General features: G+C 65.8%; 21 protein-coding genes, 1 long non-coding RNA gene and 2 other non-coding genes across 53 annotated transcripts; 12 read left to right on the forward strand and 12 right to left on the reverse strand.

Moving 5' to 3' along the window:
* Positions 1-31831: 31831 nt before the first annotated feature.
* CPXM1 (carboxypeptidase X, M14 family member 1) lies at positions 31832-40646 on the forward strand. Its single transcript, XM_075752888.1, has 14 exons — positions 31832-32475; positions 33238-33345; positions 34240-34349; positions 35092-35231; positions 35308-35392; positions 36419-36569; positions 36847-36935; positions 37070-37193; positions 37471-37667; positions 37761-37940; positions 38158-38455; positions 38530-38669; positions 39258-39360; positions 40182-40646. Exons 1-14 carry the CDS (start codon positions 31905-31907, stop codon positions 40442-40444), a joined length of 2559 nt encoding a protein of 852 aa, XP_075609003.1. The 5' UTR covers positions 31832-31904; the 3' UTR covers positions 40445-40646.
* Positions 40647-41104: 458 nt separating this feature from the next.
* On the forward strand, positions 41105-42552 carry LOC142601814 (putative N-acetyltransferase camello). Its single transcript, XM_075752891.1, is given in 3 exon segments — positions 41105-41162; positions 41165-41185; positions 41736-42552. Coding segments are annotated over 3 exon segments (744 nt in total). The 5' UTR covers positions 41105-41119; the 3' UTR covers positions 42416-42552.
* Positions 42553-43585: 1033 nt separating this feature from the next.
* Positions 43586-45805, forward strand: LOC142601815 (N-acetyltransferase 8-like). 3 transcript variants are annotated; one of them, XM_075752892.1, is made up of 2 exons: positions 43586-43687; positions 44960-45805. In XM_075752892.1, exon 2 carries the CDS (start codon positions 44973-44975, stop codon positions 45657-45659), a length of 687 nt encoding a protein of 228 aa, XP_075609007.1. In that variant the 5' UTR covers positions 43586-43687; positions 44960-44972; the 3' UTR covers positions 45660-45805. The 3 variants fall into 3 exon arrangements, with proteins under 3 accessions (XP_075609007.1, XP_075609009.1, XP_075609008.1); XM_075752894.1 differs by lacking the exon at positions 43586-43687 and adding an exon at positions 43781-44026; XM_075752893.1 differs by lacking the exon at positions 43586-43687 and adding an exon at positions 43912-44026 and having other exon boundaries at positions 44970-45805.
* Positions 45806-46501: 696 nt separating this feature from the next.
* Positions 46502-55770, forward strand: VPS16 (VPS16 core subunit of CORVET and HOPS complexes). Its single transcript, XM_075752890.1, has 24 exons — positions 46502-46641; positions 47195-47283; positions 47394-47491; positions 48245-48373; positions 48723-48867; positions 48934-49049; positions 49341-49463; positions 50325-50380; positions 50522-50611; positions 51137-51231; positions 51705-51781; positions 51946-52077; positions 52186-52313; positions 52631-52666; positions 52826-52934; positions 53006-53140; positions 53229-53337; positions 53545-53642; positions 53727-53831; positions 54066-54143; positions 54350-54519; positions 54640-54736; positions 54925-55028; positions 55280-55770. Exons 1-24 carry the CDS (start codon positions 46589-46591, stop codon positions 55422-55424), a joined length of 2517 nt encoding a protein of 838 aa, XP_075609005.1. The 5' UTR covers positions 46502-46588; the 3' UTR covers positions 55425-55770.
* Positions 55771-55974: 204 nt separating this feature from the next.
* Positions 55975-65001, forward strand: IDH3B (isocitrate dehydrogenase (NAD(+)) 3 non-catalytic subunit beta). Of its 3 annotated transcripts, XM_075752953.1 has the most exons (13): positions 55975-56067; positions 56620-56700; positions 58415-58513; positions 59340-59460; positions 59844-59904; positions 60372-60504; positions 60925-61058; positions 61473-61575; positions 62260-62406; positions 62527-62621; positions 62727-62787; positions 62911-63056; positions 63158-63688. In XM_075752953.1, exons 1-13 carry the CDS (start codon positions 56032-56034, stop codon positions 63204-63206), a joined length of 1266 nt encoding a protein of 421 aa, XP_075609068.1. In that variant the 5' UTR covers positions 55975-56031; the 3' UTR covers positions 63207-63688. The 3 variants fall into 3 exon arrangements, with proteins under 3 accessions (XP_075609068.1, XP_075609070.1, XP_075609069.1); XM_075752955.1 differs by lacking the exons at positions 62911-63056; positions 63158-63688 and adding an exon at positions 64812-65001; XM_075752954.1 differs by lacking the exon at positions 62911-63056 and having other exon boundaries at positions 63158-64213.
* A 137-nt stretch (positions 65002-65138) lies between these two features.
* Positions 65139-69180, reverse strand: NOP56 (NOP56 ribonucleoprotein). The gene is made up of 12 exons (XM_075752946.1): positions 69078-69180; positions 68777-68866; positions 68539-68653; positions 68295-68456; positions 67974-68172; positions 67560-67747; positions 67288-67439; positions 66999-67099; positions 66510-66658; positions 66191-66312; positions 65885-66013; positions 65139-65758 (listed from the first exon to the last, which is right to left on the reverse strand). The coding sequence occupies exons 1-12, from the start codon at positions 69078-69080 to the stop codon at positions 65537-65539; spliced, it is 1632 nt and encodes a 543-aa protein (XP_075609061.1). The 5' UTR covers positions 69081-69180; the 3' UTR covers positions 65139-65536.
* LOC142601851 (small nucleolar RNA SNORD57) lies at positions 66087-66155 on the reverse strand. The gene has a single exon (XR_012835459.1). It is a non-coding gene; the product is annotated as a small nucleolar RNA SNORD57 (small nucleolar RNA).
* On the reverse strand, positions 66386-66456 carry LOC142601852 (small nucleolar RNA SNORD56). The gene has a single exon (XR_012835460.1). It is a non-coding gene; the product is annotated as a small nucleolar RNA SNORD56 (small nucleolar RNA).
* Positions 69181-69622: 442 nt separating the features above from the next.
* Positions 69623-147341, reverse strand: DCTN1 (dynactin subunit 1). Of its 16 annotated transcripts, none has more exons than XM_075752930.1 (34): positions 147183-147341; positions 142073-142214; positions 124723-124971; positions 119816-119894; positions 116021-116052; positions 110873-110893; positions 99258-99275; positions 95034-95054; positions 91935-92123; positions 90323-90361; positions 88533-88730; positions 87053-87257; positions 85895-85973; positions 84409-84568; positions 83316-83420; positions 82800-82991; positions 81989-82105; positions 81301-81453; positions 80567-80727; positions 79425-79593; positions 78836-78904; positions 78253-78315; positions 78007-78156; positions 77368-77529; positions 76925-77056; positions 76526-76654; positions 76062-76204; positions 75374-75540; positions 73901-73915; positions 73136-73269; positions 71714-71903; positions 70775-70851; positions 70371-70460; positions 69623-70140 (listed from the first exon to the last, which is right to left on the reverse strand). In XM_075752930.1, exons 3-34 carry the CDS (start codon positions 124948-124950, stop codon positions 70003-70005), a joined length of 3825 nt encoding a protein of 1274 aa, XP_075609045.1. In that variant the 5' UTR covers positions 124951-124971; positions 142073-142214; positions 147183-147341; the 3' UTR covers positions 69623-70002. The 16 variants fall into 16 exon arrangements, with proteins under 16 accessions (XP_075609045.1, XP_075609046.1, XP_075609047.1 ...); XM_075752931.1 differs by having other exon boundaries at positions 147215-147314; XM_075752932.1 differs by lacking the exon at positions 142073-142214 and having other exon boundaries at positions 147183-147290.
* On the forward strand, positions 119904-120677 carry LOC142601841 (uncharacterized). Its single transcript, XR_012835451.1, has 3 exons — positions 119904-120231; positions 120319-120451; positions 120546-120677. It is a non-coding gene; the product is annotated as an uncharacterized LOC142601841 (long non-coding RNA).
* Positions 147342-147442: 101 nt separating the features above from the next.
* On the forward strand, positions 147443-151058 carry LOC142601834 (uncharacterized). The gene is made up of 4 exons (XM_075752947.1): positions 147443-147722; positions 149092-149249; positions 149356-149522; positions 149712-151058. The coding sequence occupies exons 2-4, from the start codon at positions 149099-149101 to the stop codon at positions 151011-151013; spliced, it is 1620 nt and encodes a 539-aa protein (XP_075609062.1). The 5' UTR covers positions 147443-147722; positions 149092-149098; the 3' UTR covers positions 151014-151058.
* Positions 151059-151131: 73 nt separating this feature from the next.
* Positions 151132-154818, reverse strand: LOC142601816 (retinol dehydrogenase 12-like). Its single transcript, XM_075752895.1, has 6 exons — positions 154072-154818; positions 152548-152787; positions 152323-152412; positions 152064-152252; positions 151604-151710; positions 151132-151506 (listed from the first exon to the last, which is right to left on the reverse strand). Exons 1-6 carry the CDS (start codon positions 154226-154228, stop codon positions 151312-151314), a joined length of 978 nt encoding a protein of 325 aa, XP_075609010.1. The 5' UTR covers positions 154229-154818; the 3' UTR covers positions 151132-151311.
* A 21-nt stretch (positions 154819-154839) lies between these two features.
* C4H2orf81 (chromosome 4 C2orf81 homolog) lies at positions 154840-157311 on the reverse strand. The gene is made up of 4 exons (XM_075752896.1): positions 157260-157311; positions 156522-156755; positions 156225-156437; positions 154840-155898 (listed from the first exon to the last, which is right to left on the reverse strand). The coding sequence occupies exons 1-4, from the start codon at positions 157266-157268 to the stop codon at positions 155038-155040; spliced, it is 1317 nt and encodes a 438-aa protein (XP_075609011.1). The 5' UTR covers positions 157269-157311; the 3' UTR covers positions 154840-155037.
* Positions 157312-157326: 15 nt separating this feature from the next.
* Positions 157327-163084, forward strand: WDR54 (WD repeat domain 54). Its single transcript, XM_075752898.1, has 10 exons — positions 157327-157384; positions 157614-157839; positions 158793-158855; positions 159082-159148; positions 159557-159613; positions 159909-160036; positions 161356-161456; positions 161648-161810; positions 162004-162078; positions 162169-163084. The coding sequence occupies exons 1-10, from the start codon at positions 157365-157367 to the stop codon at positions 162298-162300; spliced, it is 1032 nt and encodes a 343-aa protein (XP_075609013.1). The 5' UTR covers positions 157327-157364; the 3' UTR covers positions 162301-163084.
* A 430-nt stretch (positions 163085-163514) lies between these two features.
* On the reverse strand, positions 163515-169475 carry LOC142601818 (rho-related BTB domain-containing protein 2-like). The gene is made up of 9 exons (XM_075752897.1): positions 169173-169475; positions 168912-169015; positions 167032-167217; positions 166013-166944; positions 165505-165623; positions 165152-165302; positions 164848-164936; positions 164612-164717; positions 163515-164512 (listed from the first exon to the last, which is right to left on the reverse strand). Exons 1-9 carry the CDS (start codon positions 169362-169364, stop codon positions 164343-164345), a joined length of 2049 nt encoding a protein of 682 aa, XP_075609012.1. The 5' UTR covers positions 169365-169475; the 3' UTR covers positions 163515-164342.
* A 929-nt stretch (positions 169476-170404) lies between these two features.
* On the forward strand, positions 170405-177833 carry LOC142601594 (uncharacterized). The gene is given in 16 exon segments (XM_075750778.1): positions 170405-170584; positions 171171-171415; positions 173328-173380; positions 173484-173596; positions 173715-173789; positions 174340-174480; positions 174656-174733; positions 174900-175051; positions 175260-175314; positions 175397-175471; positions 175580-175700; positions 175845-176469; positions 176471-176709; positions 176817-176926; positions 177271-177328; positions 177410-177833. Coding segments are annotated over 16 exon segments (2421 nt in total). The 3' UTR covers positions 177511-177833.
* RTKN (rhotekin) lies at positions 177807-186150 on the reverse strand. Of its 7 annotated transcripts, XM_075752905.1 has the most exons (13): positions 184095-184348; positions 181983-182182; positions 181843-181904; positions 181528-181581; positions 181345-181462; positions 180958-181182; positions 180794-180888; positions 180226-180332; positions 179761-179892; positions 179506-179671; positions 179318-179422; positions 178965-179073; positions 178509-178652 (listed from the first exon to the last, which is right to left on the reverse strand). In XM_075752905.1, the coding sequence occupies exons 1-13, from the start codon at positions 184287-184289 to the stop codon at positions 178646-178648; spliced, it is 1575 nt and encodes a 524-aa protein (XP_075609020.1). In that variant the 5' UTR covers positions 184290-184348; the 3' UTR covers positions 178509-178645. The 7 variants fall into 7 exon arrangements, with proteins under 7 accessions (XP_075609018.1, XP_075609017.1, XP_075609015.1 ...); XM_075752903.1 differs by lacking the exons at positions 178965-179073; positions 184095-184348 and adding an exon at positions 185895-186150 and having other exon boundaries at positions 177807-178652; positions 179761-179889; XM_075752902.1 differs by lacking the exons at positions 178965-179073; positions 184095-184348 and adding an exon at positions 185895-186146 and having other exon boundaries at positions 177807-178652.
* A 480-nt stretch (positions 186151-186630) lies between these two features.
* On the forward strand, positions 186631-188690 carry INO80B (INO80 complex subunit B). The gene is made up of 5 exons (XM_075752908.1): positions 186631-186811; positions 186949-187147; positions 187323-187441; positions 187649-187830; positions 188057-188690. Exons 1-5 carry the CDS (start codon positions 186652-186654, stop codon positions 188519-188521), a joined length of 1125 nt encoding a protein of 374 aa, XP_075609023.1. The 5' UTR covers positions 186631-186651; the 3' UTR covers positions 188522-188690.
* Positions 188691-189456: 766 nt separating this feature from the next.
* On the forward strand, positions 189457-191677 carry WBP1 (WW domain binding protein 1). The gene is made up of 4 exons (XM_075752907.1): positions 189457-189714; positions 189843-189945; positions 190062-190223; positions 190402-191677. The coding sequence occupies exons 1-4, from the start codon at positions 189472-189474 to the stop codon at positions 191061-191063; spliced, it is 1170 nt and encodes a 389-aa protein (XP_075609022.1). The 5' UTR covers positions 189457-189471; the 3' UTR covers positions 191064-191677.
* Positions 191678-191811: 134 nt separating this feature from the next.
* On the reverse strand, positions 191812-194775 carry MOGS (mannosyl-oligosaccharide glucosidase). The gene is made up of 4 exons (XM_075752909.1): positions 194394-194775; positions 194034-194254; positions 193741-193934; positions 191812-193659 (listed from the first exon to the last, which is right to left on the reverse strand). The coding sequence occupies exons 1-4, from the start codon at positions 194425-194427 to the stop codon at positions 191943-191945; spliced, it is 2166 nt and encodes a 721-aa protein (XP_075609024.1). The 5' UTR covers positions 194428-194775; the 3' UTR covers positions 191812-191942.
* A 184-nt stretch (positions 194776-194959) lies between these two features.
* LOC142601824 (programmed cell death protein 4-like) lies at positions 194960-198475 on the reverse strand. Of its 2 annotated transcripts, XM_075752911.1 has the most exons (11): positions 198317-198475; positions 197612-197894; positions 197341-197438; positions 197126-197239; positions 196428-196649; positions 196160-196257; positions 195981-196095; positions 195657-195764; positions 195478-195588; positions 195253-195392; positions 194960-195169 (listed from the first exon to the last, which is right to left on the reverse strand). In XM_075752911.1, exons 1-11 carry the CDS (start codon positions 198371-198373, stop codon positions 195118-195120), a joined length of 1398 nt encoding a protein of 465 aa, XP_075609026.1. In that variant the 5' UTR covers positions 198374-198475; the 3' UTR covers positions 194960-195117. The 2 variants fall into 2 exon arrangements, with proteins under 2 accessions (XP_075609026.1, XP_075609027.1); XM_075752912.1 differs by lacking the exon at positions 195657-195764.
* Positions 198476-198774: 299 nt separating this feature from the next.
* CCDC142 (coiled-coil domain containing 142) lies at positions 198775-203630 on the reverse strand. 2 transcript variants are annotated; one of them, XM_075752913.1, is made up of 11 exons: positions 203491-203630; positions 202981-203095; positions 201141-202598; positions 200943-201029; positions 200703-200867; positions 200434-200591; positions 200009-200161; positions 199810-199924; positions 199546-199723; positions 199251-199462; positions 198775-199068 (listed from the first exon to the last, which is right to left on the reverse strand). In XM_075752913.1, the coding sequence occupies exons 1-11, from the start codon at positions 203536-203538 to the stop codon at positions 198815-198817; spliced, it is 2943 nt and encodes a 980-aa protein (XP_075609028.1). In that variant the 5' UTR covers positions 203539-203630; the 3' UTR covers positions 198775-198814. The 2 variants fall into 2 exon arrangements, with proteins under 2 accessions (XP_075609028.1, XP_075609029.1); XM_075752914.1 differs by lacking the exons at positions 199251-199462; positions 199546-199723.
* Positions 203631-203857: 227 nt separating this feature from the next.
* Positions 203858-209505, forward strand: TTC31 (tetratricopeptide repeat domain 31). 2 transcript variants are annotated; one of them, XM_075752915.1, is made up of 17 exons: positions 203858-204008; positions 204303-204355; positions 204488-204542; positions 204633-204886; positions 205133-205216; positions 205419-205487; positions 205668-205829; positions 205925-206056; positions 206177-206333; positions 206656-206746; positions 206824-206965; positions 207194-207295; positions 207362-207452; positions 207652-207790; positions 207988-208062; positions 208197-208299; positions 208442-209505. In XM_075752915.1, the coding sequence occupies exons 1-17, from the start codon at positions 203888-203890 to the stop codon at positions 208565-208567; spliced, it is 1956 nt and encodes a 651-aa protein (XP_075609030.1). In that variant the 5' UTR covers positions 203858-203887; the 3' UTR covers positions 208568-209505. The 2 variants fall into 2 exon arrangements, with proteins under 2 accessions (XP_075609030.1, XP_075609031.1); XM_075752916.1 differs by having other exon boundaries at positions 206216-206333.
* Positions 209506-213950: 4445 nt separating this feature from the next.
* On the reverse strand, positions 213951-218725 carry LBX2 (ladybird homeobox 2). Of its 2 annotated transcripts, XM_075752965.1 has the most exons (3): positions 218159-218725; positions 214363-214678; positions 213951-214331 (listed from the first exon to the last, which is right to left on the reverse strand). In XM_075752965.1, exons 1-3 carry the CDS (start codon positions 218481-218483, stop codon positions 214256-214258), a joined length of 717 nt encoding a protein of 238 aa, XP_075609080.1. In that variant the 5' UTR covers positions 218484-218725; the 3' UTR covers positions 213951-214255. The 2 variants fall into 2 exon arrangements, with proteins under 2 accessions (XP_075609080.1, XP_075609078.1); XM_075752963.1 differs by having other exon boundaries at positions 213951-214678.
* Positions 218726-226669: the final 7944 nt, after the last annotated feature.

The following is a 226669-nucleotide window of genomic DNA, read 5'->3' on the forward strand; positions in this document are numbered from 1 at the left end:
AGCCACAGCTTCTCTGGGCACCCTGTGCCAGGGCCTCAGCACCCTCACAGGGAAGGATTTCTGCCTCCCATCCCATCTCCATCTCCCCTCCTGCAGCTTCAGGCCATTCCCCTTGGCCTGTCCCTCCCTGCCCTTGGCACCAGCCCCTCTCCAGCTTTCCTGGAGCCCCTGCAGGGACTGGAAGGGGCTCCAAGGTCTCCCTGGAGCCTTCTCTTCTCCAGGCTGAACCAGCCCAACTCTCTCAGCCTGAGGTCTCCATAGCAGAGGTGCTCCAGCCCTCGGATCATCTCTGTGGCCTCCCCTGGACTCGCTCCATCAGCTCCATGTCCTTCTTGTCCTGGGGACCCACGCTGCTGGATGCAGCACTGCAGGGGGGTCTCCCCAGAGCGGAGCAGAGGGGCACAATCCCCTCCCTCGACCTGCTGGTCACGGTCACGCTGCTGGACACGCAGCCCAGGACACGGGTGACTTTCTGGGCTGCCAGCGCACATCGATGGGTCATGGTGAGCTTCTCATCCCCCAACACCCCCAAGTCCTTCTCCTCAGGGCTGCTCTCCATCCCTTCTCTGCCCAGCTGTAGTTGTGCTTGGGATTGCCCTCACCCACGTGCAGGACCTTGCCCTTGGCCTTGTTGAACTGCATGAAGTTTGCATGGTCCCACCTCTCAGCCTGTCCAGGTCCCTCTGGATGGCATCCCTTCCCTCCAGCATGTCAACCCACCACTCAGCTCGGTGTCGTCGGCAAACTTGCTGAGGGTGCACTCGATCCCACTGTCCGTGTCACCAACAAGGATGTCGTGCGGGACAGTGTCAAATGCTTTGCACAAGCCCAGGCAGATGACATCAGTCACTCTCCCTTGTCCACCAACACTGTAACCCCATCGTAGAAGGCCACCAAATTTGTCAGGCACTACTTGCCCTTAGGGAAGCCGTGTTGGCTGTCACCAACCACCTCCTTATCTCCCATGTGCCTGAGCATAGTCTCCAGGAGGGTCTGCTCCATGATCCTGCCAGGCACGGAGGTGAGACTGACCGGCCTGGAGTTCCCTGAATCCTCCTTGTTTCCCTTTTTAAACATGGGGGTTATGTTTCCCTCTTTCCAGTCAGTGGGAACTTCACTGGACTGCCAGGACTTCCAAATACAATGGAGAGTGGCTTGGCCACTTCATCCGCCAGTTCCCTCAGCACTCGCAGATGCATCTCACCAGGTCCCACGCACTTGTGCACCTTCAGGTTCTTTAGACAGTTTGGAAGCTGATCTTCTCCTACAGTGGGCGGTTCTTCATTCTCCCAGCGCCTGCCTTTGCCTTCTGCCACCGGAGTGGTGTGGCTGGAGCATTTGCCAGTGAAGACTGAGGCAAACAAGTCACTGAGTACCTCAGCCTTCTCCATCCCCCAGGGAACCAGGTCGCCTGTTTCATTCCAGAGGAGGCCCATATTTTCCCTCGTCTTCCTTTCATTGCTGACGTACCTGTAAAGGCTTTTCTTGTTGCCCTTGATGTCCCTGGCCAGATTTCACTCCATCAGGGCTTTAGCGTTCCTAACCTGATCCCTGGCTGCTCGGACACTTTCTCCATATTCCTCCCAGGCCGCCTGCCCTTGCTTCCACCCTCTGCAGGCTTCTCCTCTGAGTTTGAGTTTGTCCAGGAGCTCCTTGTTCATCCATGCAGGCCTCTGGCCATTTCTGCCTGACTACAGAGCAGGCGCAGTTACTGAATGTCGTCTTTGCTTTAGCCATTACTGCTAAGGCCAGCCCGCAGGAATCCCAGACCATGGAGGTAGGAGAGAAACTCTGGAGAAAGGAAGACCTTCCCTTGGTCGAGGAGGATCGGGTTAGAGAACATCTCGGCAAAGGTGACACCCACAAATCCATGGACCCTGATGGGACGCACCCACGAGTGCTCAGGGAGCTGGCAGATGTTATCGCCAGGCCCCTCTCCATCATCTTTGAAAGGTCATGGAGAACAGGAGAGGTGCCTGAGGACTGGAGGAAAGCCAACGTCACTCCAGTCTTCAAAAACGGCAAGGAGGATGATCCAGGAAGCTAGAGGCCAGTCAACCTCACCTCCATCCCTGGAAAGGTGATGGAACAGCTCATTCTGGGGGTCATCAATAAGTATGTGGGGGAGAAGGTGGTTATCGGGAGTGGTCAACGTGGATTCACCAAGGGGAAACCATGCCTGACCAGCCTGATAGCCTTCTATGATGGCATGACTGGCTGGGTGGGTGAGGGGAGACCAGTGGATATTGTCTACCTTGACTTCAGCGAGGCTTTTGACACCGTCTCCTATAACATCCTCCCCATAGGCAAGCTTAGGCAGTGTGGGTTGGATGAGTGGGCAGTGAGGCGGGTTGAGAACTGGCTGAATGGCAGAGCCCAGAGGGTTGGGATAAGTGGCACAGAGTCTGGTTGGAGGCCTGTAGCGAGTGGTGTGCCCCAAGGGTCAGTGCTGGGTCTGGTCTTGTTCGACATATTCATCGATGACCCAGAGGAGGGGACAGAGTGCACCCTCAGCGAGTTTGCTGGCAATACCAAACCGGGAAGAGCGGCCGACACACCAGAAGGCTGCGCTGACATTCAGTGAGACCTGGACAGGCCGGAGAGCTGGGCGGAGAGGAACCCAATGAAATTCAACAAGGGCAAGTGTAGGGTCCTGCACCCAGGGAGGAATAACCCCAGCACCAGGACAGGTTGGGGTTGACCTGCTGGGAAGCAGCGCTGCGGAGAAGGACCTGGCAGTCCTGGTGGACACCAAGCTCTCCATGAGCAGCAGCGTGCCCTCGTGGCCAAGAAGGCCAATGGTACCTGGGGTGCATGGAGAAGAACGTGGCCAGCAGGTCCGGGGAGGTTCTCCTCCCCCTCTGCTCTGCCCTGCTGAGGCCACAGCTGGAGTTGTGTGTCCAGTGCTGGGCTCCCCAGGTCCAGACCAACAGGCAACTACTGGGGAGAGTCCAGGCGAGGGCTGCGAGGATGAGGAGGGGCCTGGAGCATCTCTGGTGTGAGGAAAGGCTGAGAGAGCTGGGGCTGTTCAGTCTGGAGAAGAGAAGGCTGAGAGGGGATCTGATCCACACTTATCACTATCTAAAGGGTGGGTGTCTAGAGGAAGGGGCCAGACTCTTCTCAGTGGTGCCCAGCGACAGGACAAGGGGCAACAGGCACAAACTGGAACACGGGAAGTTCCACCTGAGCATGAGGAAAAACTTCTTCCCTCTGCGGGTGACCGAGCCCTGGCACAGGCTGCCCAGAGAGGTTGTGGAGTCTCCTTCTCTGGAGAGATTCCAAACCCGCCTGGACGCCATCCTGTGCGACCTGCTCTGGGTGATCCTGCTCTAGCAGGGGGTTGGACCAGCTGATCTGGAGATCCAAGCCCAACCGGCCTGGGATTCTGTGAAGATCCGCAGCCCTCCCCCTCCTCGGGCACTCTGGTGGTTGGCTCCCCTGGGAGCATGGGAAGGACCAGGGTCCTCGTCCCGAGGGGTTAGGCATGGCTGGCAGGTGGCACCTGCCCATCTGCTCAGGGCCACCCTTGGGTGCCTTCACTGCCCAAAATCCCTGGAGATGCCACAGGGCCACCCACTGCTCCCATGGGGGGGGCACCAGGGCTGGTAGGCATGGAGATGGTTGGGGACATGGAGATGGTTGGGGACGTGGAGATGGTTGGGGACACGGAGATGGTTGGGGACGTGGAGATGGTTGGGGACGTGGAGATGGGCGGGGACATGGAACATGACCCCAGGGTCACAGAGCCCGTGCACAGGGACACCATGGACACACTGACAACCCTCGTGCGGCCATTCCATCTTTACTGCAGCAGCCAGGGCCGCGGTGGCCGGAGGTCTCCTGGACAGGGGCTCCGCAGACGCCCAGTGACGGAGTCAGCTCAGCAGCGGCAGCTGCGTGGCCCACGCTGACGCCGGCTCCTTACATGCCATCGTCTGCGGGAGCTGGGCCGGCGGTGGCTCCTCACATACCGTCGGCGAGGGCAGCTCATTGTCCGGCCCGGGCCGTGCCGGCGCCGGCTCCTGCTGCTGGTCCTCATGGCTCTGGACCAGGCCACGCTGGGGCTGGCCGAGCAGGGTCCCGCTTTTATAGGGGTGCCGGGACGCGGCACGTGGAGACGGGGGTGCGTTACAGGGCCAACCTCACCAGTGACATCACAATGCCACCACGGTGCCGCCCGGTAGCGCGTGGGCTCCACAGCTACCGGCCCCCAGGAGGAGGGCAGTCGCCCCGCGGCACCACCACCATGTGCCGGCATGTCCGCTGGTCACCACCCCGGCGCAGGAGAGGCAAGAGGAGCTCCCGGGCCAGCCGGCAGCGCAGGCGGCACAGCAGGAGCAGGCGGCGCAGCAGGAGCAGGCGGCGCAGCAGGAGCAGGTGGCACAGCAGGAGCAGGCGGTACAGCAGGAGCAGGCGGCACAGCAGGAGCAGGCGGCACAGGGGCAGAGGTACCGGTTGCGGTGCCGGTGGATGTGCCGGTGGCGGTGGTAGTGCCGGTGCTGTGGCTGGCCCCACGGCCAGGGGTGGGAGCCACCGGTGACAGGCACAGCCGCTCAGCATCGCTTCTCCCCCAGGTTCCAAAGCCAGGACCGTCTACCAGTGCAGGAGGAAGAGGAGGGTCCTGTGAGCCCGGGGACACCCATGGGTGCTGTTCTCACCAACTCCAGCACAGAGCTCCCCACCAGCCCCAGGGATGGGGCCCTGGTGGCTGTGGAACCAACAGCACCTGTACAGGAGGAGCCGAGGCCGGCACGGGACACGCAGGCGCTGCCGCTGAGCTGACCCCAGCACGCGGCGTCTGCAGAGTCAGCGCCCCCGGCACCCCCAGCCACCCACCATCGCTGTGCTGCAGCACCACCTGGCTCTACCAATAAACCTGAGTGATCGCAGGGAGGGGCGTCCCTGGTGGGCCTGTGCGCCGGCCGCACGTGTCCCCGTGATCCGTCCATGTCCCAGGGCTGCGAGTAGCCCACGGGTGTGCGCGTTGGGTGTCCAACGGGTGGGGGTGTTTGGGGCCACCAAGTCTGCCTGTCCAGCAGTTGTGCGTGCCCAGGACCAGGTGTGCACATCCCTGGCCAGCCAGTGGGCACACCCAACGGCTCTGGGCACGGGCATCTCCAGGGATGTGCACGTCCAGGGGCGCACGTGTCCGCCGAGGTGGTGGAGATGGTCCTGCGTCCCTGGGATGGACCCCTGGATGCACTCCTGGATGGACGTGGGTGGGAGGCGGTGAGCAGGGGACAGCGGGATGCTGCCTCCACCCCACACAAAGCCCTGGGAGCTGAGCCTGGCCACAGGACCCCCCCACCCTGTCCCTGGGGCCAGCACGGCCCCCCCGGAGGGGCCAGCTCCTCCCTTGCGCCCCTGGGCAGGTTTGGGCTGCTCGGGATGCTGCTGGGAGCTGGCGGGGCTGGGGACGGACCTTCCTGCCATGGGTGCCGCGCTGCAGCGCGAGGGGCCGGGCGCCGAGGCCAGGGGAGCAGGAGGGGCGGCAGGGAGGAACAGGAGGGACACGCAGCTGCTGCCCACACCCACCCTTCCACCCGCGCCCAGCAAAGACACCGCGCTGGCGAGGGCAGGGCTCCTTCTTGAGCAGCACGAGCAAGATCTGCGACCATCCTCGTCCTCTGATGGGCTCTTCGAAGAGGAAGACTAGGGGCAGGAGCAGGTAGAAGAAGAGGAGCTTTGCCTTGGCAGAGGCCACAGGCCAGGATGACGAAGGCCACCGCCTCCAGGAGCCGCTGCTTCTTGTCGTGCAGCTCCACCATCCCTGCGCGATGCTGCGGCACCCGTCCCGCTGAGACACCAAGCCGTGGAGCAGCACCCACGCTGCTGGACGCAGCACTGCAGGGGGGTCTCCCCAGAGCCGAGCAGATGGGCACAATCCCCTCCCTCGACCTGCTGGTCACGGTCACGCTGCTGGACACGCAGCCCAGGACACGGGTGACTTTCTGGGCTGCCAGCGCACATTGATGGGTCATGGTGAGCTTCTCATCCCCCAACACCCCCAAGTCCTTCTCCTCAGGGCTGCTCTCCATCCCTTCTCTGCCCAGCTGTAGTTGTGCTTGGGATTGCCCTCACCCACGTGCAGGACCTTGCCCTTGGCCTTGTTGAACTGCATGAAGTTTGCATGGTCCCACCTCTCAGCCTGTCCAGGTCCCTCTGGATGGCATCCCTTCCCTCCAGCATGTCAACCCACCACTCAGCTCGGTGTCGTCGGCAAACTTGCTGAGGGTGCACTCGATCCCACTGTCCGTGTCACCAACAAGGATGTCGTGCGGGACAGTGTCAAATGCTTTGCACAAGCCCAGGCAGATGACATCAGTCACTCTCCCTTGTCCACCAACACTGTAACCCCATCGTAGAAGGCCACCAAATTTGTCAGGCACTACTTGCCCTTAGGGAAGCCGTGTTGGCTGTCACCAACCACCTCCTTATCTCCCATGTGCCTGAGCATAGTCTCCAGGAGGGTCTGCTCCATGATCCTGCCAGGCACGGAGGTGAGACTGACCGGCCTGGAGTTCCCTGAATCCTCCTTGTTTCCCTTTTTAAACATGGGGGTTATGTTTCCCTCTTTCCAGTCAGTGGGAACTTCACTGGACTGCCAGGACTTCTCAAATACAATGGAGAGTGGCTTGGCCACTTCATCCGCCAGTTCCCTCAGCACTCGCAGATGCATCTCACCAGGTCCCACGCACTTGTGCACCTTCAGGTTCTTTAGACAGTTTGGAAGCTGATCTTCTCCTACAGTGGGCGGTTCTTCATTCTCCCAGCGCCTGCCTTTGCCTTCTGCCACCGGAGTGGTGTGGCTGGAGCATTTGCCAGTGAAGACTGAGGCAAACAAGTCACTGAGTACCTCAGCCTTCTCCATCCCCCAGGGAACCAGGTCGCCTGTTTCATTCCAGAGGAGGCCCATATTTTCCCTCGTCTTCCTTTCATTGCTGACGTACCTGTAAAGGCTTTTCTTGTTGCCCTTGATGTCCCTGGCCAGATTTCACTCCATCAGGGCTTTAGCGTTCCTAACCTGATCCCTGGCTGCTCGGACACTTTCTCCATATTCCTCCCAGGCCGCCTGCCCTTGCTTCCACCCTCTGCAGGCTTCTCCTCCGAGTCTGAGTTTGTCCAGGAGCTCCTTGTTCATCCATGCAGGCCTCTGGCCATTTCTGCCTGACTACAGAGCAGGCGCAGTTACTGAATGTCGTCTTTGCTTCAGCCTTTACTGCTAAGGCCAGCCCGCAGGAATCCCAGACCATGGAGGTAGGAGAGAAACTCTGGAGAAAGGAAGACCTTCCCTTGGTCGAGGAGGATCGGGTTAGAGAACATCTCGGCAAAGGTGACACCCACAAATCCATGGACCCTGATGGGACGCACCCACGAGTGCTCAGGGAGCTGGCAGATGTTATCGCCAGGCCCCTCTCCATCATCTTTGAAAGGTCATGGAGAACAGGGGAGGTGCCTGAGGACTGGAGGAAAGCCAACGTCACTCCAGTCTTCAAAAACGGCAAGGAGGATGATCCAGGAAGCTAGAGGCCAGTCAGCCTCACCTCCATCCCTGGAAAGGTGATGGAACAGCTCATTCTGGGGGTCATCAATAAGTATGTGGGGGAGAAGGTGGTTATCGGGAGTGGTCAACGTGGATTCACCAAGGGGAAACCATGCCTGACCAGTCTGATAGCCTTCTATGATGGCATGACTGGCTGGGTGGGTGAGGGGAGACCAGTGGATATTGTCTACCTTGACTTCAGCGAGGCTTTTGACACCGTCTCCTATAACATCCTCCCCATAGGCAAGCTTAGGCAGTGTGGGTTGGATGAGTGGGCAGTGAGGCGGGTTGAGAACTGGCTGAATGGCAGAGCCCAGAGGGTTGGGATAAGTGGCACAGAGTCTGGTTGGAGGCCTGTAGCGAGTGGTGTGCCCCAAGGGTCAGTGCTGGGTCTGGTCTTGTTCGACATAGTCATCGATGACCCAGAGGAGGGGACAGAGTGCACCCTCAGCGAGTTTGCTGGCAATACCAAACCGGGAAGAGCGGCCGACACACCAGAAGGCTGCGCTGACATTCAGTGAGACCTGGACAGGCCGGAGAGCTGGGCGCAGAGGAACCCAATGAAATTCAACAAGGGCAAGTGTAGGGTCCTGCACCCAGGGAGGAATAACCCCAAGCACCAGTACAGGTTGGGGCTGACCTGCTGGGAAGCAGCGCTGCGGAGAAGGACCTGGCAGTCCTGGTGGACACCAAGCTCTCCATGAGCAGCAGCGTGCCCTCGTGGCCAAGAAGGCCAATGGTACCTGGGGTGCATGGAGAAGAACGTGGCCAGCAGGTCCGGGGAGGTTCTCCTCCCCCTCTGCTCTGCCCTGCTGAGGCCACAGCTGGAGTTGTGTGTCCAGTGCTGGGCTCCCCAGGTCCAGACCAACAGGCAACTACTGGGGAGAGTCCAGGCGAGGGCTGCGAGGATGAGGAGGGGCCTGGAGCATCTCTGGTGTGAGGAAAGGCTGAGAGAGCTGGGGCTGTTCAGTCTGGAGAAGAGAAGGCTGAGAGGGGATCTGATCCACACTTATCACTATCTAAAGGGTGGGTGTCTAGAGGAAGGGGCCAGACTCTTCTCAGTGGTGCCCAGCGACAGGACAAGGGGCAACGGGCACAAACTGGAACACGGGAAGTTCCACCTGAGCATGAGGAAAAACTTCTTCCCTCTGCGGGTGACCGAGCCCTGGCACAGGCTGCCCAGAGAGGTTGTGGAGTCTCCTTCTCTGGAGAGATTCCAAACCCGCCTGGACGCCATCCTGTGCCACCTGCTCTGGGTGATCCTGCTCTAGCAGGGGGTTGGACCAGCTGATCTGGAGATCCAAGCCCAACCGGCCTGGGATTCTGTGAAGATCCGCAGCCCTCCCCCTCCTCGGGCACTCTGGTGGTTGGCTCCCCTGGGAGCATGGGAAGGACCAGGGTCCTCGTCCCGAGGGGTTAGGCATGGCTGGCAGGTGGCACCTGCCCATCTGCTCAGGGCCACCCTTGGGTGCCTTCACTGCCCAAAATCCCTGGAGATGCCACAGGGCCACCCACTGCTCCCATGGGGGGGGCACCAGGGCTGGTAGGCATGGAGATGGTTGGGGACACGGAGATGGTTGGGGACATGGAGATGGTTGGGGACATGGAGATGGTTGGGGACGTGGAGATGGTTGGGGACATGGAGATGGGCTGGGACATGGAACATGACCCCAGGGTCACAGAGCCCGTGCACAGGGACACCATGGACACACTGACAACCCTCATGCGGCCATTCCATCTTTACTGCAGCAGCCAGGGCCGCGGTGGCCGGAGGTCTCCTGGACAGGGGCTCCGCAGACGCCCAGTGACGGAGTCAGCTCAGCAGCGGCAGCTGCGTGGCCCACGCTGACGCCGGCTCCTTACATGCCATCGTCTGCGGGAGCTGGGCCGGCGGTGGCTCCTCACATACCGTCGGCGAGGGCAGCTCATTGTCTGGCCCGGGCCGTGCCGGCGCCGGCTCCTGCTGCTGGTCCTCATGGCTCTGGACCAGGCCACGCTGGGGCTGGCCGAGCAGGGTCCCGCTTTTATAGGGGTGCCGGGACGCGGCACGTGGAGACGGGGGTGCGTTACAGGGCCAACCTCACCAGTGACATCACAATGCCACCACGGTGCCGCCCGGTAGCGCGTGGGCTCCACAGCTACCGGCCCCCAGGAGGAGGGCAGTCGCCCCGCGGCACCACCACCATGTGCCGGCATGTCCGCTGGTCACCACCCCGGCGCAGGAGAGGCAAGAGGAGCTCCCGGGCCAGCCGGCAGCGCAGGCGGCACAGCAGGAGCAGGCGGCGCAGCAGGAGCAGGCGGCGCAGCAGGAGCAGGTGGCACAGCAGGAGCAGGCGGTACAGCAGGAGCAGGCGGCACAGCAGGAGCAGGCGGCACAGGGGCAGAGGTACCGGTTGCGGTGCCGGTGGATGTGCCGGTGGCGGTGGTAGTGCCGGTGCTGTGGCTGGCCCCACGGCCAGGGGTGGGAGCCACCGGTGACGGGCACAGCCGCTCAGCATCGCTTCTCCCCCAGGTTCCAAAGCCAGGACCGTCTACCAGTGCAGGAGGAAGAGGAGGGTCCTGTGAGCCCGGGGACACCCATGGGTGCTGTTCTCACCAACTCCAGCACAGAGCTCCCCACCAGCCCCAGGGATGGGGCCCTGGTGGCCCCAGAGGCTGTGGAACCAACAGCACCTGTACAGGAGGAGCCGAGGCCGGCACGGGACACGCAGGCGCTGCCGCTGAGCTGACCCCAGCACGCGGCGTCTGCAGAGTCAGCGCCCCCGGCACCCCCAGCCACCCACCATCGCTGTGCTGCAGCACCACCTGGCTCTACCAATAAACCTGAGTGATCGCAGGGAGGGGCGTCCCTGGTGGGCCTGTGCGCCGGCCGCACGTGTCCCCGTGATCCGTCCATGTCCCAGGGCTGCGAGTAGCCCACGGGTGTGCGCGTTGGGTGTCCAACGGGTGGGGGTGTTTGGGGCCACCAAGTCTGCCTGTCCAGCAGTTGTGCGTGCCCAGGACCAGGTGTGCACATCCCTGGCCAGCCAGTGGGCACACCCAACGGCTCTGGGCACGGGCATCTCCAGGGATGTGCACGTCCAGGGGCGCACGTGTCCGCCGAGGTGGTGGAGATGGTCCTGCGTCCCTGGGATGGACCCCTGGATGCACTCCTGGATGGACGTGGGTGGGAGGCGGTGAGCAGGGGACAGCGGGATGCTGCCTCCACCCCACACAAAGCCCTGGGAGCTGAGCCTGGCCACAGGACCCCCCCACCCTGTCCCTGGGGCCAGCACGGCCCCCCCGGAGGGGCCAGCTCCTCCCTTGCACCCCTGGGCAGGTTTGGGCTGCTCGGGATGCTGCCGGGAGCTGGCGGGGCTGGGGATGGACCTTCCTGCCATGGGTGCCGCGCTGCAGCGCGAGGGGCCGGGCGCCGAGGCCAGGGGAGCAGGAGGGGCGGCAGGGAGGAACAGGAGGGACACGCAGCTGCTGCCCACACCCACCCTTCCACCCGCGCCCAGCAAAGACACCGCGCTGGCGAGGGCAGGGCTCCTTCTTGAGCAGCACGAGCAAGATCTGCGACCATCCTCGTCCTCTGATGGGCTCTTCGAAGAGGAAGACTAGGGGCAGGAGCAGGTAGAAGAAGAGGAGCTTTGCCTTGGCAGAGGCCACAGGCCAGGATGACGAAGGCCACCGCCTCCAGGAGCCGCTGCTTCTTGTCGTGCAGCTCCACCACCCCTGCGCGATGCCGCGGCACCCGTCCCGCTGAGACACCAAGCCGTGGAGCAGCACCCACGCTGCTGGACGCAGCACTGCAAGGGGGTCCCCCCAGAGCCGAGCAGATGGGCACAATCCCCTCCCTCGACCTGCTGGTCACGGTCACGCTGCTGGACACGCAGCCCAGGACACGGGTGACTTTCTGGGCTGCCAGCGCACATTGATGGGTCATGGTGAGCTTCTCATCCCCCAACACCCCCAAGTCCTTCTCCTCAGGGCTGCTCTCCATCCCTTCTCTGCCCAGCTGTAGTTGTGCTTGGGATTGTCCTGACCCACGTGCAGGACCTTGCCCTTGGCCTTGTTGAACTGCATGAAGTTTGCATGGTCCCACCTCTCAGCCTGTCCAGGTCCCTCTGGATGGCATCCCTTCCCTCCAGCATGTCAACCCACCACTCAGCTCGGTGTCGTCGGCAAACTTGCTGAGGGTGCACTCGATCCCACTGTCCGTGTCAGCAACAAGGATGTCGTGCGGGACAGTGTCAAATGCTTTGCACAAGCCCAGGCAGATGACATCAGTCACTCTCCCTTGTCCACCAACACTGTAACCCCATCGTAGAAGGCCACCAAATTTGTCAGGCACTACTTGCCCTTAGGGAAGCCGTGTTGGCTGTCACCAACCACCTCCTTATCTCCCATGTGCCTGAGCATAGTCTCCAGGAGGGTCTGCTCCATGATCCTGCCAGGCACGGAGGTGAGACTGACCGGCCTGGAGTTCCCTGAATCCTCCTTGTTTCCCTTTTTAAACATGGGGGTTATGTTTCCCTCTTTCCAGTCAGTGGGAACTTCACTGGACTGCCAGGACTTCTCAAATACAATGGAGAGTGGCTTGGCCACTTCATCCGCCAGTTCCCTCAGCACTCGCAGATGCATCTCACCAGGTCCCACGCACTTGTGCACCTTCAGGTTCTTTAGACAGTTTGGAAGCTGATCTTCTCCTACAGTGGGCGGTTCTTCATTCTCCCAGCGCCTGCCTTTGCCTTCTGCCACCGGAGTGGTGTGGCTGGAGCATTTGCCAGTGAAGACTGAGGCAAACAAGTCACTGAGTACCTCAGCCTTCTCCATCCCCCAGGGAACCAGGTCGCCTGTTTCATTCCAGAGGAGGCCCATATTTTCCCTCGTCTTCCTTTCATTGCTGACGTACCTGTAAAGGCTTTTCTTGTTGCCCTTGATGTCCCTGGCCAGATTTCACTCCATCAGGGCTTTAGCGTTCCTAACCTGATCCCTGGCTGCTCGGACACTTTCTCCATATTCCTCCCAGGCCGCCTGCCCTTGCTTCCACCCTCTGCAGGCTTCTCCTCCGAGTCTGAGTTTGTCCAGGAGCTCCTTGTTCATCCATGCAGGCCTCTGGCCATTTCTGCCTGACTACAGAGCAGGCGCAGTTACTGAATGTCGTCTTTGCTTCAGCCTTTACTGCTAAGGCCAGCCCGCAGGAATCCCAGACCATGGAGGTAGGAGAGAAACTCTGGAGAAAGGAAGACCTTCCCTTGGTCGAGGAGGATCGGGTTAGAGAACATCTCGGCAAAGGTGACACCCACAAATCCATGGACCCTGATGGGACGCACCCACGAGTGCTCAGGGAGCTGGCAGATGTTATCGCCAGGCCCCTCTCCATCATCTTTGAAAGGTCATGGAGAACAGGGGAGGTGCCTGAGGACTGGAGGAAAGCCAACGTCACTCCAGTCTTCAAAAACGGCAAGGAGGATGATCCAGGAAGCTAGAGGCCAGTCAGCCTCACCTCCATCCCTGGAAAGGTGATGGAACAGCTCATTCTGGGGGTCATCAATAAGTATGTGGGGGAGAAGGTGGTTATCGGGAGTGGTCAACGTGGATTCACCAAGGGGAAACCATGCCTGACCAGTCTGATAGCCTTCTATGATGGCATGACTGGCTGGGTGGGTGAGGGGAGACCAGTGGATATTGTCTACCTTGACTTCAGCGAGGCTTTTGACACCGTCTCCTATAACATCCTCCCCATAGGCAAGCTTAGGCAGTGTGGGTTGGATGAGTGGGCAGTGAGGCGGGTTGAGAACTGGCTGAATGGCAGAGCCCAGAGGGTTGGGATAAGTGGCACAGAGTCTGGTTGGAGGCCTGTAGCGAGTGGTGTGCCCCAAGGGTCAGTGCTGGGTCTGGTCTTGTTCGACATAGTCATCGATGACCCAGAGGAGGGGACAGAGTGCACCCTCAGCGAGTTTGCTGGCAATACCAAACCGGGAAGAGCGGCCGACACACCAGAAGGCTGCGCTGACGTTCAGTGAGACCTGGACAGGCCGGAGAGCTGGGCGCAGAGGAACCCAATGAAATTCAACAAGGGCAAGTGTAGGGTCCTGCACCCAGGGAGGAATAACCCCAAGCACCAGGACAGGTTGGGGTTGACCTGCTGGGAAGCAGCGCTGCGGAGAAGGACCTGGCAGTCCTGGTGGACACCAAGCTCTCCATGAGCAGCAGCGTGCCCTCGTGGCCAAGAAGGCCAATGGTACCTGGGGTGCATGGAGAAGAACGTGGCCAGCAGGTCCGGGGAGGTTCTCCTCCCCCTCTGCTCTGCCCTGCTGAGGCCACAGCTGGAGTTGTGTGTCCAGTGCTGGGCTCCCCAGGTCAAGACCAACAGGCAACTACTGGGGAGAGTCCAGGCGAGGGCTGCGAGGATGAGGAGGGGCCTGGAGCATCTCTGGTGTGAGGAAAGGCTGAGAGAGCTGGGGCTGTTCAGTCTGGAGAAGAGAAGGCTGAGAGGGGATCTGATCCACACTTATCACTATCTAAAGGGTGGGTGTCTAGAGGAAGGGGCCAGACTCTTCTCAGTGGTGCCCAGCGACAGGACAAGGGGCAACGGGCACAAACTGGAACACGGGAAGTTCCACCTGAGCATGAGGAAAATCTTCTTCCCTCTGCGGCTGACCGAGCCCTGGCACAGGCTGCCCAGAGAGGTTGTGGAGTCTCCTTCTCTGGAGAGATTCCAAACCCGCCTGGACGCCATCCTGTGCCACCTGCTCTGGGTGATCCTGCTCTAGCAGGGGGTTGGACCAGCTGATCTGGAGATCCAAGCCCAACCGGCCTGGGATTCTGTGAAGATCCGCAGCCCTCCCCCTCCTCGGGCACTCTGGTGGTTGGCTCCCCTGGGAGCATGGGAAGGACCAGGGTCCTCGTCCCGAGGGGTTAGGCATGGCTGGCAGGTGGCACCTGCCCATCTGCTCAGGGCCACCCTTGGGTGCCTTCACTGCCCAAAATCCCTGGAGATGCCACAGGGCCACCCACTGCTCCCATGGGGGGGGCACCAGGGCTGGTAGGCATGGAGATGGTTGGGGACACGGAGATGGTTGGGGACATGGAGATGGTTGGGGACGTGGAGATGGTTGGGGACACGGAGATGGTTGGGGACACGGAGATGGGCTGGGACATGGAACATGACCCCAGGGTCACAGAGCCCGTGCACAGGGACACCATGGACACACTGACAACCCTCATGCGGCCATTCCATCTTTACTGCAGCAGCCAGGGCCGCGGTGGCCGGAGGTCTCCTGGACAGGGGCTCCGCAGACGCCCAGTGACGGAGTCAGCTCAGCAGCGGCAGCTGCGTGGCCCACGCTGACGCCGGCTCCTTACATGCCATCGTCTGCGGGAGCTGGGCCGGCGGTGGCTCCTCGCATACCGTCGGCGAGGGCAGCTCATTGTCCGGCCCGGGCCGTGCCGGCGTCGGCTCCTGCTGCTGGTCCTCATGGCTCTGGACCAGGCCACGCTGGGGCTGGCCGAGCAGGGTCCCGCTTTTATAGGGGTGCCGGGACGCGGCACGTGGAGACGGGGGTGCGTTACAGGGCCAACCTCACCAGTGACATCACAATGCCACCACGGTGCCGCCCGGTAGCGCGTGGGCTCCACAGCTACCGGCCCCCAGGAGGAGGGCAGTCGCCCCGCGGCACCACCACCATGTGCCGGCATGTCCGCTGGTCACCACCCCGGCGCAGGAGAGGCAAGAGGAGCTCCTGGGCCAGCCGGCAGCGCAGGCGGCACAGCAGGAGCAGGCGGCGCAGCAGGAGCAGGTGGCACAGCAGGAGCAGGCGGCACAGCAGGAGCAGGTGGCACAGCAGGAGCAGGCGGCACAGCAGGAGCAGGCGGCACAGGGGCAGAGGTACCGGTTGCGGTGCCGGTGGATGTGCCGGTGGCGGTGGTAGTGCCGGTGCTGTGGCTGGCCCCACGGCCAGGGGTGGGAGCCACCGGGGACGGGCACAGCCGCTCAGCATCGCTTCTCCCCCAGGTTCCAAAGCCAGGACCGTCTACCAGTGCAGGAGGAAGAGGAGGGTCCTGTGAGCCCGGGGACACCCATGGGTGCTGTTCTCACCAACTCCAGCACAGAGCTCCCCACCAGCCCCAGGGATGGGGCCCTGGTGGCCCCAGAGGCTGTGGAACCAACAGCACCTGTACAGGAGGAGCCGAGGCCGGCACGGGACACGCAGGCGCTGCCGCTGAGCTGACCCCAGCACGCGGCGTCTGCAGAGTCAGCGCCCCCGGCACCCCCAGCCACCCACCATCGCTGTGCTGCAGCACCACCTGGCTCTACCAATAAACCTGAGTGATCGCAGGGAGGGGCGTCCCTGGTGGGCCTGTGCGCCGGCCGCACGTGTCCCCGTGATCCGTCCATGTCCCAGGGCTGCGAGTAGCCCACGGGTGTGCGCGTTGGGTGTCCAACGGGTGGGGGTGTTTGGGGCCACCAAGTCTGCCTGTCCAGCAGTTGTGCGTGCCCAGGACCAGGTGTGCACATCCCTGGCCAGCCAGTGGGCACACCCAACGGCTCTGGGCACGGGCATCTCCAGGGATGTGCATGTCCAGGGGCGCACGTGTCCGCCGAGGTGGTGGAGATGGTCCTGCGTCCCTGGGATGGACCCCTGGATGCACTCCTGGATGGACGTGGGTGGGAGGCAGTGAGCAGGGGACAGCGGGATGCTGCCTCCACCCCACACAAAGCCCTGGGAGCTGAGCCTGGCCACAGGACCCCCCCACCCTGTCCCTGGGGCCAGCACGGCCCCCCCGGAGGGGCCAGCTCCTCCCTTGCGCCCCTGGGCAGGTTTGGGCTGCTCGGGATGCTGCCGGGAGCTGGCGGGGCTGGGGACGGACCTTCCTGCCATGGGTGCCGCGCTGCAGCGCGAGGGGCCGGGCGCCGAGGCCAGGGGAGCAGGAGGGGCGGCAGGGAGGAACAGGAGGGACACGCAGCTGCTGCCCACACCCACCCTTCCACCCGCGCCCAGCAAAGACACCGCGCTGGCGAGGGCAGGGCTCCTTCTTGAGCAGCACGAGCAAGATCTGCGACCATCCTCGTCCTCTGATGGGCTCTTCGAAGAGGAAGACTAGGGGCAGGAGCAGGTAGAAGAAGAGGAGCTTTGCCTTGGCAGAGGCCACAGGCCAGGATGACGAAGGCCACCGCCTCCAGGAGCCGCTGCTTCTTGTCGTGCAGCTCCACCACCCCTGCGCGATGCCGCGGCACCCGTCCCGCTGAGACACCAAGCCGTGGAGCAGCACCCACGCTGCTGGACGCAGCACTGCAAGGGGGTCCCCCCAGAGCCGAGCAGATGGGCACAATCCCCTCCCTTGACCTGCTGGTCACGGTCACGCTGCTGGACACGCAGCCCAGGACACGGGTGACTTTCTGGGCTGCCAGCGCACATTGATGGGTCATGGTGAGCTTCTCATCCCCCAACACCCCCAAGTCCTTCTCCTCAGGGCTGCTCTCCATCCCTTCTCTGCCCAGCTGTAGTTGTGCTTGGGATTGCCCTCACCCACGTGCAGGACCTTGCCCTTGGCCTTGTTGAACTGCATGAAGTTTGCATGGTCCCACCTCTCAGCCTGTCCAGGTCCCTCTGGATGGCATCCCTTCCCTCCAGCATGTCAACCCACCACTCAGCTCGGTGTCGTCGGCAAACTTGCTGAGGGTGCACTCGATCCCACTGTCCATGTCACCAACAAGGATGTCGTGCGGGACAGTGTCAAATGCTTTGCACAAGCCCAGGCAGATGACATCAGTCACTCTCCCTTGTCCACCAACACTGTAACCCCATCGTAGAAGGCCACCAAATTTGTCAGGCACTACTTGCCCTTAGGGAAGCCGTGTTGGCTGTCACCAACCACCTCCTTATCTCCCATGTGCCTGAGCATAGTCTCCAGGAGGGTCTGCTCCATGATCCTGCCAGGCACGGAGGTGAGACTGACCGGCCTGGAGTTCCCTGAATCCTCCTTGTTTCCCTTTTTAAACATGGGGGTTATGTTTCCCTCTTTCCAGTCAGTGGGAACTTCACTGGACTGCCAGGACTTCCCAAATACAATGGAGAGTGGCTTGGCCACTTCATCCGCCAGTTCCCTCAGCACTCGCAGATGCATCTCACCAGGTCCCACGCACTTGTGCACCTTCAGGTTCTTTAGACAGTTTGGAAGCTGATCTTCTCCTACAGTGGGCGGTTCTTCATTCTCCCAGCGCCTGCCTTTGCCTTCTGCCACCGGAGTGGTGTGGCTGGAGCATTTGCCAGTGAAGACTGAGGCAAACAAGTCACTGAGTACCTCAGCCTTCTCCATCCCCCAGGGAACCAGGTCGCCTGTTTCATTCCAGAGGAGGCCCATATTTTCCCTTGTCTTCCTTTCATTGCTGACGTACCTGTAAAGGCTTTTCTTGTTGCCCTTGATGTCCCTGGCCAGATTTCACTCCATCAGGGCTTTAGCGTTCCTAACCTGATCCCTGGCTGCTCGGACACTTTCTCCATATTCCTCCCAGGCCGCCTGCCCTTGCTTCCACCCTCTGCAGGCTTCTCCTCCGAGTCTGAGTTTGTCCAGGAGCTCCTTGTTCATCCATGCAGGCCTCTGGCCATTTCTGCCTGACTACAGAGCAGGCGCAGTTACTGAATGTCGTCTTTGCTTCAGCCTTTACTGCTAAGGCCAGCCCGCAGGAATCCCAGACCATGGAGGTAGGAGAGAAACTCTGGAGAAAGGAAGACCTTCCCTTGGTCGAGGAGGATCGGGTTAGAGAACATCTCGGCAAAGGTGACACCCACAAATCCATGGACCCTGATGGGACGCACCCACGAGTGCTCAGGGAGCTGGCAGATGTTATCGCCAGGCCCCTCTCCATCATCTTTGAAAGGTCATGGAGAACAGGGGAGGTGCCTGAGGACTGGAGGAAAGCCAACGTCACTCCAGTCTTCAAAAACGGCAAGGAGGATGATCCAGGAAGCTAGAGGCCAGTCAGCCTCACCTCCATCCCTGGAAAGGTGATGGAACAGCTCATTCTGGGGGTCATCAATAAGTATGTGGGGGAGAAGGTGGTTATCGGGAGTGGTCAACGTGGATTCACCAAGGGGAAACCATGCCTGACCAGTCTGATAGCCTTCTATGATGGCATGACTGGCTGGGTGGGTGAGGGGAGACCAGTGGATATTGTCTACCTTGACTTCAGCGAGGCTTTTGACACCGTCTCCTATAACATCCTCCCCATAGGCAAGCTTAGGCAGTGTGGGTTGGATGAGTGGGCAGTGAGGCGGGTTGAGAACTGGCTGAATGGCAGAGCCCAGAGGGTTGGGATAAGTGGCACAGAGTCTGGTTGGAGGCCTGTAGCGAGTGGTGTGCCCCAAGGGTCAGTGCTGGGTCTGGTCTTGTTCGACATAGTCATCGATGACCCAGAGGAGGGGACAGAGTGCACCCTCAGCGAGTTTGCTGGCAATACCAAACCGGGAAGAGCGGCCGACACACCAGAAGGCTGCGCTGACGTTCAGTGAGACCTGGACAGGCCGGAGAGCTGGGCGCAGAGGAACCCAATGAAATTCAACAAGGGCAAGTGTAGGGTCCTGCACCCAGGGAGGAATAACCCCAAGCACCAGGACAGGTTGGGGTTGACCTGCTGGGAAGCAGCGCTGCGGAGAAGGACCTGGCAGTCCTGGTGGACACCAAGCTCTCCATGAGCAGCAGCGTGCCCTCGTGGCCAAGAAGGCCAATGGTACCTGGGGTGCATGGAGAAGAACGTGGCCAGCAGGTCCGGGGAGGTTCTCCTCCCCCTCTGCTCTGCCCTGCTGAGGCCACAGCTGGAGTTGTGTGTCCAGTGCTGGGCTCCCCAGGTCCAGACCAACAGGCAACTACTGGGGAGAGTCCAGGCGAGGGCTGCGAGGATGAGGAGGGGCCTGGAGCATCTCTGGTGTGAGGAAAGGCTGAGAGAGCTGGGGCTGTTCAGTCTGGAGAAGAGAAGGCTGAGAGGGGATCTGATCCACACTTATCACTATCTAAAGGGTGGCTGTCTAGAGGAAGGGGCCAGACTCTTCTCAGTGGTGCCCAGCGACAGGACAAGGGGCAACGGGCACAAACTGGAACACGGGAAGTTCCACCTGAGCATGAGGAAAACTTCTTCCCTCTGCGGGCTGACCGAGCCCTGGCACAGGCTGCCCAGAGAGGTTGTGGAGTCTCCTTCTCTGGAGAGATTCCAAACCCGCCTGGACGCCATCCTGTGCCACCTGCTCTGGGTGATCCTGCTCTAGCAGGGGGTTGGACCAGCTGATCTGGAGATCCAAGCCCAACCGGCCTGGGATTCTGTGAAGATCCGCAGCCCTCCCCCTCCTCGGGCACTCTGGTGGTTGGCTCCCCTGGGAGCATGGGAAGGACCAGGGTCCTCGTCCCGAGGGGTTAGGCATGGCTGGCAGGTGGCACCTGCCCATCTGCTCAGGGCCACCCTTGGGTGCCTTCACTGCCCAAAATCCCTGGAGATGCCACAGGGCCACCCACTGCTCCCATGGGGGGGGGCACCAGGGCTGGTAGGCATGGAGATGGTTGGGGAGGTGGAGATGGTTGGGGAGCTGGAGATGGTTGGGGAACTGGAGATGGTTGGGGACCTGGTGATGGTTGGGGAACTGGAGATGGGCTGGGACATGGAACATGACCCCAGGGTCACAGAGCCCGTGCACAGGGACACCATGGACACACTGACAACCCTCATGCGGCCATTCCATCTTTACTGCAGCAGCCAGGGCCGCGGTGGCCGGAGGTCTCCTGGACAGGGGCTCCGCAGACGCCCAGTGACGGAGTCAGCTCAGCAGCGGCAGCTGCGTGGCCCACGCTGACGCCGGCTCCTTACATGCCATCGTCTGCGGGAGCTGGGCCGGCGGTGGCTCCTCAGCATACCGTCGGCGAGGGCAGCTCATTGTCTGGCCCGGGCCGTGCCGGCGTCGGCTCCTGCTGCTGGTCCTCATGGCTCTGGACCAGGCCACGCTGGGGCTGGCCGAGCAGGGTCCCGCTTTTATAGGGGTGCCGGGACGCGGCACGTGGAGACGGGGGTGCGTTACAGGGCCAACCTCACCAGTGACATCACAATGCCACCACGGTGCCGCCCGGTAGCGCGTGGGCTCCACAGCTACCGGCCCCCAGGAGGAGGGCAGTCGCCCCGCGGCACCACCACCATGTGCCGGCATGTCCGCTGGTCACCACCCCGGCGCAGGAGAGGCAAGAGGAGCTCCCGGGCCAGCCGGCAGCGCAGGCGGCACAGCAGGAGCAGGCGGCGCAGCAGGAGCAGGTGGCGCAGCAGGAGCAGGTGGCACAGCAGGAGCAGGCGGCACAGCAGGAGCAGGCGGCACAGCAGGAGCAGGCGGCACAGGGGCAGAGGTACCGGTTGCGGTGCCGGTGGATGTGCCGGTGGCGGTGGTAGTGCCGGTGCTGTGGCTGGCCCCACGGCCAGGGGTGGGAGCCACCGGGGACGGGCACAGCCGCTCAGCATCGCTTCTCCCCCAGGTTCCAAAGCCAGGACCGTCTACCAGTGCAGGAGGAAGAGGAGGGTCCTGTGAGCCCGGGGACACCCATGGGTGCTGTTCTCACCAACTCCAGCACAGAGCTCCCCACCAGCCCCAGGGATGGGGCCCTGGTGGCCCCAGAGGCTGTGGAACCAACAGCACCTGTACAGGAGGAGCCGAGGCCGGCACGGGACACGCAGGCGCTGCCGCTGAGCTGACCCCAGCACGCGGCGTCTGCAGAGTCAGCGCCCCCGGCACCCCCAGCCACCCACCATCGCTGTGCTGCAGCACCACCTGGCTCTACCAATAAACCTGAGTGATCGCAGGGAGGGGCGTCCCTGGTGGGCCTGTGCGCCGGCCGCACGTGTCCCCGTGATCCGTCCATGTCCCAGGGCTGCGAGTAGCCCACGGGTGTGCGCGTTGGGTGTCCAACGGGTGGGGGTGTTTGGGGCCACCAAGTCTGCCTGTCCAGCAGTTGTGCGTGCCCAGGACCAGGTGTGCACATCCCTGGCCAGCCAGTGGGCACACCCAACGGCTCTGGGCACGGGCATCTCCAGGGATGTGCACGTCCAGGGGCGCACGTGTCCGCCGAGGTGGTGGAGATGGTCCTGCGTCCCTGGGATGGACCCCTGGATGCACTCCTGGATGGACGTGGGTGGGAGGCGGTGAGCAGGGGACAGCGGGATGCTGCCTCCACCCCACACAAAGCCCTGGGAGCTGAGCCTGGCCACAGGACCCCCCCACCCTGTCCCTGGGGCCAGCACGGCCCCCCCGGAGGGGCCAGCTCCTCCCTTGCGCCCCTGGGCAGGTTTGGGCTGCTCGGGATGCTGCCGGGAGCTGGCGGGGCTGGGGACGGACCTTCCTGCCATGGGTGCCGCGCTGCAGCGCGAGGGGCCGGGCGCCGAGGCCAGGGGAGCAGGAGGGGCGGCAGGGAGGAACAGGAGGGACACGCAGCTGCTGCCCACACCCACCCTTCCACCCGCGCCCAGCAAAGACACCGCGCTGGCGAGGGCAGGGCTCCTTCTTGAGCAGCACGAGCAAGATCTGCGACCATCCTCGTCCTCTGATGGGCTCTTCGAAGAGGAAGACTAGGGGCAGGAGCAGGTAGAAGAAGAGGAGCTTTGCCTTGGCAGAGGCCACAGGCCAGGATGACGAAGGCCACCGCCTCCAGGAGCCGCTGCTTCTTGTCGTGCAGCTCCACCATCCCTGCGCGATGCCGCGGCACCCGTCCCGCTGAGACACCAAGCCGTGGAGCAGCACCCACGCTGCTGGACGCAGTACTGCAAGGGGGTCCCCCCAGAGCCGAGCAGATGGGCACAATCCCCTCCCTCGACCTGCTGGTCACGGTCACGCTGCTGGACACGCAGCCCAGGACACGGGTGACTTTCTGGGCTGCCAGCGCACATTGATGGGTCATGGTGAGCTTCTCATCCCCCAACACCCCCAAGTCCTTCTCCTCAGGGCTGCTCTCCATCCCTTCTCTGCCCAGCTGTAGTTGTGCTTGGGATTGCCCTCACCCACGTGCAGGACCTTGCCCTTGGCCTTGTTGAACTGCATGAAGTTTGCATGGTCCCACCTCTCAGCCTGTCCAGGTCCCTCTGGATGGCATCCCTTCCCTCCAGCATGTCAACCCACCACTCAGCTCGGTGTCGTCGGCAAACTTGCTGAGGGTGCACTCGATCCCACTGTCCATGTCACCAACAAGGATGTCGTGCGGGACAGTGTCAAATGCTTTGCACAAGCCCAGGCAGATGACATCAGTCACTCTCCCTTGTCCACCAACACTGTAACCCCATCGTAGAAGGCCACCAAATTTGTCAGGCACTACTTGCCCTTAGGGAAGCCGTGTTGGCTGTCACCAACCACCTCCTTATCTCCCATGTGCCTGAGCATAGTCTCCAGGAGGGTCTGCTCCATGATCCTGCCAGGCACGGAGGTGAGACTGACCGGCCTGGAGTTCCCTGAATCCTCCTTGTTTCCCTTTTTAAACATGGGGGTTATGTTTCCCTCTTTCCAGTCAGTGGGAACTTCACTGGACTGCCAGGACTTCTCAAATACAATGGAGAGTGGCTTGGCCACTTCATCCGCCAGTTCCCTCAGCACTCGCAGATGCATCTCACCAGGTCCCACGCACTTGTGCACCTTCAGGTTCTTTAGACAGTTTGGAAGCTGATCTTCTCCTACAGTGGGCGGTTCTTCAGTCTCCCAGCGCCTGCCTTTGCCTTCTGCCACCGGAGTGGTGTGGCTGGAGCATTTGCCAGTGAAGACTGAGGCAAACAAGTCACTGAGTACCTCAGCCTTCTCCATCCCCCAGGGAACCAGGTCGCCTGTTTCATTCCAGAGGAGGCCCATATTTTCCCTCGTCTTCCTTTCATTGCTGACGTACCTGTAAAGGCTTTTCTTGTTGCCCTTGATGTCCCTGGCCAGATTTCACTCCATCAGGGCTTTAGCGTTCCTAACCTGATCCCTGGCTGCTCGGACACTTTCTCCACATTCCTCCCAGGCCGCCTGCCCTTGCTTCCACCCTCTGCAGGCTTCTCCTCCGAGTTTGAGTTTGTCCAGGAGCTCCTTGTTCATCCATGCAGGCCTCTGGCCATTTCTGCCTGACTACAGAGCAGGCGCAGTTACTGAATGTCGTCTTTGCTTCAGCCTTTACTGCTAAGGCCAGCCCGCAGGAATCCCAGACCATGGAGGTAGGAGAGAAACTCTGGAGAAAGGAAGACCTTCCCTTGGTCGAGGAGGATCGGGTTAGAGAACATCTCGGCAAAGGTGACACCCACAAATCCATGGACCCTGATGGGACGCACCCACGAGTGCTCAGGGAGCTGGCAGATGTTATCGCCAGGCCCCTCTCCATCATCTTTGAAAGGTCATGGAGAACAGGGGAGGTGCCTGAGGACTGGAGGAAAGCCAACGTCACTCCAGTCTTCAAAAACGGCAAGGAGGATGATCCAGGAAGCTAGAGGCCAGTCAGCCTCACCTCCATCCCTGGAAAGGTGATGGAACAGCTCATTCTGGGGGTCATCAATAAGTATGTGGGGGAGAAGGTGGTTATCGGGAGTGGTCAACGTGGATTCACCAAGGGGAAACCATGCCTGACCAGTCTGATAGCCTTCTATGATGGCATGACTGGCTGGGTGGGTGAGGGGAGACCAGTGGATATTGTCTACCTTGACTTCAGCGAGGCTTTTGACACCGTCTCCTATAACATCCTCCCCATAGGCAAGCTTAGGCAGTGTGGGTTGGATGAGTGGGCAGTGAGGCGGGTTGAGAACTGGCTGAATGGCAGAGCCCAGAGGGTTGGGATAAGTGGCACAGAGTCTGGTTGGAGGCCTGTAGCGAGTGGTGTGCCCCAAGGGTCAGTGCTGGGTCTGGTCTTGTTCGACATATTCATCGATGACCCAGAGGAGGGGACAGAGTGCACCCTCAGCGAGTTTGCTGGCAATACCAAACCGGGAAGAGCGGCCGACACACCAGAAGGCTGCGCTGACAGTTCAGTGAGACCTGGACAGGCCGGAGAGCTGGGCGCAGAGGAACCCAATGAAATTCAACAAGGGCAAGTGTAGGGTCCTGCACCCAGGGAGGAATAACCCCAAGCACCAGGACAGGTTGGGGTTGACCTGCTGGGAAGCAGCGCTGCGGAGAAGGACCTGGCAGTCCTGGTGGACACCAAGCTCTCCATGAGCAGCAGCGTGCCCTCGTGGCCAAGAAGGCCAATGGTACCTGGGGTGCATGGAGAAGAACGTGGCCAGCAGGTCCGGGGAGGTTCTCCTCCCCCTCTGCTCTGCCCTGCTGAGGCCACAGCTGGAGTTGTGTGTCCAGTGCTGGGCTCCCCAGGTCCAGACCAACAGGCAACTACTGGGGAGAGTCCAGGCGAGGGCTGCGAGGATGAGGAGGGGCCTGGAGCATCTCTGGTGTGAGGAAAGGCTGAGAGAGCTGGGGCTGTTCAGTCTGGAGAAGAGAAGGCTGAGAGGGGATCTGATCCACACTTATCACTATCTAAAGGGTGGGCTGTCTAGAGGAAGGGGCCAGACTCTTCTCAGTGGTGCCCAGCGACAGGACAAGGGGCAACGGGCACAAACTGGAACACGGGAAGTTCCACCTGAGCATGAGGAAAAACTTCTTCCCTCTGCGGGTGACCGAGCCCTGGCACAGGCTGCCCAGAGAGGTTGTGGAGTCTCCTTCTCTGGAGAGATTCCAAACCCGCCTGGACGCCATCCTGTGCCACCTGCTCTGGGTGATCCTGCTCTAGCAGGGGGTTGGACCAGCTGATCTGGAGATCCAAGCCCAACCGGCCTGGGATTCTGTGAAGATCCGCAGCCCTCCCCCTCCTCGGGCACTCTGGTGGTTGGCTCCCCTGGGAGCATGGGAAGGACCAGGGTCCTCGTCCCGAGGGGTTAGGCATGGCTGGCAGGTGGCACCTGCCCATCTGCTCAGGGCCACCCTTGGGTGCCTTCACTGCCCAAAATCCCTGGAGATGCCACAGGGCCACCCACTGCTCCCATGGGGGGGGCACCAGGGCTGGTAGGCATGGAGATGGTTGGGGACACGGAGATGGTTGGGGACACGGAGATGGTTGGGGACGTGGAGATGGTTGGGGACACGGAGATGGTTGGGGACACGGAGATGGTTGGGGACATGGAGATGGGCTGGGACATGGAACATGACCCCAGGGTCACAGAGTCCGTGCACAGGGACACCATGGACACACTGACAACCCTCATGCGGCCATTCCATCTTTACTGCAGCAGCCAGGGCCGCGGTGGCCGGAGGTCTCCTGGACAGGGGCTCCGCAGACGCCCAGTGACGGAGTCAGCTCAGCAGCGGCAGCTGCGTGGCCCACGCTGACGCCGGCTCCTTACATGCCATCGTCTGCGGGAGCTGGGCCGGCGGTGGCTCCTCACATACCGTCGGCGAGGGCAGCTCATTGTCTGGCCCGGGCCGTGCCGGCGCCGGCTCCTGCTGCTGGTCCTCATGGCTCTGGACCAGGCCACGCTGGGGCTGGCCGAGCAGGGTCCCGCTTTTATAGGGGTGCCGGGACGCGGCACGTGGAGACGGGGGTGCGTTACAGGGCCAACCTCACCAGTGACATCACAATGCCACCACGGTGCCGCCCGGTAGCGCGTGGGCTCCACAGCTACCGGCCCCCAGGAGGAGGGCAGTCGCCCCGCGGCACCACCACCATGTGCCGGCATGTCCGCTGGTCACCACCCCGGCGCAGGAGAGGCAAGAGGAGCTCCCGGGCCAGCCGGCAGCGCAGGCGGCACAGCAGGAGCAGGCGGCGCAGCAGGAGCAGGGCGCAGCAGGAGCAGGTGGCACAGCAGGAGCAGGCGGTACAGCAGGAGCAGGCGGCACAGCAGGAGCAGGCGGCACAGGGGCAGAGGTACCGGTTGCGGTGCCGGTGGATGTGCCGGTGGCGGTGGTAGTGCCGGTGCTGTGGCTGGCCCCACGGCCAGGGGTGGGAGCCACCGGGGACGGGCACAGCCGCTCAGCATCGCTTCTCCCCCAGGTTCCAAAGCCAGGACCGTCTACCAGTGCAGGAGGAAGAGGAGGGTCCTGTGAGCCCGGGGACACCCATGGGTGCTGTTCTCACCAACTCCAGCACAGAGCTCCCCACCAGCCCCAGGGATGGGGCCCTGGTGGCCCCAGAGGCTGTGGAACCAACAGCACCTGTACAGGAGGAGCCGAGGCCGGCACGGGACACGCAGGCGCTGCCGCTGAGCTGACCCCAGCACGCGGCGTCTGCAGAGTCAGCGCCCCCGGCACCCCCAGCCACCCACCATCGCTGTGCTGCAGCACCACCTGGCTCTACCAATAAACCTGAGTGATCGCAGGGAGGGGCGTCCCTGGTGGGCCTGTGCGCCGGCCGCACGTGTCCCCGTGATCCGTCCGTGTCCCAGGGCTGCGAGTAGCCCACGGGTGTGCGCGTTGGGTGTCCAACGGGTGGGGGTGTTTGGGGCCACCAAGTCTGCCTGTCCAGCAGTTGTGCGTGCCCAGGACCAGGTGTGCACATCCCTGGCCAGCCAGTGGGCACACCCAACGGCTCTGGGCACGGGCATCTCCAGGGATGTGCATGTCCAGGGGCGCACGTGTCCGCCGAGGTGGTGGAGATGGTCCTGCGTCCCTGGGATGGACCCCTGGATGCACTCCTGGATGGACGTGGGTGGGAGGCAGTGAGCAGGGGACAGCGGGATGCTGCCTCCACCCCACACAAAGCCCTGGGAGCTGAGCCTGGCCACAGGACCCCCCCACCCTGTCCCTGGGGCCAGCACGGCCCCCCCGGAGGGGCCAGCTCCTCCCTTGCGCCCCTGGGCAGGTTTGGGCTGCTCGGGATGCTGCCGGGAGCTGGCGGGGCTGGGGATGGACCTTCCTGCCATGGGTGCCGCGCTGCAGCGCGAGGGGCCGGGCGCCGAGGCCAGGGGAGCAGGAGGGGCGGCAGGGAGGAACAGGAGGGACACGCAGCTGCTGCCCACACCCACCCTTCCACCCGCGCCCAGCAAAGACACCGCGCTGGCGAGGGCAGGGCTCCTTCTTGAGCAGCACGAGCAAGATCTGCGACCATCCTCGTCCTCTGATGGGCTCTTCGAAGAGGAAGACTAGGGGCAGGAGCAGGTAGAAGAAGAGGAGCTTTGCCTTGGCAGAGGCCACAGGCCAGGATGACGAAGGCCACCGCCTCCAGGAGCCGCTGCTTCTTGTCGTGCAGCTCCACCATCCCTGCGCGATGCCGCGGCACCCGTCCCGCTGAGACACCAAGCCGTGGAGCAGCACCCACGCTGCAGCTGGGGAGCCTCCGGGGATGCTCCTGGAGGGTGCTGGGCACCCGAGACCCCCCCGGCACCCCCAGCCCCTGCTCAGGCTCATGCACTCACAGCTCTGCTCCTTCTGGGGTCCCGGTGGCCGGGGGGTCCCCCCAGCCCGGCACAGCTGGGTTCTGGCTGGGGCAGCAGGAAGGATGATGTTCACAAGTGGGGTTCCTGGGGTGACGCCGTCCCCTGGGAGGGGACAGCCCTGGATCCTGGTGTCCCTGGGGCCGGGGGGCTGTGGCAGGACCCAGGGCTGGACCTCGGGCAGCTGCCGGCCCCTCTTGCCCCTGCGCCAAGGTTCTGCGGAGCAGCCATGGGCAGGGGGCTCTGGCACGGGGCGCAGGGCAGCAGTGGCCCGGGACAGCCCCGAGCGGCCAGGGAAGCCCTTGCAAAGCTCCTTGGAGCCTCGTCCCTCCCCAGACCACAGTGACCCCCCCACCCACAGCCACGTCCAGGGCGGGGGATGCAGGAGGGCTCTGGCCCATACCGCCCGCCCACAGAGCCCACGTGCCCCCGCTGTGGGACGGGACACTCACGGGACAGTTAGGAGGAGGGACGGGGCCAGGCAGGCCCAGGGACCCCTCGCCCAGCCCTGGGACCCCTCGCCTGGCCCGTGCACCCAAGCACCTAGCCACCCGCCCGGGCAGCGCCGGGTGGATGTGGCACCGCTGGGCGGTTTGGCACGAGTCTCACCACTGGCCGGGGAGCCGCTAAAGCGTTTGCCTTGGCTGGCAGCCCCGACCTCAGCCACAGCCTGCGGTTCCCGTGCCGGGGCAGCGCGGGGCAGCGAGCCAGGCAGGCGGCAGCACCGGCACTGGGTGCAGGGCGCTGCGGGACCTGGCATGGGAACACGGGGCTCGGCCATTCCGCCCCGAGGGAGAATCCCCTGTTTGGGACACCCCAGCACTAGGGATCCTGGGGGGCTTCTCCACGCCTATGGAGAGCAGCAGACTTTTTCCGGGAGCACCAGCACCAGTGGTGCCATCAGCTCCAACGCCGAGTCGGTGGGTTTGGCCCCGTTGCCGTCCTCGCTCTGGCTGCAGGGTGCCGGGGGGTCGCAGCAGCCATCCGGCAGCATCCCTGCTGGGAAAGGCTATGGTGCCTTTAAGGCATCTCCCGCAGCGGGAGCTGGCAGCCGCCGGCGGTGCGGACGCGGACAGCTTGACCGCGAGCCAAGCTGCATGGGGAAATTCATAACATCCCTGAAGTGCTGAGCAGGGCGGAATCGGAGCGCCAGAGCCTGCCGAGCTGTGTGCCTTGGCCCCAGGGAGCCGGGAGTGGGGCCAGCCCAGCTGGCCTCTCCTGCCCCGGAGCCGGGCGTTGCACCCAGCAGCCCGGCCAGAAGGGTGCGGAGAAGTGCCAGGTCTTCAGCAAACCTAGAAAGTCCCATCACGTGGGGGCTGAGTCACGCCAGCGAGGGCGGCCGCCCCTCCTGGGCCCTTTCCAGAGCCCTCGGCAGGATGCGGGAGATGCCTCAGCTCATAGCAAAACCCTTCCCACCATCCAGCCCCGAGGGACGGGCACGAAACAAAGCATCGTCCTGCGCGCCAGACGTCTGGGCCCCACGCCAGCGCCAGCCCGGTCCCAGCCGTCCCCCGCTCTCAGCCAGCGATGGGGAAGGAACATCCCCAGGCACTGCTGGGATGGAGGACCCCGTCCCGCAGGAGCACCCCTGGGTGCCGCAGGGCTGGAGGACCCTGTCCCTCTCCCCCAAGCACAGCCCCACTTGGTGCTGGCCCATCCGGGGAGGGCTGCTCTTACCCAGGAGGAACACGCGGCCTCCTGCACCACCCTGAGTCCTGCGCTGCCTCTGCGGCCCTTGGGTGCTGGGATCCGGGGTCCTGGGCTGGCTGCAAGCGCCGCAGGCTGCAGCGGGCTCCAGGACAGCCCTGCGGGGACCGGGCGGAGGGTTGGGATTGGGATGGGAGCGGCACCCCAAGCTGTCCGCTCCACTGCCCTGCCTGCTCCGGCCAGGCACGAGCCAGGTGGCTGCAGAGCTGCCACCCAAGGGTGCTGGTGGCTCCAGCCCAGCCGGCTCCCTCCCACCCCCTCGGCTCAGCTCTGGAGCTGGAGACTGTAGAAAATCCCAATAAAAGAAGTCAGGCTGGGAAAGTCCTTTTGGGCTGGAAAATGAGCTCATGGGAGTCTGGCAGCAAGCGCCAGCAGCAGCATCATGGCTTTTTGGAGGGTACTGCTCAGGGTGGGGGTAGAGGCAGGACCCAGAGACCTTCCCCCTTGGTGGGCCGGCAGCCCCTGGGCACCCCAACCCAGACCCCCACCTCTCATCCTGGGCACCCCACCGGGCTGCTGGCCCCTTCCCGTTCCTCCGTCCTCGCGGCGCTCCGTTCGCTCCTTCCCCACGGCAGCAGCCCAGGTGGTGCCGAACTTGCACGATCCGGCGAGTCCAGCGCTGCCCGGCCAGCGGCTCCGGCACCGCGCACACCTCAGACCCCGCCGGGGCACGGAGGTGACCTGGGCAGGGCCCAGCCGCTCACACCTCCGGCGGTGCTGGCACGGCGGTGCGGCAGTGCCCGTGCCCGGTGCCCCGCTCCCGCGGTCCCACCGGGGATGCCCCGGGCACGGCGGGCACCACCTTCCCCGGGGGTCCCTCCCGGGCAGAGCACCGGGCAGGGCATCCCCCGCCGCCTGGCACGGCCGGGGGGGGGGGGGTCGGGGCTGGATCCCCGCTGCTCGGCGCCTGCTCTGCGCCGGGACTTGGCTGCGGAGCCCGGGCAGGAACCGCTCCGCGCAGGCGGCTCCCGGGGCCTCCCGGGTCCCCGGGCTCGGCCGGCGGCAGTGCCGGCTGCGGCGGGGCGGGGATGGCGGGGATGGCGGAGCCCCCCCCCCCCCCGCAGCCCCCCCACCCCCCCCCGCCCTGGCTGGCGGGGAGCACGGCCGGGGCTCGGCCGGGACGCGCTCGGGGGTCTCCCGGCGGGGGGAGCCGGGGCCGGGAGCAGCCGGGGCCCGGGGTCCACGGGGAGCCCAGCGCCCCCCCCCCCGGCCGCCCCCGGAGCAGGCTGGGGGGGGACACACCGAGCAGCTGAGCCCGGGCCGGAGGGGTTTGCTCCCAGAACCGCTGTGCAAACAGCTCGGGCGGTCCCGCAAGGGCGGCGGCGGCGGCGAAACCTCCGGGAACAGCCCCGCAGCGCCGGGCCCGGCGGGCAGCTCGGGGGGGGGCGGTGGGCACCAGCGACCCCGTGCCCGGCCGCCCCGGAGCCACCCGGCCGCAGCCCGGTGCTGCACGGGTGGAGGAAGGAGCCGCGGGTTTCCCGTGGGACCGGGGCCAGCGAGCGGCCACAAGCCGGCAGGATGCGTCCCCCGGGGCGTCGTCGTGTCGGTCCCCGGCAGCCCCCTCCCCTGCACAGCGCCGTCGGGGCTGCCGGCAGGATCGGCCCCGGGGTGCTCAGCGGCTGCTCCCCTTCAGCCCCGGGAGCAGGGTCAGACACCGGCCGTGCCGGGACGGCGGGGGCACGGCGGGGTGCTGGGGACGCGGCGGGGTGCTGGGGACACGGCGGGGTGCTGGGGACGCGGCGGGGTGCTGGGGACGCGGCGGGGTGCTGGGGACGTGGCGGGGTGCTGGGGACGCGGCGGGGGCACGGTGCGAGGCCCGCGGGGTGAGCAGGCTGGCCCCGGTGTCCCCGTTCGAGGGAGGGAGCAGCCGGTCACACGGCGGGGGACACGTTTACCCAAGACCCCCGCAGACCCCCGCGCTGCCGCCCTGCCCGGCCCGGCGGGGCGATGCGGGCAGAGGTGCGGGCAGAGGTGCGGGCAGAGGCCCTTTGCCTGTTGGGGGGCAGCGACGGGCTCAGCGGGGGAGAAGAGGGGCGGCGGGGGTGGGAGCCCACCCGGGGCCGCGGGGGGACCGTGCGTGACCGGCCCGGCTCCGCCACGGCCCCGAGCGCCCGTTCCCCCCCCCCACCCCGGGGGTCCCGGCCAGGCGGGGGGGGGCGGGGGCGGGGAGGGGCGGTGAGAGAGGCGGGGGGAGGGCCCGGGGCAGGCAGGGCCGGGGCAGGCAGCGCCGGGCAGGCAGGGCCGGGGGCTGCTCCGCTCCGCTCCGCCGCGGCCATGCTGGGGCTGCCCCTCGCCCTGCTGCTGCTGCTGCTGCTGGCCCCCCCGCCGCCCCCCGCCCGGGCGGCACCCCCCGGCAGCCCCCCCCCCCGGCCCCGCGGGCTGGCGGCCACCCCCGCCGAGCCCGGCCGCCCCGCCGCCACGGGGATGGGCACCCCCGGCAGCACCGCGGGGGCCGCCCCAGGAGGCCCCGCCACCGGCCCCCCCAAAGGCACCGGGGCGGCCCCCTCGAGAGGCACGGCACCGAGGCCCCCCCCAACCACGGCGGGCCCCCCCAAAGGCACCGCGACGAGACCCCCGAGAGGCACGGCACTGAGGCCCCCCCCAACCGCGGCGGGCCCCCCCAAAGGCACCGCGACGAGACCCCCCAGACGCACCGGGGCGGCCCCCCCGAGAGGCACGGCACCGACCTCCCCGAAGGGCACCGCGACGGGCCCCCCCCAGAGCACCGGGGCGGCCCCCCCGACGGGCACCAGGGCCACCCCCCCCCCGGGCAGCGCAGCCCCCTCCAGCCCCGGCCCCCCCGAGCGCGGGCGGCCGAAGGAGGGGGGGGGCCCCGGGGCCAAAGGTAGGAGCCTGGGGGGGCTGGGGGGGCGTGAGCACAGCCCTGTGCGGGGATGTGTGTGCACAACCGCGTGTGCACGGCTGTGTGCGCGAGTGTGTGCGTGTGTGTGGCTGTGCACGACTCTGCAGAGGAATGCGTGTGCACGAGTGTGTGTGCGCGGCTCTGTGTGCAGGGACGTGTGTGTGTACAAATACGTGTGTGCACAGGGCTGCCTCTGCACGAGTGTGTGTGTGTGTGTGTGGCTGTGCACGACTCTGCAGAGGAATGTGCGTGCACAAGTGTGCGTGGAGGGGAGTGGCTTAAAGTGTGCGTGCACAGGGGGGTGTGCGCATGTCTGTGTGTGTTTGGTCGTGTGAGTGTGTGTGCGCGTGCGAGTATGGACGTGTGTGTAGTTTCTGTGTATCTGTGCATCAACATGTGTGAGCGTGCGCTCTGCGTGTGTCTCTGCATTTGTGCAGTTTCTGTGCGTGTGCAACTTGCATTTGTGTGTTTGTGCAGTGTGTGCACACGTGCAGATGTGCGCACGCGTGTGCGCGTGCGTGCGCTGGGGGCCGCGCACACCTCAGGGGCTGTGCTGCAGCGTGTGTAGGGTGAGGGGTGCCCCAGGGTGTCCCTGTGAGCCTCGGGGGGGGGGGGGGGGGGTGTGCGTGTGCAGGGGCGATGGCGCGTGAGGACGCGTGTGTCCCCGAGGGCCGGCAGGCCCCGGGGTGCCGTGTGGGTGGCCCCGGGCCCCACCACCCCGGGGGTCCCTTTGCCCCCCCCCAGCCCCGGCGCTGGGGAAGAAGGTGGTGCGGGTTAAAGTCGTGAAGAAGAAAGTGGTGAAGAAGAAGCCGAAGGCTCCGGCCAAGGAGGCGGCTGCTCCGCAGGAGCCTCGTACGTACGCTGAGCGCCGAGGGAGGGGGCAGAGGGGCCTGCGGGGCTGCACACACACACACGCGTGTGCACACACCTCCGCACCGTGCGCACGCCTCCGTGCCATGCGCGCACACCAAGTCCAGCGCGAGCCGGGTGCTCGGTGCTGGGGCGCACACCCGCAAGCCTCGGCACGTGCACCCACACATGTGGGGAACAGCCCCAGTGCTCTCCTGCGCTCGGGGGGGGGCACAGCCACCACCCTGGCGCCGCACGTGTCATCACACACGCATGGTCCCTGTGCTGTCACACGTGCACGCCCTGCACACGCACAACCTGCAACGCTGTGCACACGCCCTGTGCGTGACAGCACAGAAACACCCCCTGCGAACTGCACACGCACACGTGTGCACACCCCCCCCACCCTGCAGTGGGGATGGGGGACGCTGGCAGGGCTCCCCCCACCTCTGCCGTCCTCCCCGCCCCTCTGCGTGACGGGGAGCGGGGTTCGCGTGACGCAGAGTGGGGTTCGCGTGACGCAGAGTGGGGTTCGCGTGACATGGGGCAGGGCTCGCCCTGGCTGTGGTTGTGGCCGCGGTTGTGGCCGTAGCCGTGGGGCCCGGCTGCATTCCTGCGCCGGGGGCTGGAGCCTGGGGTCTCGCCCACGCGTTCGGGTCTGGCCCCGCAGAGCCTGGGAGCGGGTGCAGGCAGGGCTGCTGCGCCTCGCCGGGCGGGCACGTGTCCTGCGGTATGGCACGGCACGGCACGGCACGGCATGGGAGCTGCCGGGCGTTGCCCCTGGGCACACGGAGAGGGGCGCGGGGTGGGGGCAGCCCCGGGGGAGGGACCCCTGTGCGGGGGCAGCCGTGCATGGGGGTCTCTGAGCGAGCCCGGCCCCCTCTGCTCTGCCCCCAGAGTGTCCCCCCCTGGGGCTGGAGTCCCTGCGGGTGCTGGATTCCCAGCTCCGAGCCTCCAGCGACAAGCGCTACGGCCTGGGCGCCCACCGCGGGCGCCTCAACATCCAGGTAGGAGGTGCACAGCGTGTGCACGGCGTGTGCAGTGTGCGCGTGGCACGTGCATGGCGTGTGTGTCATGTTTACATGGCGTGTGGCGTGTGCGTGCTGTGGGCATGGCACGTGCATGGCATGTGTGCGCTGGGCATGGCGTGTGCATGGCGTGTGCAGTGTGTGCATGGCGTGGGCATGGCGTGGGCATGGCGTGTGCGTGCTGTGGGCATGGCACGTGCATGGCATGTGTGCGCTGGGCATGGCGTGTGCATGGCGTGTGCAGTGTGTGCATGGCGTGGGCATGCTGTGGGCATGGCGTGTGCATGGCGTGGGCATGGCGTGTGCGTGCTGTGTGCATGGCGTGTGCATGGCGTGTGCGTGCTGTGGACATGGTGTGTGCATGGCGTGGGCATGGCGTGTGCGTGCTGTGGGCATGGCGTGTGCATGGCACACGTGTAGCAGGGGTCATCCAGCATGGACCCCTCCAGGTTCACCGTGGCCGGTGGGAGCCAGGCCTGCTGGCAGCACCGGATCCGTCTGCGTGTTAGGGGGAGCGTGGCCGCGGCCCCTCAAAGGGTCCCGTTAAACCAGGGACTGGGTCCCCCGGCCACGTGGCGCTGTGCAGCTCAGAGCCGTCCTGGTGCCGGTGCCGCGTGGGTGCAGCTGCTCGTGGGACCGTCCGGGAGCACGCGGGCGGTGGGGACGTGCCCCAGGCATGGCCCTGCGTCCCCCTCCTGTCCCTGACACCCCCCCCCCACAGTCGGGGCTGTACGACGGGGACTTCTACGACGGCGGCTGGTGCGCGGGGCAGGAGGACACGGAGCAGTGGCTGGAGGTGGATGCCCGCCAGCTCACCAACTTCACCGGCGTCATCACGCAGGGGCTCAACTCCATCTGGACGTAAGGCGCCGGGCAGGGCCAGCCCCGGGGGGCCGGGCGGGGGGCCGGCACCCCACTGACCCTCTCCCCCACGCAGGTACGACTGGGTGACGTCCTACAAAGTCCAGGTCAGCAACGACACGCGCACGTGGCAGCCGTGCCGCAACGGCACCGAGGAGGCGGTAGGTGCCCACAGGGAGCAGCCCCGGGCAGGGGTGGTGGGAGCGGGGACCCCCCTGGCATCCCCAGCCCACGCGGCTCCCCAAGCAGAGCGAGGGCACGGGGGGTTAACCGTGCCGAGGGGATTAACCGTGCCGGGGGGGGTTAACCGTGCGGCTGGCACTGGCGCTGGGCTGGGACCCGGCTCTGTTGCCCTTGGCCTCCCCACCCGTGAGCATCCTCCAGCGCTTCCCCCCGGGCACCAGGCACAAAGGCTGCTTGTCCCCGGCTGCCGCCCCGGCCGCCTGCCAGGCTCCCCCAGTGCACGCGCGTGAGCGCCACGGGGGCACGCGCAGGTGTGCGCGGCGCTGCGTGGCACGGCCGGCTGTGCCCGAAGGCGAACACGGCAGCCTGGTGCTCAGGTGCACGTGTGCGAGCGCTGCGCACACAGAGTCGTGCCTACGTGTGAGGGCAGAGGGGGTGTGCAAGCACCCCGGGGTGTGCACGCGCGTGTGCGGGAAGGTGTGAGACATGGGGGCTGCCAGAGCTGGCTGTGCTGCTCCCATGGCCAGCCCAGCGCTCGGGGTCCCTGTGCCAGCGCCGTGCTGGGGGGGTCTGGGGGTCCCTGTGCTGGGGGCAGGTTTGGGGTCTCTGTGCTGGGGTGAGTCTGGGGGTCCCCGTGCCAGGGACAGGTTTGGGGGTCCCTGTGCTCATCCCTGGAGACCGCGCTGGGGACCCTCCCCTCTGGGTGCTGGGGTGGCGGGTTTGGGGGGCAGAGCAGTGCGGGTGCCCCAGACCCTGTGGCACTGCTGGGGCTCCTGTTCCTTGGCGGGGCCTGGCTCCCCCCCCCGCAGCCCTGTGTCTGCTCCTCATTAGGGGCTGGAGGGGGGCCAGGGGAGGCCGGGGCCGGACGCAGCTGCGGCGCCTGTAACTCTTTGGGCCCCGGCAAGCGGCTCTGCTGCACCCCCCATCCCCACGGCCCCCGGCTGGGTCCCCCCCGCCGGCACAGGGACCCGCAGGGGCTGCATCCCTCCCCCCCCGCCCCCCAGGTCTTCCCTGGGAACAAGGACCCCGAGACGCCGGTGCTCAACCTGCTGCCCTCGCCGGTGGTGGCACGCTACCTGCGCATCAACCCCCAGACCTGGTTCCAGAACGGCACCATCTGCCTACGGGCAGAGATCCTGGGCTGCCCGCTGCCAGGTGGGTACCCGCTGCCTGCTGCTGCCTGCTGCTGCCTGCTGCTGCCCACTGCCCGCTGCCTGCTGTCTGCTGCTGCTGCCTGCTGCCTGCTGCTGCCTGCTGCCTACTCCCCACTGCCCGCTGCCCGCTGCTGCTGCCCGCCGCCCCTCGCCCTCACCCATGGGTGCCCAGGACGGGCACGCTCTGCCAGGGCCGTCCCTGGGGTTGGGGTCCGGGCTGTTCCCACATCCCGGGATCTCTGACCGTGTCCCCCCCGTGCCCACCCGGCTCCTCGCAGACCCGAACAACATCTACGCCTGGCACAGCCAGCCCCTGCCCACCGACAAGCTGGATTTCCGCCATCACAACTACAAGGAGATGAGAAAGGTGCCTGCCCTGCGGCCGCGGCATGGGGCGGGGGGTCTCCGGCACCCCTGGGGGCACCCCCGGTGTGGGGCAGGGGGTCTCCGCACCCCCGGGGTGCCCCTGGCCCCTGACCCTGAGCGCTGCGCCCTCCCCAGCTGATGAAGCGGGTGAACGACGAGTGCCCTGACATCACCCGCGTCTACAGCATCGGGAAGAGCTACCTGGGCCTCAAGATGTACGTCATGGAGATCTCCGACAACCCCGGGCAGCACGAAGTGGGTAGGTGTCCTGCGGGACGTGACGGCTGGGCTGGCCGGGCACCCAGGGGGGTGCAGGATGGGGGCGGGGGGGCTGCGGACACCCAGGCGGGTGCAGGATGGGGACGGGGGGGCTGCGGACACCCAGGGGGGTGCAGGATGGGGACGGGGGTGCCACGGATGCCCAGGCAGGTGCAGGCGGATGGGGACAGAGTTGCCGGGGATGCCCAGGCTGGCACGGGGCACAGAGGACCAGGGCGGCCGGTGCCCCCGCCACCACTGCGCACTGTGCCTGGCAGGCGAGCCAGAGTTCCGCTACGTGGCGGGGATGCACGGCAACGAGGTGCTGGGCCGGGAGCTGCTGCTCAACCTGATGGAGTACCTGTGCCGGGAGTTTCGGCTGGGCAACCCCCGCGTGGTGCAGCTGGTCACCGAGACCCGCATCCACCTCCTGCCCTCCATGAACCCCGACGGCTACGAGACCGCGTACAAGCTGGTAGGGTCAGGCTGCCCGGCCCCGGGGCGCTGAGCACCGACCCACCACGGGACTGTCCCGGCGCCGGTCCCCGGTGACCCCGTCTCCCGGCAGGGCTCGGAGCTGTCAGGCTGGGCCATGGGCCGCTGGACCTACGAGGGCATCGACCTCAACCACAACTTCGCTGACCTCAACACGGCGCTGTGGGATGCCGAGGACAACGACCTGGTGCCCCACGAGTTCCCCAACCACTACATCCCCATTCCAGAGTACTACACCTTCGCCAACGCCACGGTGAGCCCGGCCCCGCGGGCACCCCAAAACCTGCCCCTCCTCCTGCCACACCGTGCCTGGGTGATGCCCACCCGTCGGGGGGGCTGCACGGACGGGGTCTCAGCCGTGCGCCCCGAGGAGGGGGTGCTGGGAGCCTTCGCCCTGGCCCGGCGGGGAGGGGGGGGGGTGTTCACTGCCGGGAACCACCACGGCCCCCTCTGACGTGGGGTCCCCCCAGGTGGCCCCCGAGACGCGGGCGGTGATCGACTGGATGCAGCGGTACCCCTTCGTGCTGAGCGCCAACCTGCACGGGGGGGAGCTGGTGGTCACCTACCCCTTCGACATGACCCGCACCTACTGGAAGGCGCAGGAGCTGACCCCCACCGCCGACGACGGGGTCTTCCGCTGGCTGGCCACCGTCTACGCCACCTCCAACCTGGCCATGGCCAGCGAGGAGCGGCGCCTCTGCCACTACGATGACTTCATCCGCTTCGGCAACATCATCAACGGGGCCAACTGGCACACAGTGCCCGGCAGTGAGTGAAGGGGCCGGCACGGGGAGGGGGGGGGAGGCCAGGGACCCCCCCTGACACCCCCGCATCCGGCACAGGCATGAATGACTTCAGCTACCTGCACACCAACTGCTTCGAGATCACGGTGGAGCTCTCCTGCGACAAGTTCCCGCACGCCTCCGAGCTGCCGGCCGAGTGGGAGAACAACCGGGAGTCCCTGCTGCTCTACATGGAGCAGGTCCGGGACGGGGAACTCCCCCCGGGTGGCTCCGTGGTCCCGGGGGGGGACACGCTGTGGGGTCCCGCAGGGGACGTGGGCACAGAGGGGTCGGGGTTTTGGCAGGGGCCAAGCGGGTGGGAGCGGGACACGGCTCGGGGATCCCCAAAGGGCTCCTTGAGGCTCGATCTGTCCCCCTGCACCTCCCGGAGCGCGGGCTCAGCGTGCAAGGCACACGTGCGACCTGCAGCGTGTGCGTGTTCCATGCGGGGAGTGCCCCCGTGCCCAGGGCAGGCGTGTGCTCGTGCATACCGCGTGTGGCCGGTGCGCGTGCACGGGGGGTGTGCGCTGCCTGTGGGGGTTCGTGCGTGCAAGGCGCGTGCGCCTGGTGTGCCGGAGCTGCCTGTAGCACGCCTGTGCCACGTGTGTGCGCTGCCTGCTGCACGCGCTGTGGCACCGTGTCCTGCACCGGGCTCTGGGCACAAACAGCGCTGGGTGTGACACGGTGGTACACATGGGTGTGCACGCATGTGTGTGTGTGTGTGCACGTGTGTGTGTGCCACCTGCACGCCCACCCTGCTGACACCTGCTCCGGCCCATGGTCCCCAGGTGCACCGTGGGATTAAAGGGGTGGTCCGGGACGAGGACACGGAGCAGGGCATCGCCAACGCCATCATCTCCGTGGATGGCATCAACCACGACGTCCGGACGGGTACAGTGGGGTGGGGACAAGGACGGGACTGGGGAGGGGATTTGGGGACGGGGAGGGGATGGGATTGGGATGGGGATGGGATGGGGATGGGGATGGGGATGGGGATGGGATGGGATGGGGATGGGGATGGGGATGGGGATGGGATGGGATGGGGATGGGATGGGGATGGGGATGGGGATGGGATGGGGATGGGATGGGGATGGGATGGGGATGGGGATGGGATGGGATGGGGATGGGGATGGGATGGGATGGGGATGGGATGGGGATGGGGATGGGGATGGGATGGGGATGGGATGGAGTGGGGATGGGGATGGGATGGGGATGGGATGGGGATGGGGATGGGATGGGGATGGGATGGGGATGGGGATGGGGATGGGGATGGGGATGGGATGGGATGGGGATGGGATGGGGATGGGGATGGGGATGGGATGGGGATGGGATGGAGTGGGGATGGGGATGGGATGGGATGGGGATGGGGATGGGATGGGATGGGGATGGGATGGGATGGGATGGGGATGGGATGGGGTGGGGATGGGGATGGGGATGGGATGGGGTGGGGATGGGATGGGGTGGGGATGGGGATGGGATTTGGGAATGGGATGGGATAGGGAAGTGATTTGGGAATGGGGAGGGAACTGGGGAGGGGATGGGATTGGGGACTGGGGAGGGGATGGGATTTGGGAATGGTGAGGGGATGAGGATGGAGATGGGGATGGAAATGGGACGAGGCTGGGAACGGGGATGGGATGGGGCGGGAGGACTGGGGATGTGCATGGGCTCAGCCCCCCCGGGGCAGCTGACCCCCCGTCCCGCTGCCGCAGCCTTCGACGGGGACTACTGGCGGCTGCTGAACCCGGGCGAGTACGAGGTGACGGCGCGGGCCGAGGGCTACGAGGCGGCCACGCAGCCGTGCCGCGTCTCCTACGAGAACGTGCCCACGCTCTGCAGCTTCCGCCTGGCCCGGGAGCGGCGGCAGCGGCCGCGGGGGCGGCTGGCGGGGGGGTCCCGCCTGGCCCCGGACCTGCCGCTGCGGCTGCGCCGCCAACGCCTCCGCCGCCTGCGCGCCCACCGCCGCACGCCGTGACCGGGGGGGCTGGGGGGGGGGGGGGGGGGGGGGCTGCCCCGGGGCCGCGGGCTCGGCGAGGGGGCCGGGGGCTGGAGGCTGCGCCGGTGGCGGGGCCGGGAGGGCGCGGGGGGCCGCGGGGAGCCGGATCCGGAGCGGGTGCTCCCGGCGTCGCCGCTGTGCGGGACGCCTCGCAGTAAAGTTGGCTGTGCTGCCCCGGCGTCTGCTGCGGCGTGGGGCGGGACGGGACGGGACGGGACGGGGACGGGGATGGGGAGGACGGGGATCGGGACGGGACGGGGACGGGGACGGGGATGGGGACGGGGGGAACGGGACGGGGACTGGGATGGGGACGGGGGGGACGGGACGGGACGGGGGGAACGGGACGGGACAGGCCCCGCCCCCGCGCAGCCGCCAGCAAGCCCCGCCCACCCGAGTCCCCGCCCACCCTTTGCCCTGAAGGTCAATGGCGCCTCCGGAGATGACGGCCCCGCCTCCGCGCCCTGGCCCCGCCCCTTGGCTCCGCCCCGACCGCGCTCCCACTCTGCCCCCGCCCCTAGTTAACCCACGTGATCAGTTATCCCGCCCACTAGCGTCACTCCTTCCCCTCCGCTGGTCCGTCCCCGCCGCCCCTCGTTGGGCGCCTATTGGCTCGTGGCGGCGGGAGGGGCGTGCCCCCGGGAGGCGCGGCGGCCAATGGGCCGCGACCCCTGTGAGCGTCAGGCACGCGCTGGCGGTGGCGCGGTGCGGGCGGAGGGCGCGGTGAGCGGGGGCGGGGCCGGGGGCAGCGGGGGGGTCTGGGGGGGGCCGGGACCGGCGGGGGTCCCGAGGGCTGCTGGAATCGTGGGGGGTCCCGAGGGGGGGGGCCGGGGGCGCTGGCAGGGTCCCCGTGGGGGCTGAGGGGGCCCACGGGGTGCGAGGGGGGTCAGTCCCGGGGGCGGTGGGGAAGGGTCCCTGGGGGGATGGGGGGGGCAGGACGGGCCCGGGGGGGCGGGGGGCAGTCGGGGGAGGGGTTGGTCCGTGGGGGGGGGGGGGTCCGTGGGGTGGGGGGGGTGTCTGTGGGGCGGGGGGTGTCCGTGGGACGGGGGGGTGTCCGTGGGGCGGGGGGTGTCCGTGGGACGGGGGGTGTCCGTGGGGCGGGGGGTGTCCGTGGGGCGGGGGGTGTCCGTGGGGTGGGGGGGGGGTCCGTGGGGCAGGGGGCAGCCACTTCCCCGCCCGCACCGGCCCGGCCCCACAGGCAGCGGGTGCCCCCTGGGGCCGCGGGACCCCCGATCCCCACGGAGCCCTGCCGGTGCTGAGCCCCCCGCCCCAGCGCTCACCATGGCGGAGTACCGGATCCGGCCGTACCGCGAGGAGGACTCCGAGGCCGTGCGCGAGGTCTTCGCCACCGGCATGAGCGAGTACGCGCCGGCGCTGTGCCTGCACGTGCTGCGTCAGCCCTGGGCGCTGCTGGCGCTGGGCTGCACCTTCTGCCTGCTGCTCGCCAGCGCCCGCTCCCTGCTGCTGCCCGTCCTGGCCCTCACCCTGCTGCTGGCCCTGGCCCGGCACCTCCTGGGCTGCGCCTGGAGCTCCTACATCGATCGCTGCCTCGGCGACGACCTGCGGGACATCGGGGCCGCCTACGCCGAGAGCGCCGGCGCCCGGTTCTGGGTGGCGGAGGCGGACGAGCGGGTGGTGGGCACGGTGGGCGTGCGGCCGGCCGAGGACGGCGCCGTCGGGGAGCTGGTGCTGAAGAGGATGTCGGTGCGGAAGGACTACCGCGGCCTGGGCATCGCCACGGCGCTGGGCCGCACCGCGCTGGCCTTCGCGCGGCGGCAGCGCGGCTGCCGGGCCGTGGTGCTCAACACGCTGATGCTGCAGCACGAGGCTCGCGCCCTCTACGAGCGCCTGGGCTTCCGCCGGCACCGCCGCTACGTCCTGCCCACCGCCTACGGCCGCCTGGCCAACTGCACCATCACCACCTACCGCTACGACCTGTCCGGCGCGCCCTGAGCCCGCCGCAGCCCCAGGAGGGTGGGTGTCACCCCCCCAGCACCGGCACAGCCAGGCCTGAGCCCCGGGGGGGGCTGCGCCTGGAGCCGCGGCTGCGCCGTGGGCCGCTGCTCTCGACCGTGCCTGCCGGACGTGGCGCTGGGTCTCCCCCCGGCTCGTGCCTCGCCGCGGAGCCGCACGGGCGTTGCTTCTCAGGGAGTGTGCCGCACGCCGGCGTGGGGGTGGCGCGGGGGGTAGGGACCCTCGTGCCACCCGCGCTGGGGGGGTCTGTGGGGCGCAGAGGAGGAGGGGCCGGGGCGGCGGGAGGTGGAGGTGCCGTGCTGGTCCCCACCGAGCCCTGCCCGGGGAGGTTCCCTGTGCCCTGCCTGGCCCTGATGCCTCTGTGTCCCCTGGGGGAGACCCCCGCCCCACGGTGCCTGCGGGTCAGGCACTGCCCCTGTCCGGGTGGGGGGGGGAGAAATAAAGGACCATCCGCAGTGCTGAGCTGGGTCGTTCTTTCCGTGCTGGCATGGGACGATGGGGGTCCCCGGCAGCACAAAGACCCCCCCACGCCATCCCCACGGGAAGGATCCATCACGGGGCCGGGGGGGTGGCACCAACCTGCACCCACCGGGCATCGCCATAAACCCACGGGGACCACCAACCCAGACCCGTCGTGCCAGCGGGGGTCCCTTGGGGTGAGAGCACCCACTTGGGGTGGGGGGGGGGGCTCTATGTCCCCAAGGGCTCCTTGTGCCCCCACCTTGTCCCCAGTGTCCTTTGCTCCAGGGATGAAAGGTGACTTGGCCATAAAACAAGCCCCAACGTCCTGGCAGGGAGCCTGGCAGCATCGGGCACTACCGGTGCCTGCGGTTCGGTCCAGGCAAAGTCCCCGGTGGGGGCTCAGGAACTCTTCCCCCCCGCCCTGCCCTGCCAAAAAAAAAAGGGGAGGGGGCTGCAGCAGCCCTCGGGGGCTGGCAAAGGGGTTAAATGTGTCTGGACCACCCCACCACCACCACTATGGGGGTCCGGTGCCGAAGCATCTCTTCCATTTGGGAGGGATGGGGGTCCCGGGCGGTGGCGGGGGACGGGCTCCGCCCGTCCCCTGCCACCGCCCGGGTCCCCCATCCCTTCACAGGATTGATACCCCCCCCTTTTCACCCAGCCAAGGCTGAGCGTGACCCCGTAACCTTCTCAAGGCTCCGTTTATGGCAGGATCTCAGCATCCGCGGGGGCGGCACTTCCCCTTCGGCGCCTGCGCTTGCCGCGTCCCCGGAGCCACCGTCAGCCCGGGTAAGGGCCGAGCTGGGGGAACACACACACACCCCCCCCCCCCAACACCCCCCCCAAGCTGGGTAGGACCCCCACCCCCCCTTCCAAAAAAAGGGTTGCAGAGCGTTGGGCTGAACGGAGCCGGCATCTTTCTGCGGCAGCGGTGGGAGCCATCGGCACAGGCCAGCGCCGGGGCTGCGGGAAGGAAAGGGGCCCCCCCCCTGTCTCCCCGTGCAGGGGGGGTTGCTGGACCCCCCAGGGTCTAGCGAGGGGACACCCCCCCACCACCCCCCCATTTGCCCGGAGGACCTGCACAGCCGCGGTTCCCGGTTTGAAGAGCGGCAGAGCTGGGAGCAGCAGGTGGGGGGGGGGGGAGGGCCGGGACCCTGGGGGGGGTGCTGAGGCCACGCTCCCCCTTAACCCCCAGTACCGAGGCCAGGGTGGACCCCCGCGGGGTTTTCGGCAGCTCGGGGCCCCCAGACCCTTCCCCCGTGCCCAGGGTGGCTCAGCCCCCCCCGTGAGCAGGGGCACAAACCCACGGCACGTCCCGCGCAGCCCCCGGGGGTTCTGTGCCCGTCACCCCCCCCCGGTGTGTCCTTCTGCCCTGCTCCTGCCACGGCACCAGGGGCAAAGGACGGGTGCCAGGCAGCTGCCCGCCTCTGCCCGCAGTCGGTTGTGCCACGGCTCCTGGGGAGCCGGCACCGCTGCCGGTGAGTGCCGGGGTCCCAGGGCTGCCTGGGGGGGGACGACACACAGGCACCCCCGGATCCGCCTGGTTCTCCTTTTGCCCCTGCCCCGGCCCTGCTCCCCCCCCGGGGCATCCCAGCCCCGACCTGCTCCCTGGGGCAGGCAGGATGAATCCCTGAGGGACCATGGGGGGGGAGAGACGGGACCCCAGCCCGCTTCACCCCCGCCTTCACGGGGACCCCCGGGTGGGACCGGCCCCCCCCGCACGGCCGCTGCTCCAGCCCGGGGGAAGCGGCGAAACCAGGATGAGAGGAGTGACGCTTGGGGGGGTCCTGGGGTCCCCAAGGGGGGTGGCAGGAGGAGTGGGGCAGGGGGCTGGGGGGTGGGGTGCCCGCACGCCCACCCTGCGCAAGCGGCTGACAGTAATTGCACCAGGGGGGTTGATGCAGAGCGCGGGCTGGTGCCCGGCGACGGGAGCCGACGCAGCTGCACGGTGCAATTCCTGCGTGTTCACCGGCTGTGCCGTGCCAGCGATGGGGTCTGGGGGTGCCCGGGAGCCCCTGCCCGAGGTGGGCGCTGCCCTGACACCCCTGTGCCACGCCGCAGGTGCTGGCAGCCCATGGCGTCCTACCGCATCCGGCAGTACCGGGACCAGGACTACGACGCCGTGCGGACCCTCTTCGCCCGCGGCATCTTGGAGCACGCGCCGGCCGGCTACCGGCATGTCCTGCGCTCGGCGCGGGCGCAGCTGGGGCTGCTGGTCCTCTTCGTGGCGGTGCGGGTGGCCGCCGGCTACTGGGTGCTGGGGCTGGGGGCCGTGGCGCTGGTGCTGGCGGCCGCCTGGCCCCTGGTCCGCTCCTTCAGCACCTCCTACGTCTGCGATGCGCTGAGCACCGACCTCTGCGACATCCCCTCCAGCTACCTGCGGGCGCCCGACTCCTGCTTCTGGGTGGCGGAGGCCGGGGGGACCGTGGTGGGCATGGTGGCCGTGGCACCGCCGCAGGACCCGGCCGAGAGAGGGGTGGCCCTGGAGCTGAAGCGAATGTCGGTCAGCAAGGACTACCGGGGCCGGGGCATCTCCAAAGCGCTCTGCGGGGAGGTGCTGCGCTTCGCCCGGGCGCGGGGGTACGGGGCGGTGGTCCTCTCCACCTCCATGGTGCAGGTGGCGGCCCAGCGGCTCTACGAGGGCCAAGGCTTCAGGAAGGTGGGCGCCTTCAGCCCCTCGCTGCTCGGCAGCCTCCTCTGCTTCCAGATCTTCCACTACCGCTGCGACCTGCCCGGCGGCACCGCAGCCCCGCCACGCTAGGCACCGCCGCGGCACCCCGACCCCAGCACGCGAGGCACCGCCACGGCACGCCTGACCACATCCCCGGCACACGAGGCGCCGCGGCGGCATCCCCGACCCCAGCTGTGCCACACGAGGCGCTGCCGCCGCATCCCAGAACCTGGCCCCCGGCGTGCGAGGCACCACCGCGGCACCCCCCGGCCCCGGCACTGCCGTGGCACCTGCACGGCATCGGCGTCGAGGGGCAGAGCCTGCGCCCGGCCAGGCTGCCGGGGCCCTTCCTGGTTTTCTAGCGGTGTGAAATAAATAGAGACCTGCGGGAAAGCCGTGTGGGGTGTGTACGTGGGCACGCGCGTGCACGCAGGCGTGTGCACGCGTGCAAGTCCGTGCGTTGCACGCGCGCCTGCGCACGTGGCCCTGCATCCGCGTGCATGCAAGTTTGCGTGTGTGCGTGTGTCTGCACGCCCCTGCACGTGCCTGCGCTCTCGTGTGCATGTGTGCGCGCGCGTGCCCGTCCTCGTGCCCGTCCTTGTGCCCGTCCTCGTGCCCGTGCCTCCCGCACGCGCCGCCAGCCCCCGGGGCCCCAGCAGTGACTGAGCCCAGCAGCCGGGGGAACACACCTCGGGGGACACGGGCGTCCCCGCTGCCCAGGGCTGGAGGGTCGGGGGGGGGCGGACAGGGACCCCCGGGGACAGGGGACCCCCGGGCCCGGAAGGGGCGGGCGGCCGTGCCCTCACTGAAGATGGCGGCGGCGCCTATCTCCCCCCCGTGCCCTCACTGAAGATGGCGGCGGTTCCCCCCCTCCTCCTCTCCCCGTGCCCTCACTGAAGATGGCGGCGGCCAGGCTGGCGTCACGGCGGGGCGGGGCGGGCGGAAGCGCAGGCAGGAGCTGCGCCGCCGGCAGCGCCCGGCTCGTCCCGTCCCGTCCCGTCCGGTCCCGTCCCGGCGCCATGGACTGTTACACGGCCAACTGGAACCCGCTGGGCGAGGAGGCCTTCTACCGGTGAGGGGCGGCGCGGGGCTCGGTACCGGCACCGGCCAGAGGCAGCGTCTCCCCAGCGCCGGGGCCGGCCGAGGCCCTTGGGGCAGGTCCGGGGGTCTCCGGGCTGGTCATGGCCCTTGGGGCTGGCTGGGGGGTCCCGGGGCCGGCTGCGGGGTGGGCACCGTCCCTCGCCCCCCACCCCTCGGTCTGCTGCCTGTCCGTGCATCCATCCGTCTGTCCGTGCATCCGACCATCCATCCATCTGTCCATCTGTCTGTCCATCCATCCGTCTGTCTATCCGTCTGTCTGTCCATCTGTCTGTCCCTCCGTCCATCTGTCTGTCCATCCATCCGTCTGTCCATCCATCTGTCCATCCGTCTGTCCATCCGTCCATCCATCCATCCATCGTCAATCTGTCTGTCCATCCACCCGTCCATCCCTCCCTCCATCCATCTGTCCATCCATCTGTCCATCCGTCTGTCCATCCATCTGTCCATCCATCCATACGTCCATCCGTCTGTCCATCCGTCCGTCCCTCCATCCATCTGTCCACCCTCCCGTCCGTGCCCTGCAGGAAGTTCGAGCTGTACACCATGGAGTGGAACCTGAGGGAGGACCTGCGGGACTGCCTAGTGGCGGCCGCCCCGTACGGGGGGCCCATAGGTAGGGCTGGCCCCGGCCCCCCGGGACTGGGGGGGGCTGTGCTGGGCCCGCGGCGGCGCCGGCAGGGGGGCCGCAGTCAGACAGCCCGTCCCGTCCCGTCCCACCCACAGCTCTGCTGAAGAACAACGCTCGGAAGGAGAAATCCCCCAGCGCCCGCCCCACGCTGGAGATCTACTCGGCCTCGGGGCTTCTCCTGGCCGGCATCCCGGTGAGCTGGCCCCGGGGACGGCCACCCCCTCCTTTAAGCGGCACCCCGGGCGCTCCTTGGGGGTCTGTGATGTGCCGGGGAGCTCGGGCCAGTCCCGGCCGCCCCTCGGGGGACACCGGGGTCTGTAGGTCCCTGCAGCGACAGGCCTGCGGGCAGGGGGGCGGTGGAAGGGCTCGCTGGTGGCACCGAAAGGGCCAGCGCCGTACGGCCGGGGTGCGGGCTGGGTGCTGCAGGGCCGGCAGGTGCCTGTGCCACTCGCTCGCGGGCCCTTGGCAGCTCCTCTGGTCTCTCTGCGGGGAAGCTGGGTGCTGCCACGCGTCCTCGGCACCCAAAGCTCTGTGGGGCGATGGCTCCGCGCAGCTCCTACAGCCCCCTGAGAGCTCCGGAGAAGCCGCTCGGAAGCGGTGGTGCGTGCGAGGGGGGAGAACGGGGAGCGCTGCAGGGAGAGGGAGGGAGGCTGCCCAGCCCCGGGAGAAGGGGACGGGGTGGGGACGGGAGCAGCAGCGTTGGTGCCGCAGGAGCATCCTCCGTCCCCGCTGGCCGGGGCTGGGGCGGACGCAGGGCGGTGAGAAGGTGGAGGCACAGGGAAAGCTGCCACGAGCGCAGGGCCCTGCACAGCCGGGGGCATCGGAGCTGCGGACGCCCAGCCGTGGCTGTTGGCTTCACGTACGGCTCCCAGAGGGACGTGTCTGGGGCTGGGCCGGTCGGGAGGTGAGCAGTCCCGCGGCACGCTCACGTGTCTTCTGCCCGCAGTGGAAGAGCGGCCAGCTGGTGCAGCTGGGCTGGACGGCCAGCGAGGACCTGCTCTGCATCCAGGAGGACGGCACCGTTCTCATCTACAACCTCTTCTGCGAGTTCAAGCGCCACTTCAGCATGGGCAACGTGAGTGGGGCGGGGTGGGGAGCTCAAGGGACGGCCAGGGTTGGGATTTTTGATGGAGAATCGAGCACTGGGAGGCCCCCTGAGTGCTCCCCCAGCCCTGCGGGGCACAGTGGGGAGTCTGGGGCTCCCCCAGCCTCCTCCCTGCAGGGCTGCCCGACTTTGGGGATGAGCTGGCAACCGGCCCCACGGCCCCGGTGGCCAGAATTCACTGCGGGAGCGAGGCCTGTCCGAGCTGGGACACCAGCAATGCAGCGCAGGGCTGGGCTCGCTCCTCCCCGGGCTGGTTTTGTTCAGCGTGGTGCTGAGCCCCGGCTGCCCCGGCACAGGCTCAGCTCTGTCTCCGGTGCAGGAGGTGCTGCAGAACCACGTGTTGGAGGCGAAGGTGTTCCACACGGAGTACGGCACCGGCGTGGCCATCCTCACCGGCGCGCACCGCTTCTCCCTGGCCACCAACATCGATGACCTGAAGCTGCGCAGGATGCCTGAGGTTCCCGGTGCGTCCCCTCCCCGCTACCCCCTGCCCCGGCCGGGCGCGGGGGCCTGACGTTGGTGCCCGGCAGGTCTGCAGAAGCCGCCATCCTGCTGGGCCGTGCTGTCCCAGGACAGAGTCACCATCGTCCTGCTGGCGGTCGGACAGGATCTCTACCTCCTGGACAACACCTCCTGCTCCGTGGTGGTGAGCGAGCCACGGGGGTCTGCTGTGGGGAGCAGGGTGCTCTGCAGCCCCCCCGGGCTGGCTGGGGGGTCCTTCCCCTGTCCCACGGACAGGCGTGTACAGCGGGGGCCTCAGGCCCCGTCCTGGCCAAGGGCAAAGGGGTGAGGGCTGAGCGGGCGCAGGGTGGGAAGGGACACCCTCGCTCTGACCGCTCCTCAGCCCTTTGCGCAGCGTCGGTGCTGGTGTGCAGCATGACCCCGGTCCCCAGAGCATGCCCCCCCCGGTGTGACCCTCGCCTTTTTCCTGTCCCAGACCCCCCCTGGCATGAGCCCCTCCGCCGGCGCCTACCTGCAGATGGCCGTGTCCTTCAACTACCGCTGCCTGGCACTCTTCACTGACACCGGCTACATCTGGATGGGGCTGGCCACGCTGAAGGTGAGCGTCTCCCTTCCCTCCCCATCGTGGGGTGTTGGGGTGTCAGCCCACCCCTCCTCTCCCTGTCTGGCAGACAGATCCGGCACGGTGGGGAGGCCACGCCGGTTCCCTCGGGCTCCCCGTGGACTGCGGGTCAGCCTCGCTGCGTCTGCGCTCCTGTCCTCACGAGACCCACCCTTTTTGGCTCCTCACCCGATTTTATACCTTACTGCCCACTTTTGCTATTTCCAAGCCTCCCTTTTTGCTGGCCTTGCACCCCCCCCTTTCTCTGTCCAAACCACCCCCCAGATAAACAGTCCACCACCAATTAATTTTTCCCCACGGGTCACAGTTCTGTTACATCCATACCCGAACTTGCTGGTCCTGGTACCGTTTCCCGGGCAGTCTCAGCCTTTTCACCTCTGCCGCTGCAGTCGCTTGCTTTGCAGGCTTTGCAGACCCCCCGCGCGGTGGGGCTCGTGCCGGTTGCCTTCCACGCTCTCCGAGAGCAATCCCCCTCCTCCTGCTCTCGTTCACTTACCGGCTCTCAGTCGAGCACGAGCAGCTTCTTGCTCTACGCACAGGCAAGCCGTGTGCCGCAGCGACGGGGCGACGTTTCTCACGCTCGGTTTAAGTGCTCACACAGTGTCCTCGCCCTTTGGCTGCATCAGCCGCGGCCCCGGCTGCCTCCAGAGCTAGAGACGGGGCCGGGTGCTCCTGCAGGACCCGCTCCCGGTGCAGCACCCGTGCTCCCGGTGCCCAGCGCAGCCCGTGCTGTGCCGCTCATTCCCCAGCAGCTCCTCAGCGTGTGGCCCTGGTGCACACGCGATGCCACCCGTCCCTGCGCCGCCGTCCCCCTGACCCAGCTCTTTCCTGCCGCAGGAGAAGCTCTGCGAGTTCAACAGCAGCGTCCGCTCTCCGCCCAAGCAGATGGTTTGGTGAGTGCTCTCCCCGCCAGCCCCCCCGCCCCCGGCCGTGCCCACCCGCGCTCCTCCGGGACAAGCGGGACCCTCTTGCGTCCGCGCTCCGGGCGTGGGGGGCTGCAGCCGGGCCGGGGCTCAGCCGGGGCTCCCTGGCAGGTGCACGCGTCCCCGGAGCCGGCAGCGTGCCGTGGTGGTGGCCTGGGACCGGCAGCTGATGGTGGCGGGGAACTCCACGGAGTGCATCCAGTATCCTTTGGGGAAGGGGTGTCATTTCTGAAAGCCAGCCCAAACTGCGGGCCACCGCGGGCCCTTCTTGGGCCACCGCCATCCCTGTCATGGGTGAGGGGCTCCAGGGACACCAGTGGTGTCGGCGGCCCCCCAGGATGGTCAGAGGAGGCTGAACTTGTTCCTCTCCCCCAGTTTTGTCACGATCTCCCCTGCCCGACCCGGCCAACCTGGTCCTGTACAGCAGCACGAACCATCCCCGTCTGCCCCCGGCCCCTGCACCCTCCCCAAACCTCCCTGCTGAGGGGATCCCGCTCCCTCTCGGCTCCCAGAGCCCCGCTGGTGCTGGAGCCCCCCAAACCCCCGCGGCTGGGAGCGCTGTGCCTGCCGAGGTCTGGGCCCGGTTCCCCAAGGGCGAGGGCTGCCGTGGGTGCTGATCCCATGCCCCGCTGCTTCCGCAGAAAGGGGGGTCATGAGCGGGGGGGGGGGGACAGGGGCTGCACCCAGAGCCGCTTTCTTCCCGCGAGCCCTTAGCGGGGAGCGCAGGTTTGTCCTGGATGAGGACTCCTACCTGGTGCCGGAGCTGGACGGGGTCCGGATCTTGTCTCGCACGTCCCACGAGTTCCTGCACGAGATCCCAGGTGAGATGGCGGGGGCGGCGAGGCTGTGGGACCCCTGTGCCCGGGCAGGCAGGTCTCCCGCTCCGCTCCATGCCCGGGGTGCGGCCCGTGACTGCGCCCAGCTCTGGGGGTGGATCCGGCTGCGCAGCCCTGTCTGGAGGCGGCGAGAGCCCCGCAGCGGAGCAGAGCCATGCCCTGAGCCCCTCAGCGCGTGGCGCAGGCTCTGAACCCGGTCCCTCGCCTTCCCAGCACCGTGCCAGTTCTGGTGCCCTCCTCTGCCAGCTCTGCCGGGTCCCTGTGCCACCCATCACCACGGCTCTGCCTGGCTGCTCGGGCCGGCGGTGGCCGTGCTGCCGCCCCGCCGCAGGACGGTGCCAGCGTGGGCTCTCCCGGGGTCGCGGAGCTGCAGGCAGGGACGGTGGGGGAGCAGGTTGCAGCGGGTGCCGTGCCTGGGCCGGGGCAGCCTCTCACGTATTTTTCCCCCGTCTCTGCAGAGGCCAGCCAGGAGATCTTCAAGATCGCCTCCATGGCCCCGGGGGCTCTCCTGCTGGAGGCGCAGAAGGAGTACGAGGTACGGCCCGCTGCCCCGCTCCGTGCCCTGCCTGCCCCGAGGAGGTGGGGCCGGCTGCGATGCAAACCGCTGCCAGCACCATCCTGCGCGATGGGAAGGGGGAGATCCCTGAGGTGCCGGGGGTGCTGAGCCCCCAGGGCTCACCCTGCCGCGCTCCCCGGCAGAAGGAGAGCCAGAAGGCAGACGAGTACCTGCGGGAGATCAAAGACCAGAAGCTGCTCCCGGAGGCGGTGAGCCAGTGCATCGAGGCAGCCAGCTACGAGCACGAGCCAGACACCCAGAAGTCGCTGCTGAGGGTGAGCGAGACGCGGGGAGGCTTTGGCTGCGGCCGACAGCGTCTCCCTCCTGACTGGTGGTTGTGGCGCGGCCGGCACAGCCCCAGCACCGTGCGTCTCTTCCCACAGGCAGCCTCCTTCGGGAAGTGCTTCATCGACAAGTTCCCCCCGGAGAGTTTCGTGCGCATGTGCCAGGACCTGCGGGTGCTCAACGCCATCCGGGACTACCAGATCGGCATCCCCCTCACCTTCACCCAGTATCCTCCGTGGCACAGTGCACGAGTGACGGCCCTGGGGCGGGTGCAGGATGTGGCCCAGGCGAGACCGGTGCCCTTTGGGGCTCTGGGTGGAGCGGGACAGGGAGGAGAGAGCTGCAGAGCCGCTCAGCTGCCACCCCTCTGGGGTTCGGGCACCGGCTGTGCCCCGGGTACCATGGCGGGGGTCTGTAGCTCAGACCTGTACGCTCATCACACCCCACAGAGCTGGCCTGCGGTGCTGGCAGGAGGGGGGCGGGCGCCCAGCATGCGTTGCCTGTGCTCCATGGGGTTTTGTGGTCCCTTGACCGTCCCCACAGATACAAGCGTCTCACCATCGAGGTCCTGCTGGACAGGTAAGGGTCCCACGAGCTGGGGGGCAGTGTCCGGCCACGCTGTGGTCCCTGTCCCCGCGGTCTCTGTCCCCTCGGCCGAGCTGATCGACTCCTCGGACCCGTGTGGGGCCGTGCGGCTGACCCCCCCGCGTGCCGCTGACCCCCCGCGTGCCGCACCAGGCTGGTCTTGCGGCGGCTCTACCCGCTGGCCATCAGGATCTGCGAGTACCTGCGCCTCTCGGAGATCCAGGGCGTCAGCCGCATCCTGGCCCACTGGGCCTGCTACAAGGTAAGGAGGGACCTCGGCGGGCCCTGCCCGGCCGGCGACACGCACGGACGTCTCCGCTTGTGCCCTCCCAGGTGCAGCAGAAGGACAAGTCCGATGAGGAGGTGGCCCACGCCATCAACCAGAAGCTGGGTGACACGCCAGGCATCTCCTACTCGGAGATCGCTGCCCGGGCTTACGACTGCGGCAGGACGGAGCTGGCCATCAAGGTCTCTTGGGGGGCCGTGACGTGTCCAGCTGGGCGCTGGGGGGGTCCCGCGTGGTGGCCGCGCACTGAGGACCCCTCTGCCGCTGCAGCTGCTGGAGTACGAACCGCGCTCTGGAGAGCAGGTCCCGCTGCTGCTGAAGATGAAGCGGAGCAAGCTGGCCCTCAGCAAAGCCATCGAGAGCGGGGACACCGACCTGGGTGAGGGTCAGGGCTGGGCAGCGGAGGGGGGGATTTGGGGTCTGGGGGAGCCCGTCCGTGGCTTCGTGCCCTGTGGGACGAGGGGGGCAGGAGCTGCTTGTGCCCTCCCGGGCAGCGCTCACCCTCAGCACGGGGCTCTGTCCCCACTCGCTGCCGCACAGGGGGCAGGTCCCCATCCCCAACCCTGAACCGCGCTGTCTGTCCCAGTCTACACCGTCGTGCTCCACCTGAAGAACGAGCTGAATCGCGGCACCTTCTTCATGACGCTGCAAAACCAGCCGGTGGCCCTGAGCCTGTACCGCCAGGTAGGGGCTGCCACCGCGCGCCCGACCCCGGGGGCCCCCACGCCGTCCGTCCCCGTACGCCCTAACGCCCCCTCGGCTCCCCAGTTCTGCAAGCACCAGGAGCGGGAGACGCTGAAGGACCTGTACAACCAGGACGACAATCACCAGGAGCTCGGCAACTTCCACGTCCACTCCAGCTACTCGGAGAAGGTTTGTGCCCGGCGGCGGCAGGAGGAGCGGGGAGGAAGGGCTGGCGTGTGCCAGGGAGGTCGGGTTCCCCCGCAGGGCTGGGCAGGGGATCAGAGCCCCAGCTCTGCCTTGGCCACGTCTCAGCACCGGACACCCCTCCTGCCCCACCTGGGGGGCTCTGAGGGTGCTGCCCCATCCCCGCAGCGTAGCGTCTGTGCTGGTAGAGGCTGAAGTGGCCGTGGTCTCTGTCCCCAGCGCATCGAAGGGCGAGTCGGAGCTCTCCAGAACGCCCTGGATGAGTACTACAAAGCCAAAAACGAGTTTGCTGCCAAGGTGAGCACGGCCGGGGAGGTGCCGCAGGGGACCCCTGCTCTCCGGGGCTGGGCCAGGAGCAAGGCTGGGCAGCGCCGGTGGGCACGGGGCTTCGGCTGGGCCACCTCCACTTGGCGTGGCACCACAGGTCCCCCTGTCCTGCTCCGTGGTCCCTCTGGGTCCCGTGGGCAGAGCTGGGATGCTTAGGCTGGCGCTTTGCTCCCCAGGCCACGGAGGATCAGATCAAGCTGCTGCGGCTCCAGCGGCACCTCCAGGAGGACTTGGACAAGCCCTATCTTGACCTCTCGCTGCACGACACCGTCTCCAACCTCATCCTGGACGGCCACCACAAGCGAGCCGAACAGCTCTACCGCGAGTTCAAGATCCCCGACAAGAGGTCGGTCCCGGGGGGGTGGGGTGGGGGTTCGCCCCAGGCAGGAGCCGTGCTGTGGGGCTGGGGTCGGGGGGGCTGCAGGGTGCTGGCAGCCAGAGGAACCGAACTGACCCGCGTCCCCAGGTACTGGTGGCTGAAGATCAGTGCCCTGGCCAACCGCGGCGACTGGGAGGAGATGGAGAAGTTCTCCAAGAGCAAGAAGTCGCCCATCGGGTACCTGGTAAGGGATTTTCCTGCTGGAGGGGCACCAGTCCTGCCCCATGGCTGGCTGTGCTGGGCCGTGCAGGAGGGCACTGTGTGGAGCAGCCCCAGCAGGCTGCCGTGGGGCAGGGGCTGAAGCTGGGGGCCAGGAGGGTGCAGGAGCCAGCCCCCCGCCCTCCCACCCCCCTCCTCTCCTCTCCTCTCCAGCCCTTCGTGGAGATCTCGGTGAAGCACCACAACCGCTACGAAGCCAAGAAGTACGCGCCGCGCGTCACCCCCGAGCAGCGCGTCAAGGCCTTCGTCCTGGTGGGGTGCGTGGGGGCGCGTGGGGCAGGGTCGGGGCCCGTGGGAGCAGCTGGTTCCTCCTGCAGCGTGGCTGGGGGCTTGGGGGGGCTCAGGGGGAACCAGGGGGGGAATGAGATCCCCAGGAGCACGTGGGCGGCGCTGGGGGGGCACCCTGCGCCGCGTCCTCTGCAGCCGGTGAGGGCTGCGCGGGGGGTCCCTGCTGCCCCCCCCGCCCTCCTGCCCCCATGCCGCCCCCAGCTCCCCCGCTCTGCTGCAGGGACCTGGACCAGGCGGCCGACGCCGCCATCGAGCACAAGAACGAGACGGAGATGAACTTCGTCCTGTCCAAGTGCACGGCCAGCACCGACGCCGCCGTGGCCGAGAAGCTGAACCGGGCCCGAGCCCAGCTCCTGAAGAAGTGAGCCCCGGTGGGGGGGGCCCTGCCCCGGCCCCCTGCCCACCGCACACTCCCGGGGGGCCTCCAGCCCCCCACCCTGCCACTGGGGCCACTCCGGCCTCCTCAGCCCTGTCCCCCCAGCCCAGGCGCTGCTCCCCCCCGCACCCCCCCTTGCTGGGGGGGGGGGGGGATGTGCCGGGGGCAGGGTGGCAGCAGGGGCTCCGTGTCCCACGCTGGGGCTGGGGGCTCCCTGCCCGCGTCCCGGCCCGGGTCTTCCTCAGCGGCAGCGGGACCCCCCAGTGCCTGCGTGGCCCGTCCCCCGGGGGTGCCCCCCCCCCCTCCCGCGGTCAATAAAGAGAGCAGCTGCCTGCCCTGTCTCCTGGCCACAAGTGCTCGGCACCCGGCGGGGGGGCCCGGGGGCCACCGGCCCTGGGGCAGGCTGACCGGGGGGGGGGGGGGGGGGGGCTGCCTGCGGGGCGGTCGGGGGGACCGGGGGGACCCGGAGCGGGGGCTCGGGGAGGGATGTGCCCGCCCGCCCGCCAGGGGGCGCCGCAGGGCTCGGCTCGATCCCGCCCCTTCCGTTTTACGCGCTCCTGCCGTGCCGCAGCCGCGGTGCATTGTGGGGCGGCGAGATGGCGGCGCTCAGCGCGGGACGGGCGGTTGCCAGGGTGAGGGGGGGGGGGGTGAGATATCGGGGCGGGGGGGGCGATCGGAACCGGAGGAGTCAGGCTGGGCCGTGGGGGTCAGGCTGGGGGGGCCTGGGAAGGGTTGGTCTGGGTTGGGGGGGGCGTTTGGATCGGGGGGTCAGGCTGGGGGGGGCCTGGGGAGGGTTGGTCTGGGTTAGGGGGGGGTGTTTGGATCGGGGGGTCAGGCTGGGGGGGGCCTGGGGAGGGTTGGTCTGGGTTGGGGGGGGTGTTTGGATCGGGGGGTGAGGCGGGGGGGTGAAGGGTTGCTCTGGGTCGGGGGGGTCAGTCCGGGACGGGACATAGGGTGTGGGCTGCGGGGCTGAGGGCTCCGTCTGCATCGGGGGGGTCAGGGCGGGGGGGGGGGTCTGGGCTGGGGGGGTTGGTGTGGATTGGGGGGGTCAGTCTGGGACGGGATGCGAGGGCGGGGCTGGGGGGGGAGGGGGGTGTCAGCCCGGCCCCGGGGGGTCATTCCGGGTTCCTGGCTGGGGCTCCCCGTGCGCTCCCAGTGTCTGACCTTCCCGCTGCCCCCCCCAGGGCCTCCTGCGGGCCCAGAGCCTCGGGGCATGGAGGGGCCTGCGAGCCGCCGCCGCCCTCCAGCAGATCCCGCGGGCCAAGGTGAGAGCCGGGGGGGGGAGGGGGGGTCTCTGTGCCCCCAGGCCCAGCCTGGGCACGGGCAGCCCCCGGCACACACCGCAGGGCACGGAGCTGCCGCAGGGAGCAGGGGAACGGGGTGGGGGGCAGCGAGGGGCGGGCGGCAGTGTCCCTGGGCGGTGGGATGCTCCCGGGCAGGTCCCGCTTGGTGGAAGCAGGTCTTCTCACTCTCGGAGGAGCTCGATCTCCATCCTCGCTCACTCCTTCCCCGGAGGTTCCTCTCCAGCTCCCGGCTCCCCTCAGCTGCGTGCAGGGGGCTGCAGGCAGGGTTGTGACAGCGAATGTTTTTCTGCTGGCACAGCTAAAACCTCTAGCCAGAGCACAGCACTGACTGCGGTAGTGAAAATCCTTTTGATCCAGTCCTTGCTTGTAATCCTAAATTTACTGTAGCTACCTGTAGTAGTTAACAGAAAATAATACAGGAAATAACATGACAATTGTTAGAGACTGAGTAAGGCAAGAGCGCGTGGTCTCAGCACATGCAAGCAGTATTGGGACTCTGGACAGGAAATAAGAGGTTGTGATGGAGAGATGAGTTGTTTTCTGGGGAGCTAGGGGTGGAAGGAACAACCCAACTGCCAGGTAGCGAATTAACATCGCGTTGGTCGCGTGCAGACCGACAGGATGGTGGGTTCCCATTTAAAAGCAAAGATGTCTTACGCTATTATTTATGACACTAAAGGGAAGGGCTCGGCACTGAGACTGTTCTTTTGACCTTGAGCTGAGGCCCGTGCCGCCGTTCCCTCTGCAGATGCTTTGCTGCTGCTTGAGGTTTAGGTGAGGTTTTCTGCCTCGAGATATTAAAAATCAAAAGTAAAGACTATCTCGTCATTCTTTTCTCACTTGCTCTTTCATTTTCCCTTTCCATGGTCACTGTATGCTTTGTGTCACTGACACGCGTGCATTTCCCACGTCATGGCGTTGCTGCCTGTTTACCTGCTGTGTTGTCAGATGAAATTGTTGGTGCAGTTCTTGTCTCTGACTGTGACTGTCTAGTCCCCGAGGCGGGTTCTGTGAAATCCTGCGTCTGGAGGTCAGCTCTGTACAGGGGATTAGGGGCTGAAGAAGGTGGGGATTAGTAAAAGGACTGCATAAAAATAGGAGGCAGCTACGGTGGGGAGCAGGCAGCATTGATTTGGGGGTGGATCATCACGTCTGAAACGTCTCAAGAATTATTTTTAAGACTGATTTTGTGTTCAGGACCGAAAAAAAGCACGCTTGACAAAAAGCTGTGAGATAGTGTGAATACAGCAGGAAGACAAGACTTGCCCAGGAAGGCTTAGGAGATCCAGAGGCCGTGATGTAGGAGTGAGGGGGATTTAATAACACAAGGCCATGCTGTTAGCTCCCAGTGAGAAGGATTTCTGCTGCGCAGAGGGAGAGATTGTACATGGAAAGGCTGCGTGAGGAAAAGTGTTTAGGTTGCCACTGGATCACAGGACATCGGGTGTCTCTGCTGCGCGGTGTTCGTAACAACACAGGAGCAGAGCTCTGCAAGTTAAAGCTCAGTGTTAGCGCTGCAGTCAGTTTTCATTGCTGAAAACTCTGCTACCTGTGCGGATATTCCTGATGTTGTAAGTCACCTGGCTCCAGCTGGCTGCTTGCCGGTTAGGGGTCCTGATTGGATCGGGCTCTGGGGCACGGCGGGAGGTCTGACTCTTCTTTGCTTTCTGCGCAGTCAGAGAACACGAAGTCTGAGGGCACGTTCCAGGTCACCATGCTGCCCGGCGACGGCGTGGGCCCGGAGCTCATGCACGCCGTCAAGGAGGTGTTCAAGGTAACGGCTCCTGCGCCTCAGCGGGACGGGGGCAGAGGAGGGACGAGCAGCAGCTTCAGGGCTGCTTAAAGATGCTGCTGATCCAGGGACCCCCCAAGACCAACCTGTCTGTCTCCCCCTGTGCAGAAGGGCTGTGGAAACCCTGGGGTCTCACTCTTTCCATACACAGCCTGAGCAGCAGACTGGCAAACTGTCTCATTCGTCAGTGTGACAATATTCCCAGCCTGGGACCGTGTCCCGGAGCTGGCAGGGTCTGGGTCCATCGCCCGCTCGCTCCTTCTCATCACACACTGATGCTCTCCGGGCTGCTGGTGGGGAGGGCGCTGGCCATCCTCATCGCTCCTGTTGGGAACGTGGCCGCAGCGCTGTCATTGTCCAGCTGTCCTGAACCCTTTCTGTCCTTCTGACCTCCTTCCCAATCTGCGGTGAGCTCTGTGCTCAGGCAGCAGCGTCGTAACTCGGGGAGGGGGGGAAGTCAGTAGTTCTGTCTTCTGACATGGGAGTTCTGTCGCGTCGAAGGCAGCAAACGTGGGGTTGTCTGCCACGATACCGGTTATGTGGCTGAAACTACAGTGAAGAGAGGGAGTCCCGGTGTTAAAGGTGACAGACAACGTCGTTGTTCCGCTGGGACTGGGGAGACCCAGAGGCCCAGGTTTAGCATTTCCTGAGCCCAGTTCCCTCCCCACACTGAGCAGGCGGTCTGGCCAGTGTAAGGCTTTGTGTCCCCGACCCCCGTCAGCATCCCCCTGTCGCGAGTTGTGTCACTTCCCTGCCGAGTCCCTGACCCCACACCTCTCTCTGCTCTGGCCCCGCACCTCTCGCGCAGGCCGCCAGCGTGCCCGTGGTCTTCGACGAGCATCACCTGAGCGAGGTGCAGAACATGGCCTCGGAAGAGAAACTGGACCAGGTGGTTGATTCCATGAAGGAAAGCAAAGTGGCCCTGATAGGTAAGGACTCGGCGAGGGGGCTCTCCGCTCTGCCCGCGGGAAACGGCGCCTTATCTCCCATGCCTTTAGGTGCTTTCAGCGGCAGGGATTTCTGGGGTTAGGCCCTGGAGAAGGAAACACGCTCTCTTTAAGCTAAGCAGCAAATTGCTGCAGTACTTACTGAGCTTACTGCGGGAGAGGGGGGTTACATCTGTCTTCTACCTCTGAAACGAGATGTTTTGGTAAGGCCGGAGAAGCGAAGGGCCTCGCCAGGGTCCCGTATAGCGAGAGGTCAGTCTCTGCGCTTGGCCGAGGTTCTGCCGAGGCACCCCCTGCCCCAGGCAGCGTCCTCAGCCCTATCGGCGTGCTCCGCGTTCTTACTCCTGCTCGGTGTTGTCCCGCAGGCAAGATCCACACCCCCATGGAGTACAAAGGCGAGCTGGCATCTTACGACATGAGGCTCAGGTGAGCGCGGTCCCCTGCCGGGGCTGGGCACCGGCGTGTCAGTCGCTGGGAAAAACCGTGTTGCGTTTGGTCGTGGTGTTCTGGCACCGAACTGGGGCTGAAGGCAGGCAGTCTGGGCCAGGTGGGAAATTAATGTGTCATCAGGGAGCAAAAGGTCCAGAGCCAGGAGCTGCCTCTGCCGAGTGTGATCCCGCTGCCTGCGGCCTTGGGGTCCTGGGGACGAGGGGGTGGCTGGAAAGCGGACAGCGATGACCAGCCGCGACAGAGGGTCGTGGACGCCACGCTGCGATGTGTGGCTGGCTCGTGAGGGGAAAGGTGGGTGGGCACATAGCTATGGGAAGGCGTCCCGGGAGGTGGGGGGCTGTTCACACCCTCACCAGCTGTTACCCCCAGTACTTGTGGGAACAGCCACTGCCCCAGAAATAGCTCGTGATGAAATGCTGACTCTGCTGCTGCTTCTCTCGCAGGCGCAAATTAGACTTGTTTGCAAACGTCGTCCACGTGAAGAGCTTACCAGGCTATAAAACACGCCACAACAACTTGGACCTTGTGATCATTCGCGAGCAGACGGAGGGGGAGTACAGCTCTCTGGAACACGAGGTGCGGGAGCCTCCCTCCAGCTCTGCCCGCGGCTGTTGCTGGTCAGGGAAAGCTGTCCCGGGATGCGCGGCTCTCCTTGCTGCCGGGGACGCGTTCCTGCGTTCCATGCCAGAGCTGTTCGGCACGACTGAGGGACTGGCTGGAGCAGCAGTGATGTCCCACGTGACAGCGATGGAACTGGGGGAGCGTTTGGTGATAGGAGTACACGCTAGGATGGTGGTGGGCTGCAGGGGGGATGGTGCCACAGGAAAGGGACACGGGAATTAAGGAACCTCTTGATGGGGGGTGACCCAGCGTCGGGCAAAGGCACCTCAGCTCTGCCTCGCAGCGCCGGGACTGTCGGCGTGGGGAGGGTGGGTGAGGCAGGGAGCTGGGCTGCGCGCGCACGTGACGGCTGCTCACGCCCCCTCTCGTGCCCAGAGTGCGAAGGGAGTCATCGAGTGCCTGAAGATCATCACCCGGGCCAAGTCGCAGCGCATCGCCAAGTTCGCCTTTGACTACGCCACCAAAAAAGGGCGCTCTAAGGTCACGGCTGTGCACAAAGCCAACATTATGTGAGTGCCACAGGAGCAGGTTTGGAGCGCGGTCGGGCGCACGACTGCTGTCCATCTGGGACCTTGTTGCTCGCAGCTTTTGATCCCGATCAGGGCAGCACCGGTCTGGCTGCCCAGAGGCTGGGCTCTCCCTAGGGCTGGTGTTTGTTCCTCTCTCCGTGCTCTCTTCTCCAGCATGAGCCTCGCTGAGGCCTGACAGCTGCATCCCCGGGGCTGTCAGCTGAGAAGGGGAAGAGCTGTGGCACAGAAAGCTGATCCCCCTGGGCCCCCATTTCACCTCCCGTGGGGTGCTCTAGGGTTGCCTGCCTTCCCCCGCCCTGCTGCGGTGGGACGCCAGTTGCTATCGGATTACCTGCTGCTGTAACGATTTCACCGCTGTGCTGCAAACCCTTTGACGTGTTTCTTGTCTCGCAGGAAATTAGGCGATGGGCTCTTCCTGCAGTGCTGTGAAGAAGTGGCAGAACTGTACCCCAAGATCAAATTTGACACCATGATCATTGACAACTGCTGCATGCAGGTGAGGAGCCCGTTTCCCTGCCCAGCGCCGCTCTGCACCGCTCGCTGCCGCTCAGCAGCTCTGAAACCTGAAAAGCAGCTGCCGCTGACAGGTCCAGGCGCCACCCTGGCCCCAGGCCCGAGTTTTGCTCCTTGCACAAGACAGGAGACTTCTCCCTGCTGTGCTGCAGGCGAGGGCAGGAGCTGCAGGGATTGAAGGCGGCAGGGCACTTAGAATCAGAGTCGTTTTGGGGGGAAAAGACCCTTAAGATCCCCAAGTCCAACCGTTACCCCAGCACTGCCCAGCCCACCACTAACCCATGTCCCCAAGCACCACATCGCCACGTCTGTTAAACACCTCCAGGGATGGGGACCCCACAGCTTTCCTGGGCAGCCTGTTCCAGGGATTGACAACCCTTTGGGTGCAGAAATTTTCCCTAACACCCCATCTAAACCCCCCCCCCCCCCCCCCAGCACAACTACATCTCATCTGGCCTTGCAAAACTCCGCCAGGTGATGTGGGGCTGTGGCTCCTGAGCCGTTTCAGCAGGGCTCCCCGTGTTCCTGCCTGTCACTCGAGCAGTTTGGGGATGTTTGCAGACATGGTGGGTTCTGTTCGTGAGCCTGCCCTGTCCCAAGGACTGCCGAGCTGCCTGCAGCCCGCGGTGGGTGCGCAGGACCTCACGTCCCTGTTCCCTCGGTGCAGCTGGTGCAGAACCCCTACCAGTTCGACGTCCTGGTCATGCCGAATCTCTACGGGAACATCATCGATAACCTGGCGGCTGGGTTGGTGGGCGGTGCCGGTGTGGTTCCTGGGGAGAGCTACAGCGCCGAGTACGCCGTGTTCGAGATGGTGAGGAGTCTCGGCTGCCTGGAGGCTGCTGTGCCCCCCCACATTATCGGGGGAGAGGGGGTGCTGCTGGGGACAGGGGGTGTGGAAGAAGGTCCATCACCGCGGCTTCTCCTCCTGCAGGGCGCCCGCCACCCCTTTGCCCAGGCGGTGGGCAGGAACATCGCCAACCCCACTGCCATGCTGCTCTCGGCTGCCAACATGCTGCGGCATCTCAAGTAGGGGCCGTTCCCGTGGGGCTGCGTGGGGTGGGCGGTGCGGCCTCGGCCCTGCCGGGGCGTGTGGGCAGAGGGCCTGACCCGCCGCTCCTTTCCTCTCGCCAGCTTGGAATTTCACTCCAACTTGATCGCGGACGCGGTGAAGAAGGTGATCAAAGTCGGAAAAGTGAGTGTTGGGCAGCCAGCCTTGCCGCGTGTCTGTAGCTGCGTGAGTGTTCGTGGTAGCGAGCTGACCTGCGTTCTCCCTGACGGACAAGTGCGAGTCTCTGACCTCCTCTCCCCTTTTCAGCCCAGGAACCCGTGTGCCTGCAGCTCTGGCTGCGCTCGGCCCCACTGCGCTTGTCTCGGGGGTGGCTCCTGCAGCCATGCGTGCTGGCTGGGGCAGGGCTGGCAGGGCTGGGGACGTCGTGCCACCCTCCCCGGGGCTCTGGCAGGGTGCGTAGAGGGAAGCTGCTCTCCCTTCTCACAGTCATTTCACTCGGTTCACGATCATGTTTCTCCCTTGTTTCTCCCCCTTCCCTGTGTTGGATTTTTAGGTTCGGACACGGGACTTGGGCGGTTACTCCACCACTTCCGACTTCGTGAAGTCTGTGATTGACAACCTGCACCCCCACTATGGTGCCTAGGAACCCCGGGGAGCCGGGGACTTCACCCTGCACCAGCTTCCCATAGCTTACAGCAGAGCGTCTCCCCCTCCCTGCCCGGCTGAGGGTCCCTGGTGCCCCGGGAGAGGAGGAGGAGGAGGGGACTCTCCTCCTGCCCAGCCCAGAGCCCAGCGCCCCGTGGGGATTGCTGGAGGGCCCGTGGGCAGGGCTGCCTTCCAGCCAGGCTCCCCGTGTCCCTCCGGCTCACGCCAGCAGCGTCCTTGCTGTGCCCTCCACACGAGGAAGGCTGTGCGGATCTTGGGGCCTGCTGGGGCGACTCGGGGGTGAGCACGCAGCACCCCAAGCTTGGCAGGCAGCTCCCGGGGGGGGGGGCAGCGGGACTGGGGTTACTGTTGGCACCTTCTCCTGCCCCCAGAGGCTTTAGCAATAAACGGGAGCAGGGGGCTGCGGCCCCCGCATCCAGCACTGCACAGGGCGAGCTGCTGGCGCGGGGTGAGGGCCCCTGTGCAGGGCGAGGCAGCGGTGAGGCTTTGTCACCTCCTGCCTGCCGGGAGTGGGTGCAGGATTGGGCGGGGGGGGGGGGGCTGCTCTCTCTGCTCCCCACTTTGTGTCTGTGGCTGGTTGTTGAGCACTGGGGGAGCAGGGGGCTCCAGGCTGAGCCTGCCCCAGGTAAGGCAGCGCCGCTGTGCAGCCCGAGAGCCCAGGCCTGGCCAAACCCCGGACCCTTTGCGGCAGCACCCCACAGCGTGGCCAAACCCCTGGACCCCTCCATGGCAGCGCTTTGCCCAGCAGCGTGAGCCCCTGTGGCTCCCAGGGTGGGCCTGGGGACCAGCTGCGGCGTGGGGTGGGCTGCAAAAGCACTTGGTGGGGCCATGGAAGCGCTGCCCTGGCCGGCAGCTGTGTGCGTGTGTGAGAGAGAGTGGGTCGTGGCTTTAACGCTGTGCTTTGTATTCACGTTTGCAAATAAAGGGTCCAACGCTTCTCTCTGCCCCTGCCCAGCCCAGGTGCTGTTCCCATGGCCCTGCCCGGGCACAGCCCAGGCCCTGGGGGAGCGGGGCAGGTGCTGAGGGTGGGTGCTGAGGGTGCGGGGCCCTGCCTGCAGCGGCAGGAGCAGGCCCTCAGCCAGGGCGCAGCATCTGTCCCACAGCACCACTGCTAGCCCCTCACTGTCCCCTCCAGCCTGTGGGGGTAGGTGAACCCTGAGCCCAGGAACGGGGGGTTGGGGGGGTGTCTGCCATGAAATCCTCTGCTGCTGCAGCTCCCACCCCCCCTGCCAAACCCTGCCTGGGCAGCCACTGACCGTGGTGGGGTGTATTGCGACCAGAAGCACAGCACTTGTGCAAATCCCCAGCCACCCCTGACACACGCATGCGTGCAGATGGGGCACACCAAAGCTGGGGGGGAGCGCAATGCCCCTCAGCTGGCGTGGGGCAGTGGCCCCATTGCACCACCTCCTCCTTGGCACTGGGACATCCTGGGACCATCCCCACTGGTCGTACAGTAACAGCACCCGGTGTGGGGCCGGGGGGTCCCTGCCCCTCGCATGAGCCCCCTCCTTCCTGCTAACACTCCCCTCTCCTTGCAGGTGCGCACGGCGGACATGGGGGGCTACGCCACGTCCCTGGATTTCACCCAAGCCGTGATAGCTGCCCTGGATGTGTAGGGCCCCTCGCCTCGTCCTCCCTGCTCCCGCCGTGCCCACCCGGTAATTTATTGCTTCCCATGAATAAAAGTGGCCTCTGCAGCACAAGGGGGGGCTGCAGGCATGCCCCCCCAATACACAGTGCCATCTCATCCCTCCTCACCCAGCGGCGCAGGGGAAGGAGGGCTGGGGCAGCGCAGTCACCTCCCGCCCAGGTCAGAGAGACAAAGCCCCGCCGGGGCCCCAGCTGCCACAACACGAGACAGAGGATCAACAACCTCTGCCCTTTATTGAGGGTCGGTAACAGAGCGGTTCCCTGCCCCACACGGGCTGTGGGCACAGCCCCGTGGCAGAGGCCACACGCAGCCAGAGCCCCCCGGGAAGGGGCCATGGGGGGGCTAAAGGCACAACCACTGCAGGAAGCACCACCGTTGCGGGAGGCACAGCGAGGGTCAAGCGCGGCCCTGGGGGCTGCCGGCGCCTTGGCCCAGCCACAGGGACCCCTCCAGAGCACGAGGTGCCAGAACACGTTTAATGCGGCTGCCCCGCCGTGTTGCGCTGCCGGGCACGCAGCTGCCCTCAACGCCGGCAGCCGGGCCAGGGGCTGAGCCCCTGCTAGTCCGTGAGTCCAAACTGCTGGAGCATGGCGTGGCTCCAGCACCGCTGCCTTAGTCCTCCTCCGAGTCCCTGGCCTTCTCCTTCTTCTTCTTTTTCTTCTTCTTCTTCTCCTCCTCCTCCTCCTGATCAGCCTCGACCATTAGTTTCCTTTTCTTCTTGGGCAAAGCCTCTTCCTCCAGCCCGTTCTCCTCCGGCTCCTGCTCCGATTCGGCCTCCAGCTCCTGCTCCTTCTTCTTCTTCTTTTTCTTCTTCTTGGGCTCGATGTCGTTTTCCTGGAGAAGCCCAGGTCAGGAGCCGCGCCCGGGGCCCAGGCACCGTCCCACAAACCCCACCTGGCTGCAGGACCAGGGGGGTGGGAATCACCCGGATCCGGTGCTCTGCCAGCCCCCCGCCCTCACCTCTGTCTCCAGCACCGCGTTCTCCTCCGCAGCCGCAGCCAGGGCCTCCAGCCGCCGCTTCTCCCGTTTTTTCTTCTTTTTCTCCTTTTTCTCCTGCTTCCTCTTGACCTCAGCCACCACCTCGCTCGCCTGGAGGAGGGGGAGCTCATCAGCATGGGAGGGGGGCCCAGCCCAGGGCCCGTCCCCACCCAGCCGCACGGTCGGATCAGCCTCATTAAATCAGTCTTTTGCCTCCACGGGGCGTCAGGACAGCGGTTTGACATCACGCCCGACGGCGGCGCCCTGCCCGTCTCCCCACAGCCTCACCTCCACCACGGCCTCCTTCATCACCTCCAGGTTCTTGCGGGGCGGCTCCCCCGTCTCGTAGAAGGCCAAGCGCTCCTCCACCTGCTCCCGCAGCTTGTCCCCGAAGACGCTGGTGGGGACTTCTGTGGGAGGGGAGAGGGGCTCAGCACCCCCCACCTGCCCTGCCCACCCCGCCACCCGACCCTCCCCCCAGCTCTGCTCAGACCAGAGTCGTCACCATTCACACAGTGAGATGCTGTTGACGAAAAATGTTCCCATCATCGCAGAGGCCACCCAGGAGCCCCCGTCCCCCCGCGCAGGACCCCGTCCCCGCAGGCACCTGAGAAGCAGTCGATGCGGGAGGCGATGGTGCATTTGTTGGCCAGGTAGCGGGAGATGCGCCCCTTGTTCTTGGCAGCCGCTCGCCCGATGAAGGTGGAGTGGAAGATGAGCCCGTACTTGGGAGTGTTCCCTCGCGTCTTCAGAGCCCTGGAACCAGCCAGCGGAGCTGTTGGGGAGCGGGAGCGCCCGGGGCCAAGGGCACCCCCCACCGGAGCCCACTGCCGGCCGGCCGCCCTCCACCAGCAGCCCCGGCTCTCACCCACAGGCAGCGCGGCACGACCTGCGGGACGTTCACCGCCCCCCCCAGCCCCGCTAACCTCCGGGGGTTCCCCGGGCACGGCCCCGCCACGGGGCACCCGCAAGCCAAGACACAGAGCCACGGTGGTCGCTCAGACTGGGGCTGGCCGATCACCCGCAGCGGGGGCTTGGTGCGTCACGGCCAGCAGCCCAGGGACCTGCCATCACCGCAACCACCCCGCAGCGGTACCTGAAGAGGGCCTTCTCGGCCCCCAGGATCTGCACCGTCGAGGCCGGGTACTTGGCCAGGTTCGTCAGGCTGCCGGCGTGCGAGATGAGGCGGGCGCCCACCTGGGACCGAACAGAGGAGGGTTACGGCTGCCCCCACCCAGGAGGCAGCCCCAGGCGCGCACAGCCCCCCCCCGGGCCGGGATCAGCAGTGAGAGGTGTCAGCAGGACGACTCAGTGGATTGACAGATTCACTCGGACATCATCTCCGCAGCCCGGGGCAGCCTAGGCACACGCACGCTCGTACTCACCACCTCCCCGATGAGGGCCGAGAGGCTGGGAGCCACCTGGCTCATCTTGGAGCGGAGGTATTCCTGCAGGCCCTTGCGGTACTCGGACAGCGAGATGACGCGGCTGGAGAAGCTCTCAATGTTGATGAGGTCGAGGGGGGAGATGTCCATCCCTGGGGAGGGCAGCGGGCGCTGAACGGCACCTCCCGGGGCGGGCAGGACCCCTCCGCCCATGGCTCGCCCCTCGGGGAGCGCAGTGCCCCAGCAGAGCCGCCACTGCGGCCCCCACTCACCCATGGAGGAGCGGGAGGCCTCCAGGATGGCCTGCGCCTTGGCACTGTCCATGACGATCTCCTCCAGCCCCTCCAGGCTCTCCTCGCTCAGCTCCTTGCGGTTCCCGATGAACTTGGCCAGCCGGCAGTAGGTGTAGTTCTCGGAGACGATCTTGATCAGCTCGGGGAAGTGGTACCCATACCACTCCCTGCGGGGAGAGCGTCAGCACCGCAGCCCGGCCCGGCCGCCCGCGCCCCACGTGTCCCCCCGACATGCTCTGGCTGAGGCACCGCTGCCCGGGCCGGGGCGCGTCCGAGGCGCTGCTCTCCCTCCCCGTTCTGTACAGGCAGCCGGAGGGGCAGCTGCCTGCGGTAAGCGTGGGGAGACGGGCCCGCCCCCCGACGCCACCCCCCCACCCCGGGGACCCCGCTCACCGCACGCGCATGGAGAAGGTGTTGATGTCCTTGTCCAGCTGGTCCAGGAGGCTGATGGACTGGATGATCATGTTGTCCACGCGGTTCACGTTGAACTTCACCTTGGCCCGGGAGTAGCTGTGCCCCAGGCCCAGCTGGGCCTTGGAGGCCGACTGGGCGGTGAGGCCCTTCACCAGCGCGTGGAAATGCAGGCGGATCCCTGCGCGGGGACCCCGCCGTCACCCCTGTGGCTCGGGGACGGCCCCTAACGCCACCCCCGATGGCAGCGGGTCCCCCCCCCCCCAGCTCCTGGAGCCCCCCCCGGGGTGTCCCCTCACTCACCCCGCAGGAGCTCGGCCACGACCCCCCCGGTCTGGCACTGGTAGCCCAGCTCCTCCAGGATGGCCGCCCCGATCTTGGCGTCGGCGACCCCCAGCAGCGCCTTCTTCTTCTTGGCCGGCATGGAGGTCTCCAGCAGGAGCCGCAGGTCCTCGTGCAGGATCCCTGCGGGCGGGGCGGGGGGGGGGTCAGCGGGTCCCGGGGAGGGTCCCGGGGGGGGTTCCCGGCCCCCCGCCACCCCGCTCACCCTCGGACACGGCGTTGATGTTCTCCAGGGCGCTCTGGGCCGACTTGAAGGGGGCGAAGGCCACGAGCTTCACCACATTGTGGAACTTGCCGATGGTGAGGACGCTCTCCTCCACCTGGGGGGGCGGCGGCGCCGGTCAGGCCCCGGCGGGACGGGGCGGCCCCGGGGAACGTGCCCCCCCCCCCCCCCGGGCAGCGCCGACCCGCTCCCCCCGCCGGGCCCCCCCCGCGGCCCGTACCTGCGGCAGCAGCAGGCTGATCTCCTCCACCTCCCGCACGGCGAAGAGCGCGTACCCGGCGGCGTGCTCGAACAGCACGTGGAGCAGCACCTGCACCGGGCACCGGTCACCGGGGGCTCGGGGCGGCCGCAGGCCCCGCTCCCGGCCCAGCCCGCGCTCCCCCGCCCCGGCGCCGCACAGGAACCCCGGCGCCGGGCTCCGCAGCGCCCCGAGCCCGCGCACGCCCCTTCCCGGCCACCCCCCGGCCCCGGCCCGGCCCGATGCGGGCGGATGCGCCCGGCCCGGCCCGGCGGACACTCACCATCCTGCCGCCGCCACCGCCGCCACCGCCCGGAAGTGGCAGCTCCGCGCCGGAAGCCCGCCCAACTAGCCCGCTGCCAATCAGCGGCCACCTCTCCGCGCCCCCCACCCAATCAGCGCAGACTATCCTTCACGGAGCTGCCACTAGCCCGACCAGGTTGCGGACCGGTGGTCCCGCCTCCCTTTGCCGCCTCTGCCAATCAGGCCCAGGAAATGCCGGGGCCTCCCGCCCCTTCCTGCCCCCGGCCAATGGGGGGCCGCCCGCGCGCCTTCCCCCCCCCCGCCCCTTCCCGCGCTCCGCTCCCCACCCGCGGCCGCACGTGGCCGGACCCGGTGCCCCCCCCCGCGCGCGCCAGAGCCCCCCCCGGTCCCCCCGTCCCCCCCCGTCCCCCTCCGGATGCCCCGGTCCCCCCGTCCCCCCCCGGATCCCCCCGGTCCCCCCGGTCCCCCCGTCCCCCCCCGGTCCCCCCCGTCCCCCCCCGTCCCCCCCCGTCCCCCCCCGGTCCCCCCGTCCCCCCCCGGCGCAGGAAGGCGCGGGGCCGCGGGCAGGTTCAGGGCAGCTTTATTGGAGATGGCGAGTGCCGAGGCCGGGGCGGCCGCAGCCCCGGAGCCCCACGGGCGCAGGGCGGGAGCGCAGCCCGGGCCGCGGGAGGTCCCGGGGGGGCGGCAGTAGTGTCTGACAGCGCTGGCAGCAGCGGGGGGGGGGCGGGGGCAGCCCCCGGCGGGACCCGGCTCACCCCGGGGGAACGCGGCTCCCGCCTGCCCAGCGGGACAGGACGGGGGGAAACGGGGCCCGGTCCCCCGGGAGGAGGCGGCGGCCGGGGCCCGGGCCAGCACTGGGCTCCGGGGGGGGGGGGGACACGCAGCGGGGCGGGGGGGGGTTGTGTGTGCAATGACCCTCAGTCTGTGCGGGGGCGGCTCCCGCCTTAGGAGACGAAGTGGCTCTGGAGCTTGTGGAGCAGCTCCGGGGTGAGGAGCAGCCGGTGCGCCTGGCTGTGCCCCGGCGGGCACGGGAAGGTCACTTTGCCGTAGTACGCCATGCCCTCCTCCTCCTCCTTCTTGGCCTGCAAGAGCAGAGCAGCCGTTGGGGGGGGGGGGGGCAGCCGGCCCCCGCACCAACCGGGGCTGCCGGAACAGCACCGGGACGGGAACAGCACCGGGACGGGAACAGCACCGGGACCGTGCCTCTCCCCACGTCTGGGCTCCCCAAGGGTCCTGGGGCCTGAGCACCGCCCCGGAGCAAAGGGGACGGAGCACAGAGGTTCCCTGTCCACCCCGGCACCAAGGGTCTCACCTTCAGGAAGGAGGAGGAGGGGAAGACGCCAAAGTTGGTGGGGACGCTGGCGCCCAGCTGCTGCTGCACCGTCTCTCTCATGGTGTCATCCTGGGGGGAAGAGCGCGACAAGGTCACCTCCAGGCAGGCTCCCCGCCCCGCAACCCCGCAGACAAGGCAGAGGCCTCAAACCCGGCTTCGTTTCGGAAGGGGAAGGGGGCAGCCCCTCGCCCCTTGCTGCCGCAGCAGCTGCAGGGCGCCCCGAGGGGCTGGCGGCACCGGGCCCCGTGTCTTTCCCCACCGTGGCCTGGGGGGGGGGACGGGCTGGGCCTGGGGCGCTGCCAGGACACCCACCCTCCCACGCCAGCACCTCGCCGCAGCGGCAGCCGGAAAGCCGCCTGCAGCCCGTGCGGAGCCGGTCTTACCCGCAGCGTGTCAATGCTGGCTTTGAGGGACCACAGGCGGGTCGTCTGCTCCAGCAGCCGTGCCGACGAGCTCCTTGCTGCGGAAGACAGGGGGGTGAGAAACGCCGACGCCCCGTGGGGTTCTCCCAGCACGCGCAAGGCTGCGCTGGTGTCACAGCAGCACCGGCGCTCGCCCCGCACTCTTTGCCCCAAACGCCTCCAACCGGGAGCACCGGGGCCCACCTCGCCCAGCCGGGACGGACAGCGAGCCCTGCGCGGACCAGCACTGCAGCACAAGCAAGGCAACGGCCGCTGCCGTGCCACTGCCACACCAGCTCATCTGCATGCTGACACAGGGGAGAGGGAGGTTTACAGGAGGGAGGAGGAGGAGGAAGGTGCCCTCCTCGGGGCTCGAGAGCCAGCAGGCACGATCCAGTGTGTGCAGAGCGCCGGCTCGGCCAGCTCAGGCTCTTTGTTACCAGAGGAGGTTTTGGGGGGATGAAAGGCCCCCAGCTCAGCCCGCAGCGCCGCAGGGAAGAGGCTGAGCCACGCTGACTCCAGGGAGCAGCTTTAGCCCCTGCGCGCTGAACCGGTGCCACGCTGTCCCCAGACACAGGAACACCCGCAGCCAGGGGGACGGGGACGGCCGCCTCTCGGGGGCACGAGGCTGTTCCCAGCTGCACAGGGAAGCCCGGTCAGCGTGAGCAACCCAGGATTACCGCCACCGGAGCAGACCCTCACGGGCAGCTCTAAACGGGGCGGCCGGAGCTCTGCCCTGGAGCAAACCCTGCTCCGGCTGCTGGCTGGACGGGAGGGAGGTGCTGGTCCCTCCCCGGCACAGAGGGAAGCTGCGGAGGTTGCCCACAGACCATGGGCCAAGCTCCCTCCGACTCACGGCTGCCCGTGACCCCCCCCTGCTCCCCAGCTGCTTCAGCCGAGGAGTGTTTGTGTAGGACCTACCCGACTTGGTCTGCTTCATGTCCACAACCTTGGCGTTGGCGCTCATCTGATAGAGGGTTTCCAGGAGCTGGCTGGTCTTGCGATACAGCGTGTGTGCGGCCAGACCTTCTCCCTGCCTGTTCTTGGGGAGGGAGATCTTGGGGACCTGCAGAGGCGTCAGGCTGGCCAGCTCCATCTTCATCTGGGCTCCCTGGGGCCGACGGGGAGAAGGGCATTAGGGGCAGGGTGGTTACTTGGGAGGAACTGAGTAGAGAAAACGCTGTGTAAAGGCAGCAAAAAGGAGAGCCCAAACGTAAAAAAAAAAAAGGGGGGCATAAAACCATGGCCAAACCCACCAGAGGGTGGGAGCATGGGTGCCCACGGACAGTCGTGACGTTCCAAAAGCCCTTGGACAACCAGCTGAGACTTGGGGAGGGAAAACGGGCCGGCACCTCGGTGCTCACAGAACCGTAACTCAACCGCGGCCATGCACATGACTCATTAGGTTTACGAGCTGTCATTAGCAGCTTTCACAGTTGTGCATAATAATCTGCATAATTGTATGTCTGTGAATTAATATTAGTGGAACGTTATTCAGCTAATTAGATTATTTGCTGCTTTGCCAATTTCCTCATAGTGCGTTCATTAATCAATAAACGCCTTAATCACTCGGCACCAGTTGGCATCTGCAGCCCCCGGTCTGAAGCGGGGGCCGAGGCTGGGCAGTGACGGCACCAGCTCCCTCGGCTCTGCCGGCCGCTCCGGCTCCCAGCCGCTGACCCTGCGCTCGGCCCCTTCCCCAAAGGAGCCAAAGCCCCTTCCCCAAAGGAGCCAAAGCTCGTCACTAGCGGAGAGCCGGCTGCGAGCCCTGCAGATGGGATGGACTAAGCGCCCTTCCTCTGGCTCATCCTGCGTGGACCGCATCCCACGCTCACTGCATCCTGCCCTCACCGCATCCCACGGTCACTGCATCCTGCCCTCACTGCATCCTGCCCTCACCGCATCCCACGGTCACTGCATCCTGCCGTCACTGCATCCCATGGTCACTGCATCCTGCCCTCACTGCATCCTGCCCTCACCGCATCCCATGGTCACTGCATCCTGCCCTCACCGCACCCTGCCCTCACTGCACCCCACACACACCTCCCTCCCTGGCCCTTCCTTTGTCCCGGATCATCAGCCGAAGGTGGGCACCAGTGCAGCGCGAGCCCCCAGCCCGCTGCCGGAGGAAGGTGAATGCCCCCGAGCAGAGCCGCAGCGCCCAGGACGGCCCTTCCCTCGGGCTGCCGTGCCCCAGGAAGAGCCCGAGCCTCCCGCCGCAGGAACGGCAACGGCGCAGCCCTGCCCCGGCTGAGCCCTTCGCAGAGTCCAACATGCCTCGCGCCATTTCACTCGCCCTCCCTCCCGTCCCCTGCTCGACCTCCTGACGTCCCCGCTCCTCACCTTGAGCCGGTTGTTCTCGTTCTTGAGGTGCTTGATGGAAAGCTGCAGGGCATCGATTTGCTGGAGGAGAAGAGGCGAGTCCTTCACCTGGACGGGTCCTGAGCCACCTCCCATCACCTGGCCGGCACCGACGCCTGCAGAGGGGCAGGAACGGCAGCAGCGTGAGCGACCGTCACACGGGAACAACCGTCACACGGGAGCGTGGGGCAGGATTGCTGCAGCCGGGTGCTGGACATGCGGACGGGCTCAGCACAGGGACAAGTGTCCGCAGCGTGGGGGGAAGCAGCATCTGCCCGTGTGCGCCCAGGCACCGTTGGAGCCACCACCACCACGCGGCACCTCCCGCGGAGAAGGCCGACGGCAGCTGGCCGGGGCAGCACCTCAGCCCCCGCCTCCTCAGCAGCCCGGCACCGGGCGCTCCCACCGGGGCTGTGCCGGGCTCTGGGTGCTCCGGGGACCCGTCTCTCCGCTGTGGGAGTCACACCGCTCCGCACCCGTAGCAGTTTCATGCCCGTCACTCCCTTCCTGGGCTCCTGGTGCTGCCCGGGAGCGCGGCGGCTGCAAGCTCCCCTGTGCCGCAGGCTGCTCGGCATCCGAGCCCAGCGCTGCCCTCGAGCAGGACCTGCGTCCTTCCCCCTGCTCCCAAACCAAGCCTCGTCCCAGGGCCATGCTTGGGCGCCTTGGGACGCTCGTCCCCCCCCGGCATGCACTTCTGGGGGCCGGAGGAGGCGGGGAGCACTGGCATGCTGGGGTGCAGTACCGTACCTCTCTGCTGTTCCTCTGCAGTACAAGGAGAGGAGCCAGAGGAAAGACAAGAAGAAGCAGAATTAAAACCGAGCATCAAGTCGGAGAGGAGCCGTGGCCAGAGGAGCTCTGGTCACTCACGGCTGTGTCCTGCACCGGCCCCTGTCCCCTGACTCTGGGAGCGGTGACCGTCCGTCCCAGCAGCCTGGCCGGGGCGGTGGGACTCCACGTGCTGCTGCTGCAGGAGCCGGCGAGCCCCGGCCACGAGCCACCCAAGCAGGACACGCCTGCGCCCACGGCTGTGGGTCTGAGGGCACGGTGATCCGTGCTGACCGGCTCCAAGGGCTCCGTCCCAGCCTCCCCGTGCGGGGCAGAGGAGCAGCTCCCGCAGACTGCCCCGCTGCACCCAGCCTGCACTGCACCCCGAGAGCGGGGGTCCCCTCTGGCTTCATCCCTGTGCCCCCAGCTGCCCCCCTCTGAAACGCAACGCTGGCGAGCGGGCTGGTGCTGGCACAGTGCTCACAGCGCCGCGTACGCTTTTGGGGACCGAGAACACGCTGTCAGCGTCCCCAAGGGCCGGAACTGGTGGCCACAGCGGCTCGGGGAGAGGCTGCAGGTCCACGGGGGCCGGGGGCTGCTGCTTCCAGGAGCCAGGCTGTCACCCAACCCAGATCGGGTCAGAAGGGTCAGGAACCTGGACCCACCGGGCCACCGCCACGCTGGGGCCAGAGAGCCAGGCTGCTCCACAGCCGCCCCGGTCACAGTCCCGAAGGCCACACACTGTCCTCCAGCCAGAGGTGCCAACGACCCGCTCCTGCCAGCAGCATTTTTTGTAGGACGTTTTCTCTGGAGTGACAAGGAAGGTGCTGGTGGCCCTGCCAGCCAGCACGAGGACCCGCAGCCTCAGCAGGCACCCGTCCCACACCATCCCCCCCATTGCTGCTGGGCTTCGGGAGGGACAGAGAAATTGGGTCTCGTTCTCCGAGCCAGCCAGGGCAGAGCAGCAGAGCCCGACCAGCCCTGGAGAGGCACGGCAGCAGAGGCGGATGCTGCCTGCAGTGCCAAGGACAGGCCAGTGGGCAGGCGCAGACTGCTGCGTCTCCCCGGGAGCATCCCAGTGGGAGGACGGGCCCATGGGTGCCGGAGCAGGGTGTCCCGACGCCAAGGGTCCCCCAGCCCCACGGATGCCGCAGCTGGCTCCTCGCTGCCCTGCCCGCCCAAGCACGGAGCTGCTGGACACCGCTGGGGAGCCGCAGGCTCTGCGCACTCCCCGGTCACTATTAGAGCCCGAATGGCTCCCGCCATCTCCCAGGCTCTGGCTCGCTGCAGGAGGGCCGGGCAGAGCAGCGTTCTGTCAGAGCACCATTCCGAGCACTCCCCTGCACAGCTCCCGGACTCTGCGCCAGGAGGACGTCCCAGGTCCCTTTCCAGCCCACAAATACCCCACACCAGCTGCAGAAGCATTTGAGCGCTCTGGGGACACTGGTTACGCACCTCCGGCGATGCCGGACACGATGGAGGCAACTCCAGAGGCAGGGGTGCCGCGCAGGCCCTCGATGGTTCGCTTTGACTGGTTGTTCAAGCGCTGCTTCAGCTCCACCTTCTCCGATTCCAGCTGGTCGATATCTGCCTGAAGAGCATCCATGGTTTCCTCAAACTCCCTGGGAAGAGCACACAGAGTCACGGGTGTAGCCAGAGAGGCTCCTCCGAAGGAAGGAGGCAGCAGCCCAGGACCGAGAGCTCTCGGCGTCGTCACGCATCCTGCTGCTGCGGTGCCTCAAGCACAAACCTGCTGGTGCTGGAGCCCCACCAGCCTCCACCGCAGCCTGGGGTACGGCACACGAAGGAAGTATTTCTCCGTATGGAACCCGACATCGCCCCAGCTGCTCTGGCCAGCTTTACCCTGCGGGACAGCCCTGCCTCTGCCCCGCGGGCTGCACCTCCCCGCTTCTCCACAGGCTGGCTCTGCCAACAGACCATGCGTGGCAAGAGACGCCGGGAGCACAGCAATGGCCGTAAGAACGTGCTGGGACAACGGCGCTTTCCACAAGAGCATTTGAACAGAGCCTTTCCCAGGAACCTCTGCCAGCCCGTGCTCTGTCACGCGCCATTAAAACATGTGGGTTCCCCTCCGGATCCTCCACCAACACCCCTGACACCAGCAGCCCCATCTCACGCTTACTTCTCCTTCTTCTTGAGCAGCGTCTGGGTCTCATCCAGCTTTGTCTGTATCTTTTCCACACGGTCATCTGCATCCTTGGACGCGCTGTCCAGCTTCTTCTCCAGGAGACTGAGCCGCACGTTTGCTTCGCTGAGCTCCTCGCCCTGGAGAGGGAGGAAAGAAATCAGAGAGCTCCAGGGCCCTGGGGATGGTGGCACTGAGAAAAGTTCCCTGCAGCGCCTGGTGGGAAAAGGCCAGGACGTGGCGGGGCAAAGGCCAGGACAGTCTCGGGCAGGGAAGCACCAGGCAGACGGCACCTCCCTGACGACTGGAAGAGTATTTCCAGGAGGAAATCTGGCTGGGACTCGGGGCCGTTGGCTCCACAGGGAACAAGTCACCCGGAGCACGAAGGTGACCACTACGGCAGCACTGCAGCTCTTCGCTGACCGGCCAGGAAGGCAGAGAGAGACTGAGGAACAGCTCACCTTGATCTTGAGGGACTTTTTCAGCTCTTTGATGACTGTCTCCCTGTCCTCCAGCTTAAGCCCCAGCCCCTCAGCATCGGTGATCTCTGCCCGAAGAGCCGCTGCCCGTAGGTCAGCAGGTGGGGTGGGCTGCAACGGAGACCAGAGGAATGAGACACAAAATTAGTATTTTAAGAATTTCAGTAATTGCAGGCAGTTCCTGGTGAGAGGGGGACCGTTCCTGGTGAGAGGGGGACCGTTCGCGGCCTCCCCGAGTCCTGCAGGGACCTGCTGCACCTCCCCAGCTCTCCGCCCCGCAGCACACCCAGAAGAGAGTCTCCTGCCGGGGGAGGCAGCAGCAGCACTGCGGGAGCTCGGATGCTCCAGCTCTGCCTGACCCCTGCCACAGCGGAAGCCCACCTTGCTCTGGGGCCTATCCGCGTCGTATTCTCCCTCCTGCATAGCCGTGGCCATCTTGTTCATGGTCGCGATGAGGATGCTGCAAGACTGACGCAGACACTCGTAGGGGTTGATGCCCTGGGTGCCATAGATCTGCAAAGGATGGGAAGAAAGCGGTGGGTGCCCCTGTGCCGGGCTCACAGCCACCGTGACAGCCCCCTCCCAGCTCCCCATGACCTGCCACAGGTCTCGAGAGACCGCAGTCCCGTTGGTGCGGCTGCGGAGCAGTGCCAGCTGCGGGGAAGGGCACCGCAAAGCCCCCCGGGTTGCGGCATTCCCAGCCTCCACGAGGCTCTCCCACCCGGAGCTGCTCATGGCAGATCTGCAGCGTTGGAGTGAGTCGGGTCCCGGCTTTACCCCGCTGCAGGAGGGACCGAGGGGCAGTCGAGGAAAGGGTTTCCCACCTGCTCGCTCGCTTTGAAGGCCAGATCCTCCAGCTTCACCGCCAGCAGCCCCTCGTTCTCCGCCAGAGGAGCGATCATCTGCGCCCCGGCAGCGGCCACCTCCTGCAGCACGGCCACCACCCACGTCAGGTGCTTGCGGCAGTCCAGCAGCGTGTCCGACACCTGAAAGTTGGGCAGAAACAGGATGGTCGGGAAAGGCAGAGACAAACGCGACGCTTTCCAGCTCGCTTCCCAGGCACTGGGGAAGCTCCCGGCTGCGCAACACTGGCCTGACCCGAGTCTGACAGCTATTGAGGTTTTAACGTGCTTCTAGGAAGTTAAGAAACACCAGGAAAGATAAAAACAAACTGAAGGCTGGAGAAAAGTAGGTTACGAAGTCCGTGACTCCATCCCAACTAGAAATACAAAGCCCAGAGGCTACGCCCCGTCCCAGCTCACACCATTTCCCTCCGCCTGAGCTGCTGCTCAGCGTGAGCAGGGCACTGCACACCCGCACGCTCCCTCCCCGGAGCCAGCGAGGACAGGAGCGATCTATTGGCATTTGGTGGTAGCCCAGTCCAGCCCACAGCTCCCAGTACCTGGCTAACATGGCCCCGTGCGGGGCAGCGCCAGGGTGCCCTGCCCTGCCAGCCATTTCACCTGCTGCCCGAAGCCCAGTGCCGCCGGGATACCCGGAGCGTCCGTCCCGGGCATGCGGCGCCTGATCTTCTTGCAGAACTGGCGAATGTCACTGCAGGAGGTCTCCAGGTCCTTGAGGAGGATGGCAAGGTCGGACGCCTCCTGCCCGGCCTGCGGTGCAGAGAAAGGAGCTCAGGAAATCCGTCAGAGGGATCAGCCCGAGGGGAACCCGGCACAGCCCCGCCAGCCAGCCCGAGCACGTCCTACCTGGAGGAAGGATCGCAGCCGGCACACCTCCACCCCCATGCAGTCCAAGGCACTCTGGGTGAACTGCGGAGCACAAAGGCAGGTACCGTCAGCTCGGGGCAAAGCAGAGACCGGGCTGCGCTAGGGCAACATGGGGCTTTGGCCTCGGGCGTCAGGACAGACCCTCTTACACCACCCACCACCACTCCAGGACGGACTGGAGCAGGAAAATAGGCCGAGGCGGTCAGTCAGTTTTTGGGTCACTCTGTGGGGCGCAGGACACCAGTACTTCCCCGAGAAGCTCAGGGCAGTGCAACGCTCCCTCTTAGACACCAGGTTCTCCACCCTCCCCTTGCTGCTCCTCTCTTTCCACCCAGACGTCTGCAGGGGAAATGGCCCCGCGTCTTCTTCCCCTTCCCTGACCTGGAGCCCTCGTCACCTCTGTGCCACCACCGGCAGCGGGAGAGGGGAAGAAGCGGTGTATCGACCGGGAGAGGGGAAGAAGAGGCAGTTCAGCTGACAAAATGATCTTGGCAGGGAGCGGAAAGGGCAAAGGCAGAAAACACGCAACAAGGAAAGAGTCCGGTTATTTCCCCCGCTTCACCTTGATGTGGTCGGCCAGCTGCATCGTGCAGTCTTCAGCCTGGTCAGCCAGGTGGATGCTGTACAGATGCTAGGTGGGGAGAGAGCAGAGATCAGCACCCCTCGAATGTTTCAACACACGCAAGCAAACAAACCAAATGAGGCAATACATGACAAAAAGCCCCAAACGTTGAGGGTTTGGCCTAATTTTTAATTGAAAGTGAAAACTCTTGCAGTGACCACCCCTGCTCTGCCCTCCGACAGAGCCGGTGGCCCGTAATTCAAAGGGTCAGCAACCCTGGCCTGCAGCACAGAGGTACGGAAATGTTGGAGGGGAGAACCGCACCCTTTCTGCCTGCACCCCCCAGGGACACAGCACAGCCCCCCCAGGGACACAATCGCAAGCTCAAGACCCCCCCCCCGCTCCAGAGGTGAAGAACACCCAAAGCAAAGCGCTACCAACGAGCTTATTTGCAGCGTATCAACGTGCCACGCGAACGATGTACCCAAGGGCAGGATTTCCAGCTGCGGCACATGCTGGCGCGGTTGCGCCGGTTCCCCACCCTGCGGAGTTCAGGAACGCCCCGTCGCGCTCGGCTCCGCAGACCCACCTGGTAGTACTTGATGGCTTTGGTCAGCGGCTCCACGTTGACCGTCTCGTCCAGCTGGTCCTTGTGCAGCAGCTCGATCAGGAAGTCCAGTGAGCGCTCGTGGACGCTCATCTCGGGGTACAGCATCCCCACCTTCTTATAGACCTCCACGCTGCATTTGTTCAGGGCCCTGGTAAGGGAACGCAGGCACAGTCGGCTTGGCTGGCACAGACATGTGCTCCAGACTGCATCAGTACAGGGCTGGATCCCCAGGAGCACCGGAGCTACAGAACGGTTGACGAAGGTCAAAACATCTGTAGGAAACCATGGCCCGAAATAGGCTGCGTGGGTGCTGCAGGAAGGGGAGCCTCAGGACGGAACAACACCCCGCTCTCCAGGCCAGAGCTCAGTGCTGGCAGCAGGAGAAGCCTTGGCACCTAGCACCAGCGATATACCGGGCGATCCAGCGAGCTCATCGGCCGTGCTGGTGCAGGAGCAAAGGGATCTCTCAGTGCCCTGTTTCCAACTGAGCCACCTCCCTGGGAACAAAAGCCGAGCAAGCCCCAAGGCGAGTACCCTCCCTGGCCACAGCCGTTCTGGTGCCCCACGGCATCTCCCCGGCCCCGAGGAAAGCCCCAGCTCTGCGGTGCAGCCACGGGCTCACACCAACCGAGCGTGCAGGCTGACGCTCTGTCAAGCTTTCCGCACGGGACGAAGCCCTGGGCACTCGTGGAAGGGGGCTCTGGGCTGCAGGGCAGAGCCACCTCCCGGGGACAGAAGCCCAGAGTCAAGCCCAGACGCAATCAAGCTCAGCAAGAGACTGCGACACATCCCCTGGCAGGACAGATGGCAAATCAATGCACCAAGGCTACTTCTGGCCCCGAGACATGGCTGCAGCTGAAGAATGAGCAACACGTGCTAGAGAACAGGACCCCTTCACGTGTCAATTCTTGGGAGGAAAACAAGGAAGGAGCTGAAATAGAAGTGAATACCCCCGTCACAAGGCAGTAAATGGGGTCCCTTGGCTTTCTTCCAGCCTAGCTGCCAAAATAGCTTTCACTCCAGAGGGATCAGGCCCTGCTCCGAGGCTGTGGAGGTCCGCTGTGCCTCCAGACAGTGCAGCGGGTGGGAATCAGGGGTGAGGAGAAGGGCTGGGTACTCACTGTTCGTATTTGTGCAGCGTAGCCTGCAGGAGGCTCAGGGAATAGACCAGCCCGGCAGCAAAGCTCAGCTGCTCTCCCGCAGCACCCCTGAGGCCGGTGCGCTCCGCACAGTTCTCGTTCAGATCAAACTTCTCCTGAGCCTGTTTGCTGATCAGCTCAGCCTGCCAGGGACGAGGGAAAACCTTCAGAGTCCGACCCGTTCCGCTTAGCCACAGACCAGCCAAACGCCCCCCCAAAAGCAAGCTTTCCTGGGAAAGGTTTCCGCAGAGCAGAAGGGGAATAAGCGGGACAGGAGAGCACGACCCCCCCCCCGGCAGCGCTGCCAGACACCGAGGCTCACGCGTCTGCCCTGCCGAACTGGCAGGCTTGGCCCACAGCCGAGTGCCCCAACCGCTGACCCACCTCCACCAGCGAGCAGGGGCTCCTGCTTCCTCCCGCTTCCTCCCGCTTCCTCCTCCTCCCGGGCAATTTCAAAAGTTCCCAAACAAGCAAACATTCAAAATCCCAAATTCAACCAGGACCGAAAGAAAAGCTGTATTTCCCAGAGAGCCGCAGCACAGCCACCAACCCCAGGCTAGCCTGGACGGCATGGAGGGTTTGAAGATGGCACTCCAAGCCCCATCAGCCCCGCTCAGGAGCCAGCCCCAGCTCAAAGCTCCAAAGGAAGAATTAGCATAAGCTCTCGACGAGGCCTAACTGCCCCGGGCAGGCGGGAGCCGAGGTGCCCATCCCACCTTGCAGATGAGCCGAGGGATGAGCAGCAGCACCAGGATGCAGTCATGGTCCCCTCCGTGGCGCAGGAAGCTGTCGGGCATGAAGGAGGTGAGGAGGGAGACGTGCCGGTTGGCCTGCTGCACCTCCATCTGCCGCAGCTCCATCTCGATGGCCTGCGGGAGACGCGCGGTCAAGGCAGCCCGCCCGGTCCCCTCCCCAGCCCCGTGCGTCCCAGCCCGTCCGGTAGTTCAACAGCTCGGATCCCCTTTCCTCCTGGGACACAGCTAACGCCTCGCTCCCGGGCTGTCACGGGAGACATTTCTCGTTATCACCAACCCGTGCTCTGCAGAGGTGCCCCGGGGCCGGTGTGGGGCTCCAGTCCAACCCGGGCACAGGGCACGCCACTATCCGTGCCCACGAGAATCCTTTCTTTGCAGCCAGCCTTCGCAGGGTGATAAGGAACGCTTACGCTGTCAGCTCCGAGCACGTTCTCTCACAACAAAACATCCCTTTTGCACAGCAGCATTCGAACTTCGGTGTTTCTCTTAGCAGAGACCCTGCCCCAGGGTCAGCCCCACTGTGCAGGGAATACCCGCCCCGAGCCTGGCACCCACACGCCGGTGCCGCCGCCTGAGGAGCCCCGCACGCAGGAAGGAAGGCGCCCCGTTGGGTTCACACGCCTGGTGCGCGGCGCTCTTGCCCCCCTACCTTAGCATGGGCTTTTGTCTCTGCAAATTTAATCTTGAAGTCAAACATCTCGGGAGGAGGCTGCTGCTGTTTCTCAGCAGATGCTTCTTGCTGACTCATGAGTTCTCGGTTCACGTCCTGAGCACAGGAAGAAGCCACAATGAGACGTACAGAGAAGCGGCACGGAGCTCTGTGATTCCACGCCCCGGCAGTACCTCCGCACCCAACGCCCCACTGCCCTTCCTCGGGGGGGGGGCAGCACCGGGGGCTCACTGTGCGCAAGCACAACAATGGACGAAGAGGAGCGGAACACAAGTGCCTTCCAAACGCTCGGCTCTATTAAAGCCAAGGAACCCCCGCAGACTCATCACCCATCTCCTCTCGCTGCCAGCAAGGCCCGGGAGAGCCAAGCCCGGTGCTGGAACAACCCCACGCCGTTCTGCCTTCTCCAGGACTCGGTTCCCAAGCCTGCAGCGCAAGCGGCAGAGCGCGTAAGAGGCCGAGGCGGCCACGCGTTCAGAAGCATTCCCAGTGCCGGCTTCAGCAGCAATCCCCATCCGGGCAGGGGCAGAAGGGCAGACAGGGCTGCCAGAGGTCAGGAGAAGCACCTGCAGCCCGGCGCTGCCAGAGCCCCCAGGACAGCTCAGGAACCCGCTCCCGGGCATCGGCCTGCCGTGCCCGTCTCCCTCGAGAGCGGAAGGCAGCGTGCTGTGCCTGCCCCCCTCCCCAGGAATGCTCCTGCCTACACACACTGCATCTCCTGGTCACCGAGGCAGGCTCCCAGAGGAGCACAGCTCCAGCGGGAACTGGAAGGGCCGCCGAAGAGCCGCACCTGGAGGTGTGCTGTCAGCTCTCTGTATTTTTTGATGGTCTGCTGGTAGTCGGCCACGGTCTCTTGTGCAGCCTCCACGCGCTTCTCTGCCTCGCGGACCCGTGCCGTCGCCATATCCAGCTGCTCCCGTAACTCCAGCTCTGTCTCCCGGGCGTTCTCCTGCAGCTCGTCATTCATCTCATTCATGGCTTCCTGGCAAGGAGGAGGCAGCGCGGGACGCGGTTACACCACGGCCGAGCAAGCGAGGGCAGCCGGGCACTTTGGCAGCAGGGCAGAGGGGCACCCTGGGCTGGAAGGGGCATCTTCTGCAGAGCAGAAGGGTGCCTCGCTCGGAAGCAGCACGGAGGTTCCCCAGCTCCCTCTGGCACCGCTGCCGGCAGCACCCAGCACCTCGGGCAGCCTTGCCGCCTGGCAGTCGGCTGGACCAGCCCTCGCACCAGCCTAGCCGCACAGCAGGCGTGGAGGAAGCGGCACAAGCGCTCTGTTACCAGCCCCCACTCCAGGAGTCCATCTTACCAGGTCCCCAACCGTCTCGCGCAGCTCCCGGACCTTCTCCTCCAGGTCCAAGTTCCTCTCCGTCAGAGTCTCCACCATCTCTTCAGCACCCAAAGCAGCATCCACCTGCAAGCACACACCACGTCACACTCCAGCCTGGAGCTCAACATGCTGCAGCAAGCGGCTCTGAAGTCCTTTGGTACCACCGAGGGATCACCCTGGCAAGCCGTGGGACACGGCTGATGCATCTGTCTCCCCATCCTGCGGTGAGGGTTTGCCAGACCGTGCGTAAGCTCCCTCCTGAGAGCAGAGAACAGCGTCCCTCAGGAGAGCAAACAAAACCCAGAATGGCCAGCAGCCCCAGAAGGAAGGGCACATGAAAAGAGAGGTTTGGCATTGGCTCCCAGAGGTGTTACTGGCTCTGTGGCTGCAGCACCAGGGCACAAGGCTGAACAGTTTCAGGTCAGTGTAAATGACACTGACCTTCAGGGCTGAGTCTTCACAGACTTCTGACAGTGCTCTCCAAGCTCGCTGTCTGCCCGGAGGACCGAGGCGAGTGGTTGAACACTTACAGGACTCATGCAGGAAGGGGCATTTCAGTCTCTTTGCACTAAGAAGCATCACCTCTGCTAACAGCCCACCTCCGAAACTCAGGCTACTGCTCAGGCCGGCGTCCCTCCAGAACAGCAGTTCAGAGGAATTGCTCTGCTGTGAACACAGATCCTTCTGGGGGCTTCCTGCGGGCTGTCCCACACTCGCACCGGTCCCAGCCTGGCCAGGAACAAGCCCCATGAAGATCGCCCAGGCAGGAAGATCTGATGGATCAGCACTGAGCAAGCAGCAAACACAGATCCGCCCTCGGAAGCGTGACGTCCCGTCCACGTCCGATGTTCCAGAGCCACCTATGGCCAAGCAGAGTCCAGCACCATTCCACTGCTGGAACAGTGTTTGCTTTGGCACAGGACCCTAGCAGCATTAGTCCCTGCAGGTGTATCACCCTCCAAGAGCCGCTCTGTCCCAGGAGGTGGCCCAAGCTTCCCTGACAGCAGTTGCTCGATGCCCCCAATGGCCCCAGACTTCCCCTCCTCGCCTCTCCTTCCCCCAACAGACTCACCTGCTCCTTTAGCTCATCCACCGTTTTCTCCGCCTGCTTCACCTCCTCCTGAAGCTTCTCCCTCTGCTGACGCAGGGACTCCAGCTCCGTGTTCTTCTTCTCCATTTGCTTCTGGAGCTTCACATGTTCCTGCTTCTCTGATGCAGACAAGTCCCGCATCCTGTGAGAGAGCAGCCAGACTCATCACAAGCCCAGCAGAGACCCAGGAACCAGAGGAAGAGACGCCCTTCCCCTCCCAGACACTGCCCTTGGGGGCACCGGCAGAGTCAAGACCCCCTGCCCTCGCTGGCGCTGGCTCCTTTGGAGCCTCTGGCAGCCCCGTCCTGGGGGGACACGAGCAGTGTCCCCAGAGAACGCTCAGTAACAGCAAGGGATGGGGGGGACCGGTGCCCGAGACGGCACCTTCCTTTGGAAGAATGACAGCAAGAGGGGACGGAGAGACCAGACGAGGAGAATGTAGAAAAACAGACAACAGAGAGCACGGGCGAGAGGCAGGGAAGAGTAACTGTAAATGGGACAGGCTAAAGCACAGAAAGGAAGAACCCGGTGAGCAAAGAAAAGCAAGTCACATTCACAGCCTTTCACAGCGTAAAACAGAAGGTCAGCAGCAGAAAAAAGGAAAGCACAGACAAGGAAAGGCGTTTCGCCACGCACAGAGAGCAGAGCTTTGCTTACACGTACATTGAGGCCGCTGTGCCCCGAAGCGGCTCTGCCCAGCGAGCGCAAGCGCTGGGAGCTGCTCTCACGGGAGGTCCAAACCTCCTCTGCACCCCCACCCCAGACACGCGCTGGTTTGGAAGGCCTCGCAAGGCAGTTTCTTGTCTTCCCTGTCAGGAGGGGATGCTTCCACCTCCTCTGCCTCTGGCCTACAGAATAATTCACCTTAAGCACAGGCTGTTTTCTGCCCCAAAGGCCAGGCAGCACCCTGCACACAGCCACAGCCCCCCGGGAGGAGCGGGGCTGCACAGCGAGCAGTGGTGTGGGGGACCACAGGGACCCTTCCCAAACCTCTAGGCTAAAGCACGTGTGGCTTCCAGAGAGAAACGCCCCGAAGCCCCAAGCCCTGGCAGATGGGCTGGCCCAGGGAAAGGCAACAACGGGGTCCCAGCGCTGCACGGGCTCAGGAAACCTCGAGCAGGAGGCGCCTGGGAACTGCCCTGTCCAGGCTGCTTGAATAAACCCGCAGCTGTGCTGGGGAAGCAGAGCACCGCACACACAGGGAGAGGAAATACAGAAGCTTTCTGAAGCGGCTCGTTTTCTCCCGAGTGTCTCCTGTGACAAGAGATTTTCCCTTCTCTGTTGCATGCCTAAAGGAGCACAGAAACAACACAAGCCCAGCGAGCAGGTGTTACATCGGCCGCTCTGGCGAGTATTTGGATCAGAGCTCTGACACAAACTGCTGTTAGGCCAAGAGAGCAGGAGACGCCACAGGAAGGAGCTTCATCGGCAGCATCCCGGCCTTTGGGGAGCACGAGTGGTCTCCTACCTTACAAGAGCTTCCTTGAGTCTCGCGTTTTGCTCTTCCAACTGTTTGACTTGGTAACTGGACGCTGCTCCATCCGAGCCTGCAGTAGGAAGGAAGCATTATTCTGCTCACACAAACGCCACTAAGAGGACAGCTAAGGGGAAACGCATCAGTTCTTCTCCTGCAACAGCACAAAACTGAAGCCTGGTGCATAATGCTGGCGCTCACAGGGAGAGTCCCCCGATGCCACCAAAGCCTGTTAGTGCAGATGAAGAACCACCAACAACCTGCAGACTGTCCCTGAGCTGGGCTATGGCAGTTACACATTGCTGGGCACCGTGAGTGCTCTCAGCTCTCAACCCTCCCGGCCCTCACAATTCAGCGAAAGCAAACTCAAATGAACGACGTAGCTCACCTCAGTAATTTCCACACCTCCCTGCAGACTACTCCTGTCCTCCCGACATCTTTCCCGGTCCCTCAACACATCTACCTTTCCGTCACATCCCTCAGCCTGCCTGCCTGATCATCGGCTGCTTCTACGGGCTTGATTTTGGTTTCAGGTGAATGCCAACACAACAAGCGTTTAATGGCTGGCTCGTTTCCTGCTGTGTGTAATTTTTGAACAGCAAGAGCTAAAAGGCCCCAGGAGAATCAAAACAAGGGCAATGCGCTCGTTTGGAAGCTGTGCTCAGTGCAAAGCTGGGAGATCGGATCGGTGAGCAACAAATGCAGTTGTGTTACCTCCCACATCAAGCCTGTCCCAGTCAAACCACCTTTTGGGGTGAGATCCACCATCCCCAGGAAAAATGACAAGCATTAAAACTAAGCCTGAGCTCCTCTAAGCCCAGGACAGGAACACTTGTCCCCAGACTTAAGAGCGCAGCAGCTCCATCTCTGCCTTCTCAGCGAGGCTGGCACCCGAGCGAAGATGACGCTGAGCTGCTGCTGACCTGCCCACGTCTGACGGCGTCCCTGTGCCTGCCACGCAGGGCCGGGGACACAGCAGAAAGCCCCGACGGCTGATGGGGACAATTGCAGAGGCAAAGCCTCAGCCCCCCACAGCCGGCAGTGAGGAGCCACTGCTGCTCTGAAGCGGCCGAGCGCTCTCCTCCCCACTTTGGAGCTCCCCTGTGCAGTAGGATCCAGGCTGAGACCTCCCAAAAGCTGACCCCTTCCCACCTTTCTCTTCGATCTCGTGCTTCAGGATCTCCAGGTCCATCGTGAGATATTCCACCTTCTCTTTCAGGGAGTCCACCTCCTGCTGCAGGGACTCCGCTCGCTCCTCTGCCATCTCCTTGTCGAGGGTTGCCATTTCAATCGCATCGGCGGTGTCTGCCATCTCCTCCATGTACCGCTCCTTGGCTTCCAAGGCATCTTTGGCTTCCTGCGGTCAAGCACACGTGAGTGAGAAGACCCGGGAGCCCAAGGCCAATGACGGAGAGACACCTCTCACAACGAGCCTCGGACAATTATGGCTCTCATGGCTCTCTCGCGGGAGGATCAAGTCCGATTAACAACATCTGATCTGGGCTAGAGGGGAAGGACCGCTGCCACTGCTCCGGGGTGCCCGTCTCCCCCATCCCCTGCTTCACGCCTGCTCCCATCCACAAAAGAGCCCAGCAGAAAAGCGATCTGCAGGCGAGGAGACACAGGTATGAAGACAGAAATACGTAGGCTTGTACTGGAGCAGACAAGCAAATAAATCACTGGGGAAACAACCCAAGAATCTGCCCTGGAAAACCAGGGCAGAGAGAAGCAAAAGCCCCTTTGCCAGCACGGCCGGCATCCCACCGTCTGCCTGGGAGCGGCTGCGTGAAGCACAGGTCACCCATCCCTGGGGAGAAGGGAAAGAGGGAAATGGCTGGCCTGCAGCAGATGTTGCAAACGACACCCAACAGCAGGAGCAGAGTGGCCACAGCAGAAACGTTCTCCATAACGAGCAACTAGGATTCTCCATTAGCTCCGAAGCCCCGTGGCTTTCGCTGGCAGTGACTCACACCAGCCAGCCCTGCAGGGCAGGAGCTCAAAATGGCTTAGTTTAGCTAAAGGGAGATGGGTTTTAAGAAATTAAAGTCTACATTAGAAAGTTGGGATCAGGACTTCCCGGGGAAGCAAACAGAGAGAGGAACCTGCTCCAGAGCAGGCCAGAAAAGCAACAGCACCTGGGGGAGGGGGCACCCATTTACACCCCGACACCGGAGTGGGGAGGATTCGCACGCCCGCGCTCAGCGGCTGAGGCAGACTGGGACCCTGCGATCGGGCTGGGACCCTGCTCTGTCTGCTCTGGCACCCGGTGTGGTTAGAGAACAGAGCCGTGACTTCAGCTCCAGGACAAGCTGCATGTGCTACCGCGCTGATGGACCAGACCCTCGCTGGCACGCCGCATCAAACACGCAGCGTAGCCTGACTGCGTCTGGCGTTTGCACTGGCAGCTCAATACCGAAATCAATGTCTACACCGGAGAGAACCACGATATGTGAGGTCAGAGGCTATTTGAGGACCCAGCACGCATTCAGAAGACAGGACAGCACGCAGTTTCACACTAGCTGACGTTTCATTAGAAACCCCGCGTGCATTTTCAGCAACTGAACTAGCCCTGGAATCGCGGCTCCCTGTGCAAGCCCAGAACCGGAGCTGCCCAGCTCCCCGGAGAGCTCACCTTTTTGGCCTCCTTTAATCGTTTCTGCAGATCAGCCTGTTGCTCTTGCATTTTGCTCTTCCATTCTTGCACCTGCTCCAGCTGGATCTTGTACTTCTCCAGCTCTTTAAGCTTTGCCTTGTCTTCATTTCGCTTTATCTTCAGAGTCTCCAATTTCTCCTCCAGGTCCCTGACTTGAGAACGCAAATTCTCCTCCTCCTACAACATCAAACCAAGAATTACCAAAAGGAGCGGCAGCATCCTTTGGAGCGAGCTCCGGATACGCTCCTGTAGCCTGCACAGACCCTGACCCGTCGTTAGCCTGGGTGGGCATCGTCACGGGGGCACGTTCAGAAGAACACGTCACTCTACACTTGCAGAGTCCGTCTGTCATTTTAACCTGCTGATTTTTACTACGCGTACAACACGTGATAAATGTTCCCTGGCACACTGACAAAACCCTTTTGGCCAGCAAAAGCCCCCGAGCACCTTGCTTTTGGCTTCCCTGGGATCTATGGATGCCTAAAGCCCTGAACCACCCCACCACCACCACTAACACGTTCCAACTCACCCCTCAGCAACTCTCCTCCCGCCCCGAGGGCCAGAGGAGTGCAATGGCGTGTGAGAAACACGTCTTCGTAAGCAGAACCAGATCTTACCGAAAGGCTTCATCAAACCAACGTGCACGACGGTCGGGCTTACAGCGGCCAGTGGGTTTAGTTGTTATTATTATTAGCGTGTAACTCAGGAACGTGCTCACACACACACGTAGGGTGCATCTCAAGCTGTGCATCATGCCGCAACTTCACTGCGCCTGGGCGAGCTGCTCCCTACCCGGAGCTTCTCCGAGCCTTTCCCAGCCCCTTGCCCGCACCGAGGAGGGTGCCTGGGGCCGCTCCTGCGGCGGTGCTGGCTGGCCAGCACCCCTCTGAATTCACCCCTCTCCTGCTCCAAGGCTGCGTTAGTTGGGCTTCGTGGTGAAACCAGATTTACTCGTAGTAAAAGACGCAGCCCGAGGAGGATACTACACCAGAACACAACGGGCCAGGAACGGCTGCGCGGTGACCCAGCACCACAGCTCGGTCCGGCAGCGTTACCTTGAGACCAAAGCCAGCTGAAATGAAAGCTGGTGCATGGAGAAGGGACATAGGCTTGAGATTTCCTGCAAGATCACAGAATCCCAGAACCGCAGCCTGGTCTGGGTGGGCAGGGACCCCACAGCCCACCCAGTGCCACCCCTGCCATGGGCAGGGACACCCTCCACTAGCCCAGGTTGCCCAAAGCCCCATCCAACCTGGCCTTGAACACTGCCAGGGAGCCAGGGGCAGCCACAGCTTCTCTGGGCACCCTGTGCCAGGGCCTCAGCACCCTCACAGGGAAGGATTGCTGCCTCCCATCCCATCTCCATCTCCCCTCCTGCAGCTTCAGGCCATTCCCCTTGGCCTGTCCCTCCCTGCCCTTGTCACCAGCCCCTCTCCAGCTTTCCTGGAGCCCCTGCAGGGACTAGTTGGATGCAAACACAGCCCCCTCGGGGGTGGCATTCCCCCAGCTGTAAGGGCTCTCTGCCACAAACCTCTTTGCTCCAAGGGAATGGCACACCCCACTCGCCTTAAAACACAGGCTGGCACCATGTTTGTACACGGCTGCGCTGCCAGCAGAGAACTGCCCCGGCAGGAAGGGAAACGCCACTCAAGCAGCACCAAGTCAGAGCGAGTTAGGTCAAGGCAAAACCCTCGGCTCCCCGACACGGAGCTGACGGGGTGATTTCTACATGCACGCTCGTCAAACCAGAGCCTCGGGGCAGCGGTCACCTGGCCTTCGTGGAGACACCGAGACTCTGCCAAGCTGCTCTGGAGACAGAAAATACCTTTGGTTACGCTGGCTTGTCTTGAACAGAAATCACACGGCTAACGTGCACTCCTGTTCTACAGAACGGGAATAACTGAGAGGGGGGCGGGGGTCCCGCTGGCCAGGCTGCTCTATTCCCATCCCAGCGTTTGACCACCCTCACCACGAGAACTCTTCCCTAACGCCAGCCGGAACATCCCGCGCTGCCACTCGCGTCTGTCGCCCTGTTCCCCATCACCGCACGCCTTTGAGGAAAGCCCAGTGCCGTTTAAAGAGAACCCCAGTTCCCCCCAGCGTCCCCTCCTTTTTACGTTCTGTAAGTAAGGGTCAGCGCTGCGCCATTCCCCCAGGGCAGGGCGATTCAGCCCGTCAGCGGCAGAGCCCCCAGAGCTCTTCACCGCAGCATCCACGTGATCCCGGGTGAGCTCCCACCAGGGAAAACCGATCCTGCGTTTGCTGCTGCTTTTTTGGCCAGATCAGCTCCCACGGCCAGGGAAACGCTGATGCCGGCGCAGCGGTACCTGGGCAAACAGCGCGAGCGAGGGTGGGAGAAGGGGACGTGACCCCCCCTTGGCCGCAGCTCAAGGTTAAAGCAGCCCCGTGACTAGAGCTTAAAATCCCAAAACCGGGTGACACTAAGGAACAGATTTGGAAAAACAATTCCTGCGCAATGTCAAGCAGCGTAGGAAAACCACACGGATTTCTCCCCTGCTGCCTTCCCGACCCTGGACGTACAGATGCCACCGAATCTATCAGGAGAACAGGTTTTGCACAGGTAGATAAACCCGTTAGCAGAGTCCTTGTGGGCACCTGGGGGGAGTGGGGACATCGCCTCCTCCCACTGAGCGATGCCTTTCCCCTCGATGCACAACCTCTGTGCGAGCTCTCTGCCCTCTCCTGCTATTCATTCTTTGCCCTCGTGCCCCAAATCTCTCACAAGCTCTAATTTTATCTAATTAATACAAAGCAGGACGGAAGTAATGAAAAACTATTTTAAAGATCAAAAATGGAATAACTATGCTGATATAATTATTAGAAACATCCAAGTTTGGGAAACATTGGACCTCTCCAAGGGGTTTTGTACCTCAAGGCAGGAGCGTTCCCAAGCGCACTGGCACATCGGCTCCAGCTCACCCAAGGGCGGTGGGTGGAGCGGGCAGGTCCCCTCTGGATTTAACGCGGTCGAGCCCCCCCCTCACCGGCACGTTCACGCTCCCGCTGGAGCCTTGACCCCCAGCACCTTCATGCCCCAAACTGCTCTGCTGCCACGTGGGGACCCGGGAAGGACGAACATGCATCGGGAACCGAACTAAGCTACGGCATCTTCTCCTCGGAAGCGTCCTGCCAGCTTTGGTGCGTCGGCCCCTGGGCGAGCTCCCCGCCAAGCCCCGCACACTCCCCTCTGTCCCCAGCGGCTCTGCTCCTCCCGCAGACCGTGGTGTCTAAACCCCGCAGACTCTTACAGGTGGTCACACAAGCTCTTGCTCCCCTTTCCCTCCTCCTCCTCCTCCTCCCCTTGGGAGCTACCCCCCCGCACAGCGGCAGAGCTGCAGGCTTACCTCGGCCGCAGCTTACCTTTGTGGGTGAGGGAACCGGAGGTGCCACCGGAGAGGTCAGGGAGGGAGTTGGGATAACCGGGGCCACCAGCGGCGTCTGAGCAGGCGTGCTGGGCTCGCTGCTGCTCATCTCCCCGCCGGAGGCAGAGGCTGAGCCCGAGGGCCCGGCCGTGCCGCTGGATGCCGCAGAATTGGGGGTCCGGGTGGGCTGCAAAACAAGATGGTCAAGGGAGAAAGTCAGATGAGCATGTTTCAAGGGGACGATGCTTCCACGACCGGTCCATCTCCCTGTGCTCTTCAACACCACTTCAGCTCTGGTTTCCTTTCGCCAGGGTGTTTCTCCAGGTCAGCCACTGTCTCCCAGACTTGCATTTCTGGCACAGATGAAACCCGGAGCACGGTGACAGCGGGGGCATCAAGGGCAAAACAGCTCTGGCCGGACGGAGCACATCCGCACCTGTGCTGCTCCCAGACCTGCAGCGTGCCGAGGACTGCAGAGACTGCCCGGCAGCGTGAACGTTGTGGTCTTACGCTGCGCCCGGAGGAGTCTGGCTTGGCCAAAACTCACCGGTAATCAGTTGTTGAAGGGAAAGGTAAAATTCCCTTACACCACTGACATCGTTAAAAAACCAAACCGGATCTTTTTCTGAGGACACAAGTCCTGCTTCAGGCCAGAGACGGGAGGAGTCCATCTCCTCCCTCCTGCACTAGCAGGGACAATAAAAGATTGCCTCTCCCTACAAACCCTGTCGCATTTATTTCCTTGCGCTACCACATCTACCCACGCTGCTGCTGCGGGTGCAGACCCGTCTCCCTGCCCTTCACGGCAAGGCCAGCTCACACGCCAGGGGCCGGGACACAGGGCAGACCCTGCCCGCCACGCGAGCGTGCCATGCCGGAGGGCACTGGAGCGGGCACTAACGGGGGTCCTCGCTAGCGTCTGCAGAGTGGAAACACGCTCAGAGGTTTTGGGGTTCCAGCTCCAGAGGATGAGACAGCACAACCCCAAAGCACACCGAGACGGGAGTGGGGAAGGTTTCGCCCCTGTCCATCCTCCACATCTGGACACATCTGCAGCTCAGCACTGGCAGGAGCCTGCGTCAGGTGCTGCTGTGTCTGCGTGCCCACGCACGTGTGCCAGTGCCACGGGCAGCTCGCTGGGGACGTGCCGCGGCAGGCGTCCAAGTGTGCACCCTCTGTTTGCAGCTACACCAGCTGGGGTGACGAAGCACCGAATTTTAGGAGAACAGAAGATGACAGAGTAGCAAGAGTTCACCAGAGCCCAGGAAAGCACCGGGTCCACCGGAAACCTCCGTTGTTCTCCTCACAGACCTGTATTTCTGGAGCGCTTACCTCGGTGGCATCTAGCGCTGTGTAAATTAATTTCCTGACCTTTTATTTTACTCCTCGAGATTGGCTTTTTGGTGCATTGCAGTTTTGCAAGGCGCGTGGCTCAACTAAGGCTGGCCGGGCACTGGCGCTGCCAGGACGGGTGCAGCATCGACACCGCTGCGCCCGCCCGCTAAAGTGGCGGCAGGACGTGGAAACCAGGCGCTCGCTTGCCATGCTGCAGTTGGACCTTCTGCCAACTCCTAGCCTGTTTCAGGCAAATCTGAGCTGAGCCGACTGCAGTCGGTGAACGCCCCATGGCCGGGCAGGCAGCTCAGCCTTCCCCTCCCAGGCGCCATCCCGGGCTCTCCCGGGGCCAGCGTGAGCCCCAGGCTGGGAACAGTCTCCGTGGCACCAAGCCCCACGCGCTGCCCTCCAAGAAATACGCTGCTCGGGACAAGGGCGTTGTTCTTGTTCCTGCTGCTCTGGGGATTAAAAACCTTCTGTGGAGACGGAGCAGCACGGCCAGGGACACGCTGGTACGGTCCCGCTGCTCATTGCACCTGAAGAGCTAGAAAGCTTTGGAGACCTGTGGCTCAACCTTGGCAGTCGGGCTCAGGGGAGGTCCAAGGGACATGCTCTCTTCCAGAAAGGGCCAAACTGCAGCACAGCATCTCCTGGAGCCCTCTGCACAGCTACCGGCCAACTTCACTGATGGTTCCTCTTGAAAACCCATTCCCAGCCACCCTGGCAGGTCCAAGCTGCCAGAGGAAGCGGCCTGACAACTGTCTGTCTGGTGTGGACACATCTGTGAGCCCAACCAAAATGGGATGGAACAGCTTGAGAGGGGCTCTCAACGCTGCGGAGTGCCAGAGCAGCCGGTCAACGTGGCAACAGCTCTGGTCCCAACAGGCGTGTGGGGGCCTCTTCAACCCCATCACCTCCTGCCCAGCGTAGATGTGAGGCCAAAGGAGCAGGAGGTCACACAGGACCTCTGCTCACGGCTGCTCTCCACCACAGGCTGCGGAGAACAAGAACATCGTTCAAGCGCGATCTGCTGAGAGCTCTGCAGGACGTGCCCTGGCAAAGGGATTGGAAACCGGCTGAAAGTCCCCACCAGCGCACAAAAGCTGCTTCCCTTGAGCTCACTTCTCTGCCTCACTGCAAACGCATCCCTGGGCTCACAGCAAAATCCCTGCGTGCCTCAAGCGCTGGGGGGGCAGAGGGGATTTCCTTCAGGGGAAATTTTAACCTATGGAAGGAGCGGTGGCCTCTCCTCCTGACACTGTGTTCAAATATTTCCCCCCTGCCATGAAGTCCGATCTCAGCCGGGGCTCTGCCCTACGCTGCCAAAGCGACAGTTAACGAGATCTTTTCCGGAGGGGAAAGCTAGGTGCCCGGCAGCCGGGATCCCAGCTGCCCTGGGATGGAATGAATCCGCCCCTGCCCTGGTGTGAGCTTCCCGTAACGCCAGTGAACAGAAAGCCCTCCCTGGAGTGCAGCGTGAAAGGGCAGGCAGGGAGAAGCCAGCAGCACCACGAAGAGGGCTGCCAAGCAGCATGCTCTGCCAGCCAGCCGGACTGGGCATCGCTACACCGCTTTTACGCTCCATGCCGTCACGGGAGCTCTGGCCAAGAGCACAAAGCTCCTCTGGAGCTCCCGTGAGCTCCTCCAGGCTCTGCACGCCGAGCTGGGAGGACAACAGAAAACGCACGTCTGGGTTAGCGCCCAACGAGCCCCGATTTAACACGCCGGGGGTGCTCGGTGCCCCCCGACCGCAGCTGCTCACCTTGGGCCGCCGGGCGGTGGTCTGGAGGGCAACGGGAGCGGAAGGCAGAGGAGAGACATTCATACAGGGACAGACAGGAGCAGAGGGACAGACCGCAGCAGCGCAGCAGCAGATGCAGCAGAGAACGAGGTAAAGGAGACAAAAGACATCAGGGCAGTTAGTGTGCGTGGCAGCGGGTGGAGGAGCTCACCACCCCGCGCTCCCCGCGCAGCTCCGGGCAGGACCCCGCTAGCAGAGCAAACAGCGGAACGGACCCGGCGGGGCTCAGCCTCCCGGTCAGGGTTCTCGCCTCGAGCTCCAGCTCAGCGAGCTCCAGCACCGGGGAGAAGGCCCACTGCACCTCTGCCTTCTAAGAGATCTTTCGCTTCAAAGGCCAAACCTGGGCTGCCCTGTCAGCCTGGAGACGCGCAGCCACGCTCCTGCGGAGCTGCTCAGGGTTCACCAGGTTCTGCTGACAAGGTTTAACTCAACACGCCTTTCGAGAGGTCACTTGAGCATGAGGTTGAAAGGGGTTTATTCTTTTTTTCCCCTCCTCTTTTTTGTTTTTTTTTTTTTTTGAAGGAACCAGAGCATCACCAAACCAGCTGCCCACAGAGATGCTGGAGCCCCCGGGCTCTATTTCTCTCTCATCAGGGACAACATGGAGCTGCTTCTCAAACACTTCCACAATTTCTTTTCATTCCTGGAAATAAATGCACCCACCGACTGCAAGGCAGGCCCCTCCGCCCCCCGATACACCCACCGTTTGCACGTGCAGCACGGCAGAAACGCAACCATCGCATGTAGGGCAGGGAGGCCACCCTGCCTATCTCAGCCCATCCGCGCTGTGCCCTTACGCATCAGGTAACAAACATTTTTCCCGTTAACAAATAATCCAACCGTAACGGATGTAACGACAGGTAACGGTGAGGCTGGCAGCGGGAAGCTGGACGGGCAGCACACGGGTGCGGGCAGGGAGCCCCGGGGTGCTGGAAGCCGTGGGACTGGGCAGAGGGCACTGCTGGCAGGGACGTCTGCTCTCCGCCTGCAGCTGGAAAGCTTCTCACATTCTGCTGCTTTTCCTATTCTGTGACCTAATCCACAGCTTAAAGTAACCAAGAGCAGAAAAGATCAATAACAACGCTGCCGTACGATCCTACCGAGGATGCAGGCGTGAGCCGGAGATTGGGCCGTACCAGCCCATCGGCAAAGGCTCAGCCCCTGCGAGCCAGAGGCTCAGCACCGCAGCCAGCACCGCAGCTTCCCTCTGATATTCAGAAGCAGTGGTCGTATTCCTACCCAAGGCCTTGATAAATCAGCCGAGAGATCTTATAGCTACTCTTTTTTTAAATATAGATTAGAACTGGATGGGTTATTGCTTCTAAATAGCTGATTAGCTATTGCATTACTTAGGCTAAATCCTATTTTGCTCACTTCCAGCCCTTTCTAAAAGGCTGCACTCAACAGGAGGCCCGTTTCATTACTGAGGGAAGATACTCATCTTCGATAACATCTTCCGCTCGGCAAAATTTGCCAGGAAAATGTAATGACAACAGTAAAAGCTTAAAACCCTCAGATAAATACAGGACTGATTTAGGAGCAGAGGTATAAGCTCTCCAGGAGCACTCCAGCATCTCTCAAAGGTCCTACCAAATAAAGATCACACTGAGTGGCACCAAAAATCTGAGAATGCTCTGAAAACCCCCCTGCCTCGGGGCCTTTGCAAGCCATGCACCAGGAGGTGCTTCCACCCCTTGCCAAGCACGTGGCTCCCGACACAGCCGGCAGCGGAGGAACTCAAGCGAGCCCCCATCGCCTGGGCACGGTGCTCAGCACCGAAAGCACCCCGGTGCGTGGCAGACACGGGCTGGGGCGTTCCACACCGGCAACCAAGTCTCTGCATTCGCAGCACAGCTCAGTGCTGCCCGCGGCAGCAGCCGGACGTCGGGGGAAACACTCAACGAGTGACACTGAACCCTTCTCCAGCTGTGTGACGGGGCAGGGAGACGCCGAGCATCTTCCCCGACTCAAACCACACCGAACCCTTAAAAAAGGGAGAAACCTCTTGGTAACCTTCTCTGGAAGCTAGCCACGCTAAGGGAGCGAGATGAACCCTGGTCTCACGCCTGCTCTGGCGTAAGGCGTCGGGCCGTTTGGGGCCCCCTCCACGTAACGCCACGCGAAGACTCTGAGATCCCCGGGCGAGCGGCTCCTTGGCGAGGGGGCAGAGCAACACCCTGCTGCTCTCAGGCAGGGCCGGGGGGCGACCGGGCTCCCCACCGCCCCGGCCATCCTCCTGTCCCTCCGGCTGCCACACGGCACGCCTTGAGTCAGCAATTCACCAGCTGCGCTCTGCGAAGCGCGGCCGAGCCGCTGGCGGAAAGGCTGGACCGGGACGCTGGCGTTGGGGTACGGCACCCGGCCGGCGAGGAGACGGCGCGCAGGAGGGAGGCAGCAGGACTCCGCCGACAAAGCTCTTCACGGCTCCGGGAGCACCCGGGAGCCCTGCTCGGGAGCTGGGACCAGACGCTCGAAGCCCCACCAGGCTCCAGACTGTGTAGTAGCTGAATACAAAAAACTTGGGGCCCTCCCGGATCCCGGGATGCTCTGCACCACCCAGCTGTGCCACCAACATTTCATCTGGCAGTTCTGAACTCTGCTGCGTAATGTTGCTGCATAAATATTTGATGACGTTATACAATCTTTGTTGCCTTGGCAGGTCCTGCACTCAGGAGCCAGGAGAGCATCTGGGGCTCAGAACAGACGCACTCAGACACAAACTTCGCTTCTAGCAGCAAGAAATCTGGCAGAACTCCTCCTGGCTACCAACGACTGCCCGCGGTGGAGCCGGCATCGCCCATCTCGATCACCGGGCTGCAGACGCAGGTCCTGCAGGTCCCTCCTAACTCGGCTCCACTCCGAGCGCAGGAGTCTCGACCCAGGCAGGAGCACGGAGCGTTGGCACCGTCACGGCTACGGACGAGCGCACCTGTATTAGCATCACCTTGCACCGGGCAGGACTGGCACTGCATCGCTGAGCGCTTCTGCTGGAGAAACTTCGGGGGCTTCTGATGCAGAGAAGCAGAACTTCTCCGACTGGAACTGCTGCTGCAGAGATTTCCCACGGAGTTTCCACGAGGGTGTCCAGCAGCGCGCACCCCTGAGCGGGGCTGCAGCCGCCGGAGTGGATGCCCGGGCATTAACCGAGCGTTATTGCTGGGTACACGCTGCAAGAAACTTTGCGTTTTAAAACAACCGCCAACACCTTGCACGTGCACCCTCTCGCAGGCGTGAGCCCGTACAGAGACAGCACGTGCAAGGGGCAGTAACGACAGGAAAAGCAGGATGAAATCAAGTGGCGGTCGGATTTGTAAAGCTCCCTGCCAGACAGGGAGCCCCACGCTCCACCCTGCTGCTGGAGGCAGAGGAAAATCAGCCTGGGTAAAACTTTTCATTCAGGAGCGGATTAAACAGGAGCTCTTAAAGTAATCACCACATCGCAAAGTATTTCGCCGTATTTGGTGAGCTCAAGGACCCACATACATAAATGAAGAGCATTGACTGTAACGTTAATAAACCGGCAAAGTCTTCTCGCTGACACAGCACGGCCAGCTGAAGTTGCGCGTTTGTGCCTTTGGTTTTCACTTCTTTGAGATCAGGCAAAAATTATCAGGATTTCTCTTTAAGCCGAACAGCGATATCCTGGTTACGCTAAAAATAAACATATAGGACACTACCAGAGCACAAACCGGAGTCCATGCTGCAACCCGCAGAAACGCCAGCTTGACAGGGGATCCAGGTACCACAAACCCTTGGAAACGCTAAAAGCAGGCAGAACCCAAGGGCACGGCTCGCATCGCTAAGGCAGGAAAAATGTTATTATTAACGTGCAACTCCCAGACGCCAAGCACCAGCACCTCCGGCGGCAGGGATGCCACCGGGGCCCAGCCGAGCTGCAGAGATGCTGCATGCAACACAGGCACAGGCAGAGGAATGGAGAAATGACTTGAACGGAAACTTGAAAGGAAAAGCGAGACATTATACGATGCTGCTTTCTCGTTCAGCAACCTCCCCACCACCACCCCGTCTGCCCACAGGCACCTGAAACCGAATCAAACTAGCAAATAAAGCTCAGCAGCATTAACACACAAAAAAAGGAAAATAAAAATAAATAAAAAGAGCAAAACAAGGTACGTTCAGAAGCAGCGTTAGCAATGACGGGGTGGATACAGCAGCAGATTGTACCTTCCGTGTTGCCGGGGCCTGCCTCATCATTGCAGAAAAGACAGACGGAGAGAGAGAGAGAAAGGGAAACGGGGAGGCAGAGAGAGACTGTTAGCACACTCGGTCACAACAATGCGGCTCTCGGCGGCTGTGTCTCGGGAGCACGGGCAGCCCGGCAGCGCTTGCAAATGGCTGCGGCTTCCCTCTATCCGCTCGCCATCCGCCCCGGTAATCCAGCAAACGCCTCTCCCGCAGCGCCGGCTGCTACGGACGCGGCTGCTCAGCGGGGCTGCGGTGCGCCGGAGCCGCAGGGGCCCATGCCAGGCGCCGGAGCAGCGGCCGCTCGTCCTCGCTCCGACGGTGTCTCCAACCACCGCCCCGGTGGCTCATTACATCACCGCCAGCGGGTCTCTCCTCCCCGCGCCGGGGATGCTGCACGGAGCCGGCGGCGGGCGATGCTCCTCTCGGGCGAGGGATCCTCAGTAGCTTAGCAACACCCCGGCTCGGCCGCCTCGCCGGTGGGTCCGGCCGGCTCCGTCCCTCCGCTCGGCATCCACGCATGCACGCGGCGCCCCACAAACCTCTCCTGCCCGCAGCCCAGCCCGCCCCGTGCCTACGCGCCGCCGCGGCCATGCCGGCCCGAGGGGCAGCTGGGACCTCGCGAGCAAATCCCCTGAGCCCAGACAGATGGAGGGAGCTGAGCCCGGGCAGATGGACGGAGCTGAGCCCGGGCAGACAGACAGATGCAGCATCCATCTTGCGGCGCGGTCGTTCACCACCCAGCCCGACTCCCACCCTCGCGGCCCCAGCCCCGTGTCCCCTGCCAATGCAGGGATTCATTCCCGAGGAGCTCGATGCACCCCTGCACGGCCGAGGATGCCAGGGAAGTCCCCACGGCAGGACTGGCCCCAGAGAACCCCTGCCCTAACGCAGCCCCCACCACCGAGCACTGCCACCCGGCACGGCGTTGGGCACATCAGCCAGACGGCCGTGCCTGAGCCTGACCGCGCTGCTGAGCCCAAACCCCGAATTCCTGCTTGGCACCCTTGTTGTGCCTGGACCAGCGCTCCAGCAGGGCTGCCACACCGGAGTCTAAATGCCAAAGCAACGGGTAACACTTCGAGCAAGATCTCACCGCAAACTCGTTATGAATCTCAATGCCCCGAGCCCACCGCACGCTGGCGATCCCGGCCCTTGGGGTATCAGTCCCTTTCACAGGCACGCGCATCTCTTATTCTGTGTATTAATGTACACGCGTGTGAACATGGACCTCCTTTCCCAATACTGACAATTCCCATCTCAATTCCATCATTTTCTGGTGCTTCCCAGGCTGACTCGGGCTCGCCCACAGCAGCAACTGTCCTTAAATAGTTCCTTGCCATCTATTGGAAAAAGTCCTTAAAGCAACTTTCACCAGCAGGTTAAAACCCCGCTGCGTGCCATGCTGCGGAGAGTCTGCTCCCGACTGCGAGAGCCGTTAGCTGCGGTGGGCTTTGCCTTCTCCATAACTTCTGAGTTGGGAAAATGAGCATCTCTGGTGCCTTCACAGATGTTCTGCCTGGACTGAGGCTTTGACAGTTGAGAAGATTAAAATAGAGATAGATAGATAGATGTATATATGTGTGTGTATGTAAATATACATTCTAAAAATCAAAATCTGTGGTTTAAGAAGAATCTTAAAAGTCTTCTAAGAAAAGAAAAGCCACCCCCTCCCACAGCCTATTAGCTAAATCTTCTCCAGAGACTGCAGAGGGGAGGTTTGGGAACAAGCAGTAGCATTTGGGACAGAGACGCTGCCGCAGGACCCCCAGGAACACCCCACGGCCGCAGCTCCAGCCCACGGCACAGGAGGCACCTCCTGCACAAGGCGTCCCCAGACACAGGGATCCGCGGCAGCACCCGGGCGAGGAAGGGAACGCGGCAGCCGCTGCGCCCGGAGAAACAGCATCCCTCGATTTAACCCATGGCCGCGGTGAAGCAGAGCCCTCGAGCAGAGCCCTCGCAGCCCTACGCTCCCGTTAGGCTGCAGGAAGCCTCCAGGATGACTCTGCGGGAGCTTAAAAACACTCACCCTGCCCAAGGAGAGGCCGCGTGAAGGTTCAATCGCTTTGTAATTACACCCGAGGGGCAGACATGAGCAAAGGGGAAAGCTGTTTGAGCTACAGGGCGATTTGGCGTACGAGCCCCAGGTAATAACTGCCCGGGAGTAATTAGGCTGGGAACCAGGAGCTTTCTTAACAGCAGGAGGAGGCAGTTCGGAGCGGCTGTGGGGACAGGGCACCCTGGTTTCGGGCAGCGCTGGCAAGAGGGGCTGCAGCATGGGGGGCCGAGCGCCGCTCGCAAGGTTTGGGGAGCGGGGAGAAGGGCTGAGCAGACCACGGCTCCCCTCCAGGTTTTTCTGCCCTTTGCTTCCAGCCAAAGGTCAAGGACCAGGAACACTTTGCAAGAGACTCAAGGGACACTTCAGACAGCCCAAAACTCAGTAATTAATTATACACAGGGAGTTTCCCGCCCTATGAGGCTCATACCTGAAACATGCAGATCTAGGGGTTTATTCTGTTTGAAACGCTAAAAACTCTCATGGTATTTTTGCTCTGAAAACGATTTCAACACTTCAGCACGTCCAAGCTCTACGGTGATGCTTTCCAAAATCCACCCTTCCGGGGTGCTCCAGCCTCACAGCAAGTGGGCTGCAGCTGTGCTGTGGAAACACTGGTACAGGCCAAAAGTCTGCACAATTTTCACATCAGTTCACAAAAAACCTAGCCCAGGAGTTTGGTCTATTTGCCCAAAATATCTCCACGACTGCTGCTTTGAACAGCTGTGAAGACCAACAAGGCGACTGTCTGCAGCGGCATCGCACACGCCGTACGGCCAGGAGCCGCATCAGGTGCCCATCAGCGCACCTCCTCGTTTTATTGTCAGACTCGATCCAAAGCCCTCGGGGTAACCGAAAAGCACTAAGCGTGCCGAGTTCCAGGTACACGCTCCGATCGATGGACTGAAAAGGATGGCAGAGCCTGGGTTTCATTACACATTAAAGGTGATTAGTGGTGGCTGGAGACGGGCTGCACGCCGACAACCCCAGACCCCCCGCACGGCCCAAAAGCCACTGCACGCAACGGGGGAAAGCCGTCGTCCTGCTGGGCTTTACCTGCTGAAAGAAAGGGTGGGAATTGCCCGCACTGAAACGCTGTGCCACCTGGACGGCACTTCGACCCTGAGGGCAGATGCAGTCTCATCATCTCCATCACTGGAAACTGTCTGAGGCCCAAAAGGAAAATAAACGGTGCGAGGCTTCACTAAACGCGGTGCAGAAGCCCTGGTCGGGGGTGGCCACTCCACCTCCACGCTGGTACAGCCAGCGACTCCCCTGGGGTGGGGGGGTCTCCAGTTCCCCTGAGACCCTCCAGTCCTGGGGTTTGGTTTGGGTTTCACCACTGAAGCCCTTCCAGAGCCTCCATCCGCCCCTGATCTGCGACCTGACGTCAGACCATCTACAATCACTGGCCCCGGGACCCCAGCTGCCCACATTTTGTGGTCAAGATCTTCCATAGCACAGACGGTCGGTCGCACCCGTGGGCCACTCCCCTGCCCAGGAGGAAGGCTGCCGTCCTCTCTCTCGTGCAGTTTGGATGTGGCCGTCCAGCTCGCAGAAGGCTGCCAGGGCACCCGCCACCCGAAGTCGCCGGTGAGGGAGGCAGATCGGTGGTGCTCAGCAGGGACGACCCCAGCAGACCCTGCAGCAGATGACAGAGGGGTCCCTGCAGCAGGGGGTCAGGGTCCTTCCGTCCTGCTCGCTGCTGCAGAGCATCCCGAGTGAGGGGGAACGGCTGCACCGGCCGTTCAGAAGCGAGCACACGCAAGCTTCGGTTCCTCTGCGAGTTACTTCCATCATCAATTTACCTCCCCAAGGCACAGGTGGGCTTTCACCAGCCTCCAAGCAGATGAAACTCTCTCTTCAATTAGCATCAAGAATTTTGGGGTACCTGGCAAGCCTGGAAGCGTCCTTCCTGGCGTTCCCCCTCTAGGCAGCATCTCTCGTACAGCAGAGGATCACAGATTTAAGAGGATCACAGATTTAAGACTGGGCCGTGTCTTTGGCACGTAGGAACTCCTGGCCGCGCTGAGGAACCGGTCAGTCAGCCGCCTCCAGCCCCTTCTGCTGCAGAAGTGTCAAAAAACCTGCCTAAGGTTCCGTTCCCCAATCCTGTAACGACAAACCCCTCCACGTTCCGGCCTCTCACCCAATCACCGCTTTTCCGGGCAGGAGGCTCTTCGGGGAACCAGGAGAGATGCGGCAGTGACCTGGTGAAGAGATGGGCTTTCTCTCGACCAGGAGCAGGGACAAACGTACCTTCTGCTGGTTTAACCGCACAAAAAACCGTGCAAACTTTGCAAAATACGTTAGGGTGCAAAAAGGACACGACATCTGTGTTCCAGGTGTGTTGTGGATGTAAGTTTACACAAAGATACTCCTGGCCAACATGGGGGGCTGCCTCAACCTTTGAGAATTCCTGAAGTGCAAAAAAACCCAAAAAACCTCTCAAAAACCAGCCCATTAAAAAATTGTAAACAGCTACAGAAGATGAACGCTGAGGAAAGACTGGCCGCTCCAGCACGGAGTCACCTCCAGCTGTGCTAACACTGACCTGTAGTACTTTCTATGCGTGACGGGCTAACAAAAAGAAATGATCGTCCTCAACCCAACGCCTCTGATGCCATGGAAATGTATTAATGTTCTAATTAGCTGAGAGATGGCTAAATATTCAGATCAAGAGCCAAGAGAAAGTGCTGAGACAAGCTCTCGGGAGCAGAAGCACGGAGACAAACCAGCAGGTTTCAGGGGTTAACAAGAGAAGCGGCTGCAGGAGTCCGGACAGTGCAGCACTCGCGGCCGGTACAGCTCCGGGCAGCTCAGACCCGGGAGCCCGATGTTTCTGCCTGTAACAGGTAACCAAAAGCCGGGGGGAGAGAGGCGCAGGCTGTGCCGAAGGCAGCGCTGAGCCCCAAGACCTGGCGAGGAACCCTCAGCCCGGGAGTTTGCCGGCCACATCCCAGCGGTGGGAACCCTCCGGCGGCAGGGACCCCCCGTCTCGACGGAGCGACGCGTGCCCACGTGCGGGGCAGAGGAGCCACGAGCGCCGTCTCTCAGGTAACCGGGGGATGCTAGGCACCTTCATAACCGGACACTGCTCCCACCCGCGAGGTAACTAAGAGCAGAATTACATTTACCCACATAGCTATCCGTACCAAGTTAGCCCAGTTTTTACAGTACTATCTTCCACATAAGCCTCAGTTAAGTTCACTCCTTTTCAAGCAAGTAATGATTTTCTGTTGTTCAAAGGAGAATGGCAGCCTGCGCCGGGTGACCCCAGCGGAAACCACTGCTGCCGGCGTGCCGTGCTTCCCCAGGGGCGCGTAGAGACCCGAGATGGCTTCTGCACCCCGGCAGTGCGGCGGAGGCAGCCTGCCGCACAGCCCTGCTCCCCAAGGCGACGTGGGCTCTCGTGCAGACACACGCTGCCTCGGCTTCCACGCTGGCAAACGCAAACGGAACCTGGAGCCCAGCTGGATTTGTCCTCAGAAGATCAGAGCTCACCAGTGCGGACAAACCAACGGATACACTGGGAAGCGCTGAGCTGGAGAAGCCGTTGGCTGCGTAAGGACGGAGAGGGCTGGCTCGGGACGGTCACCCACTCACGCCGTACCTGCGCACCTACCGCCAGCCCAGACACAGCCTGTTCCCAGCCCCGGCGGTGCCTGCCCGTCTCCCTGTGCCAAGCCGTTTTTCCTCTAACGGAGCCTCGAGTGGCCGGGGAGTTACAGACACCGATTCGGGCAGCGAGGCAGAGGTATCAGTCTCAAGTCCCCGCTCTCACGCTGGCTGTGGTCACCCCTCTCCTGTCTTGCCCTTGGGTTTCTGCTCTCAGCTCCCTTCCCAGTTTGCAGCGGCCAAACCGCTGCTGGTGAGGAGCCCGAGCCCGGCAAACGGCTCTGCCAGACATGACAGCCTCGCACAGGGATCCGCTCGCTGCCAGGTTGGGTTCTGCTCCTCAGGGACGCTCAGAGCTCTGGTTTGGGACCTGCCACAGCCTGCCGACACCTTCCACGCTGGGGTCACACCTTCCCGGTAACAGCCGACTGGGGGGCAAGTCAGTACCAGGGCGGCAAGTCAGTACCAGGGCGGCTCACCAGCCCCATCGCCAGCCAGCTCCTTCCTCCCCAGCTCCAGCGATGACTCTGTGGGGCTGATGCAGAAAGAGCTTATTCTAGGGCAGCAGAGTCAGCCCGTCGGTCCACAAAGGACTGAATTGTCAGACAGGATGGTACGGCGTCCGCAGAACAGTTTGGGGATAAAACAAACAGATCTGGTGTCCAAAGCCAGCTGCTTCTTGGTTTAACCGGCGATGACTCCTGCGCAGAGTCGCTATGGACGGTAACAGGTAGGAGACAAACCTGGACACCTTGGGGTGCTGAGGCCAGCACCCCCTGACCCCCCTGGCACCCCCTGGCCCCCCCGGCGGGCTGCAGACAGGCTAGTGGTGTTAGCAGGGGAAGGACGGGCTTCCACCGGCGCCTTTAAACGCACTAACAGCAGGTGTTAATGAAGAACCACGGAGCATCGTTAGCTCCAGCGTGTCACGTGCTCAAGAGCTGAATTGCACGGAGGCTGTTCCTAAGTCATCTGAAGGCATCCGAAAGCTCCAGCAGAAACTGTGCCCAGCTCCGGGTCGGCCCAGAGGACGGAGGCTTTGTGCAATGTCAACCGTCACCCAAACCCGTCGGGCAGAAGGCCTGCGTACGGACTAAGCGCTCTCAGACAAAAGCAACTCGATCCCTGGCCGCAGCCCCCTCCGTGAAGAAGGTGCCTGTACGGGCGCTGCTGAAGGGGTCAGCGAAAGCTGCCACGGACCGAACCCCGAGAGAATGGAGGGTATTACGGCAAGCGGGGCAGGGCGGTAGCCGCTCTAATGAACCGGCTCCTCTCCTAATGCAAATCTCCATCTTCTAAATCTAGCATATACACATTCTTCCCATATCCAGGATTCAGTAAATACCACCCGGGGCTGGCCACACCTTCGGAGCCGCCCTCCTAAGCGGAAGCAGCAGACGAGAAAATGCAATTTCACAGCGGAAGAACCGTTGGATGCTTTAGAGCCGCCCTTTAAAAGCACTCAGTGATACGTAAGAGAGGTTTTTTCCTCTTAGCGCCATGCAAAGCGACACGGAGCTTTTAGCATAGACACAGATAAGAAGATTGCTGAACCTTATCCGGTTTGGAGCCGGAGCAGGCTGCGGTGCTGCCAGGGTTCACTTGGCTCATTTACATGGTGCCGCCAGCTTGCGGCGCCAGATGCTGCTCAGCTCGCAGCTCCCCTGGCACGTCCCTCGATTAATAGCAAAATAACCACAATTCCGCAGCACGGACCCGGCTGCGAGTCCCCGTGAATGTCCCTTGGAGGCACGAAGAACTGCCGCAGCAGTTTGCCAGCCGGCCGAGAGCAATGCTAGCCGTGCAAACATCGGCACACAGGTTCACTTAGACCCCTGTGCAGACCATCTTTTCGGCAGTTCAGATGCAAGGCACGTTTTGTGAGATAATCGGATTACTCTTTCTTTTAAAGGATTAACAGGGCCTGGGTTGGCCCCTCTTCTGTAAAAAGAAACCATCTGGAAGCAGACATCAGGCCGAAACCGGCCATCTGCTCCCCGCACGGAGCTAGGGACCGGACGCAGCGACTGCGGGACGACAAGGGTCAGAGCAAGGCCCCGTGCCCAGCGCAGAGGAAGCCACACGTGCTGCGCAGCTCAAAGCAAAACACTCGAGATCCGGCTCCGGCACGCGGACTGCGGCTGGGATGACGGAAGGATCGGGAATATTGCCGGAGCTGGACAAAGCCAATCTGTTGGGGGCGGGGGGGGGGAACAGGCATCAAACTGGGCTTAGGTCGTGCCGTTACAGGACAGGCGACCTGCGGTGAGACAGCACCCTCAGGAGGGACTTGTCATCACGGCCACGCAGCCCACACACGTACACGTGGCACTTAGGGATGTGGTTCAGTGGTGGACGTGGCAGTGCAAGGTTTACGGTTGGACTCGAGGATGTTAAAGGTCTTTTCCAACCTAACGATCCTGTGATTCCTGCTCAGGAGAAGGGCTCGCTGCATCGCAACCAACAGACCGTCTGCAGGACCCACCTCCCACCAGTTCGGAACTTGCTCCCTGCTTCGGCTAACTGGGACTCTCTGCGTTCGGGGTCCCTGAGCACCTCCAGGCACCGCAGATGAGCCCTGCGAGCTGCAGATGCGTCGCTGGGGCCCGTCCCCTTCCAGCTGGAGCTCGGCACGACTCGACCGCGGCTGCAGACGCGGCAGGATGCCACAGCCCGGTGGGACCAGGACCCAGGGAACAACTGCCCAAGCTGTGCCGGGGCGGGATGGCGGAGGCCGAGCCCGGCAGCTGGCACAGCACGTTAGACAAGGTGGGACTAGGGGGAATAAAGGAGACAGATGGGACACGACCCACAGAAAAGGCAGAGGGTGTTCAGACTCCTACCCCGACGTCCCCTCCGGCGAGGCAGAGCGCCACAGAAGAGGGAATCCCAGGGTGTGTTTCGGGTAGAAGGAAGCTCGCTCTCCACCATCGTCCAACCCGCCGGTGCGTTAACACGGACCAGCTGAAGGGGCCTCCTGCTCCCACCCCACAGCCGCAGGGTGAGCTGGAAGCCCCCCCACACACACCAGAACGGCGGCTGTGGCACGCATGACGGCAGAGTGGGATGCCCGGGAAGCACATGCAAGGAACGCTCTGCCCCGGCTCCAAACACCCGCAGCTCAAGGACTCCCCGAGCCAAACACCGTTCACGTGCACTTTGTGTTTCTTAACGTTTATCTTTAGAGAATCTGTCCGGCCCTTCTCTGCATCCCTGCACGTCCGTACCACCCCGGCATCCTGGGGCAAGAGCCGCACAGCTTTGCCACTCCGGGAACAACGATTCCCCCTCTGCCCGCTCCCGTTGGGGGGCAGCTCCCACCGCAGTCCCAGGCAGCGAACCCGGCACCTCCGTCTTGCTGAACGGTGACACCCGGTGTCACCCCAGGAACTTCGGCAAGAGAGGAGAGACGGGCTTGCTGACCGCAGGGTCAGTGAAACGTTGAGCCGGGTAGCACAGAGGAGAAAGCACACAACCCATTTCACCCCAAAAATTAGGAGAGAAATACCCTCTTACTGCTTTTGAAACAGACATTTGGTGTTCTGCCCACCCCGGCCAGCAGCCCGGCCCAGCCAGGGGCTGGCAAATCCTTCTGAGACGGGCCAGCACCTCCCCGCGTGCCAGGGCACCAGCCGCCGGCACCCCGAGCAGGGTTTGCACGGCAGACACCTGCACCAGGCAGGAGGACACCCCCGACACCCCGCACCCCTACACGGCGGCACAGCTATTGGGAAGGAGCTCCGGCTGCGTGCAGCCCCGGAGACGGCACAGCCGGGGGCTGCCACCTCGGCAATGGCACCAACAGCCGGAACAGCCCCGACTCGATGGCGAGGGGCCCTGCCGATGAGCTCAGGACAGCAGCAAACCCAAGGCAAACAGAGGGGGACAGTAGCTGGGAGGATAAGGACCATCTAGCACGAAAAAGCAGCAAGCAGCAGCTTCTAATACGATTAAAGTCTATATTTAACATGCAAAGAGCTACCTTAATCTCATGAGTAAGGATTTATCTGCTAATCCTGTTAGTTATTTTGTGATCATACCAACCGGACTGCAATTTTCACACGCTTGTGCAAGGTCAAGAGCTCCACAGGAGGGGGGTGGAGAGCTGACAAGTTTATTAAAGGCCGAGAAAGTTAAATTCTGAGGTGACATCAGCAGCAAGGTGGCACCAGCCTGTCCCCCTGGGGAGAACTGTGACATACCGGTCTGAGCCCATCCCCACGCAGCGCTAATCGGGAAGGGTTCTCTGGGCAGCTATCGTCATACAGCCCCTTCTCTTAAAAGCAATACACAGCTAAAGCTGAGCGGATGGCAGCGCACGTACGGCAACCTGCAATCAACTGAACTGCCCGGAAACCACGGGGACGGGAAAGCAAAGGACCAAAACCTTCCAAACTACAAGTTCTCCCCATCAACGTAACAGAGCGGTGACAACAGCTGGGCACGAGTCAGTCGCATGCGAAACAGCGGCGGGGAGACCTTGCGGGACCGAGACACGGGGCAGATGCACGCACGTCCGAAAAGATGTGCAGAGACCTCGGGCTAGAGGGGTCAGGAGAGAGGGGCCACCCGGGGACAGCCATTCCCGGCCATCCCTCGGCAGCTTCTCCTTACGCTTCTGCATTGCACCTCACCTGTGGGCTTTCCGTGGGCAAACGCTGCTGTCTGGATCATCTCTCCACCCAAAAATGGAAACCAAAGCGGCTGGAAAGAAGAGACCCATCGAAGATACCCCCGGCTGGCATCGTGTACACCAGCAGGTACCGTACCACTTTCTCTCTAGTACTCGTACCGTGCCCGTTCCAAGTCTCGAGCAGCCAGATTTGCTTTTCTCTTGCTAAGATTTCCATGGCAAAAAAAATATTCCCCAAACAGCCTGCAGGAAACGGCGGTTCTTTGCCAAGCCCTTTGTAGTTTTGGTCATTTTGGTAATAAAGGAGGGGTTTGGCTTTGGTACGTGTTACGAACAAGCTGGTGGCAGGGTGTTCTTACCTCGGGGGAAGCACGGGAAGCCGTAGCCCAAGGAGAGGACCAGTACCACAGGTAAACAAAACAGTGACGTCCCTCCAAGTCCCCTAAGTGCATTTCTCAGTGGCATCATCTCTTTTTCCCAGCTCGTGGGGTTTGTCCTTGCACTACAGCAGCTCCCTGTTTTACCACTGCTCAGCTGCAGATTGAAACTGCTCCTGAGAAAATTCTTGACGTATTGCTTAGAAAACCGCTGTATACCAGTCAATACGGCCCTCTGATAACACACCTGGTTACCGGAACAACTCGAGATTTAAACGTTTCCTCGCCAGACAGTAAGTGCGAGGGAGCACAGCTGACGCGTCCCACGGCACGTAAAGCGCTCTGCGTGGAGCCGGCACTTCCACCACCCACAGGTCGGGGAACACAGGCTGTATTAAAACGTTAGCTAAGGGAAAGAGAAGGCAGGAGGTGGCGAAAGCTGGGCTGCGGTGTGCTGGTGGCAACATCTGTGCTGGCAACATCTCTGGCATCCGTGACCGGTCAGTTGGTGTAAAAACTCCACGCAGATGTGTCCGGAGCGACGCTGGGCACAGCCACAGGTAACACCAAGCACCGACTGGAAAACCCGACTGCGATTAACTGGAACAGCAGAAAATCTGCCAGGTGAGCACAAAGCGAAAGGCTGGGCTGCCGCCGGCGAGCACGGCGACGCGAACCCCTTCCGCCAGGCTGTGGGCTGGCTCAGAAGCAAATCGCTTCTGCCGCATTTACCTCCCGTCCTCCGAGCAAGCTGGGGGCAGGCGAGGGGGAGCACATGCAATGAGCAAACATGCAACGGAACGATGGAGGCACAGCAGCCACGGGTGACAATGAACTGAGATGCACCGGAGCGCCTTTCATGCGGCCGGGAGACTCGGCAACACACAGAATAATTGTCAAAAATCACCACCTTTTTAGGCTTCACTCCACGCTGCATGAAGAGGGAAGGAAAGGGTACAAAGTTAGAGCTCATGTCACATCGGCAGCAGTGATAAGAAGCGATCTGCATTCTGTTCAAACATCACCAGTTTCAGAGCTATTCACGGGAGAGAACATTGCCCAAAGAAGTCACTGGGCTGCACAAACCAGTACCATCAGAAAGGAATGTACACTCAGGTAAACTTAAACAAGCATAAGAAGGCTTGACAGAGAAAGCAGACAGCAGGGCTCCTTCTCAACCCTCTGATTTAGGAGCTTTACACCAGTGTCATCGATCCACCTCCCGCTGCTCCAGCACAAAAATCTTCTGAGGTGCCAGCACATACTGGAAGGAAAATGGATGTGTGCGATAGCGGCCGTTGGCTCTTGCAAACAGGAGTTAACCAACACGCTTCACTGACTGAAACCTGGAAGCCCTGGGGAGGAGGGATCCCGGCCCACAAATATCGCTCGCTTCCCACTCTGACTGCCGTGGATCAGACACTGCCAAGGGGAGATCATCTGTATCCAACTATTTTTTATTCCCCCATGTTTTTTGTAGGTGCACTTCCACCACGCCTCAGGTCGCAAAGACTGCTCACAATTTACAGTAACACACTGTTTTGTTTTTAAAGTGCAATTCCTGATTGCACCAAGGCCAAGCCCTGCATCGGCTGCTGCCCTAACCTCGTGGTTTAACCCGGCCGGCAGCTAAAACCACCACCCAGCCGTTCGCCCGCCCCGCGGAGGGATGGGGGACAGAATCAAAAGGAAAAAAAAAAAGGCAAAACTCATGGGTTGAGCTACAGACAGTTTAACAGGACAGAAAAGGAAGAGGATAATAACGATGATGATGATAAAAGAACATAGAAAACCAGCGATGCACAGCTTGGAGACCTGCCGGTAGCATCCAGGAAGGGACGGGCTCGCCAGTGCTGTGGGCAGCAATTTGCGCTGTGCGGCAGCACCAGGAGAGCCGAGCCCAGGCCAGAGCCGGCGGCACCCCCACGCCGCCTTCTTGCAAAGCCTTCATCGCTTTTGTAATGCCCGGGACTCCCCGGCCGCACAGCCCAGCCTCATCCGCTCTGCAGCCAGCCCACCTCCCCAAGCCCGCTCTGACTTCCCCTGCTTTGCTCGGACGCCTCTCGGAAGCTGCAAAGGCAGAGCCGGCAAGCTCCGCCACGAAAAGCCCCGACTCGATACCCTGCCCCGTGAGCAGAGGTGGGAACGGGACCGAGCGATCCATCAGCCAGCGGCGGCTGGGGAAGGGCCAGCGAGAGGAGAGGCGCTCCCGTTCCCGTGGGATTTGTACCCAGAAGACGGCAGCCCGCCCACGAGCCGCGGCAGCCTCCCGAAAGCCATGCTGCTGTGCTGCACGCAGCGGTGCCCGCAGCCTGCCCCAGGCTGCCGCTGCAGAGCTGGCCTTCGGGAGTCCTGGGCGCACAGGAAATCACGAGGTCTGCGCTGGTTTTCTAGTTTTGGAGAATGTGAGGTGACACCACAGAAAATACACCTTTTGCAGCGGTGTTAAGTAGGCGTTCAGGATGGAAAACACCCAAAATACTGCCGGCAAAGGTCTCACAGAAAACATCAGCTCCTCCTTAGACTGTGACAATGGTCACTGTGTAGCCAAGATAAGGCAAAGAAGGAGCGAGAGGACCACGACCAACTGCAGCGCTCTCCTGCTCGGCCAGTTTCGGGGAACAGGAGGGACAGGCTGCCGCCACACTGCCGGGAAGTTCTCTGCTCCCGATTGCTTGGGCGCTGCTAACGCCACAGCTGGCACACAGAGGGGTTCACCCACCACGAGACAGGATTCCCCCCCAGAGTTCCTGTGTGGCCCACACGCTGGAGGGAAGGGATGCCATCCAGAGGGACCTGGACAGGCTGAGAGGTGGGACCATGCAAACTTCATGCAGTTCAACAAGGCCAAGGGCAAGGTCCTGCACGTGGGTGAGGGCAATCCCAAGCACAACTACAGCTGGGCAGAGAAGGGATGGAGAGCAGCCCTGAGGAGAAGGACTTGGGGGTGTTGGGGGATGAGAAGCTCACCATGACCCATCAATGTGCGCTGGCAGCCCAGAAAGTCACCCGTGTCCTGGGCTGCGTGTCCAGCAGCGTGAGCAGCAGGTCGAGGGAGGGGATTCTGCCCCTCTGCTCCGCTCTGGGGAGACCCCCCTGCAGTGCTGCATCCAGCTCGGGGGTCCCCAGGACAAGAAGGACATGGAGCTGTTGGAGCGAGTCCAGAGGAGGTCATGGAGATGATCCGAGGGCTGGAGCACCTCTGCCATGGAGACCTCAGGCTGAGAGAGTTGGGCTGGTTCAGCCTGGAGAAGAGAAGGCTCCGGGGAGACCTTGGAGCCCCTTCCAGTCCCTACAGGGGCTCCAGGAAAGCTGGAGAGGGACTGGTGACAAGGGCAGGGAGTGACAGGCCAAGGGGAATGGCCTGAAGCTGCAGGAGGGGAGATGGAGATGGGATGGGAGGCAGCAATCCTTCCCTGTGAGGGTGCTGAGGCCCTGGCCCAGGGTGCCCAGAGAAGCTGTGGCTGCCCCTGGCTCCCTGGCAGTGTTCAAGGCCAGGTTGGATGGGGCTTTGGGCAAGCTGGGCTAGTGGAGGGTGTCCCTGCCCATGGCAGGGGGGTGGCACTGGGTGGGCTGTGGGGTCCCTGCCCACCCAAACCCATCTGGGGTTCCATGATTCAGCCAATGACCTCAGCTCCCTGTCGGAGGTCTGGACAACAAGTGATGCTGCAGAAGGCTTGCCCCAGAGCCCAGGCTTTGCACGAGGTAAAACTGCACCTCAGGTGTTCGTTCGCCTCCCACCACCGCAGCTCTCTGGCAGGAGCCAGCTCTCTGTCTCTCGGAGGCACCGGCAGCACCTCTGCCGCGGTCACTTTTCTTCCCTTCTGCAGCGTGCTGCCGCGCTGCCCCCAAGCCAGGCTCTCCAGCGTGGGACCCGATCGACCAGGGCCCTTCCCGGCGTCACCACGTGAAGGACTGAAGGACCGAGGTCCTGCCGACATTACCCCACCCGCTCTGCGGACCCTGCGTTGGATGGGCAGCCCACTCAAAGACACCTGTTTGGGCTGAAACACGGGGCGAGCGGCTCAAAGCACTTTTCTGGCACTCAACGTTTCACACCATGTTTCTGGGAGCAGCTGGAGATCGGAGAAGGGAAACAGCAAAGCCCAAATTCGCCTGTTTCTCACACGCGCTGCAGAAGACAAATCTGTGCACGCCCATCACCGTGGCATCGCTGAAGCTGCCTTGGGCAGCCTGCCACAGCACAGACAGTACCTGAAAGGGGGCAGGATCTTAATTTTGAATTCTAGCGCTTTCTGTAACAACAAACCAGACCGAACACCCCACAGCACAGCAGCGTGTCAAGCAGCAACATCTCCAGCCTGGAACAGCACAGAGCTCCGTCTACCAAAATGGTTTTGCTTCCAACAGCAGCCAGCACCAAATTCTCAACCTCTTACGCAGGAAAAAAAAAACAACCTGTGATGCTTACAGACAGAAGGTACCACTGGATATTTAATCTGGGGGTTCTTAAACCTTCTGGGTGCAAACCCCTTTGGTTCATCTCCTTTCCTGCAACCTTCTCAGAATCCAAGCAGCATGAAGAACTTAAAGAACAATTACTATTTCAGCATCCTGATTTCATAATGATTATTTATGAAGTGAAACAAAAAAAAAAATCTTATCTTTGCCTTTTAGTGCAAATGCTCCGAAACAATTTTAATTTTTTCCTTCCAACGCTTCCCAGCTCCCTTTGGCAGGCTTTATTTTGAGGAAGGGTAGTCTGACCTGACTCCTTGACAAGGCGCCCTGTCTAGTTTCACCTAGCAGCTCATGTATTAATTCCAGCGTATAATTAAACCAGCAGACTGACTGTTGCGCATCACAGGCGGAGAGCACGAGGGGAAAGAGCCCCTGCAATGGGAAAGGGTGATCAAACCTGGCACACCCCACTCAGCAGAAAAAGGCAATTCCTGCAGAATCCTCCAAGTCCCTTTAATACCGAGCCCAATTAACCCCCAGAGCCCCTCCGAGCGCTGGTCACCAGCCGGTCCCAGCCCTGGCCGCATCCTGACGTCGCACAGGCTGACCAGGACCCAGCACAGGGCTCTGCATCGAGGTGGGGAAAAGTCTTCCCACTCCCGGTAATTATCTGACGCTTGAGTGCAGTGCCTGGGCTGGCAAGCTGCCGGAACGCAGAACCACGGGTGTCGCGGTGTGGAGAAGCCCCTTATCTCCAGATAAGCCGTTTTCTTTTCCACAGCTGCAGGATGGACTGGTCCAGCCCTGAGAAACATCCAGCGTCTATCCCGAAGCACACACAACCCCAACTCACCGCGTCGCCTGGCACCACCACAATTCCTCACTATCTATGTACACGTGTGGCCATTTTTATGGTTTAACCTTAAGCACTTCTTAAATTGGGCTTGTCCGGGGGTCAAAAGTGTTTGAGGACAGGTACCTGCTCCAACTTCCTGCTACCTCTAGAGCAATACCCATCGCCTCTGGATACAACACATCCCCATTTATGCCTCAGGAGCCACTGAGATCCCGGGATAAAGGCACGCAGCTGTGCACACCATTTCTCTGTAAGCCATAGGTACAAGGCAGAGAAAGGTAATTTCAGACATCCCGAGGAGTCCGCTCTTCCTGCGGGATATAAGGGTCGCTGTGCGAAGGAACACAGCCAAGAGGCGTGCTGGGCGTGAGTGTCGCAATATTGATTGAACTTAGATAAAATGTGTCATGCGGAAAACCATGCTGGGGTTTTATTCCGCAGTAACCTACTGACTTCTGGTCACTAGTTGAAAATTACTTTTTATACGGCCTTGTTTCCCATGGGCTTCAGAGGAAACGTGCTTTACCACGGGCATTTTTATTATAGAGCACCAAAGTGAAAAGGGCTAACAGAGACGGGCTGGCAAAACTCTGTCCTTTCGCTATGTTTTGTGTGCGTGTGTCTCCGTGTGCGCTTCCTGCAGGCTGAAAAATGGAGATTTTAGAGAGGCGATAGAAGTTAAGGAAAAGTCAGGAAGAGCGGCGTGTGCAAGTCTGCCTCTTCCACTAGTCACCTGCTGCAAAGGGAATTTGTTTCAGCAGAAACGGGCTCAGCACTCACCAGTTTGCTGGCTTTGGCGGCGTCCACGGAATCTGCAAAGGAAAGAGAAAGAGAGAGCCGTGAGCTGTGGCCCAAAGGATGCCACTGGCCCGGCCCGCGCACTAAGCATCCCTGCGGTCCAGCAGCGCCGAGGCACAGCACAAGGACCGTTTACACGTGTTCCGAGGGAAGCGGGCGTGAAACAGGGACCGGGATAAACCAGGAAAAGTGGTACAAGGGGGTACAGGTTTGGAGGAACAGGGACCCCGTTATTAGACCTGCCAGCACTGTTTGAGAAAGCCAAATGTTCAGGCACACGCTCAGAACGAGGTCAGGCTACGCTGCCTTTCTTGAGTTAAATTACCGCAATTCAGAGAAGGCTGAGTCACCCTCAGAGCACTCTGTTGGAAACGCAGGGCAGTCTAGCGGTCCATACGACCACATCTCATCAGCTGAGTCCCAGGTGAGAACCCAACATCAGTATCAACAGAAATACAGGTCCAGAGACCATTTATTTACTTCACACAGCAAAATAAAAGGTTGCTGCCCCAGTCCGTACGTGGTGAGGGATCTGACCACGCACAAGGCAGCTGCAGCCCTGCTCCCTCCGCTCTGCGCCTCAGCCCAGGGAACTGCGGGTGTCCCTTCCTGAGCGGGGGGACGCCCCCAGCCCCGGCCGGTCCCGGGCTCAGCCGATGCCACTTCTCGGAAAACAAACCTCCTGTGGCCGGCGTCACAGCCCCGGTCCCTAAACTCGTGGGGTGCCAGCTCTTATGGGGCACTCCTATTTCACCATGCTAACGCACCCCGTTACAGAGCCTGGCCGTTGCTCCGGCAGGATGTCAGACGCCAGCACGGGGTTAAACCCCAGCACTCTCACACACACACACACACCCCCTCCCCGAATTCAGGATTCCTCCCTTGTTCCCCGGGTTATTGATGCGCACAGTCAAACAGCGCAGCCAGTGCCACGTACACGAGTGTGCAGGAACCAGATGGCTTTATTTATTTATGGCCAAACCAACCAGGTTTGGCTAAATTACACCCTCTGCTCCATTTCTGGATGTCTGGGGGCTCCAGGAGCAGCTCAGAGCCGTGGGGGCTGTTTGTCCCCTTCCTCTCCCAGCTGCAATTCCACCAGGGTTTAATATTTCCAACTGTGGCACTGATCACCTCACCAGTACCCACTGCAGAAGCGTCTCATAAATAAAAGACAGGAGCCGCCTCCGCTGCGTACCTAACACCTCTGCTGGGCTGGGTCTACGGGCAGAGCAAACTCTGCATCGCCCACCGCAGTCAGACTGCAGCAGCTCGCGCTGCCGTTTCCATGGAAACTGCCTCGGAAGCAGCCACATCCCAGCGCCTGCATCCAAGGAGCATCCCGGCCAACACCAAATGCATCCAAGGAGCATCCCTCAAGACATGCCTGGGGACCCAAGGGGGTTTGACGGCTCCAGCCCCTTCGCTCACCAGTTCAACCACCAAGGACCGACCCCAGCTCAGGTGTGCGTCCCACCCCACAGGGAACGCCCCCTCCCACGGTACAGGCGTTGCTTCCTGGCACTCGAGGGCAGCCGCGCTGCTGCCTGCAGACAGCAGTGGGAAACGCTGCTGACACCCATCCTGCACCCCCAAACCTGAGCTAAACGCATCCGTTTCCCCTCCCGCGTGGCATTCTCGGGCTCCTGCCCCAAAACGGGCTCTGAGCAAAGGCGGAGGGAGCAACTCTGCTGCTGTGCACCCGGAAGGGTAACCTGCACTGCTTGGGTTCTGTTCATTTCTGTGATGGAAGAACCAGCAGCTGGGGAAAAGGGGCCAGAGCATCACCACAGAAGTCCAGTGAACGCTGCTGGGCAGCGACAACAAACCTCGGTGCGTACCGAGAAAGGAGAGACGGTGCTGAGCACGCCTCAGCAGCACGCTGCGGGAATGCAGCCGTACACCCCCGGGTGCCGCAGCCGCTGCTGGCCGCCCCAGACAAAGTTCTAGAAGAACCAGACAACTCTGCAGCAGACAGCGGAGACGAGAGCTTTGGCAAGACTTCCAGATAACGAGAGGGGAGATGGCACAGGGTTTAAAGATTCATCGTATGGACACACACAGATGTAGTGAAATTAAAAGGCAACAGCGTTTGCTGAAGAGCCGTGCTAAACCCCGGGAGTTTGGGTTGTTTTGCTTTTCCCAAGTAACCAAGTTTTTTACCCTGTCTCCATGTAGTTATCGTATTTCTGGTCTCTACATTCCTGTCTGCCAGCTCAAGGAGCATCAGCTGCTACTGAATTCTCAGGGCTTTAAGCAAGGGTGTAAAGAGCACTTCTCTCCCTAGCTCCTCGTAACTGAGGGATGAGGAAAACGACAGCAGACTCCCAGTGCTGGAAGGCTTGTGGCTTTTGCACAGGTTCAACACTCAAAGGGGCGACGTCCACCAACACGCACTCAGGAAGCTCAGACCTACAGCAGCATCAGGGGGAAAAACACCTGCACGGCTCCACACGAGCTCCTTACCCCAAACGAGTACAGAACTGTAACAAGGAAACCTGAATTTTCAGCTGGGAAGTCCAAATGGAGAAAGAGCTAAAAGATCAAACAAATGTTAAGGAATATTTTCACTATTAACATCAAGTACGTCCAAAGAACAGGCAGAGGCTGCTCAGGAAAGGCTGGGCTTTCCAGCACTCCGGAAAAGAAACACTCGGACTAGTACACTAAGCAGAAAGTTTCCATTTCTTTGCATGAACCCCCCCAGCCCTAAATTAACACTGGCTTGCTTTAAACGTTTCTCTGTTCAGCTGCAGATGCTAATTGCAGGATCCAAGATGAATTCACGTGGCTGGGCTGTACCACAGCCAAGCTCTCCGCAGCGGCAGTGAGCTGCCGGAGCCCGGAGCTCCCTGCGGAAGGTGAAGGCAGAATGCCAAGAGGCCTGAATACCGAGTCACATTTCCATTCCGCTCATGGGAGGGACAAAATTAACGCCTCATGGGAACACCCCACTTCTCGGACTAATCACCACCCTCCCCTTCTGAGGCCTTTGGGCACGTTCTGTGCAGCTGCAGGGTAGATTTCATTCTGCCAGGTAAAGGGGAATTTTAGTTTCTACTGGCCGGGAGAGGGGAAAAACCACCACAAAGCACCCAAGCCCATTCTGCAGCGTTAGGCATGGTTCAAACAAAGGCTTCACGCACAAGGAATCCCCAGCTTGGCACGCACTGCCCACAGACCGTCCAGGACAGGAAGCTATCAGAGCTTTTTCTGCTAGCTCCTGGGATCCCCAAGTGCACCACTAAACACAACCAGACCTCGAAGGGAGGCGAGCCTGTCAAAGCACCAAGCAACGCGAGCTGTTAGAGCCACCTGAGGATGGGAAAGTGGAAGGAACGCTCAACACAAGTGGAAAGCGGTCACTGCCAACAAGGTGGGAACAGCCTGGAGTGGCCAGTCACCTGTAAGCTGCACAGCCTCACAGCCCATCAAGTCTTCTTTCCACATGCCCACCCCACCAGGAAGGACTTCCCACCCCGCCAGGAAGGACTTCCCATCCGCTTCCCACCAGACAGACTTTCATGGTAAGGAGGGAGCTGCCTTTGCATGCGGTGCTTCCCTCTGCCAGCCCCGAAGACCAGGTAGGACCGTGCAGCGAGGACAGGGGGAGCTGGGGGGTGAGCGTGCACCCCAAGCAGGACAGGCCCTGGCCCCTCGGCAGCTGGCGCCCACCTCCCCAGCATGGGGACCCCCAAAGCCCGGTCGGCAGCGGAACCTCATCTGGTCCAGACCGAGGGAGAGACGAGGTTTCGGGGCAGAGCACCCCAGCCGTACCTCTCTTGGGGACTTTCAAGGCAGCAGATTCGGGTGTTTCTGGGGATGTTGTATCAGCGCCATCTTCAAAGACTTGGATCTGGAAAAAGTATAACAACTATTATTACAAAAAGACCAAAACCACCCAGAGTGTGCTCAGAAAACAGGTCCCTTTTGACAGCAGGCTGAAACAGAGCAGAGTGGATTTTTTTGGCACAGATTTTTAATTTAGTCATTCAAGCTTAGCTATCCGACCATCCTACTTCCACAGGCTTCCTGAAAACAGCTACGTATTCTTTATTCACACAGGGAATAGAGAACATTCACAGAGGGGGTAAAGATGAGCAAAACCGAGGACTGGAGAGCCCACAACACCTCTAACGCTTTCCTGACCGCTCTCCGCAGCAAGCAGCTCGTGACCGAACGGTGACTGTAAGGTACTGACACTTGACAGAAAGCTCTCGTTTGGTTGGGTTTTGTGTTGTCTTAGCAAAAGTTGATTTAAAACTCTTTTTTCTCTCCAGAAGGAAAGCTGCTTTTCTCTGAAGCAGAGCAGCGGCAGTGACTCAATGTGACGCAGCCACGGGGGTTCTTTTAATCTGAAAGCTGCCCGGCTCCCCGGGGTACCCCAGGACGCAGAGGCAGGAACACTTCCAGGTTTGAGCCATGTCAAGCTATCTCACAGTTGAAGGTTTAGTGTTTTTTTCCTTTGGTAATTATTTTTGGACACATTTTTGTTTGATAAATACAGAAAACAAGGCTGGAAAGGATTAGATCACTTCTTTAGAACCATCCCTTCACCTTAGAAGATCAACACTACCCGGACTGTTCCTGACAGGTATTTGCCCTCTCCGTTCCATGACAACCTTCAGTCTGGGAGTTGGGTTTAAAAATAAAAATAATCTGTAAACCTGCCAGTAACAGCTTCTATTTGGGGAAGATGCCCAAGTTCCAGGAATGTGTTCCTACATTAAGAGGAGCAAGGAGACTGAGCAAAATTATGCCATGGAAATCCTGACAACTGCACCAATGGAAAGGGAGGACAAGGCAAGTGCCCCTGCTCCTGCTGGGAGCGCGTATCTGACACAGCCGATCCTCGGAGAGACTTGGCAACGCACAGATTTCCACAGCAGCACGACAAAACCAGACCCAAGGACTCCGGAAACGGGATCCCTGGGAATCTGCTGCACCAGGTGATGCACAGGAGTTAATCCAAACCAAGGGTGGGATTTTGAGGGGTCTTGGCGTTCCCCGGCAGGTACGACACGGGTGGCAACACCAGTCTGGCTGGGATATGGCGAACACCACAGCGGCGGCAGGAACCCGAACAGGGCTTGCTTTGGGCTCAGACGGGAGAAGTGCAACAACACACAAGATGTGCTGCAGCAGCAGATTTAAGCTGATGAGCTCCTCTGCCAAGCAGGAGCAGAAAAGCAGCTCCACTTGATGTCAAAATCAAGGATAGTGTTTCCACACACCATGATACTCATGTTCAAAATTACTACCCCAAATAGAAGTCCCAGGCAGGGAAAACATCAAGGTTGCCAAAAGATAAAGAGCAAACACTCGGTCGGAAATGCCTGCCCGTGTTGACACATCTGCTCCAAACTGTGCTCCAGCCCTCTGCTAAGTGGAAGCCAGGCGGGGAGGGGGTGGTCAGCGGCAGAGACAGCAGCCCCTCCGCAGCATCCACCCTCTGCACGGCGAGCCGAAACACCCCCGGCTCCGTCCTGCGGCAGCGAGTGCCGAGCTCTGTTGCGCCGCAGGCACCTTCCCTGCCCTCCGGTGGGCCAGGACATGGAGGAGGCTGCTCCCAGGGGACAGTGACACGGCTACGGGGCGGCCAGGAGACGTTAAGGTCCCTGGAGCTACCGCACTCAGAGTCTCCATCACCACGCTCTCTACTGGCTCCCCGGTAGAGACACCCACCCTGCTCCCCCACGGGATGCGGCCTCAAGTACAGGCGTAACAGTGAGAAAGGGTTTGGTGGTTATCTCGGGGATTTTGGCTCCCTACCTCCCTCTGAGCGAGGCGTTGTGGGGACGCACGCCAGCAATAACCCGAGTGCTCTGGAGCGCATGTATTGCTTCCCCAGGAGATGAGCGCTTCGTTATAGGTAAAGCACAGCATCAAATCCCTCTGCGGGATCTCCTTGGTGATTGCATGAAACAGAAAAAGAATTTACCTAAAATCATTGAAATTTTCTCACTGGTACATTTTTAAAGCTGAAACTCCATAATAAATTAAAAGGCTAAGAATACTGCTAGGCTTTACTGGTGCTGGTATTACTGGTGCTCATTCCTTATGACATCTTTTTAAGTGGAGGGGAGAAGAGAACGTTACTTAATCTTGGAAATTCTTAAAAACATCTCATTTAACAAGATGTGCTTGTATTGATGCTGGTGAGAAAAAACAACCAAACCAACAAAACAAACCATTCCTCATTTACAAATCTTTTCCCCCGAGAAAGATGATTTACTATTGACATTCAGTGGTCTGACACCGTGTGTAACCACAGGAAAGCCACCCGTGATGCTGGGGAGACCTGGAAATGAGATATGGGAGGCGGCAGCAGACAGATTTACAGCGGAGAGCACAGAGCCGAAAGGGAATCCTGCCATTGCCCATTTATATCTTAAACCCTGTCCTGGAAAAATCAACGCCCAAACCGTGAAGGCCACTCCAGTGACTGGCCGCCCACACCCCGGGCAGCTTCTCCATCGCCTCACCGGTCTTCTGGCTTGGTGCGGCTGGCCGAGCCCCGAGCAGGAAACCCCCAGGAGGCTGCGCTCTGCCGTAGGAGCTTGAGAAAGCAGCCAGGGAGCACAGAGCCGCGGCCCTGTGCCTATTCAGCAGCTGCCGCGTGAGGCAGGCATGGGAATTGCCGAGATTTGCGGTCCATGCTGGACGTGCTCCTCAAAGATCGTGCTCCCTGTGCTCACCACGTTCGCCTTTCCACGCACGTCATAATTTCAGAGGGACGGTCGCTGCTACCGGCACTGGTGCATCTTCTCCACACACGCACGGAGATTTGGGAAAGAGCAACCAGGGATCCGCTCTTCTGCAGGGGAGAACGGGCAGAGACAAACTACTCGCCATCACGGTGGAAAAGCTGCTTGTTTTTATGCACCCTGTGTGCTCCTCAGCTGGGGACACGTGGACAGAGATCCCAACCGTTTCAAAACCAAAGCGAGAAAAGGGAAGCACGGTGAGAAGCGGCTGTCGGACCCTGGGGAGAGCCTCAGCCCTCCGACACACAGCTCCCTCAGGCTGGCTTCTGCAACCCAGCAGTCTCCGAGTCCCAGGAGAAGACACTACAGAGCACCCTTCGGTCTGACCCACAACACCCCCGTGCAAAGCCCTACACCAGAACCTTTGCACCATCGCCTGCCGTCAGACAAGACGGAAACTCCTCTGAAGGCCCCGTGCGCACACAGCCACGCTGACCTGCCCTCGCCAGCACCGTGGCACACGTGTGCCATTGCACGCAGCCAGACGCCCGGCGGGTGCAGAGGACCACGCTCTACCTGGAGCACAGCACCGCCCGCGTATCCCCGGTCTGCCGGCGCCGCACGAGTGCGTGATGGGCAGCGACCTGCCACCCCGCGTGCCGAGCTCCTCTCCAGCCACCCAGTCCGGCAGCCGCGCATCCTGCTCCTGCAGACCAAAACTTTTACTTGGACACTACTTATTTACTTTTCCAGCTGGCAGGCCAGGCTGAGCCAGCAGCGTGCCCTCGTGGCCAAGAAGGCCAATGGTACCTGGGGTGCATGGAGAAGAACGTGGCCAGCAGGTCCGGGGAGGTTCTCCTCCCCCTCTGCTCTGCCCTGCTGAGGCCACAGCTGGAGTGCTGTGTCCAGTGCTGGGCTCCCCAGGTCAAGACCAACAGGCAACTACTGGGGAGAGTCCAGGCGAGGGCTGCGAGGATGAGGAGGGGCCTGGAGCATCTCTGGTGTGAGGAAAGGCTGAGAGAGCTGGGGCTGTTCAGTCTGGAGAAGAGAAGGCTGAGAGGGGATCTGATCCACACTTATCACTATCTAAAGGGTGGGTGTCTAGAGGAAGGGGCCAGACCCTTCTCAGTGGTGCCCAGCGACAGGACAAGGGGCAACGGGCACAAACTGGAACACGGGAAGTTCCACCTGAGCATGAGGAAAAACTTCTTCCCTCTGCGGCTGACCGAGCCCTGGCACAGGCTGCCCAGAGAGGTTGTGGAGTCTCCTTCTCTGGAGAGATTCCAAACCCGCCTGGACGCCATCCTGTGCCACCTGCTCTGGTGATCTCCAGAGGTCCCTGCCAACCCCACCAGTCTGGGATTCTGTGATTCTGTGGTCCGTTTTGTGCTAAGGAAGGAGGAGGGGAGGTGAACATCTCTCACCATGACACTGTGCTTGGAGCACATTGTCCTGCGGGACTCAAGAGCAGGACACCGTGCTGCGCTTGTGCTGTTTGAAGATTACACAGGGGAAATTAAAATGGAAGAGACTTGTTTGTACATAAACGAGCTCCTAGTCCCTACCTATGGCACATGAATAGCAAACACTCAAGAACTAAGGCCAAGTCACACATTTAATGTACTTCAAGGTAAACATTATTTAACTAAAAATTCTCTGATGTTGCTTCCATATTGGTCCCAAACTTCATCTGCTACGGATGATGCAGCCATTAACTCTCTGAGGCAGCAGACAGCAGGCACGCTATATTCTTCATTTTAGAGGCCAAATAAAACCATCCCATCTACACATGGTGCTTAGGGACACGGTTTAGTGGTGGGACTGGCGGTGCTGGGTTAAGGGTTGGACTCGATGATCTTAAAGGTCCAACCTAAACGATTCTGTGATTCTGCGATTCTACAACCTGTGAGCCACACGCACCTGAGACAAGCCTGGCAAGCAGAGGCCACAGCAGGGCACATGCAGAGGGAAGCATACCTGCGACTGCCGCACAAAGATGCCGTGGTTTTCTTCACAGGTGAAGTATTTCCTGCCCTGCACGGTCCCATCGTTCTTGCCCTTTGCTTCATCCAGGATGACGCCGACCCACTTTCCCGTGGCAAACAGGGTGGCACCGACATAAGCCACAGTACCACGGTGCCCTTTCCCGATGACTTCGACTCTGGAGCCCACCTTCAGGGGCTTGCTGCTCCCTTCCACGCTCATCCTGGTGCCGGTGCCAGATGCCTGAGGACAGAGGAGGCACAGCAAGTTAGACACAGCTGGTGTGGACAGACGGACCCATGGCTGGGACAGCAGGGTCTCGTTCCCCACCAGCACCCCTCAGCCCATCCCTGCCCCCCCTCTGCCACCCTTGCTTTTCAGGAGCCGGCAAAAGGTGATCCCTTCTGTTGGAGCTGCCAAACAGGAATCACAAACAGCAGCAAAACCGCCATTAACCACTACTCTTCAGTGTTTAATAGACACACTGGGCTCACAAACCCAAGTTATAAGTTTTTTATAAGCTTTGGGAAAAAAAGCAACCCACAACTGTGAAGCGGCAGACGTTAGCACAGTCGTCTTTGCCTTAACCTGTACCTGCTCCGTTCTTTATTCAGGGTATCAGAACTGCCTGCGGCTCCTGCATTACCAGCCTCTCGCCTTACATGTGCGGGAGCAGCAGACCCATTTCTGCTATCGTTTACTGTCCTACCCCATCACTGCCAGGGATTCAGAGGGGCCGGTGGCCCACACCAGTCCCCAGCGTACCTGTGGGACCCCTCCGTGCCGGGGTACCCGGTGTAACGGAGCTTCCTAGGAGGATGCTGATGAGCAGAAAACATTGCTGGTGAATTCGTTAGGCTTTCAAGGCATCATCGTGAACATTAATCCACATTTAAATGTCAATGTGCATCACCCGATTTCAAGCTCGCTGGCCCCGACAGGTACCTCTCTGTTTAGGTAACACTAACCACACCGATCAATTCTTTCAGACTGTCAGCGCGGTGACGGGGGCAAGGAGCTCCATTAAGGCACTCGAGATGCTCACTCTTACTTAAGTTGTAGTAAGTTTGTGGGGATCTTCCCCCCACCCCAACGCCTCCTCCCCTGAAATAAGCCCGAGTAGAACAGCTGAAGTTTATGCTATATTGCCATGGAGCTAAATTAACTACCTATTTTTAATTGTTTAAAAAGCAATGCTGTACTAACAGTCCCTCCCCGAGCACCGATGCCTGTAAAAGGCTGCTGCTTTTAAATACAGTTAAGGGAGGGGGCCGTTGACTGTCTGGCTCGGTTCAAGTTCCACGGCTCACCGACACTGCGGCGTTGTCTCACAGCAGCCTCTAACACCAAGCACGTTTGGCATTTACATCATCCCAGTTGTCACTCGTTCTGTTTATTGTGTAGCAAATATTTTGTTTTGATTGCTGCCAGGCTTGGCTTCAGCAAAAGAATATCCTCTTTATTCAGATGAGAGGAGAAGGCAGCTTTCCCTCCCCCAAAGCACGGCACAGAAACGGGCCGAGAAAGGGCGCTCCCACGCCGACGGGTGGGAGCCAGCACCCAGTGGGGCTCCGCGGTGGCAGGGAGACCTCGGTCCCTGTGAAGAGCCGAGGGTGTTCTGGAAGACCCTCGCGCAGGAACCCGGACCCGCGCTGCTAGCGGGCACCAACGCACCCTCGTCTCCCTTCACGTACGGATGCACTGGCTCGGAACGTGGAACGTACCCATCACGCCCGGAGGTTTTGTGACTGAGAACTGTGACGCCAGCTTTCCACACGAAACCAAATTCCACTTTTCATCCCAATACAACTGGCAGAAATCGAATGCACAAATTAATATTTCAACCACCATTTTTCAGGGGGCGGGGGGGGGGGAGGGAGGAACCACACAAAAACAAGACCTCAAATCTCAGACTTATGCTACATACTCAAATAACAGTCTGCCAAAATACCAGATCCTTTCAGTTGTCAGAAGGACTAGCAACAGCATTCTGCAAAACACTTGCAGCTGCAAAATCAACATGCCCCACTTTTAGAAAAAATGAGAGTAGAACTCTGAGAAAATGAGAAGCCAAAGGGAAAAAGCAAGATTCTTGTTTGAACAGCAAGGTTCCTGCTCAGCGATTTTAAAACCAGTCACTGCCATTTTTATCCACCGTGGCTTGCATTTCCAGTTTACATTGCTGGTGGCCATGGGCAGCCACAGTCCAGGTAAGATCTACAGGTGTGTGAAACACCACGAGCTGCAGGGCACGGCTCCCCGGGCACGTGGGCTCGTACGCTCGTATCGACAGCTAACCGATGGCAGAACACCCGTACTGTGAGGGTTCACACACGACCTCAACGCGTGTCGGCTAAGGAAGGTTTTAAAGCATGGAACGCGCTTACAGTAGAAAGATTATAAACTGAAGATATCAGGTTTGTGCCACCATGGCCTGTCTCCGGCCAGTTTGATAAATAATGTCCTACTGACACACACTGATTTGACAAATAACGTCCTACTGATACACACCGGTTGGACAAATAACACACAGGTTCACAAAAGCAGGAGGGTTTGCTGCAAATTCATCAGGTGAAAGGGTCTCGCTGCCTTCCTGCAGAGAAGTTCAGCTCCAGTCCTGCGGACCCTCTCTTCAAATCATCGCGTTTAGGTTTTTGTTATTGATGATGACACGTTCCAGCTTGAGGCTCAGCACTGCTGACTTCATGATGACGAGATTTCCCAGGAGATGCTCGCGGACAGCCCGCGCAGCCGGGGCAGGAGCACGGACTGCGAGGCAGGACAAACTCCAATGCCTGTACGAGCCAGGAGGCAGGAACTGGCAGAGAAAAGCCCCGGGAGATGTTTCGGGAGGAGCGGAGCACGGGCCGCACAACTTGCAGGAACCAGCCTGGGCTGCATCGAGCGGGACAAGGCGAGAGTCTCGGAGCACAGCGAGAGCCCAAGCCAGGCTTTCACCAGACAACCTTACAAACGATTTAATTCTGGGTTTTCTACAGCATCAGCATGCAGAGCAGTAGCAGATAAACTGGCCTCAAAAAAAAAAATCAAGTATTTCACCGTTTCTGCTGCAGCAACATCACATTTGGTGGTGTGGGCTGCACGTGGGCGTCTGGGGAACGCTTTCTGCAGAGCAGTCACACGAGAGCTGCGGCAGAGCTTGTCCTCCTTGCTTCCTCTCCAAAGCATAGTCAGAGAAAAAGCACACACTAACAGTAACCAAAGCACCTAGATCTTTAAGCAAGCAGGTACAGGATACCGCATGGCTCACGTCACGGCTTTTCTGACAGCCGTGCCACTTCACGAGGCTCCTGATGCCCTTCGCGCCAGCCTCTCGCCCGTTCTCCATCAGGGATGGCCAACCTACCAAGCGTGCTGCCCCGGCTGATTTCAAAAACATCGTCGCTCGAGCAATGCCCTGACGTGGCTGCAGACGGGCGCCCGCCACGGGGAGAGCTGGAGGTGAGGAGTCTCGTACGCCACATTTCCCACTTTGGGGCAATCAGCCACAGCAGACGAGCACGCCAGCGGCCTCCAGGGCTGCCTTCCTCCTCACCAGCAGTCACATAAATTCTCCAGGGAAGAAAAATGGGGATTTCACATGGAAAAAGAATTTCCTGCTGTTTTTAAACCACAAAACCTCTTCAGGGCCTGTTTTACAAATTACGTAGCAGAGATGCAGAATAAAGCAAACGGCACTTCTTTGTTCCTGGCAAAACCATCTCCAGAGACCAGCCCCTAAGAATTAGCAGCAGTCAGACGAGTGACTCGCCCCATCAGCCTGGCTGGGAAGTTCCACCGCGTTTCACTTGCAACGCACTCCGGCAGCGAGTTTCTGCCACAGCGAGCCCCTTCCATACCCACAGAGGAGCGGGCAGTCCCTCAGCAGAAAGAAAAGGCCCTTTCCCTGCATCAAACCACCCCGAGATTGCAGCCAGCTACCCAATTAGTGCAGCAGAAAGAAATGAACACCAGATTTTACTGAAAAGGAGAATAAAAATCATCCTGTGGGTCAGCACCTGGCAAGGGCCCTTCACACCACCTGGGCACCAGAAAGCCTCTGCTCCGCAGTCCAGCGACTGGGAAAAAAAAAAAAAAAAAAATCAAAGTGCAGGTAAAAGCCTCCAGGATGTGCAACTTGCCCGACCATCAACAGATACCCAGCCAGGATTCTTCTCTGTAGTGCTATGAAAGGGTAGACCAAAATAATTTACATTACCACAGCAAAACACAACATTATGCAAATTACTGTAAATCTGTTGAGTAGTCTGAAAAAAAATTGCCAACGCAGGCAGTGGTCCCTTTTAAAGATTCGTTGTAAATGAGTTCTGGCATTTTCATTAGCAAATAAGACGGAGGCCTTTGTATTTCTTCTCTACATAACCCATCACACAGGCAAAGCATTTGAAGGCTACTTTTTACCTGGTAAAACAACTGAAAATCCCCCAGGAAACACCAAACCCCAGTTTTCTCTCCAGAGGCACCCACGAACAGCCAGGAGAAGGGGCTGCGGGTATTTTCTGTCCTTTCTTTTGGGCACCCGTCCGTCCCTCGCAGGCAGTCAGCCCCTGCTCGCCCCGGGGCGGTGGTGCCATGAGCCCCGGCGGTGAGCCGAGCCCCGGCAGAGACGTGAGCTGGGTGAACACATGGCCTTCGTACGCTCTGGCAGGTAATTTATCGCTGCAGCATTAGGCTCAGACTGAGCCTCCAAGCCATAAACATAAAAAGGCTCTAAATGACTGGGGGTGCGACCTAAAAAATAACACATGGGTATACAGATAGCTATCCCAGCTGCTGTGTCCCGATAAATCCCAACAGGCACTTAGCTGCAATGAGCACAACACGTCCGATCCGATGCTTTTTCCATCGCACCGCCTCCTCCCACAGCGTGTCCGCTGGCAGTGGCACGGCATGGTGTTTCTGTCCCAGGAACGACAGAACTTTGCCCAAAGTTCTGCTGGTCAACAAAACCAAGGAAATTCACCCTTTGGCACCCGTTCCTGTCTCTAACGTTTGCACACCTCAGAAGGAGAGAACTAAAGTCTGCAAAGCACTATTAAACTGCTTTTAAAAATAAAAATTAAAAAAAAAAAAAAAGGCTGAAGAACGTAGTCCAGGGCTGAAACACTGCGGCAGTCAAAACCAACAGCCAAGGCAGCACCAGCTCGTCCTAGCTCCTTTCCCTGACTCACCTCCTCCTTGCCCAGCGAAGCCCTGCCAGACCCAAGACACCATCTCCCTGCAGACGCCGCCGGCACCCCAACGGGGCGAGAGCATTTGCCAAGGTACGCTGCTCTCGCACCTCCCCGAGAGGAGAGGGGCACGGCGAGGACCCCAGCGGGGCTGTACGAGCCCAGCCGGGACCTCAGCTGCCCCAGGACACCTCTGCTGCTAACGGGGCCCACGGCCGCTGGATTCAAAGCCAGCGGCGCCGGCAGCCACGGTCCCACCGGCGGCACGGACGCGCTCCCTCGGCCGAGCAGAGCGACGGCCGCTCGTGCAGAGCCCGGGGATGGGGCTGGGGAGGCTGGTGCAGAGGCAGAGCCGAGGGATCCGCGCAGGCGCTTCCGTGCTCGGGGAAAGGCGGGAGCACCCACCCGAGTCCTGGCTGGCAGGCTCAGGGAGCTGCGGGACCTGCAGCGTCGTGGCTGGAGCGAGCCCCCGCTGCCCCACCAGCCCTTTCCAGCTCCCGATAATGGACTTATTTAATGATATTCCACCTCCCCGATAATGGATTTATTTAACGGTAGCGACATCTCAAAAAGTTTTATGTTCCTTGGCCTCGTACTCCCCTCAGCCTGTATGAACACGGGTTAGACCCAAGTCATTAGTCGGCTGTTATAATTAACACAGCAGCCAATTAATAACATATGGGTATGCATCACAACAAGAAAGTAATAGAACAAGTTGTTAACATCTTTCTCACGTGTCTGCAATCTTGTTAGAGCTGAATGACAAAAGTTAATGCAATTAAATCGGGTACAGGTTTTCAGTCTCAAATGAAAAACTGTTATAATTTCGTAAATCTATCAAATAAGGTTTCACTTTAAAAAAAGGACAGAAAGTTTATTAATTCCACAGTGTTCTCATGCTGAGCATCCTCCTTTCCCAAGAAAGTCCACCGTCTGTAATATCAGCAAAAAAGCAGTTTGGAATAACCGTTTCCAAGCTCACTTCGCTTACAACGTCTCGCCGAGGGACTTCTGGAGCGGCGTCCTGCCCTACCCCTGCTCCCCAGGGCCTCTTCCTAAACGGGACCTCACTGAGCCGAGAACGTACAAATCACACCCCAAAAGCCCAGCAGCTCCTTCTCGCCCAGCGTGGCGTGTCTTTGGGGGATCTAGGAGACGACTTCTACCAACACAAAACTCATCCCGAATAAAACGGCAACAATAAGACTGACGGGAAAGGAACGTTCGCGAGCTGCGTGTCCGCTCAGAGCAAGGCTTTCCGAAAGGAGGTCACTGCTCAGCCCCACTTGAGGAAGAAGAACAAAAACATAGAGTTGCTAAGAACAGTCGGGGAAGTCGAGGCAGCCGGGAGTTGAGAAGAGCTTTACCCGCGACGCCAGGCGCAGCGGTCCCTGGGAGAAGGGCCTTCCCAGCGGGGACACGGATGGGCACAGCTCCCCAAAACTGTCCCTAGGAAACCTCGGCTGTTTCCACCTCCTTCCACCGCCACCCCCCCCCGAAAGCTCCCGTCCTGCATACGGACGACTGGTGCGAGTCCCCGGCTGGGCAGGGGCTGGTGGGGCGACCATGGCACCTGTCTGCGAGGCAGCACCTCTTCCTCCTCCTCCTCCTCCTCAGGAGCCACGTGCTCCCCCGGCCAGCAGGTCACCCCCAGCGAGCGCGTGGCCCCTGCAGCACCTCGGCCCCCCGCCTCTGCTTTACAAGTGTTCTGATCGTCTCCGAATCACAGGGCGGATAAACGGGGCAGCAGGGCATGCGCTCGCACATCCTCACGCGCTCCACTCGGCGCAGCGGTGAAAACTCCTTTTTGTCGCTCTGTGGGCACGGAAGAGACCCTTCTGCGGTAACGGAGGGAGTTCTGGTGGGTCGGGAAGGTGGACGTGGTGCCAGCTGGAAAAACAAAGGCCCGTTTCTTTACTTTACAAGGCCCGTGAAGGTATGTAAGTGTTCTCCATGCCCTGGACCCGACGGCCAGACACGGCCGCTCAGGGAGCTCAGCGAAGCCCACCCTAGCAGCTTTGCACCGCGGCTGCAGCTCCCCAGGACCCACCAGAAACGGGACCATCCCAAGTCCATCCACCCCTCCACGGGAAGGACAGACTGCTCCCGTCTCCAAGCAGAGAGGTTCAGAACAGACACGGTAAAACAACCAAAAATCCCCTAGGAGCCATAAAAACCCCAGGCTTTTTTTTTTTTTTTTTTTGCTTCGCTGGCTTCTCCCAGGACCGCTGGCCGTGATTCAGAGAAGCACCTTGTTCCTCTGCGCCAAAGGGGATCTCGCACCAACTACCCCGCTAAATACACGCACGATCACTGCAATATCCATTCTCAAATTCAATATCTGGTCTGAAGCTTAACACCAAACTGTGGCTGTGACGGGCGCAGGTAACACTCAGGTAGTGCAGTATGTTCTACAAGTGAGTCTGGCCAACACAGAAATCCATCAAAGCCTCCATACCGAAGGTCGTTTGTCAATAAGCACTAATTTTAACAGAAACGTTTCCTGAAGCCCTAACATTCAGGAAAGGAGAGCACAGAATAAGCTTCTGATATATTCATGCCCCTAAGGCGAAGGCTCTCTAACTGCTGGCTCTAACTAGAAAGAAGGCAGCAGAACAAGTCACGCTGCTCCAACGTGAGGATGACGGTGCACGCTGTTCACCAGCACCTCCACGGTCTTAGCTCGGGAGCTCACCACGCTCCCCCCGTGCCGGGGAGCACAGTTTTGGTAACACACGCACCTTTGCTCTGACCGAAACCATACACAGCAGCTCAGTCCAGCCGGGGATCACCGCTGTCCCTGCCTCAGGACCACGCACCAGGATCAATGTTCTCCGTTCCTCGTGCTGCCGTCGGCACATCGGACTGAAGCCGGGCTCAACCCGACTTCTCTGATGACTCTGTCTCACCTCAGCTCTCCCTGATGTCGGACAAGCCAGGGGCTAGTCTGCCTGGCTAAACGCGAGACTGGCGTTCTCATGAACATTCAAAACAACGTGATTACCGCAATTTTGGATTTTAAAAGGAGAGAAACTGTCCAAGCTGGAAATAGCACATCCCCGTCTACCTTCCCAGCTGGACAACCACAAGCCAGGGACCCGATGGCCTTCCCGGGTGGAGGTGGAAGGGCAGAGCCAGGGTGGGGTGGGCCAGGGAGGCCGGTGCCTGCCTGCGGCCGTTCCTCTCGGCTGTGGCCACGGTCCCTCACCGACTGCGGAGGAAGGAGACGGGGGTGAGAGACACCGCCAGCTTGGGGACAGCTGTCCCTGGGGACACCGGGGCACAACAGCCGGTGACACAGGCCAGAACCTCCTGGGGTTTGCAGGCACGGCACGACGTGCCGACTCCTCGCTGATCTCTTCCTGAGAACCAGAGTGAGTCTCGAGAGCTGCACCCCACGCTGCAGGGTCTGTGCTCCATCTCCAGGAAAACCGATGGACGAAACTTCAGGTGTGGGTTGAGTGCCGGGAACCCTTCCCCTGCCACCAGGGACCGAAAGTCATCTTCTGCCAGTGCCCACAGGAGGCATGAGCATCCTCTGCGGTCACACCAGCCTTTCCAGTGGGCCACGCACCCAAATTTTTGGGCACGGAGAGCACGGTGGTGATGCACTGATGGTGAGTAAAGAGGACGGGGGAGCAGAGAGTGCCTGTGTGGCACCAAGACAGCCCCTACGGCTCAGGGGAAGCCATCGTCCCAGGAGCAGCTCCTTGTCCTGCTCACCAGGTAGACAGGACAGGGCTGGAGAAGAAACCTCGTCTGGGTGAGGAGCTGAGCCCACGGGCTGCGCTGCGACTGCCCACTGCTCCATCCACACAACCGCCCACCTGGCACCGCTCGGAAACACGGCATTTTCCCATTTTTACCCCCGCTTAAAGTACTATACACATTTACAGACCATTTCCTCAGTTATTTGAGGACATTGGTTATTAATCACTGAAAAATGGATGCAATTCCAAGCGACTTGACTTGTGATTTGAGCATGATTTGGGTCACTACTGCGTTTCATCTGAGCATGACGGTTTCGGTGTTTTGCTCCATTATAGTGCATAACCCAAGGAATATTTATTGTATTCCTTCCAGAAGCCAGCCTCACATCATTACACCAGCACGCAGGGACGCCTCCCTCCATGCAGATATGACTAACTGAACCTCAAACTGTCATTCAAAGTACAGATCAAAAGTTTCAGGCAAACCTCAAACACATCAACAATCTCCGAAAAGCTCCCGTGATAAGATTCACGGCTGCAGGTTAAAATGCTCCCAGCCTCTAATTCAAGACCCGACCCAACACAGCTGGAATAAGGAAAGACCGGGAAATAATTCTAGTTTCTGCTAAGCCTAGTTATTACTGAGCAGTGTGTGGTGCTGCCATACCATCCCTGTTGAAAGGAGGGGATTACCCCAGGATTAAGAGCAGACCCGTCAGCCGGTGACACGGTGGGGGTGGCTGCCGCCTCACCCAGCAGAAGCTGGAGCAGCGCGGGTCTGCCGCTGTCAGACTTGTGGATGAGTCAGGATGAAGCCCCCGCTGCCGTGGTGCTGAATTCATCCTGCTCAAGGCCAGGAAGCTAGAAGTCAAATGCAAATGGCTCGGCTGTTTCCAAATGCAGCGATGCCAGCCCCAGCACTGGCGTACAACCGCACATCCCTAAAACCCTCGTAGGGATGCCGCCGGGACAGCCGGTCGGTCCAGCCCAGCCGGAGGGGCAGCTGCAGCTCTGCTCCCCGCAGTACCAGTTTCAAACCACGATCTGAGTAGAACACAGAGAAGCCTGCTCGCATCCAGGAGACACAGCCACCAGCCTGCCCGGCCGAAATTCCATGCAGTTATCAGGGCAGGGTTGTCAAGACTCGGCTGGGAATTTCACCCCTTGCGCCCCGCTCCCCATTGAAAACAGCGACGCTTCGCACGCACACAGCCCGAGCAGCCTGGGCAGCCCGCCTTCGCACGCCCGCAGACACCATCTCCCAGCCCAGGGGAGTGCTCCGCAGCCACCTCCCCGCACGGACACACGCTTCGACCCCGCGCAGGGTGGGCAAAGCAACTTTCCAGCCACACGCTATCGCCGGCAGCCCCGAGCCTTTTTCTGAATGGCAGCTGCTCCGTTCGGCAGCCTGTGACTACGCAAGCAAACCGTTTCGGCCGGAGACCAAATCACAGGCGCATGCCCCACCGGTGCCGGGCTCGGTGCTCTCGCACAACGCCCTTGCCCGGGCAGGCAGAGCAGTCGCAGGTCACGCTCCTCCACGGGGGTTTTTATTTTTGGGCAGCCCCCGGGGCTGGACACGAAGCCGGCAGAAGGGGGGTCGCAGGAAGGGGTCTGCCCTCCCCGGCTCTGCCGAAGCGCAGCCCTCCCGCCCCTGCCGCCAGCCCTGGAGTTACAAAGCACTTTGCCAAGTTGGCAAGCACCAAGTAACGGAGATGCTGAAAATGCGGTGCCCGGTCCCCAAAACAGCGAGCGTCTGGGACACGATGTCACCAGCCCAGCGAGGAGGAACAAAACGACAAAGAAAGAAACTCCAAAGAAAGGCCTCGCCGTAGGGCCGGTGCCCGGCGCCGCTTCTGCTGCCCACCGCACAGCCCAGGGTTAACTGCAATATGGTAAAACCTGGAAATGATTTTCAGGCACTCGGAAGCTCAGTATCTCACCATGCAACCTGGAAAATAAGCAAAGAGGAAGGAAAAACCACGATGCAGAAAGGAAAACAAGCCGGAATCTTTGTGCTGAAAAGCCCTAGAAAGATTCTGTCATCACCAGAGGCTCAGCTGATGCCTCATCGCATTATCAGTGATAATTAACAGCAAAGACAGACTAACTTAAATCAAAAGGACGCGGCTGCTAATATAATTCAGACTATTTATCAACCCACTGTATAGCATAATAGATACCATTAGCGATGAAGCTATCAAATTCCAGAAATATGAAAGCACAGGAAACACAATCTAGATTTCAGTATAAAAACAGGTATTTTTTTCATTGCAACAGATAGCATTAAGATACATTACAATATTATCTAACCACATAGCCAGGAGTTTGTAAATAAGTTTCCCTCCCCCCAACTTACCCGGCTGTATGTGTGTCTCTTGCTCTGGGCCATGCTGCTGCTGGCTTTTCTCTTTATTTTAAAGATTTATTATTTTTAGATAATGCTCTCAGTTCATGGCCAGCGGTTATTCAGCAGAGGTTTTTCCACATCGCCGCCGATCTAACCATCCCCACGTCCCCCCAGCGAGGCTCTGCTGGGCCACACAGAAAGGAGAAAAAAAAGCCCTTTTCTGGCAGAGGATTCTTTAACACAGGGACACACAAAAATCCAGCCCGGCTGATGGAGACTACTCTGCGCTAGTGCTGCTCCAGACTTGTCACCGCGCTGCCAGCTCGCTGGGTCCTAACGCTACCCGGCTGCTGCTGGAGCCGCAGGAGCAAAGGCAACCGCTTCGGCGCAACCACCGCAAGGCCCCGGCACGGCCGCCACCGCAAGGCCCCGGCACGGCCGCCACCGCAAGGCCCCGGCACGGCCGCCGCTCGCCCACCCGTGCCGGGGCACCGGGATGGATAAAACCTTGTCCCGCCGAGCTGGGCAGCGGCCACCTGAATTTCCTGCACCTGGAGCCACCCAAGTCGCCCCTGGACACCACGGCGGCGGTGGCACTCGGCGTGCCTGCCACGCTCCTCCCGTGCCCCTGCCCGCGCCAAGGTTTGCCCCCACCAGCCATTCCTTGCCTTGCCTCTCCCCGGCACCGCACCCCTCCATGGCAAAGTTTGAGGAAGAACAACGTCGTGGTACACGTTCCCTCCCCAACACCCCATGGCCACATACGGCACCCCGGCACCGCCGGGTCAAGGTGTGCGCACAACCGCAGCACAGGCAGACGGGAGGCACGGAGACCAAACGGTTAATGGTGTGGCATTTTTTAAAATCGATAATTGTTCTTTCCCTGGTTGATCTGAATAGATGCCTAATTAAAGTCATCAGCCCCTCTTCTCAGAGCTGTCTGTGATGTTAATTGCTGCCTGTGAACGGCAAGCGGGGCTAACGGCGCGGGGTTTTGGCAAGCCACCGTGCCCAGCCGCCTCATGCTGCAGCTTCCCCTGTGGCTGTGAGACACCAGCACCCACCAGCACCCCGGACCCTGCGCCCAGCCGTGTCCCCGGGACGCCTCCAAAACAGGGGCCGCACCGTGAGTTTTTATGACCGTTTGCTTCCCGGATGCAGCGACCACAAAGGAGGCGACGAAGCACCTGGAGGGAAAAGCCAACGTCATCAGCAAGTTTCTAAAAGGGTGAAGAGGAACCCACTCGGGAAGCTCCTGACGGGTCAATATGGGGGCTGAATTTTTCAAAACGCTTGTATTAAGGGCTGAGACTGACACTCGTATCCCGTGGTGCCTTACCTCGCCCAACCCTGACCTCCTGCATGGCTGCGGACGATGCCTGAGTGTTCGACGAAAGGCAAACAAGAAAGGCAGGCCTCACGCCAGCTATCCGAACGCCCACGCCTGTGCGGAAACTTGGCTTTAGGAACTACAAGTCAGGCGGGAAGAGCCTGAAAACCACGGATACGCACCAAAAGAGCCGAGCATGGCACCGAGCAGGGGGCGGCACATTCAGATAGAGGAAGACCAGAACGTCTTCCAGAGCAAACCAGGTGGCCTTCAAGGATACAGCAATCGCATTCAAGGGAAGGAACTTTAAAGACATACAACGGGGATGAACAACAACAAACGGGCTAGAAACCAGGACTTTATCGCAGGAACAAACAAGAACTCAACCAGAGCAACCGCCAGACACTTGCTGATCACCAGAGCTACAATCAGCGAGCAAACAAAGATAACCATGCGCACCGGGCAGACCGGGAGAGGCACTCTCTGCCGCACAGGAAACCCTGCTGCTGCTCCAGCAGCCCGCTTTGGAAAGCTGCAGGGGTTCTCTCAAAACACAATTCCATTTCTCACACAAAGCCCAGGTTAAATGATCTGTCGGATAAGCACACTGCAGCCAACAAACCTGCCCCAGTCACTCCAGCACAAAGGGAAAGTTAAAACCTGCCCGGCACGTCCTAAGCAGCCTGCTGCAGATACACGGACGTGTGAGCCAAAGTCACTTCTCCTCTGCCGCTGTAAAGCAAACCGTTACACATACAGAAATCCAACCCCAAAGTCTCCGAGAAAATTACAAAAAGGCAAGAGTTCCCGTTCCCCTCAACCCTGTCAGCTCCAGGAGAGACCAAGGGCATTCGGTGCCAAAACCTGCATTATTTGAACAAAAGCCAAGTCCAACACAACCAAAACAATGAAGTGATGAAAAAGCGAGACCAGCATCAGCTCAGCTAGCCCCGCACCCCTGCTCCGCTCAGGTCACAAGGCCAGGACTCCTTCAGTTCCGGTCTAAGAAATATTAAACCACAATTTTTCTCTTTTAGAAAATCCATCGGGTGCTTTTAACCACAGACGGAAGCATCACTTCTGGCTTCGGAAGTCTCCAGTGACTCGCTGCCAGAACGCAGGAGGTTACACTGGAGGAACATCACCATATTTCAACCTCTTCTAATATTCTCCTCTGCAGCCACTACCGGCCACTGTTAAGATGGGCTCCTGGCCGAGACGGACTTTCACTCTGACCCAGAACAGACACTGCGCTGCGCTCTTCTTCACCACAAACTACATCTGCTCTATTTATTTTTATTTTTTTTTTTCCTTTTTAGCCGAGGTCCACTGGATTTTACCAGCGAGGGAGCTATCTACAGGCAGCATCTCTGCAGAACCCTGACCTCTTCCCTCAGACGCAGCAGCACATTTCAAAGTCTCGGGAGACCGGAGGTCTGGCACGTGCCTGACCACAGGCACCCACGCACAGCTCGGCTTCGGGCCTGCCTGCGGCACGGGACACAGCCCGGGCTGAACGGGGCACGGCCATCTCGCACAAATATTTAAAGGGTGCCGACCCCAGCAGAGCAACGGCAGGGCTTATACTCGAAGGAGAGGCTGGAACGACAAGCAGGGAAGTCAAGTTAAAGAAACTCTTTGTGCAAGTAGGAAGAAAACTGGGAAACAGCCACAGAATTTCAGAGGGACTTTAGAAAGTACAGCAGGACGAACGATCCTGCAGCAGCCTGGGAACGGGCAACGTGGGACACTTCCCCCTCTCAGAGACGGGAACTCACCGCTGTTCTTCCCGCAGAGCCCTAGGAATAGCAGGATATATTCTGAGATAAGCAAAACACTAGTAAATAACAGGAAGGCTTTCCTCCCTGAGAGGCCAGCTGTGGCTACAAGAGTGGTTTTTTAAATGAAAAAAGAAAATTACAAATGCTACATGGCTAATTTCTCCCTCTTCCCCAGTCCCAGAGTTTTCCACATTAAACCTGAAGCACACACAGTTTTTCCCGAGGGAGCCCGCCCCGCCGGTCGGCTCAGCGGCCGGTGCCATAATGGCCCAGCGGCAGGTGGTGGGGCACCACAGACCCGCCCAGGCTCCCATCGCCGGCATCAATGAACGAACACACGGCAAATTGCCCAATTTCCCCTCAGAGTCGCCCACAAACACAGTAGCGATGGAAATCAAACCCGGGTGAACGAAGCAACATGAAGGTGTATGCAAGGAAGATATTTCCAGTAAGGACACATACTGAATTTCTCACATCCAATTAGGGACTTGTTCAGTTTCACTGGAAAGCTAAAAACAGTTATGCAAAACCTGCGAACATTTTACATTGAAAACAAGCCTGTGATTAGCCCCAAGAAGGACAGTAAGTCCGTGGCAATTTTAAGCATCCACAGTCCATCCAAAAGCTGCAAACAAAGAAAGGGGAAAAGTCTCAAGTTCAGGTCACTTAAAGCTAAATTAAAATTAAAATTTTAGAGAACATTCAAGCTACGTGCTGCAGCATGGGCAGGCTGACAGCGCCCAGAGCACACACTCCCCTTGTGACTACAATGCCAAGGCTGGAGCCCCAACCTGGTCTGGGTGGGCAGGGACCTCCCAGCCCATCCAGTGCCACCCCTGCCATGGGCAGGGACACCCTCCACTAGCCCAGGTTGCCCAAAGCCCCATCCAACCTGGCCTTGAACACTGCCAGGGAGCCAGGGGCAGCCACAGCTTCTCTGGGCACCCTGGGCCAGGGCCTCAGCACCCTCACAGGGAAGGATTGCTTCCTAACATCCAATCTCAAATCTCCCCTCCCTCATGGAGGCAACGGAACCTGCCTCCATTTCCAAAAGAGCCTCTTAAATCTCGCAGCGCTACAGAAGGACCGGACTATGGCAGACGTAACGACCGCCAATGCTCCTCCACCAGAGCCCCTTAAAGCTTCCCACAGAAACCTGAAACCCTACAGCTATTGAAAAAGGTCGAGGATGAGACAGAGCCACCTGCACCTTGTGCTGACGGGGCACCCCTGCCGCCCAAAGACACCCACCCTCGAGATGCCAAACTTCAGCACCCCCCAAGCCGCCCTAACCAGCCGCTCCCCAAAACTGGCGGCCAGGAGCTGCCAGGGAAAAGCTGCGACAGCAGCAAGAAATGCTTGTTCCCTCCGAGGGCAAGACAGGAAAGAAGTCGACAGCAGTGCCCGAACATGCCGGAGCCCCAAGGGAGCAGTCCCCCCCCCCGGCCTCCCCTCCTGCTGCGGCTGTCGGCTGGCAGCACCACGCTGGAGCCAACGCCGCTGCCGGAGCGGGTTCGCCAGGAGCCCAGCCCAGAGGGGACCACCGTCCCTGCAGCACTCGAGGGCTCTGCGCTCCCTCTGCTCGGGGACCCCAGCGCCACACGCCTATACGATGTCTTTGAGCCCAGATCCCCGCTTTTCCCAACTCCGCCAGCGGGTCTATTGCCTGCCAAAAGGCACCTACCCATCCTCCTCCTGCACCGCCGCTGGGACGCCACGGTCGGAAACGGGGGACGCGTGGGGGCTGCTTGGCCGCAGCGTTGGAGGATCTCTACAGCCCCAGGCCCCAACAAGGACATAAAATGTCCCAACTCCAACCCTTTGCATAGGTGTTTCCTAAACCCATACTCAAATCAGACAAACAAAACAGCAGGAGCCTTTGAAAACGAGTCTGTGAACAGATGCAGGCTGAACGTTAGAAGCCCTGCTTTGCCGAGCAGGAGATAACGTTGAGCCCCTCAAGGAGACCCCAGTTCTCAGCCCAACCAAAATACACAGCACCATTCGCCACCTCCTGTTGTCATCTCTCATTTACTAGGTGGAATTCTGGATGAAAATTAAAACTCAACAGAAAGACAAGAAGCCAACGTTAGACAGTAGTTTTATTAGTTAACTGGCACTGCGTTACAGGGGGATACGTAGCGCTTTCTGTAATTACAGCACTCAGTCAGCCTCAAGCAATCAGCGCAACAAGGAAAATACCCGTGAGGTGACCCTGGCTGCCGTGGCGCCCGTAGAACCAGCAGATTTCAGCCCAAACCCTGCTCTACAGGGAGGAAAACCATTTCATTTTTTCTCCAAACTCAGACGCCGTCATTTCTGGACAAACTGCTCCTTCAAGCACACAAACCACCCAAGATGAATAAATCTTCCTGGCACTTCCAGAGGCTGCCACAGCTACCAGAAACTACAGCATCCCCTTTTCCACAAAACATACTCGATTTCTGATTCATGTAAAGTGTTGAAATCAATTTACTGGTTTAACATCCTTTAACTAATTTCGTTTAGCAAATTATAGGAAATGTCAGCCTTAATAAAGGCTATGGTTTTAATATTTTTTTAAACTAACATTAATATATTTTTTTTTTTAATACAGGTATGCTCAAGGCAGCTCCTGCCCAGTTCATCTCACAAGTGCAGGCGATAAGCCCCAAGGTCTGATAGAGCCCCGGTGCGGTTTATTCCCAAGCAACACCAGCCGCTGGGCAAGCAGCTACCGGTTTCCTGATCCAACCTCGCTTTTCAGAGTACCGACAAGAAAACGTCTTGTTCGAGAACGGCATCGTGCGTCCCAAGCAGGGACGGTTCCAGCAGGTCTGGGTGCTGAAAAGAAAAGGCTCGAGAGCAAGGACGGGCAGAGGGAGGGCGTCGGGCAGGGCCCGGCACGCCGGGGAAGAGGTCGGCAACAACCCCGGCATGCTGAGCCGGTGCAGCACAGCCCCGTTTGGGCCTTTAGGTATTTCTGAGGCAATAGCACCTACCGTAAAGGCTGCGTGCGTCACAGATCCAATTCAGGATCTCAGGAGACACGTTATTAGCACGGGAGGCTGAGCTAGATCAGCTCAGGGCATAACTCGCACATCGAGGTCGTTCTTGCCCAAGTTTGGGGCAATCTTCGTTCACCTGCAAAAAAAGTGGCAAACGTTACAGAGGTCACCTCTACGGGTGAGGCACGGGTGCCGCAGCACCCTTCCTCCCCAGGGGCATGGGCCATCCACAGCCACCGCTTTATCAGCTGCCCAAACTCTCGATGTCATACTCATTACAGAGAAACTATCATAAAAAGGCCAAAGAATATTCAGTTTAAAACCTGCAGACTTTTTGCTGAAATCTGGGATAAGAAACAGTCCACATGCCGAGTAGCTTGAACAGTAACAGCTTATTCAGTTTAAGCAAATCAAGCAGGAAGTTTAAAAACCTTCAGAAAACTCCCCACTATTTATTTAGGAAGAGCAAAATTCCATTTGGTTGTATTTATATATATTATATATACACAGACATCTCCCCGTGAAATTGCTTCAGTGAAGCTTCTTTCTGATTTATAAGCAGCTTAGTTTTCCAGCAAACTGGAAAAGAAATTCTAAAAACAGCACTTCAGGGTTCTGTCTGTATTGTGACAATATAAACCCAGATCGAGTTTGCTGAGTTTAAGACTTTTTTAATTAAACCCCAGGCTACGCACGCTCCCCCGGGTGACCTGAAAGTCAGCCTGGTTCTTTTCTGTTCTTGCCTGAGAAGCAGAAAGATTGGAAGGTGAGCTCGATCTGCCCGGTGGTACCTGCACCGGCTCCCCCCTCCTCCGGTTTGCTCTCGGCTATGAAGTCAGCACGGCAGCTACCCAAAGGCACATCGGCTGGTGCAAGAGCCGGAGCAAGCCTCAACTCCAGCTCCCACACTGCTACAATCTGATTTCTGTCTCCCAAGCTACCTATAAAAGGCCAGCAACACAGAGAAAAATCTTGCTGAGCCATTAAGAACCTCAAAGTTCTCCTTTGCAACGGCATCCAACAAGGCACGACGGGCGCTGTGCTGTTACAGCGAGACTGAAGCCCACCACGCCGACCAGCACCACCCCAGGAATTCTTCCTGCTTCCACACGTCCGCATCCCAGCCTGTCCCACTTTATAGTGGGACCGTGATCTTCTTGGAGCGCGGAGCACCGCTCACCCTGTCCCGTACACCTACGGGAAGGTTCTCGTGCGCAGCTCGGGCTGCTGCAGACCACAGGAACGCAGGTGCTCGACCAGCCGCACAGCCCTCCCGCTGTTAGGGGCGTTCACCACCTCAAATAAAGCGCTTCAGCCTGCGTCGCTTGTAAACAACAAAACCCGACGTATTTCGGTGCTTGAACCACGACCGCCTGATGGTAAGAGACAGGGCTCGCAGGGATAGGCAACACCCTTGAAGAGAAAGCAGAAAACCCCCAAACCTTGTGCCCCCGCGCCCCAGCCCGCGGCACAGCACCCGGGACGCGACAGCAGCCCTCCCGCCGAGGGCCCCGCCGCCACCCGCGCACCAGGAGAAGGTTTTTCCGGAGCCTTCGCCTATTTAAAAACAGCGCAACGCTACGCGGCCGTTGCCCGAGCCCACCCCGCTTCCCATCCAAGGCACTAGGACCCGGCGTGCGGGCACTGCGAGCCTGCGCCCTGCACGGCTGCATCACCGCACCACCGCACCGCTTCAGCCGCAGCAGCGCCGCAGCCGAGCCAGGCGGCCGCCGCTCAAGGACGCGGGAGCACACACCGGTTGGTGTTTCTTACACCATGGATGTAACGATTTTCTTTTTTAGCTAAAACTGAAACTCTCAGGATTGCAATCGATACACCAGCAGCACTGCCCGGAGACGGTAACCATGGCAATGGACCGAAAAGCAAAGGATGCTGCGGACCAGCCCCGGCTCCCGGGTAGCAGGAGGAGGTCAGTTGATTTTAGCTCGTCTCCATCAAAACAACTCATTCATCATTTCATGGCCGAGCACCCCTCCACAGCCACCGGGTCCCAGCCATCGGTGCCCCTGTCATTTACCCTTCCCCGCCTGTCGTTACATCAAGAAAAGCCGATTTAAATACGTGTGTGCTGCACTTCATTGCTCAAACACTTAGAACAACCAGAACCGATCATTCCTTGCGAGACTTTGACCAACTGCTGGAAAAGCAGCTGGTGCGTTTCAGCATTTATACAGCTGCCTTTGCTTTCTTTTCTGAGCAATTATCATCCTTAACAAACTTCTCCGCTCGTTATGGAATTCACGGCCAGCAAGCCCCCTTTCCCTGGGAGGGCAGGGAACCGAGGGTGCCCGCAGCGAGGCACGATGCCACCTCTCACCAGTCTGCGCTGGCATTGTCTGGGGCAGCGAGTCTTCCACAGTCAAAAAAAAAAAAACCAAAAACCCCCAATCAGTCAAAAACCCGACAGAAGAACACTCCTCGTTAAGCCAAAGAGCTGCGTGCCTAGCTCCAGCAGCCCCTGCGTGTTTACGGCCCACTTTCTTCCCTACTGTTTTGCATTCTTTAGGGGTTTTTCAAACAAACAAGACAGACTGCAAACTCTTTAAGAATGGGTGTAAAAGCCCATGCAATGCAGCTTCCCAAGTCCCACCTGGGATTTGGGGCTTTATGGTGCGTTAGTACTCACAACCACCCACAGGAAAGCCTCGGCTCCCCAGGCTGTGGCTCCCGAAGCCGCCCTTCCATTAAAAATAACAAAAATTGCTCGCTGCTCCCCCTCAAACATTTCAAAGGAACTTAAAACCACCTTGCGTTCCATTTAGCAAGATGCCCTCCCGAGCACTGCGAAGTAGGTCACAGTCCCGGCTTCGGGTTTGAGAACTGAGGGAGAAAGCGAAGGAAAGAAGAAATTGGTCCAAGGTCAGGTGGCAAGACCTTGAGAGGATCTTAAAAAAAACCCAGACACAACACCCACATCCTATTTAAAGACCAGCCCTTCCTGGAGAAGTCAACGGCTAACGTCAGAGCGCTCCGCAAGCACGCTCGGGGAATCTTGCGCCGAACATACATGAACTAGGAGGTTTTGTTAGCAAAAAGGAAAATCGGGAAGCGCTGTGCTGAGCTCTGCGCCCGTCTGCAACGCCGCGGAATGCAACGAGTCCAACCACAGGGAGGTTTCGCTTGACGCACGTTGCAGGAGTTGATCACCCGCCGTGATTTACTGAAATACTGAAATATCACCCTGTGTTTCACTCGCCCAAAACTGACTGCCTCCACGCTGTAAAAGACCCACAGATCGGAACAATTCAAGACAGCGATTAAACGCAGCACCACTATGTGCCGGCGTTACTCGTGGGCAGGCACACAGCTCTTAACTCACACCCTGCACCTCGTGCACTACAAACCGAAGTACGTGGCCCAGTCTGAACTTGACCGGTCAATTATTCAAACGTTCTGCTAACAAGGGCGCCAGTTTGTACTCTCCCGTACCCACAGACAGAATTCTCAGCCAGAAGAGCTATGCTGTGTCTTTACTAGACTACAGGAAAGAAAATATTGGGCTGTAACAATTCAACTTTTCTTCCTGGCCACTAAACACCCAGAATGCACACGTGCAAGTTACCTGAAGGCTGAGTCAGTCCTGCCCAGCCTCCAAATCCAAGTTTTCCCAATCCAAAAGCTGACCCCTTCCACTTGCGTGACTTACGGTCCTTCCTAACTGCTGTTTTTTAAACCTTCTCTTATTTCTAGTAACGTTTTGGCTCAACCTTTAATTTAGAACCAATATTTCGTGCGGACAGGGAGGCTGCAGGTTATCTGTGCGAACTTCCCGCTCCCTCCGCGGCAGCCAACAGCTCTGCGAGCGGTGCACGCTGCGGGAAGGGCTGGAAGCCACGCTCTGCATTGGAGCAAGATTTTATCATGTTTCACAAATAAGAAGTTATACCTCAGCAAACTTAAAGTTAACATTAAGGGTGGCTACTGCAAAACGAGTTCTGCCTCTGCTGTCCTAGCAGAGGAGTTTCTGCAGGCAGTGTGACTGTTATTTTTCTCCTCTGGCGCAGATTCCCTCGTCCCTTACGAGCCTGCCATGAAACCGCTCCGCCACACCCCACGCAAGGAAGCCAGCCACCGCTTCTCAGACGGACCAAAGGTTTCCAGCACCACACTGAGGAAAAAGGTGAATTACACTGGAAACAAACCCCAAAACTTGTAGCTACAAACAGCAGCTGATTAAAGGGAAAAACAACGTTTTTTTAAAAAAAAAAAAAGTTTAATGTGAGTGTGTCTGCATACAGACAGCTCTGCTTCCGTAACACTCCTCAGGGAGCACTGGCCTCTCAGACCTGCTCTCGTCTGCCTTTACGTTTGCTGCTGGAAACAGCTGTGTGGAACAGAACCTTCATTTGGACAGAGGGCTCGTGTGCTTAGTCACTGGTCCAGAGGCGACCTGTGAAGGTTTCCCTCTTCCAAACGACCCAGCCCCTCGCAGCCACACAGCGTGCCACACGAGCGGACCGTGCCCAGCCTTCCCACCAGCACGGCACCCACCGAGGGGCCGGGGGGCTCCAGAGCAGAGGAGGGGAACAAAGGTTCTGTTTGCAGCACAGGTAGCACTGCTGCGAGACCTGCGCTGCCCGTGAGACGTGCTGCGGGCAGCAGGGACCCTGGGGCAGGGGGGCTCAGCACCCACCGGGGCGGGCATTCCCCTCCCCACACACGCCCCCCCCGCAGAGCTGCTCTCTGCCTCTGCAGTGGGGGGGTGGGCAGGGAACGGGGGGGCCTTGAGCTGCCCCACAGCGGGGAGCAACAGAGCCCGGACCGAGCCCTGCCCCGTACCTGCGAGTGCTCCCACCCGGCACTGACACCCCCCCGACAGACACCTCATAGGGGTCGGGGCCGCCCAGCACCTTCGGCCTCCGCTCCACTGGGGGGGGGGGGGGGGAGCGCCCCGCCCCAGCAGCGACCCCCCAGCCCCCGGGAGGGAACCCCGCCACCCCCGCCCACCCCTCACACAGGCCCAGGGGCCCACACCCCCCCACACGCGGAGGAGGGGACGCTCCGCACCCCAGCACCGACACGACACCTTCCTCCTCCTCCCCCCCAATACAGACACCCCTCCCCGCCCGGCCGCCCCCGGTACCTGCCGCCCGGCCGCTCCCCAGCGCCGCTCACCGGCTCCCGCTCTCGGAAGCCAAAGGCCGCGGTCCAACCCGCGAGGCCCCCGCTAGGCCTCCTTGGGCTGCCCGCCGCACTGCCGCACCGCCCAGCCGCGCCGCCGGCCGACCTTGACTTCAGGCATGGCGTCGGGCAGCCCTCAGAAGGCGGAAGGGCGGAATGGGCCTCCCGGCGACGCGCATGCGCAGTGGCGGGAGTGAAGCCTGCCGGCTGCGGGCGGGAGGGCACGCTATGGCGGGGGAGAAGGGACAGGAGGGCGGCGGGGCGGAGCGGGCCCCCGGCGGCGGGGAGGGGCGGCGGAGCGGCTGTGCCTGTGCCTGGCGGCGGGGGGACCGGGCCGGGCTGGGCCGGACCGCAGCGAGCGGGGCGGCCTAGCGGGAGGGCCGCCTAGTACCCGGCAGAATGGGGCGCGGCAGGGCGGGGGCCGCGGAGAGGTGGGGCCGGGCGGGAGGAGGAGGAGGAGGAAGCGGGACGGGACGGGACGGGACGGGACGCGGAGCCGCCGGTAAGTGCTCCCGGCCCGGCAGCGGCCCCGGCCTGTTGCCATGGAGACGGGTTCCCCCACCCCTGGTGGGGGGTCCCCGAGGGGGGTCCCGGAGCCGCCGGTGCGGGGCCGCCCTCGCGGGGAGGAACCTCCCCCGTACCTAACGGGAGCTGCCCCGCCGAACCGCGGCCCCTCCGGGGGCTGCACACCCGCCCCCCGCCCCGGGCCGTCTCCCGCAGGGGCCGTTTCCCGCTCCCCGGCCAGCAGCCCCAGCCGACGGGCCCGCGGAGCGGCCACCGGCCCCGGTATCGATCCCTGCGGTGGCAGCCCGTGCCCCGCCGGTCACGACACTTTGATCCCGGCGGCGTGGCCGGTTTTCTGCCCCCGATGCTGCCCGTAGCTGGCCGGCGCGCCCACCCGGAGCCTGCGTCCAGGGCCCGGCCGAAGTGACGGGGTGGCACATCCCCTCCTGCCCTCCCCGCGCCCACGGAGCTCGGTCCGTGCCGGACGGCCGCCCGGCCGGAGGGGTGCGGTTTGCCCGTGGTCCCTCCGTGCCGGCTGCCGCGTTTCCCCGCTGTGTGCCTGGAGGTGGTTTCCCAGAGGGTCTTCTCCGGGTCCCCGGGGTCTGACCTGCCCGCGGTCCCCGGCCCGCTGGCCGGCAGGGCTGACGTTTGGGCCTTTCCCAGCCCTCCCCGCCCCAGCCAGCCTCTCCCCGGCCCGCTGGCTGCACTGGGACGTCTCCCGGGTTGACAGAGCCAGGAACCGGGATTCCGTGTTGGTCTGGCTGACGCTTTGGTCGTCTCTCGTTTCTCGTCTGGTTGTAGGGATACTAACACCGCGCGCTTACCCGAGTGTTGCCGCTCCCAATTAACACCACGATTAACGCTTCTCCCCTTTCCCGGTGCTGTGCTCCCCCATCCTCGGCGCTGCTGGTGCCCGACCTGCCTGCCGGGAGGCACGTGTGGCGGTGAGGTTTGGGGTGTTCCCCCGGTGAGGGGCCGCTGGGGTAGTTTGTCCCGATCCCTGCTCCCTCCTCCGCTCTGCCGGCGGGTTCGGGGTGTGCCGTGCCGCAGCGAACCATGCTGGTTAGTCATCGCCGGTTGCGGTGGGGAAACCACCGTGTGGGTGCAGGAAGCCAAGGAAAACCGAAACCGGCACCGCACCGCTCACTGGCCTCAGGCGAGCCCCGGGTAGAGCAGACGCCCAGCCGCGGGTCGCGCTGCGGTACAGCCGGGCTGGGTGAGGCTGCGCGCGCCGAGGCAGGACTTTCTTAGCCAATTTTGCGGAAACGGTTAAAGCGCACCCAAAATAAAGTCGGGGGCTGACGAGTCGCGGTGCCGCTGGGGCCGGGGCAGCTCTGAGCTGTGCCCGACCGTCCCTTGCCCTGCAGCAGCCAGATGCCCAGGAGGAAGGAGGTGCCGGCGCTGGGCAGCCTCTGCCTGCAGAGCCTGGCCCGGCACATGCAGAGTGTCTGGGTGAAGGACTACAGCGAGAACTACCTGGATGAGTACCAATTCCGCTTCGTCATGGGCCCCTTTAACGACCTGGGTGAGACGCAGGGTCCGGGGACCCCCTTTGCGAGGAGGAGGAGGAGGATGGGCGAGCGTTGCCGAGGCTCTCGCGCTGACCCCCGGCCCCCCTTTCCCCCCCGCAGCCGGCAGCTTGGTGCAGGACCTGATCCGGCTGCTGGGCGAGAGCCGGCGCCTGACGCGGGCAGCGCTCCACCTGCTCCTGCTGCCTCACCTGCGGGAGCTGAGCCTGCGCCCCTGCCCCGGCCTCGTCAGCAACGCCATCGGCCAGCTCGTCACCCTGCGCTGCAAGGTCAGCGGGCTGGGGGTGCCTGTCCCCGGGGGGCTGGCTGAGCGGGAAGGGGGGTGCCCACTCTGCCCAAGGCTGGGTGAAGGGGTCAGGGGGTGCCCGCCCTCCGGTGTGGGTGGGGCAGGGGGACAGAGGGGTGTCAGGGTCCCCTCCGCCCCACCCTGCTGAGGGTGCTTTGTGTGCTGGTGGCAGAGCCTGAGCTCCCTGGACCTGCATGGCTGCAGCCGGCTGTCGGCGGACGTGCTGGTGGACCTGGCGGAGGGGCTGCCGCAGCTCAGCCGGCTGGGGCTGGCGGAGACGCAGGCCAACGTCCAGGTGCTCTCGGCCGTGGGCTCCTGCTGCCGGCGCCTGCAGGAGCTGGACGTGTCCCACTGCAAGAAGGTGTCCCCGCGCGCCCTGCGGCACCTGGCCTACGACCCGCTGGCGCGGTCCCTCTGCTGCCCCGCGCTCCGCGTCCTGCTGGCCCGCGGCCTGGAGCCCGGGGGGGACGGCGGCATGGTGGCGGTGCTGGCCTTCCTGCTGCTGGCCCTGCCGCACCTGGAGTTCCTGGCCCACAGCGCCGTGCCCGACGCCCTCTGCCTCCTCCACGGCCAGCAGCTGGACGGCACGAGGGATGCCGAGGGCTTCCCCTCACTGGAGGAGCTTGCGCGGTGGCGGGGGGCTGCCCCGGGGGGGCCCCGGCTCACCCTGCCCCTGCGGCAGGTGGAGGAGGTGGAGGAGCCCTCCCTGGCCGTCATCCATGCCATCTGTCCCCAGGCCGAGGAGGTCGGCGTGTGGCTGGGGGATGGCCCAGGACCGGCGGGCGGCTGGGAGCTGCTGGGCTGGGGCCGCCTGGCCCGGCTGACCCTGGGCTGCACCGGGCGGCAGGGCCGGGTGCTGGCAGAGGTGCTGCCGCTGGCACGGAGCCTGGGCCCCCGCCTGCAGACCCTGGCCCTGCACGGCTTCTGCTGCCAGGACGAGCTCTCGCTGGCCGCACTGCTCACCAGCTGCCCCGGCCTGCAGAGCTTCAGCATCGAGCTGCATGCCCCGCTGGACACCGACCCTGACGGGGAGACCCCGGCCGAGCCGCCTCACTGGGACACCAACCTGCTGCCCCACGCCCTGTCCCAGCTCCAGAGCTTCTCCCTGACCCTGGCCGGCACCACCGGCGTCTTCCCGGCTGCGCACGGGCTGGCGCTGCGTGCCACGCTGGCCTCGCTGCTGTGCCATGCCCCGCGTCTGCAGACCCTCCGCCTGCTCGGCGTCCCCTTCCCGCTGGACTCAGTGTTCGAGACGGTGCTGGCAGCGCCGGGGCCACCCCTACTCGAGCTGCAGGAGCTCTCGCTGGCCGAGAGCCGGGTGTCCAGCCGGACTGTGTGGCTGCTGCTGGCCTCTGAGGGCCGCCTGCACCGCCTGGACCTGTCCCACTGCCGGGACATCCACCGGCGGGACTATGACGGCTTCCTGCAGGCGGTGCGGAAGCAGCGGCTGGACCTGGACATCGCCTGGGAGTAGCCGGCGCTGGCTGCGCAGGACCTTTTAATAAAGGAGTTACACCGCGGCGGCGACACGGTCTGTGCCCGGTCACGGCAGCCGTTCCGGCAGGGCTGGGTCCTGCGGCCGCTCGCCCTTTTGGGAAGGGGCTGCGCCTGCGGGGCCGGGGTCTGCCTCAGGCAGGGTGACCCCTCTGCTGCACCCTGCGGCGCTGGCACCCCTGGCAGCGGCCAGTCCCGGGGAGCCACGGGGACCTCACCACGGGGGGCTGGCAGCACTGGGTGGCACGGCCATGTCCCCACGCAGAGCCACCGCCGGTTCAGTGCCGGGGGCTGTCGGTGAGCCCCGTCAGCCGCTCCGACTCCTCCCAGAGCTTGCGAGCGAGGCCGGTGTCGCGGGCAGCCATGGAGGGCAGCGCCAGCCCGCAGTCGCTGTCAAAGTACTTGCCGGTGATGCCCGCGGCCTCCTCCGAGACGGCGCAGTAAATGGTGCTGACGGCCCCCTGCTCTGCCGACTGCCGGGTGGAGGGGGGTGAGGAGGGGCCCGGCTGCCCCCCAACTGCCTCGGAGGGACAGGGGGTCCGGGTGGGATCTGTCCCTGTCCCCACTCACCTTGATGAAGGGGCGGATGAGGGTGAAGAGCGCCCGGACGGCCCAGCCGAAGTGGCGCATGATGCTGGTGCTCACCACGCCGGGGCTCAAGGCGTTGGCGGTCACCCCTGCCGAGCCACACCGTCAGCGCCGGGCTGGGGGCCGCAGGGGTCCCGGTGTGGGCAGGGCGCTGCTCCTGCCCTGGTCCCTGCCTCCCGGGCCCAAGTCCCTCGTATCCGTCCCACGGGAGCAGCCCCGAGCCCGGCCTTGGAGCGGGGGCTGCCCCAGGGGACGCGGCCACCCCTGGCCAGGGCTCTTCTCCCCCGCCATGGGGGACGTGGGAGGTCTCGGGGAGCTTCTACCAGGGCCGAGACCCCTCAGCCCCACCATACGGCGCGGCTCAGCAGGGTACAGCCGGGCGTTGCGTGGCACAGCGCTACGTGGCGTGGCGCGGTACGGCACAGCTCAGCCCGGCACCCACCTGTGCCCTGCAGGCGCCGCGCCAGCTCGGCGGTGAAGAGGACGTTCATCAGCTTGGTGCTGTTGTAGGCGGCGTCGGAGCCGCGGAGCCGCTCCTGCCCGGTGAGGTAGCGGCTGTCGACGGTGCCCACGCTGTGCCGGAAGGACGAGACGTTGACGATGCGGGCGGGCGCTGACGCCTTCATGAGGTCTGCGCGGAGCAGGGGGTGAGCGGGGAGGGGTCCCCAGAGCCCCCTGGCCCCGGCAGCCCCCACACTCACCCAGCAACAGGTTGGTGAGCAGGAACGGGCCCAGGTAGTTTGTGGCGAAGGTCTGCTCCAGCCCCTCCGGCGTGATGTTGAAGGGCAGCCCTGGAAGAGGGGGGCACCGGGCGCTGTGGGGCCGGGAGCCAGGCAGGCATCGCCTGCCGCAGTGGAACGGGGAGCTGGACCCCGGCCGGAGCCGGGACGGGGCAGCCGACACCTGACCCTGACCACGGTGCGTACCGGTGAGCCCGGCGTTGTTCACCAGCACGTCCAGCCGCTTCTCCTCCCGCAGCACAGCCTGGGTGAAGGCACGCACGGAGGCCAGCGAGCTGGTGTCCAGCAGCCGCAGCAGCACCGCGGGGTTGCCGGTGGCCGCCCGGATCTCCTCCACCGCTGCCTGGCCCCGCTCCTGGCTCCGGCACGCCAGGATGGTGCGGGCATTCCTGCGGGCCAGCTCCAGGGCCACACACTTGCCGATCCCTGCGGCACACGGAGCGGGCACGGGCTGGTCCCTGCCGGGTCCCCAAAGCGAAGGGTCCCTGGGGGTCTGTGCCAGCAGACCAGCAGCCCTGGGAGCAGGGCAGGGCGATGGAGGGGAACCCCGTCCCAGGCAGCTCAACCACTGCCAGGAGCCCTGCACCAAACCCGGGGTGCCCCAGCTCTGGAGCGGGGGGTGTCAGTGGGGGGACAGCGGGGTGAGTACCCCAGGGCTGGGAGGCAGCAGGGCTGGGCTCCTGGTGTGGCTGTGCGGGGACGGGACGGGGACGGGACGAGGCAGGATGGTCACCGGGTGCGGGAAGGAGCTGGTGGTGGCAGGTCACTGCAGCTCCGTCGGTGGCTCAACCCGGACGACGCGGGCAGGACGGCTGGCATGGCCACGGCTGCGAAACCCACCTGCCCGCACTGTGCTGGCACCGCTCCGCATCGGTGCTTCTGCGCAGTGGGAAACGGCGGGGAGGGGGAACACAGCCCAGCACACCTGGGGACACCCCAGCCCTGACACACGGGCCCTGCTGTCCCTGGCTGTGCCAGCGGGATGCGGGTGGGAGCAGCGACCCCGGCTCTGGCGTGGCGTGCTGTGCTGTGGTGCCCAGGGCAGCCGGCAGCGCGGTGGTCGGCTGGGATGCAGCCAGCAGCGCGGTGGCCTTGGCTGTCAGTCATTAACCCGGCGGGGCAGAGTCCGGCCGCAGGGGCTGGGCAGGGGCTGTGGGCATGGGGCTGCTCGGAGCCCAGCGAGGCAGAGCTGCTCCTGGGCCGCGGGTGCCGGCCGGTTGGGGCGGCTCTCTGGGAACCAGCTCCTGAGCACGCGCCCCAGCAGCCGGCGGTCAGCGCGGTGCAGAACACGTCTGATGGCACCGGGCGTGAGTGTGCCGTGGGCAGGGGGCATGGGGAACGCACCGTGCATCCCAGGGACCGCTCCTGCAGCCGCTGCAGCACCGAAGCAGTGGCTGTGGTTCAGTGGAGGGAGAAGGGGCACCCGTGTCCCCTGCGGGCTGCCCCACAGCACCGTGCCATCATGCCATCACCCACGCATGCGCCCCAGCCCCTTCTCCGTCCTGGGGGGAGCAGGGAGCTGCTGCCCCCCCGGCTCCAGCTGCTAAAGGAGGGTGGCTGGGTCCCATGGCCATGGAGGACCCGCAGCCTTGCACCCATGTCCTGCATCTCCCGGGCCCCGCAGCCCTGCGGCCGGACGATCCTGCACCCCCACAGCCCCATCCCGACCCCTGCAGCCCATGCTCTGCGGTGCCACCAGTCCCCACTCACCGCTGTTGGCTCCGGTCACAATCACCGTCTTGCCGGTCAGGTCAGTGGGACACTTGCGGGGGTCCCAAGCGCATCTCCTCCTGGCCCAGAGGAGCAGTCCCAGGTTCAGCGTGAGCAGGAACCAGCACGGGTGGCTGCAGGCGCTCGGCAGCTCCATGGCTGGGGCACGGCGTCCAGCCGGGGAGCAGGATCCGGCTAGGACACCGGGGTGTGGCTGGGGGACGGAGTCCGGATGGGATTGGAGGTTGGCCGAGGACCTTCGCCCAGCCCGGTGGCCCTGGCATGGTGGCCTTGAGGTCCCCGTCCTCCTCGACCGGGGCAGGCAGCCTGGGGACGCAGGCACGGCCCTTCACCAGGCACCCAGGAATGGGTCCAGCCTTCCCGGGGCTCCCACAGCCTCTGAGCCTCCGGCACTGGCCAAGCACCACCGGCCTCAAAAGCCTCCGGCGTTTCCTGGCACTGGGCTCCCGCCCCGTCCCTGTGCTCAGCGTTCCCTGAGCATCGCCCCACGCCCTCACAGCCAAAAACTGGTTCTTTATAGAAAAGACCTGGGCCGGCGCCGTAGCCCAGGGACACGGGGCGGCGGCAAACCCCAGGGAGAGCTCTCGCGGTAAAGCCGTGCAGACATTTCACCCCGTTAAATCTCATTTCTTGTTCAGTGGCAACGCGGCTGAAAAACTGATGGTAGGTTGTGTGTGACTATCCTGGGTGCCGGAGGGCTGGTGGTCCACGGGCCGCTGCACACACTGCTCCGGCGCAGGGGGTGTGACAGCCGCAGGGACGGTGTTCTGCAGGGGACGAGAGCCGAGCGACAGAAACCTCTATTTTATTTCTGTTTTCTGTAGCAGAGTTTGCAAAGGGCACCGAGCTCCCGGCCTTGCCGAGCAGCCAGCAGAGCCCGCGCTGCCCCGTGGTGCCGCAGCGCTGTCCTGCCCTGCGCCGGGCCCGGGCTCTCGCCGGCTGCCTTTACCGCTCGCCATCGTCCGTGACCTGCCTGGCCGCGATGGCCGGGAAGGGCACGGCGGGGCGGATGGGCCTCAGGTCCCGTTTGGCCTCCCCGGTCTCGTCCTCCTCCTCCCCGTGCGCAGGGACGCGCGGCCCGTGCCTCACGCTGCCGCCCCACCTGACGCTCACGCCGGGGGCCAGCCGAACGGAGGCCAGCAAGGAGCCGAGCTGCCGGGGCGGGGGGCTGGGGGGCTGCGGGGACCCCGGGGGGGGCGGCTGGGGCTGTGCCCCCCCCACGGCCCCCGGCCCCCGGGGCTGCCGCGAGCTGCCCGACTCGGGACCCCGGCTGCGCCCGCGGGCACCCTGGGGACACGCTGGCACCTCGGCCTCCGCGCCCGGGTCCAGCACCTCCACCCGCGGCCGGACCCAGCGCTCGGGGCGGCTGCCGGGGCCCAGCCTGGGGACCCCCGGGGCGGTGCTGGACCCCTCTCGCCTCACCCCGGTGCTGTGCGGGGGCCCCCCCGGCCGGGCCGTTCCCAGGCTGCTGCAGGAGGGGGGAGGCCGCGGTGCCCTGCGGCCGGTCCCCGCCGTGCCGCTCCCCTCCACGGCCCCGCGGGACGGCCCCGGGGGCGGGCAGGGAGCCGGGGGCACCGGCAGCGGGGGCCGGGCGCGGGGAGGTTTTCCCCGGGGGGGCCGGGGAGAGACGGCCGCGGCATCCGGCGGCAGCTGCGGGCGGGACAGCCCCGGTGCGGGCGGGCCGGGGCCGGGGCCGGTGGCGGGGACCCGGCCGGGACACGGGGGCTGCGCAGGGGGAGCTCCGGGCTCGGCCGCCGCGGGGGGGTCCTGCCTGCCGTGCCGCCACGGGGTCCGCGCACCGGAGACCTGCCCGGGAGGGGGCAAAGCGGGACCCGGCGGGTGTCCGAGCGCTCGGCACCGCGGGGCGGGGAACCGTCCCGGCAACCGCCCGCCCCTCCCGGGGCAGCCCCGGGGAACAAGCCAGAGCTCCCGGTGTCCCGTACCTCCGCCCCCCCCCCCCCCACCTCGGTACGGACCCCCCCCCCGGCTCCTTCGGGGAGGCCGCGCCCTGCAGGGACCAACAGCCCCCCCCCGCCGGGACCGGGGGCTCGGGGTGTCCCACGGCCCGGGGCAGCCCGGGCTCAGCCCTTCCCCACTCGGGGCCGCGGGGCGGGGGTCGGGGTCCGTCTCACCTCTCCCTGGTCCGGGGACGGGGACGGGCGGAGGCGCCCGACGGGGACGGAGCCCTGCGCCCAGGAGTCCCCGGCGCGGGGTTCGGGCTCCTCGTCCTCCCGCCACGCACCGTCTCCCTCGGGGTCCGTCTCCCCCTCGTCCCGCACCGGGAACCGCCACCGGGCGATCTGCAGGAGCGCGACCCGCGCCTGCCCCACGGCGAAGGGCACACGCTGCGGGGCAGAGCCAGGGCTGAGCCCCACGGGCCCCGTCCCCACGCCGCGGAACGGGGGCTGCGAGGGCCCGGGCACACTCACCCGCCGAGCCGCGCCGGCCCTGCGGCACTCCTCCGTGACCCGGGACATGAGCTCTGCCAGGATGTCCCCGGCCTCCGCGTCCCCCCGCCCCGCCGCCCGCAGGTAGAGCCACTCCGCCTCGGGCAGGCGCCCGGGGACCACGTCGGGTCGGGCGGCGGCGGCGGCGGCGGTGGGCGGCCGGGACTTGTCCCCGCGGCTCTTGGAGGCGGCCGCCCGCTCCCGGGGGGGGATTTTCTGCACGGAGACACGGCGGACGCGGCGGGGTCCCGGCTCCGCACGGGACCGGGGGGCAGGAGGGGCCGGGAGGGGACAGGAGGGGCCCGGGGAGGGGGGGGCGGGAGGAGCCTGCACACGCCAGCACACCCCAGTACACCCCAGTACACCCCAGTACAGCCCAGCACAGCCCAATACACCCTAATACACCCCAATACACCCCAGCACACCCCAATACAACCCATTACACCCCAATACACCCCAGTACGCCCAATACACCCCAACACACCCCAGTACGCTCTAGCAAACCCCAGTACACCCCAATGCAACCCATTACACCCCAGCACACCCCAACACACCCCAATACACCGCAGCACACCCCAATGCACCCCAGTATGCCCCAGCACACCCCAACACACCCCAATACACCCCAGCACACCCCAGCACACCCAGCAGATCCCAACGCACCCCCCAGCACGCCCCGGCCCCCCTCGGGGTCCCCCCCGCCCCCCCGTACCCCCCTACCTCGGCCATGCCGCCACGAGGCGGGAGGCGTCCCGTCTCCACGGCAACGCTGGCCCCGCCCCCGGCGCGCCGCTCTTTGCGTCATCACGCCGCGCCGCCGTCTCCATGGCTGCGGCGGACACCGAGTGAGCGGGGAGGGAGCGGCGGGTCCCGGGGACGGCGGGGGGTCCCGGGAGGGCGACCCGGGGGGGGGCAGCCCGCGGGCGGGGGGATCCAGGGGCGGGGAGGGCCCGGCGGGGGTACGGGGAGGGCGCCGGGGCCGGGGCGGCCTTGGGCCGCTGCTGGGGGGTGCGCGGCCGGTGTCCCTGGAGCTGCCCCGGTGTCCCTGGAGCTGCCCCGGCCCCGTCCCCGCAGGATGTACCGCAAGGAGAAGAGCATCCAGCTGAAGAGCAGCAGCGCGGCGCTGTACAACAACCTCAGCGTGCTGCGCCCCCCCGGCAGGCAGCTCCTCTGCTTCAGCGCCGTGCACGGCCCCAGCGTCACCGTGCTCAGCGCCGCCGCCGACGGGCTGGGCTTCTCCCACCGCCAGCTGCAGGCCAAGGAGGGCGGCATGGCCGTCAGCACCTGCGTCCTCACGCAGGTAGAGGCCGTGGGCCGCCAGGGCGCCCGTCACCCCTTCCTGGGCCGCGGGGTGCTCCACGCTGGGGGGTGCGCTGGGGGAGAGCGAGCTGGCTGGGTGGTTAGCCGCTGCCTTCTCGGTGCCAGCCTTCCAGCAGGGCCGTCACCGGGAGGGCCGTGACACGCGGCGGCTGTTCAGACGGCTCCGCTCCCCCAGCAGCCTAACGGGAAGCAGGTCACGGGCCTGGGCCGCGAGCAGTGCCCGGCTGCCTCCAAAGCGGAGCCAGAGCAACCGCGTCAACCGAGAAACAGCTTCCAGCGTGACTGTGGAGGAGGTGGCGGGGAGGGACGGCCGCACGGAGTGCGGGTGCTGGGCGGAGGGAGCGTGGTGCTGCCAGCCGGCTCACCAGGGCCGGTGGGAGCGGGATGGGGTAGCACAGTGTGACATCAGGGCAGTTTGCCATGACATCGTCTCTTGGTCTTTGCTTTTGTTTTCTGTGCCCCCATGAGGATGATGTTCGCCTCGGTAGGGTGCCTTGGCCTTAGCAGGGGTCTGGGCTTTAATGCCAGCCCGCTCTAACCTGGGTGGATGGGACCCATTGGCCACAAGCCCAAACGGGCCGTTCGCCGAGGGCGGGGAGGAGACGGCAGAACCATGGAATGGGGAGGAAGGGCCTTCCCAGCTGAGTGCACGTGGCTGTAGAACTGCTGGGACAGAGCAGGAGCCCGCAGTGTCCTGATTATGGGGAGGGGGAGAGGGAAGGAGCCTCCTAAAAAGCTTTGTGATACCTTGGGAGAGGTCCCCGAGGACGGTAGGGACCCACCTCCTGTAACTGTGACAGGAGCCAGAAACACGCACGCCTCTGTGGGCGACGACGGACTGTCCCTCCCCTGGAAGGTGGGGAGGGCTTTAGCCCCGTCTTCCCCCTGTCTCCCCCCCTCCCTGGACTCCTGCCGAGCCCCTTTTCCTTCCAGGCTTCTTGGTGCGTCCTGCCGTCGCGGGTCCTGCTGGTGCTGACGTCTCAGAAAGGGATCCAGGTGAGGTGATTTCCCATGGAGAGTGAGAAGCCAAGTCACGGTGCCGGGAGGGTGAGCTCACTGTGAGGTCAGCTGGGCTCCTGGGGGCACAGGGGATCCTTCTGGAGGTCCTGCTGTGAGCCCGGCAAGTTGTCACTCTCTTGGAGACCTTCTGGGGCAGCGGTTGAGCCTGAAGCCATAAGAGAAACTTCCCCCCCCTCTTAGGCCCGTTGCTTTCTCTCTCCAGATGTACGAGTCCGATGGCTCCATCATGGTTTACTGGCACGCGCTGGATGTCACAGAGCATCCTCCAGGTAAATCCCGCGGTGGGAGCGCAGCGAGGAGCCCCCCAGCCCTTCTGCCCGCTCCCCTTTCCCAGATGTGTGTGATTCCCATGGTGCAGCCCGGTTCCTCCTGGCCTGCCCGCCCAGCAGCCTTGCTCCCTGACCCCATTGGGATCCAGCCAGCACAGTCCAGTTCTACACAGCAGCTTAGCAGAAGGGCCTGGAAGAGGTCACAGTGTCACCCTCACTCCTCGATCCTGGCGTGACGGGGGTCTGGGGGGGGCTGCAGAGGGGCTCGGAAGGCACCCAGCCTGGCAACTACAGGACTAGCCCTAAATCAAAACTGAAATGGGCACCCTGGTGCCTCACGCCACCGTGCTGGTCTCCTGGTTCCTGGGAGCTGCTGCGGGTCATAACCAGCTCTTGGTTTCCTTCCAGCACAAGCAGTGTTTGCTCGAGGGATCGCTGCAGCCGGTGGACGCTTCGTCTGCGTGGGTGAGCCAAGCCCGGGAGTTTGGGGCAGGACGAGAAGGGAGGGTGAGCTGGGGGAACATCGCCGGGGCCCAGGGACGGCGTCACCGCGTGGGGTCAGCCGGTGGGGCTGGGTTCACGTTGCGGCCCTCGCAGGAGCCGCTCTGTGCGGGGCTGCCGGCGGCATCTGTAGGGAGCAGCCCCCGGGGCAGTGGGTCTCAGGGGGTGCAGGGAGCCCGGCCGCAGGCACGGTGAGAGCTGGGGGCTCGGGACGGAGCGGGATGAGCCCCCGCTGATGCCTCCTCCATCCCGCCCACAGGGACGTCCTCCGGGCTGGTGCTGGTGTTTGACATCCCCCCGAAAGGCACGAACATCACGGTGAGCGAGGTCCTGGAGCAGCACCGTGACGCCATCACCGACATTGCGGCGGAGCTGGGCCGGGCTCCGGTACGTGCCAGTCAGTGCTGTCGGCAGCCGCGTGGGCCAGAGGAGCCGGTGGGGTGCCTGGTGCTGGGGGGCGGTGGGGACTCCAGCTGTCCCCATGGCTGGCTGGGGTGCCGGCTCTGGGAGCTGAGGTTACCCAGGCCCTGGCCGTGGCTGAGCTGATCCAGGGTGCAGCCCCTCGCCCGGGGAGCCGGTGTTCTCCACGGCCAGCCCCATCCCCGCGGCCGGCGTCCCAGGCAGGCTGCGGTGTGGCAGAGTGGGTGGTTCTGCCATCCCTCCCTTCACCAGGGACGTGGGGCTTGCGGCTGTCTCTGCACGAGGGGCATGTCCCCTCTCAGGTGGGATGGCCACTTCCTCAGCCCCCGCCCCAACGAGCCTGCGAGCCGTCCTGCTGTGGCGTACGGCGGCGTCTCGAGCTAAGGCAAACTGAAGCAAAACGCGGTTTAGAAGGCTGCGCTCATAACACCTGGGACGAGAAAGCCGAGGGCAGAGCCATGCCTGTGCGCCAGCCAGCTGACGGGATGAGCCTTTTCCCACGCCAGTGGAGGGACATCACCCACTTGAGCTGCCGGCCGTACCGCTGCCCTTCCCCAGGCAGATGAGAGAACTTCTCCGGATTACAGAACACGCTCTGGGGCCAGGACGGGGCCTCCTTCAACTCGGCTCACGCTGCTTGGCACCTCTGCGGACGCACTAATTGGCCTCTTCATTATTGGTGCCTCCTTCCCAACGAGGACACTTTCTTGTGCTTTCTCTAATTAGTTACATTTAACTTTCTCCGCATTTGGGACTCCCCTGAACAATTAATGGATTAGAACTGGTTCCCAATTAGCCTGGATGTGGAGCTTGTTTACGTGAGAGCTGTTCCGTCATCCCCCTGTGCCCGCGGTGCCTCCTCCAGCGTGGCTCCGGACTTTGCACCGTGGTTTCTCAAAGGCTTCCTCGCGAGCGAGAGACGGGGCCTGGCGTGTGAAATCCCAGGCGCCTGCGAGGTGCAGAGCGTCGAGACTCGGGCGCAGAGGGAGGGAACGCAGTAATTCTTCCTAGAAATTCATCCCATGCGTAATTAGCGTTGCCCAACACGAACGTGTTTGAACGGCCGTGCCCGGGTGATCCCAGCCAGGCCTCGCTCCTTCACAAAACCTGTCAGCAGTTTCTGTCAGCTGTTGAACTTTACGCTCGTTCTGCTGCAGGCTCCGGCTTTGCTGTGCAGAAACTTTAGCGGCGCTGGCAAGAACCTGGTGTGAGTCAGCTGCCGGCGGCGGAGCCAGCTGCCCTGCCAGCGGTGCCGGGGCGGAGGCTGACCTGCTTCTGCTTCGCAGGACGGGGCCGGTGACCTGGTGACCGCCGACGACGCTGGGACCCTCTGTGTCTGGAGCACGGGAGAGGAGTTCACCCTGCTCAGCAAAATCCCAGCCTTTGGGTAAGCGCGAGGGGCGGACGGAGCGACGCAGCGGGGTCCCATCAGTGGGCGATGTCGGACGTCTTCAGCCAGACCTTGTCGGTGTCTGGCGAGGGAGGAGAGGCTGGCAGGAGGGGGACGGTCGGCACCAGCCCCTGGCGTGCGGGTCTGCAGCCGGGAGGGGAGGAGGTGAAACGTGCCCCTGTGCCCAGCTGCGCCTGCTCCTCCGTGAAGCTGTGGAACGGCGTGGTGGCTGCTGGCTACGGGAACGGGCAGATTCGGCTGTACGAGGCGGCGACAGGCCTCCTGCGCGCCGAGGTCAATGCTCACGCTCGATGGATCTACGCCCTAGACCTGGCACCGCAGACGGGAAAGGTATGGCTGGCTGTGCCGGGACACCTCGGCCTGAGTGCGGCATCCCGCCCCGGCATCCTGCCGGCCTGGAGCGCAGCAGCCTGCGGCTGGCCAGGCAAGGGCTGCTCCCTGGCCCCGGCACACGGCACTGCCACCTCCCTGGCACCCCTCCGGCCTCCCGGTCCCCACGGCCTCTGTCCCATTCCCTTCACAGCTGCTGTCGGGCGCGGAGGACTCCTTTGTTCATGTCTGGAAGCTCAGCACGAACCCGGACACCGACGATGTCGAGGTGAGTCCGGGCAGCGACAGCCCTTGCTGGGGAGCCTGGCTGTGGATTACTCAACCTGTGCCGCCGTTCCGGCTCCTCTTCCCGCTGCAGATCGAGCACTGCCACGCCGAGTGCGTGACCGACACGCAGGTCTGCGGTGCCCGCTTCTGCGACCCCGAGGGAAACTCCTTCGCCGTGACTGGCTACGACCTGAGTGAGATCTTCCGTTACGCCCGGGCGTAGGCTGTGAGCTGCCGGAGAGCCGGGCTACCCTGGCACCGCGGTGCCTTGGCACCGAGGCACAATAAGCAAGGGGGGTTCTGCACAGACACCCCACTTCTGCTCCGTGGGGCCCAGGCAGTGGCACAGAAGGCAGAGCTGAGCCAGGACCCCCCCTTGTCCCCAGATCAAACCCGCCCTCGGTGTGTCCACACGCAGGGCATGCGGCTTGGAGCTGCTCTGGCTACATCGGAGCCCAGGGGGTCCCTGGGCCGGGTGCTCTCCTCCCACCTGCCCCCCGCCCAGCCCTTCCCGGAGGGATGGGGGCAGCGTGGCGGGGAGCGGAACCGGCTCCCCTGTTCTCTGCGTCTGGTTCAGACGGGAACGGGTCCAGGACAAACCTGTGTTACGCGCTGCTCCGGCCGGGAGAACCGCAGGAGCCGGTCCCACCCGGGGCGGCGGCGCCTCGTGGGTGCAGCACCCGTGGGGCCACCCTGCCCCGGGGCAGCACAGTTCCCCGGGCGGAGGAGAGGAGCCCCAGGAGCTGCGGGGGCAGGCGTGGGACCGGCATCCCCTGGGCCCCTGGCCAAACGTGCGGGGCTGCGGCTGTGCTCGGGGCTGGGAGGGCAGAGGCAGCTGGACCGCGCTCTGCCCGGACCCCCAGGGACCGTCCCGGGGGTCACTGCCGGCTCTGCCCGGACCCCTCCCGCGGCCGGGAGCTGACGTGGCCCCCGGGACCAGCTCGGCCTGCGGCTCCGCTCCCAGGGCCCTGCGGGGCCAGAGGTGCAGAGAGGGGCCCAGCCCCAGAGCCGGGACAGACCCTGGGGGGAGTGGGGAGCCCCAGCCTGGCCCCCCCTGCAGCCCCCAGCCGCTCCTGCTATGCTGGAGCGAGAGCTGCGGCCAGGGATCTGCCTCCCCCCCCACCCCCCCCCGTGCTGCCCAACCCCCAAGTTTTGGGGCACCCCCCCATGCTGAGTGCCCATCGTGTGTCCCCCCAACCCGCCCCCCCCGACCTGGGGCCCCTGCACCCCCCAGGGAGGGGGCAACCCCCCGTGCTCAACCCCCCGCTATGGGTCAGGACCCCACACTTCTGTTCCCCACCCCATCTGCCCTGTACCCCCCCCCCCAATAAAACCACATGAATGAACTGACCCCCCCACACCCCCCCCGTGTCGCCCCTTCCTGCGTGGGGGGTTAACGCAAGCACCGGGGTGGGGGGGGCACAGCACAGAGTCCGGGCTGGTTACAAAAGGCTTTATTAAAGGTTAAAACAGCCGATGCTGAGACGCGTGGGCAGCCCCGCTCACAGTGCTGGGGGGCCCTGGGGGCACGGGGGGGCCCGAGGGCTGGTGTGCTCATGGGGCGGGGGTAAAAAAAGTGTAAAAATGGTTGTGCAGTTCAACCCAGGGACCCCGGGATCCCCCAGGCTGGGGACGATGGCCCCCACCCCTGGGACAGGGCCCGTGGCCCCACAGGGGCATGTCCAAGGCACAGAGATGAGCTGGGGGGGTGGGGGTTGGGCTGCCCACCCCCCCCCCCCCGGGCAGTAGCAGCCCCCACAGCCACACAAGCACCCAGGGACACCCCGGGACCCCCGCGCCCACCCCACCCTCCCACCCTGCACTCCACTCACAGCTTGGCCCCCCACCTCCGTCGGCGGGGGGGGGATACAGCACCAGAGAGCCCTGCCCGGGGGAGCACCCGGCACGGGGCAGGGGGAGCCCCTGGGGAGGGGGAGGAGGCTGGCAGAGCCCCCCCACCCTGCCCGCCCCCAGCCCCACAATACTGCTCGGTCAGAGGTAGCACCAGCGTTGGCCGGGGCGGAGGGGGCCCTGCCAGCACGGCACGGCTTGGCACGGCTTGGCACGGCCGGCCCCGCTCCCGCGCCGGGGAAAGGCACGGCGGGACGGATGGGCCGCGACCCAGCGAGCGGCGGCGGGGGGGGGACAGCGCCTGTAAACAGCCGGGGCGGGGGGGTGTAAACGGGCAGCGGCCGGGGGGCACAGCAGCCCTCGGCGGGCAGAGGGACCGAGCGGGCGGCCGCCCACCCCGCCGTGCCCCCCGGCTCAGGAGACGTGGGGCGAGGGCCGCCAGAAGCACCACTTGCTGCGGGTGTGCTGCTTGCGCTGCAGCTGCTCCTCCCGCTCCCGCTCCTTCTTGGAGCGCAGGTACAGGTCCTCCTCCTTCAGGTACCAGACCGGCGGCCAGCGGTGCCGCTCGAAGTGCGCCTGGTTCTCTGCGGCAGGGGGAACGACACCGGCGTGTCAGAGCGCGGCACAGCCCCCCGCTTGCGCCCCGACACCATCCCTGCCCTCGCCCCCTCCCTGCGCCGTACCTGGGGACATGAACTTCATCTCCCGGGGGAAGCGGCGGCAGACGCTGTTGTAGTTGGTGCAGATGTAGTGCAGGCACCAGGCGGCCAGCTGCCGGGCGTTGTGGAACTGCGGGCAGAGACGGTGAGCCGGGCACGGCGGGGCGGGCAGCTGCCCACATCCCGCCACCGGCGGCCCCGCGGGGATTTGTGCGCCCCAGGCACAGGGCTCGCACCGCAGCCCCCCGCTCCCCCCGTACCTGCGTCATCTCCAGGTAGATGATCACCTGCTCGTCGATCTCCACCCGCTGCACGAAGGCTCGCAGCAGCTCATCCACGGCGTACTGCTCTGGGGGCGGGGGGGGCAGTCAGCACCGGGGACGTGCGCCCCGGCAGCCACGCCGCGCCCTGGGGCCACGCCGGGCCCGTCCGGCTCTTACATAAGAGCCCCGTTAATGACGCACTGGGGACGCATCGATCCCCGTCCCGGCGGCGCTGTAATCGTATTGGCAGGTGACGTCGATGGGGGCCGGGATGGGGGGGCCGGGGGCGCCCGGGCCTCACCTGTGAGCGCCTGCAGCCGAGGCAGGCAGAGGCGGTTGGTGAGGATGAGGAGCTCCATCGCGTCCAGGTCGGGCGTGGGGGTGAAGACGCCGGTGTAGAGGAAGTCGAGGACGGCACGCAGGCAGGCGCAGTTGGTGCCGGGCAGGGAGACCTGGGGGGGGGGGTGTGGGGTGTGTCTGGGGGGGCCTGGCATGCAGAGCCGCTGCCAGCACCGGGAAGGACGGACCCTGCCCCAGCACAGCCCCCTCTGCCCCGGTACAGCCCCTTGCTTTCTCTCCAGCAAGAGGACTCACACGTGGCAGAGCCAGCAGGGACACCCCTCCCGCCGTCCCCGTCCCCCCACGGGCCCTCACCTCGGCGGCGTAGCTCTCCCGGAAAGCCCCCCGGAACATGGCCATCATCCAGTCGCAGCCAGCGATGAGCAGGGGCTTGTGCGCCGGCACGGCCCCATCGTCCACGCGGAAAACCACGTCTGGGACGGCAAGGGGACAGTCTGAGCGCGGGGACAGTCACTCACCCCTCACCACCGCAGCCCCTGCACGGCTGGCCCAGGACACGAACCCCAGGCACCGCCTGCAGCCCCCCCCCCCCCCGGCTGACCCAGCCCGGGCAGCGTGGCACTGCCACATGAGTGCCGGGATGGCGCGGGGAAGGGACGAGAGCTCTGGGACCCCAGACCACAACAGCCTGGCCGGAGGGAGGGAGGGGGATCAGGGTGGCCGGGAGTGCGGGTCCATGCAGGGCACTGTGGGAGCCAGGACACCCGGCTGGAGGGGAAGGAGCTGGGTGATGTCCCCAGCCAGGGCAGCCCCCGCAGCCCACGGCCCTCCCTCTGCTCCCCCCGGCCAGGGACCCCCCTACCTGCGAAGACCCCCTTCCCCAGGCACTCCTTGATGCGGTTGGCACGGCGGACGTGGAAGGCCTTGGTGATCTCCTGGTTCATGAAGCTCTCCTTGTTGAGCACGTTGGCCACCATCATGCGCAGGTCGAAGACCTCCAGCAGCTCGGCGATGGTGGCCACCTGCATCAGGTCCCCGCGGGCCTGGTCCAGCCGCCCGGTGTAGAGGTACTCCAGCACGGCACGGAAGGGCTCCGCCTGCACCCGCCGGTCCATGCACACCACCGCCATCTGCTTCTCCCGCCCCGCCACCGGGTCGGCCACCAGCTCCCAGCGCATGCTGACGAAGCCGCGGCCCCAGGCCGACAGGTCACGGTCGCCGCCGTCGCCAAGTGCCGCACCGTCCCCCACCACCGGCCGCAGGGCGTCGTCGCTCTGCGAAGTCCGCAGCGGGGCGTGCGCCCCCTCGGCCAGGGCCCCCCGCTCCCCGTCCAGGCTCTTGGTGCGGGTGGCCGGCTCCTTGGCCCCCCCCCGCGGCCCCTCCAGGGTGAAGAGGTCATAGAACTTGGAGCAGGAGGTGGCCAGGTAGACGCGGTGGGCGAAGACCCGCTGGCCGCCCTGCAGCTGGAAGACGACGTCGGCGCAGAGCGGGGTACAGAAGAGAGCGGCAGGGCCCCAGCCGCGGCTGGCCGGTGGGTCGGGGACCTGGATGACGGGCGGTGGGGGCTTGGGGGGCAGGAAGGGGGCCTGCAGCAGCGGCCGCTGCATCTTCTTCAGGTGGGACTTCCAGAACTGGAGGTGCCGGCGGGAGATGAGGGCGGCCCGGATGGCGTTGTCGAAGACATCCTTGATGCCGAACTGGGCCACCACGCTGGTCTCGTAGTAGGGGACGCCCAGCTCCTTGGCCACCTCGTGGCCCCGCTCCGGGGGCAGGATGTCCGTGGGCTTGATGGGCCTGGGGAGGGACAGAGCGGGGCAGTGTGACCACGCACGGAGGGGCCCGGCCCCGGCACCCCCCGCCCGCCCGGCACGGCAGCCTCACTTGGCCAAGGGGCGGCGTGCCCGGTTGACGGCCTCCAGGTCGGCGTAGCGCAGGTCCAGCTGGCACCCCACCAGCACGATGGGTGTCCGGGGGCAGAAGTGCTTGATCTCAGGGTACCACATCGTCTTCACGTGGCGCAGGGAGTTGGGGTTCGCCAGCGAGAAGCAGAGCACGACCACGTCTGACCTGCGGCCGGCAGGAGGAGGAGGGTGAGGGCAGCCCTGCCCCGTCATGACCCACTGTCCCCCTGCGTCCCTGGGCCACCCTGGCACCCCCCTTGCTCGGGGAACAGCATCCCCTGGGGTCCCATCCCTGTCCAGGGACCCCCGGCGCTGGAGCCGGCTGCCCCTACCCGGGACCCCGTGCCTGCCCCGGCAGGGGTCCACCCCACGGCCCCCGGGAGGGCACCCGGCTCTGGGTCACTGCCGTCAGCCAAGAGCTGCCCCGGCTTGGGTCCAGCACAGGACCGGCGTGGCACGGCACAGGGCTTGTTCTGGCCCCAGAAACACCCCACAGAGCGCTGGGGCACAAGGGGGTGCAAGGAGGGGCCCACAGAGAGCGGGCAGAGCGGGTGCCAGCCCCCGGGACGGGACGGGCTGCAGGGACCAACCCCGTCCGGCCGCCCCAACCCCCTTCCCTGCGCCCGGCGCGGGGCTGTCACGCTGCCACTGTCATCCCAGCCCTGCGCCGGCACCGCCAGCGGCTCAGGGGAGCCTCCCCGGGCAAGGTGACAGGGGACGCGCCGGAGGTGCCAGCAGCGCCCAGGTCCCCGCAGCCCCCGGGGCCTTATAAGGCGGCCGTGAGCGGCCACGTGGCCCCAGACCTGGTTTGTTTTTAGTCTGCGCCTTGCCGAGACGTGACCAGGAGGCGCGTTTGGAGCCGGGCCCATGTCAGGAACCAAGATAGACGCCACCCGCCGCCTCCCGCGGGACCCCGGCCAGCACGGGAGCTGCCGCTCACCCGCGAGCGATGCCGGGCCGGGCCCCGGCACACACCACGGGTGGGACCCGGCCGCCCCGGCAGGGCGGGCAGCACCGAGCGCCTCGGGCACCCCAGGCTGGAGCGGCCCCCTGCATCCCCTGGCCAGGGGTACCCCCACCCCGCGGGGCGACCCTGTCCCCCAGCAGTGCGGAGGGGAGATTAGAGCCTGCCGAGCCGTGCTGGCGCGGTGTGGTGGGCGATAAGAGCCTGAACGTGCCAGCGGCCCCGGGGACCGGGGTGTTTACAGCCCAGGGAGCGCGGGGGGGCCGGTGACCGCTCAGCTACGGCCCGGGGGCAGCTCCTGCTGCCAGGCCAGCACCCCCGGGGGAAGGGCCCCAGCACCCCAGAGCCGCCCCCCTCCCCGAACAGGCAGCCCCGGCACGAGTGGTGCCGGTTGCCCCCGGGAAAGCCGCGAGCACCCGGGGCTTCCTGCCCGGGCCGGCGGGCTGTCGGGGCGCAGGGCCCTGCTGCTGCCCGAGCTGTGGGCTGCGGTGCCCTCGGGGGGCTGGGGGTACTCCCACACCCCCCCCCGAGGGTTTGGGGTGCCAGAGCTGCTCTCTGGGTGCTGGCAGGAGCCCAAGGAGCCCCTTCGGCTCCACGTCCCCCCGGGGCGGGCAGGTCTGGGGCAGGGACAAGGGGTCTGGGTGTCAGTGGGGGGGTCTGGGTGCCGGTGCGGGGATGCCGGTGGGGGGGTCTGGGTGTCAGTGCGGGGGTCTGGGTGCCGGTGCGGGGATGCCGGTGGGGGGGTCTGGGTGTCAGTGGGGGGGTCTGGGTGCCGGTGCGGGGATGCCGGTGGGGGGGGGTCTGGGTGCCGGTGGGGGGGGTCTGGGTGTCAGTGGGGGGGTCTGGGTGCCGGTGCGGGGTGGGGGTGCCGGTGGGGGGGACGCCCGCGATCCCACCTGCCGTAGGCGAAGCGCCGGTCCTTGTGGTGGTCCCCGAAGGTGTCCCAGAGGCGCAGGGAGACGCTGACCTCGTCCACCACATCCCGGGAGCGCTCCAGCACCTGCCCGGACAGGCACCGCCGCCGTCACGGCCCCGGCCCCGGCCCCCAGAGCCGCCGCCCCCCACCCCCCCGCCCCCGCGACCCCCGGGGGAGGCGGCTCCGCGCCCCCGCCCCCTCCCCGGTGCCCCCGGTGCCCCCGGTGCCCCCGGCCCCGCACCTCCTGGCAGACGCGGTACTGGTCGATGGCCCAGACGGTGGGGACGTGCGTGGCCAGCAGCTGGTACTGGCTGAGCGTGGCGTTGCAGGCGCGGGCGCAGATCAACCGCGTCTTCCCCACCGCGTTGTCGCCCACCACCACGCACTTGATGGTCTCGACGTTGGGACGCTCGTAGTCCACGTCCAGGTCCATCGGCACCGGAGGGACGCCGGGCACCGGGCAGCGGCCCCGCACGGAGCGGCCGCGCTCAGCGCCGCCCCCCGCCCATGCCCGCTCCGCCGCCGCCCGGGCCCGTTACCCCGCCCGCCCCGCCCCGCCGCCAATCCGCGCCCGCCCCGCCACCGCCCCGCCCCGCCCCTCCGGGCCCGCCCCGCCGCCGCCGCCAATCCGAGACGGCACCGCCCTTCTCGGCCCCGCCCCGTCTCTCTCTCCCCCCTCCCCCCTCCCTTCCCCCTCGCCGCCAATCCGCGCCCGCCCCGCTGCGGCCCCGCCCGCGCGCGGACAAAAGAACGCCGCCAGGGGGCGCCGCGCCCACGTGACTGCCCCCCCGCCAACCGCCCCTCGGGAGGAGGACACGCCCCCTTTTCACACGCCCCGCCCACCGCGGCGAGCGGGAGGGGCACGGGGGGGGTCAGGAGCGGCGACATCAGCGACAGCGGCGACAGCGGCGACAGCAGCGACACCGCTCACCCCCCCCCCCCCCCCCGCAGACCGCACTCCAGGCCCAGCCCCGGTTCCCGCCCCTCACCAGTACACACCCGTACGTAACGAGTGGAAACCTGTGACGGCAAAGCCTTCCAGTACGCACCAGTAACACAACCAGTCTCCAGCTTTCCGGGAGGGTGTGGAGCACGTGGGAACTGGCTTTAAGGGCTGGGGGGGGGGGGTGTCCCCGGGCCCCCCCCTGCCCACGGCCGTGGGCAGGGGGGGGCCCGGGGACACCCCCCCCCCCCCCCCCAGTGGGCAGGGGGGGGCCCGGGGACACCCCCCCCCCCCAAGCCTCAAAGTCCCATTTTCCAGCTGCGGCGAATATTTTCCCTCTCTGGGGTTTTGGGATTTAGAGGCCACGGTGACCAAATAAGGGAACGACCCCGGCTTGGCTGCGCGGCCGGGCATCGTATCCTGCCTGCAGTCCCACGTGCTGTTCTCCCGGGACCTGCACAGCACCCACGTCCCAGCGTGGGATCCCGGTACAGCACCGGCATCCCGGAGCAGGATACTGCATCGCACCCATGTCCCAGTGCGGGATCGCGCACAGCACCCACATCCCAGCGTGGGACCCAGCGCTGCACCCGTGTCCTGGTGCAGGACCCTGGCACAGCACCCACGTCCCAGTGCTGGTTGTCCCAGTTGGGATCCTGGCACAGCACCCACGTGCCAGTGCGGAATCCTCGCACAGCACCCACATCCCGGTGTGGAACCTATATCCCAGCGTTGGATCCTGGCACAGCACCCATGTCCCACTCTGGGACCCTGGCACAGCACCCACATCCCGGTGTGGGACCTGGGCACAGCACCCACGTCCTGGTGTTGGATCCTGGCAGAGCACCCGTGTCCCACTGTGGGATCCTGGGTACAGCACCCACGTCCCAGTGCAGGACCCGAGCACAGCACCCACGCCCCAGTGTCGGATCCTGGCACAGCACCCACATCCCGGTGTGGGACCCGGGTACAGCACCCACGTCCCAGTGCAGGACCCTGGCACAGCACCCACGTCCCGGTGTCGGATCCTGGCACAGCACCCACATCCCGGTGTGGGACCCGGGTACAGCACCCACGTCCCAGTGCAGGACCCGAGCACAGCACCCACATCCTGGTGTCGGATCTTGGCACAGCACCCACGTCCCAGCGCAGGACCCTGGCACAGCACCCACGTTCCAGTGCAGGACCCGAGCACAGCACCCACGTCCCGGTGTCGGATCCTGGCACAGCACCCACGTCCCGGTACGGGACCCAGCACACCCCAGTGCCGAGTGTCCCGGTTGGGATCCCGGGTAGCGGCCGCCGGCCCCGGCAGCGCCCCGCGTCCCCCGCCCCGCCCGGCTGGCGCCGCCGCCGCCCCGCGCCCCGCCCGGTGCCGCCCGGTCCCGCCCGTGGGCGGCGGGGCGGGGGCGGGGCGGGCGAGGGGCCGCGGGGCTGCGGGGCGGCGGGCGCGGGAAGGCGGCCCCGGGGCTGGAGCGGCACCGGCTGGCGCTGCTGGCGGCCAAGGAGGACGTGGGCAACCCCCGGGCCGGGACCAACTGGTGAGGCTGCGGGCGGGAGCGGGCACTGGGCACCGGGAACGGGAAGGGGCAACGGGAACGGGCGCCGGGCACGGGAAGGGGCACCGGGCACGGGCATCGGCACCGGCAGCTAGTACCGGGAAGGGGCACGGGCAGGGCTGGCGCGGGCGGGGGGGGGGGGGGGAACGGCCCAGGACGCACCGGGCACCGGCACCGGCACCGGGACGGGGGGGGGGGTCCGGGGCGCACCGGGATCCCGGCCGGGACGTGGGGCGGGGGGTGCCGGGGCGGGGGGTGCCGGGCCGGTCCCGCGGTCCCGGGGCTGAGCCCCGCCCGCCACGGCGCCCGCCGAGCCGCGCTGGGAACTGGGTGCCCGGTCCTGCCCCGCCCGGTCCCGCCGCCGCCGGGCTGGGAGCGGCGCCGCCGCCCGGGGCACGGGGCACGGCCGGGGGTGGGGGCTGCACCGGGGGCTGCACCGGGGGCAATGCCGGCGGCGGGGGGGCAGCAGCCGAGCCCCGACACGGGCTCCCGCAGGGGGTCCCAGGGGGGCCGGGGCAGGGTCGGGGGCACCCAGGGGTGCCGGGGGCAGTCGGGGTGCTCTGCCCGGCTGCACCCCCCACCCTCCCCCGCGGGGTCCTGCCCTGCCCCCCGGCATGGGGGTCCCCAGCCCCACCAGCACCGGGCGCCTGTGCCGGGACGGTCCCACACCGGTGCCGCGGGCGCAGGGCTGGAGCCGGCTTCCCCCCGACACCCCGCGCCGCGGCCTGGGCTGGCGTGGCCTCACCCCACCAGGCTGACATCACCGGCACGGCACGGGGCGGGCGACGGCGGCGGGACGGGGGCGACAGCGCTGGAGCTGCACCGGCACCCGCAGCCGCCCCTCGCCTCACAGCCCTCCGGCGGCACGCTCGGCTTGGCCACGGGGCTACCGGCCACCCGGGCGCTGCCCTCTGCCCCCGAACCGTGTGCCGCCGTGCCGGAGCTCAGCTGGCCCGGCTCCAGTGCCCGTTCCGGCTGCCGGCCAGGCCTGCCGCACACAGCCAGCGTGCCCTGCCATGTCTTGCCATGCTGTGCCGTGCGGTGCCGTGCCCTGCTGCGATATGCCGTGCCCTGCCCTGCCGTGCCGTGCCGTGCCAAGCTGCGTGCGTGCTCCCGGAGCCGTGCCGTGCCGTGCCGTGTCCCGGCGTGGAGCGCAGCGTGCCGCCACATGCGCGTGTAATCGGAGCCATGCGGAGACAAAGAGGCAGCAGAGCCGGCGGGGAATGCCCAGCCAGGGCTTCCGCCAGCGAGGGGTCCCCAGCCCCGGAGCCCCCCTGGCCCCCCCCAGCCCCGGGGAGGGGGTCTCGGCACAGCCGGGGGCCGGGGCTGCTCCCCCTTCTCCGGGCAGGCAGGGGGAGATGGGGCCGGCGGGGGCCAGCGGGTCGGGGTCTGCCCGGCCGGTGGCAGGGGTCCCGGGCACCGTGTGCGGTGCCAGCCCGGTGCTGGGCCGTGCCAGCCTCGCCCTGGGGGACTCAGGCCGGCGGCAGCCTGAGGGGCCAGGGTGGCCGTGCCGCTGCGGCCGCTTCCCGCAGCCCCATTGTCCCGGGGGCGGATGCTGCCGGCGGCATTTCCACGAATTCAGCCCGGGCGGGCGGCATGGGGGTCATGGGGGGGGGGGCACAGGGGGTGCCCCCGAGCTGGCAGGTGCCCAGGCTGCCTCCCCCCGTCCCCCCCAAGCTCCCCCCGGGGCAGCTCCCCGCTCCCTCCCCCAGGAGAGCCGCTGCCGCCGGTCGGCGTTGCCCAGAGCGGGTCGGTGGCCACCGCTTGCTGCAGCCGGGGAGGTCCGGCTGGCCGTGCTGCCTGCTGCCCGTGACCTTGTGGGGATGAGGGCAGCTGCCCATGCTGCTCCGCTGTCCCCCCAACCCTGACCCCCTCCTCTTTACCCCCCCCCCAGGGCCGTCTTTGCCTATGAGAAGCACCATGATCTCAAGCTGCTGGACTCTGGAGGTAACAGGGGAACCACGCTGGAGGGGAGGTGCTGGGGGGGGGGGTGTCCCAATGCACACACACACACCCCCCGCCCCGCGCCAACCCCCCCCTCCATGCACAGCCGGGGGTCCGGATGAGCTGGCCGGGAAATTCTCCACCACCAGCATCATGTACGGGCTGTGCCGCATCCAAGACCCCGGCACCGGCGCTCACCGCATCGTCCTCATAAACTGGGTGAGTGCAGGACTTGGGAGGGGGGGGGGGGGGGGCGGGCTCTGAGCGTCCTACAACCTACCCGGGGGACAAGGACGTGGCACGGGGTCCCAGCCTAAGCGGCGCGTGCCGGTGCCAGGTCGGGGAGAAGGCACCAGAGTCCCAACGAGAGGCGTGTGCCGGCCATCTGCCCGCCATCAGAGCCTTCTTTAGGGTGAGTTTTTTGGGGCACGGGACCCAGTCCCTAGCCCTGGCCCCCCCGAAAGGGGAGGCCGGGGCTGGGGACTGGGTCCCGTGCCCCCCCCATCCCAGCCAGCCCCGACCTTTGCTTGCTGCGCCGGGTGCATTCCTGGCTCTGCTGACTCAGACGCCGCCGTTCCCAGTTCCCAGCCTTGGCCGACGATCCGGGGTTGTGGTTGGGCTCCCTGCCCCCCCCCCCCCCCCCCGGCTTCGGCCGCATCCTGCCCTCGCTTGGTGGGATCCTGCCCCCCCCCCCCCCCAATCTCTGCTCTCATGTCCCAGCCCCCGAAGATCCTGCTGGGTCCTATATCTAGATCCGGCTCCGCATCTGGATCTGGCACCCACATCTGGATCTGGCCCCACATCTGGAGCCGGCGGATGCATGCAAGGGAACGGCGCCAGGATTCCCTGGGGAGGCTGCAAATCTATCCCGGGAGGGAACAGACCAGCGGGGGGGGGGGGGGGGCCATGGGTGCTCGTGGCGGGGGGCGGGGGGGGATGACGCCGTCCCGTCTCGGCGGCAGGAGGCCAGCGTGGTGCTGAGCGCCCGCCGTGCCGAGGAGGTGATGCAGGAGGGGCTGAGCCGGGTGCTGGCACAGCTGGCCCCCGCCGCCGCCCCCACCCTCGCCAGGAGGATGCCCCCGCCGGACGCCCAGGAGCTGGTGGTGAGCGGGGGGTCCCAGGGTGGGGGGGACGTGCCCGTGGGGACGGGGACCGGCCGGGATGGCACCCGGCGGAGCGACGGGGCTCTCGCTTGCCCTTTCCGGTACCCTCCCGGGGGTTCCTGGCCAGGGGGGGCCACGGGGGTGCTGCCCTGAGACCCCGGCTCGGTCCCCGCAGGGCACCAACTACCGCAAGACCAACCCGGCGCTGGAAATCCGCCGGACCAAGCGGGACTCCTTCTGGGCCCAGGCCGAGGTGAGGGGGGCACACGGGTGGGCATGGGCGCGGGTGCCTCCCCGATGAACCCCCCAGCACCCCCGGGACCGGGGTCACGGCCACCGGCTCGGGCCGTGGGGGTCCCGTGCCGAGCCCAGCGCCGAGGCCGGCAAGGGTCACGGTGCTGAGCGTGGTGCGGCCGCAGCGCGAGGAGGAGCAGCGCAAGGAGGAGGAGCGGCGGCGGGCGCTGGAGGAACGCAAGCGCTGGGAGCGGGAGCGGATGGAGGAGGAGAGGCGGGAGGCGGCCGAGCGCGAGCTCCGCTTCAGGGAGAAGGAGCGGATGATCGAGGAGCAGCGGTGAGGGCCGGGGCGTGGGACGGGGCCACGAGTCCGGCCCCGGTGGGTGCCCGTGGTGGGACCCGCAGCCCCCTGTCCCCCAGATTCCCCATCCCCGTGCCCCCCGTCCCACGTGGCTCCGAGCACGGAGACCCGCAGCAGGACCCCGAGGGTCCTGCGCCCCACGGCCGCTCCCCCCGTGCCCCCCTGACGCTCGCTGCCCTCGCAGGAAGGAGCAGGCACGGCTGGAGGCAGAGGAGCGCAGGAAGGAGAAGGCGCGATGGGTGAGCGAGCTGGGGGGCCGGGGGGTGGCCGCGGTTGGCACGTGGGGACGTGGGGCTGCCCGGCCGTGCCCTGTGCCCGCAGGAGCAGCAGCAGCGGGAGCACGAGGAGGCCATGCGGGACCGCAGCCGGCGCAGCGAGTCCATCGAGAAGGCGGCCGTGAGTGCCGGGGCCGAGCGTCCCGTCCTGCCCCGTCCCACCCCGGCCGCGCCGTGGGGCCGCGTGGCTGTGCCGTGGGGCCGCTGATGGGTGTCTGGGTGCCGGCAGGAGGCGGCCGTCCTGGTATCCCAGCGCTCGCAGAACCCCCGGGATTTCTTCCGGCAGCGGGAGCGCTCGGGGTCCACCTCTGGCACCCCGCAGCCCGCCTCTCCCCTCGGCACCAGGCCCGGTAGGTGCCCCCGCGGCGGGGGGGGGTGACGATGCTGGGTCCGGGCGTGCGGGTGCTGCCCGACGATGGGTGCGGGGCAGCGGTGGGGGTCGCTGCCACCCCCCCCCCCAGGCCGGCGGCTGACCCCCCCACCCCGTGCCCCAGGTGCTCGGCGGCCGTTCCTGCGGTACCAGCGCAGCCTGACCGAGTCGGCCTTCATCTTCCGCCGGCCGGATCCCCCGCCCTCGCCCGGAGCCCTCCACCCTGGGCCGTTCAGGGCTGCGCCCCCCCCCAGCCCCCACCGACCCCAGCCTCCCCTCCCCACCAGCCCCACGGGGACGGGGCCCCCTCCCTCTGCCCCCACCGGGACCCCCACCAGCCCCGTGGGGACAGGGACCCCCCCAGCTACCAGCCCCACAGGGACAAGGGGCTGCGCCAGCATGGGGAGCCCCCCCAGCCCTGTGGGTACAGGGCCCCCCTCTCTGGCCAGCCCCATCGGGGCAGCCCCCCCCCCTCCCTGTGCTGCCTGGGGGCCCCCCAGCCTGGCGGGGGCAGGGGTAGGGTCCTCTCAGGTAGGGTTGTCCCTCCGCCCCGTGCCAGAGCCCCTGCTCCCCCCCAGTACCCCCAGTATGGGGTGCCCCCCCAGGTCGGGGTCCCCTGACAGCACTTGTGGGGCAGAGCCCCTGCCCCCCTGCAGCACTCCCAGGCTGGGGGCCCCCAGCAGCCCCCCCCGGCAGCTCCCCCCAGGCACCGAGGAGGCCGTGAGTCTGCCTCCCCCCAGCCCCCCCCCCGGCTGAGGACGGGCCCCCCCCGGACACCTTCCCCCTCCCCAGCCCCCCAGCATTGGGGTCTCCAGGACCACTGGTGGGGCTGGGTGAGGGGGTCCCAAGCCCACTGGGGGGGTCCCCCCAATCTGGGGTGACACCTGCCCCAGTGCCCCGGGCCGGGACCCCCCTGCGCAGCCCCAGCTCCCCCAGCCTGCCGCAGGATCCGGCTCTTCCCTGCCTGGCAGCCCGGGAACCGCAGCCAGGTGGGTGGCCAGGACCCCCCCGCCTGTGACTGGGGCTGGGGGGGGTCCCAGACCCCGGGACACTGCTCAGGCTGGCGAGGGGGCTCAGCCTGCCCCTCTCCCCATAGGGCCCGTGGGGCAGGAGCCGGCCCAGGGTGACTCTGGGCACAACGGCATCGGGGGCCATGAGCAGGGGGGCTGGCCGGACCCCTGGGAGCGGGACCCCCCCCTAGGGCAGGTATGGCACCAGCCGGGGCGGAGTGGGGCTGGGGGCACTGTGGGGCTGGGGGGACAGGATGGGGCTGGAGAATGGGGGGGTAATTTTGGGACTGGGCCCATGGTTGGGTGGGGAACAAGACTTGGGGGTGTTCAGGATGGGGCTGGGGGGGGGCTGGAGGCTGAAGGTGGAGGGGACAGGGCAGGGGACAAGGCTGGGTGGGGGGGAAGGCAGGACGGGGCCAGAGGCAGGGGCAGGGCCAGGCAAAGGGACTGGGGGGGGGGTGGGGGGGTCCCCTGGGGGGGGGGGTGTGTGTGCAGGCACGGCTGGGGGTCATGGGGACCCCTCAGGGCTCGGTCTTGCAGGGGGACGAGCCTGGCGACGCCATCCTCCTGCCACAGCCCCTGCACAAAGCCGGGCCAGGTACCCCAGACCCCTGAACCCCCACCCCTGAACCCCCCCCCCCCCCCCGCCGGGCTCACCCCCCACCCTCTCTCTGCTCAGGCTTTGCCCTGCTGCTGGCCCGTGACGCCCCCCACCCGCAGCTGCCAGGGGGCACCAGCCCCCCCACCGAGGACGAGGACCTCTCCCCCCACGCCGTGTAGCCCCTCAGGGGGGCACCCACATGGCACCCTACCCCACACAGCGCAGACCCCTCCCACGGCCCCCCCCTCCAGCACAGCCCCCCCGACGCTCACCCCCAGCCCCGGGGCCATGGCTGCAGCCCCCCACAGCCCCCCCATTTGCACCCCAATAAGCAGCTTTAGGAGCCGCCGCCACCCCCCCCAGCTCCCACCCCATCCATGGCACAGGGCTGGGGGGGGGGCATGGACCCCCACCACAGAGAGGCCAGGCCAGGGGACCCCCCCCCCCCCACTCTCCCCCAATCAGACACAGCAGCTGTTAAATAAATTTTAATGCATATTAATGAGGTGGCAGCTTTGGGTCCCCAGCCGGGAGGGCCAGGGCTGGTCCTTGCTGGGGGGTGCTGCCCCCCCCAGGAAGGGTGGCGGGGGCAGGCAACCCCTAGGTTAGAGGTGAGGGGAAGCAGAGCTGGGGGGTCCCTGTGCACCCCCCGGGGTTAGACCCGCACCCACCGTACGTGGGAGTTTGCCCTGAGCACCCACCCTGGGGGGGACCCCAGCACCCGCCTTGCAATGGGGGGGAGTGTCAGCCCCCAGCACCCGCCCTGGGGGGACAGCCCCCCTACCCCTGTGGGGGGGTCAGCCCTGAGCCCACCCTGCCCCCACACCCCCCCAGGCACAGGGTGGCAGAAATTCCAGTTTCTCCCCAAAAAAAGAAGCTGGGACCCCCAGGGTGGGAGCCCCTGCGGTGTCACCCCTCCATGGCCACCCAGGGGGCTGGAGGGTCCCATGTCCCCCCTGTGAGGGTCCCGAGGCTCAGACCTGGGACTGGAGGGGGCCGGGGGGGTCGTGCTCCATGGCCGGGCTGCTGCTGCCGCTGCTGGAGGAGCTGGAGTCGGGGGGCGAGGGGTGCTGGGGGGGGGTGGCACGCCGGGACCCCCGCCCCTTCAGGGTGCTGAGCTTGGCGTCGAGGGAGAGGGTGCGGGGGCGGCCCCAGGGGCGGCGGGCGGGGGGGCTGGGGCTGCCCGCCCGACCGGAGCGGGGGGCGCGCGAGGGGGGCCCCTCGAAGAGGGAGAGCCAGGGAGGGGTCCCCGGCGCCCGGCCCCCCGCCCGCCGCGTCAGGATGTCCGTCACCGCCTCGATGTCATCGGCCGGATCAATAGCTGCGGGGAAGAACGGGGGTCAGCCGGACCCCCCCGGAGCCCAGCCCTGCTCCTGCACCGCGGGGACGGGACCTGCCAGCGGCCAGGAGGGGCGGCCGGGATGCGCTCCGTGGCCGAGGTGCCGGGATGTGCCCGCGGCCAGCGAGCCGTGGCAAGCGGGACACGTCCCGTGGCTAGGACGGCCGGGATGCACCCTAGAGCCAGGACACGTGCCGGGGCAGCCGGGACGTGCTGCGTGGCCAGGCTGTCCCCAGGGCCGTCCCGGCGGTGCCGCAGGCCGTGGCACGGTGGGCTCACCACGCCAGCCGTCACCTGTCGCTGTAATAGGAGGAGAGCAGAGCCCGGATCTCCTCCGAGACGGCGTTATCCTGCAGCAGGAGCCCTTCGCAGGCGGAGGGGGGCACAGCCGGGCCAGGCAGGGCTGGAGCCGCCAGAGACGGGGGCACGGAGAGAGACGGGGGGCAGAGAGAGATGGGGGGGACAGAGAGAGGCAGGAGGGGGGACAGAGAGGGGACAGGGAGGGGACAGAGGCGCAGTGAAGAGAACAGCAGCGTTAGGGAGGTGCCAGGGCGGCGAGGAGGGGGCCGCCCAGCGGCAGGTGAGCAGAGAGCAGAGAGGAAGGAGACAGAGGCAGAGCCCCCCCGGCCCCCCGGCCCCCCACTCACCCATCTCGTGGTAGAGCGAGCCTTGCCGGGGCAGCATGGCGGCCGGCCGGCGTGGTGGCGGCACCTCGATCCTCATCAGCTCGTCACAGCACTGCTTCCACTGGCCTGCGGGCATGGGGGTCAGCGCCGCCACGATGGGGGTCCCGCCGCGATGGGGGTCCCGCCACGCCGCCCCCGCCGACACTCACTCATGTCGTAGAAGTGCTGCCAGAAGGCCTCCATCCATCGCTGCGCCTCGGCCCGGCTCTCGGCCAGCAGAGTGTGGGTCACCTCCTCGCCGCCGTAGCGGTTGGTGACGGCCATGCCATGGGGCTGCCCGCGCCCCTCCCGCTCCGTCGCACGGATGCGGGTCTCCTGCGGCGGTGGCAGCCCTTAGACCCCGCAGCCCCCCACTCCCCCCATAGCCCCCCACAGCCCCCCGCCGACCTCCGCCCCGGCCGTACCTTGTTGATGGCGATGGTGAGGGCCGGCTCCAGCCCAGCCTCGGCCTCGCCGGAGTTGTGGTAGCAGAGGAGGTCAGTGCCACGCAGGACGCAGTACAGACGGGCCCCGCTCTGCGCCTCGGTCCCCGGCTGCTGCCAGTGGGGCCGGCACCGTCAGCGTGGAGGGCGCCGGTGGGCATCCCCAGCCCCAACGGGACCCATCACAGGGTCCCCCTGGTCTCTATCCCCACCACAGCCCAGAGCCCACTGGCAGGGACTGCGGCACCCAGCAGGCTTGTGCCACCACCCGTCCCCATCCCCATCCCATCCCTGTCCTGTCCACATCCCACCCCTGTCCCCATCCCAATCCCATCCCCATCTCATCCCTGTCCCCATCCCATCCCCATCCCCATCCCATCCCTGTCCCCATCCCATCCCCATCCCATTCCCATCCCCATCCCATCCCCATCCCTGTCCCGCGCCCACCTGCAGCCGGAGGAAGCCGCTCGTCACCGGGGCGGCCATGCAGCGGGGCTGGGCAGCCAGGCGGCAGCACATGCTGCCGTAGAGGGGCAGCCAGAAGGAGCTCTCCTCTGGGGGGGCACGCTTGCCTCGGGTGCTGGGGTACGGACCCCCACCGACACCCTCCCCCCATCCTGCCGGGACCCCCGACCCACCTCCCCTCCAAACCAGCCGGGACCCCTGGACCCCTCTCCCCACCCTGCCGGGACCCCAGCCCCATCTCTCCCCTGAACAAGCCAGGACCCCCGGACCCCTTTCTCCTCACCCCATCCAGTCCCCCCGATCCCGTCCTCCCACCCTGTGACCCCCCGGCCCCGCCAGGACCCCTCCACCCCATCCCAGACCGCTCTCCCCAGCCCCCCAGACACATCTTGCCCCCAGACCAGCAGCACCCCAGCCCCATCTGTCCTCCACCCCGCCGGACCCCCAGCCCCGTCTCCCCTCACCCCATCAGTCCCCAGACCCCTCTCTCCCCCCCGCCCAGCCCCCGCCCCCATCGCCCGTGCCATGCCGCGCCGTGCCGCGCGCTCACCGTTGCTGGCGATGGCGAGGTCGTGGGTGCGGAAGCCGTCCTGCACCTCGGCCAGGGAGAGGACGGCGTGTGCCAGCAGGTGGAACTTGGGGCCCCTGGGGGGACAGCGGGTGAGGGGGGTGGCGGGGGGCAGGGGAGGACGGGGAGGGGACACGGGTACTCACGGCACGCTGGGGGCCGGCAGCAGGAGGGGGGTGGTGCCCCCGTTACCCGGGGGACTGCTGGGACCCCCGTCCATGGCGGCGCGCACCCGCTTGCCGGCGGAACGTCCCAGGGAGGTGCTGAGGCGGGTGGCCAGCTTCCTGGGGGTGCTGCCCTGCGCCGCCCCCCCCGACAGCCCCGCGCTGTACAGCTCCACTTTCAGCTCAAAGTCTGGCCCGGCCTCCGAGCTGGGGGGGGGGCACGGGATGAGCGGGGTGGCCATGCTGGGGGGACACCCCTCCCTGCCCCCCCACCTGCCCCAGGACACCCCCCCCGTGCCACCCCACAGCCACAGCCCGGCCGGGGGGGCAGAGGAGGGCAGGGGTCCCCCCCGGGGTGCGCCCGCTCACAAGAGGACGGCGCTCTCGAAGCAGATGTCGGTGAGGGTCCGGTCCACCAGCACCATGGGGGTGTCGTGGATCTCCGCCCCGAGCTGCAGCAGGCAGAAGACGGCGCAGCGGTGCAGCTCTGCGGGATGGGGGGGTCAGGGTAGGGCTGGGGGGGGCCGTGCCACCCCCCGCACCCCCACTCACCTCCCTTGTTCCTGAAGTACTCCGTGTCCTTCCACATCAGCGGGATACGCAGGTCTGGCGGGGGAGACGGGTGGTGAGGGGGGGGGACGCCTCCTCGGGGTCCCCCTCCCCGGGCACCCCACAGCCACCCACCGCCCCGGAACGGCCCCCCAGCAGCTCCTGACCCCACGGAGACAGCGTGTACCCCAGGGCGTGCCATGGTCCTTCGCCCGGGACCCCCGGGAGGACGCACAGACAGGGGGGACGGACGGATCCCCCCACACACCTCAGGAGGCCGCACAGACGGTGGGACCCCCCACCCCGGCCCCCCGGTACCTGAGACGCAGACGGTGCCCCGGCAGGGCAGGCGTTCGTCCGCGGGGCCGGCGTCCGAGGGGCTGCGGGGGAAGCGGAGCTGTGAGGTGCGGCCCGGCAGCCCCCCACCCCGGTTCCCCAACCCCACGCCCGGTGCTCACCGCCTGGCCGTGCGCCGCAGCACCTGCGCCTCCTTCCTGCGCTGCAGCTCCGCCATGTAGGCCAGGACGCGGGCGCTGCAGACCAAGAGGCTCTTGGCGGCCTCCAGCGCCTGCTCCCGCCGGCTGCAGGCCGCCAGCAGCTTGCAGGCCCCTTCCCGCAGCCGCAGCTCCCGCTCCATCTTCCGCTGGATCTCCGTGTCCTGGGGGGGCACGGCCGTGGGGGGCACGGGGGGTGCACGGGGGGGCGGCCCTCCCCACTGCCCGAGTGGGGCTGACACGTCCCACACACGCGCGTGTGTGTGTGTGTCCCCGTCCCCGGGGCCACCCGGACACCCCGGCTCTGCACAGCGGGGGGGGTCCCAGCCACCCACATATGGGGGGTCCCAGCCACGCACCCCCAGGAGGTCCCAGCTGCACATGCATGGGGGGGTCCCAGCTGCACACATTGGCTGGGGGGGTCCCAGCCACCCACACATTGGGGGGGTCCCAGCCACGCACCCCTGGGGGGGTCCCAGCCACCCACACATTGGGGGGGTCCCAGCCACCCACACATTGGGGGGGTCCCAGCCACACACCCCTGGCTCAGCACAGCCCAGGGCGCCCAGCCCAGACCCGAGCGCAGGGGGGGACAGGGCAGCAGCCCCACACAGCCCCACTCCCACCGGTGGGGACCGGTCCCCATGGCCACCTCTGTCCCCCCCGCACCCCAAACCAGCCTTTGCTGCAGCCACCCTGCACCCCCCAGGGCTGCACAGCCACCAGCTCCTGGGGCCCCCCTCCCCGGGCCCCCCTCGGCCACCCACTGGGGCCCCATCCCACAGCCCCGCAACGGCCCCCAGCCCTGGGGGCTGCAGCCCCCCAACAGCCCACGGGGCAGTCCTGCACCCCACGGAGACAGCGTGTAGCCCACAGATGTGCCACACACCCCACAGATACATCATGTACCCTGGGGGGGAACCCCACAGATAAACCACGCACCCCACAGATGTGCCACATGCCCCACGGATACATCATGTACCCTGGGGGGGAACCCCACAGATAAACCACGCACCCACAGATGTGCCACATGCCCCACGGATACATCATGTACCCTGGGGGGGAACCATGCCCCCCACAGATAATCCACGTACCCTACGAGGGAGCCGTGTGCCCCACAGATGTGCCATGCACCCCACGGGGGAGCCACGTACCCCACAGATGCACCTTGCACCCCACGGATGTGCCAGGCCCCTCCAAATATATCACAGACCCCATGGGGGAGCCACGTGCCCCATAGATACACCATGCACCCCACGGATGTGCCACATACCCCACAGATAAACCACACACCCCGCAGATACACCACACACCCCACGGATACATCACGTACCCTGGGGGAGAACCACGCGCCCCACAGATAAACCAGGCACCCCACAGATGTGCCACAGACCCCACAAATATATCTTATACCCCACGGGGGAGCCACGCACCCCACAGATACACCATACACCCCACGGATGTGCCACATACCCCACAGATAAACCACACACCCCGCAGATGCACCACGCACCCCACGGGGGAACGACGCGCCCCACAAATATGCCACGCGCCCCACAAATACGCCACGCGCCCCACGGATGCACCATGCATCACGCGCCCCACGGATACACATGCACCCCACAGATTTGCCACACACCCCCAACGTGACGGGGGGGGGGCACAATACACACCGCCCAGCCCCCCCCTCCCACCCACACCCCCCCCAGCCCCCCAACTCACTGCCGGTACCGGTTGCTGCTCCATTCCGGTACCGGCTGCTGCCTGCACCCCCCGCGCTGCCTGTACACCCCCCCCCGGGCCCCCTGCCCATGGAGCCGCAGTGACGTCATCGCCTGCTATAAATAACCCCGAGCAGCGGATGGGGGGGGGGGGGCGGCAGCAAACGGGAACACACCCCCCCACACACCCCCAAGACCACCCCGTCATCCTCCCAGGGACCCCCCCGGTGGGATACAGAGGGGTGCTCCCCCCTAAGGAGACGATCAGTGGGGAGCGCTCTCCACCTTCCCGGGACCCTCGGGACCCCCCGGACCCCCGGGGGTTCCCGAGGGGGTGGTCCCCCCCAATTCCTACCTGGAGACTAATGGCGATCTGACGGATATAGAGCATGTTGAGATCTTCCAGGATCCGCAGCTTCTCCTGCATCTGAAGGCGTTGCCCCCTCCCCGCTACCTCCATCGGGACCGCCGGGACCCCCCCGGTTATTTTGGGGGGGCTGGGGGGGGTGGAGGGGTTTTCCCACATCCCCACCCGTGGACCCCACTGCATCCAGCGCCGTCAGGAGTCGAGGCTTTCTTTCCTTTTCCCCCCCCCACCCACCCCCCCCAAAAAAGGCTGTGGAGAGAAAAGGGCCCTTTCATCGCACCCCCCCCGGGTACCGGCTGCACCCACCCACCCATTCCCCCCCCCTCCCCGGGAACCGACCGCCCCCTCCCGCCGAACAACCGGACACTGTGCGGGAAAGGGCAGCGGGGGCGGCTGGGGGGAGAATGGGGGGGTGCAGGGGTGGGATATGGGGTGCAGGGGATGGGGGGCAGCATGGGGTGGGGGTGCACGGACAGGAGATGGGGTGCAGGGGTTGGGGGGCAGGGAGGGGGCAAGGGGTGCGGGGGGGTGTGCAGGGACAGGAGATGGGGTGCGGGGGGGTGCGGGGGGGTGTGCAGGGACAGGAGATGGGGTGCGGGGGGGTGCGGCAGTTGGGGTGCAGGGCCGGGATGGGGTGCAGGGCCGGGACAAGGGGTGCAGCACGCAGGGTGGGGGACCCAGGACAAGGGGTGCCGGGGACCGGGGCCGGTTCGGGGTGCACGGAGAGCACCGGGACCGGAGGAGGGGAACCGGGGTCGCGGGGGGGGGGGCGGGGGAATGGGTCCGTACGGGACCCCGAGACCCCCCCCCGCCCCCGGTCGGTGCCGGCCGCCGCCCCCTGCCGGCCCCGGTGGGCGCAGCAGCACGAACCCCCCCCCCCCCGGTACCTTCCGCCGCTCCCGCTCCGCTGCTCCGCCGCGCACAGGAAGGTGGCGGCCGCCCGCCCCCCGACCCGCCTTCCCCCCCCCCCCGCCTTTCCCCGGCCATTCCTCCGCCGGCTCCGCTTACAGGGGCCGCCCCCCCGCCCGCCCCCCCCCCCCCCCACGGCGGGACCGGCGGCAACGGCGGCTCCGGGACACCGGGGCGGGGGGGCGCCCCCTGGCGGAGAGATTCCCCACTCCCGCGTGCACCGGGACCCCCCCCAGAGTGCAGCGGGGAACCCCCCCCTTGTGCCAGGACACCCCCCCACACGTATGCACCGGGACACCTCCACCATGGCGTGAAGCTGGTACTGGGTGAACTGGGAACCCCCCGTGTGCTCCGCTCCCCCGGTGCCTCGCGCCCGGCCGGGACCCCGCGGTGCCACGTGCCCGGCGGTGCCCAGGGTCCCGCTCCCGCAGCCCCGTCCCCCCCCCCTCGTCCTGGCCCCCCCGCGCCGATGCAGCCCCCTCCCCGGACCCCCGCAGCCCGGGGGGGCCCCGGCACGGATCCGGCCCCGCAGGGCTCCCGCCGCGGTCCCCGCCGGCCCCCAGCACCGGGGTCCCGGCCGGCCCCCCCCCCCGGGCGGCAGCAGGAGCCGTGGGGTGCCGGGGCCGCGGTCCCGCCGCACTGGCCTGGCACGCTGCCGACGGCGAGGGTGGCCATGCCGGGGGCGCGGGAGCTTCCCGCTCTGCCGGGGCGGGAAATCCCGGCTGGGCCGGTGGCGGCCGGTGCTGCCGGTGGGACGGGCAGGACGGGCGAGACGAGGCCGGCGGGTGCCAGGAGGGTGGGGAGCGGCTGCCGGCGCCCTGCCCGCCCGCCCGCGTGCCCTGCCTGACGGTGCCGGTGGCGGCGGTGGCGGTGCCGTACCTGCGTGGAGTCGGCCAGGAGGCTGAGCCGGCAGCGGCCGCGGCGGATCTCCATCTCCAGCGCCGAGCCACGGGCCACGGTCACCCGGCTCCGCTGGTTGCGGCAGAACATTGTGCCGGTGCCGGTACCGGGGGCCGGTCTGGGCTCCCGTGGGACGTTTCCTCGGCTCCAAGCCCAGAGCAAAACCCCTCCCTGGTTCTGCCGCACCTGGCTCGGGGGCGGGACGCACCGGGAGGCACCGGGAGGCACCGCTGATCCCGGCCACCACCCGCAAAGCGCCGTCGGGAGCACCGGGGTGACCGGCAGCAGCCGGGGCCGGTACCGGGCAGCTCCTGGCACAGGCAGGACAATGGCCCGAGTCAGCGCAGGCAGCTGTGGGGACGGGGGTGTGTGTGTGTGTGTGTGTGTGTGTGTGTGTGTGCACGTGTTGATCCATGCACAGCTGCAGCAGCGCCAGGGGCCCGTACACGCGCGCCCATGTGTGTGTGTGTGCGTGTGTGCGCGCACATGGCTAAGCGTGCAGGAGCGTGCAGGAGCTTGCACGCAGGGAGGCGTCCGTGCGCGCACGTCGGTGCACACCGGAGCTGTTTGTGTTGTGCGTATACACGTGTCCATCGGCAGCGCGTGCCCACGGGCACCTGCCTGCACGCACACTCCTGTGGCACGCGCTGCCCGGGTGGAAACCGCCGCCGCGGGCCCTTAGGGCCCGCGGCGGCGGTTTCCACCCGGGCAGCGCAATCCCTTGCCCACTTCAAAGATGGCGGCGGCTGCGCCACGCCCCTCCCGCTGTGTTCCGCAGCGCCGGGCGGAAGTGGGTCCGCACGGAATTGGTTCCCCCACACGGCGGGACGCCAGCCACCGGCAGCGCCGGATGAGCAAGGCCTGGCGGCGCGGCAGGATGGAAGGCGGCGAGAACGGTGAGGAGCCCGGGCCGGGGCAGCCCGGGACTAGTAGCTGCTGCGGCTTCGCTTGTCGTTCCCCGTCGCGGCCGGGCCCGGTGGCGGGTCCCCGGGCCGGGCTGATGGCTGTGCCCCCCCCCCCCCTTCCTCCGCAGGGGAAGAGGCCGAGGCGGGCGGCGGGCACGGTTCCCACAAGAAGAAGCACAAGAAGCACAAGAAGAAGCACAAGAAGAAGCATCACCACGAGGCGGCGGGGCTGCCCCCCCCTCCGGCCCCCGAGCCTGCTGCCGGCCTGCGCAAGCCCCAGCTCAAGCTCAAGATCAAGCTGGGGGGGCAGATCCTGGGCACCAAGAGGTGAGGGGGGGCCCGGCCGGTCTCTTCCCCCACTCCACAGGCACCACGGTCCTCGCTTGGGCGTGTGTCCCCACGTCCCAGCCTCGCCAGGGCCGGGCCAGGTCCCCCACACCCCAGTTGGCCCCGTCCCGGGCTCACGGGCTGCCCCGTTCTCTCTCGCTCTCTGTCCCCGCAGCGTGCCGACCTTCACGGTGGTCCCCGAGGCGCCGCGCTCGCCCTCCCCGCTGATGGTGGTGGATGAGGAGGAGGAGCCCACGGAGGGGGTGCCCATCGAGCAGTACCGGGCCTGGCTGGGTGAGCCCCGGGGGCAGTGCCAGGGGCGGGGGGGACCTCTGAGTGCCCGGTGTCCTGCGGAGGGGACAGGGACGGTCCCTGCAGCCTGGCCCCGCTCCCCGGGGCGGCGTGAGTCCCCCTGTTGCGGCTTCAGGGGTGGCCTGACCGTGGGATGGGGTGACCCCCCCCCTGCCCCGGTGACTCTTCTCCCCCCACTGCCTGGCCCAGATGAGGACAGCAACCTGGACCCCTCGCCTCTGCCGGACCTGGACCCGGAGAGCTGCTTCCCCGCCCGTGAGGACGAGGAGGAGGAGGAAGAGCGCTGGCTCGACGCCCTGGAGAAGGGCGAGCTGGACGACAACGGGGAGCTCAAGAAGGAGGTGGACGAGTCCCTGCTGACAGCCCGACAGGTGGGGGGGGGCTGGGGAGGCCCACGGAGGCAGGGCTGGGGGGTGCAGCCTGGCCTGCCGGGGCTGTGGGGCTGGCGGCTGTAGGACCGGGCTGGCTCTGCTGCCGGCTGGGGTGAATGGGGGGCTGGGGAGGCCCCAGAACTGGTGGGGGGGCCGGGTGGGAGCCCTCGGAGGGGCAGAGAGGGCCCTGGCTGGGGTTGTGACGGTGCCCCCCGTGCCCCCGCAGAAAGCCCTCCTGCACAAGCAGCAGAGCCAGCCGCTGCTGGAGCTGCCCATGGGCTACAAGGCGAAGGAGCTGACGGAGGAGATGCTGGTGAAGCGGGAGGAGCGGGCCCGCAAGCGGCGCCTGCAGGCGGCCAAGAAGGCGGAGGAGAACAAGAACCAGACCATCGAGCGCCTGACCAAGACCAACAAGGCCAAGGTGAAGACGCTGCGGGAGCGCAAGGCCAAGCAGGCCCCCTGCCCCGTCGTCCACTACTGCAACGCCACCGACCTCATCACCGTCTCCTTCCCGGTGGGCATGGCGCTGCCGCTGCTGCCCGCGCCGGCGCCCGCCGTGCCCCCGCCCGTCCTCTGCGGCGTCGCCGGCTGCTCCAACCACAAGCGCTACTCGTGCTCCCGCACCGGCCTGCCGCTCTGCAGCCTGGCCTGCTACCGGAGGAACCTCCAGCTCCAGGAGGCCGCGGCCTAGGCCGGGGGCCGGGATGGACAGAGCGGGGCCGTAGGGCGGCCCCGGCGGGGACTGAGGGGGTCTCGGGGCGGTGGGGGGGGGGTCCCGGGCGAGGCTGGTCCCGGGGCGGGTCCTGCGGTGGTCCCAGCGCCCGGTGCCGCGGGGCTGATTAAAGGCTGATGGCGAAGGAGCCGTGTGTGGGTCTGCCGGGGTGGGGGGCGGCCCGGCCCCCCCGGGAGCGCTATGGGACAGCCCGGATCCCCCCCCGGGAGCGCTGTGGGACAGCCCGGATCCCCCCCCCCGGGAGCGCTATGGGACAGCCCGGATCCCCCCCCGGGAGCGCTATGGGACAGCCCGTTTCCCCCCCCCGGGAGCGCTATGGGACAGCCCGGATCCCCCCCCCCCCCCCCGGGAGCGCTATGGGACAGCCCGTTCGCCCCCCCCATCAGCAGCTCTATGGTATGGCTCGTCGATCTCGGGGGGGGGGGGGGCGGGACACCGGGAAGCGCCGTGCCGCAGCGCCCATTGGCTGGGGCTCTGCCCGGCGGAGAGCGGCGTTGCGGGTTGGTTGGCCGCTACGCCAATCACGCGCCAGGGTCGTGACTGAGCGGCGCATTGGCCAGGCTCTCCCGAACGCCCGCCTCGGGGGCGGGCCCCTGCCAGACAGGGGCGGCCGCGCCCGTCCGTCGGGCGCGGCGGCGCTTGGCGAGACGGCCGTTGGTCGGCGCCGCCGTCAGTCACGGCCGGGAGGGCGGGGCTCCGCCTCCGGTTGGTGCCGGCGGCCGCCAATCCCGGCGGGGGCGGGGCTCGGTCCCTTTGTCTCTGTTGTTGGGCGTGAGGCACGGGCAGACGGCGCCCGATTGGCGGGGGCAGGGCGGCGGCGGCGGCGCCGATTGGCGGGCGGCGGCGAGGCGCCGGCCGATTGGGCGGCGGCGGCGGCAGGGGGGGGCGGGAGCTTCGGCCCGGGCGTGATGGCGGCGGCGGAGGCTGCGGCCCGGGTGGCGGCGGAGGGCCGGGCGGCCGGGATGGGGGCGGCGGCGGCGGCGGCGGGGGCAGCGGCTGCCGCTGCGGGCGGCGGGGGCCGGGGCCGGGGCGGCCGAGCGGGTGGAGCCGGCGCGGGGCCGCGGCGGGCTGTAGGCGGCGCCATGGAGCGGCCCGGGAGCGGCGGCGCCGAGGGGGCCTGGGCCGCGCTGCTGGGCCGGCAGCACCAGCAGGTACGGCCCGGGGCGGCCGGGACCCGGCGACGGGCAGGGCCCGCTGCCGGCGGGCTGGGACGGGGACTCCCTTGGCCCGGGGCTGGGGCGGCCGCGGGGCCGGGGTGACGGTGTGGCTGTGCCCGCAGGCCCGGGAGTACTGCCCGGGGGTGAACAACCAGCCCTACGTGTGCGAGACGGGGCACTGCTGCGGGGAGACCGGCTGCTGCACCTACTACTACGAGCTGTGGTGTGAGTGCGGGCGGGGGGTCCCCGGGGCTCCCGGGGGGGGGGTCGGGGGCTGCAGCCTCACCCCTCCGTGGGCAGGGGGGGTTTAGGGGAGGGTGACCTCGCTCTGCTCCCCGCAGGGTTCTGGCTCCTCTGGACCATCCTCATCCTCTTCAGCTGCTGCTGCGCCTACCGGCACCGCCGGGCCAAGCTGCGCCTGCAGCAGCAGCAGCGGCAGCGGGAGATCAACCTCATCGCCTACCACGGTGCCTGCAACTACCCCACCTCCATGATGGACCTCAGTGAGTGACGGGGCCCCGTGTCCGTCCCCCCCAGACCCCACGAACCCCCCAGCTCTTCCCCGGGGCCCCCTGCCCAGCTGCGCGTTCCAGGTCCATCCCCTCTGGGGACGGGGCCCAGTGGCAGCCCGGGCGCTGGGGGGGCCGCCCTGACGCATGCTCCCCCCACCTTGCCCCACAGGGATGCTGGCTTCTTTCAAGCTGCCCGCCTACGAGGAGGTGGCCCACCACCCCAGCACGCCCCCGCCGCCCTACAGCGCCATCCTGGCCCAGCTGAGCGGGCCCCGCAGCCGCCTGGGCTCCAGCAGCCTCACTCTCTCGCCCAGCTCGGAGAACTACACCAGCTGCTCCTGCGAGTCGAGCTGCGCTACGTCCCCCAGCAGCACCTCGCTCTCGGTGCAGGTGACGGACGAGACGGAGCGCAGCCAGGCCAGCACGCCCAGCGAGGAGGGCGGCACCAGCAGCACCGGCACCGGCGCCAGCTGGGAGCTGCCCCCCGAGGAGGCGCCGGCCCGCGGGGCCCCGCACAAGCACGCACTCTTCTCCTCCACCGTGGACTTCTTCGAGGCCGACTGCCACCCCTGCTCCGACATCGAGGAGGGTGAGGAGGAGGAGGGCGGCGCGGCGCAGGAGGAGGGCGGCAGCGCCGGTGGCGAGCATTTCCGGCACCGGCGCCTGACGGGGGACTCGGGCATCGAGGTGGGGCGCTGCCAGGAGGAGGAGGAGGGTGAAGGCGAAGGCACCCACCTCCTGGGCAAGGCTGGCCCCGTGCCCTCGCCCCGCTGCGGGCTGCCGGGTCAGGGGGGCAGCGAGGGGCCTGGTTCACCTGCCCTGCCCATCTGAGCCCGTGCCCCCTGCCCTCCCTGCTGCCTGTTAGCTTGCCTGGCCCCGTCTGCTGCCTGCTCCCCCTGCCCGTACGCAGGGCGGGGGCAGGCGGCTGCACCACGGGCCCTGCCCCGGCCCGTCCTGCGCCCCCCCGCCTTGGAGCAGCTGTGGGGGTGCGGTGGGTGCGACCCCCCACTGCTCAGAGGGTGCCCGGCGCAGGCAGAGCGGGACGGGCGGCGCGGTGGCGGGGGCTGCCTCCCCCTCCCGGTGCTGGCCTGGGCACGGCCCCCCCCACGTCCCCGCTGCTGGGGGCTCAGGGCAGCGTCCCCGGGGTCTGGACTCTCACCACGGAGCCCCCGGGGGCCCCTCGCCCCGACTGAGCCCCTCTTTCCTCGCGCCCCGTCGTGTCCGGCCCTTCACGCGGCACGGCCCTGCTGCCGGCGTGGTCCCCGCGGAGCCCCCTCCCCTCTGAACTGCTTCCAGGGGCCGCAGCCGCCGGGCCCCCGTGCCCACCCCGTCCCCCCCACGCTGCCGGTGCCGCTGCCCGGGGTGGGGGGGTGGGGGGGGCCGTGTCCGCCAGGGGACGGGCAGCTCACGTAGCATTCTCTCACCATTAAAGAGATGTGGAAGTACGGCAGCCCTGCGCCTGCTGGGGGGCACCGGGGGGGGCGCTGGGGCTGAGCTGGGCCCCGAGGGACCCCCCAGCCCTACAGGAGGGGGGCAGGGGCAGGACGGAGCTGTGACACCCCGACACAGGCAGCGACGGGCCACGGTGGCGGAGCTTTATTTTGGGGGAGGCAGGATCTGTGCCTCCACCCGCACCTGAGAAAATCGGGCAGGGCCAGTCACGCAGGCAGCTGCCCACACCTCGGCCGGCCCCGGCGGCTGCCGGTGGCCCTAGTAGTCCTCGGCCATCACCAGCACGACCAGGGCCGACCAGCCGGCGAAGGGGTGGCAGCCCTGGCCGCGGCCGGTGCCGTCGCTGTAGTGCTCCCAGAGGAAGCCGCTCTCGGCGTGCTGCCGGTACAGGTTGGCCACCAGGTTTTGGCGCAGCTCGCGGTAGAGTTCCGCCGCCCGTTCCCGCTGCGGCCCCTCGACGCCGGCGTAGCCGTGCAGCGCCCGCAGCGCCAGGTAGTTGATGTTGACCCAGACGGAGCCGCGCCAGTACGGGGGGTCGTGCTCGGTGTTGCGCTGCATGTAGAGGGGGCTGTCGCGGGCCAGGGAGCGCAGCCCGAAGGGCGTCCAGAGCTGCCGCTCGCTGCGCATGGCGGCCAGCACGGCGGGCAGCCGCGGCGAGTCGGGGCGCAGCAGCTGCAGCAGCAGCGGGAAGAGGCTGACGTAGCCCAGGGCCCCCACGAACTGGGGCCGCGGCGCCTCCCGCACCTCCCGCACCAGCTGGGGGTCCGGGGGCGGCCGCCCCGGCGCTGCCGGCATGACCCGCCGCCAGCGCAGCGCCACCGCCGCGCTGTGGTTGCCGTAGTCGGCGAAGGCGCCCAGCTCCGGCGCCCAGTGCAGCCGGTCCAGCAGGCCGTTGTCGCTCAGCGCCCGTTCCATCTCCCGGTAGGGCCCGGCCGGCTCCCCCAGCCGCTCGGCCACCTCGGCCAGCACGCGGGAGGCCAGCGCCATCCAGCAGCGCAGGTCCAGGTGCCGCTCCTCGGGCGAGGGGTGCGAGGCGCGGGGGTAGTCGTCCAGCCCCGAGGCCAGCGTCTTGGGGTTCAGGAAACGCTCGGGCTGGGGGTCGCGGCCGCGCCAGCGGAAGGTGAGGGGCAGGGGCCCGGCCTGCGTCCGGTTGTACCAGTCGTACCAGGCGCGCAGGCGGGGGAAGAGGCGGCGCAGGTAGGGCGGGGGGGCGTCGGGCAGCAGCCGCTGCAGCGCCAGCAGCAGCGTGGGGGGGTTGGCCATCTCGCTGAGCTGCAGGAGGAACTCGGGGGGCACCTTGGCGCGCGCCTCCTCCCCCAGGATCTGCTCCCGCGGGATCCAGCCCTCGGCGTTCATCAGGTCCAGCCAGTGGGCGATCGCCTCGCGGCTCAGCGCCGGCGCCCAGCGCGCCAGCAGCAGCTGGTGGAAGCCTTCGTCCCAGAGGAAGCCGCGGGGGAAGAAGGAGCGGGAGGGAACGGCGGTGAAGAGGGCGGCCTCGGGGCCGGGCACGGGGTGCTCCTGCAGCGGGGACCGCACCAGGGACCGCCCGTGGAAGTAGCCCACCCCCCCCAGCATGTCACTGAGGGCGGCCTGGGCGAAGCGCCGCTGCGGGGGGGGGAAGCCCTTGCGGCCCAGCCCGAAGGTCTCCTCGAAACGCCGCTCGAACTCGGCCGCGTGCCGCGACAGCGCCGACGACAGCGCCCGCCCCGACAGCCGCCCGGGCCGGCCCGACGCGCTGCCCGACTCAAAGGTCACCTCCACCGTAGCGGGCGGCTCCAGCGTCACCTGGTGCAGCAGCAGGCGCCCGTGCGGGGGCTCTCCCGCCACCCCTGGCAGCCCCCGAAAGGCGTCGACGGCAAAGAAGCGGCGGCGGGGTCTCCCCGGCGGGGCGAAGACGAAGCGGTTGCTCAGGCTGCTCCGCACTACCTCGGTCAGGCGGTGCAGCCCCGGGCTCGCCGCGTCCAGGAAGTTGTAGCTGCAACGGCAGAGAGGGGGTCAGGGGACGGGGGATAGGGAACGGGGGGGACAGGAATGGGGGGCTGCTGCAGCGAAGCACCTGGCGTATTTGGGGTCCTCCCCGCTCTCAGCCGTGGGGCGAAGGAAGGTGAGGGTGAAGTGTCCCAGCTCCTCTGCCGTCCCCGTCACGGCGGCCAGCCGCGTCCCGTTCTCCAGCTGCGGCTGCAGCGTCCCCTGCCCGTCCGTGGCAATGTAGAAGAAGAGGGAGAGGAGGGGGGCCGGGCCGCCCGAGCCCTGAGAAGGAAGAGGATGAGGGGGAGACGTGAGGAAGGCGGGGGGGGATGCCCGGAGCTCCGGCTCTTCTCCCGATACGTGCAGCCGCCTCCCCCTCACCTCCATCCGTGCGGTGACGCGCCAACTCCAATCCCCTCCGTGTTCCCCTCCCAGTCGTTTAACGAATTCGGTTTTTAAGAGCAAATCTCCGTCTCGAATCTCTTGCACCCCAAAATTCTCCCCGTCGTGCATCAACCAGCCGTATCGCGACAGACCGTCGCTCTGCTCGCAGGTGTGACGTAAGCCGCCTCCCCCTTCGCGTTGCTGAAGCCACATCAGCCCTGGGGACACCGGTGGCGGGGGGGGGGGGGTGTGTTCAGCCGCGGTTCTCCAGGCGGAAGCGGGGCAGGCCGAGCCCCGGGGCAGGGCGAAGCCCTGCCCCGGGGCTCGGCCTGCCCCGCTCCCGCCGCTATCCCTCACCGGTAACGAGAGACCGTGGGCTGCGCGTCTTCATCCCGAAGTAAACATGAGGTCGGTAAGTACCCCAGAAGAGTTGGGGCGAAGCGAGAGGCCCGGTAGAACCGGGAGGGAGCGCCGGGGGAGCGGGGTGGGGGGGTAACGAGACGGGAGGCCTCGCTCCACCGGTTCCATTCAGCCACCGCCGCCGTTAGGCCCAAGGCCAGCGCTACCGCCGCCGCCGCTACCGCTAAAGCCACCCGTCCCCGACCCGGTCCCCGTTGTTGCTCCCGTTCCCGTCGGTTCCCTCGTTCCCGGTTTCGTTCCCGCGGTCCTTCTCCACCGCGCCGCCTCCGTTCGCCCGCCATGGTCCGTCCAAGCGCCGCTTGCGTCATCACGGCGCGACGGAGGCGGTGGGAGAGCGGCGGGATATGGTTGGGGGGCTTCGCGGTGGCGCCCCCTAGCGGGTCGGAGGAGAAACTGCAGGGTCAGGCCTCCCCGGTGGGGTTCCCCCCCCCCCCCAAACCCGAGAAGTGACCCCCGGGGGGGGGTGTGCGTGTCCCAGCCCAACACAGGCCGCACTCAGCACGTCCTTGGAAGCCGCTTTATTGTGTTCCTTGGTCGGCGCTGCCCGTCCCCTCCCGGGGAGCCCCACAGCCGGGCAGGGGGGGTCCGGGCACAAGGGGGACCGGTGACCCCCCCCCCCCGCTGGGACACCGAGGGCCGGCAGCGCCCCGGGGCAGCCCCCTCACTGCTTGACCCGTCCCCCGTCGCCCTCACTCACGAAGCGCTTCCGGCCCCTGCAGAGGAGGAGGAGGAGGAGGATGATGATGATGGAGGGGGGGCACCTCCACCGACACCCCCCCCCCCCCGGTGCCGGTACCTGGCGGGGCAGGCGTCCCGCAGCGCCCTGGTGATGATGCCACGGTCGAAGCAGAGCTCCACCAGCCGCTCCAGCAGGCCGTGGGCCAGCGGCACGTCCAGGCTGATGTCCCCCAGCTCCTCGTACACCCGCTGGAAGCCCTGGGGGGGCCGGGGGGGGCACGCAGCAGTGTCAGCCCCAGGGGGGGGCTGCTACCGACACCCCTCCACGCGCCCCCGCGCTCACCCGGTTCATCTGGTCCAGCGTCACCAGCCCCGTCTCCCACAGCACCTTCAGCAGCGTCACCATCATGGCCACCGGCCCCTCCCCGGAGCCCTCCAGCACCATCACCACTGCCTGCGGGCGGCGGGGGTCAGCGGGGCCGCGGGGACCCCCCCGGCACCCCCGGTACCCCCAGCCCTGACCTCGTAGACCAGCTCGTGGTGGAAGTGGGGCACCTCCAGCTCCCGCAGGCACTGCTCGGCCTCCGACACCTCCCCGGAGAGCAGGTACTCCCGCAGCAGCAGGTTCATCTGGGGACAGCGGCAGCTGGGGTGGGGGCACGGGGGGGGGACACGGCGTGGGGAGAGCCGGGGGGGGCACAGGGACGTGTCCAGAGGGACGTGGCGGGGGGTGTCTGTGGGACGTCTGGAGGTGGGGGGGTGCAGGGAGCAGGGGGACACGTCCCGGGGGGGGCCAGGCCACGGGTGAAGCTGGGGGACAGGCCGGGGGGGTGGCCGGGCGCTGACCTCCTTGACGAGGTGCTTGACGGGGCGCTGGCCGCCCCCCACGCCCCAGACGTTGTCCAGCCGGTTGACGTCACGCTTGATGCGGAGCAGGACAGCGGCGCGGTCCAGGGCGGCCCTGTGGGAGAGGGGGGTGAGGGCGGCGCGCTGGGGGGGGCAGCGGGGGCCGGTGCGGCGCTTACCTGGCGTGTTCGCAGTCCACGCGCCCCTTGTAGCGCTCCAGGAAGTCCAGGGGCAGCGCGTGGTCGGCCACCGCCCGGGCGATGAACTGCCCCAGCATCTGGGGGCACAGCGTCAGCGCCCGTCCCTCCTCCCCGGCACGGCCGCGTCCCTCCCGGAGCATCCCCTGGCACAGCCGTGACCCCCCCAGCATGGCTGTGACCCCCCCAGCACAGCCGCATCCCCCCCAGAGCACCCCCAGTCCCTGTCCCTGTCCCGTCCCACTGATACCTGGGGGGCCTCGGGGGTGTCGAGGATGAGGTCGGGCAGGTCCCGCAGCATCTTGTCGAAGGCCCAGGCGATGTCCTCGGGGGTGACGACGTGGCCCACCAGGTCGGAGAGCAGGCGGGAGGTCAGCTCGCGGTGGCTGGCCTTGCCCTCCAGCGCCAGGGCCACCGCCAGCGAGGGCACCGCGTGCCGCCGGCCGCCCAGGTTCAGCCCCCGCAGCAGCTCCTGCGCCCGGCACGTCACCCCCTGCCGCCCGCTCCACGGACCCCCAGACTCCCCTCCGGGGAGCCCTGAACCCCCCAGACACCCCCCGTCCCCAAGGGACCCCGTTCCTCCCCACACCACACCAGCCTGGCCCCCCCGAAGGTCCCGGCCACCACAGGACCCCCACCCCCTCCCCAAGGGACCCTTCCCCATCCCGCCCTGTCCCTGAGGGTCCGTGTCACCGAGGGGCCCCTGTCCCCTCCTGACAGCCCAGGGACACTCTCCCCCCCAAGGGGGGAGTCTCCCCACCACCACCAAGGGACCCCCCTCCCCAGGGGACCCTGCCCCTTCCCACAGGGTCCCCATCAGCAGTGGACCCCCAGCCCCTCCCCAAGGGACCCTTCCCCATCCCAGCCTGCACCATCCCTGAGGGTCCGTGTCGCTGAGGGGCCCCGTCCCCTCCCGACAGCCCCCCGCCGCCCCCCACCCCGACGCACCATGACCTCGCTGGTGTCCCCGTGCTCGAAGTACTCCAGCACCATGGGCTGCACGTTCTTCTCCAGCTCCCCCTCCTCCAGCTCGGGCACCACGGTGGCGTAGACCGTGTCCCCCTGCGGGGACGGGACGACGCCATCCCTGCCTGCACCGCTGCCTGCAGCCGGCCCGCGAGGGCAGGGGACGGTGCGGGGCCGGGGGGGGGCCAGGGCTGTACCTGAGCCGCCTCGTCGTAGTTGGGGTCGCGGGCGTCGGGCTCCTGGTAGCCATAGACCACGCCGGGGGCACCCCACACGCCTTTGCCCCCGGCACCGCCTGCACCGGGCACGCGCGGGTGAGAGGGGGCTCAGCGGTGGGGCCCCCCTGGTCGGGAGTGAGCCTGGGGCACCGGGAGGGAGCCCAGCCCCACGGAGGATGTAGGGGGGGTTCCAGCCCCACGGGGTGACGGAGCCACGGGGGTCCCAGCCCCACGCGCCGCTGCCCCTCACCTTTCTTGGGCAGCCCGCGGCCCTTGCCCATGCGGGACCTGCGGTCGTGGCCCCGGCCCTTGGGGCTGCCGGGCTCGGGGCTGGGCTCGGCGCCCTCGGAGAGCGACTCGCGGGCCGAGTCCCGGGAGGACGTGCGCCGCAGCCGCCGCTTGGCCTTGGCCTTCAGCCGCGCCTCGTGCAGCAGCTTCTCCTGGGGGGTCCAGGTGCGGGGACCCCCGGCCCCCAGCAGCTCCTCATCCCTGTCCTCTTCCTCCTCTTCCTCCGCACCCGCCAGGCAGGGGCCCTGCGCACCGCGGGCACCATCACCCTGATGCGATGTGGACCCGGGACCCCCGAGGGACCCCCACCATGCACCCCCGGACCCCAAGACACCCCATGTACCCCCACCATACACCCCTGGCCTCCCCTGGACCCCCCATGGACCCCCGCCATGCACCCCCCAGCCCCCCAAGAGACCCCCATGGACCCCCCATCACGCACCCCCCAGCCTTCCCTGGGACCCCCAAGGGACCCCCACCACGCACCCCCAGCCCCCCCCTTGCAGGGACACCCCCCCCAGCCCCAGCAGGGACCCCCGACCCCCCCCCCGGCGTTCTCGCCGGTGCCTCCCCGAGCCCGTAGCACCGGTCCCGCTCCAGCCCGGTCCCAACCGGGGGGTGTCGGTGCGGGTTCCGTCCCTATCCCGGTCCCGGTGCCGTTACTTGCCGTGGTGGCAAAGGGGCCGCGATCGGTAGCGCCCAGCTCGGCGGCGGGAACGGCCATGGCGGGCGGCACCGGGGCCGCACCGGGACCGGGACCGGGACCGGGAAGGGACGCTCGGCTCAACCCGACCCCGCCCCGCGGCGGAAGTGACCGGGAACGGCGGCATCATGGGAACCGTAGTCACACCGGGATGGGGAGGGGGTGTGCTCCGGTAACCCCTTTCCCGGTTCCCCGTCCCCTTTGCCCTTTGCCCGGGTCGCCGGGCTTCGGCAGCGGCCCCGGGGCCGCTGCCGAAGCCCGGCGACCCGGACAAAGGGGACGGGGAACCGGTTAAAGCATCGTGCAGGCAGCAGGTACAGGCAGCAGCAGGCAGGAGCATTGCAGTCCCCGTTCCCCACCCCGGGTCCCGGGGATAGACTCGGTGACACGGACAGACAGACGGACACCACCACCACCCCCGGTCCCGTTGCAGCCGCCGCAATCGTTTTATTGCCGCCACGGTCAGGTTTCGGGGTTGTTGCCGACGCAGGGAAGGCCGGGTACGCGCCAACGCCGGGTCCGGTGCAGCCGTAGCGACAGCCATTGCTGTTGGCTGCCGGACAGGTACGATTCGGGGACGGTGCTCCGCAACCGCGCCGGCGGCTCGGCACCGGGGGTGGACGGTGGGGTCCCCGCTGCCGCCGGTACCTCCAGGGTTTCCAGGCCGTGCAAGGTGTCCGTGCCCGGCTCCTGCGGGCGAGCACCGTTGTCCGAGCCTGGCCGGGGAGAGATGGGAGTCGGGGAGGGGGCAAGGGCCCGGCCGTGCCGGGGATCCTGGACTCTCACGCCGGCGGGGGCCACCCTGAGAGGTCGGCTGGGACCCGGGACGGCCACAACCCGCAGGGCGGCCGAGCCGAGGGCAGCAGGCGGGGGCCATCCCCGTCCCCCCCACACTCACAGCAGCGGCGCAGGGATTGCCAGGGCCGGGGGGCCACGCCGGCCGCCCCGCCGGGCTGCTGCAGGAGGCAGAGGATGGCTCCGTCCATCTGCTGGAAGACGCGGAGGGAGAGCAGGGACTGCCGGGTCTCGGGGGACAGCCCGTAGCGCTCCGAGCCCACCAGCTCCCGCACCAGCTCGAAGTCCTGCCGCAGCTGCAAAGCTCCCTGCAGGCTGGGGGGACACTGGCGGCACTCAGCCCGGCACCCCGGCGCTGCCCGCGCCAGCTCGGCCCCGCCACCGCCGCCGCCCGCTACCTGAACTTGATCCTCTGCGCCAGGATGTGGTCCATCCAGGCCTCCAGGAACGCCGTGGTCACCCGGGCCAGGGCGGGCGCCTGGGCGTCGCGGGGCAGGAGCTGGGCGCCCTGCAGCACCTGCCCCAGCACCGCCTGGGCCGCCGCCGCCGCGTACGCGCTGGGGGAGCTGGGCAGGTCTGCGGGGGGGAGACGCGCGCACCCGCTCAGCCCTGCCCGCGGCCCTGCCCGCGGCCCTGCCCGGCACCCAGGCACCCCCACCCACCCGTGCGGAGGCCGACCCTCCAGTGCTTGCCCAGCGGCATGGTCTGGTCGAAGATCTCCGCCGACATCCGCTTGCAGTCGGTGGAGAACATCTTCAGCGCGTCCCCCGAGAAGAGCTGGGGGCAGAGCGGGGGGAGCCGAGGTGGCGCGGGGGGCTCACGGCACCCTGCGGCTCCCCGGCTGCCACGGTCGTGCTGTACCTGGATGCTGGCAGCCGTGGAGCGAATCTGCTGGCAGAGCCGGCGCTCCTGGTGGGACAGCGGGGCGGGGGGCAGCGGCGGGGGGACGTCCCCGGGCTCCGGGAAGGTCCCGCTCACCAGCACCACCAGCCTGTCTGTCTCCAGCTTCAGCAGCTGCAGGGAACAGGGGTGAGACCAATCCTGCCCAGCAGCCAGCCCCACAGCCAGCCCCACAGCCCAGCCCCAGCCCCACAGCCAGCCCCACAGCCCGTCCCCAGCCCCACAGCCAGCCCCACAGCCCATCCCCAGCCCCACAGCCAGCCCCACAGCCCAGCCCCAGCCCCACAGCCCATCCCCACAGCCCGTCCCCAGCCCCACAGCCCATCCCCACAGCCCGTCCCCAGCCCCACAGCCAGCCCCACAGATGGGTCCCGTGCCCCGCATACCGGCAGGTCGCCCTGGGTGACGAGCAGGAAGGGTTGCAGGGCCCAGGCCGCCAGGTACCGGCAGGCTCTGCCCATCAGCCAGGAGCAGGCAGCATGCGCCGTGGCCAGGCAGCAGCCCAGCACCTGCAGGCGCAGGCAGGACGAGCCGGGGGGGCGGCCTGGGGGAGGCAGGGGATGAGGGGGCCTTGGGGGGAAGCGGCACCCCGTGGGGTGGGGGGCAGCCCCGAGGGGACCCCCGGGATGATGCCCGTCCCCCGGATGCCACTCACCGGGCGGGCAGGCGGGCAGGGGCCGCAGGCAGCGCAGGGCGAAGGCCAGGGCCGGGTAGAGCTGCTGCAGGCACCGTGCCGTCCTGCTCCGCACCGGCCCTGCCGCCGGCACCGGCTCCCCCGAGCACTTGTCGGACAGACCCGAGCCCAGGGCGCGGGCAAAGTCTGCGGGGGGGGGGAGCACCGGTCAGCAGCCCCATGCTGCGCTCCTGCCGGCACCCCGCGCCCCGCACCCCGTACCTCGCTCCCAGCTCCGGAGGACGCCCCGGCAGAGCAGGCGCAGGCAGAGCCGCCCCAGCTCCTCCTCGCACTCCTGGGGGACGCGGGCTGCGGGGGGACAGGGCGTGAGGGCCAGCGCACCCCGCGGCAGCACCGGGAGGGATCCCGGGGAGCTGCTCCTCGGTGCCGCTGCCGCCCCCCGCCCCGGCCCCCACCTACCCTGGGTCAGAGCGTGGCTCAGCTCCCACGCCGTGGCCGCGGCCCTGCCCTCCCCACGGCACGGCAGCCCCAGGCGGTGCCCCAGCGCGGTGCCGGCAGCCCCCCAGAAGAGCGGGCGGTACTGGGCGTGCAGGGCCTCGGCCGCCGGTGCACGGGAGGCGTCCAGCCACCGCACCGACTTCCAGCCGGCAGAGCTTGGCCTGGCGACCGTGTCCATGCTGGCTGCCGGCGGCTCCAGGTTCTCGGGGCTCTCCGCCACCGCCACCGGCTTCTCCTGCTTGGGCCCACGGAGGACGTGTTGCCAGAGGCTGTCGGCAGAGGCCACCAGCACCCCCAGGACGAGGCCCATCAGCTCCTCGTCCTCCCTGCACAGCGCCTGCAGCTCCCCGGTGAGGCCTGGCGGCTCCTCCTGTCCGGAGGGTCCCACGCCCACCGCCACAGTGCCGCGCTCCAGGGGCCAAGGCATCGTGACGTCCTCCCAGGAGACGTGTTCTGCCCCACCGCCCCCGTCCCGCAGCTGCAGGAGGGGCTGGAGCCGCTCGGCCGCCAGCCGGCCCCGCTCGGCCGCCAGTATCCCCAGCACCCTGGCTGCGGGGAAGGCGTGGGAGCAGTTCCCGGCAGCCCCGTGGCAGCCGGTGACGCCGGTGGGCAGCCGGCCGGCAATGCCCAGCTCCAGGTCCAGGTCACCCACCACCTGGTTGTAGATCTCCAGGCCCTGGAAGAGGTCGGAGAGCAGCGCCGGGGAGGGGGCGGCAGCGGGGCCGGCCCGCGCCAGCCCCCGCAGCCGCGCCTCGGCGTGGCGCTCGGCCAGCCGCACGGCGTGCAGCGCCAGCAGCAGCAGCGCCCGCCGCATGTGTGCCACCGACTCGTGCCTGCGCAGCAGCAGCGGCCGCAGCCACGGGTCGCCGCGCATCCGCCGCCGCAGCCCACTCCAATGGCCAGCGTGCGTCCGCAGCTCCTGGCAGAGCCCCCGCAGCGGCTGGGCGGCCCCCAGCTCCCACGCCGGTGGCTCCGGCTGCTCCACCAGCGCCAGGAGCCGGCGGAGGAAGTCGGAGGCGGCCTTCAGGCGGCGGGTGTAGTCGCGGACGAGGCGGAGGTGGTGGCGGTGCTGCAGCAGGGCATGCAGGGCGGCGCCGCGCTCGGCCACGTGCGGGTGGACGGGGTGGTAGGAGAAGGCGGCGGTGCCGTCGCCGCCAGGCTGGGGCCGCACGTGGCCCCGGAAGGTCTCGGTGCGGGGGTCCTCCCAGACGCAGAGGCAGCGGCGCAGCCCCGGGAAGCTCTGCTCCAGCGGGGCCAGGAGGGCCGGCGCTTCTTCGTCCTCATCCTCGTCCTCGCTGTCGTAGCCGCGCTCGCGGGGCCGCGGAGCCAGCAGGCGCTGCAGGCCGGGGCTGACGCAGCTGCGCAGCATGGCCTCCGCCTTCTGCAGGGAGCGGGCCAGGCCCCCCAGGGAGCTGCTGCCTGCAGGGGCAGGGACCCTCGGTGCGGAGCAACACGGGGAGGGGGGGGGCAGCCCCTGCCCGCGGCCACCCCGGCTCTTCCCCGGCATCCGGAGGGGATGGGGGACGCAGCCACACTGCTCTGCAGCCACCCCGGGTGGTGCTGAGACCCTCAGCCCCCCGTGGGCACCCGGGGAGCCCCCCAGCCCCTCCTGGCACAGGATCCATCCCAGCGTGCCGCTGCTGCCAGGTGCCAGCAGGGCTTACGCACACGTTACACGTGAATTACACGCTAACCGTGCACCGTTCCTCACCTGTCCCGCCCCTCTCAGGACGCTGAACCCTCCCCCCCCCCCAGGGTTCCCCCCCTCCAGCACCCCCCAACCCGGACCAGCACCCCTCACCTGTCTCGGTGGGTTCCCCACGGGCAGCCCCATCCCCCGGGGTGGGCAGGGCAGGACGAGCCGTCAGGAGGAGGAGGATGAGGCCGCTCAGACCGGCGCCATCGCCTTCATCCACCTGCGAAGTGAACGGGATCGGGACCCCCGCCGGTAAGGGGGGGCAGGGGCGTGGCTACCGGCGAGGGGGCGTGGCTATAGTGGGGAAGTGGGCGTGGCTATGTGGGAAGGGGCGTGGCTACAGTGGGAAGGGGGCGTGGACTGGGAGGATTGCCCCGCCCCTCGCCGCTTGGTAACGGTGCCGTGAGGACACGCCCCCTCAGTCAGACCACGCCCCCCCGGGGGCGCGTTGTCAAGGAGACGCCGGTCGCGGCCTACGGGCCCGGTGCCGACGATCGGCCGGGAGCCGCCGACCGGCGGCTCCCGGCCGATCGTCGGCACCGGGCCCGAGTCCCAGCCGGTGTCCCCGGGGAGGGGACTGAATCCGGAGGTCTCCTTGCCCGTTCGGGGCCTCACCTGCAGGCAGGGCTCCCCGCCGCGACGCTCGGAGCCGCCGTCCTCCATGCTGGGCCATCCCCGGGGGCGGCGGGAGGAAATTGGCTTAAGGCCGCGCCCGCGCTAATCCGGAGGAACGGGCAGGGCTGAACCGCTGAGAGGGCAGCGCTGCGGTGCCCGGTAGAGGAAGTGGGGGGGGGGGAGTCCTGAGCAGCGGGAGGCGGCCGGGCCCGCGGTTAAAGCGGAGACCGGGACGGCGGGAGGAGACGCGGAGCCCCGGTTCTGCTCGGTACGGGCCTCGCGGGCCGCCGTCCTGCCCTCATCCAACATGGAGGCCGGGTAGCCTCGGCCGGTGTTTGCCACACTTCCGGTTTGCGCTGCGCCGCACTTCCGGCGCGTCCGCCGGTGGGACGGGGCGATGCGGGGGGCGGGCGGGACGCGGGACCCGGCCGGGCCGGGGCTGGGGGCCTTCAGGTTCGGGGCCGCCCCCGCCGCCTGTCCCTGGGGCTGCGTGCTCGGCCCCGGCGGCTGGAGCGGCGGTACGGGGCGAGAGGGAGCCGGGGAGCGGGACCGGGGGGGTCCCGGGGCAGGGCCGGGGGGGTCCCGAGGCAGGGCCAGGGGGTCCCGGGGCGGTTAGGCCGGGGTCCTGCAGCCGTGGGTGCCGCGCTGTGAGCCCGGCCCGCCGGGGTTGGGGGTGCCCGCGGGGCCGGTACTGGGTGGGGCGGGGCGGTGGAGGCCGGAGGGGGCGGCGGGGCGGAGCCGGGCTCTCCCCGCCCCGCCGCCCCCTTTCGGTTTTGTTTCCGACGGCTCAGGGCTGGCTCCGCTTCCCGCAGCGCCCTTCTGCCCCCGGCACTGCCCGCCCGAGGCCGAGAGCAGCTGGCGGCAGGTACGTGGGGGGCGGCGGGGGCCGGGGCCGGGCTCCCGGGGTGGGCTGCGCTGGAGCCCCGGGGGCCCCGCGGGAGGCAGCGCCGCCTCCCCCGGCCCGGTCCCGCCGCTCCAGCTCCCGGTGCCGCCGCAGGCGAACCGCAGCGCCATGGGGGAAGCGTCCGTGGCCCGGGACGCCTTCGAGCGCGGTGAGTCGGGGAGGAGTCACCGGGCGGGGGCTGCCCGGGGGTCCCGGTGCTCGGGAGCTGCCGCTGACGGGCCCGGTTCTCCCCGCGCAGGCCCGGGCTTCTGGTACTGCCCCAGCCGGCTGGAGGAGCCCAGCGAGGATGAGGAGGACGAGGAGGAGGAGTGGACCGGCTTCAGCCAGAACTGGGACGTTTCCAGCGAGGACAGCGACCCCCCGTACAACTTCTGCGGGTTCAAGAAGTCCTTTCTGTGCGAGGAGCCGCTGCCCGCCCGCCCCCCCCTGAGCGCTCTGGAGGTGAAGCTGCGCCGGCTGCCTGCGCCCTGGAGGCACCAGCTTACGGCCGAGGTGAGGGCTGCCTGCGGGCTGCCTGCGGGCTGCCCGATTCTGCTCCCCCAGGTGCCCCTCCCCTCATCCCTGTCACCTCCTGCAGTCCCTCTTGTCCTTCCACCTCCTCGGGGGGGCCGGGGGCGGCTGGCAGCGCTGACCTGGGGCGGGGAGGGGGCCGGCAGCGCTGCTGTCGGCACAGCCGGGGCCATCCCGCTCTCCCAGCCACGGTGCTGGGCGCTGGTGCTCACGGCATCGCTCCCCCAGGAAGCGGAGAAGAATGCACGGGAGCTGGTGGCCGAGGAGGAGCGGATAAAGAGGAAGGCGGAGAAGAAGAAGCTGAAGAAGAAGGTGGATGCACCCTGTGGGGGGTTTGTCCTGCCAGCGTCTCCCTTCCTCCTGAGCCCTGCCTTTGCCCTGGGGGGGAAGCGCATCTCGGGGGGCAGCCCGGGGCTCGCTCCCCCTCCCATAGCAGTGCCGAGGCAGAGCTGCGGCATGGGGCCAGGCGTGGGGCTGCGCTGCTCTGCCTGCTCATGGCTCGCTCTGGTTCCAGAAGCAGAAAGACCGGAAGAAACGAGAAAAATTGAGACAAGAGCAGAAAAGTAAACAGGAGACGGAGTCTGTGAGTGACTGCACCGGCCCCTTGCCCCGGCCTGGCTGTGGGCACCGCAGCAGCCAGGCCGTGCTGCCTTCGGGGGTCCTCTGAGTCTCTGCAGGAGGGACGCTGTGGCTGCGGGAAAGGGATGTGCAGGCAGAGCCCTGCTGCCCAGGCTGCCGTCACACTCCTGCCTACTCCTTCCAGAGCACCTCATCCCTGAGCGGTGCCGCGGGGCACCCCAAAAACAGCAATGCCGAGGCAGGGGAGAGCTGGTCGGGACCCAGCCCCTCTCCGTGCCTTGGGGACAGCGCAGCCTCCGAGGGAGAGGAGGGAGGAGGCCGGGAGGCCAAGGCAGAGGAGATGGAGGTAAGGGCTCCTGGCACGGGCACCAGCGTGGCGCAGGATCTGTCCTGCGGGCAGGCCGGGGGCTCTGCCCACCTCGCCCAACCTGCCTCTCCCAGGAGGAGCTGGACTTGAGCTGCACCTTCGTCTTCAAAGCCCGGCAGAAAGCGGGCGTGAGGCTGCCGGCACCCGGGAAGGAGAAGCCGGCCAAGACGGATGATGCAGAGCCAAGCAAGAAGGTGCCCGGGAAGGTGAGTCGGAGCCCCCAGGGCACGGGGAAGGACCTGCCTGAGCCCTGGCTGCCCTCCCTGCCCTGCCTGCCCACCCCACAGGTACCTGAGCCCTGGCTGCCCTCCCTGCCCACTCCACAGGTGCCCGAGCCCTTGCTGCCCTCTCTTCCTGCCCCACAAGTGCCCGAGCCCTCTCTGCCCGCCCCACGAGTGCCTGAGCCCTCACTGCCCTGCCTGCCCGAGCCCAAGCCTGTGCCCCTGGACATGAGCATGGTGGAGCAGAGCCTGGTTCTCGCAGGTCAGTGCCTTGGGCCACCCGGGCAGTGAGAGGAGGGGGTGGGTGTGCGGGGGCTCTGCCTCGCTGCTTCTCGGCTCCAGGACAGGTCGGCCCTAGAGGGTCTGCGCCGGATCTCCTCGCTGGCACGGCTCTTTGCAGTCCAGTGTGGCTCCACGCTGTCCCTAAGGCATCTTTTCCCTCGCGGCTGGGTGACGGCAGAGCGACCGTCTCCTCCGCGGCCCTGCTTGCCTCTGCTCGTCCCCAGCAGATGTCCATTTTGGGGGGCCCAGCTCTGCTCCCCAGCTGGGCTGGAGGTCAGCAGCAGGCAATGCTTTCCCCACAGACCGCGGCAACAAGGCTGCCCAGAAGGGCCACTACGCCGAGGCGGTGCAGGCCTTCACCGAGGCTGTGAAGCTGAACCCCAGGGAGCACCGGTGAGTGACGGGGCCGGGGAGTGGCGTTGCCCGGGGGCTGCGGGTCCTGGGCACCAGTGACCCCGCTCTCCCCGCAGGCTCTTTGGGAACCGCTCCTACTGCTACGAGAAGCTTCGGCGCTACGAGGAGGCGCTCAGGGACGCGCAGGTGTCGCTGCGGCTCCAGCCCGGGTGGCCCAAAGGCTTCTTCCGCAAGGGCAAGGCGCTGCGGGGGCTGGAGGTACCAGGGACGGGTGGGGTCTGCGGGGTGCCAGGGCTGGCTGGGCTGGGCAGGGGGCTGTGAGGTGGGAGGGCTGGGGTGGTTATGGGGTGCCAGGGGAATTGTGGGGTGCCAGCGGGGCTGGGCAGAGCCCTTCGTGGGGTGGAGCAGGGGGCCGAGTGCCGGGGCCGGCCGGGCGGGGGGTCGGTGTGGACAGCAGGAGCTCAGCCCCTGTCCCCCGTGTCGCAGCGCTACGCCGAGGCCGCCAGCACGTTTGAGGAGCTGCTGCACCTGGACGGCGCTGACGCCGAGGCGGCCGCCCAGCTGGAGGCCTGCCGGGCCCTGCTGCGGGTGAGTTCCCGGCCCCACCGGCCGCAGCTGCTGCCCTGCAGGGCCTGACCTCCTCTCCCCCTGCAGCAGAGCAGACCCTGTGGCTGGGGCAGCCCGGGGGGGGTCCCTGTCTCCCCGACCCTGCTGGAGGCCGAGGAGCCGCTGCTGCCACCCCCCGGTAAGGGACCTCAGCACCGGCGTTTTGCTTTGGAGCCGTTGGCAGAGCGGGGAGCCGGGGGGTGCTGGGGGACCTCGAGGGGTTCGGGATGATGCTGGGGCCAGCCCACGGCGGGTGCTGGCCCACGGCGGGTGCTGGCCCACAGCGGGTGCTGTGCCGGCCTATGGAGTCAGCTGAGCCCGTTCTTGCCTCTCGGCAGGGGAGCAGGTGGGCAGGAGCTGCCCAGACACGGACATGAGCGGCTTCGTGACCGTCGTGAGCTCCAGGAGCCAGGCGAGAAGCCAGGGCCGGGCCGTGGCCAGCAGCCAGCAGACACTGCCTCCAACCCATCCTGCCAGGTAGTGCTGGGGCTGGGGGGGCCGAGGTGGCCCCGGGGCAGCCCCCCTGCCCGGCTGGGACGGTGCCAGGCCCTTCCTGGGGTGGTGGGCAGGAGCGAGTGGGGCCCAGAGCTCCCATGGAGCTGGCGATGCTGGGGGGATCCTCAAGCTGGTGTGGGACGGAGCTGGCCGCCGGTGACACTGATGCGGTTTGGTAGGGACTGCTACCCTCTCTGGGTGGGGAACGTCACCCCCAAGATCAGCAAGAAGGTTCTGCACACCTCCTTCAGCCGGTGAGCCTGTCTGTGCTGAGCCCCCGTGGCCCCCTGCCAGCCCTGTGCCCGTTCCCCAGCACTCCTGGCCTGGGGAGAAACCCTGCGAGGGTGGGGGGTCTCTCTGGGGTGGGTGCTAACTCTCCACCCCGCAGCTTTGGGGAGATCCGCTTCATCCGGATGCTGCCGGAGAGACGTTGCGCCTTCATCAACTACACGCAGAAGGCGGCGGCAGAAGCCGCCTACGCAGCCATGCAGGTGAGCCGCGGTGGGCATCACACGGTGGGGTGGGTGCCAGGGGGCTGGCGGTGCCGGACGTGGGGTGTCGGGGGGCCTGTCCTGCCCTCATCCCCACCCCGGTGGGGGCGGCACTGCCAGCTCAGCTCCCCTGTCCCCCCAGGATGCCGAGGTGGAGGGAAGCAGGCTGGTGCTGCAGCTCAAGCACCCCTCCCACGCCACCCCCTCCCGCCAGTGGCACCCAGAGCCCCACAGCAAGGTGGGTGCCCTCCCCAGGGGGCTCCTGTAGCTGGGGGGGGGGCTCCTCAGCTTACGGCAGCGAAGCCGGACCCCGCGCGGTGTGACGTTGCCCTCCCGCACCGCTGGGATGCTGCAGAAGAGCTGGACCCTCGGCACTGCCGCGTCCCTGCCCGCTGCCCTGATGGATGGCTGCGATGGCACGGCGCGGCTCCCTGCCCGCGCTGGCTCCCTGCCCGCAGCAGGTCCCTGCCCGTGTACCGCTGGGTGGGTGCCCTGTGCCCGGCAGCCGGCACGGTGCCTGCCGCAGGGGGAGCCCTGCGGGAGCGGAGCCGTGGAGGCATCGGCCGCTGCGCGGGTTTGCCCCCCAGCCAGAGGAGCCAGCACGGGCGTGTGAGGGCCCTGCCTGCTCCTCCTGCCTGCTCCTCCTGCCTGCACCACCTGGGACCTGAGCGGGGGGCACCTGCTGCGGGGGGCCTTCTGCTGGGCAGGGGGTTGGGGGGGCTGCCAGCGGGACCCCTGCGGCTCTTGGGGGGGGGCTGAACTGGGGTCTGCCTTCCCCCTGCCTGTGCCTTTTCCCTTTGCAGGCAGCAGAATCTGCCCCCCTCCTGCTGCCTCTTGGGGGGGGGGTGTCCGTCCGTCCCCCTCCTGCTGCCTCTGGGGGGGGTGTCCGTCCCCCCCATCCCCCCCCCCGGTGTCTCCAGTGGCTGTGCCTTGCTGGGGTGTGCGGCCCCTGGCAGGGAGGGGGCCGTGCTGCTGCCCCCCGCCCTGGGCACAGGGCTCCCCTGTCCCGGGGACGTGTGGGTCCGGGTCTGCGTCCCGGGGGGCTGGCGGCTGCCGTGGGCCGGTGCCACCGGGGGCTCCTCGTGCCGGGAGAGCCAGGCCAGGGCTGTGCCTGGGGATGGCCGTTCCCCTCGGCTCCCTGGGGGCTTGTACCTGGTTTGGGTTTTCTTAATAAAACTGAGAGCCAGCGGTGGCTGTCCGTCTGTCCCTCCCGGCTGTCTGTCCGTCCGGGCTGTCTGTCCCTCCCGGCTGTCTGTCCGTCCGGGCTGTCTGTCCGTCGGTCCCTCCCGGCTGTCCGTCCCTCCCTCCCTTCCCGTCCCCTCCGCCCTTGCCGGAGCAGGAGCCGCCAGCCTGCTCTCCCCGCCCCGCCCCGGGACCCAGAGCCCCTGCCCGGGTGTCCGGCGGCCCCTCTCCCTGTGCCGGTGAAGCTGCTCGTCCTCCGGGCCCCGGTTCTGCGGCTGCCGGTACAACCCGCCCGGGCCCCCCCCCCCCCCGCCCCCCCTTTTCCTCAGGCTCCCGCGGTGCTGCCCCCGCCCCGCCCCCCCCCGGGCTCTAACCGGAGCGCTCCCGGGGCTGCGCTGCCGCACGCGGCTCCGCCCGGCCTCGGTACCGGCCTCGCGCAGCCCCACCGGCGGCCACCAGGGGGCGGCCTCGGCCGCGCGGCGCTCCGGGGACCGGATCCGGCCCGTGCCGGTGCTGGGCGGCGCCCCCCGCCCCTCCGCGGTACCGCGGGGCGTCCCCGGGCGCGGGTACCGGAGCCCCAGCACCGGGTGTGCAGCAGCCCCCGGTGCGGACCCTCCCCCCCCCGGGACGCGTCGCCCCTCCCGCCCCCCGAGCCCTCTGCACCGGCCGACGCTCCCGGTCCGGTTCGGGGGCAGCCTTAGCCCGGGAAGTAACGGGGACCCCCAGCTCCTCGCAGGGCTCGCCCCGGCTCGGGGGCAGGCAGGGCAGGGACCCGGTGCCCGGTCTGCGGGGCCGGGCCAGCCCCGAGGCAGCGGTGGTGGCCGCGTCCCTCCCGCCGCCCTGTGCCGTGGCCCCGGGGGGAGCAGATCCCGGCGTCTCCCGTCCCCCACCGGCCCGCGGGTTCCCGGGGTCCCCGGCAGCGGGGGGGGGGGGGGGGGGGGGGGGCTGCCGCGGCGGGGGCCGTGCGAGCCCTGAGCCCCCGTAATGGCACCGGCGGGTGACGGGAGTCGCGGGGCCGTGGCAGGGAGGTGACAGGCAGGCCATCAAGTAGAATTTGATTAATATGCAAATAGGCAACAGGGAGAAGGAGCGCGGGAGACAGCGAGTAATTAATCACTAGTTAAAAGAAATTAATACCAACAGCAGAGGTTGTCAGGAAACAGCAGTCGAGTTAATCATCCAGAAAATTGGAAGAGGAAAAAGACGATCGTGCGGGGGGGGGGACGGGACACGCGGGGGCTGAGCCTGGCAGAGCCCCGCCAGCAACAGCGCCCGCCGCCGCGGGACCCGCCCCGAGGCTCCGGTGACGGGCACGGGCAGGGCGAACCCCTCCGGGGCTGAACCGGGGCTCCCCCGGGCAGAGGCGGGTGGTCCCCGGGAGCCGCGGTGGGTGCTGGCTGGGACGGACGGGGGGACACGACGGCCACGGCCACGGCGGGTGCTGGGCAGGTGCTCGTGCCGTGGGTGCTCACACGCGTGCGCTGCCGCCTGCACCGACGGCGGCGTGTGGCCGGTCCCGGCTGTGCCCGCAGCAGCTCCGGTGGAGCGGTGGGAACTCCGGTGAAGCCTGCCCGCCGCCTGCACCGTCCCCCGCAGCCGAAACTCCCGGGGGGGGGGCACGGGGGGGGGGGGGACACGCCAGACGCTGCCCGGCCCGGCCGACGCTTCCGCCCGCGATTATCTGCCCCGGGGGGGCTGGAGGGGGCGGCAGCCCAGAGGCCGCGGTGGGGGAACTCGGCGTCTCTCAGCCGCCCTGAACCGAGAGGGAACCGGCTGCGGGGACGGGCTGAGCTCCCGGGGGTCCTCCGCGCCAGCTCCCCCCCCCGTCCCCGCCTCACGCTGCCCACGCAGCCGTGGGGTCCCGACCGCGCTCGGGCAGCCCGGGGGGGGGGGTGGGGGGGCGGGCAGAGGGTCCCGGCGGGGCCTGGGCTGCCCAGCTCTCTCGGTACCGGGGCGGTCCCGCGGGCGGGGGGGGGGGGGGGGGGGATCCCGCCAGCTGTCCCCTCGCGTCAGCCTGATGGAAACGGGCCCGGGCCGTGAGCTCATCTCCGGGGCTGGCCCGGCCCCCGCTGCTCCCACGCACGCACGGACACGCCGGGGGACAGGCGCACGTACGGCGCTCACGCATGTGCCTGCACACAAGCGTGCACGTCCGCACACGCGTGTGTGTGTCTGTGTGTCTCTGTGTGTGTGTCTGTGTGTGTGTGTGTCTCTGTGTGTGTGTGTGTCTGTGTGTCTCTGTGTGTGTCTGTGTGTGTCTCTGTGTGTGTGTGTGTGTGTGAGTGTGTGTGTCTCTGTGTGTGTCTGTGTGTGTCTCTGTGTGTGTGTGTGAGTGTGTGTGAGCTGCTGGGGCCGGGAGGGTCCCCGGGTGCTGCCAGACCCGGCTCAGCTCTGCCGCCATCGCCCGGTGCTGCCTCCGGCCACGGCCAGGCCGCGGGGTGACACGGCCCTGGGGTGACACGGCCGTGGGGTGACACGGCCACAGGACCAGCAGACACCGCCGCCTGCAGCCGAGGCATTTCTTTACCCCGCTGCCGTGGCCGGGGTCGCCGGGAGCTGCTGGCCCGGGCTGGGGCTGAACCTCCCTTTGGGGCACCCGGGGGGGCACAGCCCGGAGCCCGGCACGGGGGGGGGGTCACCCCCTGGGATTTTGTGTGCAAACCCCACTGCCGGGTGTGCAAACCCCTTGGCTGGGTGTGCAAACCCCACTGCCGGGTGTGCAGCCCCCCGGGGAGCGGGGCGTTGCCGGGCTGGGGGCTCCTAGGGCCGGGGGGTGCCGGGGTGGGGCGGCCCCGGGGAGGTCCCAGGCACTGGGCAGGGGGAGGCAGGATGGGACCCCCGGGGATCCTCCCCCCCCCCTTGCCCCCTGCCCAGGGCGTCTGTCCCTGCCTGTCCCTGCCTGTCCCTGCCTGTCCCTGCTTGCGGGGTCTCTGCACCCGCGAGCAGGGGGTCCATGCCCCCCCCTCCCCTCGCCGTGCTCCCCGGATCGCCCCCCTGCCTGCCGGGGCTGCCGGGCAGGGCCGGGGCGGGCAGCGGAACGGGGGGGGGGGGCTCGGGGCGCAGCAGCCGCGCATGCCCCACGCGTGTCGGCCCCGCGCCGCTCCTACCTGTCAAATTAAAAGCAATTCCCCCCGGGGGATGCTCAAAGGCACTTTCAGGCTAAATCTCATTTCTCCCCCTCCCCCCCTCGGGCGGGCGGCTGCGGCGCGGGGGGAGGGGCGGGACAATGCAATTAAAACCGGAGAAAACACCGGGGGGGGGGGGGGGCGGCTCTGCCTTCGGAAGTTTGCACCGGCGTAATTAGATCAGCGAGGGCTCATATGGATGCTGGAGGGACTCGCAGCCGAGACACGCATAGCTGCGGTGACAGGAGCCCCCGGGGACCCCGCCAGGGGCAGGGAGCAGGCAGCTGCCCACACGCCCGGCCCCGCGGATCCCGGGCGCCTCGCGCGGGCCGTGCCCCGCGGCACCGGGGGGGCTGTTGGCGGTGGAGCCCCTCACCGGGGGGGGGGCGGGTGTGGGGCCGAGCCCCCCGGGCTGCCCGCACCTCTCCCTCCGCCGCGGGTCTCCTCCCTGCCGCCCCCCCCCCCCCCCCCACGCCGGACCGTCCCGCTCACCCCGCGGCGAGGCCAGAGCCGCTCCCGCTCACCAGAGTGACATCACCGCTTCGCGCAGTGACGTCACCGGGGCATGGCGTCACGAGGGGCGGCGCGGACTCCAGCGGCCGGGGCAGGTGCCGAATGTGCGGGGGGGGGGGCAGCGAGGTACCGACACCTGGCGCTGCCCCGGCCCCACTCGGGTCACGCGTGGAGCAGCGGCGGGGAAGGCGCCGCCGGACTGGATTCGTCACGGGGGGGGACGGGCGCTGCCCCCCGCCCCCGGCGTGTGTGTGCCCCCCTCCCCCGTGTGCCCCCCTCCCTCCCCGGCCTCCCCGCGGGCCCTGCGCCCCCCGGCAGCCGGCATGTGGGTGTGCGAGGGGGGCTGGAGACACGGACACGCACACACACTCACAGACAGACACCCCCACACCCCCCCCCCCCCCCCGCAGCCGGGGCGCAGCGCGGCCCCGGAGCCGCTTTGGGGGCCGCTGCCCGCCCCCCCCCCCGTCTGCTCCCGCCCCGCGGGGGACCGGGACCCTCCCCACACCCCCCGCCCGGGCTGATACCGGGTGACACCCCCCCCCCCCGAGGGGACCCTTCTGCTCTCGGGAGCGGGGGATACGGGGCAGCGCGGGGGGCACAGGGGTCCGCAACCCGGGGGGACGCGCGGCGGGGCCGGGGGCACGGGGATGGGCGCAGCCGGGCCGGGGCGGCGGGCGGGGGGTCTCTGGTGCCCCGTGCTCCGGCAGGGCCCCCCCCCCCGGCCCGGGTACGCCGGCAGAACAGAGCATCCCCCCGGTGTGCGCTCAGGGTCCGGGGGTGCGGGGTGACCGTCCGCCCGTCCGTCCTGCCGCCACAGCCCCTCCGCGCTCCTTAATAAGGTGTCGCCTTTATTCCAAATATTTACACCCGGGTGGGCCGGGCCGGGCCCCCCCGTGCCTCCGTCTCTCGGGGCGGCGGGGCCGAGGACGGGCCGGCGGGACAGACACGATAGAAAATAAAATTAAAAAGAAAACAAAACAAGGGAAAGACGAACAAAAAAAAAAAAAAAAAAAAGCGAAAAATTGCACCAATTCCCCCCGAGGCGCGGGCAGCGCGGCCGCCCCGTCCAGCCCGGGGGCTCGGTCAGTCTCGGTGCCGGCCCGGGACCCCCCCCCCCGGCCTTCACCGCTGCCTCAGTCCCCCACGTCGATCTCCTCCTCCGAGAGCTCGGCGGCGGCGGGCGGCGGCGGTGCGGGGCCGGGGCCGGGGCCGGGGCCGGGGCCGGGGCCGGGCCCCGGGGGGGCGCGGGGGGTCGGGCAGGGCCGCCAGCTGCTGGAGGGCGGCGGGGGGCAGCGCCTGCAGCGAGGCCACGTCGGCCCGCAGCTCCTCCAGGTCCCGCTTGAGCTTGGCGCGGCGGTTCTGGAACCAGGTGATGACCTGGGCCGTGCTGAGCGCCAGCCGCGCCGCCAGCTGGTCCCGGTCCGCCGGGGAGAGGTACTTCTGCCGCAGGAACCGCTGCTCCAGCTCGTAGATCTGCTGGTTGGTGAACGCCGTCCGGGACTTGCGCCGCTTCTTGCAGGCCGGGCGCTGCCCCAAGGCGCCCAGCGGCTCCCGACCTGCGGGGACAGCGGGCTCAGCGCGGCGGCACCGGCACCGGCACCGGCACCGGCACCCGGACCGGTACCGCGCTGCCGAGTCGCGCTGAGCCGAGCTTAGCTGGGCCCAGCCGCGCCCGCGTCCAGCCAGGCCCGGGCCTGCCCCGCCACCCCCCGCCGCTCAGCGCCCACCCGTTCCCAGCCGTGAGACGCCGAACCCGGTCGAACCGAGCCCAGCCGGGCCGCGCCGAGCTCAGCTAAGCCCAGCTGAACCCGGCCGAGCCGAGCCGAGCCGAGCCGAGCCGAGCCGGCCCCGGCTCAGCCGTGCAAACCAAACCGAGCCGTGCTGAGCCCGAGCCCGGTACCGCCGCCGGGGTCCCCGGTGCCGGGAACCGAGAGCAGCCCGGCCTGGCCCGCCCCGCCGCTCCCGCCTGGCCCCGTCCGTTCCGCAGCGGCCCCGGTCCCGCCGGAGCCGCCGCCCGCTGCAGCGAGAGGCCGAGCCCACCCGTGTCCCGCCGGCGGCCCGGAGCTCCCGGGGCTCCGGTTCGGCCCCTCCCCGCCGGCAGCTCGCCCCGAGCCCGGCGCCGGGTCGGTCCGTGAGCCCGGCCCGCTGCAGCGGGGCCCGCACGGCGCCGGGGCCGGGAGCCGGCAGCGGAGCCCCGGGAGCCCCGGGCGGCGAGTCCGGACCGGGAGCACGAAGCGCCGCGGTTCGCCCCGGGGCCCCGCCTGAGCTTTCGCTCAACGATTTTCAGGAACTGCCGGTGCCGGCGGCCCCGGGTCCGTGCGCGTCCCGGGGCTCCGGTCCCCGCCGCCACTCTCGGCACGGCCGCGCCGCAGCCCCGAGGCCCCGATCCGGCCGCGCTCCGGCGCAGCCGCCGGTGGAGGAGAAGAGAAATCTCCGGTGGAGAGAAATCTCCGGCGCGAAGCGGATCGTGTCCGCCCGCGGCATCGGTAACGGCTCCACACCGGCCGCAAGGTCTCGGTGCCGGTCGTTGCCCGTTACAGCCTTTCCGCTGCCGGCGGGACCGATCCGCCGCTCGGTAACGCGGCTCCCGGAGGTCTCCGGGTCCGTGCGTCCTCCGTTAACGGCTCCAGGTCCCTCCGCCGCTGAGGGGTCCCGGGCCGCCCCGCCCGTCCCGTTACCCGCAGCGGGGGCTCCGCTCGCCGGGGGCTGCGAGTGGCTCCGTCCGTGCAGCGGCCTCAGTCGTTCGTTACCGGAGCCCCGGGATGTCCCGGCCGTGTCCGTGGGTCCGGCCGGGTAACGGGATTTTACCGCACTCTCGGAAGCCCGATCGCTCCCGTTTCTGTCCGTCTGTCCGTCGGGGCAAAGACGGGTTTTGGTTTTGGTTTTGGTTTTTTTTTTTTTTTTTTTCGTTTATCCCGGGTGCCCCGCTCTGCCCGGCCGTGTCCGTGGGTCCGGCCGGGTAACGGGGTTTTACCTTAATTACGGGAACCTCGATCTGTCCCCGCTCTGTCCGTGTGTCCGTCTGCCCGTGGGTCCCGGTTCATTTCGCCGTCAGCCGCGGGCCCCGGCCCTGCCCGGCCGGTAAGGGATTGCTTTTTCGTTCGTTACCGGAGCCCCGGGATGTCCCGGCCGTGTCCGTGGGTCCGGCCGGGTAACGGGCTTTTACCTAATTCCGGGAGCGCCGGGCTGTCCCCGGGCTGTCCCCGGGCTGTCCCCGGGCTGTCCCCGGGCTCTCCGGCCGTGCCACCGCTTTTTATTTATTCGTTCACTACAGGAGCGCTGATCCGCCCGGCCGTGTCCGCCCGTCTGTCCGTCCGGGTAAAGCGGTTTTTCTTTTCGTTAATCACGGGAGAGCCGCTCCGCCCGGCCGTGTCCGTCTGTCCGTCCGGTAAGGGGTGTTCGTTAATTACCGGAGCGCCGCTCGGCCCGTCCCTGTCCCGCCGGGGAAGAGAATTTTATATTTTTTTTTTTTTTACCCCTGTTAATTACAGGAGCCCGGCTCTGCCCGTGTCCGTCTGTCCGGCCGGACAAGGGTTTTTTCGTTAACCGCGGGAGCCCCGCTCGGTCTGTCCGTGTCCGTCTGTCCGGCGGGGAAAAGGTTTTTTCGTTAACGGCGAGAGTCGCGCTGTGCAAATCCGTGTCCGTCTGTCGGGCCGGGTACGGGATTTTTCTTCTTGGTTGACGAGAGGAACGCCGCTCTGCCCGTCCCTGTCCGTCTGTCCGGTCGGGTAACGGTTTTCTGGTTTGGGGTTGGGTATTTTTTTTTTTTTTTTTTCCGTTAATCACGGAGCCCCGCTCTGTCCCTCCGCGCTCGGCTGCCCGTCCCGGTAAGGGTATTTTCCGTTAACGGCAGGAACCCCGCTCCGCCCTGTCCGTGTGTCCGCCCGTGTAAGGGATTTTTCGTTAATCACGGCAGCCCCGCTCTGTCTGGCCGTGTCCGTCTGTCCGTCCCGGTAAGGTTGGGGGTTTTTTTCGTTACCGGCGGGCGCCGCGCTCCGCCCGCCCGTGTCCGTCTGTCCGCCCGATGGAGGATTTCTGTCTCGGGCGGGAGGCAGGGTCCCGGTTGCCGTTCGGTCCGTCCGTCCGCTCTCAGGGCCGCTCTCTCCGGTTCGTTCCCGCGGAGATCGCGACCCGCCGGGTCTGCTGGGCCCGGTGCCCCGGGGGAGACGCCGCCGGTCCGGGCCGCCCGCGGGCAATGGCTGCCCGACCCCACCGGGAACCGCGGCGGTTCGCCGACCCCGCCGGTAACGGGTTTCTGCCGGAGAACCGAGGCCCGGCCGGAGCCGCCGTCCCCGCCGCAGGAGCCCGCCGGGGCCCGGGGACGCCGACGCTGCGGTCGGTAACGGGTTTTCCTCGCCGACGGGACCGATCCGTCGCTCAGCCCCTGCGCTCGGTCACGGTCACGGTCACGGCTCGGCGGGGCCGGGTGCCGCCGCTCCGCCCGGTACGGCCCGGCCGCCGCCGCGGGACCGATCCGCCGCCCGGCACCGATCCGCCGCCCGGCACCGCGGCTCCCGAGGCCGGGTCGGTCCCCGCGGCTCCCGGTAAAGCTGCCGGCCCCGGCCCGGCCGGTCCTCCCGGATCTCCGGGCTACCCGCACCGGCGTCTCGGTCCCGGTCGCGGCTCACCCGCCGCCGCGGAGCGGGCTCGGCCGGGGCTCGCTCGGGTTCCCGCTGACCGGCCCCGGGCCTCTCCCTCCCTCCGGGCCGCGGCCGCCGGTGCGGCTCCGGGAAGCGGTGCCGGGGCTGCCCCGGCCGGGCTGCCGTGTCCTCCGCGGCCCCGGGCGAGCACCGGCACCTCTCCCCGGTCCGCGGCCGCCGGCTCTCGGGGCCGCGCTCGCCCCTCCGGGACACGAGCGAAACTTACCGGGGCCGCGCCGGGCCGGGGGCGAGGAGAGACCCCGGCCCCGCCACGGCCCCGGCGGCGGCGGCGCAGCCCCGGTCCCCTCCGCCCGCCGGCACCTGCCCCGGCCCCATCCCCGGTCGTGCCCCCCCCCCCCGCCCCGGTCCCGGCAGACCCCCCCCCCCCTCCGGTACCTTCGGCCGCCTGCAGCACGCCCAGCTCCAGCCCCTGGAAGGTTTTGCTGGCGAGCTCCTCCAGCGCGCAGAGCGGCGCGGACGGGGCGCAGCCGCCGCCGCGGGGCCCCGCCGCCTTCTCGGGGAGCCGGGCGGGGGGCGCGGCGGGGCCGGGCCCGGGGGGGCTCCCGCCGCGGGGCCGCCCCAGGATGTCCTCGATGCCGAAGGGGGTCAGCGGCTTGTTGGAGTTGGCGGGCGGCGGGAGCTGGTCCAGGGCGCTCCGCCGGCGGCCGCCGCCCGGGGGGTGCAGCGGGGGGGAACCGGCCGCCTCCCGCGCCGAGGTCATGGCGCGTCCCCGCTCCCGCACCGGGGCCGCCTCAGCACCGCGCCCGCCTCATCCCGCCGGGGTCGCCCCCCCTCTCGCCGCCGCCGTCCCGCCCGCGCATCAAGCCGCGGCCGCACTTAAACCCCGCGGGCGCAGCCCGCCCCCTCGGCGGGGGCCCGGCGGCGGCGGCGGCGGCGGCGGGGAGCGCTCGGCCTCCCGGCGCCGGGAGCCGCTCGGCGGGGCTGGGCAGCTCGGCTCCCGCCGCCGTTTCCCCCCCCCCCCCCCCCGCACCGCGGCCCCGGTGCCGCAGCCTTAAAGACCCGGGGCCGGGGCGGCAAATTGGGCACCGGGAGGAGGAGGAGCCACCGACGGGGGGGGCTGAGGGGGGTGGGTGTGTGTGTGTGTGTGTGTGTGTGTGTGCACCGCTCCCTCTCCGCTACCGGGGTGAAGACGGGGCGCAGCGCAGCGCCTCCTCCTTGTACAGCGATTTTAACCCACCCACCCACCCACCCCCGGAGGGGCGGCCGGTGGGTGCCCGCTGTTCCCCCCCCCCCCACCCCCCCCATCCTCAGCGGGGCTTTTACCGTCGCAAAAAATTTATTAGCTCCCTTGCTCTAAAATGCCCCATAAAAGCGCAGGGGCCGCCGCGTCTGGGAGTGATTAGGCCGCTTCGGGTGGGTTTTGGGTTTCAGAGTGCGGCCTGGTCATAAATATCCCCCCCCCCCCCCCCCGCTCCTTCCTCGTTGCCCTCCCCGGTACAAATAGCTCCGGGATCCCGACCGCTCGTAAAAATCCCGGGGACGCCCGCACACGCAGGTGAGCCCTGGCTGCCAACACCGGGTCTGTATCCTCCGGCGGGATCGGGACCGGGGGATGCCGAATCGCCCCAAAGGGGCGATTCGGCATCCCCCGGTCCCGATCCCGCCCAGTGCCCCCAGTGGGTCTGCTGCTGGGATGCTCCGGGCCTGGCAAGGGGACACTGGGCAGGGGGGGGGCATGATGACGGCGCAGAGGGCGCAGGGGTCATGGCAGTAATGAGAGAAAATGAACCTGTGGGCACGGGGGGAGCGACGGGAGAACCGTGCCGGGCTGGGGGAGCAGGTGCAGGGGGACCCGGCAGTGCCGGTGCCGGGAGGGGTTAGGGGCTTCCAATCTTGCTGACAAAGGCAGAACGCGATCCCCTGGCTGGAAATTGGAGTTAGACAAATTCAACCTTGAAATTTCCCAGCAGCCGGAGCAATTAAACGCCGGAGCGAGCGGCAGGCGGGGGTGGGGAGTGGGTTCCGGCAGCCTGGGAGCCAACCGATTTGGGAGAGGTTTTCAGGCTGCTCCCGGAAAGTGCCAGCCTGGGAGCGCGGCTGCCCCGGCGCGGTGCCACCAGACAGGCCCCGCTCCTGCCGGCGCACAGGGCCCCTCGCCCGCGGCAGGCCGACGCGGCGGCATTTGCACGGCTGCCTCGCACGCGGCTTTTGTCCTCTCGGAAAGCTCGCTCGTCTGGCTGATGGCAACGTGACGCGGAGAGGCGAGGGGAGCCGATGGAGCTGCCGCTGCTGCATGCGCTGCCGGCTCCCGCTGCCTGCCGGGGGGACGGTGGCCGTCCCTGGCTGTCGGCCCCGCGGGAGCTGCTGGTGGACCAGGGCTCAGCTGGGCCCCTGCGAGCCACAGTCCTCTACGGCGGCAGCACCGCGCGGCACGAGGGCACCGTGCCGGACACGAGGCCCCCGGCACCCAGCGGGCAGGGGTGGGGAAGGGCCCCAGCCCGTGCACAGCACTTCTCCCCCCCGTCCCAGCCCCGGCTGGTGCTCGCGCCATGGGCTCCCTCCCAGCTAATGCCCTGCGACACGCACCAGGAAATTCCCACTCAGGCTAATTCCTTGTTCTTGCGCTAATCGGGGCTCCCAGCCGCCGTGCCCCGCTGAGCAACCCCCCTGCAACCCCAGCTGCTCGGGGACCACAGGGAGCTCTGCTGCGGAGTCCTGGCCCCGGGCACGGGGCAGGGCAGGGCAGGGCAGGCAGGGCAGGGCAGGCAGAGCAGGCAGGAGCCGGGCTGGGGCCCAGGCGGATCTCCATCTGCAGTGCTCACTCGGGTGGGATGGGATGGGATGGGATGGGATGGGATGGGATGGGATGGGATGGGATAGGATGTCGCCCCTGCGCCATCTCCCCTGCCCATCGCTCCGCAGCGGTTGGGGTGAATCCCCTGTGCAGCAGCCAGGTGCCCAGGGATGCTCCCGGGGAGCAGCGCCAGCACCTCCTTCTCTCCTTGACCCCCGACTCGTGCCCCACAGCTGCCCAGTGGGGCACCTGGGGTGGGCTGAGCAGCCCGGATCCTGCCCGGCTCCCGGGCAGCACTGGGCCCCCGGCAGCCGCAGCGGGCAGGGTGGTGGGCAGGGCTGCAGCGCAGGTGTGCTGCCCACCGAAGCAGCGCTCCCCACCGCTGCGGCAGCCCCGCCGTCCCCTCCCTGCCGCCCCCCGGCCCTCAGCCCTGGCGCAGGGCGAGCCTCGGCCCCCGGCGCGCCGCCAGACGGGGGAAGCGTCAGCTCCAGCTGCCAGGAACACAGGATGGGAAACGCTTTTCACCCCAAAGCAGGACACACACTGGAGAACAAAAAGAGAGCTCTGAATTTTTGCAGGAACATTGGAGTTTCCTGCGGAGCGGGGCAGAGCGCCCTGTGCTGGCTGGGTGCCCGCGGCCAGCGGGGATGGCGATGGGCACGGCTGCTCGGACGGACCCTCCTTGGCTCCCACACCTCTGTCCCGCTGGGGGTCTGGGACCGCATGCAAGGCCTCGACCCTCGGCTCCCCAGCCGCCCCCCACGGCCGCTGCCAGCCTGGCCGGGGCAGGCAGCAGCACCCGGATGTGCCGGGGCCGAGCCCCTCGTGTACCTTCCGCTGGCACCGTGCCGGGCTCTGCACCCCTTGCATCTTGCACAGGGCGAGCAGCGCCTGAGCGCGCGCGTGTGTGTGTGTGTGCGCGCGCGCGCACGTGTGAGGGTGCATGCACGGGCACAAGGGGTGTGTGTGTGCACGTGTGAAGGTGTGCACGCGTGAAGGTGTGCACGCATGCACGAGGGTGTAACGCTCTGGAGACCGTCTGTGCCAGCGGCAGGGGCTGCCCTGTGTCCCCCCCCAGGACACCCCATCTCGGGGGCACCCATGGCTCCGAGCAGCAGCAGCTCTGGGCACCCCGGCTCAGAGGCATCCATGCTGGGGGGACCCAGGCCCAGGAGCAGGCTGGTGGGACACCCCGCACCGTGCTGGGGTGCCTGCGCCGTGCCGGCAATTCCCCGTGCCGGGGTAACGTGATTAGGGGCGGGAGGCGGCGGCTCAGCCCGCTAATACGCTTATGCCCCGGCACCATGCTCTGCCCCTGATCTATTATTTAGCGGATCCATTTCAATAACGCGGCTCCGTGCCGGAGCGCCTGGCGGTAACTCGATTAGGGGCGCTCCCAGCCCCGCGCCGGAGCTGGAGCTGCAGAGCAGTTTGCACATGGAAATTGCTTGCAAATGAATTTTCCTTTAATAAGGAGAATAGCTCGGTGCAAAATTAAACTGTCGGTAGCGGAGACAAGCGGGGCATCACCGGGGGAGCCGCCGGCAGCGCCGCGCCCCGCGCCGGGGGAGGAGACCTGAACAATTATTGGCAATAAATCCTGACCCTGCTCGCGGGGCCGGGGGCCGCGGGCAAAGCCACGACTAATGGGATTACACCTCGCCCCGGTAAACGGGGATTAATGTGCTGGGAGCCGGGGGACGCCGGGGATCCCCCCCAGGGGCTGTTGGCGAATGATCTATTCATTAACACGTGCCGACCTCGCCGCGTGCGCCAGTGCCGGGTTGACCCCGGCTTCATTACGCGACGAGCGCGGAGGGGAGCGGCGGTGGGGACGAGGACAGGGACGGGGATGGCCCGGGGCGAGGAGCCTGGGGGGCTCGCGCCCCCCGGGAGTGCCAGGGCGGTGGCGGGGGTGGGGGTGCGCCCCTGGGCTGCTCCCACGTGCCGGTGCAGGTGCAGCCCGTGCAGGCGGGCGCTCACACCCGTGTGCCTGGTGTGTACGTGCGTGCACAGCCACCCCCAGCAGACACCCAGCAGCTGTGTGTGCGGGCACAGGCGTGCGCAGGCGTGCAGCGGCCGTGCACGGATGTGCTCACGGAGCACCAAGATGCCAGCTCACGTGCAGAGCTGCCACACACGTGTGCAGGCAGACGCACACGCATGGAGGCACACGTGGCGGTGCCGGGGAACGGGGGTGCCCAGGCAGGGATGAGGGGGGGACACGGTGTGCCGGGGTCAGGGGGTCCCGCTGGCCCTGCCCCAGCTGCCACCCCTCCCCCGGACCCCCTCCCCGCTCCGGGGCCTCCATATGGGCCTGGGCCAAACTCCAGCCAAATGGGCCGGGGGGGGGTTGCATTTCAAAGCCTCCGGCTGGAGCAAACGCCGCTGCCCCCCCGCCGGGCTGTCGCCCGCCCGCGCCCCCTGACCCCGGCCACGGCAGTGCTGGCGGAGATGGTCCTGTCCCCCAGCGCCGGTGGGGATGGCCCTGTCCCCATGGCCGTGGCCAGCACCCACGGAGCCATGGGGCAGGAGGTGGGGACCCTCCGGCGAGGGGGTCTGTGCCAGGCAGCCCCACGCTGGGACCCCCACAGGGGTCGGGGTCCCTCCTGGGGTTGATCCGGGGCTCGTGGCTGCACTGGCCGGGGTCAGGGGCTGCGCGGGGGACAGGGGGACACGCCGGGTGGCAGGGGGGGAAGCAGGCTGGGGCAGTGGGTCGTGGGAGTCCTGTCCCGCCGTGGGGCAGAGCCATCATGTGGGGCTGCGTGCCCACTGCCCGCGAAGGCAGGGGGGCTGTTTGCGGCGGGGCAGGCAGGAAGCGGGGCAGGCAGCACCGTCTCACCACGGCCGCTTCCTTCCCTGCGCCGCAAATAGCCGGGACGGGGTGACCGGAGCGGGGGCTGCGCGGGGTGGGGGACACCGAGGTCCCGCTCTGCTGTGCCGCCCCCGGGGGTACCCGGCTGCCGTGGGGCGTGGGCACCTCTGGGGGCTGGGGGTGCCAGGGCAGGGGGCTGAGGTGCGGTGGGACCCCGGAAGCCCGGGCTGCGCCCGCTGCCCAAAGCGCTCACGGCCCCCGGGATGGATCGGCGCGGGGTGCCGGGGTGCGGCGGCGTGGCCGGCGTGGCGATGCAGCCATGAGGATTCAATTAGGGTGCGAGCGCGGGGGGCTCGGCTCGGCCTGCGCCGGGCAGCGCGGTGAGGAAATGGCTCGTCTGAGCCGCTGACAGCCCGGCCCCACGCCCAAGATGAACGACCGCCGGATTAAAGCTCCGCGCGCTGACAGGGCGCACCTGAGCGAGGAGCAGGGCCGGGGCGGCTGCGGGGGGGGCTGGGACCCCGGCGCTGCCGAGGGGCCGCCGAGAGGTGGGAGGGGAGTCCCAGATAGCCCAGGAGGCGGGGGGACGCGGCACCGGGGGGAACGCACTCCGGGGATGGGCACCCGCGGCCTCGCCAAACTGGGTGACGGGTGGGCGAGGGCGAGCAGGGCACCCGTGGCAGCACCCCGGCACGGCACGCTCCCCCGGCACATGTCACCCTGTGTGACTGGCCGCGAGCGGGGACCCCGGCCGTGGTCAGCTCAGGCACCAGCCCAGCCTGCGCCCCCAGACCCACTGGGGCCAGCTGGAGCCACGGGTGCTGCCGGACCCTCTGACTGCCGGTGCCGGGCCCGTGGCCAGACCTCCAGCAACGGCTGGGGAAGCGTGGGGCACGGTGGGGCCGGACAAGGTGTGTGGGGGGGTCAGTCCTGGCTCCAGCCCCACGTGCTGCCCTCGGCCGGGCTGCCCCACGTGCACGGCTCTCCCCGTGCCCCACGGCCCGGCACAGCCCTCCCGGTGCCCCACAGCCCGGCGTGCCCCATGGCCCCCTGCAATGCCGCGGTGCTGCCCCGAGCCGTGGGCTCCCGCTGGGCTCAGCGATGGGCTGGGTGCCGCTGCCCTGGGGGGGGGGACACCCCGTCTGGCAGAGACCCGGGGGACCCATCCGTCGGCTGGCAAGTGTCGGGCTCGCAGCGCGCCGGGGCTGGCGGGATCGATGGGCCGCAGCGGGTCACTGGTATCATTAACCCCAGCGAGGCAGCCGGGCCGCGCCGCCCCGAGGTTAATTAAAAAGAAAAGTGCAACGAAACGCGGCAGCGATGGCGGGGGGGGCCGGCACAGCAGCACTGGTGCAGGCAGTGGGCACGGTGCCGCAGGGACCCCCATCGATTGCACCCCCCGGTGCAGGCTGTCATGGCAGGGGGGTGCGGGACAGTGGGGGGGAGCAGGTGGCACCGGAGGCGTCCCCATCCCACACGTTCCCACAGCCTGGGGGGCTCGTGGGTCTCAGCGTGCCGGGGGTGTGGGCAGGGCCTGGGGCACTCTGCAGGCAGGGCGGTGGGGCTGGAGCCAGCGGCATCGCTGCCTGCAGGCAGCAGGAGGGCAGGAGCACGGCTGCCTGCACCCACACTGCCCGGCCGGTTCCCTATGCCGGCGCCTGCCTGGTTGTGCAAGGGCGTGCGGGTGGGATGGGGTGCGTGTGTGTGTACGCGTGCACGTGTGCACCACCGTCAGTGCGTGCATTTGGGTACTTTACACACGCAGGCATGGGGGCACCCGCATGCCCCAGTGCTGGGGGGACATGGCTGTCCTGGCCACGCTGTGCCATGCCGCGCCGCGCCGCGCCGCATGGCAGAGCTGGGCGGGAGGAAGAAGAGCCGTCGCAGAGGAAGCCCCATCCTTCCTCCTCCTCCTGTCCCAGCCCGGCTCTATTCTTAGCCCCGGTCTGTCCTGCATCCTCCCTGCCCAGCCGGGGTCCGGCCCTGTGCCCCAGCGGGACCCCCGGGGCAGGAGAGCGGGAGGACCCCACTGCAGGGACCCCCACCCTCCCCGGGCCCCGCTCCCCACCCCCAGCTGCCACCGTAACTCTAGACCCGACAGCTGTGCCGCACCAGCCACCCCACAGCCCCCACGGCACGGCACGGCGCGGCACGGCACGGCATGGCACAGCATGGAGGTGGAGGCCAGCATCCGGCATAGCGGTGCAGGATCGGGCCCTCCAGCCCTGCCCACCGGCACCAGCCCTTGTGCAGTCCCCGGCACTGCCGGGTGATCCCTGGCCTGTCCCCGTCCCGTGGGCTGGCTGGGGGGCTGGGGGGGGCTCCGCTCCCCGGGGCTGGGTGCTGGCTGCATGGGTGCCCGCCGTGCCCAAGCCCGCGGTGGCCCGGCTGGCTGCGGTGGTCCGTGTTGACCCCCGCGTGGCGGGGCCATCCCTGGGCCGTGGCAGGCGTGGCGGGGTCAGCGGGGCAGTGCCGCATTCCAGCTCCCGGCGGGGCGATCCGGTTACCCGCCCGCCCGGCCACTGGCCCCGTGATTAATCTTCCCGGGTGCCCTTTGGAATTTGCCGCCCGAGGCGCCGGGGGGGCTCCGGCCGGGCGCAGGGCTGGGGTGGCGGGGCAGGGGCAGGGGCCAGCGGCCGGCCCGGTACGGGAGCGGGAGCGGGCCGGGCCGGGAGAGCGAGATGATGGACGGGGATGGGCACGATCCCCAAGCCACTGGCAGAGCCACCGGGCGCGGGCGCTGCATAATTGCAGAGCGGGAGAGGGACCGCGCCGCCCGTGTGATGGGGGATCGCGTGCAATTAGCTGCCAGACGGAGACGCGGCACTTCAATAACCCACCAAATTGATTTAGGGAGAACGGGACCGGGCGGGCGGTAACTGCGGCAAGATGCGCACTGGGAACGGGGCTTGGGGATGCCGTGCTGGCCCCTGCCCCCCCGCCGAGACCCCGGCTGGCAGCCCCACATCCCTGAGGACACGGTGGGGGGGTGGGCAGCAGGACCCCCCGGGGCTGGGTGGCAGACGGGTGCACGGGGAGAGCGGGGCAGGGGGTGCCTGGAGCCGCGGAGCCCAGCCTGGGCAAGGGGCGGCATTAATGGGGGGCTGGACGTGGGGGTCACCGTCCCCTTCTGGTGTCCTCAGCCTGGCACAGCCCGGTGGCCTTTACACCCCACAGGGGTTGGGGGTCTCGCACGCTCCCCTGCCCAGGAATGCGGCATGGCCAGGCAGGCACCTGCCCGCTCGGCATCCCCTGCCCGCCGCCGGGGATCCCGCTCCTGCCTTCCCAGCTGCCCAGTGAGGATGGAGCTGCCACCGCGGGAGTGAGCCCGGCCCCC

The sequence above is a fragment of the Balearica regulorum genome, chromosome 4 (assembly GCF_011004875.1).
Source record: "Balearica regulorum gibbericeps isolate bBalReg1 chromosome 4, bBalReg1.pri, whole genome shotgun sequence".
In the NCBI taxonomy this organism is placed as follows: domain Eukaryota; kingdom Metazoa; phylum Chordata; class Aves; order Gruiformes; family Gruidae; genus Balearica; species Balearica regulorum.

What these genes read in the sequence shown, in the direction of transcription:
- MOGS (XM_075752909.1), bottom strand. Translation starts at nt 194,427, where the DNA reads ATGAAGACGCGCAGCCCACGGTCTCTCGTTACCG. An exon ending in CCCACGGTCTCTCGTTACCG is followed by an intron (nt 194,255 to 194,393) that starts GTGAGGGATAGC and finishes CGGTGTCCCCAG; the next exon opens with GGCTGATGTGGCTTCAGCAA. An exon ending in GAGGACCCCAAATACGCCAG is followed by an intron (nt 193,660 to 193,740) that starts GTGCTTCGCTGC and finishes CTGCCGTTGCAG; the next exon opens with CTACAACTTCCTGGACGCGG.
- CPXM1 (XM_075752888.1), top strand. Translation starts at nt 31,905, where the DNA reads ATGCTGGGGCTGCCCCTCGCCCTGCTGCTGCTGCTGCTGCTGGCCCCC. An exon ending in CCCCGGGCAGCACGAAGTGG is followed by an intron (nt 37,194 to 37,470) that starts GTAGGTGTCCTG and finishes TGTGCCTGGCAG; the next exon opens with GCGAGCCAGAGTTCCGCTAC. An exon ending in ACACCTTCGCCAACGCCACG is followed by an intron (nt 37,941 to 38,157) that starts GTGAGCCCGGCC and finishes GGGTCCCCCCAG; the next exon opens with GTGGCCCCCGAGACGCGGGC.
- RTKN (XM_075752899.1), bottom strand. Translation starts at nt 184,289, where the DNA reads ATGCAGTGGGGTCCACGGGTGGGGATGTGGGAAAACCCCTCCACCCCC. An exon ending in CCTCGCCATCGCCAGCAACG is followed by an intron (nt 180,333 to 180,793) that starts GTGAGCGCGCGG and finishes GTGCCCCCCCAG; the next exon opens with AGGAGAGCTCCTTCTGGCTG. An exon ending in CTCGCTCTACCACGAGATGG is followed by an intron (nt 178,653 to 179,317) that starts GTGAGTGGGGGG and finishes TCTTCCCCGCAG; the next exon opens with CTATTGATCCGGCCGATGAC.
- IDH3B (XM_075752953.1), top strand. Translation starts at nt 56,032, where the DNA reads ATGGCGGCGCTCAGCGCGGGACGGGCGGTTGCCAGG. An exon ending in CCGTCAAGGAGGTGTTCAAG is followed by an intron (nt 58,514 to 59,339) that starts GTAACGGCTCCT and finishes CCTCTCGCGCAG; the next exon opens with GCCGCCAGCGTGCCCGTGGT. An exon ending in GTGCACAAAGCCAACATTAT is followed by an intron (nt 61,059 to 61,472) that starts GTGAGTGCCACA and finishes CTTGTCTCGCAG; the next exon opens with GAAATTAGGCGATGGGCTCT.
- LOC142601815 (XM_075752892.1), top strand. Translation starts at nt 44,973, where the DNA reads ATGGCGTCCTACCGCATCCGGCAGTACCGGGACCAGGACTACGACGCC.
- TTC31 (XM_075752915.1), top strand. Translation starts at nt 203,888, where the DNA reads ATGCGGGGGGCGGGCGGGACGCGGGACCCGGCCGGGCCGGGGCTGGGG. An exon ending in GCAGAGCCTGGTTCTCGCAG is followed by an intron (nt 206,334 to 206,655) that starts GTCAGTGCCTTG and finishes CTTTCCCCACAG; the next exon opens with ACCGCGGCAACAAGGCTGCC. An exon ending in CCTCCAACCCATCCTGCCAG is followed by an intron (nt 207,791 to 207,987) that starts GTAGTGCTGGGG and finishes GCGGTTTGGTAG; the next exon opens with GGACTGCTACCCTCTCTGGG.
- LOC142601816 (XM_075752895.1), bottom strand. Translation starts at nt 154,228, where the DNA reads ATGGAGCTGCCGAGCGCCTGCAGCCACCCGTGCTGGTTCCTGCTCACG. An exon ending in GAACAACGCCGGGCTCACCG is followed by an intron (nt 152,413 to 152,547) that starts GTACGCACCGTG and finishes CCCCTCTTCCAG; the next exon opens with GGCTGCCCTTCAACATCACG. An exon ending in GCTCACCAACCTGTTGCTGG is followed by an intron (nt 152,253 to 152,322) that starts GTGAGTGTGGGG and finishes TGCTCCGCGCAG; the next exon opens with ACCTCATGAAGGCGTCAGCG.
- LBX2 (XM_075752963.1), bottom strand. Translation starts at nt 218,483, where the DNA reads ATGACCTCGGCGCGGGAGGCGGCCGGTTCCCCCCCGCTGCACCCCCCG. An exon ending in CGTGCTGCAGGCGGCCGAAG is followed by an intron (nt 214,679 to 218,158) that starts GTACCGGAGGGG and finishes CTGTCCCCGCAG; the next exon opens with GTCGGGAGCCGCTGGGCGCC.
- DCTN1 (XM_075752925.1), bottom strand. Translation starts at nt 136,022, where the DNA reads ATGGCCCAGAGCAAGAGACACACATACAGCCGG. An exon ending in CCTTCAAAGCGAGCGAGCAG is followed by an intron (nt 77,057 to 77,367) that starts GTGGGAAACCCT and finishes CATCCTTTGCAG; the next exon opens with ATCTATGGCACCCAGGGCAT. An exon ending in CGGATAGGCCCCAGAGCAAG is followed by an intron (nt 76,655 to 76,924) that starts GTGGGCTTCCGC and finishes TCTCCGTTGCAG; the next exon opens with CCCACCCCACCTGCTGACCT.
- CCDC142 (XM_075752913.1), bottom strand. Translation starts at nt 203,538, where the DNA reads ATGGAGGACGGCGGCTCCGAGCGTCGCGGCGGGGAGCCCTGCCTGCAG. An exon ending in GCGGGGAGCCCTGCCTGCAG is followed by an intron (nt 203,096 to 203,490) that starts GTGAGGCCCCGA and finishes TTCACTTCGCAG; the next exon opens with GTGGATGAAGGCGATGGCGC. An exon ending in GAGCCACGCTCTGACCCAGG is followed by an intron (nt 201,030 to 201,140) that starts GTAGGTGGGGGC and finishes GTCCCCCCGCAG; the next exon opens with CCCGCGTCCCCCAGGAGTGC.
- VPS16 (XM_075752890.1), top strand. Translation starts at nt 46,589, where the DNA reads ATGGACTGTTACACGGCCAACTGGAACCCGCTGGGCGAGGAGGCCTTC. An exon ending in TGGGGCTGGCCACGCTGAAG is followed by an intron (nt 49,464 to 50,324) that starts GTGAGCGTCTCC and finishes TTCCTGCCGCAG; the next exon opens with GAGAAGCTCTGCGAGTTCAA. An exon ending in AGTCGCCCATCGGGTACCTG is followed by an intron (nt 54,737 to 54,924) that starts GTAAGGGATTTT and finishes TCTCCTCTCCAG; the next exon opens with CCCTTCGTGGAGATCTCGGT.
- INO80B (XM_075752908.1), top strand. Translation starts at nt 186,652, where the DNA reads ATGGCGGCGGCTGCGCCACGCCCCTCCCGCTGTGTTCCGCAGCGCCGG. An exon ending in CAGATCCTGGGCACCAAGAG is followed by an intron (nt 187,148 to 187,322) that starts GTGAGGGGGGGC and finishes CTGTCCCCGCAG; the next exon opens with CGTGCCGACCTTCACGGTGG. An exon ending in GCAGTACCGGGCCTGGCTGG is followed by an intron (nt 187,442 to 187,648) that starts GTGAGCCCCGGG and finishes TGCCTGGCCCAG; the next exon opens with ATGAGGACAGCAACCTGGAC.
- WBP1 (XM_075752907.1), top strand. Translation starts at nt 189,472, where the DNA reads ATGGCGGCGGCGGAGGCTGCGGCCCGGGTGGCGGCGGAGGGCCGGGCG. An exon ending in CTACTACTACGAGCTGTGGT is followed by an intron (nt 189,946 to 190,061) that starts GTGAGTGCGGGC and finishes TGCTCCCCGCAG; the next exon opens with GGTTCTGGCTCCTCTGGACC. An exon ending in CACCTCCATGATGGACCTCA is followed by an intron (nt 190,224 to 190,401) that starts GTGAGTGACGGG and finishes CTTGCCCCACAG; the next exon opens with GGATGCTGGCTTCTTTCAAG.
- C4H2orf81 (XM_075752896.1), bottom strand. An exon ending in GGGCCGGCGCGGCTCGGCGG is followed by an intron (nt 156,438 to 156,521) that starts GTGAGTGTGCCC and finishes TCTGCCCCGCAG; the next exon opens with CGTGTGCCCTTCGCCGTGGG. An exon ending in CGTCCCCGGACCAGGGAGAG is followed by an intron (nt 155,899 to 156,224) that starts GTGAGACGGACC and finishes CCTCCCGGGCAG; the next exon opens with GTCTCCGGTGCGCGGACCCC.
- LOC142601818 (XM_075752897.1), bottom strand. Translation starts at nt 169,364, where the DNA reads ATGGACCTGGACGTGGACTACGAGCGTCCCAACGTCGAGACCATCAAG. An exon ending in CGGCGCTTCGCCTACGGCAG is followed by an intron (nt 167,218 to 168,911) that starts GTGGGATCGCGG and finishes TGCCGGCCGCAG; the next exon opens with GTCAGACGTGGTCGTGCTCT. An exon ending in GATGAAGTTCATGTCCCCAG is followed by an intron (nt 164,513 to 164,611) that starts GTACGGCGCAGG and finishes CCCCTGCCGCAG; the next exon opens with AGAACCAGGCGCACTTCGAG.
- LOC142601824 (XM_075752911.1), bottom strand. Translation starts at nt 198,373, where the DNA reads ATGGCCGTTCCCGCCGCCGAGCTGGGCGCTACCGATCGCGGCCCCTTT. An exon ending in ACACCCCCGAGGCCCCCCAG is followed by an intron (nt 196,258 to 196,427) that starts GTATCAGTGGGA and finishes CTGTGCCCCCAG; the next exon opens with ATGCTGGGGCAGTTCATCGC. An exon ending in CGGGACGCCTGCCCCGCCAG is followed by an intron (nt 195,170 to 195,252) that starts GTACCGGCACCG and finishes CCTCCTCTGCAG; the next exon opens with GGGCCGGAAGCGCTTCGTGA.
- LOC142601834 (XM_075752947.1), top strand. Translation starts at nt 149,099, where the DNA reads ATGCCCAGGAGGAAGGAGGTGCCGGCGCTGGGCAGCCTCTGCCTGCAG. An exon ending in GGGCCCCTTTAACGACCTGG is followed by an intron (nt 149,250 to 149,355) that starts GTGAGACGCAGG and finishes TCCCCCCCGCAG; the next exon opens with CCGGCAGCTTGGTGCAGGAC. An exon ending in TCGTCACCCTGCGCTGCAAG is followed by an intron (nt 149,523 to 149,711) that starts GTCAGCGGGCTG and finishes TGCTGGTGGCAG; the next exon opens with AGCCTGAGCTCCCTGGACCT.
- WDR54 (XM_075752898.1), top strand. Translation starts at nt 157,365, where the DNA reads ATGGCTGCGGCGGACACCGA. An exon ending in TGGACGCTTCGTCTGCGTGG is followed by an intron (nt 159,614 to 159,908) that starts GTGAGCCAAGCC and finishes TCCCGCCCACAG; the next exon opens with GGACGTCCTCCGGGCTGGTG. An exon ending in TGGCACCGCAGACGGGAAAG is followed by an intron (nt 161,811 to 162,003) that starts GTATGGCTGGCT and finishes TTCCCTTCACAG; the next exon opens with CTGCTGTCGGGCGCGGAGGA.
- NOP56 (XM_075752946.1), bottom strand. An exon ending in CGGCCCTCATCGGGGAGGTG is followed by an intron (nt 67,100 to 67,287) that starts GTGAGTACGAGC and finishes GTTCGGTCCCAG; the next exon opens with GTGGGCGCCCGCCTCATCTC. An exon ending in TGAAGGAGGCCGTGGTGGAG is followed by an intron (nt 66,014 to 66,190) that starts GTGAGGCTGTGG and finishes CCCCTCCTCCAG; the next exon opens with GCGAGCGAGGTGGTGGCTGA.